The sequence below is a fragment of the Colias croceus genome, chromosome 23 (assembly GCF_905220415.1).
Source record: "Colias croceus chromosome 23, ilColCroc2.1".
Lineage (NCBI taxonomy): Eukaryota > Metazoa > Arthropoda > Insecta > Lepidoptera > Pieridae > Colias > Colias croceus.
The window spans coordinates 1499490-1750613 of record NC_059559.1 but is presented as its reverse complement, the minus strand read 5'-3'; the positions used below and the strand labels follow the sequence as shown (position 1 = coordinate 1750613).

General features: G+C 36.9%; 11 protein-coding genes and 1 long non-coding RNA gene across 27 annotated transcripts; 7 read left to right on the top strand and 5 right to left on the bottom strand.

Annotated features, from left to right (window-relative positions):
* The first annotated feature begins 18835 nt into the window (after nucleotides 1-18835).
* Nucleotides 18836-51211, top strand: LOC123702549 (transcription elongation regulator 1-like). The gene is made up of 16 exons (XM_045650325.1): nucleotides 18836-19138; nucleotides 21859-22195; nucleotides 22729-22882; nucleotides 25040-25213; nucleotides 25807-25827; nucleotides 26471-26557; nucleotides 27199-27357; nucleotides 28136-28242; nucleotides 32449-32584; nucleotides 34570-34644; nucleotides 47840-48074; nucleotides 49370-49511; nucleotides 49903-50014; nucleotides 50538-50833; nucleotides 50909-51016; nucleotides 51092-51211. Exons 1-16 carry the CDS (start codon nucleotides 18960-18962, stop codon nucleotides 51209-51211), a joined length of 2442 nt encoding a protein of 813 aa, XP_045506281.1. The 5' UTR covers nucleotides 18836-18959.
* On the top strand, nucleotides 51059-112810 carry LOC123702285 (transcription elongation regulator 1-like). Of its 5 annotated transcripts, none has more exons than XM_045649994.1 (12): nucleotides 51059-51199; nucleotides 51676-51794; nucleotides 52448-52571; nucleotides 52836-52862; nucleotides 66220-66448; nucleotides 69781-69914; nucleotides 85100-85306; nucleotides 85733-85855; nucleotides 99158-99322; nucleotides 100469-100638; nucleotides 110454-110587; nucleotides 112722-112810. In XM_045649994.1, exons 2-11 carry the CDS (start codon nucleotides 51769-51771, stop codon nucleotides 110581-110583), a joined length of 1335 nt encoding a protein of 444 aa, XP_045505950.1. In that variant the 5' UTR covers nucleotides 51059-51199; nucleotides 51676-51768; the 3' UTR covers nucleotides 110584-110587; nucleotides 112722-112810. The 5 variants fall into 5 exon arrangements, with proteins under 5 accessions (XP_045505950.1, XP_045505949.1, XP_045505952.1 ...); XM_045649993.1 differs by having other exon boundaries at nucleotides 85097-85306; XM_045649996.1 differs by lacking the exons at nucleotides 51059-51199; nucleotides 51676-51794; nucleotides 52448-52571; nucleotides 52836-52862 and adding exons at nucleotides 53120-53313; nucleotides 57081-57197; nucleotides 62830-62861 and having other exon boundaries at nucleotides 85097-85306.
* On the bottom strand, nucleotides 101156-110093 carry LOC123702281. Of its 2 annotated transcripts, XM_045649987.1 has the most exons (3): nucleotides 109897-110093; nucleotides 109638-109781; nucleotides 101156-103199 (listed from the first exon to the last, which is right to left on the bottom strand). In XM_045649987.1, the coding sequence occupies exons 2-3, from the start codon at nucleotides 109649-109651 to the stop codon at nucleotides 101492-101494; spliced, it is 1722 nt and encodes a 573-aa protein (XP_045505943.1). In that variant the 5' UTR covers nucleotides 109652-109781; nucleotides 109897-110093; the 3' UTR covers nucleotides 101156-101491. The 2 variants fall into 2 exon arrangements, with proteins under 2 accessions (XP_045505943.1, XP_045505942.1); XM_045649986.1 differs by having other exon boundaries at nucleotides 109638-110093.
* Nucleotides 112811-119745: 6935 nt separating the features above from the next.
* Nucleotides 119746-127823, top strand: LOC123702282 (cytoplasmic dynein 2 intermediate chain 2-like). Its single transcript, XM_045649988.1, has 4 exons — nucleotides 119746-120750; nucleotides 126005-126403; nucleotides 126874-127061; nucleotides 127417-127823. The coding sequence occupies exons 1-4, from the start codon at nucleotides 119956-119958 to the stop codon at nucleotides 127514-127516; spliced, it is 1482 nt and encodes a 493-aa protein (XP_045505944.1). The 5' UTR covers nucleotides 119746-119955; the 3' UTR covers nucleotides 127517-127823.
* A 1774-nt stretch (nucleotides 127824-129597) lies between these two features.
* On the bottom strand, nucleotides 129598-190131 carry LOC123702279 (transcription elongation regulator 1-like). Of its 7 annotated transcripts, none has more exons than XM_045649976.1 (24): nucleotides 189847-190131; nucleotides 182869-183205; nucleotides 182182-182335; nucleotides 179921-180094; nucleotides 179305-179325; nucleotides 177946-178032; nucleotides 177010-177168; nucleotides 176125-176231; nucleotides 170854-170989; nucleotides 166652-166726; nucleotides 165931-166144; nucleotides 164355-164496; nucleotides 163643-163754; nucleotides 162248-162543; nucleotides 160893-161011; nucleotides 160367-160517; nucleotides 149632-149860; nucleotides 148057-148190; nucleotides 136542-136751; nucleotides 135993-136115; nucleotides 135040-135204; nucleotides 131427-131596; nucleotides 130498-130631; nucleotides 129598-129686 (listed from the first exon to the last, which is right to left on the bottom strand). In XM_045649976.1, exons 1-23 carry the CDS (start codon nucleotides 190023-190025, stop codon nucleotides 130502-130504), a joined length of 3624 nt encoding a protein of 1207 aa, XP_045505932.1. In that variant the 5' UTR covers nucleotides 190026-190131; the 3' UTR covers nucleotides 129598-129686; nucleotides 130498-130501. The 7 variants fall into 7 exon arrangements, with proteins under 7 accessions (XP_045505932.1, XP_045505935.1, XP_045505933.1 ...); XM_045649979.1 differs by having other exon boundaries at nucleotides 136542-136748; XM_045649977.1 differs by having other exon boundaries at nucleotides 162248-162540.
* On the top strand, nucleotides 185925-186483 carry LOC123702306. The gene is made up of 2 exons (XR_006752850.1): nucleotides 185925-186243; nucleotides 186285-186483. It is a non-coding gene; the product is annotated as an uncharacterized LOC123702306 (long non-coding RNA).
* Nucleotides 190132-203081: 12950 nt separating the features above from the next.
* Nucleotides 203082-207588, bottom strand: LOC123702283 (keratin-associated protein 5-2-like). 3 transcript variants are annotated; one of them, XM_045649989.1, is made up of 2 exons: nucleotides 207246-207588; nucleotides 203082-204483 (listed from the first exon to the last, which is right to left on the bottom strand). In XM_045649989.1, the coding sequence occupies exons 1-2, from the start codon at nucleotides 207355-207357 to the stop codon at nucleotides 203180-203182; spliced, it is 1416 nt and encodes a 471-aa protein (XP_045505945.1). In that variant the 5' UTR covers nucleotides 207358-207588; the 3' UTR covers nucleotides 203082-203179. The 3 variants fall into 3 exon arrangements, with proteins under 3 accessions (XP_045505945.1, XP_045505946.1, XP_045505947.1); XM_045649990.1 differs by lacking the exon at nucleotides 203082-204483 and adding an exon at nucleotides 204576-205813; XM_045649991.1 differs by lacking the exon at nucleotides 203082-204483 and adding an exon at nucleotides 205892-206629.
* Nucleotides 207589-210611: 3023 nt separating this feature from the next.
* On the bottom strand, nucleotides 210612-214007 carry LOC123702297 (spidroin-2-like). The gene is made up of 6 exons (XM_045650012.1): nucleotides 213896-214007; nucleotides 213442-213607; nucleotides 212865-212962; nucleotides 211753-211906; nucleotides 211336-211424; nucleotides 210612-210790 (listed from the first exon to the last, which is right to left on the bottom strand). The coding sequence occupies exons 1-6, from the start codon at nucleotides 213908-213910 to the stop codon at nucleotides 210662-210664; spliced, it is 651 nt and encodes a 216-aa protein (XP_045505968.1). The 5' UTR covers nucleotides 213911-214007; the 3' UTR covers nucleotides 210612-210661.
* A 13009-nt stretch (nucleotides 214008-227016) lies between these two features.
* LOC123702547 lies at nucleotides 227017-228908 on the top strand. The gene is made up of 5 exons (XM_045650324.1): nucleotides 227017-227191; nucleotides 227517-227733; nucleotides 228294-228353; nucleotides 228414-228575; nucleotides 228843-228908. Exons 1-5 carry the CDS (start codon nucleotides 227082-227084, stop codon nucleotides 228906-228908), a joined length of 615 nt encoding a protein of 204 aa, XP_045506280.1. The 5' UTR covers nucleotides 227017-227081.
* A 283-nt stretch (nucleotides 228909-229191) lies between these two features.
* On the bottom strand, nucleotides 229192-234663 carry LOC123702546. The gene has a single exon (XM_045650323.1). The coding sequence runs from the start codon at nucleotides 234661-234663 to the stop codon at nucleotides 229192-229194; it is 5472 nt and encodes a 1823-aa protein (XP_045506279.1).
* A 2104-nt stretch (nucleotides 234664-236767) lies between these two features.
* Nucleotides 236768-238792, top strand: LOC123702291. Of its 3 annotated transcripts, none has more exons than XR_006752846.1 (2): nucleotides 236768-236902; nucleotides 237094-237225. XR_006752846.1 is itself a non-coding variant. In XM_045650005.1 (2 exons), exons 1-2 carry the CDS (start codon nucleotides 236845-236847, stop codon nucleotides 238780-238782), a joined length of 1131 nt encoding a protein of 376 aa, XP_045505961.1. In that variant the 5' UTR covers nucleotides 236795-236844; the 3' UTR covers nucleotides 238783-238792. The 3 variants fall into 3 exon arrangements, 2 of the variants coding, with proteins under 2 accessions (XP_045505961.1, XP_045505962.1); XM_045650005.1 differs by lacking the exon at nucleotides 237094-237225 and adding an exon at nucleotides 237710-238792 and having other exon boundaries at nucleotides 236795-236902; XM_045650006.1 differs by lacking the exons at nucleotides 236768-236902; nucleotides 237094-237225 and adding exons at nucleotides 237259-237284; nucleotides 237710-238792.
* A 943-nt stretch (nucleotides 238793-239735) lies between these two features.
* LOC123702303 lies at nucleotides 239736-245512 on the top strand. Its single transcript, XM_045650018.1, has 4 exons — nucleotides 239736-239841; nucleotides 239910-240033; nucleotides 242849-242959; nucleotides 245284-245512. Exons 1-4 carry the CDS (start codon nucleotides 239812-239814, stop codon nucleotides 245448-245450), a joined length of 432 nt encoding a protein of 143 aa, XP_045505974.1. The 5' UTR covers nucleotides 239736-239811; the 3' UTR covers nucleotides 245451-245512.
* The last annotated feature ends 5612 nt before the right edge of the window (nucleotides 245513-251124 follow it).

Here is a 251124-nt window from a genome sequence, read left to right as displayed (position 1 = left end):
CGTAACAAAAATAAACTACCCAACAATATTAAAGCTTTTAGTGATCAAACGCCAGCTCAGGAAAAATATCTTAACACGTTAGCTGCGAAACAGGGCTTGAAACACCCTGTCCGTGTCTCGTCGTTATAGCGGTAGGAAAAAACTTAAACTTCTCTGTCGTGCGGGAGGCATAACTTCCATCTGGTTCAGTGTAGGAAAGTGATATCTATATATCTGAGATGTGCTATTGATTCCTAGTTCAATGGTATACCGACCTTAATACCGGGTTTCTTAGACCTCGTGCCGCACTGAACAAATAAAAATTCTATCACAGTGCGGAACGAGGTTGCGAACACCTCGTACCACCACGCACCTCGTACCGCACCCTAAGCTAGCTTCACGCGGTTAGTGTTGTGCAACGCATTCGAGGCTATTTGTGGAACAACTTATTGAAGCTTTTACAAAGAAGGACTTGAATGTGGATACAGGTAATTGTCAAACATCCTAATTACTCGTTATAATAAATATCGTTAATAGAATCGTGAATGTGACATGTTGAGTAACTTTCTTCAAATAGGTTGATAATCATGATTACTATTAGTGTGTTTGTTCATTGAATCAACTATTATTGTTTGGCCTGTTTTAACGAAAAACATTCATAAGTTTGATAAATAAATACAATTAAATAAAATCGATATTTCTTTTCCCATCACTAAATTATATGAAAAACTGCTATTGTTCAGTGCGGTATGGGGTACATCAGACCCCACATTTTATTTTACCCCTAGAATCTAAACTAATTAATCTAACCACGGGCGACGGTAGATTTAGGTTAAGGAACTCATTGTTAATAATAATCACGACAAAAGCCTCACACTTTGTCTTATTTGGCGCCAAAAAAACGATTTTGGTCTCCTACGGGCGGTGGGGTTTAATATGCCTCGTGCCGCCACAATCTCTGGTATAGGACAAGGTTTAAAACGACCCGTAACGCAGTAATGGAAAGTACAGATATTTCTGTGTCGCAGTGAACGTGTTAAAAGTTTACAGGATGAACTAAACCGTCGCATTGGTGAAGGAGAAACAGATCTCACAATAAAATACGTTAACGGAATGCCTACTATAAAGAAAATTATGTCAAAAAACTAGAAATAAATTTAAAGACAAACAACCAAAATATCAACTCCTACGAAATACTAGACAGCTATGAAAATTTGCAACTCTCCCGATCCAGGCTTAGATTTATATACTTCAATGCGCGAAGCATAAGAAAAAAAGGTAAACTAGATGAAGTAAAATGTATCCTGAGCTCATTAATAAAACCTATCCACGTAATTCTAATTACTGAAACTTGGATAAATTCTGATGCGCAAGCTTCAGAATTAAATATTGATAATTACACACATTATTTTAACTACTGGACTGACGCAAGAGGAGGTGGAGTCTCAGCATACATCCACAACGATTTAAAACACAATCTTATTGAATCACGATACGAGGAAGGGAACAATTACTTATGGATAAGTTTAGAACGATGTAAAATTGATGTAGGCGTTATCTATAAACCGGGCTATACTAACTGTCAAAAATTCCTTGAAATGTATGAATCGCAATTACAACAAAGGCACAGAGCTATTATTTTTGGAGATTTTAATATCGACTTGTTAACAAAAGATAAAAATACCAAACTATACAAATATACTCTTAAGTGTAATGGACATATATTACTCAATAAACTAACTAAAAAATACAGCACAAGAGACTCCTCAAAAAAATCTATCATTGACCATGTAAGTACGAACCTTCAAAATGATAATTTTCATTTCGCAATAATAAACTCATGTATTTCCGACCATAAGCACATATACGTAGAATTAAAAAAATATTTACCCCCAAAAAGTGTTAAAACTCAATATAAAGCAATTAATTACGAAAGATTATCATCCCTGTCTGACTCCATAGTTGATACTGAAATAAACAAAGATTATACAATATTAGAAAATAAAATTAAATCTATTATAGATAAAAGTAAGATTACTAAAACTAAATTTCTAAATCTGCCCCGAAAAGACTGGATAAACAAAGCAATTTTAACAGAAATTAACGAAAGAAATTTATTATGGTCTCAACTAAAAAACAACCCTAAAAATAAAAACCTTCAAATAAAATTTAACACTCAAAAAATAAAGGTAAAAAAATTTATTCAAGACACAAAAGATTCTTACTATTACAAAGAATTTACAAGGAATATAAAAAAACCCAAGAAATTATGGAATTTAGTAAATAAATTAGCTAATAACAAAACTGTAAAATGTACTTTACCTACTAAATTACTTATAAATTCTGAATATATTACCGAGCCAAATGAAATATGCCAGATATTTAATCAATATTTTTCTACAATAGGATCTCGTCTAGCAAATTTAATACCCCTACAATATCAAACCAACTCTTCCTCAACCTTACCTAAATCACCATCAAAAAAGTACGAATTATCCACTTTTGATCCCTGTACACCTAATGAAATTTTAAAAATTATAAATAACCTTAATTCAAACTGTAGTACAGGTCTTGATGGTATTACCACAAAAGCAATTAAATGCATTAAAGAAAAATTAAATCATACCTTAAGCGATTGTTTCAACCAAGCTATAAGTCAAGGACGTTTTCCGGATTCGTTGAAAATAGCGAAGGTAACTCCTATCTATAAGAGTGGTTCAAAATTTGAACCTGGTAACTATAGGCCAATTTCGGTGTTGCCAGTGTTGTCAAAAATATTAGAGAAAATTTTACACACGAGATTAGAAAAATATTTAGACTCATTTAATTTTATTTCAGTGCGTCAATACGGTTTTAAGCCAAAAAGTAACACTCTGTCAGCGACTATAGACCTGACTACTAAAATAAAACAGAACATTGACGCAAAAAATTTAGTTTTGGGAGTATTTATTGACCTACAAAAGGCCTTCGATACCGTTTCTCACGAACTTTTAATAAAGAAATTAGCATCCATTAACATTACTGGTAAAGCACTAGACATGCTGAAATCATATTTAAAAAATCGATCACAAATCGTTAAAATAGATAACTACAATAGCATTCCCTTACCAATTACGTGTGGCATACCACAAGGTTCGATTCTAGGCCCATTGCTTTTTTTAATTTATATTAATAATTTACAAGATTTAAAACTAAATGGTCATCTAACACTTTATGCGGATGACACCTGTCTGTTTTATTTTGGTCCCTCTATACATGACATGATAAAGCAAGCACAAAATGATTTAAATAAATTAAATAAATGGTTTCAATACAATCTACTAACAATAAATATATCTAAAACGTGTTATATTAAATTCAAAGCTCAGAACAAAATTATTCCACCACACGCTCCACTTAAAATTAATGGTGTTGTATTAGAACATAAAACCCACGAGAAATACCTAGGTTTGCGAATCGACAGCTCTCTAAAATGGAATTATCACATCGACCACCTAAAAAATAAATTATCAGCACTTCTTAGATCTCTGCGTAATATCACTTCTTGCATTCCTCATAAATTACGCCACACCATTTACAACACGTTAGTCAAACCTCACCTAATGTATTTAATAGAAGTATGGGGTAGCGCTTACAAAAATAAATTAGCGCCACTACAAATTTTACAAAATAAAATTATTAAAACCATTTTTAAATATCCTTTTTTAACTTCTACAAATAAAATCTACGACGATACTAAAATAATGAATTTAAAACAATTATACTTTTATAATACGTGTATGTTCATCCACAAAGCGCTACATAAAAACATAAATACAAATATAATATTCTCAACATCAAATCGCCACTATCCTAATAGACGAGCTAGCTATCTTGCCCTCCCGAAGATCCGAACGAATTATGGAAGGCGAACGGCAACATACGAGGGAGCACGTTTCTATAACGGATTGCCAAGCAAATTAAAAAGTGTAAACTCATTCATTGTATTCAAAAAACAATTAGCGAAACACATCCTGGAAGACCACACGCTCAAACTTTGAATGCAATGAATGAGTACCTAACCTAAACTTATGTTTATAGTATGTAACTTACTCTAAATTTTTATCTAACGAATGATATTTTTTATAAATACCTATGTTTAAAATTTAAGTTTCTCATGTAAGTGACTTTATGTCTTAATGGGAATAAATGTCTTTAAACCTTAAACCTTAATGTCACAGGTGTAATTCTGTACCTTTTTTAAATAACAATTTATATTTCTTCATATGCTTAATGCTACATATCTTCGTTTCAGGGCTTCCAAAATGTAGGATACCCGGGTCAAGGGCCTGGCTATCCCGGCTATCTCGGTCAGGGTCCTGGTTTCCCCGGACAGGGACCAGGCTTTCCCGGCCAAGGACCGGGCTACCCAGGGCAAGGGTATCCCGGTTATGGGCCTCATTATCCAGGTAATAATAACTATATGTAAACCATAATAAAAATAATCTATCGTTATCATAATGTTTTGTCAAATGATGATCAGTTGAAAATTCAATTCTGTTAACATACCAACAGCTATGTTAACAGCTAGTCAATAGTCATACGGTCATACGTGTATAATATATGAACTATGAATATACTATAAACTTTTATCTATGAATTATAACTATGAAATATGAATGAAGGAGGAAGCTAGTTATTTATTATTATTACTAAGACTTGTCAGTTTATTTCGTTATGTGAATTCCTTTAATTTACTTATGTAAGTACTGTATGTTACTGTAACACCAAAAAAATAATTAATGCTAAAATTGCCAGCCCAGTCTCCTGCCCAGGGTTTAACTGACATGGCATGCTGTGCGTCCTGCATGGCCTGCCTCACGGCTCACCTGCCTTCTGTGTTCGTGCTGTCAGGTATATATAATTAAAAAGAGCGTTTGTGCCCAGCACACGTGTCAGAACTGAAACTTCTTTGGCAAGATTCTAAGATACCAAAATCGTCGCCTTACTCCATCAAATGGTATTGCCATGACGCGATCTTGAAATTTCTCAACGCGCCTAAAGAAGTTTCACTTTAAAAATGTACCTATTTATAGACATAAAAAATTGTTTTATTTCAGCCATGCTTATGAAAAGACTATCCCTTTCGCCCTTTTTAACACTTTCTTATTAGCTTAACCTGAATGTGTGTAATTTGTATGTAAGTAACCGATTCCTTTAGACTTGATTTTAACCTACTTTGAACGAAAAGATTTAATTCGCACTTTGTACACACTTTGTACACTTTTCAAGGACCATTTACAATACGATAATTTCATGAGTAGGTACCTCATTATCCTGATTAGGAACGCCAGGATTAAATAATTTCCTCATGTACAATATCCTGTATTCTTTTAAAGAAGTGAGAGAAACTATTTCATTATATCATTAGTTTATTTTATTATTGTTTCCTGTTTCAGGGTATGATGGGTGGTGGAAACAACATTGGCGATGACGGAGGGGTAGGGGGAGAGGGAGGGCCGATACCGGGAGCTACGGAGGTCGCGCCCCCTCCCACCAGCCCTCAGGAGGAACATCACGAACCATGAATCTTAATATATATAAATCTCGTGTCACAATGTTTGTCCTCAATGGACTCCTAAACCACTTAACCGATTATAATAAAATTCGCACACCATGTGCAGTTCGATCCAACTTGAGAGATAGGATAGATTTTATGAAAAAAAAACGTAAACATGTAGGTACCACGGGCAAAGCCGGGGCGGACCGCTAGTATATTATAATACTTTTTGCTTGCCACGGCTTCGTTCCAAAGTTGTAAATGTTTTTTTTTATTGACGATAAAACATACCTACGTAACTACCGTAGTACTATTTAAGAGGCCTACACCACCGAAACTAGCGCCACCGAACATTTTATTTTTTTACTCCTTATAACCAGATCAAATTTAAAAAATCTAGCTCGGTACTTTGCTAGTATATTACTTGTAGTATTTTTGGTATTACTTTTCACTATTCTAACTGTTCATTATTCTAGAGAACTTTTGATTACCGCCAAAAGTGGCCACTTTTGGCGGTAATCAAAAGTTCTCCTAATTTACCGAATGCAAAATAATGAAAAGTAATACCAAAAATACTACAAGTAATATACTAGCAAAGTACCGAGCTAGATTTTTTAAATTTGATCTGGTTTAGGAGTAAAAAAATAAAATGTTGGGGGGGCGCTAGTTTCGGTGGTGTAGTCGCCTTAAGTAATTTTTGCGATGTTTATAATGTACTAGTGGTCCGCCCCGGCTTCGCTCGTGGTACCTACATATTTCGCAATAAAAGTTAGCCTATGTCCTTTCTCGGGTATCAAAATATCTCCCTACCAAATTTCATGCAAATTGGTTCAGTAGTTTAGGCGTGATTGAGTAACTGACAGACAGACAGAGTTACTTTCGCATTTATAATATTAGTATGGATTGTCAATCATAAAATATAAAAATTAAAAATGAATCCCAAAATGTGTTGGTAAGCGCATAACTTGAGAACGGCTTAACCGATTTCGTTAATTCTTTTTTAGAGTTAATTGAGATTAATTGGTTCTTATGTAGAGAAAACGTGAATATGTACCACGTGCGAAGCCGGGGCGGACCGCTAGTCTATACATATAATAAATCTGTAGAAGGGTCAATTCTGTACATTGAAAATATTGAAAAAATAAATAGCAGGGGTTGTTACTGGATCGATACCAAACCCAAATATGTGATTAAAAAAATTTTTGTCTGTCTGTCTGTCTGTCTGTCTGTCTGTATGTGAAGGCATCACGTGAAAACTAGCGGTTCGATTTCGATGAAACTTGGTATAATTATACCTTATTATCCTGGGCGTAAAATAGGATACTTTTTATCCTGGAAAAATACGTAGAAAAAAATTAATCTTAATTTTTCAGTTTTATCCATAGACGTTGTTTCGTAGAACCGCGAACACACGTTGCGTATTATTATAGGCCTAGCCGTATTTGGGAATTGGGTCCAATAGATATTTATAAGATTTTATTGTCAGTACCTACTCAAAATGGAGAAATAAAACATCCACGAGAAGACCGACATCCGCGCGGACGGAGTCGCGGGCGGAAGCTAGTTAATAATATTAATAGCCTTAGATCACTTAATGATCTAAGTTAATAGCAATCAAATATACCGATTGTTTGTTTTCGCCCATCACTAGTGATGTTTCTAATAAGCGGTATTTTCGATAAAAAACGTAACATTTATAAATGATGTCATGTAGGTATATTTACAGTATTTTACGTGATATAGATGTTAAGGCCTATTCAAACTACAGCGGTATCCTCTACCGCCGTACGCGATTAGAGTCTCTATATAATTATATTACGTAAGGGATTTAATCGCATGCCATCCGGATACCGCTACCCACGACGGTAGGAGATACCGCTGTGGTTTGAATAGGCCTATAAGTGAAAGAGATTTGTATGTGATATAAATGTTGATTGTTTGTGAGTGTTATGTTTGGAATTGTATTTTATTAATAAATAATATTTTTTTCTAAAACATGGTGTTTCATTTTATACTAACAGCGGGAAGTAATGTATCTTTCTCATCTTCATCATTCATCAAAATCACAGATAGTATAAAAAGAAGCCCTAAACTAAAGAAAATAACGACGTGTGGCACTCGGGGACTGCCGCGGTAAAGCTATTGTATGCTATGCCTTCTAGCCACACCTCCGCCCGTCGGAGTGGGGAGCGTGAGGTTTTTTCGTTACGGAATTTCTCGATTCGGTCTCCGCGCTCAAGGCCCGCGATAGAAGCTATGCAATAGCTTTAAAAGTTTTCATATCAGGTAATAACCTATTTTTAAATAATATGGAATTTTATACTCATGTCTCATTAATATTTTTTAATGTAAGTAAAACACACATAGAACTTTTCTTTTCTCATATTATTTTTTAAATAGTTTCCATCACGTAACACGTCATGTAACATCACATCACGTCACGTCACGACACATCACGTTACGTCACGTCACGTCACATCACATCATTCACATCATGTCACGTCACGTCACGTCACGCCACTTCACATTACATCGCATCACTCACATCATGTCACGTCATGTTACATCACATCACATCACGTCACGTCACGTCACATCACATCACATGTCATTTCATTTCTTTGTACTTTTCTTGTCCTTGGTTCTTTGTGTTTTAATTTAAAAAAGTTTATTAAGAGCTAAAAAACGCTAGGTATCCCGTTTTACGCGGTTTTACTTACTGACTAAAAATAACTAATCTTCAAAAACGTAACAGTAAAAAATAAAAAAGATATGATATCATTACTTACTTTGCTTACTACACATAGTATTACTTAGATGTCTTATTTACTGTATATTTTACTGAAAAGGTTTGTTGCCGGTGCCAAGCACAAGTAAAACCACAGAATAAGACTAGTATAAACTTACGTAGTTACATGGCTTATAGTGCTCGGCACACAAACCTATTCAGTAATTATTTCACATGTAAATAATATGTAGTAAGTATAGGTCTACCAGAATCTGATGGCATATTTTTATTTAAGAAATAAAAGATTTTCATGTGGCAACTTATTTGACAACTATCAAATTGGTTGTCAAATTATTTGTCTTTTTTGCAGTTGATGAATAATTTTTAGGATTTTGTCTAAAAAATCTTCGAAAATGTCGAAAATGCCGCTGCGATCACAAGCGAGATGTGTTGTTTATATTGTTGATAAGAAAACATTCGATGAAGAAGGGTCCAACACATCACAATTTTCAATTTTGAAGATTGTATTGGTAAATTGGACTTACCCGTTTTGATACTTTAAATTTAAAGAAATATTATATGTATAATATTGTTTGTTGATTAGAATATAATTTTATGAAAACTTATTACAGGAGTTTCCAATACGGCTAATCTTCAAGTCCAAGCTGTCCAAGTCAATTTTATAATGTGTATCTGTTAATACTTACGAAAATAAACATAGTTTTATGTTATTTTTATTTTATTTTATTTTATAAAAAAATACAAGCAGTTTTGATCTACATTATCATTATATCGATATTTTCACATGGCATACTGGTAATAAATATACAAATATAGGTATGTGTATATAATAATATGTATTACCTATTATTATATGTATAATTGTACCTATATTATACATGTAAGTATGTACCTACCTACGTAATATTAAGTGGATATCTCATTATTAAGTACAGTATTGTCCACTTAGGTAATGTGACTAAATGATATCGAGGACAAAATAAAAAATAAGCAGTATCAAGATCGTTCAGTCCATTTTCCCTAGGGTTGCACACTCAAAATTTTGATTTCCCTAATTGCCATCAGATTCTGGTTTACCTATACCTAACTTAGATTACAAAATAAAGTACAGATGGAGCATGACAACCGCCCGTCGCCCTTGTCAAAGAAAATACGAAATCAAAAACAAATACGTCGCTGAACCAGTGCTATAGCGCATATAGTGTCATGCAATACGTCAAAAAGGGTTTGCAATTTTAGTAAAAAATGCCGTCTTGTGATAATAAAACGCTGTAAAATTTGTTCCCGAAAACAAAAAAAAAGATAAAACATCGTTTCACAGGTTTTCTGTAGATTATTTGGCTGATTTATTTCTTTAATACGAATAATAATTTTACAGATATGAAGGAATACAAAACTTCAACGTATGTTGCCAGTATTTTGAAAATGAATTTGCCATTTTTATTGGTAAAACGGTAAAATGGTTAAAGGATCTTCAGGGTAATGCTGTTGGATTTTTCGATCGTGAATGTGATTATTTGTATAGTGCACTAAAGGTTCATGATAATTACTAGATTATTTTAATAAGCATAATACATTATTTTGTTACTTTTATAAAGCTTAAAAACGTCATAGTCGTTTTCGCTAGCGATTTAATTTATGTGAACTCCATGATGGATATGATGAAAATAAAGTGTCCCGTATTCTCGACTAAAAACTACCGCTATTCGTATTCATATATTATGAAAAATAAAAAATAATATAATTATTATAGTTAATATTGAAACTTTTTTTATGTAATTTATTTAATAAAAAATTGAATACAATTTTTTTGTCCATATATAACTTTAGTAGGCAGGTACTTTATGTAATAAAAGAATTTAAATAAAAATTAAAACTTGACTTCTCATTTATGTATATAGCCTACGTCACTACCGCCACTAACATAATAATTCAGATCATTGCAATGAAACCTCACAACTCAAAATCGGTCCAACGGTTTATACTGCAGGGCGTGTCAAAGAAATATTATACATACATACATAAACTCGAAAAACATAACCCTCTTTTTTGCGTAGTCGGGGAAAAATTTGGGAATTTTTTCAATATCTGGCAACATTACACGCACACAGAAGCACCGTGTACGTACAGTGCAGCGGCGAAATGACAGCACACATAGCTTTATTGAAAATGACGATAAATTATTCGGTTTAGTTCGGCAACGCTCCATCTGTCTTTTATTTTGTAATCTAAGGTACCTAATTAATAATATCAAATCTTTTTATTTGGTTTTAAACTGTAAATTTTTACTATTTTGTTGAAATTTTACTTGAAAATTTTGGCCATGGTAGAGGGACAGGCTGGCCGTGTCGGAACAATAGCGGTTGTGAAAAATTACGATTTGAATTTTTGTGTTCTTCTGTTTTTGTTCTTTTTTGGATTGAAAGAATAGAAAAGAGGTGTGAAAACTTTTTAAAGGGGTTAGGCTAAGGATACACATCTTTTAAGGCTTAATCTGCATTATTCATTCGATTAAAAAAAAATCATTTACTTATTGAACAATTTGTGGGCTAGGTACAGACCTGTCACATTTGGACCCCAAACTAGGACAGCCTGTATTTTTGGGGTTCACCTTCCTTAATGACACAATAGTTATAGAATTAAAGCATTTTTAATTTAAATAATGATTATGGTAACTTAGCTATTTTTTATACAAAACATAAAAATAACTACGTTAAAAAAAACCGACTTCGAAAACGGAAAAGTAAAAAATAAAAAAGATTTGATATTATTAATTAGGTACTTACTACATATTATTTACATGTGAAATAATTACTGAATAGGTTTGTGTGCCGAGCACTATAAGCCATGTAAAACTACGTAAGTTTATACTAGTCTTATTCTGTGGTTTTACTTGTGCTTGTAAATATACAGTAAATAAGACATCTAAGTAATACTATGTGTAGTAAGCAAAGTTAGTAATGATATCATATCTTTTTTATTTTTTGACCGACGTCAAAAAAAAGGAGGAGGTTATCAATTCGGCCGGTATGTTTTTTTTTTTTTATGTATGTACACCGATTACTCCGAGGTTTCTGGACCGATTTACGTGATTCTTTTTTTGTTCGATGCGGGATGGTGTCGAATTGGTCCCATAAAAATTTTATTCGGATAGGCCCAGTAGTTTTTATTTTATGAGCATTTTTGTCTGTGGGTATTTGTAAATGTTGCAAGTGCATGTTTGAAGTCGGTTGTTTTTAACGCAGTTATTGCATCTGGACTCAATCGGGACTCAGGAGACTAGACAGTGGCATAGCCTTATAGGCTTTTTACCGCGGTGAAACATCTCCATTCCCGTGGGAATTTCCTTTGTCACTGCCGCGGGCGGATAGACTCTTTATAAAAGCGACTATTAAATGTAATAAAAATTATAAAAGTACACATTAAATCGATCATTAAATCATCTAAATAAGGTCATACTTTACGTAAGTATCGCTACATCGTATAAAACAAAGTCGCTGAGGCTGTCTGTCCGTCCCTTTATTTGCTTAAATCTTAAAAACTACGCAACGGATTTTGATGCGGCGTTTTTTTAATTGACAGAGTGATAAAAGTTTCCTTGAAAATCACTCAATCTATAAGGATATAGGGACAGAAAAAGCGACTTTATTACTGTTACGTTTTTGAAGATTAGTTATTTTTAGTCAGTAAGTAAAACCGCGTAAAACGGGGTACCTAGCGTTTTTTAGCTCTTAATAAACTTTTTTAAATTAAAACACAAAGAACCAAGGACAAGAAAAGTACAAAGAAATGAAATGACATGTGATGTGATGTGACGTGACGTGACGTGATGTGATGTGATGTAACATGACGTGACATGATGTGAGTGATGCGATGTAATGTGAAGTGGCGTGACGTGACGTGACGTGACATGATGTGAATGATGTGATGTGACGTGACGTGACGTAACGTGATGTGTCGTGACGTGACGTGATGTGATGTTACATGACGTGTTACGTGATGGAAACTATTTAAAAAATAATATGAGAAAAGAAAAGTTCTATGTGTGTTTTACTTACATTAAAAAATATTATGAGACATGAGTATAAAATTCCATATTATTTAAAAATAGGTTATTACCTGATATGAAAACTTTTAAAGCTATTGCATAGCTTCTATCGCGGGCCTTGAGCGCGGAGACCGAATCGAGAAATTCCGTAACGAAAAAACCTCACGCTCCCCACTCCGACGGGCGGAGGTGTGGCTTGAAGGCATAGCATACAATAGCTTTACCGCGGCAGTCCCCGAGTGCCACACGTCGTTTTTTTCTTTAGTTTAGGGCTTCTTTTTATACTATCTGTGATTTTGATGAATGATGAAGATGAGAAAGATACATTACTTCCCGCTGTTAGTATAAAATGAAACACCATGTTTTAGAAAAAAATATTATTTATTAATAAAATACAATTCCAAACATAACACTCACAAACAATCAACATTTATATCACATACAAATCTCTTTCACATAAAGGCCTATTCAAACCACAGCGGTATCTCCTACCGTCGTGGGTAGCGGTATCCGGATGGCATGCGATTAAATCCCTTACGTAGTATAATTATATAGAGACTCTAATCGCGTACGGCGGTAGAGGATACCGCTGTAGTTTGAATAGGCCTTAACATCTATATCACGTAAAATACTGTAAATATACCTACATGACATCATTTATAAATGTTACGTTTTTTATCGAAAATACCGCTTATTAGAAACATCACTAGTGATGGGCGAAAACAAACAATCGGTATATTTGATTGCTATTAACTTAGATCATTAAGTGATCTAAGGCTATTAATATTATTAACTAGCGGTCCGCCCCGGCTTCGCACGTGGTACATATTCACGTTTTCTCTACATAAGAACCAATTAATCTCAATTAACTCTAAAAAAGAATTAACGAAATCGGTTAAGCCGTTCTCAAGTTATGCGCTTACCAGCACATTTTGGGATTCATTTTTAATTTTTATATTATAAGATTGACAATCCATACTAATATTATAAATGCGAAAGTAACTCTGTCTGTCTGTCAGTTACTCAATCACACCTAAACTATTGAACCAATTTGCATGAAATTTGGTAGGGAGATATTTTGATACCCGAGAAAGGACATAGGCTAACTTTTATTGCGAAATATGTAGGTACCACGGGCGAAGCCGGGGCGGACCACTAGTACATTATAAACATCGCAAAAATTACTTAAATAGTACTACGGTAGTTACGTAAACATGGCTAAAACGTTTTAATCAATATAAATAATTGTGATTCTAAATATCCAAAGAACAGAAAAATGATTTGATCTAACAAGGGGTAAAACATTTTGTGCGAAGAACGGAGTATTAAATAATTGTTATCAAACTCTGTAGATAAGTACTAAAGTTACATTAGTTTTTACTACCAAATGTATGTGTTCTGCTCTGTGTATGTTTATGAAATTACGTACCAAGATATTAAATTTGTTGCGCCTGTGAAAATTATAAGTTACGATGCAAATAGATTCGACATTAGAATGTAAAAGGCGCTAAAAAACTTACTAAGGTATTTCCCATTAATATCCTGTGTACAAAAACTCCATAATTTATTATATAAAAGTAATACTAGAATTTCTAATTAATTTCTTATATAAGCTTATTTACATCAAAATTTTTGAAGACATGTTTTTATTACCAGTGACATTTTAAACGTCTTTCTGCATGTTTGATAGAAAAATTATTATCAAAAAGATAAAGTGAATATGGTATTCATTTATTAAGGCAAAGTTCTCACACATAGTACTAAAATCATTGAGATAATATTACTACGTATGGAGGAGACACCACGAACAAAATCTGTGCGCCGTTTTTTTGCTCTAAGTTTTAAAAATTATTATCTAGTAAGGTACCTACTTACCGATGAAAGTAATTCCTTTGCACTTTTCCGTATTAATTGTATTATTTGTGCAATATCGTAACACACACGAAGGCATATTTGATGCGTTTCACTTTAAAACAAATAAAAAATGAGCGTGCAGTTACGCCATATGGCGTATGTTGAGCGGAACATAAGTGATGTAGGCGGTGTCGTCTCCATATGTATATTTCTATGACTAAAATAGGCTAATGCTCTAAGGTGGAGCCTGTGGGTGGAGCCCTGTGGTGGAGCCACATATAAATGTATAAAATTAAATTGTCTTTAAAATTGATAAATATGTGCGAAAAATCATGCTTTGCTGAAACATATAATATTGTTCCGAGCTGAGCTAAAATATATAAAGGAAAGTATATTAATTTAAAAAGCCCGCACAGCACCTATGGACCGTAGATTTGAGTAGGTACTCAATGTACTTTCAGCTTGATAACTCCACGCGTTCCTGAGAAAAATGGTTTTGACAAACAGACTGACAACAAAGTGATGCTGGGTCATTGAGTTACCATGTATAGTACTTTTTTTTTTTCTTTTTTTTTGGGTGGTGTCTCTCAATGTTAGCCAGAAGGGCTTCTACATTTTAACGCGGACGCGGGGGTGAACTGAAGGTTCACCCTGGTAGCGACATGCACAAGGGCGTCCCCCCTTGACGGGGATCTCGAACCTCGGCTTGGGCTGTCGCTTGAGTGGAGGAGGCCAGAAGGGCCCTAATCGGACGGGCATGTATAGTACATATTAACTCAATGTGCTGGGTACCGTTTTTTCCTTTTAAAACCACTTACTATGTATAATAGTAGTATGTATAGTAATCTCTGACGTAAACTGTAGGTAAACAAAACCATAAAACATTACCTACCTCACATATAACAATATGGATCTAATTGGCCATGGAGAAGCATTCAGTTAATTTTCAATGCTTTTATGTATGTAGCCGACAGTGAAAGATGATCGAGACGATGTATAAGTTAATAAATGGTGACAATAATTCATAAAAGAACAATACATTAAAACAATACAAAGATTAATGAGATTATCAATAAAATAAAACATTGAAATTCTGCAGTTGGCCATTTTGACTAAAACACGCGTGACGTCACGCTTAAGTAAACAACTCACGTCAGATGTATTTTGTTGTTATGAATATGTTGAAAATACGCATTTTTATTTATTTTCTATTGTTTCACGTATGCTTTATCGACTCAGAACAGAAATATAATTGCGAATTCAATACGTGGTTTTGGGGTTCTCTGCGCCAACTTTATACAATCATTTCTTATTATTTTCTCGCTTGAAATAATTACTAACACATTTTTGAGCATTATTTTAATGTGGAATCACACTGCAATACTGCACACCACTTATAAACTTTGAAATTCGTTTCTATAACACATATTAAATATATATTTTTTTAATTTTCTTCGCAATGCATACAAATAATTACGTATTTACTAAAGAGTGACGTCACGCTTACGCCATGACACCTGCGAGCTGTTTTGGCACAGTTGATAAATATTTTTTGAAAAATGGCTTTTATCTTCGTTAAATTTAAGTATATTACCGAAATATAGGGTTTTTCTTGTATAGTAAACGTATACACACATTATGGAAGAGGATTTCAAAATCTTTCGTCATGCCTATTGTGGCGCCACATTTGAAACGCGACACATTTATCGCCCCCATATATTTGTACGCGAGCACGCACACCGAGGAAACATTTGTAGCGGGCGTACTTTGTGGCGAGACGGTGTCCGCGCTACACGAATTCAAGATGGAACACGTTCGTTATTTGTGGCGCCACACCAAGAAATCGTCGTCATCAGACGATGATGTCGACATTCTCAAAGCTGTGCCACGCTACAACTGTGCTTCCGATGTGCGCATATACAATACATTTGTAGCAAGCTGAATTGTAGCGCATTGATTGTGGCGACGTAAATGTTCGATGCATGTAGCATGTGGCGCTGGTGTGCGGCTTGCTTTATAGTATACATAATAAAACGTTCGATACTTGTTCGAACTTCGAAAATGCTCACCAAGTCACAGAACCAACGCAGATGTACTTGCTCACGCACTTTTGAATGTCAAAATATACATACTTAAGCGAAAAAGTTTTCATGTTTGGTACACTCTCTCTTCAGGGATGAAATGTGTGCATTTACAGAAGTAGCTTGAGTTTATATTATTATATTGAACTTTAAACATATTTTCTAATGCATTTACCTTGCATTTATCATCATATCAATAATCAACATATATAGGAAATTAATGTTATAATAAGTTTGATTCTGTGTTTGATTCTATTATCAACGCGTTAAATGCCGATTTAAGTTCGGATCTTAGACTATTATGAATCAGAGAAAAACCAACAATCCAAAAATAATTCATATTGAAATCAGCTTCTTTTAAAATGTTGTAACCAGTAACTAATACTTAATTTGTGGTTTTAACTCTCGATTTCTTCTTCTTCTTTTTTGTTTATGGCCTTCCCGATCCCAGTAGAGACGGATTCTGAGCTCTCGACTTGCTCTCTTGCTCTCGACCTCTCGACATGCGTAGGTACTTAGGTAATAGGTACTTAGAGCATTAAACCAACAGGTAGGTAGCTACAGATTATATTCTAGCAAGCATTACAATTTTGTGTTGCCTGATACAAAGTTGTAAAAATCGGTTAAGTTTTGAATCGATATCACGTTACCTACATCACTAGCGAAGCTAGCCCGCCATTTTGATTCGACCAATGTTGATTCCGCCATTGCGAATGCAAAGTGATGCAAAGTTCGGTCCAAGAAGCTTATATCTTATACACTGGAGATTTCGGTATGAACATTTGACGTGTAACAAGAAAATTGTTGTGTTTTATCACTTTCACACCTAACTTGGTATTGCCACTGTTAATACGAAGTTTTCCCAAGGCTACTATGTATGCCGTAATATTCTGTGCAAAAGGTTAGTTTTTGTACATGAGTTTGTTGATAAATTGCCAACAACGTCATTCAGAAGCATTGTTGGATGAGACAATTATTATTTATGCTAAATAAAATAAGTATCTGGACCAATTATTAAAAAGCGATACTCCCTGATTATGGGTAGTTACCATAATAAAATTGTAGCAACTCTCACTTTGACAATATGGCATAAGTGTCAAAAAAATTGCGTCGCTTCGAATATTTAAGTTAATATTGTTGCGTATTTAATAAATATTTTGCGAATATAAATAATGTATTGCATTGTGAAAAATTGCAGAAGTGTTTGGACACCAAATTCTGGCATAGAATTTGACAGGCAAGTGTATATTTACATTATTTACAATATTCCTCAATACTCCTGCATTTACCTGTTTAGAATCATTTCAATGGCAAAAATTGTAAAATTTTGCATCATTTTAGAAAGCAGTCATGTTAAATTTGTTATTTTCCTAATACTTTATCATTTTTCAACAAGTTTTCAATAAACAAAATTAACAAGTAAGGTAACCATGATGACGAGTTTTTATGGATAGTGAAGAGAATATATTGTAATAACAATATTATGATGAAATTTAGAACACCATTTTCAAGATTTTTACTAGTAATGAAACAACACTCGACATCGGTATTGCACTCACATGTAGTTATAAGATTGTTCGTTTTTACATTGAAATTTATACTTTTTTAACTTACCTCATTTTTTTTTTTTAGGTATTTCAGCTTTCCAAAAAGTAAAATAAAAAGAAATATATGTGCCCATCAAGGGTAAAATTACTGAGGATTACGACCCAGAAAAAAATACCTTTTGAAAAATAAACTTTGTAAAGTTAGCTGAAATTTGTGCAAGGCGTTTATTATAAACAGTTTTTCTTTGATGATTTTGGCTTGAAATTGACCCGTCGAAGCAACGCGTTTAAAAAGAAGATCTGAGTAGCTTACAATTTGGTAAACAGCATCTGATGCAAAACACAACTTTCCTCTATTTACAAAGGATGTTAATGCTATATATCGGTTCATATCCAGGCTTTGTAGCCAAGAGTTATTTAAAACTATCATTCTATACCAATTAAAATTGTATGTACCTATAAAGTATAGTAGTAGTAATATTATAATATAATTAATACTGTTAAAAATATATGTCGTTATTATTTATAGACCATGATTTTTAGTTTTTTCTATTTCGAAAAGTCCTGAATATACAAACCAGTGTGGTCACCCACAGAAAGAGACAAAAAACAACACTGACGTCATTCAAGGTTATATTTTCTTGTGACAAGTCAATGGTCATAGTGCTATTAGATATAAGCTTCTTGGTTCGGTCACACCCCGGACACTCCATACAAAATTATCGTTTTGACAGTCACACTGTAGAGACTGCAAATGTGTGTGTTAACGCTTTATGGTTGGCACATTTTTGACTAGCGTAAAAAAAATTCGCGTTTTTCTGATGAAATACATCCGTAAACAGCACAATATCTAACCATTTTCTACGAAAAACGATAATCACAAATCCAAAATAATAAAATTACTTTAAGTCAATTTGATTAATGTTGTCAATCTTCGTTGCGTATCGTCCCTGTAGAAAAATATGGACCATTTTATGTCATTATGTCTGATCGTGCGGGGTGAGGTAAGTGTTTAATTTTGGCGGGAGGCGGAGAGTGTCCGTTCTGTAGCGTTTAGCTAATAATATGTATTCTGTGGTTCGGTTTAAAACTGCGAAGTGCAAATATTGTTTATAGGAATGCAGAATAGTTTCAGTGTAGAAATAATAAGTGCGTAATAAATATGGAGGAAGAATATATGGACACACAAGACTCCGCCGCGAGTGATAGTAATCGCAATGATACAAATGATAATAACAGTGAAACAAAAAATGACTTCGATTTTGGTTATGAAGACTCGTATGATGATGAAGACAGTGGAAATGGTTACCGAGGAGCACCGCGAGGCCGCGGTAATTTCAGGTATATCAATTTTTATGTAATGTAATGTCATTACTTCGTTTTACATGGTACAACATTTTAGTTTTTTTAACCATGCATCTATGGAAAAATATCTGTTTTAAATCAATATTCATTACAATTCATGAATATATAAAAAACATACTTATAATATCCAGGATGCATATTGTTGCTATACATTCAACATTCATACATATTGATCTAACAACCTACATATATCCAAATCAATGGATACAAATTGCTTGCGAATATATTTATACAATATAATACATAAATGTACTTTTAAATATGAACTGGGCGAAGTTTCAATTATTATATTCTCTAAAGTAAATAATCTCAATAACGGAGACATGCGATCACAGACTATTTATCTCTTTAAATGGTACTAAAATATTTGGATCCTCAATTTGTTCTAAATGTTATGAGATTGTGTTATATTTCTCTTTTGAATAACTTGTCGGTGTTTTAATGGAGTCTCTGAGTAAAGCATTGAGTAGAAATCTGCTAAGCAAAAATGTATAAATGTAAAACAGGATGTTTCCTAGCGTAGGAGACATTGTATAAATATTGCAATTACTTGTACCTACGGACTATGGTTTATGTTTTACTTGTATGAAAGTTATTCCATAATAAATAAATAATAATAAATATTTAGGACTAATTTCACGGCATGATCTGATCCCATACTAAGCTTTCGCTTGTGTTATGGAAACCAGATGGCTGATAAACATACATAATATATAATTTTAAATAAATACTTATAAAGTTAAAATGTTAAAGTAAATTTATTTATTATCTGTGTTATTCTAAATTGCGTGCCTTCCATTTGCTGTGTATAATCTATGGTCTCTCTCTACTCTGTGGAACATCGAAGTGATTGTACGTACAACAAAAGTAATCTAATTAAATCTGCTTTATAATACAAGAAAAGCATTTTATTTGCCATTCTGCAATATAGATAATTAACACCCAGACAGAGCAAACATCTATGTTCATCACACAAATATTTGCCCCAGGTGGGAATGGAACCCACAACCTCTGGCTTGGAAGGCAGGGTCACTACCAACCACGCCAACCGGCCAGTCAATAATTGCATGTACATGTACATTTTTGGTTGTCAAATAAAGAATTTATTATTATAAGCTGTTATATTACCATTGTGATTGTAACCGATGTTAATGGAGATACAAGTGAATCTATACATTTAATGCAATAAGTATCACTTATATTTTAAAGACTATAGCATACTTCTTTAATATTATGTGATTTGGGGTTTTGGGGGCAATAGTTCTAGCAAGGCTATCTATACTAATGTTATAAAGCTGAAGAGTTTGTTTGTTTGACCGCGCTACTCTCAGGAACTACTGGTTCGAATAGAAAAATTCTTTCGGTCTTAGATAGCCCATTCTTCGAGGAAGGCTATATATATATCATCACGCTAAGACCAACAGGAGTAGAGCCACGCGGGTGAAACCGCGGAGTGCAGCTCAGTCACAGAGGTTATCAATTTAAATCTGTGATTAAAATCAATATTATTTGAAATTGTTCAGTTTTTTAGGGTTATCGCTTAACATTGGGATCTTCTAATATATCAATATAAAGATGTTTGCTTGCATTGCTACAAATTAATTATTGTTGAATTCAATTCCCTAAAACTAAATTATTAAATATTTATTTAAGTAAGTCCGATTGGAAAAATTACTTCAGTGTTAGATAGCCCATTTATTGAGGAATGCTATAGGCATATAATCACCCATCAGACAGACAGGAGCAAGAAATGAGGGTAAAACCACAGGGCACAGCGCTGCTAGTCACTTGATAAAACATAGTTTTAAAGATTTAAGCATACATATGGATATAGGGATAGAGAGAGCGACTTTGTTTTATACTATGTAGTTATATTTTAAAATCCTGTCTTCAATATTTCCACATAAAAAGCTTGAGTACTTCACTCGGCTTTGAAACGCACACACATTTACATTTATACAATTTAGTGAGGACACATTCAAGGTTATTCAAATAATGTTCAACGATTGTACATAACGTGTGTAGATATAGCCTCAAGTTGAATTGCATGTATTATTAAGGTGTTGATATTATTTTTAGCATTGTTTCAATATCATGTACATCCATACTAATATTATAAATCGGGTATCAAAATATCTCTATATTTAGTATAGAGATATTTTGATACCCGAGAAAGGACATAGGCTACTTTTTACCCTGGGAAATAGGATAGGTTTTATCCCGGAAATCCCACGGGAACCGGAACTATGCGGGGTTTTCTTTGACTGTGCGGGCAAAGCTGCGGGTGGAAAGCTAGTATTTTAATAATTTGTTTTTTAGTTTGTAATATAGTCTTCAAAGAAGGTTCTCAATTCAACTTTATTTCTTGTGTTTGTTACCTTTACTCTCGTCTAGGGTACTTTTGAGTGGGTGAACTGATTTTAATGAATGTTTTTTATATTTTGAGAGCTTGTGCTTGTGGTCTATTTCTGAGAATGTAAAGTTTGTTTTATTTAGTAAAAATAATCACAATTACTACAGTTTAAAGCCAAAGCGCTGAAGCTATATATCTGTCCCTATGTATGCTTAAATCCTAATAACTATGCAACAGAATCTGATTTTTAATAGATAGTAATTCTCGAGGAAGGTTTAAGTATATTATTTATTAAGTTTCAAACAAAGAGGGCGAAGGAAATTTAATTAAACGTTTATTACAGGGGTCGCGGCAGAGGCATGCCGCCCCCCGGCTGGATGAACGGACCTCCACCAATGCGTTTCCGTGGCCGGGGCTACGGCCCGGGCGGGCCTCCGATGCGGGGCCGTGGGTTCTTCCGCGGCCGCGGCGGTCCCAGATTCGGTCCGAACGGGGGACCGAACTTTGACAACAACTGGGGGCCAATGGGACCGCCCCCGCCCGGTATGATGGGCGGCCCGCCGCCGTTTGGCCCACCGCCGCCGGGCATGATGCCGCCCGGCGGGCCGATGGGACCGCCACCGAATATGATGGGACAGCCCCCGCCGTTTGGCCCGCCAGGCATGCCGCCGCCTAATATGGTAAGTAATCTTAAATTTAATATGTTTTTATATGAATATTTATTATGTTATAACGATTTATGTATGATCAAGTTGCATCACTAGCTGATAAGTCATTGATAGACACCCACACACATTACGTTACTCCATATTCAATGTATCATATTATGTGTGAACATCATAAAAAACAAAAATATTCTAGATGTACATATACATTTGGCTACTACTGTGGCTTGAGCATAAATAACTAAAAAGTTAATAAATAAGCAGAAGAATTTTGGTTAACTTGATTCATTGTGTCTTATTTACCAGGATAAACAACAATTGTTAGTTTAATAAAATTACTGAAAATCAGCACTTCACAACATAACATGTAGCACCACATTGATCAGCCATAAATACCTATCTATTGTATTTTTCATTTTATTTTTGTTTCTGCTTGTTTTGAGTGGTGCTGAATAAACATTCATTCGTTAAGAACTATACTATAATAGTACCTATTCACTCATTTTCATTTATTTATTTCTCTACTTAAATTACATCTATATTTGCAGCCGCCGCCAGAAATTTGGGTGGAGACGAAATCGGAAGAGGGCAAATCATACTACTACCACCACAGGACGAGGGAAACTACATGGACTCGCCCGCAGGAGAGCCCCACGTGCAAGGTGATCACGCAAGCGGAGATGGAGGCTATGGCTTCTAGCGGTGAGTCGCTTTTGAATGAAATATGAATTATTGAAGTGTATTATAAATGTTTATAATCTATAACTGAATATAACGTAAATTCGACACTTATAACTCATATACAGCTGAATAGATTTTGATGATTTTATGTTTATTGAGTATGATAATAATTGATAAATGTTAAAAATTATAGTATAATGCAAGTTTTATTCTGACATACTCCTCTCAGAAGTAATATAATATGTAAAACATAGTTTACTATCTATTCTTGGGTCTTATGAATTTACACATAAAATTTACTCAAAACAGGTCAAGCCATTCCCATTATTATAATATTGTTAACTATTATCTTAATACACATTAGCAAAATGTATTGTTCAAGTTACTGATAAACAAGAGTTGTGAAAAAAATGTATATAAATAATATACATAATTACATAATACAACAAAGGAAATAACATTTTTATCTTTTTTACATTAGATAAAAGCGTAAAAAAAATTGATGAGTTTCACTGTATTACCTAAACAATTAATTAAAAAACTATTATCAGCTAAATAATAAAACACGTAAACTAAATACCTGCAACTACTTGTCTCAATATATTTATTTATAATTCTTTATTGTGCAAAACAATAGTATGCAAAAGGAAGTAGTAATACAAAAGCATAATTTGCCCCAAAGGTGGCCTTATTGCCAAACAGCAATCTTTACCAGGCAACCTGGCAGGAGAGGAAATGCAAGAAGATTATGGGATAGTGCAAAAATACAAACAAAACAAAGTATTAATGCAAAAAAAATATAGAAAAGAAAGAAAATACATTTAATCCAACACACAAAAATACAAAGCAAAAGTAACTTGCAATGAACAAAAACAATTAAATAAAAATTACAATTTATAAAAGAAACAGGTATTATGGTCTCGGTTGTACAAGTAAAAATAAAAAAATAAAAAACATAGGTATATATGTCGTGGTCATATCGTAGATTTGATCATTTCATGATATGAGTGGCCATTTCACGAAATGGTCGCATATCGTGAAATGGCCAATTTAGTTTGGCCACATCATGATGTGGTTTGGGCAGATCAATGATAAGAAATCGTTTCACGATATGGCCAATTAACGCACGGTTTTTTCATGAAATGATCAAAATTATTTGATCATATCGTAAGATAGTTACATTAATCGTTGGTAGAGGCGCTGCAAGCTCTGTGTTTATGTGATAAGATGGCGGCCGCTGGCGAAAATTAAATTATTCGCAGTTAAAAACTTCATAATTCGTTTAATAACAATATTATGAAGAAAGTCATAGCAAAGAATTTACGACGAAGAGGTACGAGTACTATGGAAAATGTGGATATCTTATATGTATTTAAGAAAAAATGCGACTTAAATAAAATAATTTAAGAAACTACTACTATGAATTTATATTTTTTGGTTTTTATGGCATTCAAATGCTTTATAAATATAAATTTATAAAGGATAGAAAAAATTCGATCACGAGGCGGGACTTGAACCAAAAAATATAAATTCAAGAAAAGGTCGTGTTCCATCGTTACAATATTGTATTCACTGAAAAGTGCTTCATATTGGTTGAAATGGTTGTTAAATCATCTCAATAGATGGCGCGCGGTGTGTCCCTTAAGACACATAAAACTGAAAGGATAGAATAAATTCGATTGCTCAGGCGGGTCACGAGTGGCTGAGTTGGTTAGGCATCCGCCCCGGAATGGCGCGAAGGATGCGGGTTCAAGTCCCGCCTCGTGATCGAATTTTTTCTATCCTTTATAAATTTATAACTACTACTATATTATTATAATTGTTTGTTTTTTATTGCAAAAACGATTCGCTTCTGGCATTCGCCCGCCGCTGCCGCGGCACTAACTTAAATGACATTAAACAAGTTTTTAGAATATGTTATTCTGAAATTTTTTAATATTTTATGGACTCTTTATATTGTATACGATCTGGCCAAATGTGGATGACCAAATCGTGAAACGTTGACGATTTAACGATCTGATCAAACTATGTTGGCCATTTCACGATATGCGACCATTTCGTGAAATGTCCACTCATATCATGAAATGATCAAATCTACGATATGACCACGACATATACATTGTTTTGTTCTAAAATATTCTGTAATTCCGTGATTTCGAGTAAACATTATCCCACCAGGCCAGCATCCAGGCATGGGCAACCAATCCATGCCGATGGGCAACCCGATGGGGCCCCCCATGGGCATGATGAACGGCATGATGGGCATGATGCCGCCCGGCGTGGGGCCCCAAGGTGGGGGCCCCGGCGCTGTGCCCCCGTTTATGACGCAGCCCCCGCCGTGGGTTAAGGAGGGTGAGTTTCTAACCGCCTTTTAATAAAAGAGGAAGTTTTTTTTTGATGTTGATGAGTTCTTTATTGTTTTAATACTGGTATAGTATGATTCAAACTTAATGGCGGCTCAGAACATCGTACGATCCGATGCGCTGAAAACAATTTTAGGTATTAGCGGGACGTTAAGGGACCTGTGCGCAACCGCACTCGCACATGCACCTAACTTCCGAACCGCCATTAAGTTTGAATCGAACTCTACCTTTCAGTACCAGCCGGAACATTTTAGGCGGTTGTAAAAAAATAATTAATTTTAGCCTATATTTGTAAGAGTGCAATTCAAATAAAAACGGTTTATCACGCTTATATTATCTTCACCTGTATGTTTGTATATGTAGCCGACTCTTTTAGACTCGATTTGGACCCACTTTAGATGGACAGATTTAATTAAAATTTTGTACACTTTCAATTTTAACTTTACGCTGTAATATCTGCTAAGAAGTTTATAGTTTATACATGATTTACAATTTTTCTACTATATTTTGTTTACTTTTGAAAAATTGCATTTTCCATTTTCGTCTCCAATATTCTGAATTTTGGTACTTTTTTTCTACTAGATGGCCAGAATGACATTACTGGTAAGCAACAAGACCAGCTTTATGTACAAGTTATATGTTGTTACATTATATTCTATTTATCTTTATTATCTTCATTATTGTCTATTTATATTTCTACTGACTTAAAGGTTTTTTTTTAGTTTGTTTGTTACCTCAGGGGCCTTAGACAAAGTAACAATTACAAAACGATAACGAAGTTAGAAATCGCAAAAATGTATGGGATTGACATACGCCGCGTTAGATCACGTGGTCTATCTATGTCAATCCCATACATTTTTGCGATTTCTAACTTCGTTATCGTTTTGTAATTGTTACTTTGTCTAAGGCCCCTGAACGTGCAACTGGGTGAACCGATTTTGATGATTCTTCTGTATTTGAAAGTTTGTGCCTCCAATGTGGTCCCATTTAAATTACAGTATTATTGGTTAAGTTTTAAAAATTTACTTTAGTTTTTTGTTAAAAAATATTGAAGAGATAAAATATTTTTATCATCAAAAAAATAAAATGCATATAAGATTTTGAATTTTTGTGAAGTAAATAGATACAGCGTCAACTTGTTTCTGTAATGATATTCAAAATGAAAATAATGAAATACTATGTATTTATTACCTTATTCTCAAATAAATGAGTAATTTTCATATGTGATTTATTTTCTATATTTCAGCGAAACAAGACCAACCCGAAGCGGCAGTTGACATGGACGAAATGCCGCCGGGCGAATCTATACAGAATAATCAGCAGATGCCCAATTGTAAGTATATCCTAATGTTAGACAGCCCATTTATCGAGAACGGCTATAGGCTATATATCATCACGCTAAGACCAATAGAAGCGGAGCAATGCGGGTGAAACCGCGAGGCACAGCTAGTTAATTATACTTTCTACTAATATCATAAACAACAAGGATGGGGATGTATGTTTGTTACCCTTTCACGAAAAAAGTATTGGACAGATTTGGATGAAATTTTACTGTAATATAGGTTTTAGAACAGAATAACTCATGGGCTATAGAAGTTTTGCCAACAGCTATGAGCTATAAAAATACTTGATTATTGCGGTGAAACCGCGCGTCACAGATAGTATAGCATAAACTCATGTAGTAACTCCTTAACATAGGTTCATAAATCTCTTGATGTTTAGGTAAATAATTCGTTGACTTACGATTAAAGTTACGAATAAAATCTAGTGAACTGAACTTTTATGAACTTGAAATTACATGAAGCCAGTAATTTAAACGTTTTCGTGAATTAAAACAAAATAAACGATTATTCTATTCTAAAAGATTATTACAAGAACTGTTAAATTTTACGTGAAGCATACACATTTTTACACAGTACATATACTAATAATTTTTTCTAGTTCAATAATACAATACCTTGTTAAACTCCACAGCAGCACCGCAAACGACAACAGCGCCATCGGGGCCCCCGTTAGGCCCTGGGGCCCTGGGACCCAACGCGACCGGGCCCCCGACGGGCACCTGGGGACCCTGGGGATGGGGCCCACCGCCGATGGTAGCGCAGCCCGGCTTTGTAGCCCCCGAGGGGAACGGTGAGTCGCATCGATAGTGGTTTAGCTTTTTGGTGTCGTAGGAATATTGTAAGTGCGAAAGTTTGTGAGGACGGATGGATGTGTGTATGTTTCACGAAAAAATTATAAGTCTTGCAATTGTCTTATTTCTATAGAACAAACAGAAATGTGATTATTTTAAAGAACTAGCTTTCCACCCGCAGTTTCGCCCGCGCAGTCACAGAAATATCTCTATACCAAATTTTATGCAAATTGGTTCGGTAGTTAAGGCGTGATTAAGTAACTGATAGACAGACAGAGTTACTTTCGCATTTATAATATTAAATATAAGTATATAAGTTTAATAAGTATTCAAACATTAAAAAAGGAAAACATGCTTGATGATGGCCAAGATATCAAAGCCATAAGGCATTTGCCTTTTTTTTATGGAGTTTTTATATGCCTATTGTTTTAATTTATTTATATGTGTTATATAATTTAATTATTTTTGACTGGCCGGTTGGCGTGGTTGGTAGTGACCCTACCTTCCAAGACACTGGTCGTGGGTTCGATTCCCACCGGGGGCAAATATTTGTGTGATGAACATAGATGTTTGCTCTGTGTCTTGGTGTTGATTATCTATAATAATTATTTATTTAAAATTATATATGTATGTTTATCAGCCATCTGGTTTCCATAACACAAGCGAAGGCTTGTATGTGATGATCGGATCGTGCCGTGTGTGAAAATTATCTCGAAATATTTATTTATATTTATATTATGTATTTTTCAACGTTTTAATTCAATCGAAAATTTACAGGCGCCCCACAACCAGCGGCGAATCAAATGAACGCACAAGTGACAAACGACACGGATTCACCGATAGTTTTAGATGGTACACCGCCGCCCTCTAAGAAGGAACCCACCGTGAGTATCTATATTAATATTATAACTAGCTGTGTCCCGCGGCATGGGCTGCTGATGTGATATGATATCCCATACACTTATATAGTTGACTAGCTGTGCCCTGCGGTTTCACCCGCATTGCTCCGTTCCTGTTGGTCTTCCGTTCCGTTCCAGCCTTTTAGGACGTCCACTGCAGGACATAGGCCTCCCCCAAAGATTTCCATAACGACCGATCACCAGCGGCCTGACTCCAGCGGCTCCCCGCCACTTTGATCAGGTCGTCTGTCCACCTCGTTGAAGGCCGTCCCACACTGCGACGTCCTGTGCGTGGCCGCCATTCGAGAACCTTTTTGCCCCAACGGCCATCGGTTCTGCGGGCTATATGCCCAGCCCAACGCCACTTCAACTTACTAATACGGTGGGCTATGTCGGTGACTTTAGTTCTTTTGCGGATCTCCTCATTTCTGATTCGATCACGCAAAGAAACCCCAAGCATAGCCCGTTCCATAGCTCGTTGAGCGACGCGAAGCTTGTGCACCATGCCCGCGGTTAGGGACCACGTCTCAGATCCGTAAGTCAACACCGGTAACACACACTGCTCGAAGACTTTCGTCTTCAGGCACTGAGGGATTTTGGACGAAAAGATGTTGCGTAGTTTCCCGAACGCTGCCCAGCCGAGTCGGATTCGACGATTGACCTCTTTCCCGAAATTGGACTTACCTAATTGGACGGTTTGTCCCAGGTAAACGAATTCGTCAACAATTTCGAGAATAGAGTTTCCAACTGATACCGGAGTGGGCACAACATGGACATTTGACATTATTTTCGTCTTGTCCATGTTCATGCTAAGGCCCACTTGTTGTGAAACTCTGTAGAGGTCACCGAGCATTGTATTGAGGTCTTCCAGGGATTCTGCCATGACTACGATATCGTCCGCAAATCGAAGGTGAGTGATGTACTCGCCATTAACATTGATGCCAAATCCTTGCCAGTCCAGGAGCTTGAAGACGTCTTCCAAAGCAGCGGTAAACAGTTTCGGAGAAATTACATCTCCCTGTCTGACCCCGCGCTGCAGAGGAATTGCCTTTGTACAATGCTCCTGAACCCGGACTGACATAGTGGCGTTTTCATACAAACTTCTCAACACTTCGATATACCGATAGTCGATGCGGCAGCGCTGAAGAGACCTCAATACGGCCCAAGTCTCGATCGAATCAAAGGCTTTTTCATAGTCCACAAACGCCAAGCATAATGGCAGATTATACTCCTCCGTCTTCTGTATAATCTGCCGCAGCGTATGAATGTGGTCCATGGTGCTAAAGCCTCTTCGGAAACCGGCTTGTTCGGGAGGCTGGAAGTCATCAAGCCTGCGTTCGAGACGATTCGTGATGAGCTTATAAACATGGCTCAGCAGTGATATTGGCCTGTAGTTCTTCAACAGGGTTTTGTCTCCCTTTTTGAAGAAGAGGACAACCATACTGCTGCTCCACGCTTTTGGCGCAGTGCCCTCGAGTAAGGTGGAAGTGAATAACCTCTGTAGCATTCTGAGGATTGGTTTGCCACCCGCTCTCAGTAGCTCAGAGGTGATTCCATCCTCACCCGGCGCCTTGTTGTTCTTAAGCTGTTTGAGAGCCATCCTAATCTCGTACAGGCTGATGTCCGGGATATCTTCGGTGTAATGTCGGGTTAGTCGGGCTCTAGGATCTTTCGCCGGACTTGCAACAGGCATAGCAACGGAGGTGTAAAGATGTCCATAAAACTTCTCGACCTCTCCCAGTAGCTCTGGTAGAGACGACACCACCTTACCACTATCCGTCTTCAGCTTAGTCAGCCGGCTTTGCCCAATAGATTCATCTCTTGCGAACACTTTTGTGCCTTTATTCCGCTGTATCGCCTCTTCAATATTTTTCGTATTGAAGAGGCGGATGTCGTGTTGCAAGGACTTTGTAATCCGTCTATTGAGCTGCCTATATGACTTCTCATCATCGGAAGTATGTAGTAGCAAGGAGCGTCGTTCTTCCAGGAGCTTGAGGGTATGGGCGGAAAGTTTTTGGGACCGATTTCGACGGGGTGTCTTGCAGTGATGCAACCCTACCGTACGAATCGTTTCGATAAGCCTGTTGTTCAGATCGTCCACAGATACGTCATCGCCTAGGCAAGCAAAGCGATTTTGGAGCTCGAGTTGAAAGCTTTCGGGGTTCTGGATTTGGGTGCGGAACGGTCGAAGAGTTGACTTCATCAAGCGAGACCTTTCCAGTTTCACGTTTATATTCAATGTGCCTCTTACCATTCGGTGATCACTACCGGTTTTTATCCTATTAATCACAGAAACATCATTGAATATATGTCTCCTTGTTGTCATGATGAAGTCAATCTCATTCCTCGTTTTACCGTCAGGGCTTATCCAGGTCCACTTTCTTTGCGGAGATTTCTGGAAGAAGGAATTCATCATGAAGAGTCCTTCCTTCTCCAAAAATACAGCGAGCCTCTGGCCCCTCGGGTTGCGCTGCCCAAATCCAAATTGCCCCACTCTCAACTCATCATCGCCTCTCTTGCCCAGTTTCGCGTTGAAATCCCCCATCACAACATTGAAATGTGTTTTCGAGGTGTGTATGGCTCTACTGATGTCCTCATACATTACTTCCACATCTTCATCTGAGTGTGCCGAGGTCGGCGCGTAGACCTGAATGACCTTCAAAGAATATCTATCAGATATTTTGAGGACCAGGTACGCTACCCTGCTCGACACACTTTCGATGGCTATGATGTTGTTAATGAGGGGTCTGCGAACGATAGACCCTATTCCACCTTGGGACTGTTGGTCGTCCTCCCGGTAGAAGAATAAATTACCGGATGTCAACGTTATCGTGTCCTCCCCCTGTCTTCGGACTTCTGATAACCCTATGACATCCCAGCGTAACTTACTCAATTCTTCTTCCAGCTCAACAATCTTTTCGTCCGTCCTCAACGTGCGTGCGTTGTATGTTACCAGGGCCAGGGGTCGTCGGGAGTGGTAGCCGGATCGCTTCCGGTGATTCTTAGCACCCCTTGCCCCGCCGTTACCATGGCCGCTACCGTAGCCAGGAATAGCGGAGCTGCCGAGTACTAGGGGCCTGGTTGTTGTTGTACTATTCATGTTTCAAGTCTTATCTATTTGGGGGGGGAAAATGCCAATACTCACCACGCTTGGCAGGCGGGTTGGCGAGCGCAGTTGATGGTGGGGGAGATCATGCATAACGCTGCTGCCCGTTTGCATAAAGTTAACCCTTAGTCGCCTTTTACGACACCCACGGGTAGAGATGGGGTAGTGCTATTCTAGGCCGGCACCACACGGCACAACTGTTGTTCTTAGCGTGATGATAATTATTTATTATATAATATATAGCCTTCCTCGATAAATGGGCTAACACCGAAAGAATTTTTAAAATCGGTCCAGTAGTTTATGAGCCTATTCATTACAATCAAACAAACAAACAAAGTTTTCCTCTTTATAATAGTAGATAACATCTATTCTAATCTATTCTAATATTATAAAGCTGAAGAGTTTGTTTGTTTGAACGCGCTAATCTCAGGAACTACTGGTCCAATTTGAAAAATTATTTCGGTGTTTGATAGCCCATTTATCGATGAAGGCTATAGGCTATCTATATCATCACGCTAAGATCAACAGGAGCGGAGCAATGCGGGTGAGACCGTGGGGCACAGCTGCAGAAATCGATTGCAGGACAACTCAATTCATGCATTATTCACAGAATCAAGGAAGCGTTTTTGTCATTGTATTGCTCAATTTTTTTTCAAACTCAAACTCAAACATTTATTTATTCAATTATACTACTTTTAGTAGCACTTTCGAATTGTCATTACATAAGTATTTTTAACATTTACCACCGATTCGGGAAGTAGTATCTATGGAGAGGAACCGACAAGAAACTCCATAGTTGATATTTTAAAATCATGTCAATATTACATAATCTGTAACTTATATCTAACTACATAATATATCATAATATGCAAAAGAACTGTCCTGTGGTTCTTATGCGACAACCCTCCATGGATTTTCATACGCTATAATAGGCTCTCTGAACTAATATATTTTTAACATAAGTTTTAAATTTAGCACTACCAAACTCTTTAATACAATGTAGAATTATGTTGACATAAATGAATTTTTAACTTTGGCTTACCGGTAAAATGTCATTTTTATTATTTTGTTCGTTTGTCCGTCAGGTGATACCCCCAGAATTAGAAGCGGCAGCAGCAGAGTGGACTACACATGTAGCCCCGGACGGAAGGGCGTACTACCACCACGCGGCTCGGGCGCAGAGCGTGTGGGTGAAGCCGGAGCCGCTGCAGAGGCTCGAGGGTGAGTGTAGAAGAGAAGAAGAGATGATAACAAAGAAGAGATGCTGTAGGCAATGTTGCCTTGATAATAAATAAATAAATATTTCAGGACATTTTTCACACACGGCACGATCTGATCCCATACTAAGCTTTCGCTTGTGTTATGGAAACAAAATGGCTGATAAACATACATATAATCCATACTATAGTCGAGCCAATTTAATAGGCAACATTTGACGTCTATCAATTTTATCTTCGAAGAGATGTAACTTGCATAAAAACATCGATAAAAGTGAATTAATCGATACGGATTTGAAACATTTGTCAATCGAATTTATTAATTTATGATGATTTTTATTCACAAGTAATCAATGCATTCGATTCTAGATGTCAGATTTCGATTTTTAGAGTAACATCTCTTGTATTTAAAAAGAAAAAAGGTTTATTGACACAAAATTGTAGCGACGTCAGTTCTTCAATTCAGAAATTGTTTATTATGTTTAGAATGGTTTATCAGTAAAATGAAATCTTAAAATTACTTGTATCGGTCATTATTATTATAAATATGTAATCGTAATTTAAAAAAGTTAAGCAAATGTGCAGTTCTAACAAAACGAAATATCATGTTATTCTATGTCGTCGTTACTAGGTTACGTTGTTGAATTTTGTTGAACTGTCAAATGTTGCCTATTAAAATGGCTCTACTATAATATTATAAATGCGAAAGTAACTCTGTCTGTCTGTCTGTTACTCAATCACGCCTTAACTACTGAACCAATTTGCATGAAATTTGATATAGAGATATTTTGATATCCGAGAAAGGACATAGGCTACTTTTTACCTCGGGAAATAGGATAGGTTTTATCCCGGAAATCCCACGGGAACGGGAACTATGCGGGTTTTTCTTTGACTGCGCGGGCGAAGCTGCGGGTGGAAAGCTAGTTTTAAATAAATACTTTTATAGAAAATTAACCAGACACAGAGCAAACATCTATGTTCATCACACAAATATTTGCCCTGGTTGGGAATCGAACCCACGACCTCTGGCATGGAAGGTAGGGTCACTACCAACGAAGCCAACCGGTCAGCCATCAGTGTTGTCCTGACGTCACAGACTCTAGTTCAAACTATTCAAGCTATCTTTATATGTAATACTCAAAGGTGACTGATATAGTGATCTATCAACGCACAGCCCAAACCACGGGACGTATCGGCCTGAAATTTGGCATGCAGGTAGATGTTAGGACGGAGGCGTCCCCTAAGAAAGGACTTTGATCAATTCTACTCCCAAGAGGATAAAATAGGGGATGAAAATTTGTATCATGTTTATTTATCTTTTCCACGCAGGCGAAGCGGCGGGCAACAGCTAGTTATTTATATACGTATAATTAATATAGGTACGTACATTTTTACGTTAATTGTAAGTGGCGGTACTGGCGGTGCATTGTGTAACATCCTCTCACCCCTATTCTATACAGGGTGTAATCGTTAAGTGTGCACAGGCGATTATTACGTAACTATTGCAGATATCAAAAAACTTTAAACTGACATCGAAATTAATTTAAGTAATCTATGCTAATATTATACAGCTGAAGAGTTTGTTTGTTTGTTTGAACGCGCTAATCTCGGGAACTACTGGTCCGATTTGAAAAATTCTTTCGGTGTTAGATAGCCCATTTATCGAGGAAGGCTATAGGCTATATAGCATCACTCTAAGACCAACAGGAGCGGAGCAATGCGGATGAAACCGCGGGGAACAGCTAGTGAGTAATAAAACGGGAAATATCCTAAAATTTTACATTAAACACTCCCAACACTGAATACGAGTTTTATTTTACACTAAAAGATGACGAAAGAATGTTCCTGCTCTAGCTCTATGTTCGTTTGATGTAAATGCACCCTAAAAGGAAGACATCCTATCCCTTCAATGAAACAAACCTAATATATGTAGATTCTTAGCACAAATATTTTTAGTAAAATTGTTAAATATGTTATATTTTATTACAGAATTAAAAGCCAAAATTGCCTTCGAAAAGGGAGAGAAGACAGAGAAGAAGAATGACCCAATAATACTTGACGGTGGTTAGTATACATATATCTTTTTTATTAAAAAATTATGATCTTTTTTATTATTTAATTTTAAACCTCTTGACAATGTGCATTAGTAATAAAATGTTGTTTTCAGTAAATGGTAACTTCTTTTTAACAGTAAAATTCTTTGTCAAATTTTATCCCTCCATTTATGTATTAAAAATTGACTTGTAATTATTTTTAACTACCATACAAATATAAAAACGAAATGATTGTATGTCCGTAATTTAAGGTCTAATTTCAAACCTAATTTTAATCTATACTTATCTATACTTATATTATAAAGCTGAAGAGTTTGTTTGTTTGTTTGAACGCGCTAATCTCGGGAACAACTGGTCCGATTTGAAAAAAAAATTTTGGTGTTAGACAGCCCATTTATCGAGAACGGCTATAGGCTATATATGAATGAAACATAAACAACATAATATAACATATCATCACGCTAAGACCAACAGGAGCGGAACAATGCGGGTGAAACCGCGGGGCACAGCTAGTTAATTATACTTTCTACTAATAACATAAACAACAAGGATGGGGATGTATGTTTGTTACCCTTTCACGAAAAAAGTGTTGGACAGATTTGGATGAAATTTTACAGTAATATAGGTTTTAGAACAGAATAACTCATGGGCTATAGAAGTTTTGCCAACAGCTATGAGCTATAGAAATTGATTATTGCTGTGAAAACGCGCGGCACAGAATATAGTACAGCATAAACTCATGTAGTAACTCCTTAACATAGGTTCATAAATCTCTTGATGTTTAGGTAAATAATTTGTTGATTTACGATTAAAGTTACGAATAAAATCTAGTGAACTGAACTTTTATGAACTTGAAATTACATGAAGCCAGTAATTTAAACGTTTTTGTGAATTAAAACAAAATAAACGATTATTCTATTCTATTCTAAAAGATTATTACAAGAACTGTTAAATTTTACGTGAAGCATACACGTTTTTACACAGTACATATACTAATAATTTTTTCTAGTTCAATAATACAATACCTTGTTAAACTCCACAGCAGCACCGCAAACGACAACAGCGCCATCGGGGCCCCCGTTAGGCCCCGGGGCCCTGGGGCCCAACGCGACCGGGCCCCCGACGGGCACCTGGGGACCCTGGGGATGGGGCCCACCGCCGATGGTAGCGCAGCCCGGCTTTGTAGCCCCCGAGGGGAACGGTGAGTCGCATCGATAGTGGTTTAGCTTTTTGGTGTCGTAGGAATATTTGTAAGTGCGAAAGTTTGTGAGGACGGATGGATGTGTGTATGTTTCACGAAAAAATTATAAGTCTTGCAATTGTCTTATTTCTATAGCCTCGTAACGCCCAGGCTATTTTTACCAAACATTGGCTTGCAGCCCAAGTACCTTTTAAAAGGTTCACATGATGCGGACCCAGAGGTGATGAAATCTAAAAAAAGTGCCTTATTATTTCCGTATGAGCGTGGGATTTTTTCTGCATGTAAATGTATGTCAGTGGAAGGTTTTGAGACACTAAATAACCCCAAATTCGTTTTTCTTTATTTAGGCATATGGGCTTTAATGTATTACAAAACCCGATTTCGCAAAATTCGTATTTTTGATATTATTGATTAGCGGTAGACAATATAGTAGATAGGGAGGCGAAGAGGGGAATTTTCTGCAATACTCAAGCGTGGCAGTTTAAGATATGAGAGATACCTTAGACCTAATAGAACAACCTTGTTAACTATTTAGCTCTTTAAGTAGTGACGCGCGCCCAGGATAGACGATCAGATTAGTAAAAAAAAATCGATAGTCTGAAATAATCCAGCGCGTCAGATTAAGATATTGGGGGTTGATTTTAGTGTTTTAAGGCTAAATTTAACTAATCTGACGATAAGTCCTTAACGCCGCCAAGTTATAGGGTCGCGAACTTGTAAAAAAAAAACGTTAATCCGGCATTCTCGAGCGCGATTGTTTTTATTTTTATTTTGAAGAATATAATCTAAAACTTACTAAAAATACAAAATCTGCCGGTTTCCGCGTGACCGGAAGTCTGGAGGAGCCATTTCGTCTTCCGAAAAACTCGTTGCAGTATATAAGTCGCGAACGATACATTTTACAAAAAAAAAGTTTGAATAAACAAAAAAGGTAATTTTATTATACACAAAAAAGGTCTCTTTACATTTTTGTCCAAAGTTAAAACTTTTTGACTTGAAGCATCATAAAAACTCAAACTCCCGGTTTTTTGAGTATATCTCGAAAACTGAGGGTGTTAAGAAAAATTGATATGAAATAACGATGATTAAAAAAAAGAAACTCTCAAACCTTTTTCGGTCAGATTAAGAGAACCCACCAACATTTTTGTCAGATTAAGAAAATATGCTTTCAGGAAACCGAGATAAACCTCCCCTATGAAAATCTGACGCGCTCGAGTATTTCAAAAGGACTTTTTTTTTCTGCATTTTCAAAAATTCATCGTAACTTATCGTCACGCCGAAATCGTCAGTTTTTTTAAGGGGAGCTTCCTTGGGGCCTACTTAACACCCCTTCCGAAAATCTGACGCGCTCGAGTAAATTTTTTTTTTGTGCATTTTTGACGAATTAATATGCCTAGCCCCACCACGCAAACCGGCAGATTAGTATACCGTTGTTATCCAAGGCACTTGGGGCATACGTAGTATGAATATCTGACGCGCTCGAGAATGCCCAAGTAACTATTTTTTTTTTACATTTTTGAAAATCCGTACACGCCAAACCCACCGCTAAAATGGTTTTTACCATAGAAGCTTTTCTTTTAGAAATTATTTTATCTATCGATTTTGATAAGTCTTGACGGCGCCGTTTAATTACGCCATTTAGCTACCTCGCCTCCCTATCTATAGGGTTTATTTTATATTACAAAAAACAATAAACATAAATATTTGGATTAATACATGTCTTCCAAAATTTTAGTGACCAAAAACATATCTCACACTTACAATCTGAGAAAAAAATATCAATTTTTGAACAATATGATCATTATTTTCTGTACTTATTATTTTTAAAGGCTAGTTTATCACGTGTTTTAGGATTTATATCAGAAGAAATCCACTTCCAACAGATGACAGAAGCAAAAATTAACAAGTTTCTAAATTTGACCCAAAAACACTATATAATAGCAACCCATATACCTTTTAAAATCAGAATGATAGTAGGTAAATTGATATAATATTTCTATAGAACTTTTAAATACTTAATTTTGCAAATAAGAGTTGGTTTTTAATAAAAAAACTATTATTTTCAGATTCTTCAGAACTGGAAGAGCTTTCTTGGTTTTGGTTTATGTTGTAATCCTCATCTCCAAATAGTTCATACTTTTCTATATCTGACTGATTTAAGCTTCATCTATTTGCACATCTCTCATTGGGTTACCTGAAAAGGATAGGTACTAAAAGATTCTGTAACAGACTAAATAATTTACTTTATATTATGAAGGAGAAAACGGTCTAAATCATAAGTTGCAAAGGCAAATCAAATTGATTAGTGGTTTATTCCCTTATACCTTTTAAAATCCAATAATATGTTAATACTCTTATACCTTCTAAAAGGTATCCAGATTTTACGAGGTTATTTTACACGCATATTCTTTATTTTCGCGTTAATCTAAATGTAATTATAATATTTACTTATTTGTCAACAAGCAGAGTAAGATACTCTCAGTTAAAAACCTAAGATTGCATCAATAATCATGGATTGAACTTACCACGTCCTCTAGTCAGTCGAGATGGCCAGACTTTTCGCCGGAATTTACATATATTTTATTTTTCTATTGGCACTATTGCTTAACCATAGACAAAAACATACTTTCCAGTAGCCGGATAAAAAACAGTAATTAGATTTGGCGCGTCATTTAAAATGTTACGGCGTTTTCAAATCAGATACTGTCAGATACCTTTAAAAAGGTACCGCGGGCGTTTATGTCATAAAGTTGGATAACAGCTTGGGCCGGTACCACTATCGAGCTGCATGCCTTTTAATAGGTATCTGGGCGTTACGAGGATAGAACAAACAGAAATGTGATTTTTTTTAAAGAACTAGCTTTCCACCCGCAGTTTCGCCCGCGCAGTCACAGAAATATCTCTATACCAAATTTTATGCAAATTGGTTCGGTAGTTAAGGCGTGATTAAGTAACTGATAGACAGACAGAGTTACTTTCGCATTTATAATATTAAATATAAGTATATAAGTTTAATAAGTATTCAAACATTAAAAAGGAAAACATGCTTGATGATGGCCAAGATATCAAAGCCATAAGGCATTTGCCTTTTTTTATGGAGTTTTTATATGCCTATTGTTTTAATTTATTTATATGTGTTATATAATTTAATTATTTTTGACTGGCCGGTTGGCGTGGTTGGTAGTGACCCTACCTTCCAAGACACTGGTCGTGGGTTCGATTCCCACCGGGGGCAAATATTTGTGTGATGAACATAGATGTTTGCTCTGTGTCTTGGTGTTGATTATCTATAATAATTATTTATTTAAAATTATATATGTATGTTTATCAGCCATCTGGTTTCCATAACACAAGCGAAGGCTTAGTATGTGATGATCGGATCGTGCCGTGTGTGAAAATTATCTCGAAATATTTATTTATATTTATATTATGTATTTTTCAACGTTTTAATTCAATCGAAAATTTACAGGCGCCCCACAACCAGCGGCGAATCAAATGAACGCACAAGTGACAAACGACACGGATTCACCGATAGTTTTAGATGGTACACCGCCGCCCTCTAAGAAGGAACCCACCGTGAGTATCTATATTAATATTATAACTAGCTGTGTCCCGCGGCATGGGCTGCTGATGTGATATGATATCCCATACACTTATATAGTTGACTAGCTGTGCCCTGCGGTTTCACCCGCATTGCTCCGTTCCTGTTGGTCTGAGCGTGATGATAATTATTTATTATATAATATCAGTGGCGGTACGTTCATACAAGCCGAAAAGCCCGGCTTGCCTAAGGAATTCGCTACGAGACAGGAAAATACCCAAATTCACTTTTGAATATTCGCGCGCAACGAGCAATTCAAAATTTGCTCCGAAATTCAATGAAAACTCACCTACAAACAATGTCGAATTCGAGTCAAACTTTTTAATTTCATCCTTCTTGCTATCTAAATAAGGTCGTACTTTGTATAAACAGTGCGGTGTCCTTCTTGAGTGACATATAGTTTTCTCGCTTGCACTCGTGGGCTTTTACCGGGCTTTGCGCTTATCTCTTCTAACGTATGAAATTTCGTTGAAGTAGCTACATACCTATCTATAGAATTCTATAGCAAAATCTATGGCCAACAAAGCCGGGCTTTAACAGTGTGAAGATAGTTACGATTGCGCGTCGCGCGAACGAACGTCGTGAATATTATTGTTAGTATAGTTTAGCGCGTGATTATACCGGTGTAATTTAGGTTAAGTTTTTCGAATTTTGTGATAAAATAAGTGTCGCGACACAGATTGTATTGTAAATTGTGATGGTTTGCTTTGTGCTCAGCGGGGAAAGGTAAAATCATTTAACTTTACTGTAAAACAACAATAAATTTCTTCATCAAAACCAACTCCCGATTTGTGCAGTAAGTCACATAAACCAAATTTTAATTGTAATGTTTACGAATTAATCGATTTAATGAATGAGAATTGGTTAGAAGAAGCCTTCTGATGAAACTTGCACATATTTTGGTATTTACGATTCTTGCTAGTAGGTAGTTCTTCCACGGAGCGTGCTTTCTCAGCGTTAAATCGAATTCATAGGTAGGTTAGGTACGTATTTAAGAAATACACAAGGCCAAGAACGCCTTTCTGAATTAACAATGACTGTCATTGAGAAAGAGCTGTTAATTGAATTAAAACAATCACCTAAGTACCTACTTCTATTCCGATGTTATAAAATATTTCCTTCAGAAAGATCGGCGTTTTGAATTAGAATATAAATGATCTGTACAATATTTTATAATAATATAATGTCATACAGTTTTATATAATTTATAGATATAGATTTTAATATGATTGTATTGGTAAACGTTTGACTCAACGCGTGAAGATTTAGAAGATTTGATTCGGTATGTTCACATTTTTTATAAGTTTTATAACGAACCTAGGTACCTACTTAGTAACACAGTGTATACCTAATTCAAGAAAAGGGTACCCAGCAAACACTTCGAAAAATTTGGGCTTGCCCAGTCCTTACACCCTAGGCACGCCACTGTATAATATATAGCCTTCCTCGATAAATGGGCTAACACCGAAAGAATTTTTAAAATCGGTCCAGTAGTTTATGAGCCTATTCATTACAATCAAACAAACAAACAAAGTTTTCCTCTTTATAATAGTAGATAACATCTATTCTAATCTATTCTAATATTATAAAGCTGAAGAGTTTGTTTGTTTGAACGCGCTAATCTCAGGAACTACTGGTCCAATTTGAAAAATTATTTCGGTGTTTGATAGCCCATTTATCGATGAAGGCTATAGGCTATCTATATCATCACGCTAAGATCAACAGGAGCGGAGCAATGCGGGTGAGACCGTGGGGCACAGCTGCAGAAATCGATTGCAGGACAACTCAATTCATGCATTATTCACAGAATCAAGGAAGCGTTTTTGTCATTGTATTGCTCAATTTTTTTTCAAACTCAAACTCAAACATTTATTTATTCAATTATACTACTTTTAGTAGCACTTTCGAATTGTCATTACATAAGTATTTTTAACATTTACCACCGATTCGGGAAGTAGTATCTATGGAGAGGAACCGACAAGAAACTCCATAGTTGATATTTTAAAATCATGTCAATATTACATAATCTGTAACTTATATCTAACTACATAATATATCATAATATGCAAAAGAACTGTCCTGTGGTTCTTATGCGACAACCCTCCATGGATTTTCATACGCTATAATAGGCTCTCTGAACTAATATATTTTTAACATAAGTTTTTGAATTTAGCACTACCAAACTCTTTAATACAATGTAGAATTATGTTGACATAAATGAATTTTTAACTTTGGCTTACCGGTAAAATGTCATTTTTATTATTTTTTCGTTTGTCCGTCAGGTGATACCCCCAGAATTAGAAGCGGCAGCAGCAGAGTGGACTACACATGTAGCCCCGGACGGAAGGGCGTACTACCACCACGCGGCTCGGGCGCAGAGCGTGTGGGTGAAGCCGGAGCCGCTGCAGAGGCTCGAGGGTGAGTGTAGAAGAGAAGAAGAGATGATAACAAAGAAGAGATGCTGTAGGCAATGTTGCCTTGATAATAAATAAATAAATATTTCAGGACATTTTTCACACACGGCACGATCTGATCCCATACTAAGCTTTCGCTTGTGTTATGGAAACAAAATGGCTGATAAACATACATATAATCCATACTATAGTCGAACCAATTTAATAGGCAACATTTGACGTCTATCAATTTTATCTTCGAAGAGATGTAACTTGCATAAAAACATCGATAAAAGTGAATTAATCGATACGGATTTGAAACATTTGTCAATCGAATTTATTAATTTATGATGATTTTTATTCACAAGTAATCAATGCATTCGATTCTAGATGTCAGATTTCGATTTTTAGAGTAACATCTCTTGTATTTAAAAAGAAAAAAGGTTTATTGACACAAAATTGTAGCGACGTCAGTTCTTCAATTCAGAAATTGTTTATTATGTTTAGCCTATTGTCGTCGTTGTCCAAGATGCATTAAATGCGCCGGAAATCATGCATCGTCCACATGTGCGCGTAAAGATCGATCGGATGACGTCAAATGCGCTTTATGCGATGGAAATCACCCTGCGAACTATAAAGGCTGCTCTGTCTTCAAGGAGCTTCAGAAAAAGAAATACCCGGCTCTTCGAGTCAGAGCTCCTGAACAAGATCTGAACATCCCTACTTCTAATCAAGTCCAACATCCAATTCAGCCATATGCAGACGTCGTTCGCAAAGGTCTAAATAAGAAACCACAAAACCAAAGGCCTTACATACCCCAGCATGTAAGAGTTGCAACTCACGCTCCTCCGCTACAGGATCCTAATCTGGCTAAAACTCAAACCCAACAAACTGGAAAGTCCAACGACACCAATAATGACATTAAAGAACTCTTGGATATGCTCAAACAAATGATGCAACAATTGAACAACATGACAAGCCTTTTGCTTAGTGTAATATCCGACTGGCGATCGCAAACGACAAATCAAGGCAGTTGCGAGGATTTTATTCAGGCGGGAGGCAGGCGGCCCACCGTGCCCCCCCGCAACTAAGTATATTTAAACCCATAATCCTCGGCTTGTGGAATGCAAATGGGCTGTCAAATCATACTCAAGAACTAGTATATTTTTTGCAAACTCATCAAATTGATTTTATGCTTATTTCTGAAACGCATTTTACCGTCAAATCCCACTTCCAAGTGCCAAGGTACAAATTGTACCACACGAACCACCCCGATGGCGGAGCTCATGCAGGCTCTGCAATACTGGTCAGGGATAATGTCAAACACTACGTCCACAATACAATAAGCACTAACGAAATTCAAGCCACTACCATCTCTATTAGAGTGCAAACGGCCCAATACTGGTCTCAGCGCTTTACATACCCCCAAAGCACAACCTAAAAGCTGTACAATATATGTCATTCTTTAATCAACTCGGCAATAGATTCATTGCAGCGGGGGACTATAACGCCAAACATACTGACTGGGGCGCAAGAACAACTACTACGAAGGGTCGTGAACTAAAGAAAGCTGTCGAGCAACTTAACCTATGCGTTACATCTACTGGAAAACCGACATATTGGCCTTCCGATCCAAAGAAGAATCCTGACCTGGTCGATTTTTTCGTCACGAAAGGTCTTCCTATCTCTTCCCTACATTGCAAATCTACATACGAACTATCGTCTGATCACACACCTGTCATAGCCGTACTGTATAATGAGCCTGTGGAAGTAACAAAACCTTGCAGGATTCATTCTCAAAGAACAAACTGGGAATACTTTCGAGAAATTATAGTCAGCACAATAGATAAACATATACCCCTGAAATCAGATGACGATATAACCACAGCTGTCGAGAGTTTTAACAATTGCATTCAGACTGCTGCCTGGAAAGCTACGCCCAAACACAGAGATATTAAGATCATACCCATGTATCCACAAATAGCAACCGAATTAATACTGAAAAAGAGACAGGCAAGAAAACAATGGCATACCTCTAGACATCCAGAAGATAAGAAAAAATTTAACAAACTAGCGAAGAAAGTTAAGAACACTCTAGAAGACATTAGGAACATAGAAATAGAGAATCGCTTGCACAGCCTAGATGCCACCTCTGCAACAGATTACTCTTTGTGGAAGACAACTAAATCTTTCAAAAGTCCAATATCTTTCCAATCGCCACTTCGACGGGATAATGGCACGTGGGCTAAAAGTGACGCCGAAAAATCAATCTTATTTGCTCAGCACCTTTCGCGAGTGTTCACGCCGAACTCTGCTGACGGCTCTAGTAGGATACTTGAAGTAACAGAAGCTCTATCGACACCGCATCAGCTTTCACCTCCCATAAAAAAGTTCACGGCAAGTGAAGTTCGCTCCACAATCAAGAATCTCAGTTTGAACAAAGCTCCTGGTTATGACTTAATAACAACTAAAGCAATGAAGGAACTTCCTTCCGTAGCCATTGCCTTACTAACTGCTATATATAACGCTATACTGCGAAGAGAATACATACCTCCTCAGTGGAAAGTGGCTGAAATCATACTTATTCCCAAACCAGGAAAGGCTCCAGAAAACGTGTCCTCCTACCGCCCCATAAGTCTACTACCTGTTGCCTCAAAGATCTTGGAAATTCTCATTCTGAAACGCCTGACTCCACTACTATCCAAATCTGATTTAATACCGAACCATCAATTTGGCTTCCGCAAAGGTCACGGCACGATTGAACAAGTCCATCGTTTGGTCGAGATGATTAATAACGCATACGAACACAAACAATATTGTTCAGCAGCTTTTTTGGACATTTCGCAGGCATTCGATCGTGTATGGCATGAGGGTCTTCTTTATAAAATATTCCAAGCTCTACCTATAAACTACTACCTAATCATTAAGTCATATCTTCAACAACGACACTTCTATGTTAAGCATGGAGATGACAGAACAAATCTCTACGAAATTAAGGCTGGTGTCCCACAGGGCAGCGTAATGGGTCCTGTATTATATCTAATATATACTTATGACTTACCGACTAAAGAAGATGTCCTCGTTGGAACATTTGCTGACGATACTGCTCTCATCGCAATGCATGAGAATCCTGTATCTGCCTCGAAAATGTTACAGCAAAGCTTAAATGATGTCTCAGTGTGGCTGAAAGACTGGAGAATAAAAGCCAATGAAACGAAATCGGTGCAAGTGACATTTACCCTTAGACGCGATACTTGTCCACCCGTTCAACTTAACGGAATAACAATTCCTCAGTCAGAAGATGTGCGTTATTTGGGTATTTACTTGGACAGACGTCTTACATGGAAGAAACATATATTCACAAAAAGGAAAGCTCTTAGTGTACAATTTCGCAAATTGTACTGGCTTTTGGCACGTAACTCTGGCCTTTCACTGAACAACAAACTTCTTTTGTACAAGTCTATCCTCAAACCAATTTGGTCATATGGAGTTGAACTTTGGGGTACCGCTGCTCACTCTAATCTGGAAATTATACAACGTTTCCAGTCAAAAATACTTCGTATCATATCTGGGGCCCCGTGGTTCATTAGCAATTGTCATCTTCACCGTGACTTGTTTGTTCCAACTGTTAAAGAGGAAATTCTCAAGAAACTTAAGACATATAAATGCCGTATAAAAAATCACCCCAACGTACTTGTCTGGAACATGATGGAGCCCACTCGCACTTTTAAGCGCATAAAACGGAGAGCCCCTCAAGACCTCCTTCCACCGTAGAATCAGACACACCATGATTATAGAAAATATTATATGGAGACGCCACTGGGCGTTTGCCATGCATGCCAACATTAAAACTTTTAACCACCAGCTTAATGCTTAATAAGGCAGATTGCAGGTTTAGAGGAAATTAAAAAAAAAAAAAAAAAAAAAATGTTTAGAATGGTTTATCAGTAAAATGAAATCTTAAAATTACTTGTCTTGGTCATTATTATTATAAATATGTAATCGTAATTTAAAAAAGTTAAGCAAATGTGCAGTTCTAACAAAACGAAATATCATGTTATTCTATGTCGTCGTTACTAGGTTACGTTGTTGAATTTTGTTGAACTGTCAAATGTTGCCTATTAAAATGGCTCTACTATAATATTATAAATGCGAAAGTAACTCTGTCTGTCTGTCTGTTACTCAATCACGCCTTAACTACTGAACCAATTTGCATGAAATTTGATATAGAGATATTTTGATATCCGAGAAAGGACATAGGCTACTTTTTACCTCGGGAAATAGGATAGGTTTTATCCCGGAAATCCCACGGGAACGGGAACTATGCGGGTTTTTCTTTGACTGCGCGGGCGAAGCTGCGGGTGGAAAGCTAGTTTTAAATAAATACTTTTATAGAAAATTAACCAGACACAGAGCAAACATCTATGTTCATCACACAAATATTTGCCCTGGTTGGGAATCGAACCCACGACCTCTGGCATGGAAGGTAGGGTCACTACCAACTAAGCCAACCGGTCAGCCATCAGTGTTGTCCTGACGTCACAGACTCTAGTTCAAACTATTCAAGCTATCTTTATATATAATACTCAAAGGTGACTGATATAGTGATCTATCAACGCACAGCCCAAACCACGGGACGTATCGGCCTGAAATTTGGCATGCAGGTAGATGTTAGGACGGAGGCGTCCCCTAAGAAAGGACTTTGATCAATTCTACTCCCAAGAGGATAAAATAGGGGATGAAAATTTGTATCATGTTTATTTATCTTTTCCACGCAGGCGAAGCGGCGGGCAACAGCTAGTTATTTATATACGTATAATTAATATAGGTACGTACATTTTTACGTTAATTGTAAGTGGCGGTACTGGCGGTGCATTGTGTAACATCCTCTCACCCCTATTCTATACAGGGTGTAATCGTTAAGTGTGCACAGGCGATTATTACGTAACTATTGCAGATATCAAAAAACTTTAAACTGACATCGAAATTAATTTAAGTAATCTATACTAATATTATACAGCTGAAGAGTTTGTTTGTTTGTTTGAACGCGCTAATCTCGGGAACTACTGGTCCGATTTGAAAAATTCTTTCGGTGTTAGATAGCCCATTTATCGAGGAAGGCTATAGGCTATATAGCATCACTCTAAGACCAACAGGAGCGGAACAATGCGGATGAAACCGCGGGGAACAGCTAGTGAGTAATAAAACGGGAAATATCCTAAAATTTTACATTAAACACTCCCAACACTGAATACGAGTTTTAGTTTACACTAAAAGATGACGAAAGAATGTTCCTGCTCTAGCTCTATGTTCGTTTGATGTAAATGCACCCTAAAAGGAAGACATCCTATCCCTTCAATGAAACAAACCTAATATATGTAGATTCTTAGCACAAATATTTTTAGTAAAATTGTTAAATATGTTATATTTTATTACAGAAATAAAGGCCAAAATTGCCTTCGAAAAGGGAGAGAAGACAGAGAAGAAGAATGACCCAATAATACTTGACGGTGGTTAGTATACATATATCTTTTTTATTAAAAAATTATGATCTTTTTTATTATTTAATTTTAAACCTCTTGACAATGTGCATTAGTAATAAAATGTTGTTTTCAGTAAATGGTAACTTCTTTTTAACAGTAAAATTCTTTGTCAAATTTTATCCCTCCATTTATGTATTAAAAATTGACTTGTAATTATTTTTAACTACCATACAAATATAAAAACGAAATTATTGTATGTCCGTAATTTAAGGTCTAATTTCAAACCTAATTTTAATCTATACTTATATTATAAAGCTGAAGAGTTTGTTTGTTTGTTTGAACGCGCTAATCTTGGGAACTACTGGTCCGATTTGAAAAATTCTTTCGATGTTAGATAGCCTATGTATCGAGGAAGGTTATAGGCAATAATATATCATCACGCTACGGCTAACAGGAGTGGACCCACGGGGGTGAAACCGCGTGGAGCAGCTAGTGTTTTATATTTACATGAAAACACATTTGTCCAGTCATAGACGTCGACGAGCTAACCGACGCGGAAGCGGCCGCGGAAGCTGCGCGAGTAGAGAAGGAGAGAGCGGAGAGAGAGAAGGAGAGAGCGGAGAGAGAGAAGGAGGAGCGCGAGCGGGAGGAGAGGGAGCGAGAGGAGAGGGAGAGGGCCGAGCGGGAGAGAGCGGAGAGGGAGAAGCCGAAGCCGGACAAGAAGAGGCCGGTGACGAGCATGCCTATATCTGGGACTCCATGGTGAGTACTGTAAAATTATAGGAGGAGAGAGGAGAGTGAGAGGAGAGGGAGAAGCCGAAGCCGGACAAGACGAGGCCGGTGTCGAGCACGCCTATATCGGGAACTCCATGGTAAGTATCGAAAAGGTGCGTACGGATAGCGCGTTCCTGTGTTACGCGTAGTGGAGAAACACTGTCCACGCGTACATTGGATACGCGTACAGCTCCTGTACGGACCGCGGCGAACCTGTACGCGAGGTCAATCGTGGAGAAACACTGTCCACGCGTACATTGGATACGCGTACAGCTCCTGTACGGACCGCGGCGAACCTGTACGCGAGGTCAATCGTGGAGAAACACTGTCCACGCGTACATTGGATACGCGTACAGCTCCTGTACGGACCGCGGCGAACCTGTACGCGAGGTCAATCGTGGAGAAACACTGTCCACGCGTACATTGGATACGCGTACAGCTCCTGTACGGACCGCGGCGAACCTGTACGCGAGGTCAATCGTGGAGAAACACTGTCCACGCGTACATTGGATACGCGTACAGCTCCTGTACGGACCGCGGCGAACCTGTACGCGAGGTCAATCGTGGAGAAACACTGTCCACGCGTACATTGGATACGCGTACAGCTCCTGTACGGACCGCGGCGAAACTGTACGCGAGGTCAATCGTGGAGAAACACTGTCCACGCGTACTTTGGATACGCGTACAGCTCCTGTACGGACCGCGGCGAAACTGTACGCGAGATCAAAACTGTCCAAAATTAGTTATTACCAACATCCCTGGCGTCGTAAGTGTCTAAGTCTGTGGGCATAGTAAAGGTTCTTTCTTGCCTCAATGTCTTGCTATTTATTTGATTTGTTCTAGTGTCGTTATTTATGTGATTTTTATTGTTGTATTTAATTGTTTTTTACGTGCGTTTTTAAATATTATTTTCTTGAATTTTAAATTATCTTTATTTGCGGAATGTAGTTACAAAGATAATAGTTAGGTAGTTATAAATTATATGGATTCTTATACATCCTTTTCGTTGATCATTGTTCTTATTATTTCTTAGTATTTTAATCGTGTATTTTGTGTCTTTGTTCTGTAGGTGCGTGGTATGGACAGGCGTATACTCGTAGTTTTCATTGTTGTTATTATTTCTTACAATTTTAATCGTGTATATTGTATTTATCATTGAGGTTATTTATCAGCTGTCCTTATGTGTATCTCGTGTTTCAGGTGCGTGGTATGGACATGCGCATACTCGTAGTTTACATTGTTGTTTTTATTTTAGCATTTTAATTATGTATTTTGTGTTTCAGGTACTTGGTATGGACAGGCGATGGGCGCGTGTTCTTCTACAACCCGACCGTCCGTCTGTCTGTGTGGGAGCGACCGGCACAACTGCTGGGCCGCAAAGACGTGGACGCGGCCGTCGCTCAGCCGCCGCACTTGGCGCAGCCGGTGAGATAGTGAGCCGGTGAATTGCACACACATTTTTACGTCGCATCTAGAAAGTTGGGCTGGTTTGATGCGTTTTGATATGAAAGGCTCGGGAAAACGGGAAACCTCGGGTCTACTGAATGTACCCGAGCCAGAAACACACAGATAACAATAAAGTTTTCAGTTCTGGTCTTAAGAACACGCTTGATTTTTATTTTCGCCACGAATTCGGCCAGTTCATACCGGCGGTGCTATCTTAGCACACAGAGTCAGATCGAAAAATAACGATTGAAAATTATATAAATACAAAACAAAATATTATTTATTCATTTAACAAAATATTAAAAAGAACCGCAAAAATTATTTAAAAGCAAACTAAAATGTAAATTAACAAAATATTTTACCCTTCCAGCGCAAAGACACGGCGGTGACTACGCCGTCGAAGACGAACGGTGAACTCAAACGAGGCATCGACTCAGACAGCGAGTCCGATACGGACATCAAGAAGAGCAAGAAGGACGATGGTTAGTGGATGTTTTTTTTTTTTATTTTATGATGTTGTTTATGCACAATGATGAATTTTAAGAACACACGAGTTCTTTATAAAAAAAGTACAGTAACTGTAATAAAATGAGTAATTGTTCTGCAATATGTATGTTCTATAGACCACACAACAATGAGTAATAAATGTTCATGTTATGAACCACGATAGTGAGACAGTTGTAATTTTTTTAGATGATTAATAATAATAATGAAAAAATTAATAAAGTAACGATTCGCACGGTCATAACACACTTTATGAAGCGTAATTATTTTGCTTCCAGTTGGCATTATTTTTTTTTTTTTTTTCATTAGCTTGTGGTCTTGTTCGAAAAACTTTTTTTTTTTCAATCATAAGATGGTATTATCAAAGATTAACAAAATGACTATTTCCGTGCCAATAATAACATGTGGTGGATTATGTCAATAATCACCATATAGCTTACCGTAGTATTATGTGTATTATTTTTATTCGCCTGTGATTTAATAAATCTCTCAACTGTACAGCAGTAGCGGCCACGGCCGGCGTCAACACAGCCACTGCTCCAGCAGCAGCAGCAGCAGCAGCAGCAGCAGCAGCAGCAGCAGCCCGCAAGCCGAAGCTGGACGCGAGCGCAGCGCTGGAGGCCGAGATGCTCGCTGCTCGGAAGCGGCTCGAGCTGCCGTTCGAGCAGCGCGTCGCCGACTTCCTGCAGCTGCTGCGCGAGAACGACGTGTCCGCGTTCAGCCCGTGGGAGAAGGAGCTGCACAAGATCGTGTTCGACGGCCGCTACCTGCTGCTCGAGTCCAAGGAGCGCCGCCAGGTGCGTGCGTAGGGCGCAGTGACGTCACACACGCGCGGTGACGTCACACACGCGCAGTGACGTCACTTCCTGCAGCTGCTGCGCGAGAACGACGTGTCCGCGTTCAGCCCGTGGGAGAAGGAGCTGCACAAGATCGTGTTCGACGGCCGCTACCTGCTGCTCGAGTCCAAGGAGCGCCGCCAGGTGCGTGCGTAGGGCGCAGTGACGTCACACACGCGCAGTGACGTCACACACGCGCAGTGACGTCACTTCCTGCAGCTGCTGCGCGAGAACGACGTGTCCGCGTTCAGCCCGTGGGAGAAGGAGCTGCACAAGATCGTGTTCGACGGCCGCTACCTGCTGCTCGAGTCCAAGGAGCGCCGCCAGGTGCGTGCGTAGGGCGCAGTGACGTCACACACGCGCAGTGACGTCACACACGCGCAGTGACGTCACACACGCGCACTGACGTCACACACGCGCAGCGACGTCACACACGCGCAGCGACGTCACACACGCGCAGTGACGTCACACACGCGCAGTGACGTCACACACGCGCAGTGACGTCACACACGCGCACTGACGTCACACACGCGCAGCGACGTCACACACGCGCAGCGACGTCACACACGCGCAGTGACGTCACACACGCGCAGTGACGTCACACACGCGCAGTGACGCCACATGCTAGTGGATAAACTAGCTTTCCGCCCGCGTAAAACCTTCCTCTTGAATCACTCTAAATATTAAAAAAAAACGGATCAAAATCCGTTTACGCAACGTTTTAAAGATTTAAGCATGAGAAATCGACTTTGTTTTATACTATGTAGTGATATAAAATACTAAAATAATGTTGTTATTTACAGGTGTTCAACAAATACGTGCGCGACCGTGCCGAGGAGGAGCGCAAGGAGAAGCGGAACAAGCTGCTGCTGAAGAAGCAAGCGTTCAAACAGCTCATGGAGGAGGCCAAGTTGCACGCTAAGTTAGTATTGATTAAATATTAAGTGAAAAAAATAGATTTGCTACAAAACATATTTTTTAGCATTTCACCCGCGTAATTAGCCTAGGGCTATGCCGCCTAACGCTTCATCTCTGGACATAAAAATTGAATCATAAAATCGCGCCGTTGCGACGTGAATGAGAGAAAAACAAACAAGAGAACTAACAAATGCACTTATTAAAGATAGTGAAATAGTGAAATGGTTTCGCTTCAACATTTTACTTCCCCTGTTCGATAGATCTTTTTGTCATACTTTTATTATACATCTACTCTGAAATCATTAAAAACAATTTTATATACGCTTTTCGGATGAATTCATTTGGGTGAAGCAATTGTTGCGCAAAGCAGCTTGGTAAGTGTGAACGTGGCCTCATTCTCCTCGGCCGAGCTACATTCATTGTTCGCATATGCAGACCCGCCTAATATTATTTATTTTTTCACAATTTTTTTACATAATTTCACATAAGTTGTAAATCCCTAGTTAACCCACTAGGAATTATTTAATACATAATTTAAAATGTAAATTAAATTGTACTAGCTTTTTCTATATATTTTTTCAATTTAAATTATACAGATAACATTCGTTTCATTGTTTATCCTATATGTTTTTCTATAATCAATCATTCATTCAACAGATCGTCATTCACGGAGTTCTCGACGAAGTACTGCCGCGACGAACGGTTCCGCGGTATAGAGAAGCCGCGCGAGCGCGAGGCGTGCTTCAACGAGCACGTGGCCGAGCTGCGGCGTAGGGACAAGGAGGAGAAGGAGAGACGCCGGGAGACGGTGAGATATGCGCACGGAACGGTCGCCAAAAGTGGCCCGATTGATGTTCGAGAGACGTTTGGGGGAAGGGGGGGGAGTGTCCCAAAATCGTCATTGATCAAAGCATCATGTGTGAGAGATAGACTAGGTAGGGAAGAAGGGGGGAATGTGTAGATATATTCCACCTGTATAACAAGATGGTCGGTGGTCGATGGACGGTCGTGCGAGCACGTGGCCGAGCTGCGGCGTAGGGACAAGGAGGAGAAGGAGAGACGACGGGAGACGGTGAGATATGCGCACGGAACGGTCGCCAAAAGTGGCCCGATTGATGTTCGAGAGACGTTTGGGGGAAGGGGGGGGAGTGTCCCAAAATCGTCATTGATCAAAGCATCATGTGTGAGAGATAGACTAGGTAGGGAAGAAGGGGGGAATGTGTAGATATATTCCACCTGTATAACAAGATGGTCGGTGGTCGATGGACGGTCGTGCGAGCACGTGGCCGAGCTGCGGCGTAGGGACAAGGAGGAGAAGGAGAGACGACGGGAGACGGTGAGATATGCGCACGGAACGGTCGCCAAAAGTGGCCCAATTGATGTTCGAGAGACCTTTGGGGGAAGGGGGGAATGTGTAGATATATTCCACCTGTATAACAAGATGGTCGGTATATAAGTCGTGCGAGCACGTGGCCGAGCTGCGGCGTAGGGACAAGGAGGAGAAGGAGAGACGACGGGAGACGGTGAGATATGCGCACGGAACGGTCGCCAAAAGTGGCCCGATTGATGTTCGAGAGACGTTTGGGGGAGGGGGGGAGTGTATTTAGGTGAATTTGCGAAAAAAAATGGCTAATTTTGCCCAAAATCGTCATTGATCAAAGCATCATGTGTGAGAGATAGACTAGGTAGGGAAGAAGGGGGGAATGTGTAGATATATTCCACCTGTATAACAAGATGGTCGGTATATAAGTCGTGCGAGCACGTGGCCGAGCTGCGGCGTAGGGACAAGGAGGAGAAGGAGAGATGCCGGGAGACCGTGAGATATACGCATGGAATGGTCGAAAACACAGCTAAAATCGATTAAATTGTCGGTCTAGAGAGATTGGGGCCCAAATATTACCAAAATCGCAAATTTATGGATATTTTTTGGAGGGGAGATCTATAAATTGGTAGATTTGCAAAAAAAAAGATGGTTGACATCCTCACACTCTGGCAAAATCGCCTTTTAGAGACATTGGGGGGGGGGGGGGGGGGTAGTACAAGTAAAATGGCCGCCATCGTTGCTAACCTTGCCCAAAATCGTCGAGACGGTGAGATATACGTACGGAAAGGTCGAAAACGATGCCGAAATCGGTAAAAATTTCGGTTTGAGAGAGATTCTGGGAGTAGAGAGGAGCATATAGGTAAATATGCGAAAAAAAATGGCCGCTGTCGCTATAATTTCGATCACCTTGTATCGGCATGTTTGATATTAAATTTTTAAGTAAAGCTGTGCATACATAAGAACGTGAAGTTAGTAGAGATGGCAAAACGCGGATATAATCACAGCCCGTGGAAACGGTAATAGCTGCGTATGGGCCGAACTAAAATTAGAGTACAACGTAAGCAATTGCCATACATTGCAAAAAATAATCAATTTTGCGGAACAAAAGCTACCACTATACAAATGCTATAAACGTCTCTGTTCCGATCACACCACCACACAGCGGCTTTAAGACGCAAAACAAGTTTGCCCGCGCAGAAAAACGTTTTGACTGCTGATTTATAAGTTTCATAAAACACAAATTCGATGCTTCTATGGGGGCAAAGAACTAAAAATGTTCAGAAATGAGAGAAATATCAAATTGGACTCATTTTATTTATCAACTAGCTTACCGCCCGCGGCTTCGCCCGCTTTGTCTAAAACCTAATAAATTATATACAAAAACCTTCCTCTTTAATCACTTTATCTATTAAAAAAAACCGCATCAAAATCCCTTGCGTAGTTTTAAAGATTTAAGCATACGAAAGCACATAGGGACAGAGAAAGCGACTTTGTTTAATACTATGTAGTGATATGGTTGATTTTTATCTCAAGACGTTTGCGTGACTGAAAATTTATGATTGATAAAACTGCATCCTCACAATTTAATTCTTACCAATAGTTTCTATTTTTCATAGATGAAATGCAACGGCTCCTTTAATCAGTAACAGATAATAATGAATGTTTAAAAAGCTCGGTCCGTGTTTATTAATCTATTGTTAATAAAAAAAAAAAAATTTTTTTGCAAACTTTGTATAGAAATTTCCATAGCAACGACAAAAAACAGCGCCACGGGCTGCTTGCAGCTCGCACATTACGCACGCTTGAACGAAGACAGCCTCCCGCAGTAGAAAATTCTTGAATTAAAAATTTAAAGGCAATTCCGACTGACTGAGAGTATAATATAACAAACTAGCTAGGAATATTACAAAAAGGAATTAACGAAATCGGTTCAGCCGTTATCGAGGAATGCGCTCACCAACACATTTTCTATATGAATGAATGAAAAGCGGCTAGTATTGTTACTTATAATTAATATAAGACTGGCTTTCTACCCGCGGCATCGCCCGCGCAGTCAAAGAAAACCCGCATAGTTCCCGTTCCCGTGGGATTTCCGGGATAAAACTTATCCTATGTCTTTTCTCGGGTATCAAAATATATCTACACCAAATTTCATGCAAATTGGTTCAGTAGTTAAGGCGTGATTCAGTAACAGACAGACAGAGTTACTTTCGCAATTATAATATTAAGTATGGATTCTCGGGGAATACTAATGCATTTACTCACTCTCTCTCTCTCTCGAATAGACTCTGAAATCGCTGTTAGACGATTACACCAAATATAAAGAAAGAAACATTTATTTATCAAGGACACAAAGCACTACACACACACATAGACACAATATAGCAACAATAAAAAAAACACATACATAATACGAGAACTGGTACAATAGAAATAAAATGAAAGCAGAAGATTTATCGAAGTGTGACAAAAAGGAGACAGCTCAGTATATGCTGCAATGTTCAGCCCCCCCCCCCCCCATAGGTATAAGGTGGGAATACTAATGCGTTATGAAATTACCGACGATTGATTACTGTCCCGTGAACTGCTTGCAACTCGCGCATTACACACGTACCAAATACGCTAATGATATTTCAAATGACCTATTTTTTCAAACAAGTGACAAATGCGTACGCGGACTGCTTGCAGTCCCTTACGCACCTTTGTAATGTACTAAAATTCATCAAAATCTGTCCATCACTTGAGACACAAATTTCGATCAAATCGAGTCAAAATGCCATATGCCAATGCTAAATATGTTTTTTTATGTCTTTAATAAAATAATTTGTACGCTGATATTCGTTGAATTTGGCTACTTCTGTGCATTTTTAAGTAAATGTCATTTTTTGAGACGAGTGAGGGAGTTTTATAACAGCTATTGACCTTTTATTGAAGTGTTTCAAAGAATAATTTTTTTTTTTAATTATTCTGTATAGAAACATATTATATTGAATTTCTTAGCAATAATATAAAGTAATCAGGTTCGAATCCTGTCTATTAAAGAATATGTAATATGGTCCAATATTAACAGTACAATGTTTCATTTTCTATAAAAGCAAAATTAAAATTATCTGGGTTCGATTTCCCAAGTATGAAGTGATTTATAAATGTTCACGCAAAGCGAATTTAAATTTTTTAATTTGAAATTTGATCAAATATATTGACATTTTTTATTATTACAATTTTCGCAAGATACTTTTTTCTCTACCAATTTATGATACAGTTTTTCATTATTGCTAATGTTAAAAAATATTTTATTTGTTTTAACCAATTACTTTATACATAAAAATTAATAATATTTTGAATTAGAAAGCTTAAAAAAAACTGAATCATAAATTGAAATATATTTTTGAATGTCCCATTTCACGTAGTTTGGAAAAGTAAATTGTTCACAAATATTGATAAGAACAAAATAAAAAAAACTTTATTTCAGTACATAAAACAATAATTCTATTATAATTATTTCGAAAATAATTTTCCAAACTGACGTCCATTTGCAATTCACTATAATGTCACATTTCTCCGAGGCGGTAGCGTTTCACGATTGGCGCGAAAAAGTGTGTGTTCCGAGCACACGTGTCAGAAGTGAAACTTCTTTGGCAAGATTCAAAGATACCAAAATCGTCGCTTAGCTTCATGACGTGACGGTATTGCCATGACGCGTCTTGAAATTTTACTCTCAACGCGCCTAAAGAAGTTTCACTTCATCAATAAACGTAAATAACGGAAACGCTTTCGTCACAAAGCAACGGAAACATGTTTTTTTATGAAACTTCCGTTGTGGCGACAATCGCGTAGCGTTACCGCCGCCACATTTAGCGTCGGCCACGTCGGCCAAGTGAGTGAGCTTGGCCGGTGTCGGCCATGTCGGCCAAGTCGGCAATGTCGGCGAGTTTCGTCGGTCAGCTGGTGTTTTGTATGCGATAGCGGTGGCGCGGCTGACGGCGGGCGGCTTCGTGCTGGCGGTGGCCACTTGGCGGCCGCGGGGTGGGATCGAGATATAGTCGAATAGTGGGATCGATGTGTGGGATTCGCGTGGGCTAGGTGAGAAGTTATGGGGTGGGATCGATGTGTGGGTTCGCGTGGGCTAGGTGAGAAGTTATGGGGTGGGATCGATGTATGGGATTCGCGTGGGCTAGGTGAGAAGTTATGGGGTGGGATAGAGATTTGTTGAATAGTGGAATCGATGTGTGGGATTCGCGTGGGCTAGGTGAGAAGTTATGGGGTGGGATAGAGATTTGTTGAATAGTGGAATCGATGTGTGGGATTCGCGTGGGCTAGGTGAGAAGTTATGGGGTGGGATAGAGATGTAGTCGGATACTGATGGGTTTTGGGCAGGAAAAAGCAAAGATTGTTAAATAAACTTAAGATTCTTTATTAGACGATGCGCGTAGTGCGAAGGGTAAAGACGGAAGAGAGAAATTATAAGATGACACATAGGTATTTGACATACACATTTGTTTATACAAACTCTTTTCACCAACACTGGCCCTTAAACAAATGTGTAGATACATAATTATTGTACAACATTAAACAAGTTTAGTTTTACAATTTAAGAATTTAACAAATTTATTGTAAACCTAAACACGTTACAAACTTATAATGCTTTTCTTTAGTAAGTGGTTTTGTTAAAATATCGGCAGTCATTTCAGAAGTACACAAATAATTCAGATTAACAATATTATCTTTTACAACTTCTCTTATAAAATGATGCCGCACATCTATATGTTTCGTACGAGCATGATACATAGGATTCTTACACAATTTTTGTGCTGATTGGTTATCATTAAAAATCGTAACAGAACAATGCCTACCTAACAATTCATACAACAGAGTTCTTATGAATAACGCTTCTTTACAAGAATCTGATAGAGCCATATATTCTGCTTCTGTGCTAGAAAGAGCGACTGTTCGCTGTTTTCTACTTTCCCACGATACAGAACAGTTCCCAATTTGAAACACAAACCCAGTGTACGACCTACGATCGACCTCACACGAAGCCCAGTCAGCATCAATATACCCATTGATGTCTAGACCACTTCTACTAAAAACAAGTTTGTAGTTTACAGTACCCTTTAAATACCGTAGCACGCGTTTCGCGGCCTTCCAATGACGCTGATCATAACAATCATTATACTGGCTCAGCATGCTTACCGCGTGCGCGATGTCTGGCCTGGAGCTAACTGAAATATAATTTAAACAACCAATTAAATTTCTATATTCCAAATTCTCCTCCTTTTTATCAGCCTTTACAAGTTTCAATCCCGATTCCATTGGAGTTTGAGCTGGCTTACAGTCAGTCATTCAAGATCTTTCTTTTTCTTAAAAACCCACTTGCACTTAATCGGTTTTTGATCTTTAGGTGGATCAGTTAATGTCCAACATTTATTTTTAATAAATGATTGATACTCATCAGCCATTGCTTTCTTCCAGTGAACAGCTTCAGCCCCTCCTAGAGCTTCTTGAACTGTTTCTGGTTCATCTCCAATGCAGGTCAGCATTGCAGTACACGCACTGTCATATTCCGATGTATCCATCGCATCTTCAAGTGTCGATTCACCTGGAATGTAAGTGACATCGGAAGGATCAACAGAACTACTGCTGTCAGAGTCATCTAACTCAAAAATACACTGTCTTCTGGGATTAGTTACAATCTCATTTTCTTCCCCTTTTTCTGGTGATAGTGAATTTTCAGACTGTGCCACTTCAACATGAGAATCATTTGAGTTTAAATTCTCAGTCTGTAAATTATTTATCATCATGAAAAAATCACCATTTTCACATTTTTCAGTGTTTTTTGTATAGAATTTGTTTTCAAAGAAAGCAACATCCCTTGATTTAATAATTTTGCTGAGATTCTCTGGATCAATCAATCTATAACCCTTACTATTTTCACAATATCCTACAAAAATGTAAGGTTTACATTTTGAATCTAATTTCTTACGATTCTGTGTCAAGGCATAAACCACACAACCAAATATACGTAAATGGCTAAGATTCACCTTCTCATTAGTCCATTTTTCCTCTGGCGTGCTACCGTAGACTGCTTTTGTAGGGGACCGGTTCTTCAAATAAACAGCGGTATTGACCGCTTCTGCCCAGAACTGCCCATCTAAGCCTGCGTCTCGTAACATGCTACGAGCCTTCTCGACGATTGTCCTGTTGGCCCGCTCAGCAACACCGTTCTGCTGAGGCGAGTGCGGTATGGTAGTCTGGTGAATGATGCCGTTATCCTTCAAATATTCCTGGAATATAGAATTGACATATTCGCCTCCATTATCCGTCCTCAACAATTTTATTTTTCTATTGGTTTGGTTCTCCACCATTGCCTTGAAATGTTTGAAGTTATCGAAAACTTCACTCTTATTTTTCAGAAAATAAATCCATGTTTTCCTACTACAATCATCAATAAACGTGAGGAAGTAACTAGCACCACCGAAAGATTTCACTGGCATAGGCCCGCATAAATCACTGTGTACAACACCTAACAGTTCATTTGACCTACTTTGTGCCTTCTTAGGAAAAGGTAATTTGCTAAGCTTCCCCTTAACACAAGCTTCACATTGACTGAACTGTGATTTATCATAAGTAATACCACTAGCCATACCTTTCATTAACAAATGCATACTCCTCATATTGAGATGTCCTAGTCTCCTGTGCCATGTCTCCTGCGTAACAGAGTTAGCAGCCGCCTGGAAACTCAGCTCAGTTTCTTTCTTACAGCTCTCAGATGCTTTCTTCTGCACTAAATCTTGAGCTTCTGTATTTACCTTGGTAGTCGCAGATTCTACACTATTCCCTGAAAACATAGAACAGCCACCACATCCTACCACACACAGATCACGCTCTCTAACAGATTCTGCAGTTTCTAATTGATAAACACCATTTTTATGTACAGCTGTAGCTGCTAGCTTTTTACCATAGAATATATTACAACATTTTTCATTAAAAATAACTCTAAAACCCTTCCTAGTTAACGCACTGACTGACAACAAGTTTGTAGCTAAATTCGGTACATGATAAACTTCACTGATTGTTTTGATGCCTAATTTCAAATTTACTTTTACATCACCACGACCAGCAGTAAATAGTTTTTCACCATTAGCCACCTTGACTTCAGACACATAACCAGGAACAAAGTTATTTAGTATATTCCTGTCATGACACATATGACTACTCGCACCAGAGTCTATTAACCATATATCATTCTGCACACAAGCTGATAATGCTGTCAATAGTAACTGGTTTGTTGAGCTCTCCGCCTTAACTGGTTTCACAGATTTACAGTTCCTCGAGAAGTGACCAAGCTTCTTGCACTTAAAGCATTTGATTTTCTTACGTGCCGCCACCAAAGCTGTTGAACTCGTGTCACCTTTTTCATCACGTCGTTGCTTCTCCTGCATGAGCTTCGCTTTGACCACTTCACTCGACAACTTGATATTAGAATTTTCAAGTGCCATTATGAGTGGATCAAAGTCTTGAGACAAGCCACTCAGTAAGAGAACTGCAACGAAATCGTCTTCCAGAGGTGAACCAATATCGTTCAGCTGTTGACTTAGGTCGCTAATCTTCGCAACGTAAGCTTCCATGCTTTCACATTCGCATAATTTTGTTGCAAACAAAAGACGAAGCAAACTCAGTCTCCTTGACAACCCCTTGTCTTCGTACGCCTTTTGCAAATTAATCCATGCATCCCGCGCCGTCTCTGCATTCCTTACATGCGTAAAAACCGAGGGCTTTACTGACAAACAGATCTTAGCAAGAGCTTTCTGAGATCTCTTCATATAAGCCGCATCTTTGACATCTTCAGTTTTATCTTCCGAAACGACGTCCCATAAGTCCTCGTGAATGAGTAGCATTTTCAGTTGGAACTTCCAATTACTGTAGTTTTCTATGCCGCTCAACTTCTCCACAGGAGTTAAAGTCGAAACCGATGTTGATGTCGCCATTTTTACATGTATGGACGGGCGTTTTAGTTTATTTATAAAATTACTTTTATTCTGCCAAAACTCAAAAATAATTATATACAGAGCAAAGATAACGTCCTGGGCCCATAACCTGATGGGTTTTGGGCAGGAAAAAGCAAAGATTGTTAAATAAACTTAAGATTCTTTATTAGACGATGCGCGTAGTACGAAGGGTAAAGACGGAAGAGAGAAATTATAAGATGACACATAGGTATTTGACATACACATTTGTTTATACAAACTCTTTTCACCAACAGATACAATAGTGGGGCGTGGTTGTGGGGTCGATCTGTGGACTTTGCAAAGGCAGTACATCTAGAAGTGGGGTGGGTTCCGGAAATAGTCAGTTGCAATAGTAGGTTAGAGATATAGACAATTGAGTAGAAAGAGTCGTGGGATTTGCGATGAATAGGTCGGGAACAGTGGGGTGGGATTACGTGTGATTTAGGATCAATAGGTTGATGGGATTGGGTTATAGTGGAATACGATTGTAGGATTCGCGGTGTCTAGGTCTGGGGCGATTTGATGGGATCGCGTAATGAAATTGTTGGCAGTTGTAGTTGCTAGTTAGGGGTTTATGTTATTTGGGCTATTAAAATTAAGGGTGGCTAGTGAAATTCTTATTTGGGCTATTGAAATTAAGGGTGGCTAGGCAAGGCATCGAGCAAGGCATCGAGATTTTTGAAGGCAAACCTTTTATGGGGTAACGGGAAATTGATCAGCTAGATATCGACGGGTAAATTGAGATTTGCTGGTAACGTTGTTAAGTAGTAATGATGATGAATAACAATTAACAGTTTAAAATTGATAATTTTATTAACGACTAGCTTTCCACCCGCGGCTTCGCCCGCGCAGTCAAAGAAAAACCCGCATAGTTCCCGTTGCCGTGGGATTTCCGGGATAAAACCTTCCTATGTCCCGGGGTAAAAAGTAGCCATGTCCTTTCTCGGGTATCAAAATATCTATACCATTCATTTCAAATTGGTTCATTAGTTTAGACGTGATTGAGTAACAGACAGACAGACAGAGTTACTTTCGCATTTATAATATTAGTATGGATTAACGAACGATTAATATTGTATTTGAACTCTGAGTCACAGTCTTTTTAAATTAATAATAAATATACAAATGACTTGGCAATAACATAAAGCCTCCTTGCTAAATGACTCAATATACATGTCTTGTCTCTCAATCTACACTAATATTATAAAGAGTTTGTTACTTTAGAAGAAAGAAGAAGAAGAAGAAGAAAAGTTTATTCAACACCACACACATAATAAAAGGAAAAAAAAAACACAAAACAAAAGCAACAAATTAAAAAAGAAAAAAAAATAGAACTTATTCCTAATCAGTGTGGTGCTAAAAAGGGTCGCTACTCAGCATGTGCTGCACTTGTTGTGAAGCGCTGATTTTCAGTAGCCCCTTGTTGGAGTGCCAGTCAATAGACTTTACTTTACTTACTGTTACTTTGTTTGTTTGATTGTAATGAATAGGCTCATAAACTACTGGACTGATTTTGATGAAATTTGGCACAGACAATCTTTAGACCCTGAGAAAGAACATAGGCTACTTTTTATTGCAAAATATGTACCACGGGCGAAGCCGGGGCGGACCGCTAGTAAGAGATAAAATACATGTATATTTTGTTAAAAGAAAAAAGAAAAGAAAAGAACGATTCTAATTTTATTATCTGTATTTTTACCGTCAAGTGGCCACCACAGCTGGCAACAATGTTCCTAAGGTTAGACATAGTTTTAAGCAAATAATATATTAAAAAAAAGTTTAGTAAAATAACGGAAATTCAAGTAACGATACATTAGAACGAAAACTGCGATTTTGCGCGGTAAGTCGATTATTTTTATATAAAAATAATAAAAAGTAACAATGTAGTGTTGCCATCTGCCAATTTTGAAGCATGATATTGACATTTTATAAAATTTTAATGGTGTTGGGTTTAAACAAAAATGTTACTGAGATGTTAAGTAAAATTTTTAATTTTGAATAAATTTGAGTCGAGTTGAATTGTAAATAAATAGTTTGGCAGAAAAGTTAAAGTCGCTAATCCAATTTTTTCTTTCAGGGTTGCCACATTTTGAATTACGGAAGTTTTTCTATTTGATTTTAAAGGTTTTTTTTAATGATCTACTAGAACTAGATCAAGATTTATAGCTACTGAACCGATGATTTTCTTTATTTTTTTTAGTCACAATAAAATTGTAATATTTTGAAACGTACTCATAGAAAAACTTCCTATTTATTAGAGAATTATTTTAAAACAGTAAATTAAATTTGTTATACAAGTAAATTTGAGATTTTGAAAAGAAATATTAAAAATGAAATAGAGATTAGTAGGAAAACAGTCTTATGTATAATTTAAAAGATTCATATGCATAATAATAATCGGAGATGCTGGGTTTGATTCCCGGTGGAAACAACAAACACTGGTTTTTGACAAAACTGCTTTGATTTTATACTTTAAGATGCAAAAGTCATCTTCTCTATTGTTTATAATTTTAATTTTTAGTAAAGAAATAATATATTTTTGCTGTATAACTACCAAAAATGTGTTGAAAACAAAGTCGCGGGAAGGAACTAGTTTAATGTGTTATAATTTGATGTAAATATAATCGGGTCCGGGTGTAAAAGTTTGTATAAAACATTGTCGTGAAACCACAAAATAATTATAACAAAGACTAATGTTGAAACTTATCTTTTGTCATCAAAGACTTAAACTTTTTTGCGTCGAAGCGATAGTCTGTAAATGAAAAGTATGGCTTATCTGTGAAACGATAAAACTTGAAATAATTTTTGTAATTTTTTTGTGTTCACATAAAAATAAGTAACAATGTTTCGTAAAATTTTATTGCACTTTATTTTGCACTTTATAATTCAAAAACAGCCGAACTGATGACGTTGAATTTTTTATTTGTTGCATTTGTGTTTTATCTGGAAAACTAATTAAATATGTACTTGACTAAGTTTTTTAGTATGTCTATTATACTAAAGCGAAACGAACCTATGTAATTCAATGTAAAAGCATATTTTTGTATGCTTTCCTTACTTGGTTTGTTAAGTGCTACCAAGAAAAAAAAGATAAATGAGTTCGAATCTCAGGCAGAATCTTGCTCTTGGACATAAAAATATTTTCACAAGAACAAATGAAATAAAATGACTGCATTTCTATGAATATTGTTCACTTATTATGTTCGTATACATAAGGCTGTTTTTCCATAAGAATTTTAATTTATAATAATAAATGTTAGGTAGGTTAAGGTAACGAAAGTAAATGTATGTGTATTGTATTTATATTATGTTATTTTCTCTGGCTTAGTGATCGAATGTCATTTTCTCATGTTATTAAAAAGTAGAAGTAAGTGGGTTCGAATCCCATCACACAAACAAATGTTAATAATTACAATTTGTATTATATTTTAATTAGTAATATTCATTTAGATTTAGAAGAACAAAGTTGATTTTTTCGATAGTCGTTTAAATTACAAAATGAAAATAATATAATTTTATAAAGTAATGAATCAAATTTTTTATAGATTTAAATGTTGGTAGGTTGTAAAGATAAGCTATGAATACACAGAGAAATTTTTTTTAGTCATAAGTGTGATCTTAAAGCCAGAGTTAATAATATTTCTTTTTACGTCTTATTTATACTGATTTGAAAGTTATTTCAAAACTTGAAAAAAAAAATATCTCTTTTTTCATAAATATTCAATCGTATACAAATTATACATTATTGTTTAACATTCTGGTCGATATTTTTTGTGTCTGTATGTCCCTTTAAATATAACTCAAAAACTACAGAACGCGGAATATCAAATTGTATTTGGTTTCGATGCTAAGCGCATTGGCTGTATTATATTTCTTGTAAATTAAGAGAATTTGCATTAATACGATTTTAGAATACATAGAATGTTAAAATATACATGTTAAAATATTAAATACTAGCTGTGCCGTGCGGTTTTACCCGCAGTGCTCCACTCCTGTTGGTCTTATCGTGATGAAATATAGCCTGTAGCCTTCCTCGATAAATGGGCTATCTAACACCGAAAGAATTTTTCAAATCGGACCAGTAGTTCCTGAGATTAGCGCGTTCAAACAAACAAACTCTTCAGCTTTATAATATTATTAGTAATTAGTATAGGTTTCTAGATTTTGTCAAGAAAGAGATTTATAAAAAAACAGTCACCAAATTACATTTACTTTCGTACAACTAATGCAATGAATTTATTTCAGGCACTAATATTTTTAATTTCCACAGCGAATTAATAAAATAGTTCTTCTTTTCAGCTACTAATGTTTATTTTATTTTTCAGCTTTTTGTCTGTAATGTATCTATAGTTGTGTTTGGTTGATTGTTGGTGGGTGCGCTCTGCGATTTATTATGATTTACCGCTTTTTTTTTTTGGTTAAAATATCTTTTTTTTTCCTGAATCCATCCTAATCTAATCTCAAATGCCACGTTATCACGCACAAAATTCGTAAGAAAATTCGATCAAAATTAATAGCTATTTATTTTTTTTTATAAAATATCCTAACTCAAACGTAAGCATTTATTCGTTTATTTAAACAGTTGAGAAGCTCATAATTACAATCTGAAATCGTTTTCAAAGATCCGTTACCTAAATATTTAAATAATAAATGTTTTCTTTATCCAAACCTAATCAATTTATTATGTTTTTAGTTTCTATTATTTTATAATTTTCAAAATAACTTGACAAACAATCTATCCAAAACTTAACGCAAAAACAGCAGTTCGTCTTTGCTCATATTAGAGTATCCCATATAATATTACCCATACAAGCGCTTTACTTACCAAAATATTCACTATCTTACGAAACTCGAAAAGTACTTTAGTTTAAACCAAATCATATTCTATTCCCTTACTATTTCATTTCAAACAGCTCTTATATTGACTTTTACCTGCTTAAGTGCTTTACCCCTATCCTTTTCCAATTTTATCTTTCAAAATTATCCATATACTCTAAAACAATTACCTAACTATATCACCCGACCAACAATCAACACACAACGCACATACACACACACAAACCAATACCGCGAACTGACGAACCGTTCTCTTATAGGCGAAAACCGACTTCATACAACTGCTCAAAGACAAGAACGTGGACCGTCACTCAAGATGGATAGAAGTCAAAAAGAAGATTGACCTGGACGTGAGGTATAAAGCGGTTGAGGGTAGCACGCTGAGGGAGGACTACTTCAGGGAGTACTGCAAGATGGTCAAGGAGGAGAGGAAGAAGGATAAGGAGAAGGAGAAAGAGAAGGAGAAGGACAAGGATGGGAAGGAGAAGGGTGAGTTTTAGCTCAAAATGTGTAGAGTGTATCATCACACAATCATGTCGTCGAACTTTGGATTCTAAGTCATGTCGGTTTCCTCATGATGTTTTCCTACACCGTTCGAGCATGGTTGACCAGACCTATTTTAAATTTTTATCGACTTTTAAAAGGATCAATAAGATTGCGCTTTTTTGGGTTTTGTTTCCAGTGTAAAGCTATTTGGAGGTTGTTTTTTTTGGGTAATTGGGGGATAGGGGCGTTTAAATGTGCACCATAATATACCATTTTATAAAACTTATGAATTTCTCTTTCGGTGAATTCAACCAGAAGTATTGTAAAGGCCGCTGCATACGTGACGGGATTTTTTCCGGACGGGAAGTTTTGGAAACATCGTTGCATACAAAATGTATCCAAAAACGTACATGTCACGGGAACATCGGCGGGCCGGGAACGTGGACGAGAAAAATATCGTCGGCGACGATGTTTAGCACGTCCCCGTCCCGTCCGTGATTTCGCTGCGTATGCACAGTCGCTCCGTTCGCGCCGGAGAGATAATAGTGACGCCTTGATACAATCCAAGTACCTATCGAAAATGGACGACGGAAAACTTATGCCAATGCCACGGTGCGTATGCGTTTGCACCACGTTCCCGTTTTGAACGAGGCAATCACGTGCCCGTCCTGCTCACGTCCCGTCCGAAGTATTTACCCGTCACGTATAAATCCGCCTTAAATTTTTTACCGACTTCAAAACAATAATTTGTCTTAAAACAATATTAATTCCAGTGTATGATATAAGGGGCCTTAGCCAAACGGCAAAACGCCAAGGAATAGAATACGCTATCGATAGAAATTGACATAAGCGTATGATGTTTTGCATAAGGACTCGGTCACCCTACCAACGACAACGACGACCACGAACAAAATTTTCATCCAGTCGCAATTAAATAAAATTGTGCAAAACACAATTAAAAATGAAATTTAAGAATTTCCTGTCGTATTGGTGTTTGGAAAAAAAATTTTTGAGATCAATGGATAAACAAACAGGTTTTTCATAGAAACGGTGGCTCCTAGAAAAAATTTATTTAACCTTTTTTATAGATAATTAGATTATATACAATTTTGGTTCAGGTGATTGTATGATAAACTTACCGTCTCGGCGAAAATCGCAAAAAACCCTATTTCTTTTTATTAATTGACCTCGAATTTTTTTATTCCTGAGTACCAGAATGACGGGAGATTTTAATATTGATTTTGAACAAATTTCGGCAAGATTGGAACTTTGGTCGTGGTCGTCTGCGTCGTTGGTAGTGTGATCGAACCATTACCAAAATGTCATGAGCTTATGTCAATAATTAGCGTTAGCAGTTTCTATTCCATGGCGTTACGTACGTTTGTCTAAGGCCCAAGGTCGTTTTGCGACATCACTTCCCCACATTGGAAATATTACTGCTATTAACAAAATAAACTGCTGGTAACATGGTGTGACCACTAAAGCCATAAAATCCATTAGTAAATTAATTTTAGACAAACTTACAATTAGTTTTAATAATCTATTATCTAACGGAGAATTCCCGGACTCACTAAAAATTGCCAAGGTTAGTCCCATCTACAAATCGGGAGATAAAATGGAAGTTAACAATTATCGTCCCATCTCTGTACTACCAGTGTTTTCCAAAGTTCTTGAGAAAATTATTTACAACCGCTTAAATGATCATTTGAATTTAATAAAATTTATTTCTAACAAACAATACGGATTTCGGCCACAGTCTAATACATTATCAGCTACAATAGATTTAGTCACAAATATTAAACATAATTTTGATCGTAAAAATATTGCTTTAGGAGTATTCATTGATTTAAAAAAAACATTTGACACAGTTAGTCACTCATTATTGATAAAAAAACTCGAGGCTGTTGGAATCACTGGTATTGCACTAAAAATGTTTATTTCATATCTAAATAACAGAACACAACTTGTCAAAATTGGCAATACGCAAAGCGATCCCTTACCTATGACCTGTGGAATACCACAAGGATCGGTGTTAGGGCCACTTTTGTTCTTAATTTATGTGAATAATATCCATGACATAGGCCTACATGGCGAAATTACCCAATACGCAGATGATACATGTCTATTTTATTTCGGATCCTGTATAAATAATATTATTTCACAAGCTCAAGAAGACCTCAACCACTTATTTGAATGGTTTCAGTACAACCTCTTGACTGTTAACGTATTAAAAACATCCTATGTTATTTTTAAAGCAAAAAATAAAAAAATACCACCTCACGTGCCAATTACTTTGAATGGAATTCCACTTCAACAAAAAAGCGATGAAAAATATCTTGGTTTAAGAATAGATAGTGGCTTATCCTGGAACATTCAAATAGACCATGTTAAATCTAAACTCTCATCCCTTGCTGGCTCACTTCGTAGGGTTGTAGGATGCCTTCCTAAACAGGTCCGCATAAATATTTATAATTCCTTAATAAAATCACATCTTATGTATTTAATCGAAGTATGGGGAAGTGCTCCCAAATATAAACTAAAAGAGTTACAAATAATTCAGAATAAAATAATTAAAATATTATATCACTATCATTTCCTAACACCGTCAATTAAAATCTATAAAGACACAAAACTGATGAACATCAAACAATTATATAAATATACAACATGTATTCTTATTAAGAAAATTTTAGACAAAAATATACATACAGCACTAACTTTCACAAAAAATAAACCAAAATATTCTAGACGTAACACAAGGGATCTATACATACATAAGGTCAGGACTGGCTATGGACAAAAATGCATTACATTTGAAGGTGCCCAATTTTATAATAAACTCACCAGTGATATAAAAACAGCTAAATCGATGTATGTATTTAAAAAGCGCCTAGCTGATCACATACTTAATGACCAATCACTTCTGGAATAAAACAACTTACCTTCGGAATAGCTGTGCCCGGACGACTGTTTCATTATTTATTTACTTTGTTATGTTATTCTCATGTAATTAGATTTAAGTCTTTAAATGAGAATAAATGATTCTTTAAACCTAACTGCTGGTAACATAATTAAGGGCTTGGATAAAATCATAAAACTTATTCGTCGAATAATGTATAAAACTACCATTTTAAAAACGTATTCTAATTGCCCGTATTTGACAGTTTACGTGACATTTTAATATTATCGTGTAATACTTTATTGGACGGATACATTTTATCCAAGCATTGAAAAATCGGCCCTAAAAAAAAAAATCCTAGAATAATTTATCCCCTTCTTTAGCAGGAAGAAATTGCCTCGTTGATTATTATTATTTTTTTTTTATTAAATCTCAGATCGCGAACGCAGCAGCAGGAAAGACAAAAAGGAGAAGGACAGGGACAAGGATAAGGAAAAGGAGAAGGAGAAAGAGAAAGATAAAGACAAGGAGAAGGAGCCAAAGAAAGATAAGAAGAAAGATAAGAGCGAGGTAAGTGGTGAAAAAATAGAATTGTCAATATATGATATGATCCTATTTTTTATAATTAGTATCGATTTTAGTATAAAAAATATATTCTATTGTATTTATTGCAATTTAAATAGTTTAAATTTTAATTTTCCTTCATTATTTTACGAAGCGTGAGTAGATTTTTAATTTAAATTTAATATTTATATATTTTTTTCGATTCTTAATAAATTAGGTTCTGAAGTTTTTTATCGACAGCCTAAGGCCCAGATTCACAATCGTGACTTTACTTTAGAGCAAAAGAGTCTTCACAAAGTAAACTTTGTATTACCAAAGTTTACTTTCAACATATTTAATTTCAGAGAGAATTGCTTGACTTTCCTTAGAAAAGTACGGTCCCAAAGTAAAGTACAGGGTAAGACGTGTAACTGTTACTTTATACGCATAATTTATGTTTTTGAGAACATAATATTATTAAATTAAGTTATATTTCCATAAAAAACATATATAATAATAACATTATTATTTTATGTATATCAAAAATTAAATGTTTAGAAAAAAAACCATCATGTAGGAAGATTATAGTATAAACATAAAAAACCGCTAGACACAGCAAAATTCGTCAGAAAAATATAGGTAAATATGTAGTAAATAGAGTTGCGTACAAAAATATTCGCATATTCGCCGAATACGAATATTCGGTAAATGTCTACTATTCGGCGAATACGAATATTCGTATTCGTATTCGTTGCATCACTGGTAATAATGATAAAAGACAAACGAAACGATGCAACGATCAACACATCAACAAAAAAATGTTACTCGACATGACGTTTCGATCTATAACCCAACCATATTAAAATGTGTTTCTGTTCTACGAAATTGGTTTAAAATGTAGGCCTACATGATTTATACGCATAGTCATGTAAAGTTTACTTTGAGACCAAAGTCATGATTATCGGCTCCTTAGCCTTTACTAAGTAAAGTATAGTTTCTGGAAAGTATTGATGAGCTTGACACGACTAAGAAATACATATATTTTTGGTTGAAAGTAGATCTTTCCATCAAAGTAAAGTTAAAGTGCGATCTATGAATCTCGGCCTAAGTCGTAACTATTTGTGATTAATTTAATTGGTATTTTATCTCTTTCATTCGTACGTACGTTGACATAAGAGTAAAAGAGATAAATACTGCTTTTACCACTAATAGTTTTACTTAGACCAAAGAAACGTACAAAATTATTATTTTTTTAATTTTTGAAATTGAAATATTGACGATTGAATTAACGTAATAGCGTTGAGTAAACTGAAGTCTGAATGAATTATCTTTAAAAGCAAATTAAATTATAACGCATTTCATTAAAGAAACGAATCTTAAATGGCGGCACTTATCATTTCCTCTCGCTTACACACGGCCGTACGGCATGCAAAAAAAATAGGGAAAAGTAAAATCACTAAAATGTATTTGATTTTCCCTTTAATAGTTTTTATCATAAATGTACAATGACAATTATGTATTTGCGATAGTAAATAATGTTTTATTGGAATTTAACAAAATATGTTCTTTGGGAAAAGTTGTTCAGTTTTAGGCTCATTTCAAGTGTTATGAGGATTTTGTTGCATTCTGTATACGTAAATATGTAAATTCATATAAATACACAAATACCATAACAAAGAAGTTTATCAACAAACAATTTGAAATAATTAATATAATAATTATCCATTTACGTTATTTTTATTTTCTTTTTTGCTGACCCTACCATGTCAGTGTCAGCTTTGGCCGCCATAGAAGATTCATCTCTTTAATGAAACTATACATTTTAATTTTAATTATTATTTATTTCAAAACATGCATTCGTACAACATGCTTTATTCGTGCATTTTTATTTTGACTACCATAAAAATATGAAATGAATAAAGCCTATAATTAAAAACTAATTTGACTCTAGTGTGCATAGAAAATGTATGAAAGAAACGACTAATAGCTCTATATTATATGTATAACTCTTAGCTCATACCTTTATATATTAGTGCTGATTTACACAGGGTCAGTAACTGACTACAAATTCAAGGCAAATCAGTGCTGACCCAAAAAAAACCCTGTGTAAACAGATTTGAAGTCAGTACAGAGGCTTGAAGTCAATGTAAACAGTTAACAGCGCCAATTTCGGCGCCGCGACTGACTTGTCTACTGACCCTGTGCAAATCAGCACTTATGCGTGAATTTGTTCGAGACATTCAATGTAGGGAAAATCTAAAAGACTTTTAGGCCAGTGCCACATTACTTTTGGGATTACATTTCTTTCAACGAACAATCATAATCATCCTAAGGATGATGATATCACGGAACTGAGGGATTATATTCAGATTGTTCACAATTTTCTCTTGTTCTTTCTCTAAAATTTATCTCAGGTTAATGTTCACTTTACTATCTGTGTATTGTCTGTTTGTTTAATGACACTACAACAGTTACAAATCAAAATATTCTACGTGATTTTTGACATCTATTAAAAACTAGCGATCCGCCCCGGCTTCGCCCGTGGTACATATTTCGCAATAAAACGTAGTCTATGTCCGTTCTCGGGTATAAATATCTCCATACCAAATTTCATGCAAAATGGTTCAGTAGTTTAGGCGTGATTGAGTAACAGACAGACAGACAGAGTTACTTTCGCATTTATAATATTAGTATGGATGGTAACGGCTGGATTGAAAGACTGTCATTTATACTATTTGCGATATTTTTATGTAAAATAACATTGAGTGGTATCAAAGATGATGATGATGATATATCAAAGACCAAATAAAATTCATCTGATAATAAAAAATAATATATATTGCATCTCTTTTTGTAGCACAGTCTTTCAGTACTATGAGAATGAAAGCTACTGCGAAATATCCTTCTCGCTCTGATAGGCTAATAATATGTGTGAAGGAAAGAGATGGCTCTATATAAATTACTCATTTTGACTCTAAGATTATAACCTTTTTATACGATTTAACTTATTGGTTTATTAAATTATCTTTAACACCGTTAAGCAAATCTGCCACGGACACGAATTATTTATTACGCCGCGTTTGTTCAAATAAAATACAATTTACCTTACTTTGCGCGTGTGTTTGTGTGTGTGTGCGTGTGCGTGAGCAGCCACCGACTGTCATAATCTGCGGGGGGTCAGTGACCCGCGCGAAGTGAAAAAAAAAACAAGTGTGAATAGAAAGGAAAAAATAGCTACTACAGACTAAAAAAAAGTCACGGTTTTACAGTTTACAGAATGAGGGACTAAAGGAGCGACGGTGAGATAAACGTTCCGTATACACGCTCGGTGGGCTTGCACAAACTTGCTTGCGTACATTTATATGCAGTTTTCGTGTAGAATGGACTGAGCGTCAAAAAATTTTGTATGGGATAGTGTTTTGAATCTAGCTATAATAGAACTTTATCCGTCTTATTACAAACCGGGTCTAAAACGTATTAAAACCATCGTCTAAGTAAAAGTCTTATTACAGAACATTTTTAGCGTTAAACCATAGATAAAGAAAAGTTTAACCATGGCTTTATAATTTGGGATTAAACTAGGTTTATTTAACTTTTTGTAATAAGACGGTATAGCGTCATTTCACACAATCAGTCCATTCTATACCTATCGACCATTTTTCGCTTGACGTTACGACGTTAGTTTGTGCAAACTTTACGCACGGGGGGCGTGTAGTCGGATCACAACAGCGAGCCTACATCGGACACCCGCAGACTATGACAGGCGCCAAAGGCTCGGCCACATCTATACGTTAACATATACACGACCACGGGTTACCGTGACGTCATAAAGCAGTAATAATTCCAGTATGGTAAAGTGATGGTCCCAGACGAGCTGCCTAGCGCTGTTTCTGTTCTAAACTGGAGTTAATACGCCTTTTAAACGTCACGGTAACGCTCGATGTGACCGCAGCCTTGCGTACTAACATGAATGTGTTACGTTCCCAATGATTCGACCGCTAGCTTCTTAAACACTGCAATGCGAATGTTGTGCGTAATTGACAATATGCAAAATTAACGTTCGTCTTAGGTGCGCCACGTGTCCGATGCAGGTTCGCTAACGCGTCTGGTATTTTGTTCGTCTCCCGTCCGTGTGTCTCAACCAAAAACGCTCCTTTTGTCCCGCAGAAACAGGAGCCGACTGAGGACGAGAAGAAACAACCGACGCCGCCTCCAGACCAGTGGGCGGAGATACTCGGCATACCCGGCGAAGACGACTCGAAGTCTGACTCCAAGTCCGACACCAAGTCGAAACCGTCTGACAGGAGCGAGGAGTCGTCTGACAACCCCGTCTCCCCGAAACAGTTGCGATCCTCGAAAAAAGAAGCCCCCACACCAGATAAGAAGTCCCCCCTGAAATCTCCACTCGCTTCACCCCTGAAGAAACGGAAACAGGACTTCAAGTCGCCGGAACCGGAAGTGAAAGGCAAGAAGAAAACGGAAAAGACTGAGAAGCGGAAACGGAAGTCGGAGAAAGAATAGTGTTTGCTGAAGGTGTTCTGCAGGCGGGCGACGTACAGGCGATGGAGGAACTATTAAATAGTTGTGAAGTGTATAGATAGTGACTTAGTGTGGAGTGATTCTCGTATTGATCATTGTGGGGGTTTAGATTGGTGATGCGTGGATTGAATAGAAAAGTTTGAGCGCTCTTTTTCCAAAAATAGGACGGTATAAATAGGTCATAACTTGTGTACTACTACGCCCTTTTTTGGTAGATAGAAATCGGTATAGTACAGAGTGTGCAGAATTTTTACTACTCGTTTGTCAGAAAAATGAAGGTCGTTATTGCAGGGTGTTCATAATTTGCTTGCACTTAACGCTCGTTTTTGTAAGAAGACAAGAGGTTATGTACTACAACATGTTCTTAGTAAGATTTGTGGTGTTAAAGCACTTATTTTAATGGTCAAAAGTTTTATATATCAAGGACATTACTATGTTATTTCCAGCCTAATTCGCGCGAAGTCGCTGTCGTGTTTCCACACTGGATGTAATACTGCTTTAAGACATCGTGGTAGGCTGTATACTGATTTTTCGGTTATTTACTATTGATGTATAATAATTTTTTAACCATATAAATAATTTTCGATTGAGCAAGAACTGAAAGTGACACGCATCTACCAATTTAAATCTTTGAAAGAGTGTATACAGACAATATTACCAGTAACTCAAATATAAACCGATCCAATAAATGATTGAATTAAAAGAAATGTCATTCGATTATTTTATGACACATTATGTAATATAACGAACCGCCTTATAACGTAGTTTCTATTTAAGGCAATTGACAACTTAATCTGTGAATATAGTGCGCTCTCTTTCTATCAAACGGACATTATTACATGTGCGAGAGAGACGACATGATTTCTACCCGGACTTACAAAATGACCACAAGTGTACTGTAAAAACGAAAGTGTAATTAATCGCAAGTACTATAACTATTATAGTATTGATAATATTTAATATTACTACATGAGTATAGAAATAGTACAGAGACAAAGTTTCCTAAAACTGCGCGAACCGGTTCCACAACTATAGGGTGTTTCAATAAACATCGGTCGATGTTGGAGGCCTGTAGTGGCCATCTCGTTTAAGTGACTTCTATAAAAAATAGCGTGTGTGCCCAGCACACGTGTCAGAAGTGAAACTTCTTTGGCAAGATTCAAAGATAACATAATTTATGCCTTACTCAATGACGTGACGGTATTACCATGACGCGACTTTGAAATTTTACTCTCGACGCGCCTTAAGAAGTTTCACTTCAAAAATATATCATAATTCAACCATCAAAAGTATTATAACTAAGTAAATAAATTGTATTTAATGTGTAATAACGTTAAGACGTATAATAAAACTAGTAAAGAATTTTGTACGCCCTTAAGAAGCTTCGTCTCTGTACTATTTGTCTACTCATGTCATAGTGTGTACTTCTAAAGTATCTTCCACTTTGGTTGTAAGTGACCAATATGTAAATTATATATGTATTATATAGGAGTGTGTAATTATAATGTAGTTTTTTAAGATATATACTAAGTTATGTGTAATGTTTAGTGTTAAAATTTAGTGTTAACTGTTCACACTAAAAAGTAAAAACTATTTTTCATAGAGTAGAGCTTTGTATAAACGCATTTTTTCATCCATATTCTTTCTTTGTTGACTTTTACACAGATTCTGTTTGATGAATTAAATGTCAAATCTACTTGACATGTCGAACTTTGACATAATTACGTCAAACGTTTTGACATAACAATTTGAAACCGTTTAACAAGTGTTTATTTGTGCGAATCACAGGTTCGTGCTGTTATTCGCATTACAAGGTTTTTTGTGTTTTTTTTTTCAAATATCACTATACACAGATACAAGCAGTAGGGAAACTTCATACAATACGTTCGTAATGGCTCACGCACACAAGCAAGCGTGTTAACGAGAATCGTAAGGGTATTATCACAATCTAAATCTATACTAATATTATAAAGCTGAAGAGTTTGTTTGTTTGTTTGAACGCGCTAATGTCAGGAACTACTGGTCCGATTTGAAAATTATTTCGGTGTTAGATAACCAATTTATCGAGGAAGGCTATAGGCTACATATCATTACGCTAAGACCAACAGTAGCGAAGTCACGCGGGTGAAATCGCGCGGAGCAGCTAGTAAATTATATACTAAAACCTTCCTCTTGAATCACTCTATCTATTAAAAAAACCCCATCAAAATCCGTTGCGTAGTTTTGAAGATTTAAACATACAAAGGGATATAGGGACAGAGAAAGCGACTTTGCTTTATACTATGTAGTATATAAGAATACCCTTACGATTCTCGCGCTTGCTTGTGTGCGTGACTATATAGGATGTTGTTTAATAGACTAGGTAATTTTATATTGACTATTTCAAAACAAAACTGAATTTTTTAAATAAAAAAATTTGGTTTCTTTTTTAATTATTGACTTGAGGCAATAGTTATTGTTTTTTATTTAATGTTTATATATTTATTTTTGTATTCCTATCGTTATTTTTTAAAACGAATGTCATTTTTTTTTTCTTCAAAATATATCAATCTAGAGTTACGCTACGTTTAATGTGTATTAACTTATGAATTTAAAGTCACACTTAGGTGGGTTAGGTTTTCTTTATACAGGGTTACTTGTAAAACACCGGCAACCTCGCAGCACAAGATAGCTAACATCATAAGCAACAACATTAATTGTTCTAAGACTTTTGATAATTTGTTAGATTTTATTTTCATACAAAAATAAATATTCATTTAATTTTCCGTTTGAATATTATAAACTCTACGCGCATCCCAAAAATTACGTAAACAAGAAGCGAACGACAGGGGGAAGGTGGTGCCGCGTCGACCATCCGATAATGAATAGAACAAAAGTGCTTGTGTGACGTGTGACGTTTCAAAAGTGCTTCTCGAAGAAGTCTAATTGAATAAATAAATGTTTGAGTTTGAGTTTGAAACATAGACTTACAAATGTTAGGAGAGTACAATAAAAGTTTAAAAAATCATTTAAAAATAATTTATTGCGTTATGCCAAAAGTCGTAGAACAAATGTTATTACTTATGATGTTAGCTATCTTGTCCTACGAGGCTGCTGGTGTTTTTCAAGTAAGCCTGTATACGAAAAAAAAAGTAAATTTTCTCTATTGTTTGAGTATTTTTAATTTTCGTACTATTTATGGCCTTGTAATATAATATGAATATAAAAACATTTTTTTACGGAAAATATTTTGAAGTGTGGCATGTAAGGTAAAATAAAATTTGTATAATTATTTTTTTCTTTTGACAACCTTTACTCATTTACATTAGGTTTAAGATACAACTATGCCACTATAATATATCGTATATGTAATATATTTAGAATTTGTTTGGTTTTTAATTAAAATATGTTTCTTTTTTATTTGATTTTTTATTCATTATCATTTATTAATGATTTGCAAATCTTAATGATCGCATAGTATTTTAATTATTCTTATAATTAAAAAATATTATAACCACTTTTTTACTTTTATGTCGCTATTAAAAACGGCAAAGCACAATTTGATTGTTTGTTTTTATATTAAGATAGGTGTATGTTTATTAATTAACTTTAAACTAAAAAAGAGCTTAATGTATTAATTAAAATTAATATAATTCGTTCTAATTAAGAAAAACAAGAAAGGTTGTATATCTTTCTCAATTATCGCACTGTGCTAGAAAGAGACGAAATATAGACGTAATTTTAATATGATTGTTGTGAAAACAGTAAAAATGTTGTGTGGTTTTATGAAACCACGGTAAAAGTGAAACTGTTCGAACGGTTCCGAACACTGCTTTGTGTAGTGCATGTCGCGTGACGGTCACCGCCGACCGTCACGCGACATGCGCTACACAGACCAGAAAGTTTGAGACGATGTAATAAAAGTTTCACTTTAATAATAATAAGACATGTGGATAGTACTGTTTCTTTCTTACATATTCACATTTCAGTGTGCTAGAGAGAGATAAAACATAAGCCGTAGTTTCATTGAGATAATATTAATATGGAGTCGATACCGCCTACATCACTTATGTTCCACTCAACATACGTCATGTGGCGTAACTGCACTCAGTCGCTTGCTCGCTCTTTGGCGCGAACGTCACGCTCATTTTTTATTTGTTTTAAAGTGAAACGCATCAAATATGCCTACGTGTGTGTTACGATATTGCACAAATAATACAAAGAATACGGAAAAGTGCAAAGGAATAACTTTTCATCAGTAAGTAACTAGATAATAATTTTTAAAACTTAGTTAGAGCAAAATTTTTGGCGGGCGACATTTTGTCATAGATTAAAAATTTAAGATATGACATTGGGCATGAAATAAGTGTTGTTAGTAATATTTGCTGGCGTATATTTTTATAGTATAAAATAATAATTTTACATATTTAGAAAAGCATAGACTGGTTGTTAATTGAAAAAAGGTGAAATCATGAAATATGAAAATCAATTACTCAATCACCAATTTTTTTTTGTTAATTGATTTTAATCAAGTTTTTAATTGATATTGTATAAGCTACTGACTTGAACGTATAATTGAATTATTATTTATTTATCTGCACTAATATTATAAAGAGGAAAACTTTGTTTGTTTGTTTGCTTGTAATTGGCTCATAAACTACTGGACCGATTTTGATGAAAGGAGAATGCCCATTTTTGGTACTGGTTTTTCTCATGCATCAAGACAACAATACTATTAAAAAAAATCTCGGCAATTTAGAGGCCTTCTTACCATCGGAAAATATATTTTGAACAGGGAATGTTTTGTAAAATCTAATAAGACATGTAATTGTTTAGATCCGTTATTATAACATTTAGTGTCCATTACCGGTTACCACGGTAACCAAGCGGTAACTTTTTACATTTACTATGGTAAATAGCTAAATGTATTAATATCGATTATTGTTTTCATTGAATTACAAAAAAAATCAATTAACATAAAATCACTCTATAGGGTATTGTTTATACACTATAGGTTGTTTTAACAAAGATAGTGAAGTAAAATAATATAAATATGTATATATATAAAAAAAAATATTATTATGACATAGCTTGGTAGGTAACCAGTTATTTCTTATTTGTTTCTTTCTTCGAATATGTAGTGAAAAAATGATTCAAACAACAACAACAACAACATGTAAACCGAATAAAAACTCAATTGGCATTTTTTAAGTATATATTTAGGTTTTCTTGAAATCCGTCCCGGAAGATTTCTGGTGCCTACCTACACTAGCCGATGAACAGATAGACTTTGTCTGAAAGCATAAGCTCTACGCATAGATTATATATGTAAATCGAAAAATAACCTTTGGACGATAAAATGTTACCTAAATCACACATAAACCTAACTAAATAGGGGTTATTTAAGTTTTGAGGTTATTTCCCATTTTTCTCAATATCTTGAAAACCCCTGTTTTTATCACACAAAAATCAATTGGTAAAAATCTTTGGAATATCGAAGAACCCTCCAAAACCACTCTGGCATTGACGCAACACTGTACTGTGGTCCATACTTTCATGGGCATTCTCCTTTGGCACAGACAATCTTAAGACCCTGAGAAAGAACATAGGCTACTTTTTATTGCGAAATATTGTGCCACGGGCGAAGCCGGGGCGGACCGCTAGTTCAGAGATAAGTAATTAATATTTTTTCTATTCAAGGTTTCCATGTCTGGGCCGTGAAGAAAGGGAAAAATTATTTTTTTTTTCTAAAAAAGGCTCAATTTGTAAGGAATAAAACTTCCCATAGCCCTGACTGAACCTAAAACACGAAAAAATTAAATTATTCCATATGACGTCACTATTTACATCATCCTATATTATATGCCAGATATTGTTAGCCCCGCGTAGTAAAGTCAGTTTATACCTAAAATAAATATTAAGTTACAAAGAAAATTTCAAGTCAACGTGCATGTAAGGAGTGGCACCCAATAAAATAGACAGAATGAAACAAAGTGTCGCCTCTATAGCGGTGAGTCAGTGACATCGCATAATCTATGACTGTCTAGCCGTCATTCGCGCGCGCCGCGCCGCCGCGCTTGGCGCACAGATTTTGTTCGTGGTGTCTGCTCCATATTAATATTATCTCAATGCGTAGTTTAGTGTTTTTTCTTGAAGCGTGAATGAATCGTACTCGTATTTCTGTTTCATTCATGCATACACATCTCACTGTGCTAGAAAGAGATCGATATATTTGGTATTGTTGTTTAAATAAAGGAAAAATGTGTGTTGTTTCTTTCTAACATATCCAAATCTTACTATGCTAGAGCGAGATAGACTGTTTCAACATGCTCTATTAAGTCTTGTACATTGGAATAATTGAATTGTTGGAAAATATTATATTTGAGGCCCCTTGAAGTGCAAATTAATATAAATACAAAATTAAGCCAAAAACTGTAGAAATATGTTTGTAAAACAAAATGTGCTATATATCTAATATCTAACCTTTTTAGATTTAAGTAACACATATATCGGTAAATTTCTTTGTAAATAAAGGACGGATACTGTGAAGTTGATTATGTTTGATGTAAAGCTAGTTGTCTCTTTCTGACACTTGCAAATAATCATCGTTAAAGCGAGATGCAATATAGTCGTATTCCAGTACGAAACTATGTATTTTAAGGTAGCAGGTTCACAATTTCTACTGTTATCTTCCAATCTCAAAATTGGAAATTTTAATATGACAACATAAATGATTTTTTTGTAATTAAGTAGGTAGCTATAAAATTGATTTGCAGTGTACATTTTTTTAATAATATAACTACCTAATGCAGTACATTATGATTGATCAAATTAATAAAATATGCAATACTAGCGCCGCATCCGGCTTCACCTGTGGTATATAAATAAAATTATATAACATATAGCAATGGGATGACATACTTTGATACGCTTTAGGATCAACTCACACCAAAAGAGCGGCGAAGCGGAGCGCAGTTTCAGTGCCATATGAATTTTAACCTTTTGACCGCCAGAGCAAAAACGCATCGCCGTGCCCTCCACGCCAAGCCACAAATTCAATGAGATAACCTTGAAAATAGTAGGGAGTCCAAAATGTTATCGATAAACATAATAATTCACGTCTGAATATTTGAATAAACAGCTTATAACACAAAAATAATATTTATTTAACCTCATCTCCTACTGTAAAAACTTAAGACCACATTTATAGCAACTATCAACAAAAAAAATCAACCTTTTGAGATACAAAAATACATATAAAATTGCAGCAAGTTACAGCACTATTCTCTATCAGTTACGCCCCATTGGCATGTATACATGCCAATGGCGCGGGCAACCATCCTTTTTTTTATAATCTCTCGCTTCTGATTAGGGATGTGTAGCTGTATATTATTATAACTTATCGAGTTTATTTATTAAGTTTATATAAACTATAGGTATTATTGTGGAGTGTTTATTTGTAAATATCAAAACAACTATTACCTTTAAATAAAGGGAATTGCATTAAAACTACATATTTATTTTCCAATCATTTAGTTTAATACTTGAGTTATTACAAATACTAATTATATGTAGGTACCTATTTAGGTCAATTACCATATTTTGATATGACATAGCGACAATTTGTATCATAAGAATATTCTAATAAAGGCACTGATTAGACTTATTAGGTAATAAATTTTGAAAACTGCTAAATAGTACCTACAGATTTTTAGAGATATTTATACATTTTGGACCTAAGCGAATTTTTATCATTACATGGACAATAAATATTATGCTAGAACGCATACATTGTGTTTGTGACGATAAAATAAAAAATAATAAAAAATCAACAATTGTATATAATCATTATGTTCATTAACAGCCTTGTATTTACCTACCTACCTATATAATTATTATGCTCATTAATAGCCTTGTACTTATTTGATTATAATATTGGTAGATACCTACTCGATAAAATATTTTTACAACTTTCCGCACTTAACAACACGGCACGCGCTTACGACGTCACCAGTCCGACATCTATTCATGTCAATGGCGCAGAAGGGATTGCATATCGATACTGTGCTAGGGATGCGCATGATTGGCGAAAAGGAAAATATTCAAATCAACAATATCCACAATATAGACAATATGGTATTATACCAAAGAATGTAGTATTTACCTTTTTTCTCAGTGACTAAGCTTATATATTTTTTTTGTAGTTATTACAAAAATTAAGCGAATTAGAGTAATTTCGCTGAAATTTTAATGAAGTTACTTGAATATTACACTACATCACTAGTAGGCACGTATACATGTCATTGGCGCGAGAGAACATGCTTTTTTAGCCAATAATTAAGTTATTTTTTGTCATCAAATATTTGAATAACTACTTGGCAATTTTGTTTACTGTGTACAATTATGTAATAACTGGGGATTCAGTTCATAAACTGTATAAATAAAACACGTAAAAGTAAAGGTTTAATATGTTTATTTTGTATTTATCTATGATCTGTTTCTTGGCATGTATAGGTGTCGTTGGCGCACAGGGCACGATTGCGCATGACATCTATAGATGTCATTGGCGTTCAAAAGGTTAACTTTATTTTCATTACTATAATACTTATTATCGCATGAGAAACTCGAACGAGTCGCGCGGATGCCCGCGGCGCCGCTGGAATTCCGTGGAATTCCATTAACGGAGCCGCGCGACTGCTCGAGAAGTCGCTGGAATGCTCGAGAAGTCGCGGGTCTCCGCTACACCGCGCTTCGCCGCGCTGCGCTGCGCTTCGCCGCTCTTTTGGTGTGAGTTGACCCTAACTCGAAGATTTATATTGTTTTTATTTGATAAGACTTTTTTTATGAGTACACATATTCAGAACATGCTAAGTCACAAAGATATACATATTTTTATTTAGCACTAACTCGCGGCTTCGCCAGCTTTGTCTAAAACCTAATAAATTATATACTAAAACCTTTCCCGAGAATCGGTCTATCTATTAAAAAAACTGCATCAAAACCGTTGCATAGTTTTAAAGATAGCATACATAGGGTCAGATAAGCGACTATGTTATATACTTATAGTGATCCTACAAAATTGTATTTTAAACTTTATTTTATACACAACAAGATCTATTTTACATAATCACTTTCACAGTATCTGTCCACTTATAATAGTGTTGTATTTGTAATAATTGTGAAAATAAATGATATGATTGTATGTTTTGTTATTTTACTCCATAATGAAACAGTTAAAACTTTCTTTAGTAAATGTATTAACCTTGGGAAGAAATGGGTGATTTTAATAGTCCAAGAAAATTACTAAAATTAGCAGAAATAAATCGTTTAATGAAATGTTATGTAGAAAATTTTCGTAAAAGTAACTGTACCGAATGCTATTTCTGCAGGTTTTAGACTAAAAATTTAAAAGATGGGTCCTCTGGTCGCCCCCTACACCCTGAGCTCACCCCCCGCGCATGAGGACTTTCGATATGATCAACTGGATATATCAAGGAATAACTAGCGATTTTAAAAACTACATGAATTATTTCCGCTAATAGCCCATTTTTGGCTTAATTTTCTAGGGTTATAAAATATTATTAAAGCATTTCCAAAAAGTCAAGTAAATTTTGAGCAATGAACACATTAGTGTGGAATTTAATGTTTATCATTCATAATTAAATGTTGCCATCAGTAGACTAAAATCTTGATAAATAATACATAGTTTTCCCGACGTAGTTAACAGACTACTGGGGCCGTATCATGACCTCTTATTTCCAGACAGTTTACGCCGTGAATTGAAATTACTGGCAAATTCATATAATATACAAGCTGTGCCCCGCGGTTTCACCCACATTGCTCCGCTCCTGTTGGTCTTAAGATTATGATATATAGCCTATAGCCTACCTCGATAAATGGGCTATCTAACACCGAAAGAATTTATCGAATCGGACCAGTAGTTCCTGAGATTAGCTCGTTCAAACAAACAAACTCTTCAGCTTTATAATATTAGTACCTATAGATTATTGTATAGGTAGATTTATTTGTTAACCATGACTGGTTTTTGCGATCATAATATGATTTTGCCAGTCATTTTAATTCACGGCGTAAACTGTCTTGAAATAAGAGGTACGTAATACGGCCTCTGTTCTATATCAAATTGATAACTTTAAAGATTTGTTGTTTGTTCCAAAAGTGCAAGATCATATTCTGTCTGATTTATGATTTTAGAGTCCCATTTTACCATAAATCTTATTTTACAACTTACAACTTGATATCACCCCTTTTTCAAATCTTGCAATTTTTATTTTTATTTTTGCTTATTGAAATAATAACGTTAAACGTGAACGTTAACGTGAACGTGAACGTTAAACGTGAACTCTATGATATTTCAAGAGGAAACGTGTGCAATGTGCATACAATAGTGATTGGCACATTCTCAGAATATTTGAGAATATTTGACACAGAATTTCAGATGCAAAATTCTGTATAAGAACCATAATATTTAAAAATGGTTCTCAGATTTCAGATGCCAAGCTGTTATAAAAAAAGAGCGAGTGTGCACAGAAGTGAAACTTCTTTGGCAACATTCCCAAAATCCCATTACTCCATGACGTGACGGTATTGCCATGACGCGGCCTTGAAATTTTACTCTAAACGCGCCTCAAGAAGTTTCACTTCAAAATTATATTCATCGAATGCTAAAAAAGCAGGAGGAGCAACCAAAGACGGAGGGCGAGCCGGGCGAGGAGGAGCCGGCGAAGGAAGACGACGAGGAGAAGGAGAGAGAGAAGGAGAGGGAGCTGCGCGCGCAGGCGTCAATCAAGGAGAGAGAGAAGCAGGTGCAGAAGGCGCTCGCCACCAGCCTGCGGGACCGCGACAAGGAGAGGGAGTTCCACAAGCGGGACGAGGCGATGCAGGTGAGAAGGGGGAAGGGGAAGGGAGAGGAGAAGGAGGGGGTAGGTGACGAAGGAGCTAGCTACGAAGGGTGGGGAGTAAGGGACAAACATTTCTTTATTCCATTTGATTTCGTCTAGATGCATTTGGGAATCGTCATAACATAATGACGATTGGTGAGGAAACCAGTTTTTAACGAAAATAACTGGCAAGAAAGTCTGTAGTTGCTACTTAAAATCATGTGTATTTTATAATTAAATTTTACATTGTAATGATGCTATAAAACTGTCCTGTGGTTCTTAAGCGACAAAAGTTTTAATTCTATTTCAATTCAAACTTTGTACACGTATCAAGGAACAGTGACAATACAATAGTTTCATGAGTTTATCTTATATTAATTATTTTATACAACGTAGTGTTATAGTTAGATAATTTATAATGGTTTGCAGCACTTCAACGCCCTACAAGCGGACCTCGTCAGGAATCCGGACCTGACGTGGCGCGAGGCGAAGAAGCAACTGAAGAAGGACCACAGATACAGTCTAGCTGACGACCTCAGCAAGGAGGATAAGGTTTGTTATTGATTTTTATTAAAAAAAAAATGAAATATGCAAAAGGGTGTTCCTTTTTTATCTAACTTTACTCTCTAATTTTACACTTTATTTTTATAAATTTATAAAGAATAGAAAAAATTCGATCACGAGGCGGGACTTGAACCCGCATCCTTCGCGCCATTCCGGGGCGGATGCCTAACCAACTCAGCCACTCGTGGTCGTGACCCGCCTGAGCAATCGAATTTATTCTATCCTTTCAGTTTTATGTGTCTTAAGGGACACACCGCGCGCCATCTATTGAGATGATTTAACAACCATCTCAACCAATATGAAGCACTTTTCAGTGAATACAATATTGTAACGATGGAACACGACCTTTTCTTGAATTTATATTTTTTTGGTTTTTAAGGCATTCAAATGCTTTATAAATATAAATTTATAAAGAATAGAAAAAATTCGATCACGAGGCGGGACTTGAACCCGCATCCTTCGCGCCATTCCGGGGCGGATGCCTAACCAACTCAGCCACTCGTGGTCGTGACCCGCCTGAGCAATCGAATTTATTCTATCCTTTCAGTTTTATGTGTCTTAAGGGACACACCGCGCGCCATCTATTGAGATGATTTAACAACCATCTCAACCAATATGAAGCACTTTTCAGTGAATACAATATTGTAACGATGGAACACGACCTTTTCTTGAATTTATATTTTTTTGGTTTTTAAGGCATTCAAATGCTTTATAAATATAAATTTATAAAGAATAGAAAAAATTCGATCACGAGGCGGGACTTGAACCCGCATCCTTCGCGCCATTCCGGGGCGGATGCCTAACCAACTCAGCCACTCGTGGTCGTGACCCGCCTGAGCAATCGAATTTATTCTATCCTTTCAGTTTTATGTGTCTTAAGGGACACACCGCGCGCCATCTATTGAGATGATTTAACAACCATCTCAACCAATATGAAGCACTTTTCAGTGAATACAATATTGTAACGATGGAACACGACCTTTTCTTGAATTTATATTTTTTTGGTTTTTAAGGCATTCAAATGCTTTATAAATATAAATTTATAAAGAATAGAAAAAATTCGATCACGAGGCGGGACTTGAACCCGCATCCTTCGCGCCATTCCGGGGCGGATGCCTAACCAACTCAGCCACTCGTGGTCGTGACCCGCCTGAGCAATCGAATTTATTCTATCCTTTCAGTTTTATGTGTCTTAAGGGACACACCGCGCGCCATCTATTGAGATGATTTAACAACCATCTCAACCAATATGAAGCACTTTTCAGTGAATACAATATTGTAACGATGGAACACGACCTTTTCTTGAATTTATATTTTTTTGGTTTTTAAGGCATTCAAATGCTTTATAAATATAAATTTATAAAGAATAGAAAAAATTCGATCACGAGGCGGGACTTGAACCCGCATCCTTCGCGCCATTCCGGGGCGGATGCCTAACCAACTCAGCCACTCGTGGTCGTGACCCGCCTGAGCAATCGAATTTATTCTATCCTTTCAGTTTTATGTGTCTTAAGGGACACACCGCGCGCCATCTATTGAGATGATTTAACAACCATCTCAACCAATATGAAGCACTTTTCAGTGAATACAATATTGTAACGATGGAACACGACCTTTTCTTGAATTTATATTTTTTTGGTTTTTAAGGCATTCAAATGCTTTATAAATATAAATTTATAAAGAATAGAAAAAATTCGATCACGAGGCGGGACTTGAACCCGCATCCTTCGCGCCATTCCGGGGCGGATGCCTAACCAACTCAGCCACTCGTGGTCGTGACCCGCCTGAGCAATCGAATTTATTCTATCCTTTCAGTTTTATGTGTCTTAAGGGACACACCGCGCGCCATCTATTGAGATGATTTAACAACCATCTCAACCAATATGAAGCACTTTTCAGTGAATGCAATATTGTAACGATGGAACACGACCTTTTCTTGAATTTATATTTTTTTGGTTTTTAAGGCATTCAAATGCTTTATAAATATAAATTTATAAAGAATAGAAAAAATTCGATCACGAGGCGGGACTTGAACCCGCATCCTTCGCGCCATTCCGGGGCGGATGCCTAACCAACTCAGCCACTCGTGGTCGTGACCCGCCTGAGCAATCGAATTTATTCTATCCTTTCAGTTTTATGTGTCTTAAGGGACACACCGCGCGCCATCTATTGAGATGATTTAACAACCATCTCAACCAATATGAAGCACTTTTCAGTGAATACAATATTGTAACGATGGAACACGACCTTTTCTTGAATTTATATTTTTTTGGTTTTTAAGGCATTCAAATGCTTTATAAATATAAATTTATAAAGAATAGAAAAAATTCGATCACGAGGCGGGACTTGAACCCGCATCCTTCGCGCCATTCCGGGGCGGATGCCTAACCAACTCAGCCACTCGTGGTCGTGACCCGCCTGAGCAATCGAATTTATTCTATCCTTTCAGTTTTATGTGTCTTAAGGGACACACCGCGCGCCATCTATTGAGATGATTTAACAACCATCTCAACCAATATGAAGCACTTTTCAGTGAATACAATATTGTAACGATGGAACACGACCTTTTCTTGAATTTATATTTTTTTGGTTTTTAAGGCATTCAAATGCTTTATAAATATAAATTTATAAAGAATAGAAAAAATTCGATCACGAGGCGGGACTTGAACCCGCATCCTTCGCGCCATTCCGGGGCGGATGCCTAACCAACTCAGCCACTCGTGGTCGTGACCCGCCTGAGCAATCGAATTTATTCTATCCTTTCAGTTTTATGTGTCTTAAGGGACACACCGCGCGCCATCTATTGAGATGATTTAACAACCATCTCAACCAATATGAAGCACTTTTCAGTGAATGCAATATTGTAACGATGGAACACGACCTTTTCTTGAATTTATATTTTTTTGGTTTTTAAGGCATTCAAATGCTTTATAAATATAAATTTATAAAGAATAGAAAAAATTCGATCACGAGGCGGGACTTGAACCCGCATCCTTCGCGCCATTCCGGGGCGGATGCCTAACCAACTCAGCCACTCGTGGTCGTGACCCGCCTGAGCAATCGAATTTATTCTATCCTTTCAGTTTTATGTGTCTTAAGGGACACACCGCGCGCCATCTATTGAGATGATTTAACAACCATCTCAACCAATATGAAGCACTTTTCAGTGAATACAATATTGTAACGATGGAACACGACCTTTTCTTGAATTTATATTTTTTTGGTTTTTAAGGCATTCAAATGCTTTAGATGGCGCGCGGTGTGTCCCTTAAGACACATAAAACTGAAAGGATAGAATAAATTCGATTGCTCAGGCGGGTCACGACCACGAGTGGCTGAGTTGGTTAGGCATCCGCCCCGGAATGGCGCGAAGGATGCGGGTTCAAGTCCCGCCTCGTGATCGAATTTTTTCTATTCTTTATAAATTTATATTTATAAAGCATTTGAATGCCTTAAAAACCAAAAAAATATAAATTCAAGAAAAGGTCGTGTTCCATCGTTACAATATTGTATTCACTGAAAAGTGCTTCATATTGGTTGAGATGGTTGTTAAATCATCTCAATAGATGGCGCGCGGTGTGTCCCTTAAGACACATAAAACTGAAAGGATAGAATAAATTCGATTGCTCAGGCGGGTCACGACCACGAGTGGCTGAGTTGGTTAGGCATCCGCCCCGGAATGGCGCGAAGGATGCGGGTTCAAGTCCCGCCTCGTGATCGAATTTTTTCTATTCTTTATAAATTTATATTTATAAAGCATTTGAATGCCTTAAAAACCAAAAAAATATAAATTCAAGAAAAGGTCGTGTTCCATCGTTACAATATTGTATTCACTGAAAAGTGCTTCATATTGGTTGAGATGGTTGTTAAATCATCTCAATAGATGGCGCGCGGTGTGTCCCTTAAGACACATAAAACTGAAAGGATAGAATAAATTCGATTGCTCAGGCGGGTCACGACCACGAGTGGCTGAGTTGGTTAGGCATCCGCCCCGGAATGGCGCGAAGGATGCGGGTTCAAGTCCCGCCTCGTGATCGAATTTTTTCTATTCTTTATAAATTTATATTTATAAAGCATTTGAATGCCTTAAAAACCAAAAAAATATAAATTCAAGAAAAGGTCGTGTTCCATCGTTACAATATTGTATTCACTGAAAAGTGCTTCATATTGGTTGAGATGGTTGTTAAATCATCTCAATAGATGGCGCGCGGTGTGTCCCTTAAGACACATAAAACTGAAAGGATAGAATAAATTCGATTGCTCAGGCGGGTCACGACCACGAGTGGCTGAGTTGGTTAGGCATCCGCCCCGGAATGGCGCGAAGGATGCGGGTTCAAGTCCCGCCTCGTGATCGAATTTTTTCTATTCTTTATAAATTTATATTTATAAAGCATTTGAATGCCTTAAAAACCAAAAAAATATAAATTCAAGAAAAGGTCGTGTTCCATCGTTACAATATTGTATTCACTGAAAAGTGCTTCATATTGGTTGAGATGGTTGTTAAATCATCTCAATAGATGGCGCGCGGTGTGTCCCTTAAGACACATAAAACTGAAAGGATAGAATAAATTCGATTGCTCAGGCGGGTCACGACCACGAGTGGCTGAGTTGGTTAGGCATCCGCCCCGGAATGGCGCGAAGGATGCGGGTTCAAGTCCCGCCTCGTGATCGAATTTTTTCTATTCTTTATAAATTTATATTTATAAAGCATTTGAATGCCTTAAAAACCAAAAAAATATAAATTCAAGAAAAGGTCGTGTTCCATCGTTACAATATTGTATTCACTGAAAAGTGCTTCATATTGGTTGAGATGGTTGTTAAATCATCTCAATAGATGGCGCGCGGTGTGTCCCTTAAGACACATAAAACTGAAAGGATAGAATAAATTCGATTGCTCAGGCGGGTCACGACCACGAGTGGCTGAGTTGGTTAGGCATCCGCCCCGGAATGGCGCGAAGGATGCGGGTTCAAGTCCCGCCTCGTGATCGAATTTTTTCTATTCTTTATAAATTTATATTTATAAAGCATTTGAATGCCTTAAAAACCAAAAAAATATAAATTCAAGAAAAGGTCGTGTTCCATCGTTACAATATTGTATTCACTGAAAAGTGCTTCATATTGGTTGAGATGGTTGTTAAATCATCTCAATAGATGGCGCGCGGTGTGTCCCTTAAGACACATAAAACTGAAAGGATAGAATAAATTCGATTGCTCAGGCGGGTCACGACCACGAGTGGCTGAGTTGGTTAGGCATCCGCCCCGGAATGGCGCGAAGGATGCGGGTTCAAGTCCCGCCTCGTGATCGAATTTTTTCTATTCTTTATAAATTTATATTTATAAAGCATTTGAATGCCTTAAAAACCAAAAAAATATAAATTCAAGAAAAGGTCGTGTTCCATCGTTACAATATTGTATTCACTGAAAAGTGCTTCATATTGGTTGAGATGGTTGTTAAATCATCTCAATAGATGGCGCGCGGTGTGTCCCTTAAGACACATAAAACTGAAAGGATAGAATAAATTCGATTGCTCAGGCGGGTCACGACCACGAGTGGCTGAGTTGGTTAGGCATCCGCCCCGGAATGGCGCGAAGGATGCGGGTTCAAGTCCCGCCTCGTGATCGAATTTTTTCTATTCTTTATAAATTTATATTTATAAAGCATTTGAATGCCTTAAAAACCAAAAAAATATAAATTCAAGAAAAGGTCGTGTTCCATCGTTACAATATTGTATTCACTGAAAAGTGCTTCATATTGGTTGAGATGGTTGTTAAATCATCTCAATAGATGGCGCGCGGTGTGTCCCTTAAGACACATAAAACTGAAAGGATAGAATAAATTCGATTGCTCAGGCGGGTCACGACCACGAGTGGCTGAGTTGGTTAGGCATCCGCCCCGGAATGGCGCGAAGGATGCGGGTTCAAGTCCCGCCTCGTGATCGAATTTTTTCTATTCTTTATAAATTTATATTTATAAAGCATTTGAATGCCTTAAAAACCAAAAAAATATAAATTCAAGAAAAGGTCGTGTTCCATCGTTACAATATTGTATTCACTGAAAAGTGCTTCATATTGGTTGAGATGGTTGTTAAATCATCTCAATAGATGGCGCGCGGTGTGTCCCTTAAGACACATAAAACTGAAAGGATAGAATAAATTCGATTGCTCAGGCGGGTCACGACCACGAGTGGCTGAGTTGGTTAGGCATCCGCCCCGGAATGGCGCGAAGGATGCGGGTTCAAGTCCCGCCTCGTGATCGAATTTTTTCTATTCTTTATAAATTTATATTTATAAAGCATTTGAATGCCTTAAAAACCAAAAAAATATAAATTCAAGAAAAGGTCGTGTTCCATCGTTACAATATTGTATTCACTGAAAAGTGCTTCATATTGGTTGAGATGGTTGTTAAATCATCTCAATAGATGGCGCGCGGTGTGTCCCTTAAGACACATAAAACTGAAAGGATAGAATAAATTCGATTGCTCAGGCGGGTCACGACCACGAGTGGCTGAGTTGGTTAGGCATCCGCCCCGGAATGGCGCGAAGGATGCGGGTTCAAGTCCCGCCTCGTGATCGAATTTTTTCTATTCTTTATAAATTTATATTTATAAAGCATTTGAATGCCTTAAAAACCAAAAAAATATAAATTCAAGAAAAGGTCGTGTTCCATCGTTACAATATTGTATTCACTGAAAAGTGCTTCATATTGGTTGAGATGGTTGTTAAATCATCTCAATAGATGGCGCGCGGTGTGTCCCTTAAGACACATAAAACTGAAAGGATAGAATAAATTCGATTGCTCAGGCGGGTCACGACCACGAGTGGCTGAGTTGGTTAGGCATCCGCCCCGGAATGGCGCGAAGGATGCGGGTTCAAGTCCCGCCTCGTGATCGAATTTTTTCTATTCTTTATAAATTTATATTTATAAAGCATTTGAATGCCTTAAAAACCAAAAAAATATAAATTCAAGAAAAGGTCGTGTTCCATCGTTACAATATTGTATTCACTGAAAAGTGCTTCATATTGGTTGAGATGGTTGTTAAATCATCTCAATAGATGGCGCGCGGTGTGTCCCTTAAGACACATAAAACTGAAAGGATAGAATAAATTCGATTGCTCAGGCGGGTCACGACCACGAGTGGCTGAGTTGGTTAGGCATCCGCCCCGGAATGGCGCGAAGGATGCGGGTTCAAGTCCCGCCTCGTGATCGAATTTTTTCTATTCTTTATAAATTTATATTTATAAAGCATTTGAATGCCTTAAAAACCAAAAAAATATAAATTCAAGAAAAGGTCGTGTTCCATCGTTACAATATTGTATTCACTGAAAAGTGCTTCATATTGGTTGAGATGGTTGTTAAATCATCTCAATAGATGGCGCGCGGTGTGTCCCTTAAGACACATAAAACTGAAAGGATAGAATAAATTCGATTGCTCAGGCGGGTCACGACCACGAGTGGCTGAGTTGGTTAGGCATCCGCCCCGGAATGGCGCGAAGGATGCGGGTTCAAGTCCCGCCTCGTGATCGAATTTTTTCTATTCTTTATAAATTTATATTTATAAAGCATTTGAATGCCTTAAAAACCAAAAAAATATAAATTCAAGAAAAGGTCGTGTTCCATCGTTACAATATTGTATTCACTGAAAAGTGCTTCATATTGGTTGAGATGGTTGTTAAATCATCTCAATAGATGGCGCGCGGTGTGTCCCTTAAGACACATAAAACTGAAAGGATAGAATAAATTCGATTGCTCAGGCGGGTCACGACCACGAGTGGCTGAGTTGGTTAGGCATCCGCCCCGGAATGGCGCGAAGGATGCGGGTTCAAGTCCCGCCTCGTGATCGAATTTTTTCTATTCTTTATAAATTTATATTTATAAAGCATTTGAATGCCTTAAAAACCAAAAAAATATAAATTCAAGAAAAGGTCGTGTTCCATCGTTACAATATTGTATTCACTGAAAAGTGCTTCATATTGGTTGAGATGGTTGTTAAATCATCTCAATAGATGGCGCGCGGTGTGTCCCTTAAGACACATAAAACTGAAAGGATAGAATAAATTCGATTGCTCAGGCGGGTCACGACCACGAGTGGCTGAGTTGGTTAGGCATCCGCCCCGGAATGGCGCGAAGGATGCGGGTTCAAGTCCCGCCTCGTGATCGAATTTTTTCTATTCTTTATAAATTTATATTTATAAAGCATTTGAATGCCTTAAAAACCAAAAAAATATAAATTCAAGAAAAGGTCGTGTTCCATCGTTACAATATTGTATTCACTGAAAAGTGCTTCATATTGGTTGAGATGGTTGTTAAATCATCTCAATAGATGGCGCGCGGTGTGTCCCTTAAGACACATAAAACTGAAAGGATAGAATAAATTCGATTGCTCAGGCGGGTCACGACCACGAGTGGCTGAGTTGGTTAGGCATCCGCCCCGGAATGGCGCGAAGGATGCGGGTTCAAGTCCCGCCTCGTGATCGAATTTTTTCTATTCTTTATAAATTTATATTTATAAAGCATTTGAATGCCTTAAAAACCAAAAAAATATAAATTCAAGAAAAGGTCGTGTTCCATCGTTACAATATTGTATTCACTGAAAAGTGCTTCATATTGGTTGAGATGGTTGTTAAATCATCTCAATAGATGGCGCGCGGTGTGTCCCTTAAGACACATAAAACTGAAAGGATAGAATAAATTCGATTGCTCAGGCGGGTCACGACCACGAGTGGCTGAGTTGGTTAGGCATCCGCCCCGGAATGGCGCGAAGGATGCGGGTTCAAGTCCCGCCTCGTGATCGAATTTTTTCTATTCTTTATAAATTTATATTTATAAAGCATTTGAATGCCTTAAAAACCAAAAAAATATAAATTCAAGAAAAGGTCGTGTTCCATCGTTACAATATTGTATTCACTGAAAAGTGCTTCATATTGGTTGAGATGGTTGTTAAATCATCTCAATAGATGGCGCGCGGTGTGTCCCTTAAGACACATAAAACTGAAAGGATAGAATAAATTCGATTGCTCAGGCGGGTCACGACCACGAGTGGCTGAGTTGGTTAGGCATCCGCCCCGGAATGGCGCGAAGGATGCGGGTTCAAGTCCCGCCTCGTGATCGAATTTTTTCTATTCTTTATAAATTTATATTTATAAAGCATTTGAATGCCTTAAAAACCAAAAAAATATAAATTCAAGAAAAGGTCGTGTTCCATCGTTACAATATTGTATTCACTGAAAAGTGCTTCATATTGGTTGAGATGGTTGTTAAATCATCTCAATAGATGGCGCGCGGTGTGTCCTTTAAGACACATAAAACTGAAAGGATAGAATAAATTCGATTGCTCAGGCGGGTCACGACCACGAGTGGCTGAGTTGGTTAGGCATCCGCCCCGGAATGGCGCGAAGGATGCGGGTTCAAGTCCCGCCTCGTGATCGAATTTTTTCTATTCTTTATAAATTTATATTTATAAAGCATTTGAATGCCTTAAAAACCAAAAAAATATAAATTCAAGAAAAGGTCGTGTTCCATCGTTACAATATTGTATTCACTGAAAAGTGCTTCATATTGGTTGAGATGGTTGTTAAATCATCTCAATAGATGGCGCGCGGTGTGTCCCTTAAGACACATAAAACTGAAAGGATAGAATAAATTCGATTGCTCAGGCGGGTCACGACCACGAGTGGCTGAGTTGGTTAGGCATCCGCCCCGGAATGGCGCGAAGGATGCGGGTTCAAGTCCCGCCTCGTGATCGAATTTTTTCTATTCTTTATAAATTTATATTTATAAAGCATTTGAATGCCTTAAAAACCAAAAAAATATAAATTCAAGAAAAGGTCGTGTTCCATCGTTACAATATTGTATTCACTGAAAAGTGCTTCATATTGGTTGAGATGGTTGTTAAATCATCTCAATAGATGGCGCGCGGTGTGTCCCTTAAGACACATAAAACTGAAAGGATAGAATAAATTCGATTGCTCAGGCGGGTCACGACCACGAGTGGCTGAGTTGGTTAGGCATCCGCCCCGGAATGGCGCGAAGGATGCGGGTTCAAGTCCCGCCTCGTGATCGAATTTTTTCTATTCTTTATAAATTTATATTTATAAAGCATTTGAATGCCTTAAAAACCAAAAAAATATAAATTCAAGAAAAGGTCGTGTTCCATCGTTACAATATTGTATTCACTGAAAAGTGCTTCATATTGGTTGAGATGGTTGTTAAATCATCTCAATAGATGGCGCGCGGTGTGTCCCTTAAGACACATAAAACTGAAAGGATAGAATAAATTCGATTGCTCAGGCGGGTCACGACCACGAGTGGCTGAGTTGGTTAGGCATCCGCCCCGGAATGGCGCGAAGGATGCGGGTTCAAGTCCCGCCTCGTGATCGAATTTTTTCTATTCTTTATAAATTTATATTTATAAAGCATTTGAATGCCTTAAAAACCAAAAAAATATAAATTCAAGAAAAGGTCGTGTTCCATCGTTACAATATTGTATTCACTGAAAAGTGCTTCATATTGGTTGAGATGGTTGTTAAATCATCTCAATAGATGGCGCGCGGTGTGTCCCTTAAGACACATAAAACTGAAAGGATAGAATAAATTCGATTGCTCAGGCGGGTCACGACCACGAGTGGCTGAGTTGGTTAGGCATCCGCCCCGGAATGGCGCGAAGGATGCGGGTTCAAGTCCCGCCTCGTGATCGAATTTTTTCTATTCTTTATAAATTTATATTTATAAAGCATTTGAATGCCTTAAAAACCAAAAAAATATAAATTCACTTTATTTTTATTCAAATGAATTTTGTTAAAAACTAGTCATTCAAAATTTGTTTAAGTTTCAAAAATCTTGCCAGGCATTCAACGTCTAGTCCTAGTGGACTGTACATATTTTTGAAGATATCTCGTCTTCATTTTCTCATTTTTACTTTTAACATGACTTAAGTTCGGTTTTTTGAAGTGAAACTTCTTTATCGGGGTTGGAAAAAAATTTAGTGTAACATTTTTTCGTTACGCGTGACATTTTTCCGGTACGCGCCATCTTTTTCTTATCCCTATAGCGACGAGCGTTTTAGGTTAACTTTTGAACTACCGCACGAGCCGAGCGAGCGAAGCGAGCGAGTCGCAGCAGCGGCCGGCGTAAATATTTAAATAGGTAGCGAGGAGCGAAGCGACGAGCGTGTTAGGTTAAGGTGATGAATTAATTTTTCTAACATTTACGGCCCTTTTTAAACCTTCGTAATTTTTATATTATTAAAGTTGTCGTGATGAAAATTCTTGACAAGAAAGTTCAATAGTAACACAATACGTGTACCGTTTTAGAAACATGATTCCATGATATTTTCTCGATAGAAAAAAAATACAAAGTTCTCATTGTTATTTTTTTTTAATCTCTGGCATCTTCAAAATAACAAACGTAAAGTTACGACTTTTTGGATATTAACTATAAAATATACAACCTATACGTCTACCGAGTTAGAATTTTGAAATATGCGATGGTTTTGAAATAAACAAGAAATACTTGAAATTAGCGCGCGACCAGCCAATCTAGCGAGAGCCGTCCTGTACCTTCCTACCCCTATCGCTGCACGAGTCATTCCCGCTACGGCCGTCACACGGGGAACTTGTGTCGCTTGTCTTCGAGTCGCACAATCGTAACAAAGGGTGACAACACGATAAGACAAATGGGGACAATAAAGAAAATAAGAAGAAGAAACATAAAGGTTGGAGGAAAAAGAATGCTTACAATTGGAACAAATTAATGAAGTAAGTTGGTTTTATTTTAAATTTGATGATATTTGTATTATAGACGATGTTTGATATGTACCCCTGTTTTAAGTACATAACGAATGTGTAAGATTTTTTAATTTATAGCATAGATAATCTTTTCAGAAATCCGGAATCCAGAAGGAAAATAAACCCACTAATTGTTCACAATGTGAACCCACTCTTTCGTAAGCACCTTCATTCAGCCAACAATTTATGTTATCAACGCTCTACTGGTTTTATCGCATGATTCCATTTTTAGCAAAAAGCAACAAAGTGCAAAGAAATAAAAAATCATGGTGAACTTAGTGGAAGTATGGTGGACGTAATATGGAACAGGAGCTCATTGGAGTAGTATTATATTTAAAAAAAATACGAAAAAAATTCAAGAATTACATTTCTTAGTAGGTGGTAGATACGTATGTTGTATAAAGAATTTGATGTTGATATTTATTTCATTTATACTTACTACACCTGTGCGGGAAATTGCTTAGTACTAAAACAGGTTTATATTCATATTTACATAGTAATGTGAAAGTTTTTCGAAAAATTTTGTGTATATTAAATTGAGTTCCTGGGTGATCTGGAAACAATTGGGCCCGGAAGGTGGCGCTGCAGTCACTCCTCCTAATCACATGAACCGATTTGGATGAATATTTGTGTGCACATTTCATTGTTGTGGGTGATAGGTTGATTCGTTTTCACATTAGCTAAAATTATGTATTTTTGTTGTTAGAAAGTAAACTTAATTTAATGTTTATAATACATTATTATTGGTATAAATAAGCCAGTATTCGTCTCACATTGCTGTACCTGCCTACCTACCCTACCAGGGCCTATTTTTGTTCTGGCTATTTTATTTTGATTATTTGTTGAATAATTACCATTATAATAGAGTGCAAAAAATAAATACTTGCGTGAATATATTTTGTGTTTTTTTTAAATAATTATTTTATTTAAAAAAATATCATTCCGACCGCGGCTTTGCCCGCGTGGAATTAGGTTATACCGTGAATCCTGTTTTATCCCACAGGAGTGTTCAGTCCAATTAAATATATGTATAACAATATGACGACTCCATACATTACATGTTTGTCCCGAGTCGGCCAGCGGCAGCGCGGCGAGTTTGCAAGAATGACTTCGCGCAAGCCCGCGTTCGCGATAGCGAGCTATTAGACTCCGCCCACCAAGCAGTGGATTTTTTTTTGTGTATCGTCTTAAAGTATTTCTGTAAAATTGCATATTGTAAATTATTTTTTGATAATAAGGTCATAAAAAAAAAAAAAAAAATAAAGAAGTTTCACTTATTACGTGTGTACACTAGTACACGCACACATTTTTTTTTTTGGAGAGGAGAAGAGAGACGTAAGTCAGCCCGTCTTACGTCTCTCTTTTCTCTCATATATTCTTTTTAAAAGTCTGACTTACCTTTGTTTCTCCATAATGGGCTGTTTTTACCCGGCTATGATTTCGACCTGTATGTTTATTTATTGATTTCTTGCCTTTATTTTTGAGCTCGTCACGTATTTATTCCAGGAGCGTTTGTTCAACCAGCACATCAGCGCGCTATCGCACAAGCGGCGCGACAAGCTGCGCGCGCTGCTCGACGAGCTCGGCACCGCGTGCACCGCGCACTGGCGCGACGTGCGCAAGCAGCTCGCGCAGCACGCGGCCGCGCCCGCCTACCGGAGCGCGCAGCAGGTGTGTGTGTGTGTGTGTGTGTGTGTGTGTGTGTGTGTGTGTGTGTGTGTGTGTGTGTGTGTGCACCGCGCACTGGCGCGACGTGCGCAAGCAGCTCGCGCAGCACGCGGCCGCGCCCGCCTACCGGAGCGCGCAGCAGGTGTGTGTGTGTGTGTGTGTGTGTGTGTGTGTGTGCACCGCGCACTGGCGCGACGTGCGCAAGCAGCTCGCGCAGCACGCGGCCGCGCCCTCCTACCGGAGCGCGCAGCAGGTGTGTGTGTGTGTGTGTGTGTGTGTGTGTGTGTGTGTGTGTGTGTGTGTGTGTGCACCGCGCACTGGCGCGACGTGCGCAAGCAGCTCGCGCAGCACGCGGCCGCGCCCGCCTACCGGAGCGCGCAGCAGGTGTGTGTGTGTGTGTGTGTGTGTGTGTGTGTGTGTGTGTGTGTGTGTGCACCGCGCACTGGCGCGACGTGCGCAAGCAGCTCGCGCAGCACGCGGCCGCGCCCGCCTACCGGAGCGCGCAGCAGGTGTGTGTGTGTGTGTGTGTGTGTGTGTGTGTGTGTGTGGGTGTGTGTGTGCACCGCGCACTGGCGCGACGTGCGCAAGCAGCTCGCGCAGCACGCGGCCGCGCCCGCCTACCGGAGCGCGCAGCAGGTGTGTGTGTGTGTGTGTGTGTGTGTGTGTGTGTGTGTGTGTGTGTGTGTGTGTGTGCACCGCGCACTGGCGCGACGTGCGCAAGCAGCTCGCGCAGCACGCGGCCGCGCCCGCCTACCGGAGCGCGCAGCAGGTGTGTGTGTGTGTGTGTGTGTGTGTGTGTGTGTGTGTGTGTGTGTGCACCGCGCACTGGCGCGACGTGCGCAAGCAGCTCGCGCAGCACGCGGCCGCGCCCGCCTACCGGAGCGCGCAGCAGGTGTGTGTGTGTGTGTGTGTGTGTGTGTGTCTGTACCAGCACTAAGGGTGCCCGTACACGGACCACTTCAAGTAGTTGAAGCCGCGACCATGCGGTGAACAATAGACATTCATTCACTGCCGTACACGGACTGCTCGAGCAGTCGCGACCGCTTCAAGCCGTCAACTGTGCGGTTTGTAGCGACAGCTCGATCAGTCCGTGTACGTCGCTCAGCCGTTAACTGCTCGCTCTAACTCGTGTTGTATGCGTGTGCGCAGATGGAGCGCGAGTTCCGCGACTACCAGCGCGACAAGGCGTTGGCCGCGAAGGGCGCGCTGCGCCAGCTGCTGCTCGAGACGCGCTCGGTGACGCACCGCACGCTGGCCGCAGTGAGGGACTCGCCCGCCGCGCTCACCGCCGTGCACGACGCGCTCAGGGGGGACGCCAGGTGAGCGGGGGGGAGGGGGGCGCCAGGCGAGCGGGGGGAGGTGCTACCAGGGGGGACGCCAGGTGAGCGGGGGGGGGTGCTACCAGGGGGGACGCCAGGTGAGCGGGGGGGAGGGGGAGGGGGGAGGGGGGCGCCAGGCGAGCGGGGGGAGGTGCTACCAGGGGGGACGCCAGGTGAGCGGGGGGAGGTGCTACCAGGGGGGACGCCAGGTGAGCGGGGGGAGGTGCTACCAGGGGGGACGCCAGGTGAGCGGGGGGGTGCTACCAGAGCAATTATATCAATGTTTTTACTACACGAAATTTACGATCAAAAATATGGTGGCTTTTTTTTTTGCTTTGTCTAATAACATATTCAATGAACCTCTATATCACTGTGATACACACAGTAAGGAAACTTCATACAAAACGTTCGAAATGGCTCACGCACACAAGCAAGCGTGTTTACGAGAATCATAAGGGTATTCAGGGAGATCGATAGTAGCGGGTGATACATCCTCAGAATTTGAAAGACGATACATATTAATTATATTTATCGTGCCCGAGAGTCCCAAAAAAAACCAATTTTCAAAGATTACTTTATTGAAGAAATATTACAATTAAAAATTATACATTAAAATTACTTTAAATACCAATGGACTGGCTCGAGGTTGGAGGCCAAGTAAGGTGGAATCCACAGCGGCGATCCAATTTCGATATCGACGCGAAGTCAGCAAAATGTTTGTTACCGATGAATATGTATGCACGCAGAGGCGACCATAAAATATGCCAAAGATTATGCAATGGTATAGAGGCTTAACTTGTAGATTTTACTATAGGCTTGGTAGTATATAACACCTCCCCCCTTAGTTCAAGGACTATTTTTGAACGACAGGAAAAAATGTCATTGGCAGCTTTCCACAGTCTTGGCTTGGTCCAGGTTCAGCATAGGTTTGTTCTTGGCGAGGCTTCTTGCTTGATTGGCTTCTTTCTTCATTCTTCTTTCTTCTGTTCAGGATTAATCTTCTGCCCAAAATTATAAGAGAAAGTGCAATAGCACTGCATAATATAGTATAGAAAGGAATAGTTGTATTATAGAACATTGGAATTTGTTCTAATTGAATAGGTTCTTGATGGTGAATCTTGTCTTGAATTTCATGAAGTTTCTTCAGGCTGATTGAATTACTTTTAATAGAGAAGGATAAGGTAGGCTCCTTTACATGAGCCGAAACTTTAGTAATTTTTATGGGCTGTCCTTTGATATGATCGTTGGTGTTGACAATGGTGAAGTCTTCTGTGTGCAGCTTGCAGGTAGGTGGTATTGTGGCGAGGTAGCTTCCATTGAGATTAATGATTTCTTCTCTTTCGCAGGATAACCGGGCTTCAGTTGGAGACGGGAACACGACGACGTAGTGGCGGTCATCAAGTTTTTCCATTGCAGGTTTCATCAGGTTTACGGTAGTCATTTCGCAGGACCTTTCTTCATGGAGATTTCCTTCAACGATGTTGCTGATACAGTCCGGCTGAGGTTTCAGCATGTGGTGGAGCTCGTCTTCACATAAGTACCTCATGCCTGACTTCGGGCATTCTGCCTCTATATACACGTGCATATTACCAGTGATTGCAAGGAAAGGAGAAGGAGGGATTATAGCTTGCCTATTTTTATTAGGAACAATAGCTAATTTATAAAAGTTATATTCAAGTGGTGAAACTATAGGAAATTTAAAAGCAAAAACTAACTGATCTCCATTAAAATAAGATGCTGGCTTAATTATATCGTAATAGTCTCTAATTTCTAAATCTAATATTTCTTCTTTATTATAAAATGTCTTAAGCTTACTTAACATATTTTTCATTACACCTATACCTATCATAGAATGATGAGTGCGCGAAGCACTGCAAAATGCTAGCGCATTCTCTAACCTACTTATTTCGCTTACTAAACTGTCTACATTATTACTGCTTATTGCTAATGCTTGTGCGAATTTCGCAAATTTAACTATATCCGGTGAAGGAAATGAGTCAGGGTTTAATATCATAAATAATGTTTTATTAATTTTATTTTGACTTTCTATAATTTCAGCAATAATTTTATTTTGTTCATCCATCCAATCTTTGCTAAGACTGATGTGATGATTCTGTTCAATAACTATTTTATCTTGATTTTTCTTAAGTACTGAAAGAGCTTGATCATACTTTACTGCATCCGAATAATCTAAGTTTCCAGTTATACTCTTAATTACTGACCCAAGACTATCTATTAAGCCTCTCTTAAACCTTAAGGGTTCTAGAGTTTTTAATTGTTGCAAAGCAAAATCAAGTTTATCACTTAAATAATCTATTTGCGATTCATAGACAGCATAAGTAAGGTTATCTAACTTATTTCTAATTTCACTTAACTGAGACTGCACTAAACTAATGTTAGAATCTATTTCCCTTAATTCTATAAACTGTAAAAATGTATGATAATGATGGGTTAGTTGCATGGGACCTAACTTAAAGGGTAAAATTCCAGGGCTTTCTCCAAGATCTTCAAGTTTTATCTCGAGAGCTAGTGTCGTTGTGAGAAGCATCATGATCAGCACCCTGCAACAATTTGGCGGTCTTAGGGATTCGTTTTAGCCTATTTTTAGCTATAGGAGCTTTCTTTTTGGATGTATAAATATGAATAGGTAAGTTTGCTAAAACAGTGTCCCGGGTATATCGAGGTGCGAGTTTAGATCTGGAAGCTGAGGGGTTACTGACAAAAATTTGCTGGTTAGGTTCATAATCTACTTCATTTTCTCTAGTTTCATTACGTTTTTCAATGATAGCTTCTCTGTTAGCTAATGATGATTCATTTACAACGTCATAAACCTGTTTCATTTGTTCTCTATGAGATTGCATATACTGTTGAAGTAAATGAATAGTTAAATCGACGTCAGTAGGGTCACGTGGATCAGTATGCTCTAATATAAGGTCATAGGGTTTACATTTAGTAAAACTGTGTATGGAGCTATTATATGCAATTAAAGCGTAAGGCATTAAATTAATTACAGGTTGATCACGCTGTTTTAATTTTAATATGCGGAGATGTTCAAGCAAAGTCGAATGAAAACGTTCTATATTACCATTAGCGTTAGGGGAATGAGCCAGAGTTTGATGATGAATTATTTTATGAATTTTACAAAATTCTGAAAACATCTGGTTATTAAATTCTGTACCTTGATCAGTAATTATGGTAAGTGGTAAACCGTGGTGAGTACTAAATGTTAACAAAGCCTGTATGACGCTGAGTGCCGTGCCATCTCTAAGTAAGTATGCCTGTCCATATTTCGAAAAAACATCTATAAGGGTTACATATTTTTCATTATTAGCTGTAAAGGTGTCCATATGTACGATCTCAAAAGGTTTTGTAGCTGGGGGTACTAAATTAAGCTTAGGTCTTATAGGGTTCCTGTCATACTTAGCTTGACCACATATTGTGCAATCATTAATATACTTTGTAATATGTTCTTTCATTTCAGGCCAGAAGTAACGTGCTGAAAGTGCAAGGTAGCATTCATTTATCCCGCGATGATTGGTTTTGCCTTCATGATAATTACGAATAATTTCTTGTTGCCTAAGATATTCCTTGACGTTTTCTAATTCTATTTTAGCTATGAAAACTTTCATGCAAGAGCTTTTAAAGGAGAATGGCGAAACTGGGCCTAACTGTTACAGAAATCATAATATATTTAAAATTCATTATGCAATTTTTAGTAATTCTTGGTAAAATATTTACTTCTGATTCTATGGGAAAACAAATCTTTGAAAAAAAAGATAATGTGTTCACTACCGGCATTGTTATTTAGATTTCTATGACTACCGGTCTTATCAAGCAGAGATTGTCAGTGTTGTCAGGAGTAAAAAAGTCGAATATATCGATTAATACGAATGAATGTCTATATTTTATTTTTAATTTTATTGAATTCAAATGCTTTATAAATCAGAAGCAAAACTTAACTTATTTTTAACACATATCTTAATTTATTTAGATCATTCTATAAAATAAAAACATGTTTTACTTAATCAATAATAATTATAACATTTTTATTTAGGTAGCTGGCCATTAATAAAATGTCAAATTATTAATCATAATTGTGTCAGTGATGAGTGATTTGTTTATGTTTGTTGTTTGACATTTGAGTGAAGTTTTAGGCCCTTCTCCCATTACGATACGCATAGGCGATTCAAGTATCCTGCAAGTCTCGGAGACTAGTCGCCGCGGAGTATCTCACATACATTTTTATGTAGGCTCGCACACTACGCTACTGGTATCCTACACGTCCGCGACTAGTATAGCACTACTCACCGTGTCGGTCGCTTTTGCATCGCGTCTCGACTCTCGCGCGTATCTCTTCGTTAGAAAGATAAAAATATCTAATCATCATGTTGTAGTTCTCGTTCGGCTACAAAAACTCTACAATTTATGTTTCTTTCAATATATGGATGAATCCAGTACTTCTTACTCTTACGTCGGCGTCTTCTATTTCTATAAAAAAGAAAAACTGCAAGAGCTTCTTCGTCACTGGAATTGCTGATTGCTCGACATAACGACGTAACTGTTGTTGCAATAAATAAATGAATTATTATTATTATAACGTCGGTCCACAAAAACGAGGCACAATAATGTTGAATTTAGTCATTTTTCAGTCGCATAATATGCGAGCATCGGGTAGCCAGCAAATATCTAAGTAGTATTCTACGCGAGTATCGTATTCTAGAAGTATCGTACCTAATGGCAGAAGGGCCTTAGTAACGTTATATTCAAAATTGATCTTAATCAATATCCCAATATCTCTGCTATCCCATAGAAAAGATCTATAATTATTATATTCATAGAGTCTGTATATTTTTATCTATTTAATCACCCATAAATCATCAGTGTAACGATCAGGCCCAGAGTCCTATGGGAGCTTGCCATTCTCCTTTTCTTGTAATATTGGGACTATTTTGTACATACCTAACGGAGGGTTAATAAGTATACCGGTCTTTATTTTAGGGTTTACATGTTCTTTAATAGCATTGATTAAATCTGTTTCTAAATTTGATTCTGATAATTGTATAGATATCCTGGAATGAGTATCGAACGGTTTGGTAACTATTGCACGTTTCTTTACATCACTAACAATATTTAAAACTAACTGGCGATGAAATTTATTTAAGGGCTCAAAGGATATAGGTATTTCAAGGATTGGGTTTTCATTACAGGTATGGGCGGTCATGGTACTTTCGGAGTCGTCGGCTACAGATACTTTGGATGTATTGCCTACTATTGAACTTATCTCTTCGTTAAAGATTTCCACACGAGATAGAGCGTCGGCGTTTGTGTTCTTTTTGCCGGGCTTATAATGGGTAGTAAAATCAAACTCGCTTAATTTTAATCTCCATCTCGTTAGTCTAGAATTTGGTTCCTTCAGACTCATAACCCACTGTAATGGTTTATGGTCCGTTAAAATTTTAAATTTACGGCCAAAAAGATATGGACGAAAATACTTAGTTGCCCATACTATGGCTAACAATTCCTTTTCAATTGTGCTATAATTTACTTCGCTATCATTCAAAGTACGAGAAGCGTACGCTATTGGTTTGTCGGATCCTATGGGTCCTTGTGAAAGTACTGCACCTATTGCAAAATTAGAAGCGTCAGTTGTCAGTAAAAAGTCCTTGTCAAAGTCAGGATATATTAAAATAGGATCATTAGTTAAAAGTGTCTTACATCGTTCGAAACTGTTAACGTAATCTGAGTCAAAAGTAATTTTCTTTCCCTTTTTTAAACATTGAGTTAATGGTTTCGTGATCTTAGCAAAATCGGGAATGAATTTTCGGTAGTAGCCTACTAAACCCAGGAATGATTTTATTTCTTTAGATGTTTTAGGGATAGGGAATTTTTGAATTGCCGAAATTTTATCGGGATTAGGTTTTATTCCTTCTTCAGTTATTACATGTCCTAGATATGCCGTCTCGTGTTTTAAAAATTCTGATTTGTCAAGCTGAATTTTAAAGTTAGATTCACGTAATCTTTGGAAAACTTTTTCTAGATTTATTATATGTTCCTGTAATGAAGTTGAAAAGACAATTATATCGTCGAGATAAACCAAGCAAATGACATTTTGAAGTCCTTTAAGGATATTATCCATAACTCTTTGGAACGTGGAGGGACTATTTTTTAAGCCCATTGGCATTCTGAGAAATTCATATTTGCCGTTTTCTACACTGAAAGCGGTTTTATGTATATCCTCCTCCGACATTTCCACCTGATAGAAACCTGATGCTAGATCTAAGGTTGTGAAATATTGACATTTCCCTAATTTGTCAAGAATATCATTGATGTTAGGTATGGGATATTTGTCGTCGATTGTTTTTTCGTTAACCTTGCGAAAATCAATGACTAATCTCCATTTCTGCTTCCCCGAGGCGTCCATTTTTTTAGGGACAATCCAGATCGGAGAGCTCCAGGCAGATTCCGATGGTCTAATTATGCCCTGACTTAGCATTTTTGAAATTTGGTCTTTTACCTCATCACGCAAAATATATGGATAACGGTAGCTTTTTGTATGTACGGGGACCTCATCATGTGTACGGATTTTATGTTTAATTTTGTTCGTAAAAGACAAAGATTCTCCTTCTATATAAAAAACGTCTGCATATTTACTACAAAGTGCTGTTAAATTGGCTTTTTCCTCCTCATTTAAATGGTCTATTCGCAAACGTGAAATAACGTCACTGGCACGGTTTGAAGATTCTTGTGAAAATTCGGAATTAAAAATAGTTGCTTCTGTCGGATGTTCTAATGAAAAAATTATGTCATTATTAGTATGATTGGTTACCTGAACTATGGCTTTATTATTTTTAACTGTAGTTAAACATTCACTTATAATGCAATTGCAAATTATTTGTTCTGGCACTAAAACTTCACCATCCGCGGCGTTTATTGGTAATCTAAGAAGTAAAGAGGTTTCACTTGGAATAATCTTTTCATACAAATTTAAATTTCGGGAATTATATAACTTAATTGGGTTTATGGCATTTTTAGTAATTAATGTTGAATTTTTAAGATCTAATTTAGCTTCAAATTTAGTTAACAAATCCATCCCTATCAGACCTTCAAAATAATTATGAAATTTATATACGTATAATTTAATATTACAGTCATCATTGAATTCTTCAAAACAAGGTAAGGTAATTGAATAATTGTTTCTACTAGTTGCATGAACGTTAGTGACTTCGAACGGATCAAAATTTAGTGGTATGCCTGGAAAATATTGTTCTACGGCCTGTGGACTAATAAAGGATTGATTTGCTCCAGTATCTATCAAAAATTTTAAATAGAATCCATTTCCGAGGGAAATGCGAATAAATGGCAATTGGCGTTGAGTTTGGAGATTTAATTCTATTTTAACTTTTTTGTACTCTGAACTTTCTGAAAATTTTCATTTGTTGATGGGTTTGGTTCTGACTGGGGCTGTTCTACTAACTCCTCAACTATAGGGCTTTCACTATATTCATATTGGTTCATTACGGGATAGTCATTATAATAACCTTCATAATTGTAATAATCATCATAGTAATTATAGTAATCATCACAATTATAATAATCAGGAGTATCGTATTCTAAGCTTGCACATTCATTCACATTAACATCTCGGTGTTTAAAATAATTAGAGGGTGGTGGATTGCCCTGCTTGGACCAATTCCATCCACTAGGACCTGGTTGCATCGGTCTTTCCCTAGTCACAAAATGAGAAACTCCACTCATAGGCTTAGGGCCTTGAGATGATGGTTGCGGTCTAGTTTGTACTTGGAAACCTTGATTATTATTTGGAAGTGGTGCACTAAAAATTTGTTGGGTGCGCGTGGGCATTCGAGGTTGATTAAAAGGCATTTTAAATTGATGTTGGGGTGAAAATGGTGGCTTATGCATAAATTGTGATCTAGACGGACCTGGCATATTAAAATTATTAGGCCTGAAGGGCTGAAAACTATGAATAGGCATTTTAAAAGGCTGATTATTGTCACTAGGTTTTCTATCTGATACGTGTGAATTCCTATTCTGAATATACATGGTATTAATTTCTTCGTGTACTAATTCTAGAGCTTTTTCTATCGTTTCCGGACGCATGCATCTAATACGGGAACCTAAAGGATCTTTTAATCCACGTAAAAATGCTTTTAGGATTAATTTTTTATAAAGTTCTCGTTTAGCATCGATAGTGGAAACAAGAGATTCATGCAGTGAAACATAAGTCATAACTGTACTGAATAAGTTCTGGCAACGTTCATAAAATTCTTGCGGCGTGTTAGATCCCTGTGTTAATAAAGCTAGATCATTGTATAGTGCAGTTTCGTCTCTTTGGTCTGCGAAATTATTTATTAAAGAATTACGAATGCTAGTCCAATCGTTGGGGATACCGTTGGCATTAATTTGTCGCGCGGCAGCACCAACTACTTTGTTCAAAATTCCATTTAAAAGACCCGAATTAATTAATTGATCACCGGCCTGACCATACTTTGCAACTAACTGATCACAAATATTAATAAATCTTACTAAAACATGAGAATTTCCATCAAATTCAGGAACTAAACGGAGGGCTTTACAGATATCATCTAGGGTAGCCATTTTAGATTCTTCAAATTGTCTTAAATTATCAACTAAAATATCCCTGTTAATTTCGCTAATTTCTGAATCGTCAAGTTGTCTTAATCTATCAATTAATTCTTCCCTACTACTCATTTAATTAATATATTAACACAAATCTAAATTTAATAATTATTATAATAGAAAATGATTTTAATTTCCTTCAATTTTAATTTTTTAAATTTATTAAATCAAAAGAAAATTTCAATTCTTATTAATTTAAATTCCTATACGCCTATAAAATATTCCTACACTGTTCGTTAATTTTCACGATCGAAAATTTTATAACACGTGTTGAAATAAAAAAAAAATCTAAAACTAACACAGGAAATAAAGGAGCAATCACTGAAATAAAGTGTACTCACATAGATCTCGGCATTTCTTGGGAGGTATCGAAGTTTGGATGCTCGGCCACGTTGTTCTTCCAATTTCCGGTTCGGCTGGAAACGCCTATCTCCTCCAGAATTTTCCCTAATTTTCTATCCTGGGGGACCCGGAAATCCTACCGACTGCGCCAATTATATTTATCGTGCCCGAGAGTCCCAAAAAAAACCAATTTTCAAAGATTACTTTATTGAAGAAATATTACAATTAAAAATTATACATTAAAATTACTTTAAATACCAATGGACTGGCTCGAGGTTGGAGGCCAAGTAAGGTGGAATCCACAGCGGCGATCCAATTTCGATATCGACGCGAAGTCAGCAAAATGTTTGTTACCGATGAATATGTATGCACGCAGAGGCGACCATAAAATATGCCAAAGATTATGCAATGGTATAGAGGCTTAACTTGTAGATTTTACTATAGGCTTGGTAGTATATAACATATTATAGAAAAAAGTTTGTATGTGTTGATGATATTTTCGATGTGTGAGTAAAAGTGATGTGCAGATACACCTACCCACCAAATATCACCCTATAGCTTCAACAGTGCTTACGTCATAATTTCATCACAGGGGCTTAGTTTCCTAACTGTATGTATCTGTCAACTGTGTCTATATCATGTATTGATCAATGCACACGTCTAACAACAAACACTTGTGAATAAAAAAAAACCTTCGAATTTGATATTTTATTCTTATTTCCTACAGTTTCGCGGCATGTTTTTTTCTTCTATATCAAAATTTTCAATAAACTTATAATATGTACTTATTGTTTTATTCTCATTATTCCATACAGATACACAGCGCTAGAGCACGTACCTGAAGAGAGGGAGCAAATAATTATGTCATATCTCGAAGAATTGGACAAGAAGGGCCCCCCACCACCCCCCACAGCCACAGAGCCCTCGAGACGGGCTAAACCTTGACATGGTAATATAAATGAGTCATTTTTATTATAAAACTACTAGCTTTCCAGCCGCGGCATTTCCGTGGGATTTCCGAGATAAAACCTATCCTATATCCTTTCTCAGGTATCGGGTATCTCCACAGAACAGTAAAAACTAAATAGAAGTGCGATGTGGGCGTGGCCCACGTGTCACTAGTAAGATAAGATCACCTTACTTGGTCTCAGTTGTGCGCAGAAAAATATTCGAGTCGGTTGTCAGCTGTCAAACCTTTTTTCCATATTTATTCATTAATTAGGGCGTGTTGTTCGGTATTAGAGTGGAAAAATGATGGCAGACGAAATAATATCAGCAATGGAGGCATTTCATACCATCGGTAAGTCTTATTTTAATTTATTTTAAATATATTTTATGTTATAACTTCGCTTGTCGTAATTTGTCAAAAATTTATAAAAATATTAAGTCAAAATGAACCTTAATCCATAAGAAATTAGTACTAATATAGATTGAACAGCAAACAAGACTTTCTGGAATATTATTGCAATAAACAAACGAATTTCGGTTTAGTGATGGTTGTAGCTTATATCGACAGTATCGATACTTTAGAAAAGACAAACATTATAAATATGTATTAAATTTTATTTTATTTTCCTTAGCTTTCATTTATCCAATTTATTTATAGATTTCCCAAAGAGGCTAATTTAAAAGAGAAATGGATAAATGCAACGTGACGAGTTAACTGGATGCCGAACAGCACTAAGAAGTCTAACAAAGGCCGCCGATACATCAAATCTACGGCAGTTCCAAGATTTAAGCTATGCATAAGTTCTGTTTGTATTTTGTAAATATAGATTTATACTATTCTATTCCGTTTTTTATTTAATAATAATAATATGAAAAGACATAGTTACTTAGTAGTAATAAACATACTCCAAAATGTGGCACATTGTACTATACTCATATAATAGAAAGAAAAAAAAAATGCACCAAAAAATATTTATTTGTGAATTATCGATAACAAGGCTGACATCCCTTAGAGCATAGCATCAGATTAATATCAAGTCAATGTCATTAATGTAGAGTGACACAAATTTCAACTTTATTTCTATGTGTTGAGGTTCAAAGTTATATCTATCGAAAACTAACGCCCTCTGTTGTGGAGTAGCTGAATGTTTTTCGAATTTGGAATTTCGGAGCAAAGAGAAACAAAACAGCTAAATATGCATAGGGATGTTATATTAAAATAAACCGTAACAGGGTGCGTTAGGGTACATATTGAAATGCTGAATTTATAACCTAAGTCAGTTTTTACTCAAATTAAGCTGTCCAATCAAAGGCATAGTTTACTTGTAGTGTACTGTATAACTATCGGTTTAAATGTGTGGGTTTGGCGACACTGGTTTTCATACTAATTATGACATTATAGCACTTCTATTTGTTTTTACTGTTCTGTGGGTATCTCTATACCAAATTTCATGCAAATTGGTTCAGTAGTTAAGGCGTGATTGAGTAACAGACAGACAGACAGAGTTACTTTCGCATTTATAATATTAAGTATGGATTAAGTTCCATTCGAGGTATAAAGAAAAGGTGAGTATTTAAACCAGTAACTGTTAAATTAAAGTTTTAGACAAAAATAATTCTGGTTATAGGATTGCTAAACTAATATTCGTCGCTTGTTTAGTTACTCGCGTACTCAAATTCATACCGCTCGCGCTCAAGTTATTAAAACAGTATATCAACATCAGTTTTTTTAGTCGCCCGTTTTTAAGGCTGGTTGCAGAGCTTGACCGACCATCAGTGCGTACGTCAGTCGCGCTTGTCATATGTATGGAAATTCATAAAACCGTTCATAGCTAGACCGACCATACGCACGCGTATTGTCATGCGCATTAGTGTCATAGTCATACAATTGTTGATGCGTATCGTCAGGACCGACGGTACGCACTGACGGTCGGTCAAGCTCTGCAACCAGCCTTATTCCAGTAAAGAAAATAATTATTCATTTTTGCCCATTCATTTTTATTCGACTATAATATAATTTGACACTAGTTTTGGGAACATTTTTCATTTTTATCCCACAATATTATTAATTTATTTGTTTTTATTGTAACTTTTTAATTTTAAATGTAATATTGTTGCTTGTTCTTTTTTTTCAGTCGCCATTTGACGGAGATGTCGTGGAGAGAAATTTGCTGTGAATAGATGTCGCTAGTGATAATTTTATTAAATAAATGACGTGAATTTATAATGGTGTTTTATTTTTTGACTTCCTATTTAAATCTTGACGATTGCTATAAATTACTAATATCAAAACCTCAATTTTAGTGTGTGTTTAAATTATAAAAATTAGAATTTAACTCAGAGTTTACCGTGTTAACCCAGGCTGGCACAAGCGGGCCTTAAAGCTCGCTTAAATTTGCTTAAATTTGCTCACAATTTAGAAAAAAATAATAATATGTCGTAGCCGTCCAAAACTTAAGTATATCATTCATACTGTCGTCAGACCATTTCTGTACTAATTACATATTAAACAGTGATTTAAGTAGTAAAGTACAAAGGCAAATTAGATTAAAGCCTACGTCCACGCTGGTCGATGCAGATATCTGTTTTTACATTAAATTAATGTTAAGAAAGTTTGCAATGAATTAGCGATAGGTTGCCTGCAAAAAAATGGTCTCAAGAATCAGTCAAGTAACAATGTACCTAACTTTTACAAAGCGCTTGTATTCTATACTTTTCTCCGGGGCCGGGCTATTTAAAATAGTATATTGACATTTTATAAGTGAAATACATAATTAAAAATTCTATCCCAGGTACGCTCGTTTCGCTGCTCGATCTTCCCCCATTCTTTCCACATAGCCGAGCCATCGGAGTCTTTGGGCTTTAATCTCATGGAGGCTCTTATTGTCGGAGGCCAAGACTCACTTTGGGTCCCTGCGCCACTCTAGTAGTAGTAGTACTAAGTAATAAATTTGAGTTTTGGCATAAAATTGACCGCATTCTTATATATATATATATATATAAAACGTTTTTGATAGGATATAACCATGATATAACTAATCAATGTTAAGATTTATCGAATTATTAGACTATTAGTGGCTCGCACAGTATGAGAACTAAAAACACAATATTACGAAAATAAACTTTATTAAGTCGAACAACAAGTACCTAGAATATTCTATGGTCATCTGGTAAAATTCGTAATAATATTAGTACTAACTAGATAAAAATACTGGTATCTATATTTACTTATAATTTGTAAAAAATATAGCGAATTTTCTTCTAGTGCACGTATTTCACTGTGACACAACAATAATTTTGAATATAAAATTTAACGTATAGAATAAAAGTTCTATCGAATTACTATTTCCTTATTCCAATTTTTATGAATCTATAAATATACGAGTTCCATCAGAGACAATACAAACTATTCAATAAACACTAATTTAAAAGCTAAAAGTCGAAATCCTCTGCAGACATCCTAATACGCCTTGTTGGCAGTTCCCATACTCGCACTCTACCTTCAGTGTCGCCAGCTGCGATTCGGCACAACCTGACGAAATATTTCAATTGTATGTAGCAAGAAATATAAAAAAATATCATTAAAAGATTCCAAAAAGCTTCATCTATAGGTAACCTACAAATTTTACAACAGCAGAGAATATAGACTTAAGAATATGCTAAATCTCCCCTCACGGATATTTCACTTACAATAATTACGCAAAATACATAATAAATTTTTAAAGAAAATAAAAAATTCTATCACCATACGGGATTCGAACCCGCCTCTTACACCTGGCTTCTAGTCCACCCGTGATCCCGCCAGAGCAATCAACTGCACCTCTAACACCTCTACTATTATGCTATTAGTAAACAAATTGCTCCTCATGATACACTAATTATTTGTTTAAGTCTCATCTCTCTAAAGCAAAACATTTTGCCTGGGTAACGCACACTTGAAACGTTACCCAGGCAAAATCGTCTTTCAAAAATTAGTTTCAGCACGGAACCAAATACATGAATAGATAGCTTTTGTTGCGTAGTAAATGTTTATAAATAGCAAAATTTGTGTGTGGTATAGTTCTTTAGTTATTTAAGATTTTGCTGCGGTAACGTTTTGGGATTTCCCAGATCTCGAAAACGGCTCAACGCAGAAGTTTGAAAAAAATACCAATAAAAGACCTCAATTTGTTTAAATTTGTTTAATCATTAGTTTTTGATTTGGTTGACGTAAACCAATGTAATTAAATGGTTTCAAAAATCAGAAGAAGCGGGTTTACATGTAAACCAATACACTTATAACCAAATAAACAGCTGTAAAAAATACCCGTGGTTCGACGCTTGTTTACAGCAGACATTTTAGATTTCATACTTTACACGTTAAGAAGATAAAAACAAATTTGATTTATTTTAGACTGGTCGTACTTTAGCGATCGAATACGCAGTTCCCATAACATTAAGAAACATGGCATACTTTAAACAAATTAAAATGATTCATGAAAATTCTTTCCTGTTAATTTCAGCCTTGAATTACGGCTCTAATGAAAGTTATCTCAAAAACAAGAATATGTCAGCAATTCTCTAATAAGCCGACCAAATTGAAAAGGTCACGTAAAAGCGACTGCACCGTACGTACGGGTAATCTTCGCAAATTAGCAGCTTGGTAACCGATGTTTTGTACAGTTAAGCAGAAAAACGTTATTCGTGAAGCCGATTTTTTAATATTTTTTAAGTGCAGTACCATATTACACAATTTTTACTAGTTAATAAAAGTGTAATATCATAGTGTATAATTTATAGTGTGATTTAAAACAATACAAACATATATACATGTAGCTATATTTTTAGTACTTAATTTGTTGTTTCTGTTAAACCAAATGTTTTGTGATTTGATGTGATGTGATGTGATGTGATTAAAAGTTTTGTGATTATATACATTTTTTATAGAATATACTCGAAACCGTCCCTCATAAGGGCAAGAAATATAGGCAAGCCAATAATACATATTTTGTAAAAAAAAAACATTAAATGTGCTTTGCACATTACACACACAACGCCGACTCAATTCCAACTCAAGTCACACTGTGGTATTGAAATATGAGCTTTATGTCGTGTTACTTAGAGTGGATATTTCAACATTAAGTTAAAAGAAGGTTACGACGCTTTGACAATGATTGGTTCACGGGTTATCCACCTGTGGCAGTCACATGTAATGTTAAAATATTCACTCTAAGTAACACGTAACAAAACTAAAAATGTTGATGCTAAGGCAAAGCAATACATATAATTTGTATGAGACTGATTTTTTAAATAAAAATAATGAATCTTAACCATTTTATTATTTTAACTAACCTGACCAGAAAACTTTTGTATTCAACTGTACTAACAAAACATCTATATTATCCTGTTCATTTCAGATGGTTGCGCTTATGTATGGTGCGGTCGCTTTTATGTGACCTTTTCAATTTGGTCGGCTCATTAGAGAATTGCTGACATAATCTTGTTTTTGAGATAACTTTCATTAGAGCCGTAATTCAAAGCTGCAATTAACAGGAAGGAATTTTCAGGAATCATTTTAATTTGTTTAAAGTATACCATGTTTCTTAATGTTATGGGAACTGCGTATTTGATCGCTAAAGTACGATCAGTCTAAAATAAATCAAATTTGTTTTTATCTTCTTAATGTGTAAAGTATGAAATCTAATATTTCTGATGTAAACAAGCGTCGAACCACGGGTATTTTTTACAGCTGTTTATTTGGTTATAAGTGTATTGGTTTACATGTAAACCCGCTTCTTCTGATTTTTGAAACCATTTAATTACATTGGTTTACGTCAACCAAATCAAAAACTAATGATTAAACAAATTTAAACAAATTGAGGTCTTTTATTGGTATTTTTTTCAAACTTCTGCGTTGAGCCGTTTTCGAGATCTGGGAAATCCCAAAACGTTACCGCAGCAAAATCTTAAATAACTAAAGAACCACACACAAATTTTGCTATTTATAAACATTTACTACGCAACAAAAGCTATCTATTCATGTATTTGGTTCCGTGCTGAAACTAATTTTTGAAAGACGATTTTGCCTGGGTAACGTTTCAAACGTTACTCCAGCAAAATTTGTTTTTCTTAAATAACTTAAAAACTACAATTCAAACAAATTTTGCTATTAGTAAACAAATTGCTCCTCATGATACACTAATTATTTGTTTAAGTCTCATCTCTCTAAAGCAAAACATTTTGCCTGGGTAACGCACACAGAAAGATTGCGCGCGGCATGGCGCGCTAGGGCGGGGCCCATAACTTTAGAAATTCTCTGCCTTTATGCCCACTCTTAAGGAAGAGCGGGTCCTCCTGACACAGGTTTTTGTAAACTTACTAGGAGGACTCATCCATTTTCTGTATATGAAAACTGTGTGTATGAGAAATAAATATATTTTTTCATTTTTTTTTTTTCATTTGGGTTTGGTATCGATCCAGTAACACCCCCTGCTATTTATTTTTTCAATATTTTCAATGTACAGAATTGACCCTTCTACAGATTTATTATATGTATAGATATAGGTAGCTGAAGACCCCGAATACGAAAGGCTACTTTTTATCCCGGAAATCCCACAGGAACGGGTAAGGTAAACGCAGGTATTAACGACCCTTCTAAGGCAATTTCAAAATCAACCATATTTTTTAAGTATACTTGTTCTTCTAAAGATTTATAATTTCATTTTATATGCTAGTGTTATGTATAAAAAATGTATTTATTGAAGCAAATACAATCTAATAAAGGATTATCTTGTAAAAAATAATTTCCAATGTGACTTAGTCGATTGTTGCTATTACCGACCCATAAAAACGGCTGTGAAGCTATAAACGATTTTTATGCAGCTATTCCCGATCGTATGTGAGAGGAAGCCTTTTTCCAGCAATAGAATGTATAGAAGCTAGTGATGATGATGATAACCGATCTTAATAAAATGAAATAAAAATGCAAATATATTCGTATTTTTTTGTTGTCAACATAATACTATTAATATATGTACATATATTAAATTAAGGATTTCAAAGTCTAGGATATTTCGTTATGCTATTTGATTGATTGCTTCGGCGAGTTGTGTTTTACTGAATACTTTTCGCCGCTTTCGTCGCTCCATATTTCTGGAAAAAATATACCTAATTATATGTTTTATGTTAATTTAACCTAAAAAAATATAATTTTTAATAGGCACCTATTATGTCATAAAAGTAATAAAAATATATTTGTACGCTCAATTACGAGCAGAATGTTTAAGGATCAATATTATCTGTACATACAAACATCTTTATTCTACATTCTGCAAATTTGAATTTGTAGATGAGAAACTAAACAATCTATATTCGATCGGTAATAGCTTCCTATAGTTGCTATTGACGACCCACATGGGTCGGTATTAAAGTATGTAAGTATAAACCTAAATTGTATTACCGACCCATAAAAAATGGTTATTTTAATTCATTTGACCATCAGACTATAAAATAGATTATAATTGATTAATGTCATACAAAATATGAACAAATGCATATTGTTTAAACAAAAAAAAACAATGATTTACTACTGTAACTATTCGATAGGGATCCTCGAAAATATCATAACTTTGTATAAATTGACAACGCTAAAAGACACAACACTAGACAAAAAAGTTTAGTCGCTAATAGATTTTTATGAAGACTCATAGCTTAGATTTAAACTGGTCCATAAAACCACTTGTGTTAGTGTGATATAATAACATAAAAGAAAATAAACCAAAAAGTTACGTTGCTGCCATTGCCGACTTACGGGTCGTTGATACCTGCCACGACTTAAACTGGTGAAGCTAACACCGTCCCATTTTAATTTTAAGTTTTATCGTTTCAAATTACTTTTTATTAATAAAATGTTGTAAGAAATGAAAAGTTGACACTTAAATGCATTGACATTTAGTAATATAAATTAAAGTATAGATGTCATTTGTTTGTAAATGTCTTAAAAAGATACTCACAGTACTTACCCGAAGGAACAACGGAACAGTACGACACGTCCTGCTTCCACGCTACCCCGCAGCAACTTACGCATTTTAACTCTTTTTTGCTCAGTTACTCACTCTAACGTTAAAGTATACGATGCTCAAGTAATACATTCATGTATAACTTTGCCTACCTATAGCTAGAATAGTTCTGGAAACGTTTAAATTTCGAATTACTTTTATAGGTCGGTAATACCTTCAGATTTTCGATGGGTCGTTGATAGCTGCGTTTACCCTACTAGTTTTTCCATACTAAAATCAGTCTAGAACAACTTTTCCTGTTAGTCACGTCACTACATAGTATAAAAAATGTATGCTTATGGCTTTGATACGGTTTTGGAAATAAACCTTTAATAATAATTTTATATTTTTTATTGAACCCTGTGTTTTTCGATGGAGATTTTCTTTATGTTGTGGACCGCTGATTTTGTTAGATACCAGATTTCTATTGCTTAACAAATCCAATCAGCATACATAAACTTCAAGGAACTCTTCGAAAAATACGTGTTTCCAATTTTGAACCTTTTTAACAAGCAAATATAATATCTACCTACTTAATATACTATATAGGTATTGGCTATGTGCGAAGTGGGTGGTAGGGAACGGCAAATCGACCGTAGCGCACGACGTGGCAGAAATGTGAATTAATTCTGGGCTGTCATGTGTCAAATTGCTTTATTTTCATAACTTCCTTTATAATTTTAAGTAAAAACATAAAAATTAGCGATATGGGTCATAGTACATGCTGTGTCGTAAATTGTAAAAACAATGGGAAAAACAGTTCCTGCAAGTTTAATTCGTTTCCAACATCAAAGTGGACATTACAGCAAAGACAAAAATGGATAGCTGCTGTGAAGAGAAAAAAAATTTTTTCACCAGGAAGAAAATCGCTAGGTATAATATACACACTCACTTTTTACACTATTTTTTCCAATTTCGTTGAAAAACTAGTCGAAAATCAATATCACAAAAATATCTTAACATCTAGTTGACATCAGTTGAAATGATTTGACAGATGACAAGTCCTGAATAGTGTCATCGCGCACACAACGAATAGCACCGTCAATAAAATTTGTAGTAATTATCATACATGCATCATTTCAATATAGCGCCATCTATTGAAATTTATAAATTTCGAAGTGTATCAAATGCGCTTCATAATGGATCTTTCCAAAGGCATGAGATGTTTTACTGCGGTTTAGCGTAACTTATATTAGACGGGGAATTATTCAAAATATTATAATAATTAAGAGGTGATTTAAATTTTCCTTTGCAACACTCGCGTCACCATAGCAACGCGTCAACACAAAGTCACAAACAAAATAGCGTCGGCCGTACAAAAATATTTGCAGAAATGTCCGGTCTCAGCGGTTACGACAGCGAAGTGGTAGGATTCGATAGTGTAGCTACGAAAAAACGCTCTGAAATGAGCAACAGTACACAGACTAACTTCAGCGAGTCTGGCGTCGGTTGCCAGACGAATTCCTCAAACGACATTGGCTGTTCCGCGTCACCAGACGATTTTACAAACGACGTTCTCAAGGAATACCCGCCACCCGGCCTGAATGAGTTCCTGCGTAAGGTCGTCCCTGCTATGATGGACCAACTGGACCAAAACGACAAAGAAAATGTGTACAATTCCTCAGATTCCGATGAGGAGGAGGTTCTGAACGCGAAACTTTTCCAAGAGCTGAAAATCCAGGACGGTATAGGTTCGGGAGACCATCAGTCGTCCATTCTTAGCTTAACGTGGAGCAGCGCGGGGAATTCGTTAGCCGTGTCCATCGGACAATTGCATCATGAGGTCTGGTGCCAGAATTCAGGCTTGATCAAAGTGTACACTTTGAAACGCGCAGGCGGTGACAAGTTCGTCCATGCCTTGGACATTTCTGAGAAGAACTGCGTCTCTGTGTTGAAGTACCACCCTTCTGTGGCTGCTCTATTGGCATACGGGACTACATCTGGGGAAGTAGTGCTGTGTAATTTGATGAATGGAAGTTTGGAAGAAGGCACGCAATTGGCTTCTCCTTCTGGATGTCACGGTTCTCGACGTGTGTCCGCCTTGCAGTGGGCTGATGCTCCATTGGCTAACATATACTTGGTGATGCAGATCCATAGTAAGGGCAAGCGACGAGGCGCTGCTGATCAGGTAAAACTTTAAATCAGAACTTTATAGCATTCAAATGCTCATTCTTTAAAAAAAATCAGGTACCTAGGTAAAACTTGTCTGAAACATTAATAATAGAACATATCTATACATATAATAAAATCGTAGGAAAGTCAAAACTGTACATTGAATATTTTTTTAAAAGAATACTTGGGCCGTGATCTATAATCGATATAGAAGCCAAAAACATAGTTTTTAGAATTATTGTCTGTTTGTCTGTTTGTCTGTATGGTTGTCTGGGCTAATCTTGAAAAGTACTGCATAGATTGACTTCAAATTTTGCATGAATATTACTAACAGGTCGGGTGAGGCTATAGGCTACATATTATCAAGCTATCACCTACGGGGGAGGAGCTGTGAACCTTTATTTTTCTTACATATTCCGTGTACTACGACAGCGTACAATCTAAAGACTCATGTTTAAATGTTGTTTTTGAGTAAGCCATGCTATTATCTACCTTTACACTATAAAAACTACGTCATTTATGTAATTTTGGCAGAGAAACAGTTAAATGAATCTTAGCAGTATAAAGACAAATTTGAAACAGCGCCATCTATGAAGTGTTATAAAAATCAATTATTGAAACTATTGGAAATTAATAATTAAATGACGCATATATAAATGTTGTTTGACAATATCTAGATTGAAACTATAAAAATTATGCCATTTAAGTAACTTGGGAAGAGAAACATAGTTTAAAGAATGTAAGTTGTATAATGTTAATTTTGTAACAGCGCCATCTATGAGATTTCGTAAAAATCAAATCAATTTACATGTTAACACTACTGAATACACTGTTGAAAATTAATAATTTAAATATAATATAATCATGTTATTTATTTAACTCTTTAACCCATATCTTCCCTTCCCTATAAGGTATATTTCGTGTAAATAATAAATATACTACATTTTTTTAAAGTGAGGGTAGATGTTTATTATTTTAAGTAAAACTAAACACCATTATCTACAGTAATTAATCTAATATTGATTGTGTTCATTAGTTACAATTTTAAAAATCTTCGTGTTTTATAAATTTACCGCCCGCGGCTTCGCCCGCTTTGTCTAAAACCTAATAAAGTTAGTAGTTTAAAAGATTTAAGCATACAAAGGGACATAGGGACAGAGAAATCGACTTTTGACTATTGAATGCCATAAAACCAAAAATATGAAATGCAATCTTCGTGTTTTGTGAATTTTCACCATCATGCGTTCCCACTAAAGGTAAGTTGTTACATACAGGTATTTATTTTTTTATAATGATAGCAATTCATGTTTTTTGTTGGTATTATATTACAATTTTAGAATGAAATAATAAAATGATGAATTGATGAATTCTTTTATATATGACTTTTACACGATTTTGAGGTGCATTGGGAATAGTAGTTTTTGATAAAATTTTATTTTTAAGTAGCTTTTTTTATAGATTTCCATTTATTTTTGATTTTTTTATTTACAGATTCAATGCTCATAAAATTATATCGCCTTTGGAAGACAATTTCTGCTGACAATTTTACAACACCACTTGAAAATTGATGATTTGGTGATAAAGATAGTGGCAGCGAGGATTAAGTGGAAATATTAGTAATCATCCGCTTCGTTAATTTTTGACTGAAGTTAATGTCCAACGTCCAATGGTTCAATCATTGATCAATATCAATAATAGTGTTAATCATAATGGTTCAATCATTGGAAGTATCTCGGGAAATTTTGGAGGATATTTTTCAGGAAGGAGAGGAGGGGCAGCCAGCCACATATCAAACTACTACGTTTTAGTACCGAAAAAATGTTATTGCCAAATGAAACGTAAATTTTGCACTCACAACTGTACAAGTAATGTTTTTATTTTGACTTTGCGGTTATCTGATTATAATATTTATCGTTATGGCTATCGAGGTACCGACCGTACTGGGATCAGAGTACATGATATACAGTTCATCATCCAGGATTGCTAAGAGCATTTTCACACTGAAAAAGATGTTTTCTTTGAATCGTAGTTGCTTCATTTATTTATTTTTAATCATTTTACATAACTAACTAATATGTTTTATATTTTATAAATATATCATTTTCATTATTTATAAATAAAATGGATCCAACATAACTTTGTTGTGTATCATTTCTCTATTAATAACCCATAGGCATATTTTCCGAGTTAAGTTGCGGTCCTGAAATTATAAAAAATTTATGTATACTTTTGCCAAATATGTATAAGCTCATTGCTCAAGCTCATTTTTACATAAAAATAACAAAAACTAAACTACTAAATAAAATAAATTATGTAACGATTTTATAAGAAAACACAGTATATTTATTAGGAGACGGTGATCTCTTCCAGGCAAAAGATATTCATCAGCTCAATAAAATTGAATAGTATGTTGTTAGTTATTCTTTAGATTCACAATTGTAATGAGCATTTCCGCATGCAAGTTATTTCAAGTAGTATCGTAGTTTAGATATATCATAGTTTTGACACATTAAAGTTCCAACAAAACCCTCAAATGTTTGAGCAGAGTTGAGCAAGATAATTTGAAAAATGTGCCGCGTTAAGTATTATAGAAAAGGTTAGTTCGTTGGTAATTATTATTTCTTCTTCATTTACATGTTGTTAGTAAAAATAAACTTTGACTAACAGTCAAAGTATATTTTAACTAATACTACTTAATACTAACTATTATACTTATGTTCAGTATTTATCTGTATTATTATTGCTTGGTAATTAATATATTTTCATGTCGTATACCTAATTATAAACATAAGTTTGATGTGTTATTAGCTGGATTTATTGAAGTGAAAACTTCTTTAGCGGCGTTGGGTATAAAATCTAAAACTCGCGTCAGGAGTTCAGGACACGTGACCATCGAAAAAGCGTAAGACCGATGTTTTTTTTTTAGCCCTTATATTCCATGCGTAAGACAGATACCATTCCAAAATATCAAACATGCTGAACGTTAATAATCAAGTTTTCACTTCTGCCGGCACTCCCGGAGTGCAACCCGTCTTTTTTTTTACACACTCACAGACATAATATTTTATGTTAAAATCATATTAATATTTTTTCACAATTAAAAATATTTCCTTTTTTCTGATGGTGTTCGCATTGAATTAAAGGGCGCTGTCGTTCACAAAAAGTGATGTTATGAGGACCATATTCGGTCCTCATATCATCAAAAATCTGTGCGATAACAATAAACACTTGTGAGGCCCTCACGGCAGTCACGGATGAATTCTACACATACCCGTGGCCCTGTCGTTGATGCGGCTCGACGGAACACAGTGGGGTTTTGGTCGGTAGGAATCCGACATAACCCACGGCCTCTTCCCCGGAGGCCGTGGGTATCTATGCAAGATTTCCCCACTAAAAAAAAAAGGCCCTCACGGCAGATCGGGGCGGTCTGACGCGAAGTGGGGACAGCGTTGTCACTGTATCGCTTTTGCCACGCTGCGCTGTTCAACAGACTTATTCGATAGTTCAGTTTTGTGTTAAGACCGCTGTGACAACCAACCCGTGAGACAAACAAACCCGGTTTCCCCTATTATCCCGTTAGACCGAAACCCTCACTGAGAGGGAATTACGTCTCACTACTGATCACTACAGTCATATTTTATCTCGAGAATCTGAAACTTTACTCAATATGAAGACCGTTTGACAAATGATAGGGTGCATCATAATATTATTCGATCTCTTGAAGATGAACATGAGCATAAGCAATGACTAGAGTAGGGACGCGAATATTACAATTATTTGAGACAAGAACGATTAATATTTGTTTAATGAAAGATTAAGAATTGAAATTATTCGGTCTCTGAAAACGGACGAATTGCGAGAGGCCCGTCTTACTGCAGACGATTTCGTCATAGTCTTGATGACTTAGAGGTAAACAATCTACGAATTCGGTGGTGTGGTCCGACAAATATAAAAGTGGGTTTGCTTATAACCTCACAATTTATTACAGATCATCTTCTGTATAGGCGATATTAACGTAGTATGTTCTTTGCATGCTTTACATGCTTTAAAGTGGAGTAAGGAGACGGCTTTCGTTTGAAGATACACCGGAACCTTTGAAATCACTACTTTTAGAGGAACATACTGTGCAATCTAAAGTAATCTAAGTTAGACAATATTCGCTCTTATAGTAGTGCGTTTCAAATGATCCTTTGGTGCTCAATAATTATCAGAAGGTCCTTTCATGCTTACTTTTAAGATACAAGGTCAAGTTTACCATTTGATAGGATCCCTTTTGCCTGAAGGCCAACCTAAGTTTGTTTAAATATATTTTGTATTCGACTACAACGAATAGTGGAATACAAGAAATCAATATTTCTCAAATTTAAAACTGAACTCATTTCACAATTTTAGAACAGGTTAATTCGTATGTATGCAGTTTTAAATCGACATTAGAAGCTTTTCCTCAAGATGGTGATATCGGCACTCAGGAACTCCCTGAACGTGTTATAACGCCCAGGCCACAGTATTACAATTTTTCCTACCGTAGAGCAACGAATGTATTTTCGCATAGCAACGGAGGGGAACTCGGACGCGGGCCACGTAGGTACCACAAACATGCTTAGTTTGTGGTACCGAGCGCGAAAGAAAGTCATCGTGTTTTTAGTAAAGTTCCTATGTATACTGACGTAATTTAATACTTAGGTACATATTCTATAATGGTGCGCTCAAACTGTTAATCTACATTTAATTTAGATTATTATTTGAAATACTAAGTACTGTAGAATTTAAATCACATTCATTCATGTTGTCTTTAGATTTTAAGATTTTTTTATCAGTGTTCAATTTTAATGTAGTTAAATTTTATAAGAGACAATAATTAAGAACATTCAAAAATAAAGTGTCACGTATTTTTTTTTAAACGACGAATGACGAAAAACGACGTAATCGCGGACGAAGTCGCGGGCAACAGCTAGTTAATCGACTAAATATTTTATCCATCATGGTATTATCTATCCTTTAAGGTATCTTTAGATATTTTGTGAAGAAAGAATGAGTAAAGAAGTCGAACACATTAACTTTGCTTTAGTGATCTACGAGTGCTTTAAGAAGCCGTTGTTTTTTAAGTTATGGTGGCAAAGTGAAATTGTAGATTGTCGTTTTATTAAGAAATATTTTTGACGTTGCATGTACATATTTAAATAAATATCAGTAGTTAAATTCTAGTAAGAAATAACATAGAGATAGTAATTTCTTAAAAAAATTGTTAATTAATACACATTTTTCCTAAGGTGCTGTTCTCATCAGGCAGCGATGGCACTCTCAACGCGTGGCAAGTGAATGCGAACCTTAAAGTGTTCGAGAACATAATCTGTTATAACATCAACGCGACTCGTAAAGTTACACCAGACATTACATGCTTCGACTTCATAAAGCCGTCTCCGTTGCGACCAAGCTCAGATAAGCTACCAGAGGATATATTCATAGTTGGTTCTAGAAGTGGGGCGTTATATCTATGCAAGATTAAATCCCAGAATGACAATGTTGATCCCGTTTTTGATGTGTTAGATGGTCACAATACTTGTGTGCTTGATATAGCGTTTAGTGTGCAAAAGCCGAATATATTTGTTTCCGTATCTATGGATTCGGAGCTGCGTGTCTATGACGTTAAACAGAGCAGCGCTTTGAAGGTTGGTTTGATTTATTTACTAGCTTTCCGCGCGCGGCATCGTTCGTATGGTCAACGAAAAGTTGTCTTATACCAAATTTTTAATACAGCGCCATCTATCGGAATTTATAAATATTTGAATGATTCAAATTTTAGCAGATTTTCTTATTTTTCATGTCGCTCAAAAATATGTAGAAATACTGTGATTATTTTAAAAATCCGCAAGCATTCTAAATCATTTACTTTCAATTTGAAACCTAGGTTCGATTACTCGAAATCTTTCATAAAGCGTAGACCTTACGACAGGCAGACAAACATAAGGCCAATATATCAATTGTTTTTGTTTAATAGCAATAAAATATATTAATATCACAGAAATTTGTGGTCTTTTAATAAAAATATTTTATTAAATTCTTATTTGTACTTAACTAAGTCTCTGTGTCTGTGCAACAATCATTTTGATTTCATTTGATCACTTAATAATATTTTCAGGTCCTCTGTCTAGACTTCCCCATATCTTGCATGAGTTGGCTACCCACCGTGCCCTGCGTATTGCTCGGGCTAGCGCAAAACGAGAGAGATCTGCTCAAACTGTACAACGTGTCTGTCGGTAAAGCTGTTCAAGTCGAGGGTTTCAATGGAGACGCGTGTGTCACTTGCGTCGCTATTAATCAGGCTGGGTTCGTTGATATTTTATAAAAAAAAAAATAATATTACTAAAACACACAATTTGTAGAGGTGTTAGAGGTGCAGTTGATTGCTCTGGCGGGATCACGGGTGGACTAGAAGCCAGGTGTAAGAGGCGGGTTCGAATCCCGTATGGTGATAGAATTTTTTATTTTCTTTAAAAATTTATTATGTATTTTGCGTAATTATTGTAAGTGAAATATCCGTGAGGGGAGATTTAGCATATTCTTAAGTCTATATTCTCTGCTGTTGTAAAATTTGTAGGTTACCTATAGATGAAGCTTTTTGGAATCTTTTAATGATATTTTTTTATATTTCTTGCTACATACAATTGAAATATTTCGTCAGGTTGTGCCGAATCGCAGCTGGCGACACTGAAGGTAGAGTGCGAGTATGGGAACTGCCAACAAGGCGTATTAGGATGTCTGCAGAGGATTTCGACTTTTAGCTTTTAAATTAGTGTTTATTGAATAGTTTGTATTGTCTCTGATGGAACTCGTATATTTATAGATTCATAAAGAAGTAATTCGATAGACCTTTTTTTTATACGTTAAATTTTATATTCAAAATTATTGTTGTGTCACAGTGAAATACGTGCACTAGAAGAAAATTCGCTATATTTTTTACAAATTATAAGTAAATATAGATACCAGTATTTTTATCTAGTTAGTACTAATATTATTACGAATTTTACCAGATGACCATAGAATATTCTAGGTACTTGTTGTTCGACTTAATAAAGTTTATTTTCGTAATATTGTGTTTTTAGTTCTCATACTGTGCGAGCCACTAATAGTCTAATAATTCGATAAATCTTAACATTGATTAGTTATATCATGGTTATATCCTATCAAAAACGTTTTTTTTTATATATATAAGAATGCGGTCAATTTTATGCCAAAACTCAAATTTATTACTTAGTACTACTACTACTAGAGTGGCGCAGGGACCCAAAGTGAGTCTTGGCCTCCGACAATAAGAGCCTCCATGAGATTAAAGTCCAAAGACTCCGATGGCTCGGCTATGTGGAAAGAATGGGGGAAGATCGAGCAGCGAAACGAGCGTACCTGGGACAGCCATCTGGACGCCGGCCGGTTGGACGTCCCAGGTACCGCTGGAAAGACGAAATCGCTCAAATTTATTAATTATAGAATTTTTAATTATGTATTTCACTTATAAAATGTCAATATACTATTTTAAATAGCCCGGCCCCGGAGAAAAGTATAGAATACAAGCGCTTTGTAAAAGTTAGGTACATTGTTACTTGACTGATTCTTGAGACCATTTTTTTGCAGGCAACCTATCGCTAATTCATTGCAAACTTTCTTAACATTAATTTAATGTAAAAACAGATATCTGCATCGACCAGCGTGGACGTAGGCTTTAATCTAATTTGCCTTTGTACTTTACTACTTTAATCACTGTTTAATATGTAATTAGTACAGAAATGGTCTGACGACAGTATGAATGATATACTTAAGTTTTGGACGGCTACGACATATTATTATTTTTTTCTAAATTGTGAGCAAATTTAAGTAGTGATGCAACGAATACGAATACGAATATTCGTATTCGCCGAATAGTAGACATTTACCGAATATTCGTATTCGGCGAATATACAAATATTTAAAAACGAATATTTTTGTACGCAACTCTATTTACTACAGATTTAAAAATCGCGCGTAAAAATATGACGTGTGCAGAGGCCCTTAACCGCAACGACCGTTTTCCAAGTCTGAAAAATATTTTTCACTGAAGCCATGTACAGTCGCTTCGGAAAGACTCTTTTCAACGGCTGGAAACATCCAGACTGAAAAATAAAATCGCCTAAAACCAGAAAATCTACGAATTTTATGTTTTTTAAATAAAATTAGCCTATTGTAAATTTTCATTACTAGAAGAGTACAGTAAGAGTTACATTATGTTACGTTATGGACGATAAAGACCCATGGAGGGTTGTCGCGTAAAAGCCACAGGACAGTTCTTTGGCATATTATGATATATTATGTATAAGTTAGATATAAGTTACATATTATGTAATATTGACATGATTTTAAAAGAGCAACTATGGAGTTTCTTGCCGATTCTTCTCCATAGATACTGCTTTCCGAATCGGTGGTAAATGTTAAAATACTTATGTAATGACGATTCGAAAGTGCTACTAAATAGTAGTCTAATTGAATAAATGAATGTTTGAGTTTGAGTTTGAGTTTGAATTACTACATTTATTAAATAAATAAGTCTTTTATTACCAAGGTGAGATATTCGTATTCGTATTCGTATTCGCCGAATATTAGGTTTGATATTCGTATTCGTATTCGTAAAAGTAGTATTCGTTGCATCACTAAATTTAAGCAAATTTAAGCGAGCTTTAAGGCCCGCTTGTGCCAGCCTGGGTTAACACGGTAAACTCTGAGTTAAATTCTAATTGTTATAATTTAAACACACACTAAAATTGAGGTTTTGATATTAGTAATTTATAGCAATCGTCAAGATTTAAATAGGAAGTCAAAAAATAAAACACCATTATAAATTCACGTCATTTATTTAATAAAATTATCACTAGCGACATCTATTCACAGCAAATTTCTCTCCACGACATCTCCGTCAAATGGCGACTGAAAAAAAAGAACAAGCAACAATATTACATTTAAAATTAAAAAGTTACAATAAAAACAAATAAATTAATAATATTGTGGGATAAAAATGAAAAATGTTCCCAAAACTAGTGTCAAATTATATTAAGTCGAATAAAAATGTATGGGCAAAAATGAATAATTATTTTCTTTACTGGAATAAGGCTGGTTGCAGAGCTTGACCGACCGTCAGTGCGTACCGTCGGTCCTGACGATACGCATCAACAATTGTATGACTATGACACTAATGCGCATGACAATACGCGTGCGTATGGTCGGTCTAGCTATGAACGGTTTTATGAATTTCCATACATATGACAAGCGCGACTGACGTACGCACTGATGGTCGGTCAAGCTCTGCAACCAGCCTTAAAAACGGGCGACTAAAAAAACTGATGTTGATATATTGTTTTAATAACTTGAGCGCGAGCGGTATGAATTTGAGTACGCGAGTAACTAAACAAGCGACGAATATTAGTTTAGCAATCCTATAACCAGAATTATTTTTGTCTAAAACTTTAATTTAACGGTTACTGGTTTAAATACTCACCTTTTCTTTATACCTCGAATGGAACTTAATCCATACTTAATATTATAAATGCGAAAGTAACTCTGTCTGTCTGTCTGTTACTCAATCACGCCTTAACTACTGAACCAATTTGCATGAAATTTGGTATAGAGATACCCGATACCTGAGAAAGGATATAGGATAGGTTTTATCTCGGAAATCCCTCGGAAATGCCGCGGCTGGAAAGCTAGTAGTTTTATAATAAAAATGACTCATTTATATTACCATGTCAAGGTTTAGCCCGTCTCGAGGGCTCTGTGGCTGTGGGGGGTGGTGGGGGGCCCTTCTTGTCCAATTCTTCGAGATATGACATAATTATTTGCTCCCTCTCTTCAGGTACGTGCTCTAGCGCTGTGTATCTGTATGGAATAATGAGAATAACACAATAAATACATATTATAAGTTTATTGAACATTTTGATATAGAAGAAAAAAACATGCCGCGAAACTGTAGGAAATAAGAATAAAATATCAAATTCGAAGGTTTTTTTTTATTCACAAGTGTTTGTTGTTAGACGTGTGCATTGATCAATACATGATATAGACACAGTTGACAGATACATACAGTTAGGAAACTAAGCCCCTGTGATGAAATTATGACGTAAGCACTGTTGAAGCTATAGGGTGATATTTGGTGGGTAGGTGTATGTGTGCACATCACTTTTACTCACACATCGAAAATATCATCAACACATACAAACTTTTTTCTATAATATGTATCGTCTTTCAAATTCTGAGGATGTATCACCCGCTACTATCGATCTCCCTGAATACCCTTATGATTCTCGTAAACACGCTTGCTTGTGTGCGTGAGCCATTTCGAACGTTTTGTATGAAGTTTCCTTACTGTGTGTATCACAGTGATATAGAGGTTCATTGAATATGTTATTAGACAAAGCAAAAAAAAAGGCCACCATATTTTTGATCGTAAATTTCGTGTAGTAAAAACATTGATATAATTGGTCTGGTAGCACCCCCCGCTCACCTGGCGTCCCCCCTGGTAGCACCTCCCCCCGCTCACCTGGCGTCCCCCCTGGTAGCACCTCCCCCCGCTCACCTGGCGTCCCCCCTGGTAGCACCTCCCCCCGCTCACCTGGCGTCCCCCCTGGTAGCACCTCCCCCCGCTCGCCTGGCGCCCCCCTCCCCCCCGCTCACCTGGCGTCCCCCCTGAGCGCGTCGTGCACGGCGGTGAGCGCGGCGGGCGAGTCCCTCACTGCGGCCAGCGTGCGGTGCGTCACCGAGCGCGTCTCGAGCAGCAGCTGGCGCAGCGCGCCCTTCGCGGCCAACGCCTTGTCGCGCTGGTAGTCGCGGAACTCGCGCTCCATCTGCGCACACGCATACAACACGAGTTAGAGCGAGCAGTTAACGGCTGAGCGACGTACACGGACTGATCGAGCTGTCGCTACAAACCGCACAGTTGACGGCTTACGGCTTGAAGCGGTCGCGACTGCTCGAGCAGTCCGTGTACGGCAATGAATGAATGTCTATAGTTCACCGTATGGTCGCGGCTTCAAGCCGTCGGACTCAACTACTTGAAGTGGTCCGTGTACGGGCACCCTTAGTGCTGGTACAGACACACACACACACACACACACGCGCACACACACACACACACACCTGCTGCGCGCTCCGGTAGGCGGGCGCGGCCGCGTGCTGCGCGAGCTGCTTGCGCACGTCGCGCCAGTGCGCGGTGCACACACACACACACACACACACACACACACACACACACACACACACACACACACCTGCTGCGCGCTCCGGTAGGCGGGCGCGGCCGCGTGCTGCGCGAGCTGCTTGCGCACGTCGCGCCAGTGCGCGGTGCACACACACACACACACACACACACACACACACACACACACACACACACACACACACACCTGCTGCGCGCTCCGGTAGGCGGGCGCGGCCGCGTGCTGCGCGAGCTGCTTGCGCACGTCGCGCCAGTGCGCGGTGCACACACACACACACACACACACACACACACACACACACACACACACACCTGCTGCGCGCTCCGGTAGGCGGGCGCGGCCGCGTGCTGCGCGAGCTGCTTGCGCACGTCGCGCCAGTGCGCGGTGCACACACACACACACACACACACACACACACACACACACACACACACCTGCTGCGCGCTCCGGTAGGCGGGCGCGGCCGCGTGCTGCGCGAGCTGCTTGCGCACGTCGCGCCAGTGCGCGGTGCACACACACACACACACACACACACACACACACACACACACACACACACACACACCTGCTGCGCGCTCCGGTAGGCGGGCGCGGCCGCGTGCTGCGCGAGCTGCTTGCGCACGTCGCGCCAGTGCGCGGTGCACACACACACACACACACACACACACACACACACACACACACCTGCTGCGCGCTCCGGTAGGCGGGCGCGGCCGCGTGCTGCGCGAGCTGCTTGCGCACGTCGCGCCAGTGCGCGGTGCACACACACACACACACACACACACACACACACACACACACACACACACACACACACCTGCTGCGCGCTCCGGTAGGCGGGCGCGGCCGCGTGCTGCGCGAGCTGCTTGCGCACGTCGCGCCAGTGCGCGGTGCACACACACACACACACACACACACACACACACACACACACACACACCTGCTGCGCGCTCCGGTAGGCGGGCGCGGCCGCGTGCTGCGCGAGCTGCTTGCGCACGTCGCGCCAGTGCGCGGTGCACACACACACACACACACACACACACACACACACACACACACACACACACACCTGCTGCGCGCTCCGGTAGGCGGGCGCGGCCGCGTGCTGCGCGAGCTGCTTGCGCACGTCGCGCCAGTGCGCGGTGCACACACACACACACACACACACACACACACACACACACCTGCTGCGCGCTCCGGTAGGCGGGCGCGGCCGCGTGCTGCGCGAGCTGCTTGCGCACGTCGCGCCAGTGCGCGGTGCACACACACACACACACACACACACACACACACACACACACACACACACACACACCTGCTGCGCGCTCCGGTAGGCGGGCGCGGCCGCGTGCTGCGCGAGCTGCTTGCGCACGTCGCGCCAGTGCGCGGTGCACACACACACACACACACACACACACACACACACACACACACACACACACACACACACCTGCTGCGCGCTCCGGTAGGCGGGCGCGGCCGCGTGCTGCGCGAGCTGCTTGCGCACGTCGCGCCAGTGCGCGGTGCACACACACACACACACACACACACACACACACACACACACACACACCTGCTGCGCGCTCCGGTAGGCGGGCGCGGCCGCGTGCTGCGCGAGCTGCTTGCGCACGTCGCGCCAGTGCGCGGTGCACACACACACACACACACACACACACACACACACACACACACACACCTGCTGCGCGCTCCGGTAGGCGGGCGCGGCCGCGTGCTGCGCGAGCTGCTTGCGCACGTCGCGCCAGTGCGCGGTGCACACACACACACACACACACACACACACACACACACACACACACACACACACACCTGCTGCGCGCTCCGGTAGGCGGGCGCGGCCGCGTGCTGCGCGAGCTGCTTGCGCACGTCGCGCCAGTGCGCGGTGCACACACACACACACACACACACACACACACACACACACACACCTGCTGCGCGCTCCGGTAGGCGGGCGCGGCCGCGTGCTGCGCGAGCTGCTTGCGCACGTCGCGCCAGTGCGCGGTGCACACACACACACACACACACACACACACACACACACACACACACACACACACACACACACCTGCTGCGCGCTCCGGTAGGCGGGCGCGGCCGCGTGCTGCGCGAGCTGCTTGCGCACGTCGCGCCAGTGCGCGGTGCACACACACACACACACACACACACACACACACACACACACACACACACCTGCTGCGCGCTCCGGTAGGCGGGCGCGGCCGCGTGCTGCGCGAGCTGCTTGCGCACGTCGCGCCAGTGCGCGGTGCACACACACACACACACACACACACACACACACACACACACACACACACACACCTGCTGCGCGCTCCGGTAGGCGGGCGCGGCCGCGTGCTGCGCGAGCTGCTTGCGCACGTCGCGCCAGTGCGCGGTGCACACACACACACACACACACACACACACACACACACCTGCTGCGCGCTCCGGTAGGCGGGCGCGGCCGCGTGCTGCGCGAGCTGCTTGCGCACGTCGCGCCAGTGCGCGGTGCACACACACACACACACACACACACACACACACACACACACACACACACACACCTGCTGCGCGCTCCGGTAGGCGGGCGCGGCCGCGTGCTGCGCGAGCTGCTTGCGCACGTCGCGCCAGTGCGCGGTGCACACACACACACACACACACACACACACACACACCTGCTGCGCGCTCCGGTAGGCGGGCGCGGCCGCGTGCTGCGCGAGCTGCTTGCGCACGTCGCGCCAGTGCGCGGTGCACACACACACACACACACACACACACACACACACACACACACACACACACACCTGCTGCGCGCTCCGGTAGGCGGGCGCGGCCGCGTGCTGCGCGAGCTGCTTGCGCACGTCGCGCCAGTGCGCGGTGCACACACACACACACACACACACACACACACACACACACACACACCTGCTGCGCGCTCCGGTAGGCGGGCGCGGCCGCGTGCTGCGCGAGCTGCTTGCGCACGTCGCGCCAGTGCGCGGTGCACACACACACACACACACACACACACACACACACACACACACACACACACACACCTGCTGCGCGCTCCGGTAGGCGGGCGCGGCCGCGTGCTGCGCGAGCTGCTTGCGCACGTCGCGCCAGTGCGCGGTGCACGCGGTGCCGAGCTCGTCGAGCAGCGCGCGCAGCTTGTCGCGCCGCTTGTGCGATAGCGCGCTGATGTGCTGGTTGAACAAACGCTCCTGGAATAAATACGTGACGAGATCAAAAAAAAGGCAAGAAATTAGTAAATAAACATACAAGTCGAAATCATAGCCGGGTAAAAACAGCCCATTATGGAGAAACAAAGGTAAGTCAGACTTTTAAGAAGAATATATGAGAGAAAAGAGAGACGTAAGACGGGCTGTCTTACGTCTCTCTTCTCCTCTCCAAAAAAAAATGTGTGCGTGTACTAGTGTACACACGTAAGAAGTGAAACTTCTTTATGACCTTATTATCAAAAAATAATTTACAATATGCAATTTTACAGAAATACTTTAACCTAACACGCTCGTCGCTTCGCTCCTCGCTACCTATTTAAATATTTACGCCGGCCGCTGCTGCGACTCGCTCGCTTCGCTCGCTCGGCTCGTGCGGTAGTTCAAAAGTTAACCTAAAACGCTCGTCGCTATAGGGATAAGAAAAAGATGGCGCGTACCGGAAAAATGTCACGCGTAACGAAAAAATGTTACACTAAATTTTTTTCCAACCCCGATAAAGAAGTTTCACTTCAAAAAACCGAACTTAAGTCATGTTAAAAGTAAAAATGAGAAAATGAAGACGAGATATCTTCAAAAATATGTACAGTCCACTAGGACTAGACGTTGAATGCCTGGCAAGATTTTTGAAACTTAAACAAATTTTGAATGACTAGTTTTTAACAAAATTCATTTGAATAAAAATAAAGTGTAAAATTAGAGAGTAAAGTTAGATAAAAAAGGGACACCCTTTTGCATATTTCATTTTTTTTTAATAAAAATCAATAACAAACCTTATCCTCCTTGCTGAGGTCGTCAGCTAGACTGTATCTGTGGTCCTTCTTCAGTTGCTTCTTCGCCTCGCGCCACGTCAGGTCCGGATTCCTGACGAGGTCCGCTTGTAGGGCGTTGAAGTGCTGCAAACCATTATAAATTATCTAACTATAACACTACGTTGTATAAAATAATTAATATAAGATAAACTCATGAAACTATTGTATTGTCACTGTTCCTTGATACGTGTACAAAGTTTGAATTGAAATAGAATTAAAACTTTTGTCGCTTAAGAACCACAGGACAGTTTTATAGCATCATTACAATGTAAAATTTAATTATAAAATTGACATGATTTTAAGTAGCAACTACAGAGTTTCTTGCCAGTTATTTTCGTTAAAAACTGGTTTCCTCACCAATCGTCATTATGTTATGACGATTCCCAAATGCATCTAGACGAAATCAAATGGAATAAAGAAATGTTTGTCCCTTACTCCCCACCCTTCGTAGCTAGCTCCTTCTGCACCTACCCCCTCCTTCTCCTCTCCCTTCCCCTTCCCCCTTCTCACCTGCATCGCCTCGTCCCGCTTGTGGAACTCCCTCTCCTTGTCGCGGTCCCGCAGGCTGGTGGCGAGCGCCTTCTGCACCTGCTTCTCTCTCTCCTTGATAGACGCCTGCGCGCGCAGCTCCCTCTCCTTCTCTCTCTCCTTCTCCTCGTCGTCTTCCTTCGCCGGCTCCTCCTCGCCCGGCTCGCCCTCCGTCTTTGGTTGCTCCTCCTGCTTTTTTAGCATTCGATGAATATAATTTTGAAGTGAAACTTCTTGAGGCGCGTTTAGAGTAAAATTTCAAGGTCGCGTCATGGCAATACCGTCACGTCATGGAGTAATGGGATTTTGGGAATGTTGCCAAAGAAGTTTCACTTCTGTGCACACTCGCTCTTTTTTTATAACAGCTTGGCATCTGAAATTCTCTCTGAGAACCATTTTTAAATATTATGGTTCTTATACAGAATTTTGCATCTGAAATTCTGTGTCAAATATTCTCAAATATTCTGAGAATGTGCCAATCACTATTGTATGCACATTGCGGCATAGAATACATAATAGTAGCTAAACGCTACAGAACGGACACTCTCCGCCTCCCGCCAAAATTAAACACTTACCTCACCCCGCACGATCAGACATAAAATAGTCCATATTTTTCTACAGGACGATACGCAACGAAGATTGACAACATTAATCAAACTGACTTAAAGTAATTTTATTATTTTGGATTTGTGATTATCGTTTTTCGTAGAAAATGGTTAGATATTGTGCTGTTTACGGATGTATTTCATCAGAAAAACGCGAATTTTTTTTTACACTAGTCAAAAATGTGCCAACCATAAAGCGTTAACACACACATTTGCAGTCTCTACAGTGTGACTGTCAAAACGATAATTTTGTATGGAGTGTCCGGGGTGTGTCTCTGCATTGCACACGTTTCCTCTTGAAATATCATAGAGTTCACGTTTAACGTTCACGTTCACGTTAACGTTCACGTTTAACGTTATTATTTCAATAAGCAAAAATAAAATAAAAAATTGCAAGATTTGAAAAAGGGGTGATATCAAGTTGTAATAAGATTTATGGTAAAATGGGACTCTAAAATCATAAATCAGACGGAATATGATCTTGCACTTTTGGAACAAACAACAAATCTTTAAAGTTATCAATTTGATATAGAACAGAGGCCGTATTACGTACCTCTTATTTCAAGACAGTTTACGCCGTGAATTAAAATGACTGGCAAAATCATATTATGATCGCAAAAACCAGTCATGGTAAACAAATAAATCTACCTATACAATAATCTATAGGTACTAATATTATAAAGCTGAAGAGTTTGTTTGTTTGAACGAGCTAATCTCAGGAACTACTGGTCCTATTTGATAAATTCTTTCGGTGTTAGATAGCCCATTTATCGAGGTAGGCTATAGGCTATATATCATAATCTTAAGACCAACAGGAGCGGAGCAATGTGGGTGAAACCGCGGGGCACAGCTTGTATATTATATGAATTTGCCAGTAATTTCAATTCACGGCGTAAACTGTCTGGAAATAAGAGGTCATGATACGGCCCCAGTAGTCTGTTAACTACGTCGGGAAAACTATGTATTATTTATCAAGATTTTAGTCTACTGATGGCAACATTTAATTATGAATGATAAACATTAAATTCCACACTAATGTGTTCATTGCTCAAAATTTACTTGACTTTTTGGAAATGCTTTAATAATATTTTATAACCCTAGAAAATTAAGCCAAAAATGGGCTATTAGCGGAAATAATTCATGTAGTTTTTAAAATCGCTACAGTTATTCCTTGATATATCCAGTTGATCATATCGAAAGTCCTCATGCGCGGGGGGTGAGCTCAGGGTGTAGGGGGCGACCAGAGGACCCTTTTAAATTTTTAGTCTAAAACCTGCAGAAATAGCATTCGGTACAGTTACTTTTACGAAAATTCTCTACATAACATTTCATTAAACGATTTATTTCTGCTAATTTTAGTAATTTTCTTGGTCTATTAAAATCACCCATTTCTTCCCAAGGTTAATTACTAAAGAAAGTTTTAAATGTTTCAATATTAAAATGGAGTAAAATAACAAAACATACAATCATATCATTTATTTTCACAATTATTACAAATACAACACTATTATAAGTGGACAGATACTGTGAAAGTGATTATGTAAAATAGATCTTGTTGTGTATAAAATAAAGTTTAAAATACAATTTTGTAGGATCACTGCATAGTATAAAAGTAAAACATAGTCGCTTATCTGACCCTATGTATGCTATCTTTAAAACTATGCAACGGTTTTGATGCAGTTTTTTTAATAGATAGACCGATTCTCGGGAAAGGTTTTAGTATATAATTTATTAGGTTTTAGACAAAGCTGGCGAAGCCGCGAGCGGGTAGCTAGTGCTAAATAAAAATATGTATATCTTTGTGACTTAGCATGTTCTGAATATGTGTACTCATAAAAAAAGTCTTATCAAATAAAAACAATATAAATCTTCGAGTAAAGCGTATCAAAGTATGTCATCCCATTGCTATATCTTTCTTAATATATATAAATCTCGTGTCACAATGTTTGTCTTCAATGGACTCCTAAACCACTTAACCGATTATAATAAAATTCGCACACCATGTGCAGTTCGATCCAACTTGAGAGATAGGATAGTTTAAATTTCAAATCGTTTTAGAGAAAGCGGGCGAAGCCGCGGGCGGTAAGCTAGTTATGTTATACAATTTTATTTATATACCACAGGTGAAGCCGGGTGCGGCGCTAGTATTGCATATTTTATTAATTTGATCAATCATAATGTACTGCATTAGGTAGTTATAAAAAATGTACACTGCAAATCAATTTTATAGCTACCTACTTAATTTCAAAAAAATCATTTATGTTGTCATATTAAAATTTCCAATTTTGAGATTGGAAGACAACATTAGAAATTGTGAACCTGCTACCTTAAAATACATTTTTTCGTACTGGAATACGACTATATTGCATCTCGCTATAACGATGACTATTTGCAAGCGTCAGAAAGAGACAACTAGCTTTACATCAAACATAATCAACTTCACAGTATCCGTCCTTTATTTACAAAGAAATTTACCGATATATGTGTTACTTAAATCTAAAAAGGTATAGATATTAGATATTTTGTTTTACAAACATATTTCTACAGTTTTTGGCTTAATTTTGTATTTATATTAATTTGCACTTCAAGGGGCCTCAAATATAATATTTTCCAACAATTCAATTATTCCAATGTACAAGACTTAATAGAGCATGTTGAAACAGTCTATCTCGCTCTAGCATAGTAAGATTTGGATATGTTAGAAAGAAACAACACACATTTTTCCTTTATTTAAACAACAATACCAAATATATCGATCTCTCTCTAGCACACTGAAATGTGAATATGTAAGAAAGAAACAGTACTATCCACATGTCTTATTATTATTACTGTTTTCACAACAATCATATTAAAATTACGTCTATATTTCGTCTCTTTCTAGCACAGTGCGATAATTGAGAAAGATAACCTTACTTGTTTTTCTTAATTTTAGAACGAATTATATTAATTTTAATTAATACATTAAGCTCTTTTTTAGTTTAAAGTTAATTAATAAACATACACCTATCTTAACATAAAAACAATCAAATTGTGCTTTGCCGTTTTTAATAGCCACATAAAAGTAAAAAAGTGGTTATAATATTTTTTAATTATAAGAATAATTAAAATACTATGCGATCATTAAGATTTGCAAATCATTAATAAATGATAATGAATAAAAAATCAAATAAAAAAGAAACATATTTTAATTAAAAACCAAACAAATTCTAAATATATTACATATACGATATATTATAGTGGCATAGTTGTATCTTAAACCTAATGTAAATGAGTAAAGGTTGTCAAAAGAAAAAAATAATTATACAAATTTTATTTTACCTTACATGCCACACTTCACAATATTTTCCGTAAAAAAATGTTTTAATATTCATATTATATTACAAGGCCATAAATAGTACGAAAATTAAAAATACTCAAACAATAGAGAAAATTTACTTTTTTTTTCGTATACAGGGTTACTTGAAAAACACCAGCAGCCTCGTAGGACAAGATAGCTAACATCATAAGTAACAACATTTGTTCTACGACTTTTGGCATAACGCAATAAATTATTTTTAAATGATTTTTTAAACTTTTATTGTACTCTCCTAACATTTGTAAGTCTATGTTTCAAACTCAAACTCAAACATTTATTTATTCAATTAGACTTCTTCGAGAAGCACTTTTGAAACGTCACACGTCACACAAGCACTTTTGTTCTATTCATTATCGGATGGTCGACGCGGCACCACCTTCCCCCTGTCGTTCGCTTCTTGTTTACGTAATTTTTGGGATGCGCGTAGAGTTTATAATATTCAAACGGAAAATTAAATGAATATTTATTTTTGTATGAAAATAAAATCTAACAAATTATCAAAAGTCTTAGAACAAATGTTGTTGCTTATGATGTTAGCTATCTTGTGCTGCGAGGTTGCCGGTGTTTTACAAGTAACCCTGTATAAAGAAAACCTAACCCACCTAAGTGTGACTTTAAATTCATAAGTTAATACACATTAAACGTAGCATAAGTTTAGATTGATATATTTTGAAGAAAAAAAAATGACATTCGTTTTAAAAATAACGATAGGAATACAAAAATAAATATATAAACATTAAATAAAAAACAAGAACTATTGCCTCAAGTCAATAATTAAAAAAGAAACCAAATTTTTTTATTTATAAAATTCAGTTTTGTTTTGAAATAGTCAATATAAAATTACCTAGTCTATTAAACAACATCCTATATAGTCAAACAAGACAATATTATCACATACACAGATACAAGCAGTAGGGAAACTTCATACAACACGTTCGATAAGGCTCACGCACACAAGCAAGCGCGAGATCGTAAGGGTATTCTTATATACTACATAGTATAAAGCAAAGTCGCTTTCTCTGTCCCTATATCCCTTTGTATGTTTAAATCTTCAAAACTACGCAACGGATTTTGATGGGGTTTTTTTAATAGATAGAGTGATTCAAGAGGAAGGTTTTAGTATATAATTTACTAGCTGCTCCGCGCGATTTCACCCGCGTGACTTCGCTACTGTTGCTCTTAGCGTAATGATATGTAGCCTATAGCCTTCCTTGATAAATTGGTTATCTAACACCGAAATAATTTTCAAATCGGACCAGTAGTTCCTGACATTAGCGCGTTCAAACAAACAAACAAACTCTTCAGCTTTATAATATTAGTATAGATTTAGATTGTGATAATACCCTTACGATTCTCGTTAACACGCTTGCTTGTGTGCGTGAGCCATTACGAACGTATTGTATGAAGTCTCCCTACTGCTTGTATCTGTGTATAGTGATATTTGAAAAAAAAAAAACACAAAAAACCTTGTAATGCGAATAACAGCACGAACCTGTGATTCGCACGAATAAACACTTGTTAAACGGTTTCAAATTGTTATGTCAAAACGTTTGACGTAATTATGTCAAAGTTCGACATGTCAAGTAGATTTGACATTTAATTCATCAAACAGAATCTGTGTTAAAGTCAACAAAGAAAGAATATGGATAAAAAATGCGTTCATACAATGCTTTGCTCTATGAAAAATAGTTTTGAGTGCGAACCGTTTACACTAAATTTAACACTAAACATTACATATAACTTAGTATATATCTTAAAAACTACATTATAATTACACACTCCTATATAGTACATATATAATTTACATATTGGTCACTTACAACCAACGTGGAAGATACTTTAGAAGTACATACTATGACATGAGTAGATAAACAGTACAGAGACGAAACTTCTTAAGGACGTGCAACATTCAGACAAAATAGTAGAGAAAAAAAAAACAATTTTCGTTATTACACAGTAAAAACAATTTATTTACTTATTTATTGTAATAATTTAGATGATTGAATTATGATATATTTTTAAAGTGAAACTTCTTAAGGCGCGTCGAGAGTAAAATTTCAAAGTCGCGTCATGGTAATACCGTCACGTCATGGTAAGGCATAAATTATGTTATCTTTGAATCTTGCCAAAGAGGTTTCACTTCTGACACGTGTGCTCGGCACACACGCTATTTTTTATAGAAGTCACTTAAACGAGATGGCCACTACAGGCCTCCAACATCGACCGATGTTTAATGAAATACCCTATAATTGTGGAACCGATTCGCGCAGTTTTATGAAAGTCTCTGTACTATTTCTATACTCATGTAGTAATATTAAATATTATCAATCCATAATACTCGGGTACCATCATAAGGAAGGTACCCGGTCCTTTGGAAGGCTTACGTGGGGACACGGATCCAACACGCAGAGGCCCTTTAGAGAACTTTACTGTGTTGTGGGACACCAGCCACAGCCTGCCCATGGCTGCACTATAGAGATACAGTCCTAGGCAGTCCGCGGCCGATGTAGGACTATTTTGGAATATGGATAAACAAAATAAACTGGGCTATGGAGTGGGATGTTAAATGGGCCGGTATTTGGGGACTATTGGAAACTATGGCACCTGCCTTTCTACTAAAAGAAAGTAAAAATATGTTGGCAGGTGGTGACTCGCCCTCTCACTGTATGGGCCCCCGAAATAAGTCGCTGCAATAGTGCGACAAGGGGGCAACATATTGTGAGCAGCTAAGGGTGGAGAGGCGTCCCTGGACTTTAAACTACGATCACGCGCTCCCTGAGGGTCCAGTATTATAGTTATAGTACTTGCGATTATTTACACTTTCGTTTTTACAGTACACTTTTGGTCATTTTGTAAGTCCGGGTAGAAATCATGTCGTCTCTCTCGCACATGTAATAATGTCCGTTTGATAGAAAGAGAGCGCACTATATTCACAGATTAAGTTGTCAATTGCCTTAAATAGAAACTACGTTATAAGGCGGTTCGTTATATTACATAATGTGTCATAAAATAATCGAATGACATTTCTTTTAATTCAATCATTTATTGGATCGGTTTATATTTGAGTTACTGGTAATATTGTCTGTATACACTCTTTCAAAGATTTAAATTGGTAGATGCGTGTCACTTTCAGTTCTTGCTCAATCGAAAATTATTTATATGGTTAAAAAATTATTATACATCAATAGTAAATAACCGAAAAATCAGTATACAGCCTACCACGATGTCTTAAAGCAGTATTACATCCAGTGTGGAAACACGACAGCGACTTCGCGCGAATTAGGCTGGAAATAACATAGTAATGTCCTTGATATATAAAACTTTTGACCATTTAATCATTATTTAAGTTAATATTATGCTATAGTTTTGTTATTATTGTGTCATTAAGGAAGGTGGACCCCAAAATACAGGCTGTCCTAGTTTGGGGTCCAAATGTTACATGTTTGTACCTAACCCACAAATTGATCAATAAATGATTTTTTTTTTTTTTTTATTAAAATAAGTGCTTTAACACCACAAATCTTACTAAGAACATGTTGTAGTACATAACCTCTTGTCTTCTTACAAAAACGAGCGTTAAGTGCAAGCAAATTATGAACACCCTGCAATAACGACCTTCATTTTTCTGACAAACGAGTAGTAAAAATTCTGCACACTCTGTACTATACCGATTTCTATCTACCAAAAAAGGGCGTAGTAGTACACAAGTTATGACCTATTTATACCGTCCTATTTTTGGAAAAAGAGCGCTCAAACTTTTCTATTCAATCCACGCATCACCAATCTAAACCCCCACAATGATCAATACGAGAACCACTCCACACTAAGTCACTATCTATACACTTCACAACCATTTAATAGTTCCTCCATCGCCTGTACGTCGCCCGCCTGCAGAACACCTTCAGCAAACACTATTCTTTCTCCGACTTCCGTTTCCGCTTCTCAGTCTTTTCCGTTTTCTTCTTGCCCTTCACTTCCGGTTCCGGCGACTTGAAGTCCTGTTTCCGTTTCTTCAGGGGTGAAGCGAGTGGAGATTTCAGGGGGGACTTCTTTTCTGGTGTGGGGGCTTCTTTTTTCGAGGATCGCAACTGTTTCGGGGAGACGGGGTTGTCAGACGACTCCTCGCTCCTGTCAGACGGCTTCGACTTGGTGTCGGACTTGGAGTCAGACTTCGAGTCGTCTTCGCCGGGTATGCCGAGTATCTCCGCCCACTGGTCTGGAGGCGGCGTCGGTTGTTTCTTCTCGTCCTCAGTCGGCTCCTGTTTCTGCGGGACAAAAGGAGCGTTTTTGGTTGAGACACACGGACGGGAGACGAACAAAATACCAGACGCGTTAGCGAACCTGCATCGGACACGTGGCGCACCTAAGACGAACGTTAATTTTGCATATTGTCAATTACGCACAACATTCGCATTGCAGTGTTTAAGAAGCTAGCGGTCGAATCATTGGGAACGTAACACATTCATGTTAGTACGCAAGGCTGCGGTCACATCGAGCGTTACCGTGACGTTTAAAAGGCGTATTAACTCCAGTTTAGAACAGAAACAGCGCTAGGCAGCTCGTCTGGGACCATCACTTTACCATACTGGAATTATTACTGCTTTATGACGTCACGGTAACCCGTGGTCGTGTATATGTTAACGTATAGATGTGGCCGAGCCTTTGGCGCCTGTCATAGTCTGCGGGTGTCCGATGTAGGCTCGCTGTTGTGATCCGACTACACGCCCCCCGTGCGTAAAGTTTGCACAAACTAACGTCGTAACGTCAAGCGAAAAATGGTCGATAGGTATAGAATAGACTGATTGTGTGAAATGACGCTATACCGTCTTATTACAAAAAGTTAAATAAACCTAGTTTAATCCCAAATTATAAAGCCATGGTTAAACTTTTCTTTATCTATGGTTTAACGCTAAAAATGTTCTGTAATAAGACTTTTACTTAGACGATGGTTTTAATACGTTTTAGACCCGGTTTGTAATAAGACGGATAAAGTTCTATTATAGCTAGATTCAAAACACTATCCCATACAAAATTTTTTGACGCTCAGTCCATTCTACACGAAAACTGCATATAAATGTACGCAAAGCAAGTTTGTGCAAGCCCACCGAGCGTGTATACGGAACGTTTATCTCACCGTCGCTCCTTTAGTCCCTCATTCTGTAAACTGTAAAACCGTGACTTTTTTTTAGTCTGTAGCTATTTTTTCCTTTCTATTCACACTTGTTTTTTTTTTTCATTTCGCGCGGGTCACTGACCCCCCGCAGATTATGACAGTCGGTGGCTGCTCACGCACACACACACAAACACACGCGCAAAGTAAGGTAAATTGTATTTTATTTGAACAAACGCGGCGTAATAAATAATTCGTGTCCGTGGCAGATTTGCTTAACGGTGTTATGTTAAAGATAATTTAATAAACCAATAAGTTAAATCGTATAAAAAGGTTATAATCTTAGAGTCAAAATGAGTAATTTATATAGAGCCATCTCTTTCCTTCACACATATTATTAGCCTATCAGAGCGAGAAGGATATTTCGCAGTAGCTTTCATTCTCATAGTACTGAAAGACTGTGCTACAAAAAGAGATGCAATATATATTATTTCTTATTATCAGATGAATTTTATTTGGTCTTTGATATATCATCATCATCATCTTTGATACCACTCAATGTTATTTTACATAAAAATATCGCAAATAGTATAAATGACAGTCTTTCAATCCAGCCGTTACCATCCATACTAATATTATAAATGCGAAAGTAACTCTGTCTGTCTGTTACTCAATCACGCCTAAACTACTGAACCATTTTGCATGAAATTTGGTATGGAGATATTTATACCCGAGAACGGACATAGACTACGTTTTATTGCGAAATATGTACCACGGGCGAAGCCGGGGCGGATCGCTAGTTTTTAATAGATGTCAAAAATCACGTAGAATATTTTGATTTGTAACTGTTGTAGTGTCATTAAACAAACAGACAATACACAGATAGTAAAGTGAACATTAACCTGAGAGAAATTTTAGAGAAAGAACAAGAGAAAATTGTGAACAATCTGAATATAATCCCTCAGTTCCGTGATATTTTTAGGATGATTATGATTGTTCGTTGAAAGAAATTTAATCCCAAAAGTAATGTGGCACTGGCCTAAAAGTCTTTTAGATTTTCCCTACATTGAATGTCTCGAACAAATTCACGCATAAGTGCTGATTTACACAGGGTCAGTAGACAAGTCAGTCGCGGCGCCGAAATTGGCGCTGTTAACTGTTTACATTGACTTCAAGCCTCTGTACTGACTTCAAATCTGTTTACACAGGGTTTTTTTTGGGTCAGCACTGATTTGCCTTGAATTTGTAGTCAGTTACTGACCCTGTGTAAATCAGCACTAATATATAAAGGTATGAGCTAAGAGTTATATAATATAGAGCTATTAGTCGTTTCTTTCATACATTTTCTATGCACACTTGAGTCAAATTAGTTTTTAATTATAGGCTTTATTCATTTCATATTTTTATGGTAGTCAAAATAAAAATGCACGAATAAAGCATGTTGTACGAATGCATGTTTTGAAATAAATAATAATTAAAATTAAAATGTATAGTTTCATTAAAGAGACGAATCTTCTATGGCGGCCAAAGCTGACACTGACATGGTAGGGTCAGCAAAAAAGAAAATAAAAATAACGTAAATGGATAATTATTATATTAATTATTTCAAATTGTTTGTTGATAAACTTCTTTGTTATGGTATTTGTGTATTTATATGAATTTACATATTTACGTATACAGAATGCAACAAAATCCTCATAACACTTGAAATGAGCCTAAAACTGAACAACTTTTCCCAAAGAACATATTTTGTTAAATTCCAATAAAACATTATTTACTATCGCAAATACATAATTGTCATTGTACATTTATGATAAAAACTATTAAAGGGAAAATCAAATACATTTTAGTGATTTTACTTTTCCCTATTTTTTTTGCATGCCGTACGGCCGTGTGTAAGCGAGAGGAAATGATAAGTGCCGCCATTTAAGATTCGTTTCTTTATTGAAATGCGTTATAATTTAATTTGCTTTTAAAGATAATTCATTCAGACTTCAGTTTACTCAACGCTATTACGTTAATTCAATCGTCAATATTTCAATTTCAAAAATTTAAAAAATAATAATTTTGTACGTTTCTTAGGTCGAAGTAAAACTATTAGTAGTATTATCTCTTTTACTCTTAAGTCAACGTACGTACGAATGAAAGAGATAAAATACCAATGAAATTAATCACAAATAGTTACGACTTAGGCTATCGATAAAAAACTTCAGAACCTAAGTTATTAAGAATCGAAAAAAATATATAAATATTAAATTTAAATTAAAAATCTACTCACGCTTCGTAATATATTGAAAGAAAAATAAAATTTAAACTATTTAAATTGCAATAAATACAATAGAATATATTTTTTATACTAAAATCGATACTAAGTATAAAAAATAGGATCATACATTTTATTGACAATTCTATTTTTTCACCACTTACCTCGCTCTTATCTTTCTTCTTATCTTTCTTTGGCTCCTTCTCCTTGTCTTTATCTTTCTCTTTCTCCTTCTCCTTTTCCTTATCCTTGTCCCTATCCTTCTCCTTTTTGTCTTTCCTGCTGCTGCGTTCGCGATCTGAGATTTAATACAAAAAAATAAATAAAATATAAAATATAAATTGATAGTTAAAAATATTGAGACGTAACTATTTTACTGAAAAAAGTATCGTTTTATTCAACGAGGCAATTTCTTCCTGCTAAAGAAGGGGATAAATTATTCTAGGATTTTTTTTTTTAGGGCCGATTTTTCAATGCTTGGATAAAATGTATCCGTCCAATAAAGTATTACACGATAATATTAAAATGTCACGTAAACTGTCAAATACGGGCAATTAGAATACGTTTTTAAAATGGTAGTTTTATACATTATTCGACGAATAAGTTTTATGATTTTATCCAAGCCCTTAATTATGTTACCAGCAGTTTATTTTGTTAATAGCAGTAATATTTCCAATGTGGGGAAGTGATGTCGCAAAACGACCTTATATCATACACTGGAATTAATATTGTTTTAAGACAAATTATTGTTTTGAAGTCGGTAAAAAATTTAAGGCGGATTTATACGTGACGGGTAAATACTTCGGACGGGACGTGAGCAGGACGGGCACGTGATTGCCTCGTTCAAAACGGGAACGTGGTGCAAACGCATACGCACCGTGGCATTGGCATAAGTTTTCCGTCGTCCATTTTCGATAGGTACTTGGATCTCAAGGCGTCACTATTATCTCTCCGGCGCGAACGGAGCGACTGTGCATACGCAGCGAAATCACGCGGGACGGGGACGTGCTAAACATCGTCGCCGACGATATTTTTCCCGTCCACGTTCCCGGCCCGCCGATGTTCCCGTGACATATACGTTTTTGGATACATTTTGTATGCAACGATGTTTCCAAAACTTCCCGTCACTTCCCGTCCGGAAAAAATCCCGTCACGTATGCAGCGGCCTTTACAATACTTCTGGTTGAATTCACCGAAAGAGAAATTCATAAGTTTTTTTTTTTTTTTTTTTTTTATGTAAGAGCAGGTAACTGAGCAGGTGGATCACCTAATGAAGTGACACCACCGCCCATGAGCACTGACAAAGTTACCTTTGAGAGGCTGTTACCGGCTGTCGAAGATGGATATAGGCTCTCTTTTTGAAGGAATTTAAGTCATACACGTGCGGGAATACAGAAGGGGGTAGACTGTTCCACAAGGTGGTAGTGCGGGGTAAAAAGTGTCGCGAGAAGCGTACGGTACGTTTTATAAAATGGTATATTATGGTACACATTTAAACGCCCCTATCCCCCAATTACCCAAAAAACAACCTCCAAATAGCTTTACACTGGAAACAAAACCCAAAAAAGCGCAATCTTATTGATCCTTTTAAAAGTCGATAAAAATTTAAAATAGGTCTGGTCAACCATGCTCGAACGGTGTAGGAAAACATCATGAGGAAACCGACATGACTTAGAATCCAAAGTTCGACGACATGATTGTGTGATGATACACTCTACACATTTTGAGCTAAAACTCACCCTTCTCCTTCCCATCCTTGTCCTTCTCCTTCTCTTTCTCCTTCTCCTTATCCTTCTTCCTCTCCTCCTTGACCATCTTGCAGTACTCCCTGAAGTAGTCCTCCCTCAGCGTGCTACCCTCAACCGCTTTATACCTCACGTCCAGGTCAATCTTCTTTTTGACTTCTATCCATCTTGAGTGACGGTCCACGTTCTTGTCTTTGAGCAGTTGTATGAAGTCGGTTTTCGCCTATAAGAGAACGGTTCGTCAGTTCGCGGTATTGGTTTGTGTGTGTGTATGTGCGTTGTGTGTTGATTGTTGGTCGGGTGATATAGTTAGGTAATTGTTTTAGAGTATATGGATAATTTTGAAAGATAAAATTGGAAAAGGATAGGGGTAAAGCACTTAAGCAGGTAAAAGTCAATATAAGGGCTGTTTAAAATTAAATAGTAAAGGATAGAATATGATTTGGTTAAAATTAAAGTACTTTTCGTTTCGTAAGATAGTGGATATTTGGGTTAAAAGTAAAGCGCTTGTATGGGTTATATTATATTATGGAATATTCTAATATAAGCGAAGGCAAAATGCTGTTTTAAGTTTTAGTACATAAATTTAGTACATATTTATATATAATAAATTCCTAAGCAATTTCAGCTAAAATAAGGCATTTACGGGGGTAATATTAAGGTATAGGATGTTTAAAAATTATTTCAAGATTCTTATTAGGGTCAACTCACACCAAAAGTGCGGCGAAGCGCAGCGAAGCGGAGCGCAGTTTCAGTGCCATATGAATTTTAACTTTATTTTCATTACTATAATACTTATTATCGCATGAGAAACTCGAACGAGTCGCGCGGATGCCCGCGGCGCCGCGGGCTCAAGTTTCTCAGGCCATAATAAGTTTTATAGTAATGACAATAAAGTTAAAATTCATATGACACGGAAACTGCGCTCCGCTTCGCCGCTCTTTTGGTGTGAGTTGACCCTTATGCGCATCTTAAGACTGTTTAGTTAAATGAATTAATAATTACGTTTGAGTAACAATATTTTACACAAAACAAAAATATCGGCCGAATTGGGAATCTCCTAATTTATTTTTAAGTCGGTTTAAAATAAATAGCTTTCAATTTTGATGGAATTTTCTTACGAATAATGCCATAAAGTATTAGTTTAACACGAATTTTTAAGCGAAATTTGTGCGTGATAATGTGGTATTTGAGATTGGATAAGGATGGATTCAGGAAAACAAGGGAAGGATTTAAACCAAAAAAAGCGGTAAATCAAAATAAATCGCAGAGCGCACCCACCAACAATCAACCAAACACAACTATAGATACATTACAGACAAAAAGCTGAAAAAAAAAATAAACATTAGTAGCTGAAAAGAAGAACTATTTTATTAATTCGCTGTGGAAATTAAAAATATTAGAGCCTGAAATAAATTCATTGCATTAGTTGTACGAAAGTAAATGTAATTTGGTGACTGATTTTTATAAATCTCTTTTTGACAAGATCTAGAAATCTATACTAATTACTAATAATATTATAAAGCTGCAGAGTTTGTTTGTTTGAACGCGCTGATCTCAGGAACTACTGGTCCGATTTGAAAAATTCTTTCGGTGTTAGATAGCCCATTAATCGAGGAAGGTTGTAGGCTATATTTCATCACGATAAGACCAACAGGAGTGAAGCACTGCGGGTAAAACGGCACGGCACAGCTAGTATTTAATATTTTAACATGTATATTTTAACATTCTATGTATTCTATTTTAACATTCTATGTATTCTATTTTAACATTCTATGTATTCTAAAATCGTATTAATGCAAATTCTCTTAATTTACAAGAAATATAATACAGCCATGCACTTAGCATCGAAACCAAATACAATTTGATATCCGCGTTCTGTAGTTTTTGAGTTATATTTAAAGGGACATACATACCAAAAAATTTCGACCAGAATGTTTAACAAAATATGTATAATTTATATACGATTGAATATTTATGAAAAAAGAGATATTTTTTCTTCAAATTTTGAAATAACTTTCAAATCAGTATAAATAAGACGTAAAAAGAAATATTATTAACTCTGGCTTTAAGATCACACTTATGACTAAAAAAAATTTATCTATGTATTCATAGCTTATCTTTACAACCTACCAACATTTAAATCTATCAAAAATTTGATTCAATACTTTATACAATTATATTATTTTCATTTTGTAATTTAAACGACTATCGAAAAAATCAACTTTGTTCTTCTAAATCTAATGAATATTACTAATTAAAATATTCGTAATTATTAATATTTGTTTGTGTAATAATGGGATTCGAACCCACTTACTTCTACTTTTTAACCTTTTAACCGCCCGACTTCAGAACAGTTGACGTGTCCCTAGCGCCCGGCACTGTGAATCGAAAATTAAATACCTAAAAGAAAGAGGGATGTGCAATACTTAACTTTGTGATGTCGATATTTCGTTTTAATAACGACATTTGCATTTGCGAGCGAACTACATCTCACCAAGCTAAGTTTGCACCTCGCGTCGTTTACGTCACACTGAGGCTTAGGTAGGTACGGGCTGTAAAAAAGGATCCACTATGACTTTAAAAAAGTAAACAAATGTTTGTTAGATTTTACTTTGCATTTGTTGTTTTTAACATTATACATATTATACGGGTACATGCCGCATTCCAGCGAGGTGTAAACTTAGCTTGGTGAAGATATAGGTACCTACCTACTTGAATACTACTTAGGTACCTTACGAAATTATTCGACATTTTTCGCAAGTCAGTAAAACAAAAAGTGTTTAAAAATTTGAACGATTTATTAATTATTTTCATCGCCTTCTAGAATTCGTATTAACTCTTCAGTATTCGTCATGATACATTTCTATCATGTACATTTATCGACATACGAACGTAAAACTTCATGCACAAGCACAACACTGATGGAAAATTCCAGAAGTCGGCACTCGTATATGACGTAAGAAGCGGTCGTCTTTATCCGACCGTAGCGCTGGGCGTACAAACAAAGTAAGTTTCGGAACATGTAGGCTAGGGATGGGAACCATCAATTGAATCGCTGACATTTCATATGTAAATTTACTTAATTTTAAAGGAATTAAATGAAATACTCACAAATATTTGTAAACAAATGTTTTATTAACAATTGCTGTATGTATTTGTTATAAAGTTAATTAGTCAGTATAACGAGAAATATTTTGATTTATGTTTATTTTTGTATCGAAAAATCTTAGCATATGTCCCGTCCCTCATGTCGGATTTTGTCGTCATGGGCGTTGCACATCAATACAATTTTTTAAAAATAATGTTAGTAATTCATCTAACTTTGGACGTTATTTTTAGGACTTCTAATTAAGAGACTAAAGTGTATTAAACTGTAAATGATTACTTAGTTAACTATTTGCCTAATATAAACATATTTTTGAGAGAATGCAGCGTAATTAAATAAAAAAACTGATTAAACGAGCAGTGATATTTTGGTCGTAAATATACGACTCTGGCGAAATGGGCCCGAAAATATTTGTCGGATTAATCCGACGTAGGCGGTTAAAAGGTTAATAACATGAGAAAATGACATTCGATCACTAAGCCAGAGAAAATAACATATAAATACAATACACATACATTTACTTTCGTTACCTTAACCTACCTAACATTTATTATTATAAATTAAAATTCTTATGGAAAAACAGCCTTATGTATACGAACATAATAAGTGAACAATATTCATAGAAATGCAGTCATTTTATTTCATTTGTTCTTGTGAAAATATTTTTATGTCCAAGAGCAAGATTCTGCCTGAGATTCGAACTCATTCATCGTTTTTTTTTTTTGGTAGCACTTAACAAACCAATTAAGGAAAGCATACAAAAATATGCTTTTACATTGAATTACATAGGTTCGTTTCGCTTTAGTATAATAGACATACTAAAAAACTTAGTCAAGTACATATTTAATTAGTTTTTCCAGATAAAACATAAATGCAACAAATAAAAAAATCATCGTCATCAGTTCGGCTGTTTTTGAGTTATGAAGTGCAAAAAAAAGTGCAATCAAATTTTACGAAACATTGTTACTTAATTATTTTTATGTAAACACAAAAATTTCATGTTTTATCGTTTCACAGATAAGCCATACTTTTCATTTACAGATTATCGCTTCGACGCAAAAAAGTTTAAGTCTTTGATGACAAAAGATAAGTTTCAACATTAGTCTTTGTTATAATTATTTTGTGGTTTCACGACAATGTTTTATACAAACTTTTACACCCGGACCCGATTATATTTACATCAAATTATAACACATTAAACTAGTTCCTTCCCGCGACTTTGTTTTCAACACATTTTTGGTAGTTATACAGCAAAAATATATTATTTCTTTACTAAAATTATAAACAATAGAGAAGATGACTTTTGCATCTTAAAGTATAAAATCAAAGCAGTTTTGTCAAAAAACCAGTGTTTGTTGTTTCCACCGGGAATCGAACCCAGCATCTCCGTTTATTATTATGCATACTAGCTTCCGCCCGCGACTCCGTCCGCGCAGATGTCGGTCTTCGCGTGGATGGTTATTTCTCCATTTTGAGTACCTCTGTCAATAACATCTTATAAATATCTATTGCACCCAATTCCCAAATACGGCTAGGCCTATAATAATACGCAACGTGTGTTCGCGGTTCTACGGAACAAAGTCTATGGATAAAACTGAAAAATTAAGATTAATTTTTTTCTACGTATTTTTCCAGGATAAAAAGTATCCTATTTTACGCCCAGGATAATAAGGTATAATTATAACAAGTTTCATCGAAATCGAACCGATAGTTTTCACGTGATGCCTTCACATACAGACAGACAGACAGACAGACAAAAATTTTTTTAATCACATATTTGGGTTTGGTATTGATCCAGTAACACCCCCTGCTATTTATTTTTTCAATATTTTCAATGTACAGAATTGACCCTTCTACAGATTTATTATATGTAATAGATGAATCTTTTAAATTATACATAAGACTGTTTTCCTACTAATCTCTCTATTTCATTTTTAATATTTCTTTTCAAAATCTCAAATTTACTTGTATAACAAATTTAATTTACTGTTTTAAAATAATTCTCTAATAAATAGGAAGTTTTTCTATCAGTACGTTTCAAAATATTACATTTTTATTGTGACTAAAAAAAAAATAAAAAAAATCATCGGTTCAGTAGCTATAAATCTTGATCTAGTTCTAGTAGATCATTAAAAAAAATCTTTATAAAAATAGAAAAACTTCCGTAATTCAAAGTGTGGCAACCCTGAAAGAAAAAATTGGATTAGCGACTTTAACTTTTCTGCCAAACTATTTATTTACAATTCAACTTGACTCAAAATTTATTCAAAATTAAAAATTTTACTTAACATCTCAGTAACATTTTTGTTTAAACCCAACACCATTAAAATTTAATAAAATGTCAATATCATGCTTCAAAATTGGCAGATGGCAACACTACATTGTTACTTTTTATTATTTTTTATATAAAAATAATCGACTTACCGCGCAAAATCGCAGTTTTCGTTCTAATGTATCGTTACTTGAGTTTCCGTTATATTACTATACTTTTTTTTATATATTATTTGCTTAAAACTATGTCTAACCTTAGGAACATTGTTGCCAGCTGTGGTGGCCACTTGACGGTAAAAATACAGATAATAAAATTAGAATCGTTCTATATATTAAAATATACATGTATTTTATCTCTTATTGAGAGATAAAACATGTATATTGAGTCATTTAGCAAGGAGGCTTTATGTTATTGCCAAGTCATTTGTATATTTATTATTAATTATTTAAAGACTGTGACTCAGAGTTCAAATACAATATTAATCTCCGTTAATCGTTAATAAAATTATCAATTTTAAACTGTTCATTGTAATTCATTATCATTACTACTTAACAACGTTACTAGCAAATCTCAATTTACCCGTCGATATCTAGCTTAGCAATTTCCCGTTACCCCATCAAAGGTTTGCCTTCAAAAATATCTAAATACCTTGTCTAGCCACCCTTTTAACCCATTGAGCCCCAAGCGGCCCGATCGGTCCACGACACAATAGATTTTCTATTGTGTCTGTGATTCCGGGGGCTGAGTTATTAATTTTAATAGCCCAAATAACATTAACCTCTAACTAGCAAACTACAACTGCCAACAATTTCATTACGCGATCCCATCAAACCGCCCCAGACCTAGCCACCGCGAATCCTACAATCATATTCCACTATCATATTTCTGGCTCCTAAGACACAGAGTTCCTCTAGTTTAGGAGTCAGCGTACATATTATTGTAAAGTTATTTGTTTTTGGCAAATAAAGATTTATTTTATTTTTTTATTATTATTTTACTATAACCCAATCCCATCAACCTATTGATCCTAAATCACACGTAATCCCACCCCACTGTTCCCGACCTATTCATCGCAAATCCCACGACTCTTTCTACTCAATTGTCTATATCTCTAACCTACTATTGCAACTGACTATTTCCGGAACCCACCCCACTTCTAGATGTACTGCCTTTGCAAAGTCCACAGATCGACCCCACAACCACGCCCCACTATTGTATCCGACTACATCTCTATCCCACCCCATAACTTCTCACCTAGCCCACGCGAATCCCACACATCGATTCCACTATTCAACAAATCTCTATCCCACCCCATAACTTCTCACCTAGCCCACGCGAATCCCATACATCGATCCCACCCCATAACTTCTCACCTAGCCCACGCGAACCCACACATCGATCCCACCCCATAACTTCTCAACTAGCCCACGCGAATCCCACACATCGATCCCACCCCATAACTTCTCACCTAGCCCACGCGAATCCCACACATCGATCCCACTATTCGACTATATCTCGATCCCACCCCGCGGCCGCCAAGTGGCCACCGCCAGCACGAAGCCGCCCGCCGTCAGCCGCGCCACCGCTATCGCATACAAAACACCAGCTGACCGACGAAACTCGCCGACATTGCCGACTTGGCCGACATGGCCGACACCGGCCAAGCTCACTCACTTGGCCGACGTGGCCGACGCTAAATGTGGCGGCGGTAACGCTACGCGATTGTCGCCACAACGGAAGTTTCATAAAAAAACATGATTCCGTTGCTTTGTGACGAAAGCGTTTCCGTAGATGAATTGAAACTTCTTTATGCGTGTTGAGAGTAAAATTTCAAGACACGCCATAGCAATACCGTCACGTCATGGAGCTAAGCGACGATTTTGGTATCTTTGAATTTTGCCAAAGAAGTTTCACTTCTGACACGTGTGCTCGGAACACACACTTTTTCGCGCCAATCGTGAAACGCTACCGCCTCGGAGAAATGTGACATTATAGTGAATTGCAAATGGACGTCAGTTTGGAAAATTATTTTCGAAATAATTATAATAGAATTATTGTTTTATGTACTGAAATAAAGTTTTTTTTATTTTGTTCGTATCAATATTTGTGAACAATTTACTTTTCCAAACTACGTGAAATGGGACATTCAAAAATATATTTCAATTTATGATTCAGTTTTTTTAAGCTTTCTAATTCAAAATATTATTAATTTTTATGTATAAAGTAATTGGTTAAAACAAATAAAGTATTTTTTAACATTAGCACTAATGAAAAACGGTATCATAAATTGGTAGAGAAAAAAATATCTTGCAAATATTGTAATAATAAAAAATGTCAATATATTTGATCAAATTTCAAATTTAAAAATTTAAATTCGCTTTGCGTGAACATTCATAAATAATTTCACACTTGGGAAATCGAACCCAGATATATTTTTTTGCTTTAATAGAAAATAAAACAAATTGTACTGTTAATGTTGGACCATATTACATATTCTATATTAGACAGGATTCGAACCTGATTACTTTATATTATTGCTAAGAAATTCAATATAATATGTTTCTTTATTATCACAATAATTTTTAAAATAATTATTCTTTGAAACACTTCAGCAAAAGGTCAATAGCTGTTATAAAACTCCCTCACTCGTCTCACAAAATTACATTTGTTTAAAAATGTACTGAAGTAGCCAAATTCAACGGATATCAGCGTACAAATTATTTCATTAAGGACATAATAAAACATATTTTAATGTATCCTCATAAGCTTAAGACATTTTGACTCGATTTGATCGAAATTTGTGTCTCAAGTGATGGACAGATTTTGATGAATTGTAGTACATTACAAAGGTACGTAGGGGACTGCAAGCAGTCCACGTACGCATTTGTGCCTTGTTTGAAAAAATAGGTCATTTGAAATAGCATTAGTGTATTTGGTAGGTATGTGTATAATGCGTGAGTTGCAAGCAGTTCACGGGACAGTAATCGTCGGTAATTTCATAAAACATTAGTATTCCCGCCTTATAGCTATGAGGGGGGGGGCTGAAAAACAGCGCTGCGAATGTTCCTGAACATTGCAGCATATACTGAGCTGTCTCCTTTTTGTCACACTTCGATAAATCTTCTGCTTTCATTTAATTTCTTTTGTACGAGTTCTCGTATTATGTACGTGTTTTTTTTATTGTTGATATATTGTGTCTGTGTGTGTGTGTGTTGTGCTGTCCTTGATAATAAATGTTTCTTTCTTTATATTTGGTGTAATCATCTAACAGCGATTCCAGAGTCTATTCGAGAGAGAGAGTGAGAGTAAATGCATTAGGTAGTATTCCCCGAGAATCCATACTTTTTTTATATTATAATGCGAAAGTAACTCTGTCTGTCTGTTACTGAATCACGCCTTAACTACTGAACCAATTTGCATGAAATTTGGTGTAGATATATTTTGATACCCGAGAAAAGACATAGGATAAGTTTTATCCCGGAAATCCCACGGGAACGGGAACTATGCGGGTTTTTCTTTGACTGCGCGGGCGATGCCGCGGGTAGAAAGCCAGTCTTATATTAATTATAAGTAACAATACTAGCCGCTTTTCATTCATTCATATAGAAAATGTGTTGGTGAGCGCATTCCTCGATAACGGCTGAACCGATTTCGTTAATTCCTTTTTGTAATATTCCTAGCTAGTTTGTTATATTATACTCTCAGTCAGTCGGAATTGCCTTTAAATTTTTAATTCAAGAATTTTCTACTGCGGGAGGCTGTCTTCGTTCAAGCGTGCGTAATGTGCGAGCTGCAAGCAGCCCGTGGCGCTGTTTTTTGTCGTTGCTATGGAAATTTCTATACAAAGTTTGCAAAAAAAATTTTTTTTTTTTTTTTTATTAACAATAGATTAATAAACACGGACCGAGCTTTTTAAACATTCATTATTATCTGTTACTGATTAAAGGAGCCGTTGCATTTCATCTATGAAAAATAGAAACTAGTTAGAATGAAATTGTGAGGATGCAGTTTTACCAATCACAAATTTTCAGTCACGCAAACGTCTTGAGATAAAAATCGACCATATCACTACATAGTATTAAACAAAGTCGCTTTCTCTGTCCCTATCTTGTACTTTCTTGTTTGTGCTTTCGTATGCTTAAATCTTTAAAACTACGCAACGGATTTTGATGCGGTTCTTTTTAATAGATAAAGTGATTAAAGAGGAAGGTTTTTGTATATAATTTTTTAGGTTTTAGACAAAGCGGGCGAAGCCGCGGGCGGTAAGCAAGTTGGTAAATAAAATGAGTCCAATTTGATATTTCTCTCATTTCTGAACATTATTAGTTCTTTGCCCCCATAGAAGCATCGAATTTGTGTTTTATGAAACTTATAAATCAGCAGTCAAAACGTTTTTCTGCGCGGGCAATTTGGACACTTTTGCCGACCGTTCCGTGCGTATATCTCACCGTAAATTGTCGTTTTTCACAATATTTAGCGGCCATTTTGCTCAATTTAGGCAAAGTTTGAGCCCCCTATCTTCCCCAATGTCCCTCGTGTCCCCGTGTGAAGTGCGCATATCTCTCCTTCTCCTCCTTGTCCCAACGCCGCAGCTCGGCCACGTGCTCGTTGAAGCACGAATCGCGGTCGCACAACTTATATACCGACCATCTTGTTATATAGGTGGAATATATCTCCCTCCCACTTCCCTATCTACTCTCTAGCTCTCTCACATGACGATTTTGGGCAAGGTTAGCAACAATGGTGGCCATTTTACTTCGACACTTCCCCCCTCAAACGTCTCCTAAAGGCGATTTTGCCAAAGTATGACGATGTCAACCATCTTTTTTTCGCAAATCTACCTATTTATAGATCCCCCCTCCCCCCAAATATCTATAAATATGCGATTTTGGTAATATTTGGGCCCCAATCTCTCTAGACCGACAATTTAATCGATTTTAGCTGTGTTTTCGACCATTCCATGCGTATATCTCACGGTCTCCCGGCATCTCTCCTTCTCCTCCTTGTCCCTACGCCGCAGCTCGGCCACGTGCTCGCACGACTTATATACCGACCATCTTGTTATACAGGTGGAATATATCTACACATTCCCCCTTCCCCCAAAGGTCTCTCGAACATCAATTGGGCCACTTTTGGCGACCGTTCCGTGCGCATATCTCACCGTCTCCCGTCGTCTCTCCTTCTCCTCCTTGTCCCTACGCCGCAGCTCGGCCACGTGCTCGCACGACTTATATACCGACCATCTTGTTATACAGGTGGAATATATCTACACATTCCCCCCTTCCCCCAAACGTCTCTCAAACATCAATGGGGCCACTTTTGGCGACCGTTCCGTGCGCATATCTCACCGTCTCCCGTCGTCTCTCCTTCTCCTCCTTGTCCCTACGCCGCAGCTCGGCCACGTGCTCGTTGAAGCACGCCTCGCGCTCGCGCGGCTTCTCTATACCGCGGAACCGTTCGTCGCGGCAGTACTTCGTCGAGAACTCCGTGAATGACGATCTGTTGAGGGAATGTTAGATTAGTTACATATAAAATATACAAAATAAAAATGTGTGCGTGTAGCTAGTGTACACACGTAAGAAGTGAAACTTCTTTATGAACTTATTTTTCAGAAAATAATTTACTATATGAAACTTTACAGAAATACATCGAAGGGAAGAGAAAAAAAGACGTGTATCACTCGGGGACTGTGCGGTAAAGCTATTGCATGCTATGCCTTCAAGCCATACCGCCGTGCCCGTTCCCGTAGGGGGGGGGGGGGGGGAAGCATCAATCCCCGCGCTCAAGGCCCGCGATAGAAGCTATACAATAGCTTAAAAAACACGCTTTTAACACGTTACTGTACGTATTGATAAAAAATAAAATAATACTAACTTAGCGTGCAACTTGGCCTCCTCCATGAGCTGTTTGAACGCTTGTTTCTTCAGCAGCAACTTGTTCCGCTTCTCCTTGCGCTCCTCCTCGGCACGGTCGCGCACGTATTTGTTGAACACCTTAAATTATTTCATTAATTTTATATTTATTTATACGATAAACTGTGATAAAACTTGTGTGATGTGTCACTCACGACTAATTTTCTACCTGTTGGACAAGTAATCTAGTTTTTCAGTCTATCCGTTAAAAAGTAAAAACTGACAAACATAAATAACAATGTGCATGGCAGTTGCGGTCACTCCCTACCACCTGGCGGCTTGGGCTCGACCATGCGTAACTGTGTGTAGCGACTTTGAAATTACGCAAGCGAAATGTTTTCGCTACAAAGCATTTATACAACTTTCCGATATCATTCCTCGGGACCTAAACGGCCTAGTCAATCTAGAATGACGGCTTGTGTATCGTCGTCGTCACTCACTCCCCCACGTCTCTACATCTACACGCGTGCGACGTCACTGCTCACGTGTGGCGTCCAAACGTGTCAAAAATATCCAAACTTTATACAATGCCAGAATACGTTGGAATTAGCTTTGTATACTTGCTTAACTAATACACAGAATCAGTGTTCGAAAGTATACGCGATCATTACGCAAAAATCGTGTATATTTTCTAGAACTTTATTCTGTCACCCAACTTGAAACTACACTGTATCAGAACACTATAGATACGTTCTGGTCTTGTATACTTTCTAAATACGCAGTGACGTCACTGCGCGTGTGTGACGTCACTGCGCCCTACGCACGCACCTGGCGGCGCTCCTTGGACTCGAGCAGCAGGTAGCGGCCGTCGAACACGATCTTGTGCAGCTCCTTCTCCCACGGGCTGAACGCGGACACGTCGTTCTCGCGCAGCAGCTGCAGGAAGTGACGTCACTGCGCGTGTGTGACGTCACTGCGCGTGTGTGACGTCACTGCGCCCTACGCACGCACCTGGCGGCGCTCCTTGGACTCGAGCAGCAGGTAGCGGCCGTCGAACACGATCTTGTGCAGCTCCTTCTCCCACGGGCTGAACGCGGACACGTCGTTCTCGCGCAGCAGCTGCAGGAAGTGACGTCACTGCGCGTGTGTGACGTCACTGCGCGTGTGTGACGTCACTGCGCCCTACGCACGCACCTGGCGGCGCTCCTTGGACTCGAGCAGCAGGTAGCGGCCGTCGAACACGATCTTGTGCAGCTCCTTCTCCCACGGGCTGAACGCGGACACGTCGTTCTCGCGCAGCAGCTGCAGGAAGTGACGTCACTGCGCGTGTGTGACGTCACTGCGCGTGTGTGACGTCACTGCGCCCTACGCACGCACCTGGCGGCGCTCCTTGGACTCGAGCAGCAGGTAGCGGCCGTCGAACACGATCTTGTGCAGCTCCTTCTCCCACGGGCTGAACGCGGACACGTCGTTCTCGCGCAGCAGCTGCAGGAAGTCGGCGACGCGCTGCTCGAACGGCAGCTCGAGCCGCTTCCGAGCAGCGAGCATCTCGGCCTCCAGCGCTGCGCTCGCGTCCAGCTTCGGCTTGCGGGCTGCTGCTGCTGCTGCTGCTGCTGCTGCTGCTGCTGCTGCTGGAGCAGTGGCTGTGTTGACGCCGGCCGTGGCCGCTACTGCTGTACAGTTGAGAGATTTATTAAATCACAGGCGAATAAAAATAATACACATAATACTAAGGTAAGCTATATGGTGATTATTGACATAATCCACCACATGTTATTATTGGCACGGATATAGTCATTTTGTTAATCTTTGATAATACCATCTTATGATTGAAAAAAAAAAAGTTTTTCGAACAAGACCAGAAGCTAATGAAAAAAAAAATGCCAGCTGGAAGCATAATTACGCTTCATAAAGTGTGTTATGGCCGTGCGAATCGTTGCTTTATTAATTTTTTCATAATTATTATTAACTAGATTTCCGCCCGCGGCTTCGCCCGCGTTTGCAAAGGAAAACCCGCATAGTTCCAGTTCCCGTGGGATTTCCGGGATAAAAACTATCCTATGTGTTAATTCAAGTTACCCTCTAACTCTGTGTGCTAAATTTCATTGTAATCGGTTCAGTAGTTTTTACGTGAAAGAGTATCAAACATCCGTACATCCATACAAACTTTCGCATTTATAATATTAGTAGGATTGCACTGAGTGGCAGGCCTTTTGTGGCATACATATTTTTAAGTTTATAGATTTAAGTTTCTTGTTTTATTTTATTTTATTTGTATCTGTTAGGGCGGCCGTACACGGACCGCTTCAAGCAGTTGAGACCGACCGCTTGAAGCCGCAACCGCGCGGTGAACTATAGGCATTCATTCACCGCCGTACACGTGACGGCTCGAGCCGTCGCGACCGCTTCAAGCCGTCAACTGCATGACGAAATTCCACCGTGCCGTTGACGGCTCGCGAGCGGTCGTGAGGCATACACTGACTGCTCGAGCCGTTGACTGCGCTAGAGCCGTCGACGGCTCCTTCCCCCCTGAAAATCAATGACTTGACTAGTCAAAAAAATCAACCGCTCGAGCAGTTGGTAGCGACGGCTCGAGCGGTCAACAACCGACGGCTCGAGCAGTTGACGCCGACCGCTCGAGCCGTCCGTGTACGGCGCTCAGCCGTTAACTGCTCGAGCGGTCCGTTTACGGCCGCCCTTATGTATCCATAATAAAAGTATTTCATTTCATTTCAATTGAAACAAACAATAAAACATGCACAATACACATACCATCGTCCTTCTTGCTCTTCTTGATGTCCGTATCGGACTCGCTGTCCGAATCGATGCCTCGCTTCAGTTCACCGTTCGTCTTCGACGGCGTAGTCACCGCCGTGTCTTTGCGCTACAAGGGCAAATGTTTCATTAAATAATAAATGAATAAATATTTCAGGACAACTAATAATACATATTACCTATAAAACTGAAGAGTTTGTTTGTTTGTTTGAACGCGGTAATCTCAGGAACTACTGGGCCGATTTGAAAAATTCTTTTGGTGTAAGATAGACCATTCATCGAGGAAGGTTATAGGCTATATTATATCATCACGCTTAGACCAACTGGAGCGGAGCCACGCGGGTGAAACCACGGAGCGCAGTCAGTTAGAAATAATTTTCGCAAACACATCCTGTCAATTATCAAGAAATTCGTTCTTCTTCAATCTTCTAATAGAAGGTGTAACCTATAGTAAAAATTTATAAAGAATAGAAAAAAAAACGACCACGAGGCGGGACTCGAACCCGCATCTGTTCACGCCAATCCGGGGCGGATGCCTGACCAACTCAGCCACTCGTGACCCGCCATAGCGATTGAATTTATTCCATTCTTTCAGTTTTATGTGTCTAAGCCCTAAGGGACACTCCGCGGTTGTTCTTTCTTGGTGTGAACTAGACCAGTTAGTGCCGTCTCCCTACATTAGTATGTACAAACACGCAAACCCACTCACCGGCTGCGCCAAGTGCGGCGGCTGAGCGACGGCCGCGTCCACGTCTTTGCGGCCCAGCAGTTGTGCCGGTCGCTCCCACACAGACAGACGGACGGTCGGGTTGTAGAAGAACACGCGCCCGTCGCCCGTCCATACCACGCACCTGAAACACAAAATACATAATTAAAACGCTAAAATAAAAACAACAATGTAAACTACGAGTATGCGCATGTCCATACCACGCACCTGAAACACGAGATACACATAAGGACAGCTGATAAATAACCTCAATGATAAATACAATATACACGATTAAAATTGTAAGAAATAATAACAACAATGAAAACTACGAGTATACGCCTGTCCATACCACGCACCTACAGAACAAAGACACAAAATACACGATTAAAATACTAAGAAATAATAAGAACAATGATCAATGAAAACGATGTATAAGAATCCATATAATTTATAACTACCTAACTATTATCTTTGTAACTACATTCCGCAAATAAAGATAATTTAAAATTCAAGAAAATAATATTTAAAAACGCACTTAAAAAACAATTAAATACAACAATAAAAATCACATAAATAACGACACTAGAACAAATCAAATAAATAGCAAGACATTGAGGCAAGAAAGAACCTTTACTATGCCCACAGACTTAGACACTTACTGACGCCAGGGATGTTGGTAATAACTAATTTTGGACAGTTTTGATCGATCGATAGTAATTAAAATTAAAATTGCAAAAATTTGAAGCCAACTCGAGCGCGAGCCGATCGTCAGTCGGTTTTTTGTCGCGCGTCAAAGAGATTAGAGAACTCACGCGGCCGGCTACGCTACATTTGGACGGCAAAAAAAAAAACACGCAATGACTGCAGGGGCTCGCGGAGCATTTTGGATCGATTGACCTCGCGTACAGTTTCGCCGCGGTCCGTACAGGAGCTGTACGCGTATCCAATGTACGCGTGGACAGTGTTTCTCCACGATTGACCTCGCGTACAGTTTCGCCGCGGTCCGTACAGGAGCTGTACGCGTATCCAATGTACGCGTGGACAGTGTTTCTCCACGATTGACCTCGCGTACAGGTTCGCCGCGGTCCATACAGGAGCTGTACGCGTATCCAATGTACGCGTGGACAGTGTTTCTCCTCGATTGACCTCGCGTACAGGTTCGCCGCGGTCCGTACAGGAGCTGTACGCGTATCCAATGTACGCGTGGACAGTGTTTCTCCATGATTGACCTCGCGTACAGGTTCGCCGCGGTCCATACAGGAGCTGTACGCGTATCCAATGTACGCGTGGACAGTGTTTCTCCACTACGCGTAACACAGGAACGCGCTATCCGTACGCACCTTTTCGATACTTACCATGGAGTTCCCGATATAGGCGTGCTCGACACCGGCCTCGTCTTGTCCGGCTTCGGCTTCTCCATCTCCTCTCACTCTCTCTCTCTCCTCCTATAATTTTACAGTACTCACCATGGAGTCCCAGATATAGGCGTGCTCGACACCGGCCTCGTCTTGTCCGGCTTCGGCTTCTCCCTCTCCTCTCACTCTCCTCTCTCCTCCTATAATTTTACAGTACTCACCATGGAGTCCCAGATATAGGCATGCTCGTCACCGGCCTCTTCTTGTCCGGCTTCGGCTTCTCCCTTTCCGCTCTCTCCCGCTCGGCCCTCTCCCTCTCCTCTCGCTCCCTCTCCTCCCGCTCGCGCTCCTCCTTCTCTCTCTCCGCTCTCTCCTTCTCTACTCGCGCAGCTTCCGCGGCCGCTTCCGCGTCGGTTAGCTCGTCGACGTCTATGACTGGACAAATGTGTTTTCATGTAAATATAAAACACTAGCTGCTCCACGCGGTTTCACCCCCGTGGGTCCACTCCTGTTAGCCGTAGCGTGATGATATATTATTGCCTATAACCTTCCTCGATACACAGGCTATCTAACATCGAAAGAATTTTTCAAATCGGACCAGTAGTTCCCGAGATTAGCGCGTTCAAACAAACAAACAAACTCTTCAGCTTTATAATATAAGTATAGATAAGTATAGATTAAAATTAGGTTTGAAATTAGACCTTAAATTACGGACATACAATCATTTCGTTTTTATATTTGTATGGTAGTTAAAAATAATTACAAGTCAATTTTTAATACATAAATGAAGGGATAAAATTTGACAAAGAATTTTACTGATAAAAAGAAGTTACCATTTACTGAAAACAACATTTTATTACTAATGCACATTGTCAAGAGGTTTAAAATTAAATAATAAAAAAGATCATAATTTTTTAATAAAAAAGATATATGTATACTAACCACCGTCAAGTATTATTGGGTCATTCTTCTTCTCTGTCTTCTCTCCCTTTTCGAAGGCAATTTTGGCTTTTAATTCTGTAATAAAATATAACATATTTAACAATTTTACTAAAAATATTTGTGCTAAGAATCTACATATATTAGGTTTGTTTCATTGAAGGGATAGGATGTCTTCCTTTTAGGGTGCATTTACATCAAACGAACATAGAGCTAGAGCAGGAACATTCTTTCGTCATCTTTTAGTGTAAACTAAAACTCGTATTCAGTGTTGGGAGTGTTTAATGTAAAATTTTAGGATATTTCCCGTTTTATTACTCACTAGCTGTTCCCCGCGGTTTCATCCGCATTGCTCCGCTCCTGTTGGTCTTAGAGTGATGCTATATAGCCTATAGCCTTCCTCGATAAATGGGCTATCTAACACCGAAAGAATTTTTCAAATCGGACCAGTAGTTCCCGAGATTAGCGCGTTCAAACAAACAAACAAACTCTTCAGCTGTATAATATTAGTATAGATTACTTAAATTAATTTCGATGTCAGTTTAAAGTTTTTTGATATCTGCAATAGTTACGTAATAATCGCCTGTGCACACTTAACGATTACACCCTGTATAGAATAGGGGTGAGAGGATGTTACACAATGCACCGCCAGTACCGCCACTTACAATTAACGTAAAAATGTACGTACCTATATTAATTATACGTATATAAATAACTAGCTGTTGCCCGCCGCTTCGCCTGCGTGGAAAAGATAAATAAACATGATACAAATTTTCATCCCCTATTTTATCCTCTTGGGAGTAGAATTGATCAAAGTCCTTTCTTAGGGGACGCCTCCGTCCTAACATCTACCTGCATGCCAAATTTCAGGCCGATACGTCCCGTGGTTTGGGCTGTGCGTTGATAGATCACTATATCAGTCACCTTTGAGTATTATACAGGGTTACTTGTAAAACACCGGCAACCTCGCAGGACAAGATAGCTAACATCATAAGTAACAACATTTGTTCTACGACTTTTGGCATAACGCAATTAATTATTTTTAAATGATTTTTTAAACTTTTATTGTACTCTCCTAATATTTGTCTATGTTCATTTGTGTATGTTCTATTCATTATCGGATGGACGACGCGACGTTCCCATCCCCCTCTCGATCGCTTCCTGTTTACGTAATTTTTGGGAGGCGTAGAGTTTATAATATTCAAACGGAAAATTAAATGAATATTTATTTTTCTATGAAAATAAAATCTAACAAATTATCAAAAGTCGTAGAACAAATGTTGTTGCTTATGATGTTAGCTGTCTTGTCCTGCGAGGTTGCCGGTGTTTTACAACTAACCCTGTATAGTTGTGGTCATATAATTAAGAACGATTTGAAGTACTAGAAATTTTTATTTAAATAATGTCATACACAGAGATGTGCACCTTCTGAGAAGCAACTAGTTATGTCATAAAATAGCCACATTAATAGAGCAACTAAGTTTAAGAATAAATAATAAAATCGCCAACAGTTTTTTTTAAAAATAATTTATTTTACCAAAGCAACACATTCAAATAATAGTGAAGCTGGACAAATAATTAAGAACGATTAATTTATCTGCTCGGGAATTATTTTGTATGACACTTTCATTTAAAAAATTACAATAATGCGTTGCGCGAAAAACTTATAAAGCAAGTTTATACATTTTTAACTAAAATTAATATTTAATAGCATATCCACGACTTTTAATTACTGCTTTACACCGGCGAGGCATTGACTCTATTAATTTTTGACATTTTTCTAGAGAAATAGAGTTCCATTCTTTTAAGAAAACGTCGTACAGCTCACTTAAATTTCGACACTGTATTTGAAACCTTTTTCTTTACTTCGAACCACAGATTCTCTATTGGGTTTAGGTCAGGGCTGTAAGCTGGCCAGGCCAAAACAGAAACTGACAGCGCTGTTAGAAATTCCTTTAGAGTGTGTCCTGGTGCTTTGGATCATTGTCATGCTGGAATGTCTAAATAACCGGTAGAACTTCTTCAGCATAAGATAACATTGTTTCTTCCAGTATAATTTTGTATTGGAATTGATCCATGTTACCTTCTATCAACTTTACAGGTCCAACACCATGTCCAGAAAAGCACCCCCAAATTTTCACATTTCCACCACCTTGCTTTAATATAACTTTCGTGTACTTAGGGTCGAATTCTGTATTCGGAGGACGTCGAACATAACGTTTTCCATCGGAACATACTCTGTTTATTTTCGTTTCGTCAGAGAAAAGTACATTTTTCCAATGTCGCACAGTCCAGTTTTCATATTTTCTTGCAAATCTAAGCCGGGCTTGCCTGTGACAAAGTTTCAACATGGGTACTTTTCTTGCTATCCGATCATGCAATTTTTCTTCTATCAAACGTCTTCGAATAGTGCGTGCTGAGATTGCTGAAGGGTTATTTTCCCCGAAATATTCTTTTCTGAGCTCATTGGACCCTTTAAAAGGATTTGTTTCGCCATACGGACGATGTTTCGGTCATCTCGAGGAGTTGTTTTTCTCTGTCTTGGCATACGTGGGACATCCGAAGTTGTTTTATACGTATCAAAATGCCTTATGGCGTGGAAAACTATAGTTTTTGAACATTGCAGATGGTCAGCTATCTTTTTATAAGACCAATCTTCCCGCGAAGTTTTATTTTAACTTCCCTAGTAGATTTATCACAACTTTTATTTTTTTAATAAGAAGTAATCACTTTTAATCTTATGTAACACTTAATGGCGCCGAAATTATACAAACAGTAACCTACAACCACAAATCGAGTCGAGTTTTCTCTATTCCAATTTGAATAAAAGTATAAACTATTTAGCGTTCTTAATTACGTGACCAGCCAGTAAATAGTAATACAATGTTCAGAAGTAGTGTAAAAAGTTTGTCTATTAATTTTTAGGCTAATCACGTGTATTAATGAATACAGTGATTTGTTGGAAAAGTATTTCAATATCGAGAAAAATAAAAATAATTACATGAAATTAGTTATGCATCTTATAACTGAAAAAATCTTCCCTTTGTATCAGCGTTCTTAATTATATGACCACCACTGTATATAAAGATAGCTTGAATAGTTTGAACTAGAGTCTGTGACGTCAGGACAACACTGATGGCTGACCGGTTGGCTTAGTTGGTAGTGACCCTACCTTCCATGCCAGAGGTCGTGGGTTCGATTCCCAACCAGGGCAAATATTTGTGTGATGAACATAGATGTTTGCTCTGTGTCTGGTTAATTTTCTATATAAGTATTTATTTAAAACTAGCTTTCCACCCGCAGCTTCGCCCGCGCAGTCAAAGAAAAACCCGCATAGTTCCCGTTCCCGTGGGATTTCCGGGATAAAACCTATCCTATTTCCCGAGGTAAAAAGTAGCCTATGTCCTTTCTCGGATATCAAAATATCTCTATATCAAATTTCATGCAAATTGGTTCAGTAGTTAAGGCGTGATTGAGTAACAGACAGACAGACAGAGTTACTTTCGCATTAATAATATTATAGTAGAGCCATTTTAATAGGCAACATTTGACAGTTCAACAAAATTCAACAACGTAACCTAGTAACGACGACATAGAATAACATGATATTTCGTTTTGTTAGAACTGCACATTTGCTTAACTTTTTTCAATTACGATTACATATTTATAATAATAATGACCGATACAAGTAATTTTAAGATTTCATTTTACTGATAAACCATTCTAAACATAATAAACAATTTCTGAATTGAAGAACTGACGTCGCTACAATTTTGTGTCAATAAACCTTTTTTCTTTTTAAATACAAGAGATGTTACTCTAAAAATCGAAATCTGACATCTAGAATCGAATGCATTGATTACTTGTGAATAAAAATCATCATAAATTAATAAATTCGATTGACAAATGTTTCAAATCCGTATTGATTAATTCACTTTTATCGATGTTTTTATGCAAGTTACATCTCTTCGAAGATAAAATTGATAGACGTCAAATGTTGCCTATTAAATTGGCTCGACTATAGTATGGATTATATGTATGTTTATCAGCCATTTTGTTTCCATAACACAAGCGAAAGCTTAGTATGGGATCAGATCGTGCCGTGTGTGAAAAATGTCCTGAAATATTTATTTATTTATTATCAAGGCAACATTGCCTACAGCATCTCTTCTTTGTTATCATCTCTTCTTCTCTTCTACACTCACCCTCGAGCCTCTGCAGCGGCTCCGGCTTCACCCACACGCTCTGCGCCCGAGCCGCGTGGTGGTAGTACGCCCTTCCGTCCGGGGCTACATGTGTAGTCCACTCTGCTGCTGCCGCTTCTAATTCTGGGGGTATCACCTGACGGACAAACAAACAAAAAATGCCATTTTACCGGTAAGCCAAAGTTAAAAATTCATTTATGGGTCTAGGTATACGCTTTAAGGTGGATGTTCCGACCGTCCCTCCATACATTTTTGATTACCTCTAAACACTTAACACAGACACTATTTCTTTAAAACTAATCATTTTATCACTTCTCTATAATGAAATGTGTGCGCGTTCGACCTTTTTAATCAATAATTTACAATATTTACTTAGAAAAACAACAGTAAAATACCGGAAAAAATTGACACTTCTACAGTAGTGTGCGTGACTTTTGCCAAGCGAAACACGACATAAAGCACGACATCTAGCGCATAGACTATATACTTATTACAGATCTAGCGCGTCAATGTCTAAACGAAAGGCGATGTTTAGACATAAGACGCGCTAGATGTCGTGCATTCGCGTTCGTTATCTTATACATAATGAGCATAATTCTAATAAATCAAAGTTCTATGTAAAAATTGAGTAATTTCATTTCCAATCGTTCAAAGAAAATAACAATAAAATAAAATAAAACTAATGACCTTAGAAACTATGTTTTTTTTTGTAAACAATTTATTACTCATTATTGTTCGTCCGTCGTAGGTCTGTAAACTGTATTGTACACTGAAGGTAAATGGTACTGTAGGTACTTTAGTTCGGCGTCGTCGTCGGCTTGATATAAATTACATTCTTGATTTCATTGACACGCGCTATGATTTGCGCGCGGAATTTCTTGTGTTGTGAATTTATTTTTGTATGCTATGCATTTTAATTGATTCAAATTGCAATGTTTCTCTAGTATGCATTTGAGACTATATTGTAAATTGTAATAATTGATCGTGGGTATAGTAATTAATTATTCTAATAACGCAATTAGTAATATATGTATTTTCGGTGGGATTCAAAACAAAAAATTGGCCCGTGATTTTTATGAAATTTCACCACATTGCAAATCACATCAATCATAGTTCATACACATGTATGACGAAAGTGATTAGTATTGTGGCTAACATTGACTCATCAGTTCATCACTGAAACCAGTGATAAATCAGTACCTATATCATATTGTGTTTGAATATTTTTAAACAATGATATAAGTATACAATTATTATAAATCGGTAAACTATCAAAGTAATCACAAACTTGCAAACATTGGTAAAATGTCCAGTAGTTTATGAGCCTATTCATTACAATCAAACAAACAAACAAAGTTTTCCTCTTTATAATATTAGTGTAGACAAACACTATGAATACGATCACGAATGCAAATTCGGGGATTTTCTAATTATTGCTAAATAATAATTGAATTCGTTTTGAAATACTCTATAATTTTTAGTGTATAAATATTAAATAGACATTTATAATGTGGTGCTCATTTTTTTTGTACTGCTAACGCTATTGTAGGTACCTATTTTCGTTGTTTTATTTCAAGTGAACACGGCCATACAATTTTGTCACGAGCCGCCTATGATTGTAGGTACTTTTGTTAGGCTCCTTCGTCGTCCGCGTCGCGTCCGCGTCGGCTCGAAAGTTCTTGATTTCATTGTCACGCGCTATGATTTGCGCGCGGATTTTCTTGTGTTGTGAATTTATTTTTGTATTATTATTATTTTTTATTTTTTTTTTTATTTTATTGATTCAAATAAAATATTTCACTAGTATGCATTTGAGACTATATTGTATTATGTATAATTTATCGTAGGTATAGTAATAGTTATTCTTATAACGCAGTTATATTTTCGGTGGGACAATTTGACCCGTGATTTTTCTGAAATATCACCACGTTGCAAATCACATCAATCATACACATAACACACGTATGACGAAAGTATAGTGGCTAACATTGACTCATCAGTTCATCACTGAAACCAGTGATAAATCAGTATATCATATTTTATTGTGTTTGAATATTTTTTAAACAACGATATATACAATATTATTATAAATCGGTAAACTACCAAAGTACTTCCGAATTTTCAGACAGACAAACAAGTAGTTTGAACACGCAGTTTTCTTATACTAGTAGCAAAAATCAAAACCATAATATTATGTTTACCTACTATATTTTACTAAAAGTCGAGTGCGTCGAAATCGTAAATAATAATATAATGTTTTTCACCTTCCTGGTTATTTTCCCATAGTAAATAGTGTTTTAGGTTTGTTGTTGTAGGTAGGAATAATAATAATTATTCTTACTTGTTGGTTATGAAATGTATATTGAAATAATTTACTTTTACAAATCATTAGTGATATTAGTTTTGAGTGAAAATGCTTGGATCAGCATAATATTATATGGTACTTCAAATACATGTTTTGATAAAAAAACAATAGTGTAATAAAATAAAACTGCGTTTTATTGTAATCAATGTTGACAGTTTTAAATTCCAAAATTATTGATCAATAAAATAGTTTACACCAACAAATATAACTTTTATTTTTATAACCATCGTTCATAATATAAACCGTAGCAGGTGGCGTTTTGAAGTTCTGTCTACTCATACAGAAAAATGGAAAACTTGTTTTTTTTGTAAACAATTTATTACTCATTATTGTTGTTTGGCTGTGTGTTTGGCAACTCGAAGCGTGGTCGTCCGTCGTAGGTACTTTTGTTCGGCGTCGCGTCGTCGCTCGTCCGCGTCGGCTTGATATAAAACATTCTTGATTTCATTGACACGCGCTATGATTTGCGCGCGGAATTTCTTGTGTTGTGAATTTATTTTTGTATGCTATGCATTTTAATTGAATCAAATTGCAATATTTCTCTAGTATGCATTTGAGACTATATTGTAATAATTGATCGTGGGTAGGTATAGTAATTAATTATTCTAATAACGCAATTATATTTTCGGTGGGATTCAAAACAAAAAATTGGCCCGTGATTTTTATGAAATTTCACCACATTGCAAATTATATATTATACAATGACAATTACAATTATTATAAATCGGTAAACTATCAAAGTAATCACAAACTTGCAAAATATGCTTTTCCGAATTTTCAGACAGACACACAATTTTATTAGTTTGTTTTAGCAAAGTAGGTACCTATACCTATACGCTTACGTCGCGCGTCGCGTCGCGTCGTCGAAAACGGTGCGCCCAGAAACAAACATACCTACCTAATTCAGTTACAATCCTTTTTTTGTTCCGTAATATATTGTATTCTAATACGATTTTTTTTATTCGTCGGCCAGTTCTACTAGGTATAAAAAGATAAAATTGAAATATAATTATTGTAGCGACAGCCATATGTTACTATGTTTTCGTAAAGGAATATGTTTTTCACCTTCCTGGTTATTTTCACATAATCTTATATATATATAAATGAATCGCAAAATGTGTTGGTAAGCGCATAACTCGAGAACGGCTGAACCGATTTCGATAATTCTTTTTTTATTATATTCCTTGAAGTACGAGGATGGTTCTTATGTAGAGAAAACGTAAACATGTACCACGGGCGAAGCCGGGGCGGACCGCTAGTCTAATATAAAAATGAATCGCAAAATGTGTTGGTAAGCGCATAACTCGAGAACGGCTGAACCGATTTCGATAATTCTTTTTTTATTATATTCCTTGAAGTACGAGGATGGTTCTTACTTCTTATGGAGAGAAAACGTAAACATGTACCACGGGCGAAGCCGGGGCGGACCGCTAGTAAATAATAAAATAATAAATAGTGTATTAGATTTGTTATTGTATCTTGTATACCTACGAATAATTATTCTTACGTCTTGTTGGGAAATGTTCAAATACCTACCTATTGAAATAATTTACTGTTACAAATCATAAGTGTTATTAGGTAGTTTTGAGTGAATAGGCATGGATCAGAAATTCAGAATATAATATGCTACTAACTACTCAAATACATACGTACGCCAAACTTGTTTTACATTCACGCCATCTAGAGTTCAATCTTTATCATTTTTGTATACGTCTGTGTGTGTAAACGACCCTGTATGCAATGACAGATGTTAAAACGCATGGTTTTACCGAATTGGGTGGATTTTAAGGCAATGATATGACATATTTAAATAAAATATAATATTCAGTAATCGCCATGACTATTCCTACGACCTTAATCTTTTCCAATTACGCAAAAACTCAAATAAACTAGAAATGTAGAATTCAGCGCCATCTAGCGGGACATTGGCTGGGAACAGATCGTAGCAATCACCTTAACAACATTATTCTACATTGTATTAAAGAGTTTGGTAGTGCTAAATTTAAAACTTATGTTAAAAATATATTAGTTCAGAGAGCCTATTATAGCGTATGAAAATCCATGGAGGGTTGTCGCATAAGAACCACAGGACAGTTCTTTTGCATATTATGATATATTATGTAGTTAGATATAAGTTACAGATTATGTAATATTGACATGATTTTAAAATATCAACTATGGAGTTTCTTGTCGGTTCCTCTCCATAGATACTACTTCCCGAATCGGTGGTAAATGTTAAAAATACTTATGTAATGACAATTCGAAAGTGCTACTAAAAGTAGTATAATTGAATAAATAAATGTTTGAGTTTGAGTTTGAAAAAAAATTGAGCAATACAATGACAAAAACGCTTCCTTGATTCTGTGAATAATGCATGAATTGAGTTGTCCTGCAATCGATTTCTGCAGCTGTGCCCCACGGTCTCACCCGCATTGCTCCGCTCCTGTTGATCTTAGCGTGATGATATAGATAGCCTATAGCCTTCATCGATAAATGGGCTATCAAACACCGAAATAATTTTTCAAATTGGACCAGTAGTTCCTGAGATTAGCGCGTTCAAACAAACAAACTCTTCAGCTTTATAATATTAGATAGAATAGATTAGAATAGATGTTATCTACTATTATAAAGAGGAAAACTTTGTTTGTTTGTTTGATTGTAATGAATAGGCTCATAAACTACTGGACCGATTTTAAAAATTCTTTCGGTGTTAGCCCATTTATCGAGGAAGGCTATATATTATATAATAAATAATTATCATCACGCTAAGACCAACAGGAACGGAGCAATGCGGGTGAAACCGCAGGGCACAGCTAGTCAACTATATAAGTGTATGGGATATCATATCACATCAGCAGCCCATGCCGCGGGACACAGCTAGTTATAATATTAATATAGATACTCACGGTGGGTTCCTTCTTAGAGGGCGGCGGTGTACCATCTAAAACTATCGGTGAATCCGTGTCGTTTGTCACTTGTGCGTTCATTTGATTCGCCGCTGGTTGTGGGGCGCCTGTAAATTTTCGATTGAATTAAAACGTTGAAAAATACATAATATAAATATAAATAAATATTTCGAGATAATTTTCACACACGGCACGATCCGATCATCACATACTAAGCCTTCGCTTGTGTTATGGAAACCAGATGGCTGATAAACATACATATATAATTTTAAATATATAATTATTATAGATAATCAACACCAAGACACAGAGCAAACATCTATGTTCATCACACAAATATTTGCCCCCGGTGGGAATCGAACCCACGACCAGTGTCTTGGAAGGTAGGGTCACTACCAACCACGCCAACCGGCCAGTCAAAAATAATTAAATTATATAACACATATAAATAAATTAAAACAATAGGCATATAAAAACTCCATAAAAAAAAGGCAAATGCCTTATGGCTTTGATATCTTGGCCATCATCAAGCATGTTTTCCTTTTTTAATGTTTGAATACTTATTAAACTTATATACTTATATTTAATATTATAAATGCGAAAGTAACTCTGTCTGTCTATCAGTTACTTAATCACGCCTTAACTACCGAACCAATTTGCATAAAATTTGGTATAGAGATATTTCTGTGACTGCGCGGGCGAAACTGCGGGTGGAAAGCTAGTTCTTTAAAAAAATCACATTTCTGTTTGTTCTATAGAAATAAGACAATTGCAAGACTTATAATTTTTCGTGAAACATACACACATCCATCCGTCCTCACAAACTTTCGCACTTACAATATTCCTACGACACCAAAAAGCTAAACCACTATCGATGCGACTCACCGTTCCCCTCGGGGGCTACAAAGCCGGGCTGCGCTACCATCGGCGGTGGGCCCCATCCCCAGGGTCCCCAGGTGCCCGTCGGGGGCCCGGTCGCGTTGGGTCCCAGGGCCCCAGGGCCTAACGGGGGCCCCGATGGCGCTGTTGTCGTTTGCGGTGCTGCTGTGGAGTTTAACAAGGTATTGTATTATTGAACTAGAAAAAATTATTAGTATATGTACTGTGTAAAAATGTGTATGCTTCACGTAAAATTTAACAGTTCTTGTAATAATCTTTTAGAATAGAATAGAATAATCGTTTATTTTGTTTTAATTCACAAAAACGTTTAAATTACTGGCTTCATGTAATTTCAAGTTCATAAAAGTTCAGTTCACTAGATTTTATTCGTAACTTTAATCGTAAATCAACAAATTATTTACCTAAACATCAAGAGATTTATGAACCTATGTTAAGGAGTTACTACATGAGTTTATGCTGTACTATATTCTGTGCCGCGCGTTTTCACCGCAATAATCAATTTCTATAGCTCATAGCTGTTGGCAAAACTTCTATAGCCCATGAGTTATTCTGTTCTAAAACCTATATTACAGTAAAATTTCATCCAAATCTGTCCAACACTTTTTTCGTGAAAGGGTAACAAACATACATCCCCATCCTTGTTGTTTATGTTATTAGTAGAAAGTATAATTAACTAGCTGTGCCCCGCGGTTTCACCCGCATTGCTCCGCTCCTGTTGGTCTTAGCGTGATGATATGTTATATTATGTTGTTTATGTTTCATTCATATATAGCCTATAGCCGTTCTCGATAAATGGGCTGTCTAACACCAAAATTTTTTTTTTCAAATCGGACCAGTTGTTCCCGAGATTAGCGCGTTCAAACAAACAAACAAACTCTTCAGCTTTATAATATTAGTATAGATTAGGATATATGTACTTACAATTGGGCATCTGCTGATTATTCTGTATAGATTCGCCCGGCGGCATTTCGTCCATGTCAACTGCCGCTTCGGGTTGGTCTTGTTTCGCTGAAATATAATTAACATTGTCTACTTGCGTCTTAATATTGATTTTGTAATAATGTATGTAATTTTTGTAATGAATATGAATGAATTGTGAAATATTAATTATAATAATGTGAATGAATAACAAATGAATTGATTTTAATAAAATAAAATTAAGAAGACTAAATATACAAGTAAAAATTATTATTAAAAAAACAAAATACCCGACTGCACACTAAAAAAAGAGTGATTGAAATGAATCTAATGATACCGCATACATATTTTTTTAAAGGGAAATTTAGAAAAAATATTATTATGTCTTTATCCCGTGGGACTTTTAGGATAAAATGTATCCTATGACACTCCCGTAATCAAGACAAATCTAACGATACCTCATACATCAAAATCCATCAAGCCGTTTAGGCTACAGGTGGTCACAAAGGAAAAGACATACATACATACTTACATACACTCGAAAAACATTACCCTCCTTCTTTGGCAGTCGGGTAAAAATGTATATCTAATGAAAAATGTATTTAAGTAATTTGCATGCCGTTAACGGCTAAACATGCTGAAATAATGTATCTTATTATTAACACCTATGTATACCATGTTTACTTGCAAATAAACGATTTATTATTTATTTATTTATAGAAAATAAATCACATATGAAAATTACTCATTTATTTGAGAATAAGGTAATAAATACATAGTATTTCATTATTTTCATTTTGAATATCATTACAGAAACAACATTAAATTGACGCTGTATCAATTTACTTCACAAAAATTCAAAATATTATATGCATTTCATTTTTTTGATGATAAAAATATTTTATCTCTTCAATATTTTTTAACAAAAAACTAAAGTAAATTTTTAAAACTTAACCAATTAAAACTGTAATTTAAATGGGACCACATTGGAGGCGCAAACTTTCAAATACAGAAGAATCATCAAAATCGGTTCACCCAGTTGAACGTTCACGGGCCTTAGACAAAGTAACAATTACAAAACGATAACGAAGTTAGAAATCGCAAAAATGTATGGGATTGACATAGATAGACCACGTGATCTAACGCGTCGTATGTCAATCCCATACATTTTTGCGATTTCTAACTTCGTTATCGTTTTGTAATTGTTACTTTGTCTAAGGCCCCTGAGGTAACAAACAAACTAAAAAAAAACCTTTAAGTCAGTAGAAAAATAAATAGACAATAATGAAGATAATAATGAAGATAAAAAGAATATAATGTAACAACATATAACTTGTACATAAAGCTGGTCTTGTTGCTTACCAGTAATGTCATTCTGGCCATCTAGTAGAAAAAAAAGTACCAAAATTCAGAATATTGGAGACGAAAATGGAAAATGTAATTTTTCAAAAGTAAACAAAATATAGTAGAAAAATTGTAAATCGTGTACGAACTATAAAGTTCTTAGCAGAATTTTACAGCGTAAAGTTAAAATTCAAAGTGTACACAATTTTAATTAAATCTGTCCATCTAAAGTGGGTCCAAATCGAGTCTAAAAGAGTCGGCTACATATACAAACATACAGGTGAAGATAATATAAGCGTGATAAACCGTTTTTATTTGAATTGCACTCTTACAAATATAGGCTAAAATTAATTATTTTTTTACAACCGCCTAAAATGTTCCGGCTGGTACTGAAAGGTAGAGTTCGATTCAAACTTAATGGCGGTTCGGAAGTTAGGTGCATGTGCGAGTGCGGTTGCACACAGGTCCCTTAACGTCCCGCTAATACCTAAAATTGTTTTCAGCGCATCGGATCGTACGATGTTCTAAGCCGCCATTAAGTTTGAATCATACTATACCAGTATTAAAACAAAAAAGAACTCATCAACATCAAAAAAAAACTTCCTCTTTTATTAAAAGTCGGTTAGAAACTCACCCTCCTTAACCCACGGCGGGGGCTGCGTCATAAACGGGGGCACAGCGCCGGGGCCCCCACCTTGGGGCCCCACGCCGGGCGGCATCATGCCCATCATGCCGTTCATCATGCCCATGGGGGGCCCCATCGGGTTGCCCATCGGCATGGATTGGTTGCCCATGCCTGGATGCTGGCCTGGTGGGATAATGTTTACTCAAAATCACGGAATTACAGAGAACAAAACAATGTATATACCTATGTTTTTTATTTTTTTATTTTTACTTGTACAACCGAGACCATAATACCTGTTTCTTTTATAAATTGTAATTTTTATTTAATTGTTTTTGTTCATTGCAAGTTACTTTTGCTTTGTATTTTTGTGTGTTGGATTAAATGTATTTTCTTTCTTTTCTATATTTTTTTTGCATTCAAACTCAAACTCAAACATTTATTTATTCAATTAGACTTCTTCGAGAAGCACTTTTGAAACGTCAATACATATTTTTAACATTTACCACCGATTCGGAAAGCAGTATCTATGGAGAAGAATCGGCAAGAAACTCCATAGTTGCTCTTTTAAATCATTTCAGTATTACAATTTAATTTTACAAAATATGTAAGTAACTGTACGTATATATCATAATATGCCAAAGAGCTGTCCTGTGGTTTTTACGCGACAACCCTCCATGGGTTTTTATCTTCCATATATTCCTTAATGCTGTAATAGGCTCTCTGAACTAATACGTTTTTTACATAATTTTTAAATTTAGCACTACTAAACTCTTTAATACTATGAGGAATTCTGTTGTAAAAAAGTATACCTTGGCCCATAAATGAATTTTTAACTTTAGCTAACCGGTAAAATGGCATTTCAATTTTATTTCGGTTCCTTGTGCCATAACGGTGTCTATCTCCTACTCTTGTGTGTAAGTCTGCGTTTTTGTGTACATATAAAATATTATTAAATATATACTGTGATGGTACTGTGAGGATACCAGTATTCTTAAAGAGATCTCTTAGTGAGTCCCTAGCACGTAAATTATATATAGAGCGTATGGCTCTTTTCTGTAATATAAATATAGTTTCTATATCTGCAGCCCTGCCCCATAGCAGAATTCCATAGGACATAATGCTATGAAAGTAGCTAAAATAAATCAATCTAGCCGTGTCTTCATCGGTGAGATGCCTTATTCTTCGAACTGCATATGCAGCTGAACTAAGCTTAGCAGCGGTGGTGGCAACATGGGCCCCCCATTGTAGCTTCTCATCTAGTGTCAAACCAAGAAAAACAGTAGAATCCACAGGGTATAATACCTCCCCGTTTAAAATAATATCCCTTTTCACCTTTTTTACATTTGGAAGGATAAATTCAACACAATTTGTTTTTTTTGCATTTAATAATAAATTATTAGCAGTGAACCATTTGGATATGCGTAAAAGAGCAGAGTTTACTTCGTCAACATTTGTGTCATGTCTATCCACATTAATACTTTGTTTGTATTTTTGCACTATCCCATAATCTTCTTGCATTTCCTCTCCTGCCAGGTTGCCTGGTAAAGATTGCTGTTTGGCAATAAGGCCGCCTTTGGGGCAAATTATGCTTTTGTATTACTACTTCCTTTTGCATACCATTGGTTTCTCATATTTTGCACAATAAATAATTATAAATAAATAAATATATTGAGACAAGTAGTTGCAGGTATTTAGCTAAACGTGTTTTATTATTTAGCTGATAATGGTTTTTTATTTAATTGTTTAGGTAATACAGTGAAACTCATCAATTTTTTTTACGCTTTTATCTAATGTTGAAAAGATAAAAATGTTATAGCCTTTTTTGTAAACTATGTTATATTATTTAATATATACATTATTTTTCACAACTATTGTTAATCATTAGTTTGAACAACACATGTTCCTAATGTGTAAGATAATAATTAATAGTATCTTCTATATATTATAATAATAATAAGAATGGCTTGACATGTTTTGAATAAATTTTATGTGTAAATTCATTAGACCCAAGAATAGATAGTATTACTATGAATTACATATATTCCGAGAGGTGTATGTCAGAATAAAGCTTGCCTTATACATACTATAATTTTTAACATTTATCAATTATTATCATACTCGACGCAGATTTCAATAAACATAAAATCATCGAAATCCATTCAGCTGTTTATGAGTTATAAGTGTCGAATTTACGTTATATTCAGTTTTAGATTATAAACATTAATAATACACTTCAATAATTCATATTTCATTAATTAAAAGCGACTCACCGCTAGAAGCCATAGCCTCCATCTCCGCTTGCGTGATCACCTTGCACGTGGGGCTCTCCTGCGGGCGAGTCCATGTAGTTTCCCTCGTCCTGTGGTGGTAGTAGTATGATTTACCCTCTTCCGATTTCGTCTCTACCCAAATTTCTGGCGGCGGCTGCAAATATAGATGTAATTTAAGTAGAGAAATAAATAAATGAAAATGAGTGAATAGGTACTATTATAGTATAGTTCTTAACGAATGAATGTTTATTCAGCACCACTCAAAACAAGCAGAAACAAAAATAAAATGAAAAATACAATAGATAGGTATTTATGGCTGATCAATGTGGTGCTACATGTTATGTTGTGAAGTGCTGATTTTCAGTAATTTTATTAAACTAACAATTGTTGTTTATCCTGGTAAATAAGACACAATGAATCAAGTTAACCAAAATTCTTCTGCTTATTTATTAACTTTTTAGTTATTTATGCTCAAGCCACAGTAGTAGCCAAATGTATATGTACATCTAGAATATTTTTGTTTTTTATGATGTTCACACATAATATGATACATTGAATATGGAGTAACGTAATGTGTGTGGGTGTCTATCAATGACTTATCAGCTAGTGATGCAACTTGATCATACATAAATCGTTATAACATAATAAATATTCGTATAAAAACATATTAAATTTAAGATTACTTACCATATTAGGCGGCGGCATGCCTGGCGGGCCAAACGGCGGGGGCTGTCCCATCATATTCGGTGGCGGTCCCATCGGCCCGCCGGGCGGCATCATGCCCGGCGGCGGTGGGCCAAACGGCGGCGGGCCGCCCATCATACCGGGCGGGGGCGGTCCCATTGGCCCCCAGTTGTTGTCGAAGTTCGGTCCCCCGTTCGGACCGAATCTGGGACCGCCGCGGCCGCGGAAGAACCCACGGCCCCGCATCGGAGGCCCGCCCGGGCCGTAGCCCCGGCCACGGAAACGCATTGGTGGAGGTCCGTTCATCCAGCCGGGGGGCGGCATGCCTCTGCCGCGACCCCTGTAATAAACGTTTAATTAAATTTCCTTCGCCCTCTTTGTTTGAAACTTAATAAATAATATACTTAAACCTTCCTCGAGAATTACTATCTATTAAAAATCAGATTCTGTTGCATAGTTATTAGGATTTAAGCATACATAGGGACAGATATATAGCTTCAGCGCTTTGGCTTTAAACTGTAGTAATTGTGATTATTTTTACTAAATAAAACAAACTTTACATTCTCAGAAATAGACCACAAGCACAAGCTCTCAAAATATAAAAAACATTCATTAAAATCAGTTCACCCACTCAAAAGTACCCTAGACGAGAGTAAAGGTAACAAACACAAGAAATAAAGTTGAATTGAGAACCTTCTTCGAAGACTATATTACAAACTAAAAAACAAATTATTAAAATACTAGCTTTCCACCCGCAGCTTTGCCCGCACAGTCAAAGAAAACCCCGCATAGTTCCGGTTCCCGTGGGATTTCCGGGATAAAACCTATCCTATTTCCCAGGGTAAAAAGTAGCCTATGTCCTTTCTCGGGTATCAAAATATCTCTATACTAAATATAGAGATATTTTGATACCCGATTTATAATATTAGTATGGATGTACATGATATTGAAACAATGCTAAAAATAATATCAACACCTTAATAATACATGCAATTCAACTTGAGGCTATATCTACACACGTTATGTACAATCGTTGAACATTATTTGAATAACCTTGAATGTGTCCTCACTAAATTGTATAAATGTAAATGTGTGTGCGTTTCAAAGCCGAGTGAAGTACTCAAGCTTTTTATGTGGAAATATTGAAGACAGGATTTTAAAATATAACTACATAGTATAAAACAAAGTCGCTCTCTCTATCCCTATATCCATATGTATGCTTAAATCTTTAAAACTATGTTTTATCAAGTGACTAGCAGCGCTGTGCCCTGTGGTTTTACCCTCATTTCTTGCTCCTGTCTGTCTGATGGGTGATTATATGCCTATAGCATTCCTCAATAAATGGGCTATCTAACACTGAAGTAATTTTTCAAATCGGACTTACTTAAATAAATATTTAATAATTTAGTTTTAGGGAATTGAATTCAACAATAATTAATTTGTAGCAATGCAAGCAAACATCTTTATATTGATATATTAGAAGATCCCAATGTTAAGCGATAACCCTAAAAAACTGAACAATTTCAAATAATATTGATTTTAATCACAGATTTAAATTGATAACCTCTGTGACTGAGCTGCACTCCGCGGTTTCACCCGCGTGGCTCTACTCCTGTTGGTCTTAGCGTGATGATATATAGCCTTCCTCGAAGAATGGGCTATCTAAGACCGAAAGAATTTTTCTATTCGAACCAGTAGTTCCTGAGAGTAGCGCGGTCAAACAAACAAACTCTTCAGCTTTATAACATTAGTATAGATAGCCTTGCTAGAACTATTGCCCCCAAAACCCCAAATCACATAATATTAAAGAAGTATGTCTTTAAAATATAAGTGATACTTATTGCATTAAATGTATAGATTCACTTGTATCTCCATTAACATCGGTTACAATCACAATGGTAATATAACAGCTTATAATAAATAAATAATAATAAATTCTTTATTTGACAACCAAAAATGTACATGTACATGCAATTATTGACTGGCCGGTTGGCGTGGTTGGTAGTGACCCTGCCTTCCAAGCCAGAGGTTGTGGGTTCCATTCCCACCTGGGGCAAATATTTGTGTGATGAACATAGATGTTTGCTCTGTCTGGGTGTTAATTGGTGTATTTATTTAAAATTATATATGTATGTTTATCAGCCATCTGGTTTCCATAACACAAGAGAAAGCTTAGTATGGGATCAGATCATGCCGTGAAATTAGTCCTAAATATTTATTATTATTTATTTATTATGGAATAACTTTCATACAAGTAAAACATAAACCATAGTCCGTAGGTACAAGTAATTGCAATATTTATACAATGTCTCCTACGCTAGGAAACATCCTGTATACACCACTATTTTTTAATCAGTACAAAAAAAATTACAGGGTGTTAAGTACCTTTAACCAATCATATTTGTGTAAGAAATAATTAAAAACACTAACAAACAGAAATGTCCCAAAATTGTCCACATAAATATGTAAAAATTGTTAAACCTATTCTTAGTCAATGACCCACACTAGGTATTGTGTTGTAATTTTCTAGCGTACGATTTCGAATAGGTCCGCTGCACAGCTCCATTGATAAATTCCGGCAAACTCGCGTCGATGCTCGCCATCCTTCACCCCGCCAACCCCTTTCCCTCTGTGGCCTGCGCCCGCGTCGCAGTTCGCACTTCGCACCCCAACGCCGAAGGCCGAACGCGTTGCGACAAACAGTGCCTAATTGTTAGCGGAAGTGAAAACTTGCTTTTTTTCGTACAATATCATATCAATTCATATCACGGGATTATGTACTTATGCTTCGTGCGTTCTTTTTGAGTGGAGAAAATGCGAGTGCAGCAGTACGTATGTACAGATAAGAGTACCAGTCCCGAACGCTCGATCGCCAAATGTACGAACCGTGGTAAATGCTTACCAGCAGGCGTTGTCACAAAATGTTAACGTGTAATGTACTAGCGTATTTTGAAGAGGATCCTCGACGTAGTACGAATGTCGAATAACGCTACGGTTCATGAATTTCTCACAGCGGAGTTTGGAAGTCAGTGGATCGGTCGAGGCGGGGCTGTTGCTTAGCCTCCTCGCTCACCTGATCTCACACCCTTGGACTTCTTTTTGTGGAGTGAAATTAAGTGAACAAAAGTGAGCCGGTTAGTGTCGAACAATTAAAACAGCGCATATTGGATGAAGTGAAAAGACAAAAAAACGTACCTACTTCTCTCGTTAAAAACAATTTAAGTAATAAAACGTGCACGTCTGTGTATTGATAACGGTGGTGGACATTTTGAAGGACAATTATTATTGAAATACTTGTAAGGTTAGTTAAAATAATTGTAAATACCAGCTGATTCTAACTTCTTAAACACGCCAAAATCGTTTTTTCTTTCAATACAGGTTAGGTATTGTAAAAACAGCTGATTCTAACTTCAATACAGATTAGGTATTGTAAAAACAGCTGATTCTAACTTCTTAAATACGCCAAAATTCGATTTTGATATTGTTTGTTTTGTAATTACATACCTACGTACCTATTTAAATTATTGTAAAAAAGTAATTATGCCGGTCCTAAGCCCGGATGAAGTATGAAGGGGAGATTTGAATTTAGGAAATTAAAATAAATAAAGTTAGTAACTACATCTCTTGTTTCATTTTATTGCCCAAGGTTAGGTAATACTATCAGTGAATAAGTGAATGAACTCTGCAATGTGTCTATGATTTTAGTGAGACTTTCTTAAATAAACAAATGATTATATCTTTGCTATTTATCGATATTATGTAATTCTTACATCATATATATGATAATAAAGTATTCGCTAACATGTCCTTAAAGTTTTTGTACTGATTAAAAAATAGTGGTGTATAAATGTAAAATTATACATTTTTGCTTAGCAGATTTCTACTCAATGCTTTACTCAGAGACTCCATTAAAACACCGACAAGTTATTCAAAAGAGAAATATAACACAATCTCATAACATTTAGAACAAATTGAGGATCCAAATATTTTAGTACCATTTAAAGAGATAAATAGTCTGTGATCGCAAGTCTCCGTTATTGAGATTATTTACTTTAGAGAATATAATAATTGAAACTTCGCCCAGTTCATATTTAAAAGTACATTTATGTATTATATTGTATAAATATGATGATTGTTCCTTTAACTCCTCGTGGAGCATAGGGCCTCAGTAAACTTTTTCCAGACACGTCGATTTTGGGCTTTTGCTTTGACTTCTTGCCACGACAGGCCGGTTTTATTTAGTTCAGCAACCACAGATCTCTTCCACGATGCAGGGGGACGACCTTTTCTTCTACGACCGTTCAGGGGCGTCCAGTCTAAAGCTGTTTTTGCTATATTTTGATCCGGCCTCCTAAGGCAGTGTCCTATCCACCCCCACTTCCTGTAGCAGATTTGTTGGTCTATAGGTTGCTGGTTGGTTATTTTCCAGAGTTCTTCATTGGAAATTGTATCAGGCCAAAAAATTCGTAATATACTTCTTAAGCATTTGTTCAGGCATACCTGGAGTCTGTTGGAGATAGCTTGTGTTACTTTCCAAGTCTCACAACCATATAGCAGTATCGACTTCACATTGCTCTCGAAGATTCGCAATTTAAGCTGACGGGATAAGCGACTTGATTTCCAAATCGGAGATAACTGTGCAAAGGCAGCTTTTGCTTTCTGTATTCTATTTTCAATATCAACCTCTGCACCACCGTTAGGGCTCAGAATACTTCCTAGATAGCAAAATGTAGGTACTTCTCGAATTGATTTTCCATTTAATGATATTTGTAGCTGTTCATTTGTCAATGCAGTTTTCATGACAACAGTTTTTTGGGTGTTGATTCTCAATCCGACTTTTGCTGCTGCAGATTGAAGTGTGCATGCATTTATATTAAGGTGTTCTATGCTATTTGATACTAAGCAAATATCATCTGCGTAGTCAAGATCTAGGAGTTGACTGCCGTTACCCCATGGAATACCCGTTCGGTGCGCTGTAGCTTCGCACAGTACATCGTCAAGAAGAACAATGAACATAATTGGCGACAAAAGACATCCTTGTCTGACTCCAGAATTAAGCTTGATGGGATTGGAAAGCTGGCCATTATGAAGAACTCTGCAAGAGCTGTTGGTGTAGAAAGACCGAATGATATTTATGATTTTGGTAGGCAAACCTCTATTCTCAAGGGATTTCCAAAGTGCGGACCATCTTATTGTATCGAAGGCTTTTTCGAAGTCAACAAACATATAAAAGACATCAGATTGCCATTCTGTACATTGTTCGGCTATTATTCGTAGCGTACTGATATGATCCACACATGACCTGCCCTTTCTGAATCCAGCTTGGTTTTCTCTCAAAGTCGCTTCAAAGGCGAATGAAAGGCGGTTTAAGATTATTTTAGTTAGCACCTTCGACACAATGGAGAGTAATGTTATCCCTCGCCAGTTATTACAATTGCTTCTATCCCCTTTTTTGGGAACTTTTATTAGTATACCCTCCTTCCAATCATCGGGTGCTGTCTCCGTTTCCCATATTTGTTTAAGTAAGGGGAAGAGCATTTTTGCGGTGAAGGTGCTATCCACTCTTAACATCTCAGCAGTTATTCTGTCCTTGCCAGGAGCCTTACGGCACTTCAGTGAGTCTATAGCTTGCTTGATTTCTATGCAATTTGGATGTTCTACGTTAAAATTAGAGAGCTTTGGGTGGTGAGACTGCAAAGGAATTATGTCAGAACCCTCTGGATTGCCTGTTTCCAAGAGATCGCGGAAATGGGTGAACCATCTCTTAAGCTGTTGTTCAGATGTTGTAAGAAGATCGCCATTTTCATCCTTAAGGGGTTTAGCATTGGACCGATGCCCCGATTGGTTGAGCAGAGTTTTTGTAGCTTTATAGATACCGGCCATATTCTTGGCAGCTGCAGCCTTTTGTGCTTGATCGGCTATTAAGTTCGTGTTATTTCTTCTGTCCCGTCGAACGCTGCGCTTCAAGCTTTTCCGTAGTAATGAATAGCGTAAATTTTGCTCTTCGTATGTGGGTGAGTTTTTTGATAGCTGTATCAGGGTTTCCTTTGTTTTACGCCTCTGTTCAATTAGCTCCCAAGTATTCTTTGACATCCAAGGCTTTGTGTCACGTCGGCGGAAGCCCAGTACTGATTCCCCAACCACCTGAAAGGCGCTCTTAATTGCCTCCCAGTTCCCGTTAACATCAAGATCATTAACATCCAGACTATTGTATTTATTTTTCAGCTCATGGGTGTATGCATCAGAGGTTTCTGGATGTTCCAATTTGGAGATATTATAAAGAGGTGTAGTTTTTTCACTTATTGTCTTGTGCGCCGCAAGTTTGAGTCGGAGTTCAGCCATTAAGAGCATGTGGTCGCTATCAATATCAGCACCTCTTTTAACTCGAACATCCAGTAGGGATCTTCTCCATTTGCGGCTTAAAGCAATGTGATCAATTTGGTTTTTTGTGATTCCGTCGGGATGATTCCATGTAGTCTTGTGGATGGTTTTATGAGGGAACAAGGTGCCGCCAATAACAAGTTCGTTTTCTGAGCAGAAGTCCGCAAATCTTATACCATTATCGTTTTGGTGTCCTACTCCGTGTTTTCCCATATACGCTTCTCTACCAAAATTACTATCACCAACCTTAGCATTAAGATCTCCAATAACCATAACGATGTCCTGCCGTTTTATTTTGTTCACTGTATTTTTTAGTTGGTCATAAAATATTTCTTTATCCTCTGTATAAATATATTCGCAAGCAATTTGTATCCATTGATTTGGATATATGTAGGTTGTTAGATCAATATGTATGAATGTTGAATGTATAGCAACAATATGCATCCTGGATATTATAAGTATGTTTTTTATATATTCATGAATTGTAATGAATATTGATTTAAAACAGATATTTTTCCATAGATGCATGGTTAAAAAAACTAAAATGTTGTACCATGTAACACGAAGTAATGACATTACATTACATAAAAATTGATATACCTGAAATTACCGCGGCCTCGCGGTGCTCCTCGGTAACCATTTCCACTGTCTTCATCATCATACGAGTCTTCATAACCAAAATCGAAGTCATTTTTTGTTTCACTGTTATTATCATTTGTATCATTGCGATTACTATCACTCGCGGCGGAGTCTTGTGTGTCCATATATTCTTCCTCCATATTTATTACGCACTTATTATTTCTACACTGAAACTATTCTGCATTCCTATAAACAATATTTGCACTTCGCAGTTTTAAACCGAACTTTGCATTCGCAATGGCGGAATCAAAATGGCGGGCTAGCTTCGCTAGTGATGTAACGTGATATCGATTCAAAACTTAACCGATTTTTACAACTTTGTATCAGGCAACACAAAATTGTAATGCTTGCTAGAATATAATCTGTAGCTACCTACCTGTTGGTTTCTAAGAGCAATAAACCTATAGAGTTCTTATATTGATACAGAACAAAATACATATTTTCTAATCTACTTACTCTTAGTCAATAACAGCATAAGCCAGATTGAGATAGCGTTAGAGTATCTGCACTGTCTTCAAACGTAGCGCGCCGGCAGTCAGTTAGTTTTCCAACCAGCTGGTGGGCTCAGTGCACAGCTCAGTGTGTCAAGTGTTTTTAACGAAATATTTAGAAAATATAAAGTGTACAGTGTTTCTTTTTATTTGTCAGTGTGCTAAAATAACTATTGTATGTTTATCAACCGGCTATCACTAGTCGAATGGGAGTTTTGGATAAAAACAATGTGCAAATATCTTTCCATCGGTAAGTGATTTTCAGCAAATTGATAAATATTTATGTTTTAAACCTATTTGAAGGTTTTATCAAGCGCTTTTTTGGAATTTTATGTTGTAACTGTAACATTTACCCACTTTATGGGGTTGTGGAATATAGAATAATGAAATAATTTTTAAAAAATGTCACAATAATATCACGTTTGGCATTTTGTTTACCACCGTAGTGTTGTAACACATCTAGCGTATATTATCGATTTATGACAAAAAATCTATTTCATATTAACGTTGATTTATTTATTTTGTTTCTTATATCAGATTTATATTATGTAGTTGTTGTTGCAAATAATAGATGTAAATTTTTTACCGCAGGAAAATAAAACGGCCACGTGGTTGTTTTATTTGCCTTATGTGTTTTAGTTTTCGTTTGTTGTTTATAAATTTCTCTTTAAGATTATTAATAAATTCATTTTGTTTTAGATTTCCAGAGCTAAATAAAAAATGGGTATAAAACATGAGACATGAGTTGATTGGACGCCGCCACAATTTGCTATATTGTGTTCACTGCATTTCGAGCCTGCGTGTTATCAAGATGGATACTCTAGAAGAATTGTGCAATCTTACGCTTACGTTTTTTTTGTTCCTGTAGTTAGATAATAAATACATTTGATTAAAGAGAGTGAATTTTTATTTTGAAATTTTTTACACATAAGTTACTTTAAATGTGTACCTAACAAGAAGCTTATATCTTATACACTGGAGATTTCGGTATGAACATTTGACGTGTAACAAGAAAATTGTTGTGTTTTATCACTTTCACACCTAACTTGGTATTGCCACTGTTAATACGAAGTTTTCCCAAGGCTACTATGTATGCCGTAATATTCTGTGCAAAAGGTTAGTTTTTGTACATGAGTTTGTTGATAAATTGCCAACAACGTCATTCAGAAGCATTGTTGGATGAGACAATTATTATTTATGCTAAATAAAATAAGTATCTGGACCAATTATTAAAAAGCGATACTCCCTGATTATGGGTAGTTACCATAATAAAATTGTAGCAACTCTCACTTTGACAATATGGCATAAGTGTCAAAAAAATTGCGTCGCTTCGAATATTTAAGTTAATATTGTTGCGTATTTATTAAATATTTTCCGAATATAAATAATGTATTGCATTGTGAAAAATTGCAGAAGTGTTTGGACACCAAATTCTGGCATAGAATTTCACAGGCAAGTGTATATTTACGTTATTTACAATATTCGTCAATACTCCTGCATTTACCTGTTTAGAATCATTTCAATGGCAAAAATTGTAAAATTTTGCATCATTTTAGAAAGCAGTCATGTTAAATTTGTTATTTTCCTAATACTTTATCATTTTTCAACAAGTTTTCAATAAACAAAATTAACAAGTAAGGTAACCATGATGACGAGTTTTTATGGATAGTGAAGAGAATATATTGTAATAACAAATAACTGCTATAATCTATATATTAGGTCTGTGGAAGATAAAATTCATTCTAACCCCAAGTACTTTTGGTCATATATTAAGTCCAAACGAGGTGGTAATGGGGCATACCCACCTACTATGTCTCTAGGTGATGAAACCTCCTCGGATAGTGTTCGAGTATGCGAGCTTTTCTCCAATTATTTTGGATCTGTGTATTCGAAGAGGGGTCCCAATCCTGAAGAACAGCAGCCATCAACTATAATTTCCGATAATAACGACCTTCTTCTGACGTTACCGCATATTGAGTATGGGCCTCTTTTAAAAAAACTCAAGGCTATCGATGTTTATAAGGGCGCTGGACCGGATGGCATACATCCAAAGTTCATTGTTGCTTGCGCAGAAAATCTGGTTCAGCCTCTTTTAAAAATCTTTAACTGTTCATTGAGTTCTGGTTTCTTCCCTACAGTCTGGAAACTGGCTAAGGTCATACCTATACATAAGTCTGGTCCAAAAGAACTAATAAATAATTATAGGCCCATATCAATTCTTTCCACCTTTGCCAAGATATTTGAGTCGTTCATTTGTCCATCTCTCACTAACCATTTCAAACAATTTCTCTCTTTTCATCAACATGGTTTTGTTCAGCATAGATCTACTATGACCAACTTGACAGAGTTTACCGAAACCATTACCCACGAGCTGGATTCGAATAAACAAATTGACACTATTTACGCTGACTTTAGCAAAGCTTTTGACAGGGTTCCACATCACATCTTGCTGCAAAAATTATGTGGATATGGACTCTCACCGTTGTTTTTGAAGTGGATAAATTCCTACCTAAGCGATCGTACATTCTTTGTTGCTATTAACGGGTTTGATGCTTCGCCACACAATGTTACCTCGGGAGTTCCTCAAGGTTCGCACCTTGGTCCTGTTCTTTTTAACTTCTTCGTTAATGACATTCCAGAAATATTAAAAAATTCTCGTTGTTTCATGTATGCTGATGACCTAAAGTTCTGTAGAGTTATTAATTGCTTTGAGGATGCTTTGAAACTACAACAGGACCTTGATAAGCTAGCCTTATGGTGCTGTAGCAATGGTATGGAATTGAACACTGAAAAATGCTTTTTTATCCGCTTTGTTAGAAAATCTAAAATTATTCCTTTTAAATATCAGATAAACAATAAGGTAATCCAGGAGAATTCTGTCACTAAAGACTTGGGAGTGCTATTTGATACCAAGCTAACTTTTAATAATCACCTTGAATTTGTTACGAATCGTGCTTCAAAGATGTTGGGTTTTATTGTGAGAAACTCTAAAGGATTTCATAACATCAAAACTAAGATTATGTTATACAACAGTCTCGTACGTAGCATTCTTGAATACTGTTCGGTTGTCTGGAGACCACATTACGCGACTCACATTTTAAGACTTGAACGTATACAAAAGAAATTCTTATGGCACCTGAGTTTCTCTAGCAGGTTATCTCACAAAAGGCTCACCTCTTACCAGAGGCGTTTGTCGCATTTTCACATTATATCTCTGGAAAACCGTTTTATATTTTCGGATATTATTTTTGTCACCAAAATTTTCCAGAATAAAATTGATTGTCCACAACTATTAAATAAATTTAATCTCAGAGTTCCTACTAGGTACCCGCGTAATAAAATTACACCTTTGGCTCCTCCTCTGCGTAGGACCGTATTTGGCCGAAATTCACCCATTTGTAGATTAAGTAAGTTGGTCAACGAGCATGCCAATTTTATTGATATTTTTCACGACAGCTGTAATAAAATCCGCAAGTATTTAAAGGAATTATCTTGATTTTGTTTACTTTTTATTTATTTTTTTTTTTTTTGCTTTGTATACCACATAGTGACTTGACTCATTAATCATGTTGTGTTATCCTGTAAATGTTTGTCACAATTGTCTTTTTTTTTTGTTATATTATGTACCCTAGCTCTAATTATTGTTGTGACTGATGTTGGATAACCTAAATAAATAAAATAAAAATAACAATATTATGATGAAATTTAGAACACCATTTTCAAGATTTTTACTAGTAATGAAACAACACTCGACATCGGTATTGCACTCACATGTGTTACATTGAAATTTATACTTTTTTAACTTACCTCATATTTTTTGTTTTAGGTATTTCAGCTTTCCAAAAAGTAAAATAAAAAGAAATATATGTGCCCATCAAGGGTAAAATTACTGAGGATTACGACCCAGAAAAAAATACCTTTTGAAAAATAAACTTTGTAAAGTTAGCTGAAATTTGTGCAAGGCGTTTATTATAAACAGTTTTTCTTTGATGATTTTGGCTTGAAATTGACCCGTCGAAGCAACGCGTTTAAAAAGAAGATCTGAGTAGCTTACAATTTGGTAAACAGCATCTGATGCAAAACACAACTTTCCTCTAATTACAAAGGATGTTAATGCTATATATCGGTTCATATCCAGGCTTTGTAGCCAAGAGTTATTTAAAACTATCATTCTATACCAATTAAAATTGTATGTACCTATAAAGTATGGCCAGTAATATTATAATATAATTAATACTGTTAAAAATATATGTCGTTATTATTTATAGACCATGATTTTTAGTTTTTTCTATTTCGCAAAATCCTGAATATACAAACCAGTGTGGTCACCCACAGAAAGAGACAAAAAACAACACTGACGTCATTCAAGGTTATATTTTCTTGTGACAAGTCAATGGTCATAGTGCAATCTCCAGTGTATTAGATATAAGCTTCTTGGTACCTAACTATGTGAAAATTAAACGGTTGATTAAATGACAGTTCTCATAGATGAGAAACTACTATTGAAATACATACTTAGTATACATGCGTTTTCAAAGAAAAACCCGCATAGTTCCCATTCCTGTTGGATTTACGGGATCAAAAGTAATTTTTCCAAATTTCATTGTAATCGGTTTAGTAGTATTCGCGTGAAAGAGTAACAAACATTCATCCTCACAAACTTTCGATTTATTAGTAGGATGTTAGGAAAATGTTTTCATTAAGTCTGTCCTTTTATTAACTTGTTAAAATGCTGCATGATTCCTTCATGCTGACTGTGCCTTTCTCCTCACTCCTTTAACTTTATCATCATTTCCTTCTTTATTTTAAATTACATTTCAAGTTTTAAAATTTCTTTTATAATATACTAGCTTTCCGCCCGCGTTTTTAAAGAAAATCCTGCACAGTTCCCGTTCACGTGGGATTTCCGGGATAAAACCTAACCTATGTGTGTATGTACAAAATTTCATTGTAATCGGTTCCGCAGTGAAAGAATAACATCCATTCTCGCATAATTTCGCATTTATTATATACAAATAATGTATTCAACTGAAATTAATTATAAGTTTTGTTTTTTTTTTTATTTATTATTTCACGAATCCGTAAATGCAAAATACATTCACGATTTTATCGATTGAAGCACATCCCATCACTATCACCTTCTATCTATCTAAAGTAGCCTACTCACGATTCAATTTCAGTAACAATCTGTTGACACAATCTGCAGCGAGCTGACAGATTGTGTCGTGAATAGTATAGTTGAGGGCACGTTGGGGGCGTAACCCAACATGTTGTGTATTGGATCGGCGCGGAAGCAACCCGACAAATTGTCTCAGCAGATTGTGTGCGTGTGGAAACGTGAGTATTGTGATTGCTCCAATCTCGGCTCAATCGCGCTGCGCAGTAATCGCAAAATGGCGGTTTTGAGATAAACGCGGGAAAGACATTTTTACATATTTGAGGAAGATGTTTATATTTTATAGCCGTTTATACTTTATAGCCCTTGAAATCTATCAATAAAATTGGAAAAAATACAAGCTTTACAAAGATAATTATCTTATATTTCATAAATTAGTATATCCACTAATAATGCGTATTATTGCGTTGAGGTTTAGCATCAGGCCAGGCATCAACGTGACGTGCACACGTTGTGGCAAGCAATCGCGGAATGAAATTGTATCAGCAGATTGAGGGTTGGATGAATCGTGAGTAGAGAACGCTCAATCGCGACTTCAACAAATTGTGTCAGCAGATTGTGGGTTGTGTTGAACCGTGAGTAGGGCCTTTAAATACGTTCCTATAGTAAAAATGGTGCCATGACTATGTTGAAACGTAGCTTGTTGTCTATAGCTGTCTCATTCTTTCATACGACGTTTTCTTTAGATAGAGAGAAACAAATATATGTAAATTGTATACGCTCGATACAAGTACTCTATAGGTTTATTGCTCTAAAACGTCGTATTCACGGTCCATCTTGACGTACGTCCCGCCAAGGTCATACACGATGCACGACGCAAAACGACCGTGAATAGTCTTGACGTACGTCAATAATTATTATTATTACGTTGCTGGATGTGCACGACGAATTTTTCGTCCAGCGAGCATCCCCACCACCGCGAACGTCGTGCAAGCGCATCGTGCATCGTGCATGCTTGATCGTGAATAGGCTTGCTGTACAGCAGATCAGTGTTGCCAACAGAAATTAATGTAAATACTTGGAAACGTGTAGTAGTTAGTTTAGTTTTGTGATAACGTAGTGAGTACATGAGCAAGCAAGAAACAGTTATTTTATATTTTTATGTACACAGGAAATACCCAATTATCATTACTTTTGGATCAACCTAGTACACATGGACAGTTTATATTCAGAAGTTATTATTTTAAAAGAACTCCAAGGCGAATTGTTGAATAACAAAGATTTTATGCAAAAGTCCACTGCAGAAAAATGGCAATTTATTTAAAAAAAATGTCCTAACGAATTTGTTTGTTTAAAAAAAATGATTAGCTATATTATACTCTCTGTTCCCGCCACTTCAGCATTTACTGAAAGAGTCTTTTCGGTCATGAATGTGAAGTGGCGGGAAGAGAGAAACCGAGCTTCATTAAAAATTAATTAAAAATGAGCTCTTGAAATAAATTTAGATTTGGAATGTTTGGATTCATATAATTCATTTAAAAATAATGAAAAATTCTTAGGTACTGCAAAAAGTACAAAAAAACACATTTTTAAAAATATTTATTTACTCTTTATACATCCAGCACAGTGGATTTCTGGTGGTTTCAGAGGTCTCTTCTGGTGGGTAGCTTGATACTTCGGTGGCAACACTGGCAGCCTTGAGCTGACGTACAGCGGGGATGGACCGTGAATATGCGTCGTGCATCGTGTATGACCTTGGCGGGACGTACGTCAAGATGGACCGTGAATAAGACGCTTTAGGTTGGTTTAATGCTCTAAGTACCTAGTACCTACGCCTACGCATGTCGAGAGGTCGAGAGCAAGAGAGCAAGTCGAGAGCTCATAATCCGTCTCTACTGGGATCGGGAAGGCCATAAACAAAAAAGAAGAAGAAGAAATCGAGAGTTACAACCACAAATTAAGTATTAGTTACTGGTTACAACATTTTAAAAGAAGCTGATTTCAATATGAATTATTTTTGGATTGTTGGTTTTTCTCTGATTCATAATAGTCTAAGATCCGAACTTAAATCGGCATTTAACGCGTTGATAATAGAATCAAACACAGAATCAAACTTATTATAACATTAATTTCCTATATATGTTGATATGATGATAAATGCAAGGTAAATGCATTAGAAAATATGTTTAAAGTTCAATATAATAATATAAACTCAAGCTACTTCTGTAAATGCACACATTTCATCCCTGAAGTAGCGTTTAGCTACTATTATGTATTCTGTGCCTGAAGTGAGAGTGTACCAAATATGAAAACTTTTTCGCTTAAGTATATTTTGACATTCAAAAGTGCGTGAGCACTTGGTGCATATGTCGTGGTCATATCGTAGATTTGATCATTTCATGATATGAGTGGCCATTTCACGAAATGGTCGCATATCGTGAAATGGCCAACATAGTTTGATCAGATCGTTAAATCGTCAACGTTTCACGATTTGGTCATCCACATTTGGCCAGATCGTATAAAATATAAAGAGTCCATAAAATATTAAAAAAATTCAGAATAACTATATTCTAAAAACTTGTTTAATGTCATTTAAGTTAGTGCCGCGGCAGCGGCCGGCGAATGCCAGAAGCGAATCGTTTTTGCAATAGAAAACAATTAGGTTAGGTTAGGTTACACTTTGATAAACAACGCACGAGCCGAGCGAGCAAAGCGAGCGTGCCGCGGCAGCGGCCGGCGAGTGCCAGAAGCGGATCGCTTTTTAAAAAACAAACAATTATTATAATATAGTAGTAGTTTCTTAAATAATTTTATTTAAGTCGCATTTTTTCTTAAATACATATAAGATATCCACATTTTCCATAGTACTCGTACCTCTTCATCGTAAATTCTTTGCTATGACTTTCTTCATAATATTGTTATTAAACGAATTATGAAGTTTTTAACTGCGAATACTTAATTTAATTTTCGCCAGCGGCCGCCATCTTATCACATAAACACAGAGCTTGCAGCGCCTCTACCAACGATTAATGTAACTATTTTACGATATGATCAAATAATTTTGGTCATTTCATGAAAAAACTGTGCGTTAATTGGCCATATCGTGAAACGATTTCTTATCATTGATCTGCCCAAACCACATCATGATGTGGCCAAACTAAATTGGCCATTTCACGATATGCGACCATTTCGTGAAATGGCCACTCATATCATGAAATGATCAAATCTACGATATGACCACGACACATACACAGTGCATATAATATGTTCTACGTTGGTTCTGTGACTTGGTGAGCATTTTCGAAGTTCGAACAAGTATCGAACGTTATATTATGTATACTATGTATGCTACGTCCAAATATGTGCAGTATAAATATTTTTACCGACTTCAAAAAAAGAGGTTCTACATATTTTTTACTTTTATTTTTCTTTTACATACGCCTAGGTACGCTATGATCATATTAATTTATCATGCTCGATGGCTGGATACATTGGACCTTGTTAATAAATTGATGAGGTATGTAAATGTAGTGAATCAGCAAAGCATTGCCACTATTTTTCAGTCTAGCTCGAGTGATCCTACTAGCATAAACAGTTAACACAACTAAAATGTTAGTGCTGATTTACACAGGGTCAGTAGACACAGGGCCGGATCTACCCATGGGCTTTATGGGCTGCAGCCCAGGGCCCCGAGGTTAAAAGGGCCCCCATACCCCGATAAAAACAATGGGCGATAATTTGAAAAAAAATCTGTAGTCGGTTTTCGAAAAAAAAATTGATGAAAATCGCATAACTACCTACTTCAATAACTTTTGCTAACATGTACCTAAAAGGATGTTTGCATGTTGATTTTCAACTTATAGAAAATAAATCTCATTTATTGAAACTATTTGGTTATTTTATATAGGTAGTTATACATAATAATAACTAGCTGCGCCCCGCGATTTCACTCACGTGGCTCAGATCCTGTTGGTCTTAGCCTGATGATATAATAGCCTTCCACTATAAATGGGCTATCTAACACCGAAATAATTTTTTTATAACTATCAACGTACTATTAAAAATTTATATACTTATAAACATTTGTCATTTTTTAACGAAATGCGTTATTGAATGCGTTTTAACTCTTATGTACGAGTTATGGCCAAGTCATGTAAGGTTAAATTAGGTAAGAATCTCGGAATTCGAGATACCCAGCTGTAAGTCTGTAAATACTTATACAGGGTGTAATCGTTAAGTGTGCACAGGCGATTTTTCCGTAAGTATTACAGATAACAAAAAACTTTAAACTGATATCGAAAGTACTTAACCTTATGAGTAAAATGGCCGTAATAAATTTTTAAAAATAAATCGAGAAATATCAAAAAAATTATCTTTAAACCCTCCCATACATTAAGTATGAAATATGAATATCCCATATACATTTAATATGAAAGATTTTAGCTTTCTTTTTCTTTTTTTGGTTTTCTGCTTTAATTACTTCGCAAATTTGAAGTGGCATTTTCCACGCTTTTTCCGGACATTTTCACGCATTTTCCGGGACTTTTACAGGCATTTTCCGGGAATTATCCAGGCATTGCCAGGCATTTTCCGGATGTCCCCGGAAAATGCCTGCGTGAAAATGTCCGGAGAAAAAGTGGAACATACCTGGAAAAACCCCGGAAAATGCCTGGGAATTTCCCGGAAAATGCCTGGGAAATGCCCGGAAAATATCCGGAAAATGCCTGGGAAATGCGTGAAAATGTCCGGAAAATGCGTGAAAATGTCCGGGAAAAGTGTGGAAAACGCCTGGAAAATCCTCGGAAAATGCCTGGAATATCCTCGGAAAATGTCAGGGAAAAGGCTGGAAAATATCCGGAAAATGCCTGGGAAATATCCGGAAAATGCCTGGGAAATGCCCGGAAAATTCCCGGAATACAGGGGAGGTGAACTTATTACTTTACAGGTATTTCCCGGAAAATGTCTGGAATATATCCGGAAAATGCCTGGGAAATATCCGGAAAATGCCTGGGAAATGCCCGGAAAATTCCCGGAAAATATCCGGACAATCCTCGGAAAATACCTGTAAAGTAATGCCTGGAAAATCCTCGGAAAATGCCAGGGAAAAGCCTTGAAAATATCCGGAAAATGCCTGGGAAATGCCCGGAAAATATCTGGAAAATGCGTGAAAATGTCCGGGAAAAGTGTGGAAAACGCCTGGAAAATCCTCGGAAAATACCAGGGAAAAGCCTGGAAAATATCCGGAAAATGCCTGGGAAATGCCCGGAAAATACCTGGAAAATATCCGGAAAATGTCTGGGAAATATCCGGAAAATGCCTGGGAAATGCCCTGAAAATATCCGGAAATTGCGTGAAAATGTCCGGGAAAAGTGTGGAAAACGCCTGGAAAATCCTCGGAAAAGGCCTGGAAAATCCTCGGAAAATGCCAGGGAAAAGCCTGGAAAATATCCGGAAAATGCCTGGGAAATGCGTGAAAATGTCCGGGAATGTCAGGGAAAATCCTCCCAGGCGGCTCCCTCCTCCTTTTCCGGATATTTCCCAGGAATTTTCCGGATATTTCCCAGGCATTTTCCGGATATTTCCCAGGCATTTTCCGGATATTTCCCAGGCTTTTCCCTGGCATTTTCCGAGGATTTTCCAGGCCTTTTCCGAGGATTTTCCAGGCGTTTTCCACACTTTTCCCGGACATTTTCACGCATTTTACAGATATTTTCCGGGAATTTTCCAGGCATTTCCCAGGCATTTTCCGGATATTTTCCAGGCTTTTCCCTGGCATTTTCCGAGGATTTTCCAGGCGTTTTCCACACTTTTCCCGGACATTTTCACGCATTTTCCAGATATTTTCCGGGCATTTCCCGGATATTTTCCAGGCTTTTCCCTGGCATTTTCCGAGGATTTTCCAGGCCTTTTCCGAGGATTTTCCAGGCGTTTTCCACACTTTTCCCGGACATTTTCACGCAATTTCCGGATATTTTCAGGGCATTTCCCAGGCATTTTCCGGATATTTCCCAGGCATTTTCCGGACATTTTCCAGGTGTTTTCCGGGAATTTTCCGGGCATTTCCCAGGCATTTTCCGGATATTTTCCAGGCTTTTCCCTGGCATTTTCCGAGGATTTTTCAGGCATTTTCCGGGAAATTCCCAGGCATTTTCCGGATATTTCCCAGGAATTTTCCGGATATTTCCCAGGTATTTTCCGGATATTTCCCAGGCATTTTCCGGATATTTTCCAGGCTTTTCCCTGGCATTTTCCGAGGATTTTCCAGGCCTTTTCCGAGGATTTTCCAGGCGTTTTCCACACTTTTCCCGGACATTTTCACGCATTTTCCAGATATTTTCCGGGAATTTTCCAGGCATTTTCCGGATATTTTCCAGGCTTTTCCCTGGCATTTTCCGAGGATTTTCCAGGCATTTTCCGAGGATTAACCAGGCGTTTTCCACACTTTTCCCGGACATTTTCACGCATTTTCCGGATATTTTCCGGGCATTTCCCAGGCATTTTCCGGATATTTCCCAGGCATTTTCCGGATATTTTCCAGACATTTTCCGGGAATTTTCATTTTGAATTTTCATTTGACCTTGAAATTAAATAGTTGCTTAGACCCTACCATATGTAGGTTTTGAGACAACTTTTAGGGTGTCAATATATATAACTATTTACGTTTTACTACTATTTACATATTTATTTACATTGTGATCTAACAAAAGACTTGCAATGTGATGACCAATAAAAGAATTTGCAGCACAAAAATGGAGAAAGGTTAATTTCTAAATTATTATTTAAATAACATAACTTTCAGATTCTTTTACTAATTTATAATAAACTAGTGGTCTGCCCCGGCTTCGCCCGTGGTACATATTTTGCAATAAAAGGTAGCCTTTGTCCTTTCTCGGGTATCAAAATATCTCTATACCAAATATCTGTAGTTTAGGCGTGATTGAGTAACAGACAGACAGACAGAGTTACTTTCGCATTTATAATATTAGTATGGATGAATAACATTATTTTATTATTTTTTTATTATCTAAATATGTATAAAAAAATTACGTGTTAGGTACTTTGTTTGTCCGCGATAGACTCCTGAATTAATAAAACGATTTAAAATCAAATTTGAATATGTTAAAATAACAAAATTGCGAAAGTAAGTATTAAGAAAATATGAACATTTCCAAAAAAAAGGCCCCTGGGTAGTTTCAGCCCAGGGCCCCACAAGTTCACGGTCCGGCCCTGAGTAGACAAGTCAGTCGTGGCGCCGAAATTCGGCGCCGCGACTGACTTTAACTGTTTACATTGACTTCAAGCCTCTGTACTGACTTCAAATCTGTTTACACAGGGTTTTTTTTTCGGGTCAGCACTGATTTGCCTCGAATTTGTAGTCAGTTACTGACCCTGTGTAAATCAGCACTTACATCAAGATTGCACAGAAATGGCTGGACTGATTATTATGAAATTTTATATGTCTATTTTTGTAGTTATAATTTTGTGTAACTAACTATGTATTTTCAATATGTACACCTTCGTAATAGTAACTGGAAGAACAACGTTTGCTAGGTCAAAATTATTATAAAATGTATTATTAAAAGAAAATATCGGTTTATATTATGCTTTTTATTAAGCTATCGTATGATAGTGATATTAATTTTCAAAATTCCTACTACCTACTAAAGCTTGTAAGTTACAAGCAAATTTAATTATTCCTCTTCTTACTTATTTTTTCTTTGCATCGGCATTTATGATTAGTTCTTCCTTCTCGACATGTCATTGCGTTCAAATATGTGGTGTAATAGCAGACATTTAGATCCATGAGGATGGTGCGGCTATGATGAGTCGGTTTACGGTAATCCGGCCCTTTATTCAACGTTGATGGCATTGATCTCGGCACCACAGTTCTTGGAAAACTTTCGCTTGCATCTAATCCAGCTTTGCGCTTCACATACACATTGGAAAATTTGTTCGAACTTTCCTTACTTTTTTGCACCGTGGGATTTACATCACATTTTGGGTACGATTGTGAAAGGCCGGGCTGAGGAGGTATATAATTCTCTGCTGTGAAGAAAGGCGTTTCTACAGGTACTGGTTCTATAGGAACGTTAAAACCATAAGGAGATCCACAAGGAGCTGAAAATGTTCCAGAGGGATCGTATTGACCCATATGACTGTATGCATTTAATTGTGAAAATGGATTCTGAAACTGATCGTTGGGATAATTATTATAGTTAGTATTCTGGTAAGTATGAGGATAATTATATGGCCCATAAGTTCCAGGCATATTTTGTAAAGGTCCAGATACTGCACCATAACTTACTGGCCCAGGATTTTGAAATTCTTGACGATTTCCCACGTTACCCGGGTTAAATACGCAGCATGGTAAACAAGGGCCGCACGGCGGACAAGGGCCACAGGGGGGGCAGGGGCCGCATGGACGAGAAGGTCCAATGCAAGGTGGGCCACATGCAGAACCAGGGCAGGGCGCAGCTGGGCCACATGGACCTCCAGGTGTTACAGGGCCAGCACAAGGTCCACACGGCCCAGTAGTAACATGATACGGGCCACAAAACCAAGTACCGTATGGATAATAGAAATAACCAGTCATGTATTGCAGGCATTTGGGAGGACAGTTGCAAGGAGGAGGAAGACCACACGGTCCGCAAGGTCCACCACAGGGACCACAAGGACAGGGACAGGCGCAACTACTGCTTAAATTCTGAAGACTGTCTGACATCGTAGTTGCACTTCTGGATTGATTTAATGCAACACGATTATCTTTACATCCTCTTGGTGCATTTAGTTGAGCCATTTGTATTTTTGACGCAGTAATTTCGGGCCTTTCCAGCATCCTTATAGAAAAACATGGCGTGGACATACTTCGGCGCAGAAGACAACGTTGACTCTGGATTTTTGGTTTCGACTTCATCTCCTTTACATTTGATTTTGGCAGCAGTAATACTTTTCGTGAATACCCTCTGATTTCGTTCTTCAAAACGTTGTTTGCTGAAAGGATGATTTTCAACTGTATTCTTGTTTTATACCTAGCGAAATTTAGGAATATTCATTTAAAGGTTTTGAAATAAAACAAAAATTAGTTTAAATATGATTGTTTATTAAATATTAAAGCAAGTAAATTAAACAGATACCAAAGGGGTGAGGTTAATTTCATTGTAAGTAATATTATTAATTTGCTGTCTCAGCGAAGTAGCACTGACTTTTTGAACATGTTATCTATATCATACCTATGTTCATTTGTATAGTGTGGTATGTTACAATTCTTCGTATGGACGTGGATATGGATTTTTGTATTGTGGAATCGTAGAGTAGTTAAAAGAATCGGGTCGAATACGTGGGTGATCTCTTTCCTCTTTCGTTAAAATAGTTTTTGGCTTATCTAGTTGCGGACATTGATGATAATGTTTATATCTTTTGTGACAAATGGGACTCTTAACTTTATTTTTTGGATCAAACGTTCGATTATTTACTGTAGAAGCTCTTACTTGTGATTGATGGTAATATTCACTTGGGAATTGGGCATCTTGAACAGACTGCGACACATTTGGTTGCGCAGCTGCATTCTGTGCACCATAGGAACCACAAACGATTGAAGAAATGACAGGAGGAATTGGATTTTTAGGATTAAACGTTGGTGTTCTTGGAAAACAATTTGGCAACCACTTTGATACTCCTGGACGTTTGGTAGGATCATAAATCGGAGGTGCAGTGACATCCTGATTTGGAAAGGATGATGGTTGGTTCATTTCAGATGGATTGAAAACAGCCCCAGCCGGGCAAATGCAAGCTGGACAACATTTACACGGCACACAACCTGGACGCGGAACGGGGACACAAGTACCTTGTACGTGATAAGGCCCACAAAACCAAGTGCCGTACGGGTAGTAGTAGTAACCAGTCATATACTGTATGCAACGCGGTGGTGTGTTACATGGAGGTGGTAGGCATGAACAGCCACACTTGCAACCGCAAGGGCCACATGGGAATGGACAAGGACAACCCGCATCGCACGCTTTGCTGTATGATCTTAATGATGTGTATTTGCTATTTACTTGATTGTGACAGACAGGTATGTTCTTGCTCATAGAATCATAATGTGTATGTGTAGTGATGTTCGCAGTGCTAAAGCTTCGTATTGGAACGGATATTTTCTTAGACTCGAGCACTAGGCTGGGGCTCGAAAGGCAATGATGGACAGATGATTTCGTGCTGGTAGTGGCGCTGCTCTTCAGCCTTGGATACGGTGTAGACCTCTTGAACTTCGATTGTCCCAACGAAAACGACTTGTATCGCATACTCCGAAACGATAACGCCGCGGCTGTAAAGTGTAGTATGTTGTACGCCTTAAAAATATTATTTTTCTTTAACACGTTATAGAAAGAAATAAAGACTGAAAATTTGTTAAAGGTATTTAATAGGCATAACAAAATAGATACATGAAGTTATCAAAAGCTTAATAAATGTACCAAGGTTTAATGAACTTTAATGGAAGGGATTCTTGTAATTTTCTTATCATCTATGTTTTCAGTCTTTGCTTTAGAGGTTGCTTGTGTTGGCATAATTGGTTGTGCCGCTGGTTGTGGTGGCGGCGATGCCGTTACTGCAATGGCCTGCGAGCCACACATAGGACACACGCCCCCTTCGCATTTCTTCACTGGCTTCGGACAAGGGCATGGACAGCAGGGTCCGCATGGACCACAAGGTCCACATGGTCCACACGGTCCACACGGTCCACAAGGTCCACACGGTCCGCAAGGTCCACACGGTCCACACGGGCAGGGGCATGGACACCGACAAGGGCCGCAGGGTCCACATGGTCCGCAGGGCCCGCAAGGCCCGCATGGTCCACAAGGGCCACATGGCCCGCAAGGGCCACAGGGGCCACATGGCCCACAAGGGCATGGGCAGCGACATGGTCCGCAAGGTCCGCAAGGACCACAGGGCCCGCATGGCCCACAAGGTCCGCAGGGTCCACACGGCCCGCACGGGCCACATGGTCCGCACGGGCAGCCGCAGCTAGGGGCATCTTTATCCTTCTTATCACTGAAGTGCCGTATCGGTAGGATGTGATCGCCACAACATAACCTAATCCTCGCGTTACACGGTGGCCGAAACGAAGCGCTGCGAGCCGCCACTGCAAAGGACATCCACGCTTATAATACTCAGCTTTCGACAACTATCCGCTGGTGGTTAGTGCTATTCGAAGAACGACCGCCTGCAGTCGAGTATTATAGCCTGGATGTCCTTAGGCAGTGGCCACCGTTCTCCGAAATAACACGATACGTCACCAGCGGCAACTACCTACAGCAAATGCTTGAGAATTGTGAATGAAAACTTGCATATAAACTAGCCAATCAAGAGGTTGTCAATGTGACATCAACTTGAAGGGAGATTAAATCTTAAATATCAATATCACACAATTATAGTGATCTTTTATAAAATATATGAGAATGAAACAGAAATTATAAATAATCGAATTTATCGATAACTATCGATTATGAATGGAACATAACTAGCAATGCTTACAGGCGGTATTATCAAATTTAAATGATGTTAATTTATTTCTTCAGCTATAAAAATAAGTACTTAATTAATTTACTACTTATTTACTTTATGAAAATGAATGCGCTTTTTTAAATGTTTGTTGTTTTATAACGCTAAATAAATGGATTACAGATGTATTCTGGGATCACGATGATTTTTAAACTACGTTGAATAATATAAAAGTTAATCTTCATCACTTTACTTACATAATATAGCAGGGTTCTTTTTATTACTGGCTGATGCAAATGATCGACTTTTCATGCATTTTAATAAAGATATGTTCTTTGGCAGAACAGATTTCCTTAGCATTTGCGCCATTATTTGTTGATATATTGTTTCTATTTATTTGGTTTTAAACTGTAAATTTTTACTATTTTGTTGAAATTTTACTTGAAAATTTTGGCCATGGTAGAGGGACAGGCTTGCCGTGTCGGAACAAAAGCGGTTGTGAAAAATTACGATTTGAATTTTTGTGTTCTTCTGTTTTTGTTCTTTTTTGGATTGAAAGAATAGAAAAGAGGTGTGAAAACTTTTTAAAGGGGTTAGGCTAAGGATACACATCTTTTAAGGCTTAATCTGCATTATTCATTCGATTAAAAAAAATCATTTACTTATTGAACAATTTGTGGGCTAGGTACAGACTTGTCACATTTGGACCCCAAACTAGGACAGCAATAGTTATAGAATTAAAGCATTTTTAATTTAAATAATGATTATGGTAACTTAGCTATTTTTTATACAAAACATAAAAATAACTACGTTAAAAAAAACCGACTTCGAAAACGGAAAAGTAAAAAATAAAAAAGATTTGATATTATTAATTAGGTACTTACTACATATTATTTACATGTGAAATAATTACTGAATAGGTTTGAGTGCCGAGCACTATAAGCCATGTAACTACGTAAGTTTATACTAGTCTTATTCTGTGGTTTTACTTGTGCTTGGCACCGGCAACAAACCTTTTCAGTAAAATATACAGTAAATAAGACATCTAAGTAATACTATGTGTAATAGTAAGCAAAGTAAGTAAGTAATGATATCATATCTTTTTTATTTTTTACTGTTACGTTTTTGAAGATTAGTTATTTTTAGTCAGTAAGTAAAACCGCGTAAAACGGGGTACCTAGCGTTTTTTAGCTTTTAATAAACTTTTTTAAATTAAAACACAAAGAACCAAGGACAAGAAAAGTACAAAGAAATGAAATGACATGTGATGTGATGTGACGTGACGTGACGTGATGTGATGTGATGTGATGTAACATGACGTGACATGATGTGAGTGATGCGATGTAATGTGAAGTGGCGTGACGTGACGTGACGTGACATGATGTGAATGATGTGATGTGACGTGACGTGACGTAACGTGATGTGTCGTGACGTGACGTGATGTGATGTTACATGACGTGTTACGTGATGGAAACTATTTAAAAAATAATATGAGAAAAGAAAAGTTCTATGTGTGTTTTACTTACATTAAAAAATATTATGAGACATGAGTATAAAATTCCATATTATTTAAAAATAGGTTATTACCTGATATGAAAACTTTTAAAAGCTATTGCATAGCTTCTATCGCGGGCCTTGAGCGCGGAGACCGAATCGAGAAATTCCGTAACGAAAAAACCTCACGCTCCCCACTCCGACGGGCGGAGGTGTGGCTTGAAGGCATAGCATACAATAGCTCATAGAGGAAGGATGTATACAATAGCTTTACCGCGGCAGTCCCCGAGTGCCACACGTCGTTTTTTTCTTTAGTTTAGGGCTTCTTTTTATACTATCTGTGATTTTGATGAATGATGAAGATGAGAAAGATACATTACTTCCCGCTGTTAGTATAAAATGAAACACCATGTTTTAGAAAAAAATATTATTTATTAATAAAATACAATTCCAAACATAACACTCACAAACAATCAACATTTATATCACATACAAATCTCTTTCACATAAAGGCCTATTCAAACCACAGCGGTATCTCCTACCGTCGTGGGTAGCGGTATCCCGATGGCATGCGATTAAATCCCTTACGAAGTATAATTATATAGAGACTCTAATCGCGTACGGCGGTAGAGGATACCGCTGTAGTTTGAATAGGCCTTAACATCTATATCACGTAAAATACTGTAAATATACCTACATGACATCATTTATAAATGTTACGTTTTTTATCGAAAATACCGCTTATTTAAGAAACATCACTAGTGAAAGGCGAAAACAAACAATCGGTATATTTGATTGCTATTAACTTAGATCATTAAGTGATCTAAGGCTATTATTATTATTAACTAGCGGTCCGCCCCGGCTTCGCACGTGGTACATATTCACGTTTTCTCTACATAAGAACCAATTAATCTCAATTAACTCTAAAAAAGAATTAACGAAATCGGTTAAGCCGTTCTCAAGTTATGCGCTTACCTACCAACACATTTTGGGATTCATTTTTAATTTTTATATTATAAGATTGACAATCCATACTATAGTCCTTTTCAGCTAGGATGATTCCTGTGTTCATTGTTCCTGACTTCATTGTGTTCCGATTACGTATTTTATGTTTAAAAAGCAAAAATAATTTTAATGCATAATATTTTTATTTTAAGGCGGCATTATTACCAAAAATATAAAAATTAAACATCTTAAGCTACTAAAACAAAAACAGTATTGTTTAGTTTAATATAACGAAAAATAAAATAAAATAACACAAAAAAATAATACCTACGCAATTCGTGTACGTGAAATCGAACGTTGAAAAATTATAGAGTTGGAAAATCATATAATCGACGCCCATCTTGTGATCGTTTGTCAATCGCGTCAATCGTCTGTACGAGTCCGTCAGCTTTGTATACAAGTTGCATTTTTATATTGATACTTTACGTGGTATTGTGTTATTATTACTAATTGTAATTGTTCACTTTTTGTCGCTGTTGTTTGCTAAGATTCCTTAGTTAATTGTTGGCGAAATGCCGGAATAACTGATTTTGGTCCTTTATTCAAATCGATTTCATTTCCATATAAAATATTATCGATTATCGGAAACAATTGATACGATTTCAGTAAAGGCAATCTCTACACGTGTCAACAATCGATGTGTCACAGGAATCATCCTAGTTGAAAAGGACTATAATATTATAAATGCGAAAGTAACTCTGTCTGTCTGTCTGTTACTCAATCACGCCTAAACTACTGAACCAATTTGCATGAAATTTGGTAGGGAGATATTTTGATACCCGAGAAAGGACATAGGCTAACTTTTATTGCGAAATATGTAGGTACCACGGGCGAAGCCGGGGCGGACCACTAGTACATTATAAACATCGCAAAAATTACTTAAATAGTACTACGGTAGTTACGTAGGTATGTTTTATCGTCAATAAAAAAAAAAAAACATTTACAACTTTGGAACGAAGCCGTGGCAAGCAAAAAGTATTATAATATACTAGCGGTCCGCCCCGGCTTCGCCCGTGGTACCTACATGTTTACGTTTTTTTTTTCATAAAATCTATCCTATCTCTCAAGTTGGATCGAACTGCACATGGTGTGCGAATTTTATTATAATCGGTTAAGTGGTTTAGGAGTCCATTGAGGACAAACATTGTGACACGAGATTTATATATATTAAGATTCATGGTTCGTGATGTTCCTCCTGAGGGCTGGTGGGAGGGGGCGCGACCTCCGTAGCTCCCGGTATCGGCCCTCCCTCTCCCCCTACCCCTCCGTCATCGCCAATGTTGTTTCCACCACCCATCATACCCTGAAACAGGAAACAATAATAAAATAAACTAATGATATAATGAAATAGTTTCTCTCACTTCTTTAAAAGAATACAGGATATTGTACATGAGGAAATTATTTAATCCTGGCGTTCCTAATCAGGATAATGAGGTACCTACTCATGAAATTATCGTATTGTAAATGGTCCTTGAAAAGTGTACAAAGTGTGTACAAAGTGCGAATTAAATCTTTTCGTTAAAAGTAGGTTAAAATCAAGTCTAAAGGAATCGGTTACTTACATACAAATTACACACATTCAGGTTAAGCTAATAAGAAAGTGTTAAAAAGGGCGAAAGGGATAGTCTTTTCATAAGCATGGCTGAAATAAAACAATTTTTTATGTCTATAAATAGGTACATTTTTAAAGTGAAACTTCTTTAGGCGCGTTGAGAAATTTCAAGATCGCGTCATGGCAATACCATTTGATGTAGTAAGGCGACGATTTTGGTATCTTAGAATCTTGCCAAAGAAGTTTCACTTCTGACACGTGTGCTCGGCACAAACGCTCTTTTTTATTTTATATACCTGACAGCACGAACACAGAAGGCAGGTGAGGCAGGCCATGCAGGACGCACAGCATGCCATGTCAGTTAAACCCTGGGCAGGAGACTGGGCTGGCAATTTTAGCATTAATTATTTTTTTGGTGTTACAGTAACATACAGTACATACTTAAGTAAATTTAAGGAATTCATATAACGAAATAAACTGACAAGTCTTAGTAATAATAATAAATAACTAGCTTCCTCCTCCATTCATATTTCATAGTTATAACACAGGTTATAATTCATAGATAAAAGTTTATAGTATATTCATAGTTCATATATTATACACGTAGCTGTTGGTATGTTAACAGAATTGAATTTTCAACTGATCATCATTTGACAAAACATTATGATAACGATAGATTATTTTTATTATGGTTTACTTAAAGTTATTATTACCTGGATAATGAGGCCCATAACCGGGATACCCTTGCCCTGGGTAGCCCGGTCCTTGGCCGGGAAAGCCTGGTCCCTGTCCGGGGAAACCAGGACCCTGACCGAGATAGCCGGGATAGCCAGGCCCTTGACCCGGGTATCCTACATTTTGGAAGCCCTGAAACGAAGATATGTAGCATTAAGCATAATTATGAAGAAATATAAATTGTTATTTAAAAAAACCGGCCAAGTGCGAGTCGGGCTCGCGCACAAAGGGTTCCGTAGCAGCAAATATAATAAATTACAGTTAAATCAACCTATCTCAAAAACTATAAGAGATACTTTGATCAAACCAAAAATCGTTGAAAGAGTTAATTAGCATGCATCACCTCTATTTTTTTTAGAATTTTATACCCCGTAGTTATAAAAATAGAGGGGGGGGGACATACTTTTTACGACTTTGAGAGCTGATATCTCAAAAACCGTTCACTTTAAGAAAAATGTTTTTTAGAAAACTTTATATCATTTTAAAAGACCTTTCCATTGATACCCCACACGGGTATGTACATCGAAAAAAAAAATTTCATCCCTCAGTTACATGTATGGGGGGCCCCACCCCCAATTCTTTTTTTTACTATTTAGTGTCATATTTTTGTAGCGGTTCATACAACACATATTCCCATCAAATTTCATCACTGTAGTACTTATAGTTTCCGAGTAAATCGGCTGTGACAGACGGACAGACGGACAGACGGACAGACGGACATGACGAAACTATAAGGGTTCCGTTTTTGCCATTTTGGCTACGGAACCCTAAAAAGGTACAGAATTACACCTGTGACATTACGTTTTATAAATTCCAAGTAAGTATACATACCTAATACCTATATCACATCTAATAATTTATTATTTGCTTAATCTGTAGGTTATAACGTTTTATTTTATTTAACTTCTTTTTAACCAAAAAATAACAACTATTTAGTCATCAGTTTCAGTAATCATAACAAAACAAATACTTAAGTAGATAAAATAAATTGAGACAACTCAGACAATTATCACCAAAACTTAACTCTTAACTCACCAAATATTAACTTAGGTACTTAATGCAGTATGTGTAAATTTGACAAAATATTTACCTGTGGCATTCCAGGCGGCTGACCGTACGGCGGAGGGCTTACATTAGCCGGGGGCGGATAGGTATCCTGATATCCAGGGCCGAACAGTCCTTGCGGCCCTATGCAGTATACAAAGTGCTTGAGAATAATTGTATAGCATAGTACAAGAAATAAAATATACCTTAAGCAGAGAGCAAAAAAATTTGTGATAAAATAAATAAGATTATTCATAACATTCAATAAGCAACAAAATTAAGTATAGGCGATTGATAAACATCGATGTTATATGTATAATGTATATAATATTAACTAGCTGCTCCGCGCGGTTTCACCCTCATGGCTCCTCTCCTGTTGGTCGTAGCGTGATGATATATTACTCGTGGATAATGTAGCTTTCGAATGATGAAAGAATGTTTAAAATCGGTCCAGTAGTTTATAAGTCTATTCATTACAATCAAACAAACAAACATTAATGTTTTCCTCTTTATAATATTATTAGTAGTAAGTGTGTAGTTAGAGGGATTGTTATTTCTTATTATTAAAAAGACATAATAATCAACTTGATTACTGAACTAATGCTGTTTTAATAAAAGTTAACCTTGTGGTCCCTGACCAAAAGGGCCTTGCGGTCCCTGCCCCAATGGCCCTTGCGGTCCCGGCCCAAATGGTCCTTGCGGTCCCTGCCCAAAAGGGCCTTGTGGCCCTTGTCCAAAAGGGCTTTGAGGTCCATAAGGACCACCGTACTGACCATGGGCACGACGAGGCTGTAAGCATTTTAGTATATTTATCTTAACTTGTTGGATGTATACCTATTTTTAAGTCACAAATAAGTATAAACATGGATATGCTAAAACACGGCTAAAACGTTTTAATCAATATAAATAATTGTGATTCTAAATATCCAAGTTACTACTAAATGTATGTGTTCTGCTCTGTGTATGTTTATGAAATTACGTAAAGAAATTAAATTTGTTGCGCCTGTGAAAATTATAAGTTACGATGCAAATAGATTCGACATTAGAATGTAATGTAAAAGGCGCTAAAAAACTTACTAAGGTATTTCCCATTAATATCCTGTGTACCAAAACTCCATAATTTATTATATAAAAGTAATACTAGAATTTCTAATTAATTTCTTATTTATAAGCTTATTTACATCAAAATTTTTGAAGACATGTTTTGATTACCAGTGACATTTTAAACGTATTTCTGCACGTTTGACAGAAAAATTATTATCAAAAAGATAATGTGAATATGGTATTCACAAGGGTATTCATATATTAAGGCAAAGCTCTCACAGATTGTACTAAAATCATTGATATAATATTACTACGTATGGAGGAGACACCACGAACAAGATCTGTGCGCCATTTTTTTGCTCTAAGTTTTAAAAATTATTAGTAGTTAGGTATTTACCGATGAAAAATATTCCTTTGCACTTTTCCGTATTATTTGTATTATTTTTGCAATATCGTAACACACACGAAGGCATATTTGATGCGTTTCACTTTAAAACAAATAAAAATGAGCGTGCAGTTACGCCATATGGCGTATGTTGAGCGGAACATAAGTGTAGGCGGTGCTGTCTCCATATTTATATCTCAATGACTAAAATAGACTAATGCTCTAAGGTGGAGCCACATATTATAAATGTATAAAATTAAATTGTCTTTAAAATTGATAAATATGTGCGAAAAATCATGCTTTGCTGAAACATATAATATTGTTCAGAGCTAATCTAAGCTAAGCAGATCTATGGACCGTAGATTTGAGTAGGTACTCAATGTACTACCAGCTTGATGCCTCCACGCGTTCCTGAGAAAAATGGTTTTGACAAACAGACAGGCTGACAACAAAGTGATGCTGGGTACCGTTTTTTCCTTTTGAGGTTCGGAAACCTAAAAACGTCCTAAAAAGTTAAGTGACGTAAAACCACTTACTATAATAGTAGTATGTATAGTAATCTCTGACGTAAACTGTAGGTAAGTAAACAAAACCATAAAACATTACCTACCTCCCATACAATATGGATCTAATTTACCATGGAGAAGCATTCAGTTAATTTTCAATGCTTTTATGTATGTAGGACAGCCGACAGTGAAAGATGATCGAGATGATATTGTATAAGTTAATAAATGGTGACAATAATTCATAAAAGAACAATACATTAAAACAATACAAATTACTGTAACAGCTAGTAGGTAATAGATATTGATTTTGCCAGGACTAGGTACTTAGGTAGTCATTTATATTATCATAATAAGTAATGACCTAGTTACCTATATGATTTTTTTTTCTACCGAATGAAATCGACATCGACAATCAAAATCGACACAAATAGCGTTTTGCCCGCGGCTTCGCCTGCTTTGTCCAAAATCTAATCTATATTATAATATTATAAAGCTGAAGAGTTTGTTTGTTTGAACGCGCTAATCTCGGGAACTACTGGTCCGATTTGAAAAATTCTTTCGGTGTTAGATAGCCCATTTATCGAGGAAGGTTATAGGCTATATATCATGTATATTACCTGTAAAAAGAATGAGATGTTAAAAAAGGATATTTTTTACACAATTCCCGAAAATAGTGAGATATCGAATTAATATTATAAACCCACTAAACAAATTATGATGATACTTTGCAGTGATGTAGCTTATGTGCCAGAATAACACATAAACTGTAAATATGTAGGTATGACAAACAAAACTGTACATTGAATATATATTTTTAAAGAATACTTGGAATTTTTGACTGTTTGTCTGTATGTAAATCTGGGCTAAACTCAAAAAGTACTGCATTGATTTACTTCAAACTTTGCATAACTATAATAGTCCGTTTTCTTATGGGCATGCTTGTATGGAAAGGTATACATTTTTGAGTAAAGCAATGCCATTTGGTACGAATGTTGTACTCGTCAACCTAAGCCCAAATCGCCCGGTAGCCAGTCTTTACTCCCCTGCAGAAAGGAGGGAGGGGGGGTTATAGAACAGAGCGCCCGGCGCTCCGAAAAAAAATTCTGGCGGAGCCATTTGGACGTTTGAGTCGAGTTTGATGTCGTTATCAGGTAACTAGATGATGCCCGATTCATTCTCCATACCAGTTTTTTAGGTTTCCCTAGCAAAATATGTCACAATCCTTAAAATAATGAACTTTTGGCAGTGGCAAAATCCAAACAAATCAGTATATTTTTATATTTTTGTATTAAACCTGGTTTATAAAAAAATACTGTCTGAAAGGCCATTTAATGCAGATTATAAAAACATTAACATATTATATATATTTTACCATTGTCAATGTAAAATAAATTATAGAAAGTGTAGTAACGCTCGTTAGCGCAGCATAGGGGACGGCTAATAGACCCGAAAAATAAGCGATACTAACAAACAGAAACCAGCCAAGTGCGAGTCTGACTTGTTCATCGAGTGTTTCGTACTTATTTGTCCCATAGGCCATACCACGTTAACTTGTCTGGTAGAACCTCGTTAACTGATACACACACACTTTCGTCTTTATAATATTAGTGTGATTTTAAATCATTTTTAAATTATAAATGAAGTCAGGTAACATTGTTAAAAATAAAGATATATAATAATAGAACGTTTTTGTATTAATAATAATGACAACCACCTCTACAATTACATGATTCGGTACATATTTTGAGCTGGCATATTCAATCCGGAACTACAAGATTTCACGTACCAACATCTTATCAATTCAAAGCTTCTCTTTTCTTTTTATTACAGGTGGGCGAGGGATATTTTGATTTTTTTAGGCCCCCAAATATATACACTATACAGCCTGTAAAACTGCCATTGAGGTGTGTTGTTTAAGGGCAGCTTCTGTGGGAGGCAAATTTTCGATCTGCCTATCTGTGTTTGTTTATAATTTGTTTGCAACTCTCATTTACTGTCATAGCGGGGTAACATGTGAAAAACTAACACGTACTTATAATACTTATAAAAAATATAAGTTCTGGATAAGAGCATCTTTAAAATCACATTTAAAATATTGTGACCGACCTTACGCTATCATGCATTGTAATAACAAACTTTTCAATTTCACTGTCTGTATATTTGCCACTGTTATGTCTTCCATACCTTAAATGCATGTGTACCTATTGTCCTTTTAGACCTTCTAGCTTTGGAACACATGATATTTTGTACTAGCCATATCTTTTGACTGTTCTTATAAACAATAATTCTTATTAACACTATTTTGGCTACTACTACTATATCGTGTGTTCCAAAGCTAGAAGGTCTAAAAGAACTATAGGTACACATGCATTTAAGGTATGGAAGACATATCCGAATGTCACACGAGGATTTGAAACACTTTACAGTGGCAAATATACAGACAGTGAAATTGAAAATTTGTTATTACAATGCATGATAGCGTAGAGCGTTTTCACATTGTCCGGTCCGATATCGGATATCGGACGCCGATAGCCGATATCCGATATCGGAGGCTAAGTAAAATGTATGATTTAGGTACCTGTCTTTCACATTGTCCGGTCCGATATCGGATATCGGAGCCAACACCGATATTCCCGTGAACTATCGGACGATAATGTTCAGTGTTACCAACTCAATTTTCGAAAAGGTAGTATACCAACAGCAAAAAAAGCACTAGTTTGTGTATTTTCAGTCATTTCTAGGCGCTAAATGTAAAAAAAAATCCTTTCATTTACTTTAAAGCTTTTTATTAAGAAAACATTCATTTAAGTATTTAAAGGCATTAAAAATACTATTTATACGGGAGCTATTTTAATACCGTCCTATAATATACGGCAATTGGCTGAACTGAAGTAAACAAAAATATATTGCGTTCTTAAATTCAACCGTATCTTCGAAATATTAGTGTCTTTTATCTTTATTTACTCATTCTGCCTCGCTCCTCCTCCTACTCGGACTACTGTTGTGCTGTAAGCTGTTTATTGTATTGTTGTCATTGAGTCACAGATTTAGTGCTTTGTTTTAGCGCCGATATCAAACCTGTATAATAAATAGCACATCTAAATAATATTAAGTACCTAATTAATAATATCAAATCTTTTTTATATTTTACTTTTCCAGCTGTTTTTGAAGTCGGTTTCTTTATTGTAGTTATTTTTACTGTATGTACAACTACGATCTATCAATTGAATTTTTTTTAAATCAAACCCTTTTTATTGAAAAGAAAATTTACAATACGGCAATTTTGTTTAGTTTTCTCTAAAATTTCAGAATTAGAATGCGGCGACCCTAAATTTTGTCAAGAACGCGCGGCGACTTTTGAGCACAGCTTTTGAGCTTGTTTACTATTTTGGTTGTCATGGCTATATTATTATTAGTCTGTGACAACGAAGAATTAGTTTAGTTTAATTTATTTCTGTTTATATATTTGCACACCCAGATAATAGATAGAATGTACATATAAGCACTATAAAATTGTAATAACAGCACCTACATTTGTAAATGTAATTTGAATTTGTATTTGCCAGTTTCGTCGCTATAAATATTGAGTTGAATTTTATTTTATTTTATTTGTATAACAGTCATACATGATTTAATATAAAAAAGTTCTAAAATTCACTACGACCACACAACATGTTCTATTATTAAAAAAAGAAAAACAGCATATAAAAAAAACAAGCCTCACAATGAAATTGAATATTGAAACTAGATTCTGACTCTGCAGAGGGTACAAATCCATACTCCGCAGTCAGCAGATTAAACCGGTTTGAAAAACATCAGTTTATTTATTACAATTTATTTCATTTAAAATAAAGTTTATTTTTTGTAACACAAATGCATCCACTGTTTTTTTTAATTCCCCATATTATATCTACTTTTCCAGTTTCTGGCAACACTCATGATATCGGGACGATATTATCGGATAATGTGAAAGGGTAAATTGTGTCCGATATCGGCTATCGGCTTCCGATATCCGATATCGGATCGGATAATGTGAAAACGCTCTAAACGGTGGCTTTCAAGTTGATTTGGTGCTCATGACGTCATTTCAGTTGGTAACTTATAGTAGAGCGTAGAGCCATTTTTAACCGACTTCAAAAAAAAAGGAGGAGGTTATCAATTCGGCCGGTATATTTTTTTTTTTTTTTTTATGTATGTACACCGATTACTCCGAGGTTTCTAAACCGATTTACGTGATTCTTTTTTTGTTCGATGCGGGATGGTGTCGAATTGGTCCCATAAAAATTTTATTCGGATAGGCCTAGTAGTTTTTATTTTATGAGCATTTTTGTCTGTAGGTATTTGTAAATTTTGCAAGTGCAAGTTTGAAGTCGGTTGTTTTTAACGCAGTTATCACTTGTAATAGGCAACATTTGACAGTTGAACAAATTTCAACAATGTAACCTAGTAACGACGACATAGAATAACATGATATTTCGTTTTGTTAGAACTGCACATTTGCTTAACTTTTTTCAATTACGATTACTTACATATTTATAATAATAATGACCGATACAAGTAATTTTAGGATTTTATTGTACTGATAAACCATTCTAAACATAATAAACAATTTCTGATTTAAAGAACTGACTTCGCTACAATTTTGTGTCAATAAACTTTTTTTCTTTTTAAATACCAGAGACGTTACTCAAATCGAAATCTGACATCCAGAATCGAATGCATTGATTACTTGGGAATAAAAATCATCATAAATTATTGACATGTGTTTCAAGTTCGATTGACAAATGTTTCAAGTCCGTATCGATTAATTCACTTTAATCGATGTTTTTAAGCAGGTTACCACCCTATGAAGATAAAATTGATAGACGTCAAATGTTGCCTATCACAGAGTACATTATTATAACTGAGTATAGAGTCTTCAGTCGGGATCTCGTACTAGCGACATCTATTACGCAATGTTCGAACTACTACTCATTACCTAGAGCGCTCCCCGCCCCAGGCTTTTCTTTTCAACTTCTAGTTTTATAATTTTATTCGATTTCTGGGGGTTTAATGCAATTAAAACAATCAAATGAGATAAATATCATTTATTTCCTCTTCTTTTATTATAATAATTAAAAGCTTCTACTTGTATGGAGTCTTCAGAATCGAAGTTTTTATTTACACCGTTTAATAATTTATTCGTGACCTTACACCAAGTGAATGCAAAAAATCTGCACGTAAAATCAAAAAAGAAGTCTATTAAATCTCTTTTATGATTTGGACAATCAATAAATTTTGTATCTGCTATTACATGTAACAAAGTTTTAATGTAATTGTTTATGTTGACAACATGACTTTTATTTTTTAAAACATTATGAATTACATCCTGTAAACATGAAAAAAATATTTTCATATTCAAACTAGGGTACGACAAAAATTTCCTATTTTTTATAAATTCTCGACAACTTATATACATGTTTTCTTTTTCATTTTTTTCAAATAATGTTTTCTCACAAGTTTTACAATTTTTAAAGATTTTTCTGCTTTTTCTTAACAAATAACCGGTTACATACTCTAGTTGAGCCTTCAAAATGGGATTGTTTTGCTTTTCATTATAATCAATTATGTGATCATCTAACATGATATCTTGAAAATCAAGTTCATTGACCTCTACCGCGTCACTTTGTTTTTTAGAAAATATTTCATCAAAAGTATGAAATACTGAGCAAAAATCATCTTCGCAATTCGACCCAACTGCATAATTGCTACTTAAGTTATTTACTAATAGCGAGGCAAATGCTGCTTCAAAGGCAGCACATGTAGGGGAAACATTTCTTAGACCGTGACTACGTATGCTGCCAAAAAAAAATTCCAAAGGGTCTTGGTTCAAATGCCTACACCATAAAGATTTCATGTTAATATGTTCATTAAACAATTTGTCTCTTAATAGCTCCATATTTTTTACAGTATATAACCAGTTATTTATAGATGGCACAGTACCCTCAGATCTTGGGCAGATACAAACTTCATTGATTTTAATATATTTTTGGATTGAGTCCATACATTTTTGTGCAGAGAATTTGGTGTTACATTTCTTAATAACTCGTGGCCACTGCGGGTTTTTGCATTTTGAAAACTTCCATTCATTGAATCAAATAAATTATCTATAAAGATTAATAAGTCTGCAGTGTCCTTTGCATCCTCAGGAAGAATTCCATTCTCTGAAAAAAAAGGAAAATATATTTAGTTACCCAATGAGTCAAAAAAAGTTTATTAGCATAAGAACACCAACTAATTTATTGACTGCAGTAAAGTTGAAGAAAAAAAAAACAACTAAATTAAAAAAGTTACACTACTGCCACAGTTTTAAATTTTAATTGCATCCAACTACTTCATATGCACCCGAATGAATGAAAACTATCCTATGTACCCCAGGTTTCAATCTATTTCTACACAGAATTTTACCTCACTCGCCGTTTTCCCGTGGAAGCGTAACAGACGGTAGATTTAAAAATGGTAGTAATAAAAGTACCGAAAAAAAATTGAGAATTACCCACACACAGACACAGATTGCTGGAGATTAATTTGTTTGTCGGACACATTATTATTTCCCTTTTTAAAACAGAAGGAATCATACTAAATATTCAATAATAAAACATAGCTTACCAGCTAAATAACCCATGGTTTTGCCAACTGTTTGGCTAAACAATTGGGATGCAAATTTTACTTTCATTTTTCATAGGAATTTTAATTTTATTGCAGTGATTCTCAGACAAATTTCGACAAAGTTTCAGTCCTTTGTAGGTTGGGTTGTTATTATATAATAATTGAATGTGTTCCCACTTTGCAAGTTTTTCTTGGCCATCCATGGTGTATTTCAAATTTTTTGATATTAGATTATTTCTTAACCCTTTCAATAAATGAGGGAGATCATATAACAGAGTCACAGGCTTCCCTTCAACCTCAAATATCGAATGTTTTAAAATTTCATTATTTCTTACGTAGTTGTGTCGAGTGTCTTCAATTAAATAATTGATTGCGCTTACATTAGAGGTTCCCTGGTCACATACAGTAGCCATAACAGTAAATCCTATTCCGTTCAATTCTCGGATGATTTTTTTTATCAGTCCTGCCAAAACTTCTTTTCGTGTACTCCCAGAAGAAAATGAGTAAAAAATGGGCTGTTTGAAGTTTTTTACAATGCCTCTGATCATAAATACTAGCACATGATCTGCAATTTTTCTTAATGATTCTCCTTCATAATTTACAAATCCCGTTATTCTGTCTTTTCTTCTATTATAGTCAAAGTGTGGAGTGATAGCCATCTCATCGAATATTAATGTACACAACTTTTCTTGTTCTTTCATGCCTTTTAATTTTTGATGCAACTGGTTAAAAATGTTTTCATTAAACCCTGGCTTTAAACCAGCTTTTGAAAGAAGCCTACTCAAAGTTACTGAAGATGGCAAGATGAAAATTTTGCTAAGCCATCTATAAGCTCTAGGTCCTCGCTTGTACATAGACAGTGCCATTATTTTTTCTTGTCTAGAAAATCTCCTTCCCATTTTAGGTTTATTAATCTCTCTAAACTGCATTATTGTAAAAATAGCAGCTAATGTTTTAAATTTCTTTAAAGCATTTTGAAATGCAGTATTTGTACTGAGCTTTCTGGCATTTTTTAACCGTTGTTGAAAAGAGTCTTTATCTTTTTGTAATTTCTTTATTTCTCTATGTAGTTGTTGCTCACTGAGCCCTGGACATTTTTTGATGATCCCTAAAACAGATTTAAATAAAGTAATTAGCAGCAAATAATTTCTATGCTACAGAGTTTTTTCTATAATAACTCTTTTTAGACATATCCATTTTTTTAAATAAAATGGGTGAGTTAATAATTATGTTATTTTAATTTTTAATATACTATAGAGCTCTAGATAATTTTTGCACTTACGTGATTTCACAGAATGGACAGTTTTCTTCTGTGAATCATCATTATCAATATCCATAGGTTCATCCTGTCTTTGTGATTGTTTACCTGTTAAATAAGGAAGGGTACATAACAGTATACTTGTTAATGTCACATAGTATATTCATCAGTTTGAATCACAAGAGGAAAGAAAGATACGAGAAAGTACAACAAGGAAAACTTTCAAGCACAAGATAGCTCCAAATTTTAATATAAATAAGCATTGCTCCAGGTACCAAGCAGTGGAATTGTTTAATAGGCTACCAACTAATCTCAAACTATTAATTTATAGGCCTAATTCATTTTAAAAGGAATTAAACACATTTTTGTTAGAAAAATGTTTCTACTCTGTATCAGATCTTATATATAAAAATGAATCGCAAAATGTGTTGGTAAGCGCATAACTCGAGAACGGCTGAACCGATTTCGATAATTCTTTTTTTATTATATTCCTTGAAGTACGAGGATGGTTTTTATGAAGAGAAAACGTAAACATGTACCACGGGCGAAGCCGGGGCAGACCGCTAGTTTCTTATAATTATAAAGTGTGTCAGGGAATTAATTTGTACCATCATTTTAACTATTAGTTGTAAGTTGTATGTTCTACACAATGTAATGTTGTTTTGAATAAATTAAATGAAATGAAAAAAAAATGAAACATAATAGAAGAGGATCTTTATCTGTAAAGTATGAAAATCAATCTTTACCTGATGTTGAAGGCGTAGCAGGAGGCATATTCAAAACTTGGTTAGTAACATCAGTTAAGCAACGGTTTCCAACAGAACAAAGCCCTGTAAAAAGGATTTATTATATTTCAAAACCTCTCATATAGTACATCTCATCGCAACCAACAAAGTGCCACAGCACAGTAGATTTTATGGTAAAACTGTACATTATAGGGCGTGGAGTTGAGAGTCGACAATTTTTTTGTGGTTAGCTATTGTCCTATGGAACCCAAATCTGAAATTTCACACCAAGGAAACTTTTAGTTTTTGAGTTACGAATTTTTGAAAATCGGAACATTACTATAGAAAGTTACTCCATCTTGTTTTTGTTACGCATATTTATTATTTTGTCAATGTCAAATTTGGCGTAAAACAATTCGAGACGCTCCGCTCGCTGCGCTCGCTCCGCTCGCTCCGCTCGATTGTTTAAAAAAAGTCTAACATAACCTAACCTAACTTGTTTCGAGTTCGGAGAGTTTTTTTTTTCGTAAAAAATTAAACAAAATAAATTAAGTGTCAAATTTGGCTATTCATTTCACGTAAAACAATTCGAGACGCTCCGCTCGATGGGCTCGCTCCGCTCGATTGTTTAAAAAAAGTCTAACATAACCTAACCTAACTTGTTTCGAGTTCGGAGCTTTTTCAGAGTTTTTTTTTTCGTAAAAAGTTAAACAAAATTAATTACTCTACTTAATGGTTAGAAATGTTGTACTTGAAATGAATCACACTAAGCAGGTACTGTGTGTCAGGTTGACATTGACAAAACAATAAATATTATGCGTAACAAAAACAAGATGGAGTAACTTTCTATAGTAATTTTACGATTTTCAAAAATTCGTAACTCAAAAACTAAAAGTTTCCTTGGTGTGAAATTTCAGATTTAGGTTCCATAGGACAATAGCTAACCATAAAAAAAAATTACGACTCTCAACTCTACGCCCTATAATGTACAGTTTAGCCGATTTTATCAATCATTCATATTGTTTGAGATGCTTAAGAGGCCTACACCACCGAAACTAGCGCCACCGAACATTTTATTTTTTTACTCCTTAACCAGATCAAATTTAAAAAATCTAGCTCGGTACTTTGCTAGTATATTACTTGTAGTATTTTTGGTATTACTTTTCACTATTCTAACTGTTCATTATTCTAGAGAACTTTTGATTACCGCCAAAAGTGGCCACTTTTGGCGGTAATCAAAAGTTCTCCTAATTTACCGAATGCAAAATAATGAAAAGTAATACCAAAAATACTACAAGTAATATACTAGCAAAGTACCGAGCTAGATTTTTTAAATTTGATCTGGTTTATGAGTAAAAAAATAAAATGTTGGGGGGGCGCTAGTTTCGGTGGTGTAGTCGCCTTAAATTAAATACATAAACAAAAATTAACATTTACCTGATGTTGAAGGAGCAGCAGGAGAAACGTCTAATGTTTGCTGAGTAGTATTTCTGTGGCAACGTTTTATGACAGAAAGACCTGTAAAAGATGTAATTATAATTATTATTCTATTTATAACTCCCTATTTGGTCAATAGGTATGTTAGTTTTTAATTTGATATAACATAAGGTACAGGTGCCTATGTAGGACGCAGACCAGCCATGGACATTTCTTCAATATACCTCCGAAATTGAGCAATCAAGCAGTATGATTTTTTAAATTGGCATCATATTTCAATAGGGTCAACGTTTTAGCTATCATACCAACCGTTTTAAACAACTGACCCCCATTTTGGCGGCGGCCATAACCTCCTATATTATTCATTTTTCTATAACTAGCTGTTCATTATTAAGGTTCCTAGACTGAATTACTACTGTCCATTGATGGCTGTTCATAATTAGCACACATTTGGCACACAACACTTTTTTTCTGCCGCCATTGCAGCAAATCGGAGTCCATTAAAATGTAGCCGGGTTCGAATAAAAAACAGAGTTGTCGGAGTCCAAAACAGAGCACAGGTCAAAGAAATGTAATAGAATAGAGCCACCAAAGTCCATAAAACAAAGCCAAATCGTCGTGAGAAAATCCAAAATAGGTAAAAATCCAAAATAGGTAAAAAGTAAAAACCCTCGTTTGATCAGAGATGATGACGTTCCGTTCCAACAAGTATGCGCAAAATTTATATTTTATATTATTTACACATCCCGAAGACTTTTAAGACTAAAATTCATATAAAATAAGTTATATCTTTACGTTTATAATGTTAAGTAGTAAACAAAGATCCTGCAAGAGGGAAATTATAACAAATTGTCAAGTAACCTCTTAATACTAAAGTAAAACGAAGCGTTATAAAATTGCAATTTTCGGTTAGATTCTAATTAGATATTTCCATCTTTTGTATGCAATAGTTTGCTTTTAAAATATTATTAACACTATTTGAGTTCATTATTAAAAATTAATTTCTTACTATTATAATATGTATTTATCATTTTGTTCAACAGTATCAACAGGTGGTGCCATCTTTTGGCGAATGTTCGAACCAAACTCTGTTAACTTCTATGACTTTTTTTTTACTCTGCACACATGTTAAAATATGTATGTGTGCGTTGCTATTGTATCAGTATTCCCATATGCAAAAATATAAAAATATTTGCCCACTAGTCACACTGTCGCTTCGATGAGGCCGCCATCATTATTTAAAGAGTATGGTAGGGATGTGACCTCGATTCAGAAAAATCGATTAATCAATAATCGATTTTTTTTGTTTAGAAATAAATCGATTTGTGAAAAATCGATTTTTGAAAAAAAAATAATCGATTTTTGTTTTCACCTCGACTTTTTATGCGAAAAAACCTATTCGATGTAAGGTAAAAGCCCCAATACCGGACCATATACCGGACATGTCCAGAACACTCCAAACTCCATGCATTTATATATATACCTATATATTTGTGAATATAGATATACAAATACATGGAGTACAGATGGCGCTGATTTTTTTATCGACTTGTTCAGTAAACTTACTTACCAATTATTTCATAATACTGAAGTTAGCTGTCAGGTGTAAATTTTAAAATTTATCACAAATTAATTACAGTAAAAAATGCTTCTAAAAATTTTCATTTGTAATTTTTATTAATTTTCACATTTGAAAATTTTGAATTAATTTTTTGAAGTGAAACTTCTTTATCGGGGTTGGAAAAAAATGTAGTGTAACATTTTTTCGTTACGCATGACATTTTTTCCGTTACGCGCGATCTTTTTCTTATCCCTACCACGCGTGAGTCGATGTATTTCTGTAAAGTTGCATATAGTAAATTATTTTTTGAAAAATAAGGTCATAAAGAAGTTTCACTTCTTACGTGTGTACACTAGTTCACGCACACATTTTTTTTATAATAATTTAATTGCCATCAAATATCATGAATATTTTTAGTCTGTCAACTTTAGTCTCATAATTTGTCATCCATCGCACAGATAGCACTATTTACAAAAATCGATTTAAATTGTGTAATTCTCATAATCGATTTATTAAAAATCGATTTTTACCATTAATAAAATCGATTATAAAAAATCGAAAATGGAAAAAAAATAATCGATTAAAGTAATAATCGATTATTTATTCACTTCCCTAGAGTATGGATGGCCGCCAAGGCCGCCATTACTGTTTTCTGTGTTTACATCATTTTTGTTAAATTTGATTATTTAGTTAATAGTTATGTCCGTGAATAATCATAGAAAGTGTGCTAAGTGCGGTAGAACACGCGCTGAAGACATGACGGTGACCTATCATAGGTTTCCAAATCCAGGAACAACCAATATTACGAGGTAAGTGACGTACAAAATACAGCGCGGTACTAAAAGACCACATGACCACAAACAAAATACGTCTATGTTAAGTTATATTTACGTCATTTATTTAATTTAATTAATTACACGGTCATATACCAATTACATAATTAAACACCATCACCAACAAACACACACACACATCATACACTATCACCAACTGTACTATTTTATTCTTCCTATTATTCATAATTCATTTGTAATGACTATACGTGCAGGCCGTACAGTTTACTATCATTTTCATAGTTGGTTTTATCTTAGTGTTATCTCAATCTAACTTTAAAACTTGATTTCATTATTTCAGGGCTCGTGTTTGGGCTAAATACTGTTGGCCAAATGAAGATTGGACTTCCATTGAATCATTACATTCACTCTATAATCAGAATAAGGTGTTGTGTGGAAGACATTTCAACTCAATTCAATTTATGGACGATAAAAGGCAAAAATTGAGTAAGTTTGCCGTTCCCGAGTCGATTATAGTGGAAGAAGTACTGAATGAAAGAGAAAATATTTTCAACCAGGTATTGTACCTATTCATATAGATTGTTTTAGTATTAGTCTCCCAACCTAATTTCTGCCAAGGCGACCAAACCCAATTAAGATCAGCCAACTATGCATGAGATATTATTATTATAGTGGACAAGTGTGTGCGCAAACACAGAAGCACTCAAAAAAAATGCAAGGATATATCCATATTTGTAGCCACAGTGTCTAATTATATGGTGTACAAATTGCAAACATTTTTAAAGTGTTTTTTAAACATTGTCTCTCACAAGTTGCAACCATGCTTTAAATACAAAGAAAGAATAACTTTAATTTGTTTCTTGAAATTTTAGAATATCCTAACGTTTGATAAACTTTGACATGTTACTATGTTAAAAATGTATGAAGGGTGCCATGGCATGTCATGACAAAAGTTAGCCCAACTCATAAAGATTCTAAAACTTTACAATACTATGATAACATTTTCAAAAATTCTAAGAACTTTTTTAACAAGAACTAAAAATGATTATTTAGCCCAGTTTTTAAAAACTTTACTGAGTTTTTTAGTTTTAAATTTAAAATTAATAATTAATTTCAGAATGTCAATCAGTATGATGTTGTAGCTGCACAGGCAGAGTTAACAACATTATTTAGCCCAGTTTTTAAAAACTTTACTGAGTTTTTTAGTTTTAAATTTAAAATTAATAATTAATTTCAGAATGTCAATCAGTATGATGTTGTAGCTGCACAGGCAGAGTTAACAACACCTATGTCGCAAATAGAAAATGTTGTGATGGAACCTAGTACCAGTACAGAGTCATCAAAACAACACACTTTTAGAGATGTCATAAGAACAACTGAATCCATTAGCCCTATGCAGGTAATTAATTTAAGACTTTTATTTTAATATTTATTAACAGTCTGAATAGAGCACTAACTATAGGGTCTGGAATTTAAATAGCAGACTTGCAGAGAAAGTACTCTAAATATTCATGTTACTTAGTAATTTTTTTTAAATGTTCCTTTTTAAAATTGTGCTAAACTGAATTTAAGGATATTTGATAAATTATCTGCTAGTTAACACAACAATAGCTCTTTGCCCTCTATACTGTTATTACAGCAACCCTTCTATTATTATTAATTATAGCCCCGGTCAGTGGACTGTATGTTGTTGTATAGGGTTGAGGCGCAGAGGTTCCCACTTGTTGATTAAAACTCGCAGCGATTTCCAAGTTGATTTATTCGGTAGTACCATGCAATATTTACAAATCTTACAGCTTAAGTACATTTCTATCCTACTTAAAACTAACAGTGGGTATAATGAGCAACTTGAGCGTAAGGGCACAATACGCCCCGCCCACTCGACCCCACTACCGCGGCCCGGTGCCGTTTTCGCTGGGTATAGCGCGCATCACATAGGCGCGCTCCCGTTGCCCGTCGCTCGGCGCCGCCGTCGTCCCTGTAGTTGCCGTCCGCACCAGAGGGTATAGCGCGCATTACATAGGCGCGCTCCCCGTTGCCTGTAGCTCGGCAACGCCGTCGTCTATGTAATCGCCGTCCGCAACAGCCTCCCCCCGGTGAAGTCCTCGGGACGCAGCCTCTTCTACGGGAAGGACGACGACCTTTGTTACCGGTCGCTTTAATTGATGCCCTCTTGATTGCACCATGACGCTTCTGATTTCCCCATCCGGTCCGGGAAATGTTTGCGTAATTCTTCCTCGTGGCCATACATTTCTTGGAAGCGCAGCGTCGGCAACAATGACAATATCGCCAACCTTAAGCGCTTGTCTATCATGTCGCAGGTGGCCGCGTGGGTTGAGTGTTGGTAAGTACTCGCGTACCCACCGCCGCCAAAACTCGTTCGCTAGCGCTTGAGCTTTCTTCCATGTTCTTTTTGTTACATGTTCACATGCGCCTACTAATGGCATGTCGGAAGGGCCACCCAACAGAAAATGGTTCGGAGTGAGTGCCTCCGGGTCCTCTGGTGTCACCGGCACGTGTGTTAGCGGTCGAGCATTGATCGTGTGCTCAACCTCCGCTAACAGCGTAATTAATATCTCTTCGTGCGGTTCTTTTTGGAAAAGTACGGCGAGAAGCGAAGTCTTTACAGAACGAATAAGTCTCTCCCACGCGCCGCCTTGATGTGGTGCGCCGGGAGTGATGTACTTCCAGTTCATTCGCTGTTGTAGGCCATAGTCTTTAAGTTCACTTTCCCATACTTCAATGGCTCGACGTAACTCAGTATCGGCGCCGCGGAAATTAGTTGCGTTGTCTGAGTACATAACTCGCGGCCACCCACGTCGTGCTGCCATACGCCGCATCGCCATTATCGCAGAGTCGGTAGTGAGAGCGCCGACTAACTCTATGTGTACAGCCCGTGTTGAAAGGCAAGTAAATAGAGCCCCCCAGCGCTTCTCTCTTCGGCGTCCTATTGTAACCGTCATTGGACCGAAATAGTCGAGTCCGCAATTCGTGAATGGTCGCACGAATGCCTCGGTCCGCTCCGCAGGTAGGTCACCGAAGTTCGGCATAGTGGGCGTGGCCTTCTTTATACGACATGTCGAGCATTCCTTCGCTACGGCCTTAACTGTCGGTCTGACTCGCAATATCCAATATCGCTGCCGTAGGTCATTAACCACACGTTCATTGTTCGCGTGCAGCGCTCTTTCATGTTCTCTTCGCACTAATAGTCTTGTGAAGCGATGACCGCCGTCTAATATGACGGGAAACTTGCATACGTTCGGTATGGCTGCGTGCTTCAAGCGGCCGTTCAGTTGCAGGAGGCCGTATTCGTCTAGCACGGGGTCAAGCTTGGCTAGTCTGCTGCTTCGACATATTGACTTTTTGTTCGTCAATCTTTCTATATCTTCTTCAAACTTGTCGTGTTGTGAAGCTTTTATTGCTAAGCGTTCGGCTTCTTCTAGCAAATTAGTATCGAGCGTCGTCTTGATTTTCTTAGCTCGGTTTATAAACATTAATACATAGGCGATCGCTCGTATGTAACGCTCGTATTTTGAAAAGCGTGTTACGTCCGGTACGCTCTGTCGTATGTCGGCTCGTTCTGTGGCTGTGTAATGTTCGACAGCCGCCACTTCTAGCCACGGTGTTTGTTCGGGCCATGATTCCCTCGGTTCGCGTAGGAAAGCAGGGCCGGTGAACCAACGGTCGTTCTCGTTCTTTTCTTCGTTATTGATACGAGTCGCGTCGTCCGCCACATTGTCGGCGGTAGGCACCCACCGCCATTGATTTATCTTCGTTAATTCGGCTATTTCACCCAGCCTGTTCGCCACGAATGGAGTGTGACGAGCTTTATCGTTTCGAATCCACTGCAATACGGTTGTTGAGTCCGTCCAATATGTGTGACTCGCCACGGCTAGTCTATGCTCCTTTAGTATAGCGGACGCAAGACGTACGCCGATTAGTGCGGCCTGCAGCTCGAGTCTTGGAATGCTTTGTGTTTTCAACGGCGCTACTCGCGCTTTAGCAGATATCAGCGCTATGCGTACGTTTCCGTTCGGCTCTTCGGAGCGCCAGTAGGCGGCGCTTGCGTACGCTTGCTCAGAGGCATCGCAGAAAACGTGGAGTTCGACTTTAACTCCCCCCGTATTGCCGTACCATCGTGGTATTCGCAGCTTGGTGATGTCATTTAATCGTTTCAGCCAGTCATCGAAGTTAGCGTAGTCTTCTGCCGGTATGGGCTCGTCCCAATCAAGCTTCAGCCTCCATAAATTTTGAAGTATTATTTTGGCCGTGATTGTATAATAGCTTATGAGTCCCAGCGGGTCGAAGATTGACATCACCGTTCCTAGCGCTTCCCTCTTTGAAGGAGGTCGACGGCGCTCTTTCACATCGGTGTGAATCCTCGCTAGACATGTGTTAAATGAAAGTCTATCTTCTCGCGGGATCCACACCATTCCCAATGTCTTGTTCATATCGTGGTTAGTGGCCACTAGACTCGCGGTCGCCTGTGTTCGCAGGTCGCACGGCGTGTGTTGTATCACCGTGTCGCGATTACTACTCCACCCAGCTAATGTGAAGCTAGCGTGGGCGTGCACATGTATGACCTCCTTGATTGTTTGTATAGCTTCGTCTTCGGTCCTGAAGCTATCGACGAAGTCATCCATATAATGATTTTTCGTTATCGCTTCATATGCTAGCGGATGCGATAATCGGAAATCTTCAGCGTTCTTGTTTCTAACGCTGTGTGCGATGAATGGCGAACTACGAGCTCCAAATATCATTGAAGTCATTTTAAACGTTTTCGGAGGGCTCGTTCTATCATCGCCTCGCCAAAGGAAAAGCTGCGCGCCTTGATCTTGTTTTCTAATCTTAATTTGAAGAAACATTTCTTTAACGTCGGCCGTCACTGCGACTTCATTTTCTCTATATTTGTAGAGTATTCCCGGCAGTGACTGAAGTAAGTCGGGGCCGTCTAGCAGCTCGTCATTTAAGCAGACGCCCTTATCTCTTGCGGCCGCGTCGAACACTACTCTGAGTTTTCCCGGCTTGTTTGGGTTAACGACTGCGAAGTGCGGGAGATACCATGTAGTAGTCGCCGGTAAGTCATCGTTTGTTACCGGTGCGGCGTATCCCTTGTTAATAAGATTTTGAATCTCCGCCGTGTATGCATGTTTGAATTCTTCGCATCGGTCCATTTTGTTCTCAATGGATTTTAACCTTTTTCTAGCCATTTCGTAGTTTAACGGTAGCGTAGGTTTATCGGTTCGCCATGGCAGGCCTACTTCAAAACGTCCGTTAATGCGACGTGCCGTTTCTTCGAATATGCGTATAGCGCGCTCGTCGACACTCGATTTTCTTTGTGTTACTTTTATACCGAGTGCGTCGATTTCGTAGCTTTTCTTCATTAGTTTTTCCAACGATTTGTTACTAACGCAGTCATCGTCGTCTTCATACGTATGTAACACGTTTTCACGACTTAATGTTGTTTTGGGTGTGGTGCCGTGTATGACCCACCCTAGTCGTGTGAGTGACGCTACAGGTTCGCCACGTTTGCCGGTTCTCAGCTTTCTTGATATAATCAAGTCCCAGTTATCGGACCCGATTAACAACTTCGGTTTGACTTTACCGATGACGTCTTTCAAAGGCAATCCTTTCAAATGGTTGTATTTCAGCGTGTTCGCGCTTATTGTTTGTCCACCTATTGCTAGGTTTGTCATTGTTCGCACACGGATCGCGTGTGACGCTCCATTGTTTCGTCGGCTTATCTTAATTTGCACCGATCTACTGTTCATAATGTCGCTTGACGCCCCCACCCCGCTTATTCGTAGGGGTTGCGTAGGTCCGTCTAATTCAAGCTCTCGTGCGAGGTCTTCGTCGATCAATGATATTGTTGATCCCTCGTCTAATAAAGCATAAGTTTTGATTTGCTTTTCACCATCCGATTTTATATACACCGGACATACTTTTAATAAAACAGCTTGGTTGTTGCTGTTAATAGTAGTCGAGAGTACAACTTCAGTCGGTTTCTCTTCGATCGCTATTTTTTCTTCATGTAACATCGGGTGATGCGGTTTATCGCACCCGTCTATGTCGCACTTTTTATGCTTGCACCGGGATCGCAGGTGCGTGCTAACAATGCATTGGAAACAGGTTCTCGCCTTCTTCATTCGTTCCCAACGTTGACTTAGCGACATATTTGCAAATTCTTTGCACTTTGGTGTTTCATGCTCGCGCCCGCAACATAAGCAACTTATCTTTTTGTCATCATTATTAGTCGCATAAATGTTCGCGCGGCGTAGCGGTCGACTCTCTCTTTTTTCAACTGTTGTTGTCTCTGTCTTCTTACTGTAGTTGTATGTAAGTTGTAGATCCGCTTCTTTGATGAGATAATTCGACAATGTGAGAAATATGGGCTCATATGTCGTGCCATGTGCTTGACCGTAGTCCGTCCACCGTGCTTGATAGTGCAGGCTCAGTTTATTTAATATTTCTCTGACGAGCATCGTACTATTAACGTAGCTTCTATCCTCTATGCTGTTTAACAGCCAAGCTATATTTTGTACTTTCACGGCGAATTGGTTAAGTTCTACAGCCGTCGTGCCGGGTCGCGGCAGCTTCTTGATCTCATCCATTGCACGGTCGATAATTATTTCGGGTCGACCATAGCATTGGTTAAGCGTTCTCATTATTAGCTCAGGATCGTTCGTTGTGCTTAATAGAACCGCAACAGTGTCGCGTGCGGCTCCCGTTAAACAAGCACGTAACCTGGCTAGATTCTCAATGTTTGTGTATTTGTACAGTCGCGTCGTGTCCTCGTACGCGGCCTTGAAGTACAGCCATTCTGTTACATTTCCATTGAACTGAGGTAAATCGAAGCCTTGTCTTGGAGGCGGCCTTCGTCTCGTCAGCTCCTCAAAGACTTCAGTCAGCTTTTCTATCCCGCGATCTCGGGATCTTGCTCTCGGTGTTCCGACTTTCGTTGTGTCGTGTTCTACGACGGGTGACTCATCTCTACGTTGCCCGACCGTATCTTTAGTCCACGCGACTTGTCGCGATGACTCCCCCCGTGTTGGAAAAGGGGCGTCACCGTGTCTTAGTGGCATAGCGGTCGCTTCTTGGCTGTGTCTTTTGAGCCAGTCTTGTACTCTATTGGTTGACTCTATCGGTAGCGCGTCCGTTCTGTCAACAACGCTAGCGTCGTCAGCAATTCTCGCAATGTTCGCTTCCATTTCTTTTAGTATTTGTTCTTTTTCGAGCGCTATCATTTTCTTTTCGAGCGCTAGTAGCTTGCTTCCTGCTTCTGCTTGTGCTTCCTTCATTCGCGATCTCACAGATCTCGTCGTTCTGACTGAGGCCTGTGACTGAGTGTCGTCTACTCGCGTTTCTGTTTCTGCGGGTGCTGTCGTCGTCGTTTCACGTAGCTCAGACGGTGATGCGGGCGGTCTTGTATGTGTAACGGCCGCTGCATCCGCCTCGTCTGTCTTCTTCGGTCGGTTGCGGGTCATCATCTTCCCTAACGTCCCTAACGTCCCTAGCAGCCCTAACAGCCCACGGCGAGGTGCTGTAGCAACAGTGTTCGCTCACCGTGAGAATGGAAAAGGTGGATGAGGTAGGAAGGAACTACCCAGCAGAGGACGCAAGTGCGTGAGGTTGCTCGAGGACAAGGAGGAACACCTTGCCCCGTCAGCGTGCCTACAGTCCGGCCCACACACGATCTCGCGCCTTACCGGCGAAGTCGAACTGTACAGTCGCGTTGGATGCGAACTGGTGACTGCGTTCGAACAGTCACTCCCGCCTTGCGGCGTTAACTGCGTGCGCCCGTTTGGCACCGTTAGGTGGGCTAACACACAGCCGCGGTAAACCGCGTTAGATAAATCAGCCTCGTAGACACGCAGCGCAGTCGTCGTTCGGCTGAGCGTCTTGTGCTTAAGACTGAAGATACGCAACGTTCGTAGCTCGGCGTATTATCTTCTTTCTTCTTAATAAGCACGTCGTCTTCGCAGTGAAGTTTGCTTCAACAAAATCCGGCGCGTCGATGGACCAGGCACTATTAATTATAGCCCCGGTCAGTGGACTGTATGTTCTTGAATAGGGTTGAGGCGCAGAGGTTCCCACTTGTTGATTAAAACTCGCAGCGATTTCCAAGTTGATTTATTCGGTAGTACCATGCAATATTTACAAATCTTACAGCTTAAGTACATTTCTATCCTACTTAAAACTAACAGTGGGTATAATGAGCAACTTGAGCGTAAGGGCACAATACGCCCCGCCCACTCGACCCCACTACCGCGGCCCGGTGCCGTTTTCGCTGGGTATAGCGCGCATCACATAGGCGCGCTCCCGTTGCCCGTCGCTCGGCGCCGCCGTCGTCCCTGTAGTTGCCGTCCGCACCAGAGGGTATAGCGCGCATTACATAGGCGCGCTCCCCGTTGCCTGTAGCTCGGCAACGCCGTCGTCTATGTAATCGCCGTCCGCAACAATTATCATCATCATTATCATATGTTTACCATACATAACAATATGTTTACTATCAAGCGGGGCGTGTGCTTGTTTGTAAGAAGAAAAAAATAGCATAATGACCCGAAATTCAAACTAGTAAAATAAAACATTTTTAGAAATAAAATAACAATTCATATTGAATGTTAATATTTTCAGAATGCACCAATTCCTGAAAATCTCAGTGTGGCAACTTGCAATAATTCAAAATCGACTAAAAAACGCCAGACCAAAATCTTAGCGACTCGGTGTTTCAAAAGTAAACGAAATGTCACCCAGAAAAAAGAAGTTGTACAAAATATGCAGAAATAAAATGCGTGAGGTAATACGATTACGCAACAAAATGAAGAATAAGAAAGGGAGTTTAAAGAGGGTGTTGGAAAGTCAACAGGTTCAAGAATTATGTGGACTAAATATTAGCAATTCCTTTATAACTTTACTACAAAGCCAATTACAAAATTGCCCCAAGAAACCAAAAGGGAGAAGATATTCCCTAAATCAAAAAATTCAGGCTTTGATCATTTATAAAAAGTCCCCAGCCTGTTACAGGCTTCTAAGGAGAATGTTTGCATTGCCATCTCAAACAGTTTTAAATCAACTGCTGAACAAAATACCTCTAAAACCAGGCATAAACAAACATATATTTACCTCCTTAGAAAAAATGAGCCAAAAACAGGATTCAGAAGATAATCTTTGCATATTGTCATTTGACGAAATGTCTATAAGAAAACACTTATTTTATAATGAAAAACTGGATGAAATTCAAGGATTCCAAGACCATGGCAACCACGGTAGGAGTCAAGATATTGCTTCTAAGGCACTCGTATTTATGCTCAGTGGGTTGAGAAAAAAGTGGAAGCAACCCATCGCATTTTATTTTTCAAATATTTTAAGGGCAGACAGGATGACAGTCATTATTAAAGAGGTAAATAAAATATTGGTACTCTGTGAAATTTACACTGCTTAAAAATATCTTTGTATCTCACTATTTTTTAATTATTTCAGATTCTTACACAATGCATTGCAGCAAATATGAATGTAGTTTGCACCGTCTGTGATTTATCTACCATTAATGTAAAAGCTCTGAAGACCTTAGGCGCAACATCAACTTCTCCATTTTTAATTTATGTGGACAAGAAATTGTAACCATATTTGATCCGCCACATCTTTTAAAGTGCACAAGAAATCTGCTTATGAAGCATGATATTGAAATAACTACAGATGTTCAATGCAACGAAAAGCCTATAAAAGGTACACATATAACTATAGTTTTGTTTTGTTAGATATACAGTTCTACATAATAGAAGGAAGTACTCTACCACCTTGCGCAACTTGCAATTATACATAAAGTTGTTCCACAAAACTTTTACGTCTTAATAAATAGACCTTACTTATTATAATTAATAGCAGTACAGTATCTCTAAATTAAACTTACTTTTTAGGCACTGTAAAATGGAGTCATATTGAAGCATTTTATAACCTGGACAAGAACAATCCGAATTTCGTATATGCTCCTCAGCTAACAGATCATCATTTGCATCCTAATTGCCAGCAACAAATGCGGGTGAAGCTAGCACAAGTTTTTAGCCACTCGGCATGTGTACAAGTGGCATGTTAATGAAAATTGCTCAAAGTGAGTATCTTATAATAATGTCAACTTTGGTTGCCTAGTATCAATATTAATAGATAAGCTTTATTGCTCACCATAATTACAAAGGCACACAAGAAAAACTAAAATACGCATCTGATTTGCTGATAAAAAAATAAGGGAAATGAGGATTTTGTCATCATTCTCACACAAAATGTATATTTATTATGGCCATTCCCCAATATGAGCCCCTATATGTTTGCTGCAAGGTGGACGCTTGAAACACCAGAAGCATTTCTTGAGTATTGCTTGCCCTGTAAAAATTCTGTTGTGTTTCAACCAATGGGGTAAAAGGATTTTTGTTTCGAGCCTAGTATCTGTTACTTGCACTTTCTGTAAAAATGTACGTTATTGCTGTGGTCTTCTGTAATTTGGCCGAAAACAAATGTTATATTATTTTTATATTTCAGATGAACTTCCAGCTGAAGCCAATGCGACAGCCACTTTTGTGCAAAAATTTGACGAGCTGTTTGATGCTTTCAACGCAGACAGCCCGGACTTGAGGAGAGGAAAAAAATACTCCACTAATTTAACGAAGCGGACTCCCCATTTAGATTTATTTAAAAAAATGAAAATGTTTATTGCAAATATGCAATATATAGGGAGTAAATCGAACCCTCCATCCCAAGAAGGGTGGATTCATTCGATAAATGCAATAGAGAGATTGTGGAATAATTTGCAGGCTATAGGCATTAAGAGTCTTTCCACACGTCGCCTAAATCAAGATCCCTTAGAAAACTGTTTCGGCTGCATCAGATATAGCTGTGGATCCAATAATAATCCAACGATTAGTCAATTTATAGCAGGAATCAAAACTGCTATAATATCCAATTTAAAACATGCTGGCCAAAAAAGGAACTGTGAAGACGACTCTGCAATAATTGCGAATAATTTAACAACTTTTTTAACGGCAACCATCCCTTCTTCGTGTGAACCAAGCTCGTCTTCCTTTAAATTTGACGACAATGAAGAGATTGCAAATTTATTATCTGATGCAGTTGAGGCAGTTGAGCAAGGGACATCTGAAAGTCAGGCTTGTGGATATGTGTGTGGTTTCATATTTAAAAGAATAAAACACAATGACTGCCTAGATTGCCGAAAGGCATTTTTGTCCCAAAATATAGAAACCATACACATGTTCACAAGTTTCAAGGAGTATGACTCAAGTCATGATTCATTAAATTATGTTAATAAAGATATGGTGACGTGTGTAGAAACGATGGCAAATATAATTAATGATTTCATGAAAACAAATGCCTATAAGCAACAACTTAAAATTAATATCCTTAAAGCTCTAGAATGTGTAAATTTTCTTTTCTTAAATAAATGTATAGATCATTTAGAATTAAATGAAAATCATTTAAAAATGAGCACATTTTTTATTCTAATTAAAAGATATTGTGTTTTAGTTAATAGAGCTATGGATGACGAAGAGAAAAAGAAAAGTTTTGAACGCAAAATGAAAATATTAAAGAATAAATAAACTATTAATATTATTGTTTTAATGACTTCCCTAATAACAATGTGAATATTAATATAGGCAATAATAAGGAACATTATATATTTAATTTAATCAATTTATAAGAATGGTTCACGATCATATTATACTAGAGTCAAAGGCAATCATGTAGCCGTGACAATGTTTCCAAAATAATTTATGTGTCGACTTTATGAACTTGGTCGTGTACAAATATTTTTGAAACTGCACGGTTGCACGGCACTACATGATTGCCCTTTACTGTAGTATAATATGATCGTGAACCATTCTTATAAATTGATGTAAAAAAACTAGCTGGCCATAACGTTTGAAAGTTCCCGCGCGTTTTGGTTTTATTGCTATTCCGCAATAGCGCTAGCGTCGCGTAGGTGTATTGGCTGTGGTTGCTTTTTTTTACTATAGAGATCTCGGAGCAATTATCAAGCCGAGATGCATTTCTTCTCTCGTTAGAGAGTAGTATATTCCTTGGTTCGAAATATTCCGTGTTGAAGTTAAAATGTACTGAGTGAAACGACCTAACTGTAGTCTGTACTGTGGGGGAATGACACATTGACAATGACATTTGACAATTTTATCATCTATTTGACATATAAATGAACGTGGTTGCTAGTTGTAAAAATATTCTAGACGAATGAAAATTTTTAAAAAAGTAAATACATAATATTAAACGAAATTATTAAAAAACAGATCTAATTCAGTTAAGTTTTATAATGCTTAACCTCAATTTTAAGATCTATTAATTGTATTTTTGTCATTGCAAATCATATTTTGTGATGTACTGGTTGGTCAAGACGTGGTCAAGACCATTTTTTTAAACAATTGAAAAGCAAATTCCGAAATTTCCAAATTTGAAATACCGTCGACATTGGAAAATTCAGTCGGCCGACATGATTTTAATTTACATGTAAAGTGAAAATGGAGAACGAAAAAGAATTGAAACGTTGCTTTAATTGCATTAGCACTAACGATTTATGCGACCTATTTGCAATTTACAATGACGAAATTCACGCGCAAATGCTGGAAACTTCTTTCGATTTTAATAAGGTTGTTCAACGAAATTTTAAATGCATTGTTTTTGAAGCCTCATCATAATTTTCTCTTATTTTTTTCAGGTATCAAATGATTTTAAATACATTTCTACGATTTGCGCTAATTGCGTGGATTCGTTAGAAAAGGCGTTATTTTGTATCGAACCAAACCAGACAACTGAAAACATATTAAGAATGCTTATTAAAAGTGAGTACCAACCTACTTCTAGTCTAAAAACTAAATAAACTTGCTTTACCTAGGTACCTTTTATGTTTGTTTTTCATATTATTAGAAAGTTAGAAACCAACTGATATAGTTCTGATTCACATATAGTTTACATATTATAGTTTAGGTATTTCAACAAAAATATCGAACGTTTTCAAACTCAAACTGAAACTTTTTGGGCTTAGATTACAAAATAAAAGACAGATGGAGCGTTGCCGAACTAAACCGAATAATTTATCGTCATTTTCAATAAAGCTATGTGTGCTGTCATTTCGCCGCTGCACTGTACATACACGGTGCTTCTGTGTGCGTGTAATGTTGCCAGATATTGAAAAATTTCCCAAATTTTTCCCCGACTACGCAAAAAAGAGGGTTATGTTTTTCGAGTTTATGGATGTATGTATAATATTTCTTTGACACGCCCTGCAGTATAAACCGTTGTCCGATTTTGAGTTGTGAGGTTTCATTGCAATGATCTGAATTATTATACGTTAGTGGCGGTAGTGACGTAGGCTATATACATAAATGAGAAGTCAAGTTTTAATTTTTATTTAAATTCTTTTATTACATAAAGTACCTGCCTACTAAAGTTATATATGGACAAAAAAATTGTATTCAATTTTTTATTAAATAAATTACATAAAAAAAGTTTCAATATTAACTATAATAATTATATTATTTTTTATTTTTCATAATATATGAATACGAATAGCGGTAGTTTTTAGTCGAGAATACGGGACACTTTATTTTCATCATATCCATCATGGAGTTCACATAAAATCGCTAGCGAAAACGACTATGACGTTTTTAAGCTTTATAAAAGTAACAAAATAATGTATTATGCTTATTAAAATAATCTAATAATTATCATGAACCTTTAGTGCACTATACAAATAATCACATTCACGATCGAAAAATCCAACAGCATTACCCTGAAGATCCTTTAACCATTTTACCGTTTTACCAATAAAAATGGCAAATTCATTTTCAAAATACTGGCAACATACGTTGAAGTTTTGTATTCCTTCATATCTGTAAAATTATTATTCGTATTAAAGAAATAAATCAGCCAAATAATCTACAGAAAACCTGTGAAACGATGTTTTATCTTTTTTTTTGTTTTCGAGAACAAATTTTACAGCGTTTTATTATCACAAGAAGGCATTTTTTTACTAAAATTGCAAACCCTTTTTGACGTATTGCATGACACTATATGCGATAAAGCACTGGTGCAGCGACGTATTTGTTTTTGATTTCGTATTTTCTTTGACAAGGGCGACGGGCGGTTGTCATGCTCCATCTGTACTTTATTTTGTAATCTAAGTTTTTGGGTTTGAATCGCGTCTTTCTCCTTACAGTGGTGAAAGACACGGTTCAACTTAGCATATGAATCCCGCGACATGATCTACATTTCTCTTTATATTATTATATTCTTTGGCATAGGTATTATTATTATTAACTTAGTGTGAGACCCATTTGTAAAAAAGTCTTCAATTTATAACGATTTTCGTGGGACTCACCTCCGCCATACGGACAACTGATATCCACTTAATCGGCATGTTTTTTTGAACACAAAAAGTGCGGTTGTCACTTCCTAGGGGTATGGAGGGGGGAGCTATGACGTAGCAAAGGTGGCCGTCGGGCCGTTCTATTGTGCGGTATATCTAGATAACTACTGGACCGATTTACTTAAAAAGGGTGTCAATTGAAAGATAATTAAATAAACATTATTTGATTCCTAAGATTCATTAATGTAAAACTAGTACCAAATGAAATATTTTCAAAAATCAACATTTTATGAAATATATATATTTTTTTTAATGTAAAAATCTCGGTAACCGTTAGAATTATGAGAATTTAGCTTATTATAAAACATATAGCTACTTTTATCACCTTTCTAATGAACCTTAAATAATGACAATCGAGCAGTAAACAACGAAACTACAGCCTATTAATTGAGCGTCGGTAGCGCCAAATTAGCCCTTTTTTGGTATGAATCATCTTGAAAATTTGTTGCTATAATAAAGTTATTAAATTTTGTGTATTTATACGTCATTAGCTAACTTTTATTTTGGAGTTAAAGCGACATAATTTTAGTTATCCAAATTAGTTCTCAAAACATTAAAAAATTTAGGTTTTTAAATTTCGCGCTTTTACTACAAATGCTACCGCTATAGAACCTTTTATTATGGCGGACGATAATGACCAGAATACTCTAGAAGGTGTGAGAGAGAAAATATTTTCAAATTTTAATAAAACGTTTTAATTTTAAGAAAACGTTTTCAATAAACTTTTTTTTTACTTTTTACGTCATAGTTTATTTTTTTATTTCGACTCTACCACGTCATCTCATATCAACTCCCGGGCGAAGCCGGGTTTTTTAGCTAGTATTAAATAAATAAGTATGTATGTGCTTTTATTACACAGAAAAGATCTTATAGTAGAGTAAATATTTTAAGAGTCACATAATATTTATGTAGAAATTTACATAATTTAATTGGCTTTGAGGATTAATATTGTCCTTAAACATGAAGTTCAAGCAGCTTAATCAGAATTAAAATCATACCAGAACTATTTTTGCTACTTTAAGTCATTAGAAGTGTAAATTAGAGATTTTAGATTTATTATTTAAGATTAGTTCCTGAGATTAGTGCGTTCAAACAAACAAACTCTTCAGCTTTATAATATTAAGTATAGATTTACCCATAGTAATACCTACTTATGTGATAAAAATAAATACTCATCAAAATTAACAATATTTGTACTTTATTCATGTGATTTTCATAAATGATTACAGGCAGTTCACATAATAAGGATTTGAATGGCACCAGAGAAAGGGTTAAGCATGCTTTGAAACATGAAGATGATCCTGTGCCTCACAAGTGGAGACGTCGCACAGAAAATGGAGGTAAGTTATATTGTTATAAATGAAAAAAACTATTATATTACGACTTTGTGGAGCCCAGGAACAGATAGAAGGCGTCGCGGCAGGCCAAAGAAGAGATGGCGAGATGAACTTGACCAATTTAAAAATGACTGGTTTTCATTAGGACAAGACCGCGATTCATGGAAGCGCCTTGGAGAGGCCTTTGCCCAGCATTGGGACATGACAGGCTAATACAATACAATACAATTATTTACATATTTATATTTGTGAAGTTCATGGGAGATAAATGTTTTAAATTGATTTATAATGAGCATTTATTGTATGTATTAATATTATTGCTACTGTATACTGTGTGTACCTTTTTATGTAATCGCAAAATGTGTTGGTAAGCGCATAACTCGAGAACGGGTAGACCGATTTCGATAATTCTTTTTTTATTATATTCCTTGAAGTACCAGGATGGTTCTTATGTAGAGAAAACATAATTATGTACCACGCGCGAAGCCGGGGCGGACCGCTAGTATCAAATAAAAAAAACTGCGTTAAAAACAACCGACTTCAAAAACGCAAAAGTAAAAAATAAAATAGCTTTGATATTATTAATATATTTTTCTGGATATCCTGGGAGATGGGCGAGTATGAATGCGTCATTGGTGTGTTTCTCCATTGCACCACCTCGGCTATATGCACCTTTTTATGTTTGCGCCAAAAATGGAAAAAATCCAAAATCGAGCTACCCACTATGGCTCCCTGGTAGCGTCCCAGGGTGGTGATCATTTTTAGTTCCGACACCCCCCACCCAACTCGCACCGTTTCCGCGGGCCGTTGGATTTTACGTTGTATGGAAGTTGGAAACCGGGGCTCGGAGCCACTCGAACGGGGCACCGATCGATTCGCCAGCTCGAACTGAGCACGTGTGCCAAATTTGAGAAATAAGGATTCATAAACGGTGATTTTGGCAAAGTACGGCGGCCATCTTGTTTTCGCGTAAATCCCCATTTTTCCACCACCCCTGGTAATCGCCACCAGTTCCGAGCATTTTTTGTTCAGACACCCCCCCCCTCCAGGTGGCACCGTTTCTGCGGACCTCCAGGGGTCCACTCGGTATTCGAAGGTGATCGAGATCGCTATATTTTTCCTCTGGTCGATTGGAGCACCTCTACACGATCACGTCGAAATCCCCCCCACTTTCCACGTAGTTTCCGAGAAAAGCGATGTCAGTGAGTGAGTGAGTGGTAGTGTAGCTTTATATATTATAACTTTATATATTATAATAATAATAATAACTAGCGGTCCGCCCCGGCTTCGCCCGTGGTACCTACATGTTTAAACTATCCTATCTCTCAAGTTGGATCGAACTGCACATGGTGTGCGAATTTTATTATAATCGGTTAAGTGGTTTAGGAGTCCATTGAGGACAAACATTGTGACACGAGATTTATATATATTAAGATTTTACTGAATCAATAATAATCAAGAAGAATAAAAGTAGATAGATATAGCTGTGTACAAGTCTTTGACTTACATGTTTATTATTTCGTTCAAGCGTAAGTCGTGTAGTATTTTAGTTATATTTTGCGTACTGATCGTGTATAGTTTGGAACGAAGACGCAAGCATCCGCGTTACAAAGTATACGCGATCAGTACGCAAAATTCATGTATATATTGTAATCACAGACTTAAAAAACAGCATTACAATATATACACGAGCAGTTTCCTATGGTTGCGTTCTGGCTATGTATAGTTTGGAAAGACGCGTCTATGTTGATTTAATACCTGTTTTTTGACAAATTTCCCACTGATAATGCATTATTGAACAATGTACAACATGTACAAAAAAATGTTGTGTGGTTTTATGAAACCACGGTAAAAGTGAAACTTAGGCACAAAATTATCGTATTTGTACGATAATTATCGTACGGTTCCGAACACTGCTTTATACCTACTCGGCAGCCGACCGTCACGCGACATGCGCTACACAGACCAAAAAGTTTGAGACGATGACGTAATAAAAGTTTCACTTTAAAATCATGAGCCCTACTGTGCTCTACTTGAAGATATTGTTTTACATACATATATACAATGAAGTATGATTTGTACCTACTTCTGAAACAGATTGACCTATAACATGTTATCCTTATCATTAGATCTATAATATGTTGAATTACAAGATGCTTTTGCTTAAAAACATCCGGACTATAGGGGGATCTCTAGGCAGCACTCTATAATCCGACAAATTTGATAATCCGACACTGCCCTGCAAAACTATTGTCGGAATACCGCGGGTATCCTTTATGTATATTATATCAATATGTAGATATTCCATTATTTTATTTTTGTTACAGATGAGAGCAGGGAAGAAATAAGTCAAAATGTATCAGGCACAGTGGCTTCTCTAAACTGTAGGATTATTAGAATTGGCTCTTATATAAATAAATTAAATAACGAAAACGTGTATATCTCTCCTAGGGGTATAACGATTGTTGTACCTTCATTAAAATATACGGAGTAAAAAGTAGCTCTCCATATACAATGCAAAGAAATAGTCCGGATATTTATTAATTTTGAAGAAGAAAAAACATTTATTAGGGTTCCGTAGCCAAAATGGCAAAAACGGAACCCTTATAGTTTCGTCATGTCCGTCTGTCCGTCTGTCCGTCTGTCCGTCTGTCCGTCTGTCACAGCCGATTTACTCGGAAACTATAAGTACTACAGTGATGAAATTTGATGGGAATATGTGTTGTATGAACCGCTACAAAAATATGACACTAAATAGTAAAAAAAAGAATTGGGGGTGGGGCCCCCCATACATGTAACTGAGGGATGAAATTTTTTTTTTCGATGTACATACCCGTGTGGGGTATCAATGGAAAGGTCTTTTAAAATGATATAAAGTTTTCTAAAAAACATTTTTCTTAAAGTGAACGGTTTTTGAGATATCAGCTCTCAAAGTCGTAAAAAGTATGTCCACCCCCCTCTATTTTTATAACTACGGGGTATAAAATTCTAAAAAAAATAGAGGTGATGCATGCTAATTAACTCTTTCAACGATTTTTGGTTTGATCAAAGTATCTCTTATAGTTTTTGAGATAGGTTGATTTAACTGTAATTTATTATATTTGCTGCTACGGAACCCTTTGTGCGCGAGCCCGACTCGCACTTGGCCGGTTTTTTTTTTCTATATACTAACAGGGAATGTGGGGTTTATATAAGAAAAATTTTGGATATGGTTGAAGGCCAAGGTAAGTAATCCAAATTATCCTGTGTCATAATTTGCCCAATATTATATAACCATAATGTATGCAATGACAATAGTTTAGTGAAATAATAAAGGAATGAGTGGCTAAATGTATTAATATTATGTATTTTTATACTCTAGATCCATATTACGATCCAATGTCAAAAATAGACCCCTACAAAAGGATAATCTTATTAACCGATGTTATTAGTGATGACACTAAGGCTGTTTTAAAAAACTTATATGGAAAGGTGTTAAGTGAATTGGACGAAGATGATGCATATGATATGGTACTGCGATCTTGTCCACCAGACAGTACAAAAAGGTGAATATAATTTAAAGATTTGCTGTATTTTTATTGTTTTCATATGAATTGCTTGCAAGGTTACTAATATTCATTACATTTTCAGTTCAAATCCAGCTGAGATCAGACCAATTTTAATATACCCTCCAGGTAAAGGTGGTATTCCTATAAATACAGAAGACTATATGTGTTTAGCCCAAGATCAATTCTTAAATGATGTCATCATTGACTTTTATTTAAAACACTTAGTTCATGATGTATTAACCACCAGTCAGAGAGAAAAGACTCATATTTTTAGTACTTTCTTTTATAAAAGATTAATTGATTTTTTTTTAATAAAAAAAAAAAACTTAATTGTTTTATTATCATTTTGCAGAACGTAAATCATCTATGCAGATAGGAAGCACAACAATTACACCTCTAGTAAAACAGGAACAACTGACTTTAAATTGTGACTTAAATAATTTAAGTGAGCGAGATGAGGCTGAGGCAGATGTAAGTGCTAGAAAGTTACTATTATCTTTGAAAACTCGAGATAAATAATTTTAGTAAGACAGCTATCAAAACTATCAAAAATAATTGTAGTACTACAGTGCACTTATTTGTGTGTGTGATTTCTAAATTGTTAATTCATCATAGAGTACCAAGTTGAATCTATAAGAAAATAGATTATCAATAAAAATAGAAAGTTTTGGTAACTTGAAATTTGTGAAATGTTTCTTTTCAATAAATATTGACACAGTAGATAAGAAGAGAAATAGTAAATATTTAAAATGAATGATTTTTTTTAATCCTATCCATATTTCCATACTAATATTATAAATGCGGAAGTAACTCTGTCTGTCTGTCTGTTACTCAATCACGCCTAAACTACTGAACCAATTTGCATGAAATTTGGTATGGAGATATTTTGATACCCGAGAAAGGACATAGGCTACCTTTTATTGCGAAATGTATATATTTATATTAATTATAACTAGCTTTTGGCCCGCGGTTCGCCTGCGTTGGAACTTGACAAATTATTTACTACTAGCCGCCCGTCCCGGCTTCGCTCGGGTTGACACAGAATAAAAAACATCATAAAATATAGACTATGTTCATCAGGTAGGAATGCAATGGTAAAATACCTATGTACCTATTTATTTTTTAATCGGGCCAGTAGTTACGGAGCCTATTCAATCTATATCTCCGGTTGTAATTTAGTTATATTATGAAATAGTGTTGATTCTGTTTTTCTATTTCCGGTGTCAATCCTATAGATGGAGTTTGATATTTTCTCCAAAATCTTGAAAGGGCCTATTAATAGTTCGTCCAATTATTTTCTATTTAATCTGTTTCCATTCTCCACATATACATCGCTCCCTATTTGTAATTCTAGCGGTTTTCTATTTGTGTCAAATATTTTCTTGTTGTAATTGTGGGATTTTATTGTATTCTCTAATGCTAATCTTCTATCTGCAATCCACTTGTCTTCCTTTTGTATTGTTTTAATTTCGTTTGGTAGAATGGTGACATTTGTACCATCAAGTAAGTATTTTGGTGCAAATCCTGTAACAGAGTGTTCCGTTTCATTATATTTCTGTATACATTCTCTTGCTACTGTTGTCCATGTATATATATATTAGATTTATGTATAAATTATATATATTTACTGTTTTTATTTCAATCAAACTTGTATAATATTATATTTCACTACTAATTAATCAATTTTAAAATAACTCGAAACTAGAAGTACAATGACACGCATAATCACTTATCTTTTTTAATAATTTTAATATGTTCTAATGGGAGTAATATCGTTAATATTACAGGGTCGTGGTCTAACAGGCCTCAAGAACCTCGGTAACACTTGTTACATGAACTCGATAATACAGTGCTTGAACAACACGGCTGCACTTGTTAGATACTTCTGCAATGGGCAGTACTTGGAGCACGTTAATAGGTGAGTGTGCAACTGTGATCGTATAGAATAGTAGATAATATATGCATTGTAAATTAATAGTTAGATGTGCAGTTCTTTCGTTGAGTTTTAAGGGGTAACCCGTTTTGCAGTTCCAAATACTAATAACGTTACTACGTGTAGTTTAAACCTTTCTAAAAAGTAACTTTTCTAGCTACATATCCCTAGTACATAATTAATAGTTAATTACATAGTTAGTACATAATTAGTTAAAAGTAATAATAGAAAAAATCTAAAAAAAAATGTAAGTTTTTTCCAATTTGTGTCAGATCGCATAGCACGCGCGGTGCGATCGCGGAAGAGTTAGCGGCCGTAGTCCGCGCGCTCTGGTCAGGACAGTATAGACTATAGATTCATCGTGACTAAGGATCTACGGGTGAGTGGCAGTTTTTTTATTGTTGTATTATAATTTTTTTTTACGTAGGTATGGAAAATTTATTCATGTCATCCGGTAAATTTGCTATGGAAAAAAAATTGCTAAGTGCATATGCAGTGCATAAATATAAAAGAATGGTGTATGTTTAATTGGTTTCTTAATTTTGACAATTTTAATTTCCTTATCATTAAAAATTATTTTTGACGCGTCCAAAAAAAATGTAACTTAAAATTTTTTATATTTTTTTTGAAGTTACTCGCAATTTTTTGTAACTTTTTCACATTTTTCATGTATTTCTCTTTCACAGAACGAGGTGGGCAAGCACCAGCCCACGTTCCGCGGCAGCGAGCAGCAGGACTCGCACGAGTTCCTCACCATGCTGATGGACTGGCTGCACCTCGACCTGCAGTTCACCATCCAGCCGCCGCTCATGGTATTAGAATATGTTGTGTTTTTTTAGGTTTTATAGGTGTGTGGGTGGTACGTTTGAAGTTGGAAGGGAATGTAGGATACTATGTGATTCATTTTACTTGTAAGATATGTTGAGATGTGTTTTTTTATGGTTGTTTTTTGTATATTTTTTGTGGTTGTGTATTTTAACTTTTTTTTTCATTTGTTTGGAAGATATGGAAGAGAAAATTTGAAATTTGAAGGTGTTAATTTTGTGTTTTTTTTTCAGTTTCACAGTTTCTTTTTTCAAAGTTTGAACATATGAGGATGATTTGTTTGAATGTAATTAGGTTGTAGGCAAGAAGCTTATATCTAATACACTGGAGATTGCACTATGACCATTGACTTGTCACAAGAAAATATAACCTTGAATGACGTCAGTGTTGTTTTTTGTCTCTTTCTGTGGGTGACCACACTGGTTTGTATATTCAGGATCTTTCGCAATAGAAAAAACTAAAAATCATGGTCTATAAATAATAACGACATATATTTTTAACAGTATTAATTATATTATAATATTACTGGCCATACTTTATAGGTACATACAATTTTAATTGGTATAGAATGATAGTTTTAAATAACTCTTGGCTACAAAGCCTGGATATGAGCATTAACATCCTTTGTAAATAGAGGAAAGTTGTGTTTTGCATCAGATGCTGTTTACCAAATTGTAAGCTACTCAGATCTTCTTTTTAAACGCGTTGCTTCGACGGGTCAATTTCAAGCCAAAATCATCAAAGAAAAACTGTTTATAATAAACGCCTTGCACAAATTTCAGCTAACTTTACAAAGTTTATTCTTCAAAAGGTATTTTTTTCTGGGTCGTAATCCTCAGTAATTTTACCCTTGATGGGCACATATATTTCTTTTTATTTTACTTTTTGGAAAGCTGAAATACCTAAAACAAAAAATATGAAGTAAGTTAAAAAAGTATAAATTTCAATGTAAAAACGTACAATCTTATAACTACATGTGAGTGCAATACCGATGTCTAGTGTTGTTTCATTACTAGTAAAAATCTTGAAAATGGTGTTCTAAATTTCATCATAATATTGTTAATTACAATATATTCTCTTCACTATCCATAAAAACTCGTCATCATGGTTACCTTACTTGTTAATTTTGTTTATTGAAAACTTGTTGAAAAATGATAAAGTATTAGGAAAATAACAAATTTAACATGACTGCTTTCTAAAATTATGCAAAATTTTACAATTTTTGCCATTGAAATGATTCTAAACAGGTAAATGCAAGAGTATTGAGGAATATTGTAAATAACGTAAATATACACTTGCCTGTGAAATTCTATGCCAGAATTTGGTGTCCAAACACTTCTGCAATTTTTCACAATGCAATACATTATTTATATTCGGAAAATATTTATTAAATACGCAACAATACTAGCTTAAATATTCGAAGCGACGCAATTTTTTTGACACTTATGCCATATTGTCAAAGTGAGAGTTGCTACAATTTTATTATGGTAACTACCCATAATCAGGGAGTATCGCTTTTTAATAATTGGTCCAGATATTTATTTTATTTAGCATAAATAATAATTGTCTCATCCAACAATGCTTCTGAATGACGTTGTTGGCAATTTATCAACAAACTCATGTACAAAAACTAACCTTTTGCACAGAATATTACGGCATACATAGTAGCCTTGGGAAAACTTCGTATTAACAGTGGCAATACCAAGTTAGGTGTGAAAGTGATAAAACATAACAATTTTCTTGTTACACGTCAAATGTTCATACCGAAATCTCCAGTGTATAAGATATAAGCTTCTTGGTTGTAGGTGACGTAATGGTTATCTGACGTTTTGCGCATGCTTTTTAGTGCATGCAACAACATG

Coding starts and splice junctions, on each gene's coding strand:
- LOC123702549 (XM_045650325.1), top strand. CDS start 18,960: ATGGAGGAAGAATATATGGACACACAAGACTCCGCCGCGAGTGATAGT. Junction 27,358..28,135: donor TGTAGCCCCCGAGGGGAACG/GTGAGTCGCATC, acceptor GAAAATTTACAG/GCGCCCCACAACCAGCGGCG. Junction 50,834..50,908: donor AGTCCAAGGAGCGCCGCCAG/GTGCGTGCGTAG, acceptor CACTTCCTGCAG/CTGCTGCGCGAGAACGACGT.
- LOC123702285 (XM_045649993.1), top strand. CDS start 51,769: ATGGAGGAGGCCAAGTTGCACGCTAA. Junction 52,572..52,835: donor AGCTGCGGCGTAGGGACAAG/GAGGAGAAGGAG, acceptor CGTAGGGACAAG/GAGGAGAAGGAGAGACGACG. Junction 52,863..66,219: donor AGGAGAGACGACGGGAGACG/GTGAGATATGCG, acceptor GTTCTCTTATAG/GCGAAAACCGACTTCATACA.
- LOC123702282 (XM_045649988.1), top strand. CDS start 119,956: ATGTCCGGTCTCAGCGGTTACGACAGCGAAGTGGTAGGATTCGATAGT. Junction 120,751..126,004: donor GACGAGGCGCTGCTGATCAG/GTAAAACTTTAA, acceptor ATTTTTCCTAAG/GTGCTGTTCTCATCAGGCAG. Junction 127,062..127,416: donor GTCGCTATTAATCAGGCTGG/GTTCGTTGATAT, acceptor ATATTTCGTCAG/GTTGTGCCGAATCGCAGCTG.
- LOC123702279 (XM_045649976.1), bottom strand. CDS start 190,025: ATGGAGGAAGAATATATGGACACACAAGACTCCGCCGCGAGTGATAGT. Junction 177,169..177,945: donor TAATCAGCAGATGCCCAATT/GTAAGTACATAT, acceptor TAAACTCCACAG/CAGCACCGCAAACGACAACA. Junction 131,597..135,039: donor CCTACCGGAGCGCGCAGCAG/GTGTGTGTGTGT, acceptor GCGTGTGCGCAG/ATGGAGCGCGAGTTCCGCGA.
- LOC123702283 (XM_045649989.1), bottom strand. CDS start 207,357: ATGGCGCAAATGCTAAGGAAATCTGTTCTGCCAAAGAACATATCTTTA. Junction 204,484..207,245: donor AAAGAACCCTGCTATATTAT/GTAAGTAAAGTG, acceptor TCATCCTTTCAG/CAAACAACGTTTTGAAGAAC.
- LOC123702297 (XM_045650012.1), bottom strand. Junction 212,963..213,441: donor TTTTGGTCAGGGACCACAAG/GTTAACTTTTAT, acceptor TATACTGCATAG/GGCCGCAAGGACTGTTCGGC. Junction 211,425..211,752: donor TTATGGGCCTCATTATCCAG/GTAATAATAACT, acceptor TAAAATTGCCAG/CCCAGTCTCCTGCCCAGGGT.
- LOC123702547 (XM_045650324.1), top strand. CDS start 227,082: ATGTCCGTGAATAATCATAGAAAGTGTGCTAAGTGCGGTAGAACACGC. Junction 227,192..227,516: donor GGAACAACCAATATTACGAG/GTAAGTGACGTA, acceptor TCATTATTTCAG/GGCTCGTGTTTGGGCTAAAT. Junction 227,734..228,293: donor GAGAAAATATTTTCAACCAG/GTATTGTACCTA, acceptor AATTAATTTCAG/AATGTCAATCAGTATGATGT.
- LOC123702546 (XM_045650323.1), bottom strand. CDS start 234,663: ATGATGACCCGCAACCGACCGAAGAAGACAGACGAGGCGGATGCAGCG.
- LOC123702291 (XM_045650005.1), top strand. CDS start 236,845: ATGAAGCATGATATTGAAATAACTACAGATGTTCAATGCAACGAAAAG. Junction 236,903..237,709: donor CAACGAAAAGCCTATAAAAG/GTACACATATAA, acceptor TTTATATTTCAG/ATGAACTTCCAGCTGAAGCC.
- LOC123702303 (XM_045650018.1), top strand. CDS start 239,812: ATGCTGGAAACTTCTTTCGATTTTAATAAG. Junction 240,034..242,848: donor ATTAAGAATGCTTATTAAAA/GTGAGTACCAAC, acceptor AAATGATTACAG/GCAGTTCACATAATAAGGAT. Junction 242,960..245,283: donor ACGTCGCACAGAAAATGGAG/GTAAGTTATATT, acceptor TTTTTGTTACAG/ATGAGAGCAGGGAAGAAATA.